The following is a 250588-nucleotide window of genomic DNA, read 5'->3' as shown; positions in this document are numbered from 1 at the left end:
CTCTGCCAGCTCCAAAGACCTTATTCAGGAGAGTGAGAACCTACACACGGAGCTGCTGGGACTTCCTGAATATTCTGCCGGCCCTGAGAGGTGATCAGGGAGAATGGACACTTGTGTTACTCACGGAGTTCTATTGCTTATTCTGCAGCTAATACAGCAGCCAGCTCCAACAAAGACCTCATCTTCCTTTTGCTGCATGGAAAGGGGACACATCCCCTCGCTTAGGAAAGACGCAAACATGGCATTATTTTGAAATACAGCCTCGGCTGTACCCTGCAGCGGGTTTGCTCCAGCAATGGGGTACTTCGGAGACCAATTTGTTTAGCTGATCACTGTCTCTTTGACGTGGCTGCAAATGTTACCTTTCTTTTTCAATCAAAAACACAGCAGGGGGTGCCATCTGTTTGGCACAGGCCTTAGCTCACTTCCCCGATGCCTTTTTGTGCAGATCATTTTACGTGGCAATTTGCTAAAAATCTTTCATTCCTTGGTTTTGCTAAATAGAACTTTCCAAAATGGGCTGTTTTCTCGGAATGTCAGCAGACTCACAAATGAATGTCGTTTTCCTGTAACGCCAATATCAGATCAAATGGTGCATTTTTCAGATTCTTTTTAATGAACAAATACCTCACTGTCATTTCATTGTTTACTTAAAGCCGGCATGTTTGCCGAGGATGGAGAAACCACGTCTCCTCCTGAATTTCACTCCGTGTTCTTTGTTTGGCTCTTACAGAGGTGTGCCTGTCATTGCCATAGGGTCCAATTTCTAAGATACTTGAACAGGTGAAGCCAAGGCACACCTAGAGCACCCAACCATATTAAATTGCCATTAGAAAGCAGGGGCTAACAGGAAAACAGTTATCTGTTTCCCCAGCTCAGATGCTGCGCAGAGCCACACACTCCCCCGCCCCCTCCGAGAAGGCGCAGATGAGCAGCACCGAGCGCTGAGCCACAGGAATGCGCGTGGATTTCCGAGCACTTTGTTGAATACAAATGAATTATCCTCATTCTTCTCCTAGCAGAGCATATAGGCCAGACCTCATTAGAATTCAATATCGCTCCGCTTTTCTAATGTTAATGTACCAGTTATATAAGAAATACGTGGGGGGGGGGCGCGGGGGGGGGAGGATCCCACCATTATGTTCAACGTGATATCATAATTCCAAAAACTGGACATAATCTTTGTTATAGGAAATTATTGCATTTTGCCGTTTTATCTTTTGCTTCTAATGTAACTTAAATTCCCACTCTAATAGTGGATTATAGGGGCTTAATTCTTCGTGTCTCTCTTAAAGCTACAGTGACTACAGTACCAGCTTTATGGCTTTCTGGAAAAAAAAAATGCCGTGACTAAAGATCAGACTGTAAGGCTGCGTCCATCTCATCGTGGAAGGAGATGCAGAGCATCACGGTAATAAACAACTGTACGAGCGAGTTCGCCACATCTAGGAATCACGCGGCGCAGGCAGGCTCTGGGTCTTTTGTCTAGAGCTTCGAGAAGTCTGATGAAAACAGAAACACCAACACATAAAAATACAATTTATGCCCTTTTATCAAGCAAAGAAAAAGTTGGTTAACGTTTGAAATGGGAGCAGTAATGTAAATTTATCGACAATTTTATCGTAATAATTAGATGTTTACAGAGTCCGGACATTGTGGCTAAATCACTTGGAGCACGTCTGTTTGCAGGGAGCCGTTTCCTGGGCACTGCGGCAGGTTCATTAGGAAGACGTACTGTATTAGGATTCGAAAAACCAGCAGCTCCCAACCTCCCCCTTTCTCTTTTATACATATATTTAAAAACTACAAATAATGCAGCAAAACACAGAATTTCCTTCGTAAGGGCAACAACCCCCCCCCCGACTTGAAATAGCTGGAGAATAAATCTTGCATGGAATATCTTAACATGGGGCATTGAAAGAGCGCGTCCAACGGCTCAAGTAGCTTTGATACCTGGTGTAGAAACGGCGAGTTGGTTTTGACTAAGAATAAAGTAGAGCTGTGTATTGGGGGGGTTTCTTATTTTAGCCTTTTCTAAAAAAGAAAAAAAAAGGAAAAGGAAAAAGAAAGCTCCAGCAATATTTGCCTCAGACGCCGCCCTTCTCAATGAGCTTTCCGTGAGAAAAGCTTCGTCTGGGTAGAAAGGCTTCCCTCAAGCCGCCTCCACGCAGGCTGGTGGACTAAAATTGTACACTTGAAGAATCTGGCTAACATTTCATCTCTTCTCCACTCACTCCTTTTCCTTTTTTTCCCTTTGTGCATTTCTCTAATAAACCCGATGTGTTGTTCTGATCTGGTTCCTGTGTTTCCAAACGGAGCCAAAAGAAGAGAGATGAAAGATTTCTCAGTTGTGCAAAAGTAGTGATGGAATATCAGAGGAAAAAATATCCCGTGGGCAAAATTATCTCTATAAAATATATAAAATGGAGATAATTTCAAAGTGGGAAATGGGTCTGGAAGCAGAAGCACACTGGGGCAATTATATCAATATTTAAAATTTAGAAGGTGTCTTCAAATTAAGGTGCTGAATTCTAGGCTGTAATAAAACACATCCAGTTTCAGCCTATTCTCAGGAGACTTAAGTAATAATCAATACAGAGTATTTATTGCTATAAATTACAGCACCAGGCGAAAACACGGAAGCTCTGCCGTGATCATTCGGGGAGAGGAAGAAAAGTTCTTCCATCAGTCTGACCTCTAGTCTCTCACTACACAGTGCAGGCCACGGTCCACGGCTGTAATTTCCCAGAGGATCAGCGAGCTGGTCAGGAAAGCACATGACACTGGCAACAGCTTCCCAGGTGAAGGCAGCGAAGCCGCAGTGAGAGAATGGGAGTTTTAGAAAGCAAAAAATAACAGAGAAGAACAGGACCTTCTTCGTTTGCTTTTCAGTTCATGGGACTGGTTAATGGCTTAAGAAAATGAAGGAATCAGACTGTAAAGTGAGATTTTTAAGAAGTTTAAAAATTAACTCCATACTGCACTGATATTATGAGACGTGCCCCCAGAATTATGTCTTGTGGAACAATACTACGGATCACAACTGTGAAATAAAAAAACAAAACAAAACAAAACAAAACAAAAAAAAACCCAAATGGAATCTATGGCAACTCTGCATGGTCATAGCAAATATATTAAATAATCTTAAACTCTGATGGACTTTGATATCTATACTTCTAAGTAACTCAAGACATGAGAAACGATTTTTTTTTAAAAAAATCAGATCATGAAAGCCATTATTATTTGAAAGAATATGCTCAATTTTTTAGATAATTTGAATTATTTAGCAGTCCTTTGCATTTTTTATTAGCTTTGCCTAAAGTTATAGCATTAAAGCGTTACGGTTACATGTGACGAGGCTTGCCCTTATTTCTAGTTCTAGACTCACAAACTACAAGCAGAAGACCAGTGCTCCACTCCCAGCTTAACTGAGTAAATCAAACCATCTCCTGCATCGCTATCTACCTGAAGAAAAGGTAACTCACACACAGACACACAGACACACACAGAGGCACAGCTCACTAGCGGGCACCGGACAAAGGAAAGCTGGGCAAAGCTCTTCCTCGGGGCATTCCATGTCAGAACATCCAAAGCTGCTCTAACAGGTGCAGCTGACTGGTGGCAAGATGCATGGGAAGACCCGTGAGCAAACTCTCGGCCTTAAGTATCAGGAGTTTATTCAGAAACTTTACAGACCGCTTGTAGTTTCAAAATCTCCATTCACAGAAATTGACTACTGCTCGGAAGCTTGATTTAAAAACTCAGGTAGGAGAACTCCAAACTTCCTGAGGACTGACATCAGAGCCTATAAACCACCAAGGCCAAGGGCGCACAGGCACTGCTGTGCACTGCCTGCCCGCTCCCCGCTCCCCGCTCCTTGCTTCTGGGGCCAACGAGAAGTTGTTGATCGTTTTCATTTCATTTCTCCGGTCTTCAAAGACAGGAAGAGCCATGCTTGACACTGTTCAGATTTCTCAGATCCCTCCAGGTATTATCTCCCTTGAGCCCACCCTTGGGCTTTGCCTAAAACAGGAGGAGTGAACAGGGGCCCCTGACAGTCAGCAGGAGAGGACTGGGGTCTAGGGGACTCCAGGTCCTGTGTTGTCCTTTGCTCCTCGCTGAGGACTCCCCTCACCCTGGGAGAGTGTTCATTCCTAAAAGGGTAACAGTTATTCCCAGCTTCTAGAATTTGGTTCAGCATAGATGGCAATAATCGTACAAAAGATTATTCACATGCAGCCGTTTACTCCTCTCACTTAACTCAGTAGCTTCAAGCACTTCAGAATCTTTTTTAGTAAATAAGAACATCAAAACCAACTTTCTTCCCTGAGCCAGTATTGAAGCCTTTACATGTCCCTCCCCTTCTGTATTAATACACAAGAAAACAAAAGAAAAAGTTTGCCCTAGACAGAACTCAAGGAGGGCAGCCACAACAAAATCAAACGATGTTTGTCTCTTAGTCACAGGACGTGGCCTGGCTTACCCTCCTAAGAGCCGCACCAAGGTAAGGCTACCTGCGGCTGTTTCTCCCTGTGTCTCATCCTGTTTCATTCTGGCGACGAATCTACTTGGGAAAGGCGGGTGAACTCTGTATTTTCAATGCCCCACTTCTGCTGTTGGCACTTAAATATAATTATTCAAAGTGGAATCATTTAATTAGATAGGAAGAGAAATAGCAAGCCCAGAGACGATAGTAAAGAATGAGTCGAAGATGCTGGGCAGCCAGAGCAGAGCTGCAGTGAAGACAGCGGCACCCACTCACGACGGTTGTGCCAGGTCTGCAGTTCGGGACTCAGGGAACGGGTTCAGCAGTTACGTATAGATTTCGTGTAGAGAACAAAGCGATGACGGTTGTCATGGCTCAAGCCTCGTGTGACAATTTTGGGAAGGCTGAAAGAGGAAGAACGTGGAACAAGGCAAGGATGGAGTGACAAATGTCACAGGCCACAGGCATTGATGTGGGAAGGAGGAGAGCTTGCTATACACCTGCTAGGCCTGTTTGGTTCCCTGGGTGTCATCCGCTGTCGGGACCACCCAAAGCCATTCACTCTGTCTTGGAAAGAACACTATGGGTGCCAGTCATGAAAATATTTCAGAGAACTCACCAGAGGAAAAACACCATGAAGGACTTAATTTTACTTCATCCTCTGGCTAGATTCCAGAGCACTACCGTCAATGCTGTACTGTATTCTTCCAGTACTAATCTTTCTGCTCCTCACCCACCAAACCTCCGATCACAACAAAATAGATCAATAAATATTTTTTTTCTTAAAAAAAATCACACCAGAAAACTCCATTTGTGGAGCCCTGTACAAGGTACTGTGTGGGAATGTGGGTGCGCACAGAATGACCCTTCATGTGCAAACGTCCAGGGCCTGGGTACCAGAGAGTTCAGTGGGATACCCTAAGACAAACTCTTGCCTCAGACATTGCTATCACTCAGTTACAAGACTGCACACATTATAATGTTTGTCTAGTGACTTTAAGGACTGAATAGTTCACAAGTAACATTTAAACTGACCTAAAAGAATAAATAAACAGCCTTGGCTATTAAAATCTATTCACCCAAAAACAAGTGCTAACACAGAAGCAATCAGGTTACAGCCTGCTCTGGGCTTCCGTCAGGGTTCCTGGGGAGTCTGTATGAGGAAGTGGAGAATGAGGAAGGCTGACTAGGAAAGAGTCTCATTGGTTTTCTTGACCTGCAGCCATAGCTGACTCACCTTTGGCTGGGCTGGAGGCTGGGGCGGGGCGGGGCGGGGTGGGGAGTTCCCACATCAAAGAGTGTTTGTTCACTGTGACTAGAAGAGCTGAATTTGACTGTCTGGTTGTCCAGGCTTAGGGTGGCACCTTCTCAAGTGTAAGACTGCAGCCACCATCACTGTCACCAAGGGACTGCCAAGCTCCGACCGTGTACACCGTCTGAGTCCCCCACTGTACTTCTCAGTTCAATGGTGCTGGATTCAGGGGAAGAGGAGTGGGTGCTGGATCGGTCTTCTGCCTTATTTCCTAGGACCCTGAGGCAAAATTTCTAATCAGGAAAACAAGTGACAAACAGAACTCGCCACCTGGGCTGTTGTGAGGACTGAAAAAAGTACACAGCGTAACAAACAGTAAACACCCAGTGACGTCTGCTACGTCTATTAAATTGTTACCAGCACACTGAACGTGACAGGTAGGGACTGAGCAGTTTTTTAACGGACTGCATGGAGCTGCGGGAGGAAGGCAGAAAGTGGGGAACTGGCTTATTTGTGGGAATCCTGTCCTAGTCGGAGGCACTTGCTTGTAACTGGCAGACTTGGGTGTCATTCATTTCCTCCTCTGAGAGTTCCTGTGTGACATTTTTCTCTTTTTTTTTTTGTTTTTTTTTTTGTTTTTTTTTTTGTTTTTTTTAGTAAATTTTATTAAATTATAAAAGTTCCCATTTCCGCCCCCCCTCCCAACACCCTCCCACTCCCCCTACTCCCCCCCTCCTTCCCCTCCGTCCCCCAGGGCAGTCAGGATTTCCTGCCCTGTGGGAAGCTGCCGCTCCCTCCCCCTCCCTCCAGGTCCAGGAAGGCGAGCGTCCAAACAGACTGGATCCCCAAAATCCAGCATATGCAAAGGAAACAGGTCCCAGTGTCATAGTCAATGGCATTTCAGAAAGACCCCAGGCCAGCCACAGTCAGAGAATCCGGCCAAATTCCGAGAATCTGGCTAGATCACGTCCTCGTCCAGTCCCAGTCCGACTGGCCCTGGTAAATTCTCATCAGATCCGTTCCCTAGAGGTAAACTGCTGCCTGGGCTTCCTGGGGCACCTGCTTTCACTCTAACAGGACGATATTTTTGTATCACGAAGCTGAGGCCAATAAAGAGAAAACAGACAAGTGCAGCACTATATTACCATTGTGAGGAATGGATAATAAAGAGGGAAAGTCTAGACACAAGGGGAGAGAGGCCCAGGGAAGCAGCATCCACAGTCGAGGTGCTAAGAAAACACTCGAGAGAGGGGAGATGTCTGTCTCCATAACTTTGCCATATGAACAAGCGTGCCATGTGCTCAGGCCCCTTCCAAACATTGGGGTTGAAGCCGAGCAGGGGTATGTATGACCGGGGCTGGCTACCACAGTGACTCCTTTCATCTGGGGCCACAAACATCCAAGTTAACATAACCACGTGACTTTTGAGAAAACAGAGGGTAGAGGTTTTTTGTTTTGTTTCATTTTGAGGATAATAATTCAATTATAGTTGGATCTGTGAACTTTGCTTCTCAGGATTGTTCCTTTATTGAGTCTTTTGGACATAGGATGATGCTATGCAGCCCAGGTTGGCCTAGAACTTTTGATACACTCATCTCTATCATAGGCATGTACCACCACACTTGACCCAGACATTTCTATCAGATCCACGCACAATGACAATCTACAAATCCTGTTTCCAGGATACAAGGTAGGAAGACAGGCTCTTTGGACAATACCTAAGGGGAGGAAGGCAGTGGTAACTTGGGATGGTCTGGAAAGAGGAGCTATATGTCTGCTCCAAGCTTCCCTGGGCCCCCCCGTGTCTCTCATTTGAAAGTCACACAACCTTGAACAAATGGCTAACGCAGTGCCATAGCTCAACTGTGAAGTCACTTGCACTCCCATTATACTTGGTTCCCGAAAAACCTGGTGCTCACAATGATGTAGTCAGGGGACCAGCTGCTAAAGCCTCGGTGAAAGGACTGCCTATGTACTGAAGGAGAATCCCCGGAAAGCAGATGTGCCAACTACAGGAAGGTTGTGTGGTTTTGTTTCTCTTTCTGGGTACAGAAGTCAAATCCCCCACCTTTTTTCTGAGACAGGGTTTCTCTGTAGCTTTGAAGCCTGTCCTGGAAGTAGCTCTTCTGGGCCAGGCTGGTCTCGAACTCATAGGGATCAGCCCGCCTTTGCCTCCAGAGTGCTGGGATTAAAGATTTGTGCCACCACTGCCCGGCAGTTCCCCCACCTTCTTAAATCTCAGGTCTTAACCTACTGTAGGGTATCAAGTTGGCTCCCAGGTATTTTCTGAAGCATAGCAGATGCCCTGCAGCATGCTGCACCACATCTCATGGTTGTATCTAAGCAGCGAGAGTAGACTCTATGGTAAAACACGGAAGGGTCCCTTAAACGTAGCATGAATGAAATGCCATTTCATGTTACTGTCATCACACCACTCTCTAAGTGTGTCTGACAGCAGAGGGATTCTAACAGATATTCCGCCAGTGGGTTCATGATGGCATAAGCTTTCTCAGATAGTGGACAAATTGCTATGTATTTGAATATAGGTTAAAATGGTAAGGGAAAAACAAGACAATTTGTTTTTCTGTATTTTAAATACTCAAGATTTTAGTGACCGACAATGTCACTATGCTTGACAAACTTTTTTTTAAAGAATGTACATACATATCCTCTAATCTCTGCATGCAGCTGGGCCTCCCAAGCCTTGATCATGTTTTTATCTCAGCATTCCTGCTTCGCCGTGTGGTCAAGGCTGCCCTGGACGGCTGCCCCATCTCTGAGACAGCAACTGTCCTTTGGCCCGGGGTCTGGTGGCGCTGTGATCCACACTCACAATGCTTCACTCAGCACCACTGACCAAGTTCAAGTTCTTACACGACACACACTTCCGTTCAGGTCAGCTTCTGTCCCGTGACTGCTCTCTGAATCCGAATCTCTAGTGTGTGACATAGTTCTGTTTCTAATCCTGACCCTAGGTGGTATCAGAGTTGGTGAGAGGGAAGTCAGGGGAGAAGCTGCAGTGAAGCCTTACCTACAAACGCAGCAGCAGCGACTGGAAGGGAGCTGTGCTGCTCGCGCGGGGCTAGTGCTGAAGTGTTCACACACTGACAGGAAACAAAAGACCACATGTATCTGTTTTACCTACAGATGGTTGAAAAGTGATTCTTCCCTTACGATCCTATGTACTGTATGTAATTATCTGTAATTAAGTTATGATTAAAATAATCAGTTTAAAACCAAGTATTCAGAACAACTGCTGGACCAGCCAACACTATTTTCCATAAACAAAACAAACACCACGCCAATACGCACAAAGTGGTGAGGCAGAATGGAGTTAGCTGTGGTTAAGCGTAAACCCTATAGCAACCAAAGTCATTTGTACGATGCTTACTTCTTTGAATAAATTCAGATGACAGCCCTATTTCATTTCTTCATTCAGTTTGGAGGCCAGATGGCATTAGAATCATTTACTTCACCTTGTTGTGCTTAATTACTACAATCAACACACTATTTTCCAAATTAATCATAACAAAGTAATTTCATTAGTAACACAGCAGGCTGTTGAATTATTAGCATCATAACAGTTTGCAAACAATTAAACTTTATTTGAACCTTAAAAATTTGCAGAGTGGAACATTATTGTAAGATCTAATGGCAACAGAGTACAAATTCGGTACAGAGCAAACGATCAAGCAAAATGCTATATAAAATATGACTTACAATCACCTTTCAAAAAAATTAGCTCTCTAACTGTTCATAGAAAAACAAATAAAAGCTAAGCAAACATAATGAGAACATAACAATTAGCATATTTTCTAACAAGCTGCGTTGTTTAAATTCACATTAATGATGTCATTACGATCTTGAGAAGAATGTGATGTACTGTCAAGGGTGGAGAGAAACTTCCTCACAGCACAAGAATGAGTGCATCAAGTGAACAGAAAGCACTGACCAATCGCAAGGAACAGCAGTTTTTCTCGTCTCTCCCAATTTTAAAAGCCTTTGGTTCCAACCTTCTTTCTCCCATGTATATTCAGGTTATAAAAAGAACAAAGGCCAGAGGCGGTGTGGACAGAAGCAGCACCATGCTTCTGTACTGGAAATGCTGGCCATCAGTTGGCAAAGGACTCCCTCTCCTGGAATAACTGGAAAAGGAGGCAAAATCTAAGGGCTTCTCAGGCTGCCTGAGTGGGGGAGGGGTTCCCAAGTGGGCCCCCGTGCAAATGACGAGCTGCTGCCATCTCCTGGCCACTTAGGTTAAAGGCACACAACCTGCAACCACAGGCCAGGCTTTTGCTTTGCCTTTTAACCACACAGGCTCTGAAAGCCAGTCCACTGAGTTCGTTTCTACCTGCCTAACTTCTGCCGAGGTGATTTTAACCTATTTAAATGACACTCTAACTTTTACAAATGTAATTTCTGAAGACTTGGACAATGTTGGGTTTATTCACAACCCCTAAAATTAAAGTTTTTTCCTTTTAGTTTTGAAACCGAGAGATGACAACATTTACAGAATAAGGCAAAATAAACACTCTCTACTGCTGCTTGCAAATAGAGTTGTACACAGATAGTGGAGACTTAAAATACCATCAGCTCATTTGCATTCCTCTCTGAAAAGCTAAGCAAAAGCTAGGACCTGCCAAAGAACTATTCAATAGGAGACCACACCTACTGCAAAATATCCAACCACTAGTGCATTAGATACAGAGTAAGGCTACCCTGGCACCTCCAGAGACAGTTCAAAGTACTATGATTTCAACTCTGTACGGAAGGGGACAGACAGGATTCTGCAGCCTACCCGCACAGCAACAGGTACCTATGAGACACCAGGCTAACCTGCCCTTCCATTCACCTGCTGGTAACTGCTGCCATTCTGAGTCCTTCTTCTCTGCTTGGTTTGGAGGAGCACACGGGGGACTTGGTCAGGCTGCTGTTTGACAGTGGGAGCATGGCAGCGTGGCAGTGACAAGGCAGGAAGCGGGCAGCGCCCGTCGCGCCCTCGCACTTTGGAAACATGCTCAAGTTGTTTATGCCATTGCATTGGTAGTAAAATGGGCTTTCTTATGAATCTTTGATTCTGTTAAGTTTAAATAAAATTATAATAGCAAACACTGGCAAGCCCAAAATCAAATTAAGATACTGAAGTACTTTGCCCAAACCTAGCTCCGGTTTACACTTGCGTACCAGGTGACAGCACACTGCCACTTGCCCTCCGCTTGAAACACCATCACCTTTTCTCTTTCTTACTAACAGCAGGGAAACTAGCCAATTTGTACAACTTTTTTAAAAATGAAAACATGTTATTACTCTTTGAAAAAATTATTAAGTCATCCACACAGCTTTAAAGAAGTCTTTAGTATCGACTCAAAACTTACAGTCGATAAAATTATATACAACACTAAGAATAACTGATGCCCAATGAAGAAGAAACAGCATCTAGAATACAATCACCGTAAATTTTCCCACACAAACCAAATGGGCAAATTAATACTAATTATTATTTGCAGAACAGCAACAGGCCTTATGCCTACTGCTTGTACCTAACTTAATCTGACATCTAGAGCACTTTAATGAGTGACTATGGAGAACAGCAGAGGAGACAGGAATATTCAACCAAAGGGAGGCAGCTCTGCGTCAATCACGCAGGCTCTTGGGGGCTTCTGAATCCAGAGCACGTGCAGACAGTCAGAAGACTTCCCTGTGGGCAAAAAGGGAAAGTTGATTTTATAAAAAGTTCATTTTTTTCTTCAGTAAAAATGTTGATTTATTTCTCCTCCTTAGGAAAAAAATAACATTTTAGCCGAACAAAAGTGAATGTTTGCTCAACATTTCTCAATTTATTTCCTCAGAAGCCATAAAAGTGGCATTCACTAGCAAGGAGGAGGTCTGAGAACACAGCTGGTTATTATCAAAGGACATTCCCTACATTGCCTGCTCGCTCCCAAAGGAAATTCTCTAAAGTTATTTTTAAAAATTAAAGATGAAGCAAAGCAAAACAAAACAAAACACCCAAACCAAAACCCAAGCAAAAACAGATTTGGGGCACCATGCTTATATTATCAGAAGGCTACAAAGACTTGAAAAGGCAAAGCCTCAGAAGAAAGAGACCTAGAGAACATAAGAGCTATTACAGAATATTGGATTAAAATGTACTTACCCGGACTCTCAAATATCATACATCTCCATTACGTAGGCTTTAGGCACCAAGCCAATGGCTCCCTTCATTTCTCCTACCCACCAGCCATATCTATTGTATTCCTGATTGAAAACAATATGCAGTATTAACCTTTAGATTGGTGTAAGCACAATGTTGCTTGTATGCAACTTCTTAGAAATGTTTCTTTTTATAAAGTTACAAGAGCTGGAGCTGCACATGGAACATTTTCATCTTTTTTGTTTCTGGACAAACCAAAACCAAACCGAACCAAACCAACCCCCCCACCTCCCAACCATGCTGTTGGCAAGTGCAAAACCTGTCCATTATTCTGGCAGAACGCAGGAGCGGTGGCTCTGTAAGGACACAGAAAAGGAGAGGTGCAGGAAGCTAGCTTCTGGGCTCCCAGTCTCTCCAGACAGCACAGCTCTTGTGTGCCGGCTCCTAGCTGTAAGGCTAAAGCCAGGAAGCTGGGGGAACTACATACGCCTTCAAGAGGTTTATTATCTAGAAAGGATGAAAACCACTTGTGTGAAGTGTGTGTGTTGGCAAATTCATAATTTCTAATGAAATTTCAATGGTTTAGAATTCAGCGACACACCCTTCTTAAGAAAATCTAATACACTTGAAGTGATAAAATGGTGAATAAGCAAAGTAGTGAAAGTTCACAAATACCAAGACAAAATCATTCACAAGTGGATTCCTAGAAAATAATAACCCAAAACTTTAGCTGTTTCTCTTGATTCTGGACTGCCTAAGCTTGGGCGGGGTATAAAGGTGATGTGAGGTTCGCTCGCAGAATGGAAGATCAATAGGAAACAAAGTCTCTCCAGTTTGAAAGGCAAAATATTAATCTGTGAACACAGTGACTGATGAGGTGTTCTGCACCTTACAACGTGGGATACACAAACCGAGCCCTCCTCTTCTCTGCTTTATTCTCCACTGACAGACACACCATTGCTTTAGGCATTGTGAACCCTCCTTAACTGGCCTCATATGTCTGCCAGATTGACTAATGTATTTTTATCTCAAATTTATTTATGTTTAGTGAGATACAAACAAGTAAAATGAATTACAAGTTTCAAGAACAATATCTTCCAAAAGCAATACTCTGCACAAGCATTAGGACCCAAATTTAATTTTTCATATAAGATAAATTTTTAAAATCAATCCCCAAAGTAATTCAATAGGTTCTGATTTTCCAACATCTGAGTCATAGATAAATGTGCATATGCACATTGAGTTATATGTGAGGAGGCAGGGTTGATAGGCATGCAGGCTTAACATTCATATTGATTTGTATGCTATTGACCATCACAAGGAAAATTATGCTATTCTTCAATACAAATGTAGCAACATTAGCATGTATGTATTGACAGACAGTCTACCTATAAATTAAAGGATAAAAAAAAATCTATGGGTTCTTTTAAAGTGGTGGGCAATAGCAGAATTAGGCTATTTGGAAGAACAAAGGGAAGGAGAGGGGGCACAAAGGCTAACCCCGTTATTTCCGGTTCTCATATGGATACAGCACTGGCTCTTGAGGCAGTGGACTAAAGGTGTTGAATTAAAAGTTCGCTGACAGTGACTTTAGAGGACAAAACTGTCTAAGCAACGAGAACACTGAGTCTGGAACTCAACGATGATGCGTATAATCTATAAAAGGCACATTTATCAAAAGGAAATATCAACTTACTGAAATCTGGACTAGCAGTCATTGTACTCTAGACACCTAATAAATACAGTTGGAGCCTAATGCCTAACAAAACAAACATACGCAAGTGTCTACAGATCAAAGGTCTGCATTGTAAGATACCAGAACAAACCAACAGGGTAAGTCTGAGTGTGAAAACTCTTACCCAATACTAGTCTTGGTTTTTTTTTCTTTTTTTTTTTTCAAATGATTACATCAGAAGAGCAAGGGTCTAGCCTGCCAATAGGAGAATAGCAGACACAGAAAGAATCCTGTGGGAGGGCAGACCAAGACACAAACTTGCTATCAGGGAATGGGGCTCATCCTGGGAGACAATGGTCAGATTCAAAATACAAGTCAGGAAGTTCATAGAAATTTATAATATTCTACTTTGGTGATAATCTGTGCTGCCATCTAAGGACTTCCGAGAAGAACATAGACCCTCAAATTAAGATCTCATCCACCAAGGGCAGAGGAGAGACTTTACCTGTGAAAGTCTGGTCCTATGTATGGTAGAACAATAGGGGTAATTAACTAGAAAGCATAGAAAAGCGGGGGGGGGGGGCTTCCTCAGCTGTAAACAGATCCCTTATATGTAACAAAGAAAAGTGTTACATTACAGTAATCTTAAATGCTTCACTTAATTTAAAATAACCAAAAACTTATGAAAGACACACCTCATGAAAATGCTCCAAAATAACAGATCTCATTCAGAAAATAGTAATAAAAACCAGAATATTGTTTTATATTTATAAATAATAAAAATATAATACTCCTGTGTGAAATTAAGAGAGAAGCTAAAATTGAGTGGGACAAAAATCTTGGAGGCAGATTTATGACTGTGTACTGCAGCAACAAAATAAGTCACGAGGCTGCAAACCGGAGCACTCCTCTCATCCCCACCACCTGAGCATGTGTCCCCCCGAGCAACATGAATCCCAATTAAACCATCTGCAGCCCATAAATTGGGGTGAAAATGCTCCTTGGACTATAACAGTTTTCTAAACTTCAGCCTCAAGATTCAATACCCTGCAATGTTTCCTTCCAAAGGACAAAATCGGCCTCTTTGCCCCAAACATATGTTATCATAAATGACAGATTGGTTAATGGTGGAAACAACGCCGTCAATAAATACTGTGTGGTCTTAAAATCCACATACTAATTATAGCATTGTTCTAGACAGTCACTGGTGGATCATTTAAAAGATACTTTTCAAACATTATTAATAAATAAAAAAGAAAACAAGAGAAGGGGAGGTGAGAGAGAGAGAGGAAGGCCCATACCAGACTGCCATCTAGATCTTGACAGGCTAGGAAACATCACGTCATCTGACGCACTCGAGATCTCAGGTACGAGGCCTGCCATCTGGTATCCTTCACCCTCAACTGAAATGCTAGCATAGGCAAGTGACTACCTCAGGAGGACTGATAAAATAATGAAGAGTCCTTTAATCTACAGGAAACCATTTTAGTCAATTTATAAGAAATATTGCATCCCTTTGTAGGACGTGTAATTATTTTCTATTAATCATGTGCTATAGAGCTACATTATGTGGTTATTCTGTTATCGCTAGGAAGAGGCCTGCAGTCAGCTTCTGACAATGTTAGGTAATTACTAACACAAAGCCGCTTTCTGCTCCCGCGGTAATGCTATCAAGATCCAGAGGTGTAGTGATGCTTACTGTATAAAAATAGCACTCAAAAGGAATTCGCTATCAGCGAAATGGATGGCTTCCAGGCAAAATGTAACGTGACAGTCAGAAGCAAAAAAACAAAGTCAAATTCCCCCAATAATCCAGGAAATAATAGTAAGACAGCAATGAATGCTCGCAGTCCAACACCCATGTCACAACTGTCAACCCACTAAAGTCATCTCATTTGTTTATAGTTAATATTTACGGGCGGCAAATGAATGTGGCTGTGCAGTAAGGCTGGGGAAAAGAACCAACTTTGACGAAGAGAAACAGACTTCGCCTAACAGAACAGCAAATACATATTCACACTTGCCTATTGGTGCAGTCTTCCCTCCCTGCTAGTGCATTATTTTATACTTAAAGAAGATTCCCAAGTTTACTTAAATCCTTATTGGTGCTGGGCCCTCCTTTCTGGAGCATGTTAATCCACTTTCTGCAAATCAGACAGCGAACAAACGCTGCTTCACAGAAACCCGAGGCGCTGACGGGGTCTAGGGACGGTCAACAAGTGCTTCAGATGTTGGGCCGCTGTGTGCCCTTTGTGGGAACATACATCCGTGTTTCAGAACATGTGAAATCAAAGTAACTTCATTCACAAAATATTAAGCATGGTGACTTTAAGAATCAATGGGTTTACCCTTTATTTTCCATATATTCACTATGGTAAGTTTTTCTAATAGTAGCAATGTGAAAACCAAGTCAATGTTTTAAATATAAAAGGCTTGCTTCAAATTTAACTTTAGGTTTGTGTGTGCACGTATATTTAGGAACTTGTATTAATTCTTCTTTTCTCATTATGTCAGTGGTTTCCTGACCTGATGAAGGAGGATATGGGTATGATTGATTCCCATGGTTCTCCATGATACCCAAATCCCACCACTGGAAGACGTTTCCCAAAACTCTACTGAGTTCGCAATGGCTGTGGGATCCAGTTCCCTGGTTTATTATTTGCGACTCAGGTGTGACTGAGTTCTCCCGATTCACAGAACTCTTTCTCTTTTTGCATCGTTCATTTCATTTACCAGCAGGAGAAACATGGATAAGCAAGAAGGCATATAGTAAGAGCTTAATTCTCCTAGCAAATTTCAGTTTACATCTCTGAGACCTGACAAACTGAATTTACGTTTTCACAGTCGACAGCTACAAAGGTGTGAGGTACATATGGCCATTCTGCCCGATGCTTCATAGCCATGCTGAGAAAGAAGAGACTCCAGATAAAGCTCAGCAGAGGGGGCTGGAGTGTCAGGGCTTGTCCCCTGCCAATTCACATCTCCATGACTGCCTCTGGGTTTACCCACCCTGCCCAGCTGTCCCTGCTCCCTGCACTGTCACCTCTGTTCCTCTGATCCTACAGGAAACTGTGCATCTGTTCACGCTGTTGCTTAAAAACTGCGGCTCTCTCCTCAGGACAGTAACCACAAAATCCTCTGCCTAGCCTGTTCCTTCTGTAGCCCTGCTTCCTGTCGCTTCTCTGGTCGGTTTGGTCGCACCTGCTACTGCATCCAAGCCTGCCTGTGTTTATGGAGTTCCCTTCCTAGGGAGTCCCCTCCCTTAGCCAAATCCTGTCCAGTACCTGAGACTCAGTTACTCAGCTGTCATGATTTTTATGCTGAATTATCAGACACACACTAACACCTGTTACTTCAAGCTGAGCTTTTATTCCTCAGTGGATTTAAGATACCTCAGTTTTACCCCTTCAAAGAACAAACTTGCTGAGGTCAGAGTTAAGACCTTGCTTTCTTCTCTATGCCCCGTGATACTGGATATGTAATAGACGCTCAGTAAGTTAGACACTGGATAAAAGCCCAGACCCATGCTCACGCTGCACAGTGTACCAAGTGTCTAATTTTTTAAAAAATTCAATTTCTAATAGGAGTACATGCTTCTTCATATACATTTATCTAAAAGTCATTTCCCAAACACCTGTTCTGATCCATGACCAGAAAGCTCATGTAATCTGAAGCATGTGGCTCCTGCCTATGGCAGGCTGCTGAATACTGTTCTCCAAAACACTCAATGAGATGCTCTGTCTAAAGAGCTCCCTCCTGATCTTCAGAAAAACGGGTATCTGTCTCCTTTGGAACTAGGACCACCTAATTCCCTTTCTTTGAAGAAGTAAATTAAGTTGGATCAAGCACTGACAACGTCAGGGCACAGCCCTGCTAAGGGGCAGTCGGGTATCTCGGGGGAAGCATCTGTGCAGCCGTCAGCTCATCTCCATCTTGAGTTCATCTTCTGTCTTCCCAGCTTGCTGTAAATGAAGCAGGTGCTTCTGGGCAATCTCCAAGCTGCTTTTTATACTTCTGTTCCTCACTGGGACCACAATAATCCAACTTCATAGAAATCAGTAAGTCTAATTATTATATATTTAGGTCCTAGCAAAATGTCCGTTACAATTTTATAAACTTTTTGTTATTGTTGAGGTCATTCCCTGCCCCTGTCCATTTTTTTTGTACTTATTAGAAAAAATTTCTGAGGCTCAATCACCTAATCAGTCTAGAGACTCCTGTGTGAACACAGCATTTCAAAGCAGCCAATGCTGGACTAAGCCAAGGCTCTCCTTTTTTGACTGAAAGGAATTTCAGCTCCCTAGCTCTTCTGTTTTGAGTTTGGTTGCCAGGCAGCACAGGCTCAAGGTACAAGTCCCGCCGCAGAAACCCATCATTTTTGAAAGTCTCCGCAGGTCTTCCATCCTTGGTCTTTATTTGGTTTCCCCAATTATGTTGAGCCTTAATTTCTTCACTTGTAAAGGCTTGCACTAATATTCCCCTAGCTTTGTGATTCCATATTTTCTTAAGAAGTCAGAAGTCTTTCCTATTTTTAACTATAACTTAGTAAATGCATTTTAAATATCTGCCATTATATTAGGTCTTGGCTAAATACAAAAATACTTAAAGACATGGTGTTTATATCAGGAAGTACAGAATGAAGGAAGGAGAGGCGGGGAGGATGAGAGAGGAGGGGCAGGGGAGAAGGAGTGGTAAGGGAAGCTGGTAATCCTAATGTTGACTATGGAGAAGCGCATGATTCTGTAGTGGGGTCTTGCAATTTTATGTAGAAAAACCATGAGGGTGGAGACTCTAAATGGAATGAAAAGAGTAATACAGGATCCGTGCACGTTTTCCGGGGGAGAGCAGGTGTGGCTAACCCAAGGCAATGGAGGGAAACAGCAGCGGCATAAGACAGGGAAGACTGGGTTGGAAAGGTGAGACTGGTTTGCTTTCCACAGCGTCCCTCTGCCTGCCTATCAGGGCACAAGAGTTTATTTCTATCGCACACAAAAATAAGCAAACACTTAAATACTTGTCGAATGAGCAAAGTGAAGTTCTAGTTCGGGCTCCAGTTTCCTAAAACCCTTTCTTAACCATTGCAGTGTGTGCTCCCTCCTCTCCCGCCTTCCCCTGCACAGATGCAGCCCAGGAGGGCGTTAGCAGTTCTGTTCTCAGCCTGGCTGCCTCTGCCACCCCGCTCAGGATCCTGGCAGGGAAATCACTCGGAGCTTCCCTGGAGCTTTCTCAGACTAGTATTCTGTACAGAAGGTGCTCAACAAATAGCTGTTGAGAGGGAAAAAAAAAAGAATAATTTCAACCATCTATGTTATATAGAATTGGGAAGAGATATTTGCCATTAACCTTCTGATAGAAAATGTCAAAAAATGACATAAAATGTCAATCTACTACCTGAAGGTTCACATAGTGCCAGTATGGGAAAGAAAAGGGTGGGATTAGTGCCAGAGTGCTGAGTCCCAGAGAAGGCATTGACTAGCTGTGTCCGTGAGTAATTGCTACATAAAAACATTACCTGGCATCAACTTCCTAACCTGTGAAACTGAAGCACAGATTCGTTCCTTAAAGTACCATGCAAACTGCACCGTGCTCAGCAGGTGCCTGGGACACTGCACTGTGTGTCCACCTCCCATCACTTTCCCCTCCCTCTCCAGGAATTATGAAAGCAAAGCACCAGGAGCACAGCCACCAAACCACCAAAACAGCACTCGGACCATCGTCTCTGCCCTGCCCCTCCAGCTAACACAGCCCACAGTCTCCGGGAAGCAGAAGCCCAGGCAAGGATGGCCTCCACCATCTGACTGCCCAGGCCGTTGTGAGAGGTGCCATCCTTAGGTAGGTGGGTTGGGGCTGCCGAGAAAGGTAGCTGAGCTTGAGCCAGAGAGCGAGCCTATGGCAGCTTTTCTCTGCCGCTCCTGCCCTGGCTTTCCTAAATGATGGGTCTGCAAGTGTAAACTGAAAGAAAGTCTTTTCCTCGAGATGGTTTTTGGTCAGAGTGTTTTAACACAGTAACGAAAAAGCAAAGTAATCAGATCTTGTTAAAAAAAAAAAAAAAAGCAAGTATTAGAAGACCGGAACTTTTTCTAGTTTTGTTTTTGTTTTTTAATAGCTAACCATTCAACTATGAACACGTGTCACTTGTTAATTTATTAAACACCTATTCTATAAAGTTTTTCTTTTTAAAGGTTGTTTTAATTACATGTATGTGGGAGTATAGTCACATGTGTGCAACTGTCTACCTGGCCAGAGGCATCAGATCCCCCTGGAGCTGGAGCTACAGGCTACTGTGAGCTACTTGGAGCTGGGAACCACTCAGGCCTTGCGAGAGCACTATATGCTCTTGATTTCTTTATGGCTAAACCCCAAAGTCCCTTAATCAGCAATCTGTCTTGACTCTCTCCTGCCTAACAAGCACGCAGGAGGTTCCACTTCCTGTTACAGAGGTGAGGGAGACATCGCAAGGGAGTAAAGGCAAAGTGTGCAATGGCACACAAGGCGTGAGTGAGCTCTTGATTTCTGGTAGGGCTGGGGCAAAAGGACATAAGAGATCAAAGACTGTTCAATTTAAAATTAAAAACAAAAATTAAAGCATAAACAAGGAAAAACCCACAACGTGATGCTTTTCTTCATGGCTCTGGTTTGCTTCTGACAAGCCTGGTTTATTCAGCCCAGAATTAAACTCCTGTAGCCCCTGCCACCTGGGTACTTCTCAGGGCGGCCCCTCCCATGCTACAGTGCTCACAGGAACCTCTGACACTGTCTTCTTGCTCATCCTCTTTCAAGTCCTTGCAAGCACTGGGCCACCAGCGGCCCTCCACAGCTATATTCCTTTCCACCCATCAGCCTTGGTCCAGAAGAGAAGGCTGCCTCCATTCTGTGGAGGAGGAAATGGGGAAATGTTTGAATACGATGCTTGCAAAAGCAAGAGGAGTTCTGAGAGTGGACTGGAGAAGTCAACCGAGAACTTCTAAGGCAGGCATGGAGGAGGAGGCGGGTTAGTTACATGATGCTTTGGGCCCTAGCACCCAGAGGAGCAGTACAGAAACAAAAGGCTGTCAGGTCCAAGCAAACACAATTACAAGAGAAAAACATTCCTCCTTTTTAAAAGGCCACAGAATCTGATGACACTTGGAACTAGATCAGTGTCAACCACAGCTGACCCCATGATCTGTCCTGGTCACTCTTCAGTGGTTGGCCATCCTATTTGTGGTACCCTGGGCCATATGATCACATGACAACCTGGAATAACTAAATATTAAAACAGAACAAAACAAAAACCAACTCCTGCATGTCTCCTGCCAGTGAGACTTTTGATTCATTTATTTTATAGGTTTGAAGTCCCAAAGCCATACGAAGTAAATCTTTGTATTCTAACAAGAAGCAAATGTTCAACACAGTCACAATTTACCAATCACGGAAAATTATCAACCAAACACATGAAGTACTGCCTACAGCTCCAACCAACACAACCTCAAATGCATTTTATTGTACATTCATAACCACTGTTTTACCCACATTTCCTGTTTGGGTCTTAATAAAATATTTTTAAAGGTTTCAGAGCTAGAGTCATGTGTGCCTCTGATGAAAGGAAATATCCTAGAGTCCTCAGTAGCGTGCCTCGTTCCTGCGGAAGGATAGCTCGTCTGTTTCTCTAAACATAATTTATTGCTTGAAAAGTAAGGTTGAGAATGTGGTTAGCAATGTACTAACAAGTACAGATTGAAAGATAAACTGCCAAAGGATATAATGCAAAGCAGCAAGCCAGGCCCGCAGGACCAAAGAGGAATAGAAGCAGAAGAGTTGGCCTGCTGCTATGTGACCTGGAACCCACTGATGAAATTACAATATTGCACAAATAGGATTCCAGAAAAATACCATTAGCTACAAGATTATGTCCATGGTTTGGGAAACATAAAATGGAGATACAGATAGTAAAATATTTAGCATGATTTTCTAAACAACTGGATTCCAGCCAACAACTGAAATTAAAAATTAAAAGATTTCTATCTCTAACATGGCTTTTCCTATCTTAAAAAATCCGAGATTATTCCAGAGTTAATTCACCAACAAAACAGTTATCATAAAAATCACAAATTATACTTTCATCTGTCTCTGAAAATGTGTTGTCTTTTTTTTGTCAGAGAAGAAAAAAGATTCTTAAATCTACATTGAAATACTGAATTATTTTTAACACATCTTTTAAAAAAGTATCAAGCTTATATGAAGAGAATGATAAAGCAAAAAGATAGTCTTCATTTAAGGCGAATAGTATTTAGATTTATTATTAGTGAGGTTCAAAGGTTGAAACTAAGAAAATGCCAGATACTTTGAAAGAGGAGCTAGCTCAGTCTGAGAATCACATGACAGCCGCTAACTGGAAAATGTTAAAGGGGAAGGGGAAGGATAGGGTGCCTGCTCTTCTTTATTGCAGCATTTGATTTTTACTGAGGAAAAAAGAAGGGTGGTGGTGGTGGTTAAGATTTGTATAACTCTCAAAACAGACAAAAAGTAAGTAAGTCATCCTGAGCTAACTGAGCACACAGCTGACATGCAATCAAGGATCCATGAAAAAGAAAGGAGAGTGGGAGGGAAGGAGGGAGAGAGAGGAGGAGAGAGAGACGAGAGGGAGGAAGGGAGGAAGGAAAGAAAAAAGAAATCTAAAAATAAAGCTGTATTCCATAGAGCTGTATAATGATAATAGTCTAACTGACAAATTAGTGAAATGTTTTGGATCATTATTTTTTACAAAAGTAAAACACTCTCTATTAGAAAGCATGACATTTTATTTTTTGATTTGTCTAAATATTTATATTAAAAGAATATATTTTTTTCTTAAACTACTTTGTGTTGCCTATTTAAAAAGGGCATTCAAAACTGACAAACTTGTGGGCAGTAAATCAAATCAGTGGTAATATTTCAAATTAAAAGTCAAAACATTTCTAAGATTAAGTACCATTTCTTTAAAATCTTTTAAATGGTTTTGTTAAAAAAGTCTTGACACTGATTTCTCACAAAGTATTCATTTTCTATGTCTCCACAAATATTATGCTAGAGTCCTTAAAATATATTCTTCCTGTGTATACAGTCTCCACACAATTCAAAATGATGAAGAAAATTTTTCTTGATTAATGCTAATACTTTATTGACATGAAATGGGAAAGTAATAACCCATAGCTAGATTTAAAGTTGAATTAATGACACCATTTTGACTGTGCACATTAGCTACAATTACCTGCACCACTCATTCTGAGCCACTAGATGGTGTAAAAAAATAAATTAAAATGGTAAAAATTTCATACCATCATCACAAAAATCTAGATAATACTCTAAGACTAAACAAATTTCTAGGCATACAAAATAGTAGTGATTTTTATACTGCTTATACTTTTAAAAATTAAATTCAATGTTTATTTAGTGTGTGAACAACTTTTGGAAGTCAGCTCCCTCCTTCCACTGTGTGGGCCTCAGGGGTTGAATTCAGGTTGTCAGGGCAAATGCAGGCACTTTTACCTGGTGAGCCTCTCACCAACCCAACTGCTTTATCCTTCTAAAAATATGCAATACTGGTCCTATCTTGATCCAGAAATTCATTACTTTCTTCTGAAAATATTGAGGTCTCAATCTGTTATTTTAGGCATTTGGAAATCAAACAGTTACGGTATTCACGTAAGGTCTGCGATTGCCAAAGTCTGAATGGGACTGTGAGGCGAAACGGTGAAAGGACTGGCGAGAGATGCCCTGGAGCTCCTTTCAGAACCTGCCCAGGGCAAGGGCTCAGCCCAAAGCAGGCAGACTGTCAACAGTCCCAGCAGTCTCTGGGAGTGGGGCAGCTGTTCTCTTTACCCTAACCCCACTCATTCTCGAGGTTCACAGCCACTGACTGCAAGCACTAAATCACTCGGCTCTTCTTGGCTTGTCTTTCAAAAACCCAAATTAGTCCCAGCTAAAATGCCCATCACTAGGAGGAACCCGAGACTGACTAACGTTGGAACATCAAGCCTTGTGAAGGTCTGGAGGAGGAGCACAGTTCTCTCCCAGATAACAAACTTGAAAATGTTTAGACAGAAGTGAACACCGTCCGGGAGTGGGCCACTTCTAACCGGCTTTATACAAAAGAATTAGAGTCGTTACCAAGCAGGTGTCTGAGGACTGAACTTCTACCCTCAGCACTCTGGAAGCCCAGCACACACTAGGATGACACTTTTAATTTCACGGACAGGAAATGGTGGAAGTGAGACAAGCATGCTACTCACGAAGAAAGCTTTAAGAACAGATTCGTGTGGGCTTTGAAAGCTCATATGTGCAGAAGGAGCACAAAGGCTACGCCACTGACCCCTAGAAACTGAAATTTCAAAGAGAAGTTAGTCAACTTTCTAATTTTATATGCTTGCAGCCAAACTGGTTATGATGGGAGTTCAAGACCAGTCTGAGCCAGTTAGGGAAATGATGGGGTGAGCTGTAACATTTGATTAACAGGAGAAAGGCCATGGGTTCAATTCCTGGTAGTGGCAGCGGGTCATAGTCGGGCTAGTTACTTACCTGTGGCTTCCAAGAACTGGACATGTTTTTCTGGGAGCAACAACAAATAACAACACACTAATGAGTAGAAAAACTGTGTGAGGAACCGTGGCTTTGGGCATCTTAATAAGCTGTGATCATTGCTATCTGTATTAAATTATTTTAAATATTCCTTAACCTACAAGTGCTTATGTATTCCTACGGAATTCCTGGTACCTAGAATGAGTCCTGGTACTGTGAAAACTCTACTATGGTATGGAATTAAGTGGGAGGGAAGGGAAAAAAATACTAGTCTGAATCAAGTCTGCGTCTGCACTTGTGACTCATGTCCCTTGTAGAACCAAGAACAAGCCCCATCTTCACTAAGATACCCACTCTAAGATTCTATGACCGGCTGGGTCAAGATTTTCTGTGTTAGTCATCCGATGTTAAAATCCAACATGTGACCTTATTTCCAAATGCCCATTATATCTAATAAATCTTATCCCTCTAAAATATCCAAAATATTTCTCAGATCAGTCATATAAAAGTGTTAGACTGATGACCTATTTGACATTTCCCAGCTTATATTCAAATCATTTCTACTCATCATTTGGTGCTAAGATAGTCTTAAAATGCAGACACTTTTTAAAATCCCTGTGGTAGGGTAGGACATTTTTTAGATAAAAATAAAGAGAGCTCATACACAGTAGCAGGAGTGTACCCTAAGTTTTAGAGCTGACGGGTTCTACAGCCCTGCGTCTCCAAAAGCAGAGACAAAGATTCTTATGAATATAAAGATGAGTCTGTGGCCACATCTTTGCCACCTACTTACAGTGTGTTCAACTTTAAAAAATTACCTCAACATGTCTGAACAGAAAAGCACTGCCTGTAAATTGTCGGAACACCAATGTGTTTACACAAAGATGAAAAACTTCTTCTATAAACACAGTGCTTCCAGTGGAGAATGGCAGGCAAACTCAGAATAAGCACACAGAAGAATAAGAAGGAAGAAGCAAGAAAAACATAATTAATAACCCAATACCTTACAATGTTAACTTTCACATAAGTATATTGTTTCTGGAGAAGGCAGTAGGTGGATGCCTGCCAAGGGCTGCAGTGATAGGTAAACACACTGGTAAGCTGAATCCTGTTATCTGATTGTGTTTAAATTCTGATTATATTTCACTTGACAAAATAATTAATTATTGTGAACTTCCAATTGTTAACAAGGACCTAGAAGAATTCCGATTGGCATTTTTCCCTTGTGTTATAAATTCAAACGCAGGAGAACTGGGCTATGTATTTCCCCTTGACAGTTATCATTTTGGGGGACTTTCTTACCTTGCTAAGAATGTAAATCACATCACCACGCTTAAAGGACAACTCATCAGAAAGAGCTCCAGTACAGTCCCACAGACCTTGGTAAAAATTAGCATAATCAGTGCTTCTATCTCCTAGAAAAAAAAGAGAAAGTTGGAGTTATGACTTGAACCAACAGAAATGAAGGGACCATCCCAGACTGCCAGAAAGTCTAAACAGCCCTGGCCTGAATCACGGAACCGCATAGTGAACCCACAAGAGCCCTTCCTCTGAGCATGTTCATAAAGATAGTTTCAAAAAGGTTTGGTTTTTCATGCCCCCTCTAATTCCATTCTTAATCTAAACCCTGCAGCGATTGCATTCACGTCAGAACAGCACGATGCTTCCTGCATGTTTTTATGAAGCCCTAAGCCCCCTTGCCACATGTTCTGAAGAACGACTGGCCTTACAGCATAACCAGCAGTACCTATGAGATGGGAAGTGGCCATCTCACAGAGTCTGGAACACTTGATAGCAGCGATAACAATAATAGCAGACTTCAGAACACAAATATAAGTAAAGCATCTGTACCCCTCAGAGTGATCTCTACGGTGGCCTTGCAACTCTGAAACTGCCATTACAGCTTTTTGTCAGTCAGGTCTAGGACATTGGGCTCTGAATAAACATGCGACATAGAGTGGAACTATCAGCTCATCCTTCTAGTGGCAGAAGCACAATGGATGTGATGTGCTCAGACTGCCATACACACCATTAACTGATTGATTATTTAGTGCTCTGCTCTGTAGTACCGCAGCAACTGGGTAACAAATGCTTTGTCACTCACAGTGCGGGTCTCCCGGAACACAGCACACAGTTAAATACACTGGATGCTTTTGTTGCACTGAGAACTGCTTCCTGTTTTTAATTTCATGATAATTGAGTTTTGATGAGTTCAGGAAAAAAGAATGCAAGTAACATAAGATGTCCGTGTGTTCACCAGCCAGGCAGAGCACATATGTGCTGACAGCTTCCATCTCTGGAATGTCATCTTTGAATCTGAGGGGATAATGTGGAGATGTATTCGAGATCAGGGCTGTCATCTTAGCTTTGCTAGATGGCTTTCAAATAGCAGGCTTCTTGGCCACCCCAACACTGCTAGTCATATTAGCATGGTTAGCCAGTGTTGGTTTTCACAAAGTGTTAATTTATTAGAAGATTTAAAATTCTCCTTAAGGGCGTTAACATTTTTCTTTGAGAAAAGAGCATCTGAATAACATGGAATCTAAGTGTTTCTAGGATGCGCCTTTTCAATTATATGTGTGAGAAAATAAGCAAGGACTAGAGAATACAGCCTAACACAATCCCTGTTCAATGAGAGAAGGACAATGGGGGCGGCAGGACGGGATGGGAGGAGGAGGCAAAGAGACAGACATCATATTGGCTTCTCCACTAAGCTCCTGGGCTTGAAGCACTAAAACCAGCAGGGATGCGTGCAAGTCCCGGAATCCAACCAAGAGCTAACAAAGCTTCTGGCCACCCCCATCATACCATCCCCACCCCCAAGCATGTATTAAATAAATTCTGTAAACGGACACTAGAGGGCACTCCAGCTGGTCAGAAATCTCCAAACATAGTCAATTTCTTTCTTTTTTTAAGAAAAAAAAAATCACTTAATAATAAAGTGACTGATTTCTTTTAAAAACCACTTATTTAGACAAATAGAGATTTAGAAGTTGAAACATTCCTGTCAGATTAAATCAACTACTAAATGGGTCAAATGTTGCACCCCATGCAGTCTGTCAGTGTCAGCTTGAGAGTCAAGGAATTAGAGCAGAAGGGATGACATCATTTCATATGTGAGGCCCTCCACGCAGTTCCAGCCAAGAGGTAGAAGGTCTAAATAACTGGTTTTCCCAGTAGGAGCCCGGCTGTGTTCCCATGCTGCTCAGCCTTAGAGTTGGTCCAAAGACACGAAGAAACAAACTTGGGCTAAAAGCTAAAGTCAAGGTTTTTGGCTGTCCAGGCAGTTCCTTCTTCTTCAGACCTTCTCACAAGACTTTTCATTTCATAGATTTTTTTTTTTCAAGTAGGGGTGGGGAAGAAAGGACAAAAAGAAAAGTATATGGTGATTTCTAATACATACTCATCACTTTGGGCTTTCTCTTCCCCTGGATACACTTAGAGAGACTCCCATTAACACTGATGGGAATTATAGAAGCGGGCAAGGGGAGAGACCCCCACCGTGTGCAAGATGCATCTCTCCCTAGATGGGCATCAGGAACACTTCATTAAACCTCACTGCTGCATGGAAACCACAGAGTCAGGGATGGGGCAGTGCTGGGGAAAGATGCATTCTCCACCAAGCTTTCTATAATCCTGATGTTGATGGGATCCAACAGCCCACCTTAATTCTGTGCCCGCATGTGTGCACTGTTGAAGACCCATGTGTGTACCGAGCAGCTAGATGTAAATATGGCGGAGGTGGGTCTAGGTGTGAAAAGAAAGTATCGACAATGGAGAGGGGGAGCCTATCTCCTTGGGAAAGTATGCAGGGCGTAAGAAAATTAGGAGCAATCTTGTTTGTGGAAAGTAGGAAACTCCTCTTGTTTATCTTTAAACTATAAGTGTGTCTAAACATAAACAGTCAAAAGTCGTGTAGAAATACAGCGTTGAAAGAATCACAAAAATGAGCACTTTTTATCTATGCCCTGGAAGATAATCCATGTGAGATGTTTTTGCTTTGCTTTGTGGTGATGGGGACCAAATGCAGAGTATTGCATATGCCGGTTAAATACCCTCCTGCTGAGAAACATCACTGCCTCCAAGATAGGCATGTTTTATAATATGGAACATTCAGAAGCACAGTTAATATGGCTTAGCTGCCTACTCTGTGGATTAGTAGCATTCTAGGCACACCACAACCAATATTTTGAGAACTACCACATAAAAGTTCACCTTGTATGTGCGCTGTCCTGAGGGACATGAGCTATTTTAAAAGAAGGTAAAAAATTTAAAAAAATAAGTTAGCTAGCCTTTGAGAAATTTAGACAATGTGGTCTTAGAAACTTAATAAAATGATATTGAGCAAAGCTAACAGATTGTTACCAAAGTACTAACTGAAGATGTAAACACCGGATACTCTACAAAGGCAAGATGACAGCAGACAAGAGACAATGGGTGGAGCACGATGACGTCACTGGATACCCTCTCCCGGGCACCGCAAACTTGACAAGCATTTTACAAAGGGAAGCATACTTTTAATAGTGGTCAAAAAATCAAGCAGGATCATCTGTATCCTTATATATGCATATGATTTGTGCAAGATCGATAAAAGTGAAGTGACTTATAGGACAAAAGATGAACTCAGATTTACTTTTATATTTTACATTAGAACATGATCATTTTTCATAAAATTAGTCAATGTAAAAAAATACACAACATTCTTGAGTAAGGTTAGAAGTTCACGTCATGTGATGCTCAGCAAGATAGCAACACCCTTGTCAGCTCAGCGCCTTGTGTGGCAAGCATCTAGTCACTGACAGCACAGGCATGAGCAAAGGTCACCACTGTGCAGAGGATTGAACTGCGGCTTGAAAGCACGCCAGGGCACGAGAGATAAGAAGGATTGTAGTGCCTTCTGGCTATGGCACGAAAAGCACATCTGCTCATTGGATTCCTTTCAGAAAAACCTGCAAACATCTGAAGCATGGCCACTATATACCAGGTGTGCCGACCTTCTACACATGCATAGGTTTTAAAAAAGAAACCTACATGCTTTTGGTGGAAGCTTCGTGATACATAACTGAAAATATAAATACTGAGTTTACCAGCAAGCATAGTGCCCGGGGCTCCGCCTGCTGCCAGGTTTCACAGCTGTTTTACAGGGCAGGAGTGCTAACATCTAATGACTCTGTCCTTGTTTCCTTTCTGAAAAAAAGCAAACCAAGCCTTCTGTAGCAACCTGCTCCTGCCTTCCTGTCCAGGTCCAGAATCAGGCCTCCGCTTCCTCTCCATATGTCACAGTAGGAAGGCCTCGGGAAAGCTACTTCCTGAACACACACTGCTTGTCCACCCTGCTCCTGACAGCTCAAAAGAGTGATGGATGGACAGATCAGCGAGAGGAAGGTGACCTGAGCTTCAGCTCTTTACAGGACCCGGGGTGACAGGGCAGACCTCAGCCCCGCTGACGCTGACGTGTGGCTATAAGAGGTGTAAAGTCCTGATAAGAAGGCAGCCATCTCTTCCCTCACTGTAAAATAATTGCTGGTTTATCAAAACCAACCTCATGCTTCACCACAGATAGTGTATCTCGTGCTCCTTGGAAATAACAACAAGCAAGAAGAGTTGTCTGCATCATGTGACCTTGTACATCATGTACGCAGTTATTTTCCAGTCTTGGTCATAATTAGTACTTGGGGCCATGTGCCAGGTGGAAACGCAGAACATCCATCCCAGTCTTCCAGGCAACCAGTGTCCTTTTCTAATTTTTAAGCTGCTGTCACTGGACTCTGGCATTTCTTACCCAATTCATTTGCTTTGTGTGTTAATCATATGCAATGAAGATATGCATGGCCAACATTTAAACAGGCTGCAGATCAATTAGCGGTCTTAAGTTTATCTGATTTTTATCAAAGAAGACAGAGCTGTGGGTCGATTGTCAGAGCCTGTGTCAAGTTGACCTTTTCAGAGATGTCTACATTGCCAGTCCCCTGGGCAACTTGTTGTCCCCTGTTAGTCTCTGAATGGCAGAAGTCTGTTCTGCTCAAGCACAAAGTATACACAGATGTCTATATTACATTCTTATAGGTTTGACAGCAACTGCATGTTGTATCTATAAACTGTCCTTTAGCAGTGACACTTCCTCAATGATGATAAGCTAATTTATGCAACTAAATCTCCTTTGTGCAGAAATGAAAGCTAATTGAGTCATTACAAAGTAATTCAGGAAGGAATACCTTGTATAAATTGGCTTACTTTATAAATCCTTCTCAAGTGGTTTTCATGCATCCTAAATGGGACTAAGCAGCTTCTCGGGCAGAAGACATACAGACCAAGCAAGTCAGCTTCTCCGGGGAGCTGTGCAAACATCTTCAGAGTTAGAGAGTGGCCAGAACGAAACAAAAATCAGCTGTGCCAGGCCTACCTGAGGTGTGGGTTACACTGTCCCGACTCCCCTTCCCATGTTCGTCCATCTTCAGCGAAGCAGCGTCCTCTTCCTCCTCTGCAAATGAACACCATCAGTGGCACACTAACAGACCCCGAGCTCCGTTACAGCAGCCACCCCATCAAAGAGCCGGACAAAGTCTACGGCACTGAAATATTACCTTTAAAAGCATGAGACACTCAAGATCCACATTCCTTTGTTAATAACCAAACAGCAACCTCACCAAGGTGTAAGCTGACCTGATGCGATGTAAGATATGCACTAAGGTGCTGCATATTTGTCTTAAATGCTTAGAGAAACTTGTCTGGAGCACCTTTAAATCCAGCACGGCCCTTAAATCTAGTAAAATAACAGCCAGCATTATACAAATATGCTGTGTTAAACTGAGTAGCAGTAACACTACAATAAAAGCACAGTCCCGAAAACATCAAGACAGCACGGGGAAAATGTGTGATATAAAATACAGATAACCTGCAAGTCATCAACTGTCAGACATGTTCATTGGTTTCCTCACTTAATCCTCCCACAAGATGGGTCTTAACACTCCAAGGCAATTCCCCCAAATTAGACTGTGGTTCTACTATGTGCCGCACACCACAGGAGGTAAGGCTTTACAGACAAATGGTTATAAGTCATCACTGTACAGACAAGTAAGCCGAGATGCAGAAGGTGGCAAACTTCCAAAGCACGCGATTCAAACTTGAGTTTGTGGTCATCAACCATGTTTTTATCCTTCCTGCAGTTAGTACTTTGCTCAGATTTTTCCCCCTATACAGTCCAAGCACATTCCCTCCCAGGATATGGAACAAAATAACAAAAAGGTAAATAAGACTTTTTTTTTAAAAAAAAATTTAGAACAGAATCAAACTATGTCTTTTTTACTAAAAAATAGATGTATTACAGTATTACTTTCTCTACTTAAGGACTCATAAAAAACTGAAAAATATTTAATGTAGACTATACAAACAAATGGCATACCAAGAAAAACTCAATTAAAAAATATCCTAACTCAAGAATAATTCACTTATATATAATTGAATTATTATTCAAGAATATATTCATATATAATATGAATATAATTACATATACATATGTATATGTAATATACATATGAAATCAGTTAACGAGTTAAAATTTTTTATTGAGTGTGTGAGAGAGAACATTTGCCAAGAAGGCAAAGGTAATAAGAGCTGACAGCCTGCTGGGGACAGAGACGAGACTGGAGGAAGAGGAGCTAACAAGGGACGTCCCTAATGGGTGGGACACAAGCACCGGAGGAGTGGTACAGGGGAGGTGCAGGGGAGCGTCCAGTCAACCCAGGAACCCATGCGAGACCCCCGCAGAATACAAAGAATTTTAAGATAGATGAGCAGCTCTTTCCAGACCCATAGATGGCCTCACCTTAGAGAACATGGCACAGTCACATTTACAGGACAAAGAAACATGGTATTCTTGGGGAAGAGCAAGATAGGAGAGAATGTGAGAAATGGGGCCAGTTTAGGGTCCATGAACATCTTGCTAGAGTCTTCTGCCCAGTCTGGTGGGCAGTGAGAGCCCTAGGTTTCTAATAGACAGGGTAGGACTGAAATTGCTTTAAAAATGATTATTAGATCCCATTGTCTTAGACAGCCTGGATGGGGGAAGTAGAGAGTCTAGATAAAGAGGAAGGAAGTCCTGAACTGAAGGGGCAGAGGAAACGGGAAGGAGGTGTTGGGAGAGGTGGCGGAACCAGAACCGATAAGCTCTGTGTCTGCCTGCCTAAATATTTTACGGCTCAGGTTTAGAGACTAGCGGACACGTGGACATGCCGTCACTACGAGACTAACCCAGATCATCTGTGCTGCCCGGGGAAGAACAAAGAGTTGTTTGGCAACTGGATAGGGTTAATACCGACAAAAGGGCAACTATAAAGTACTAGGAAAGTCTCCTGTACACTTTAACTAGTGATTAATCAACACCAGGATTTAAAGCAAGCTGCAGAGTTACTGGGCTTAGAAGTCAAATATAAGTGGTTTGAGTTTATATAATTCAACTCAGACAAAATAATAAAAGCTCCAAAATAAGGAGCAGCTGGAACTGTTTGTCTTCATGCTCACTGTGAGTTAACCTCGGTAATTTAATACGGGACACTTCTGTTAACAACCGTCATCTCACTTTGGCTAAGGCTCAAGGACTACTTATCACAAGCGGGTTGTTTATAGGGTGTTCTCACATAAACTCTAAAGGCAGAAATTCACACTTAATTCCACCTCCTCTTTCCACAGATGGTACATTTATTTTTAAAGGTGAAAGTTGGAGCTTGCCTGGCCTTCCTCTTTCCTTCATATCCACTCTCTTCAGCCTGGTCACAAGGGGCAGAGATGCTAAGGGCACTTGTCCTTAGGTAAACAGAGACACAGCTGGGTAGGAAGCACTGCTTTTGACTTTTAAGAAGAAACTGGGATTTAGACTCATCATCCAACGCTAGCATCAACATACCATAAAAATAACTGTAAGAATTAAATGGAAAATGTTCTTGGCAAAGTTAGTAATAAAATTTGAAGAATTTTATTACCACAAATTTATCTATTGTTTATTAAAATGTGTCTATAGTATATGCTAAGGGTTGTACTGATGTGGGAAAACTTTGCCTCTACACAATGCATTATTAAATCATCAGAATAATGACATTAAAATATTTGAGTGCCAATATTTACAGAAAAGTCTCTGTGAGGTCACCTTGTAGGCAGTGCTGTGGAGCATGAGGAGCTCCCGCGACACCGCCTGCCTGCGCTTCAACCGCGACACCGCCTGCCTGCGCTTCAAAGCTGGACTGACATTTTAGGTGAAAGCCTTGTGCAGGCCATCCGTCAAGTTTTCTTAATAAGATTCAACAATTCATTCGTCTTGGCCTAACAATACCAATAGCTTCCACATAAAAGGCAAGCTCAAATTTTGAGTGATTTTAATTCTACAGGAGCACATTCACAATGAATATTGACTGAAGCCTGGCACAAAGGAAGGTGCTGACTAAATCCTGTGAACAAATGGGTCCAAATCAGGAACGTTCTAACGTTCACTTATTAACCGAGAAAACCTCCCCACACCACTAAAAGCTGCAGAAGAATAACCAAAATTCCAGGCAATAATTACCTTCACTCCATATTAGAAATACATATGTTCACATGTTATTTTACTTAGATTTATTATTAAACGTATTTTATTTTCATGCTGAGGCACAATGCCATTATAATACTAATTAATACCTCAAATAGTCAATGTTTGTGGGTTAATATATTCCATTCAACATTTTAATAACAGTAAACAAAAACAGCTCAGCTATGCAGTAAAATCCATCAAACCACACAGATGGTTATAAGGTTTTCATTATGTGGTTTCCATAGCAATCATATTGCAAATCTGGAAGCTTCTTGCAAATAAGCAGCTTGTATTTACATGCCTCTCAGCTGCAGCCCAAAACTCTCCAACGCACCAAGTTATTATTCCAATCACACGGTGTTAGAAGAATCGTCCGGAGGTTGCTTTCTGATCAGACGAGATGAAAATAAAGAAGCTAAGTGCCAAGGATAATCAAATGCAGTCAGCACCTGCTAATCAGTGTGTTCTAGAAATGTCTGGTAGTCAGAAAAGGTTACTCGAAATCCTGTCAGAAAGAGGAAACTTCCAGAAGCCTTCAGCCTCACACAATCCTGAAGCCTAAGTGCAGCCACTTCTCTTTCAGTGGTCGCTTGACCTCCTTCCTGGACTGAGGAAGAACAGAGTCAAGTCTTCCCAAATCTTTTTAGGAAAATCCATGTTTAGAAATGCTTCCTGTGAAAAAGCTGGGACCTCCCCTCTCCTTTACACTAATCTATTTAATTTGAAAACTGACCCAGTTTTCTAGCAGATGGATTAATACCCTAAAAAGGACCACAAATCTGGGCAGCTATGTGATATTTGTAATACTGCTGCTTCTAGCTTACTAATGTTCTTACTTTTAGGATAACTAATATAAAAAATGCTTAATACACTATGCTTGAGAAAGGCTACAGACACTTGGTTAGCACCGAGGCAAGGCAAATGTGTTCAGTAGCCAAGCGCTGCCTTTACTGTCTCTTCCAGGGAAAGGAAGGCGGGCAGAGCATGAAACTTATTGACTCACACAATGGTTAGGTTTTTCATGGAGAGTGCTCCCGGTTACTGAATTACAATGTATTTTAAGCTCAACTGGTAGAGTATAAAACTCTTACAAAGTATTTTAAAAGAAAAAAATTATTCTCTGAAACAGAGATTCAGTTTGGATCACTGCTTGCCCAGGTTTCACTTGATGATGTAATCATGTGTTTTTCTCAAGAAGAGCTAATACTGATTGCTTAAACAGCCATACTATCCATGTTTAAATCCATTATGTAACTAAATACTACACTAATTCTATGAGGCAATACTAAGTACTTGTATCCACATTATTTTGTGAATGCAAATGATGAGATTTGTGGAGCCTGAATAACCTGCTCAGGTGACCTCCAGTTAGGACATACACAGGAGAGAGTTAAAGTTGAGGCACATGCTAGGAAGCCATGGTGTCTCTTCTTTAAATTTCATTTAAATTTCAACTTGATGAGGTTACTGTTTAGTAATTTCAAGTACAAGGCTCTGGAAACACACACACACACACACAGAGAGAGAGAGAGAGAGAGAGAGAGAGAGAGAGAGAGAGACTCACCCTTCACTGTATGGTGAATTATTTTCTTAAGTATCTGCTCTTTATGAACATGGAAAATATTTTCACACAGGTGGGCAGGCTAGACACCACCACACACACTGTATCTGAAATCATCTTTCTTTAGTGTAGCTCTGGAAATAAAATAACAATTTGTAATGCCAAACTCACACAGTTTAGCTGTTCCTTGTTCCTGTTTTCCCAGCACTGTCTTCAGCTCAAGTGTTTCACACCCTCAACATCAACACAGGGTCCAGAATTTGGTACAGTTTTTAGTCCGAGCCATAACTGAAAGCAGGCTTGTTTCCACGGCAGCAAGCTTCTTTTCTTAACCCTGACATTAGTAAGGAAACACGCGTACTTGGAAATGGTCAAGATGACTCAGTCCTTCTAGACACAACACCTGAGAACTTCACCTCCACACTGGAGCCATGAGCCTACCTGCATATCTCATCAAGGGCTCAGGCTCTAGGGCACTGTAAGCAAAGTGTCCATCCCTGAGTAGACAGATGTGTAGCAAGTGGGGACTGAAAACACAAAATGACGTAGAAGATGGGAACTATACTGGGGAGGGGTTATACACTTGACTCCTCACCCTGGATTCTCTCTCCAAGTCTGTGGGAAGCTCTGAGGCTGGAGGGAATGTTGTGGCAGAGAGTCAAAAGGAGACATACAGTCGAGATAGACAAGTTTAACAACAAGGGAGAGTGCGTCCAGGAAGGCTTACAAATCCAAAACATTTGGTTACGTATATATGATACTTGAAAAGATGTTTCTATTTAGTGGGCAAACATACACTAAGGCAATAACATTACATGTTGTGTTATTGCCACAATGGATGGATAATCTCACAGGGCTCTATCTGAAGATCAAGAGCGCCAGACCAGTGACGACTACAGAGGAAGGAGAGTCAGTCTTCTCCAGGGACGAGGCTCCCCATAGGTGACCTAATCTCAACCACTCAGCCCTACATATATACAAATGAGCAACCTTAATGACCTTAGCAGGTTGTACTTATAAATTCGTGTGTGTGTTTGTGGGTGTGTGTGTGTTTCAATAATAATTAAATAACAGGTGTGAATTTGAGGAGTAGGGGGGCACAGGAGAAGTTGGACAGAGGAGGAGGAGGCATGAAATGATATAAACATAGTATGCATATGAAATTCTCAAATAAAAAGTCAAACAAAAACTAATAAAAGAATAAAACTAATTTTTATAAGAGATAAAACAAAAATTTAAAACAATACGTGTTTTTATAAAGATACAAGCATGTGCCTAGCCTTTAGTCTTAAACTTCAAAATGAGCAGCTGCGGATGATGGCAGAAGTGGCGGGATCACGTGTGCTCTCCAGGAAACTGGGGGAAAAGTGCCCTGTCGCTGCACCTCTGCTTACTCATGTGACCATACACTGCTTCTGGTCAGTTACCCGTGTGCAGTCCTTAGCAGCAGGGACAGTGAACCTGCCTAGAGCACTCTGAAGACTTGGGGAGAACCACGTGATAGCCAGACTTCTCAGGGGAAAAAGAAGGGAGACCAAGACGAAGTTCATTACCTTAGCAGTGAGCTATTCTTTCTCAATAATTTCTGAATTTAGCAACCAATAAGACCAACATGAAATTTAAGGCACAAAACAAGCAATAGTTGCCCAGTTGTACAATCAAATTAGGTTAAAAGCTACTGACTTGGATATTCTGGACTTAAACAGTTTAAGATGAAAATGTCAACATTGTACCACAAATGAAAAGGGAAATGCCACTAAAGTATAATAAATTTGTGTTATATTAAAACTAATATTTAAACAAAATTTTGAAAATAATGCTTTTTTAAAAACTCAGACATTGTATATTTTATATTATACTTGGAATGGTGAGGAAAAAACTCAAGCTCAAGCAAAGAACTCACCAGATGGAATTGGGAAAAAAAACTGAAGGGAAAGAAATCCTAGATATTTGTTCAGTTTCCTCACTTCACTAAGGGGGCAGTGGGGATGCTGAATGTCTGGATGAAGGACACACAGCCTGCACTCTCTGCCACCTTCCATGCGAGTGGACCATGGATGTTCTAACCATGGCGTCCGGCCATGCCGCTGCTTCAAAGCCAAAGTGGTGTTTTGATGTGAAGTGGAAATTTAGTTGTCGGAGAAGGCAGATAATTAGGAAGGTGGATCCGATGATTACGTGGAGACCATGGAAGTCTGTTGCTATAAAGAAGGTGGATCCGTAAATGCCGTCTGAAAGTACCCCTCTGCTTCAGAAGCACTGTACTATCGACAGGCAAATAAGGCAGGCGAGGAAAGAAACAGCTTAAAGATGAAGTTCTGAACCGGGCAAGATGGCTCATGCCTGTAATCAGAATTCAGAGGACCAAAGCAGGAAGATGGTTGTGAGTCTGCACCCAGCCTGGGCTACAGTGAGCTCTAGGCCAGCCTGAGCTACAGTCTTAAACCAACTAATCAAACAAGTTTTAATAGACCAGATCCTTTCTTCCTACAGGAAACAACTGTGTCGCTGCCGCAGCTCCTCAGTATTCTGGGTCTGAGTTTTATGAACATGGATCCTGATGTAAGAGAAGATTCTTTGCTGCCTTATAAATTTGTTAAAAATTCAATGCTAAAAATTTTCTTAACCAAACAAAGTTGAATTAAATGATTTCTGTTATAAAAAGTTCTTTTTGACCCTGAATTTCTAACATAAAGTTCCTTTTTAATGTAAATTAACTTTTTCTTATTATCCTAATTATAAAAAACATTATCTACACATGGCTATAATATAGAAAAATCGCAATAATTGAGAAGAAAAGTTAAATTTTAAAATTATACTGATTTAAACATAACCACTATTGATATCTTGTAGGCCATGATTATTTAGTAAGGTTTCCTCTTTGAAAAAAAAATCATTTCATTAAGAATATCTTGGGGCTAGGGAGATAGCTCAGTGGTTAAACGCACCGATTTCTCTCCTAGATGACCCAGGTTCAATTCCCAGAACCCACATGGGCAGCTCACAATTCTGTGTAACTCCAGTAATAAGGGATCCAACACCTTCACACAGACATACATCAGGAAAAGAATAGCAATGCACTTTGAAAAAGAATATCTCAAATGCATATGTATTTCATTATTCCTATACATTTCTTTTCCGAAATGTGTATGTTATTTATAAATTATTTTACATCCCTTTTTAGAAAATAAATTGTCAATGTAGGTTTTCAAATTTCATGAAGCAAAAATACTACCTAATCCTAATTAAGTTAGTGATTAGATTATTTAACTATAATGTAACTATCTCATTTGTTCTTCAAGTGCCTACAGTAATCTCCATTAAAAAGTAGACTTACTAATACAGGGCTCACACCACACAGCTCTGGCTGCTGCTTCCATGTCATGGGCACCATTCTTACTTAAATGGCTGACAATCTACAGTTACCAAAACTTGAGAATCAGGTAGCCACTGTCATAGAAAGAAAGTGAATGTGGTGTTTTTGGAGAAATAAAGGACAGCATTTACTTCCAGTGATAGAGTTGAGACTTTCATGCAAACACTACAGTTTTAGAAACTTGCACCAGCACTGTAAGCCACTGATAGGCTGCAGCACTGAGAGCCGTCCCTGCTGAGGCAGTAGTAACAAATACACTTGGACAACTGTGTCCACATTTGGGTTCTGAATAATGTAGTGAACCAGCACTTTCCAAATGCCAAATGTCTGGTGACACAGACTCACACAAGGGGAAGACAGACTTCTCAACTTCCATGTGAAAAAGTGTGGAAGATTCCCTGATGTCTTCAGACCCACCCGCACCCACGCTTCTACGGTTGCCTGTGGAGTCTGGGATCAGTGATAGGAAGATGTAGAATGAGCTGCAGAGCCATCCCAGACTCCCTTCCCTGCTCTGGGTGACATCACAGCAAACTAAACGTGGGAGCAGATGTGGGAGTCTAACTCTTTCGTTAGAGAGACTTTCAGGAGCTGTAGCAAAGGCAGAGCACGCACTTTCCCTCTCACTAACTGTGAGGGGCAAAACCCCAGCGTGTAATAAGTTTATCATTATGATTTTAAAGTTCATTTAAAAATAAACGTTCTTAGCTGGGAAGTAGTGGTGCACACCTTTAATTCCAGCACTTGAGAGGCAGAGGCAGGTGGATCTCTGTGAGTATGAGGCCAGTTTAGTCTACAGATCGAGTTTCATGACAGCCAAGGGTGCATAGAGAAACCCTGTCTTGAAAAACAAAAACAGAAGAGGAAAAAAACCATTAAAAATGTCTCAGTTTTAGTTCTGATACACCAAACACTGAGCAGCGTAGCCTTCCCAAACGAAAGCTCCTGGGAGTCTCAGCCATTCTTACACCTCCTGAGGGACCCTTTAACACACTCTTGACTTTTACGTTTAAGAATGCTGCCCTGTATTTTCCGGAGTAGGCTTAGTTAAATATCCAAACAATATTCATCCACCATAAGAAAAAAATTACCTTGCCAACCTAGAACACTAACCATTATTTTATGTTTCCCAAGCACGCAATCCCAGGACTGAATTATATTATACTGTTGACTCATACCGAGCTGGTAAGTAAAATCTCTTTGTGTTTTTTTTCTTTTCCTACAAAGCCAAGTCTTTCCTTTCTTACATTTTTGCAACTAGACTTTGGAGCGAAAGAACATCCTATAATATTTGCCTGATTAGATTTGACCGCTGGCATTAATCAATCGAGAGCAGACCTGTATCTTTCCTTCCAAGGCAATGACCACAGTGAATGACAAAGTCACAAAATCAATGAATTAATACCAGTGGGCACAGTTGTAGACTCGGTTTCCCTGTGAGAGTCCTGGTCACCAGCTCTACTAAAGCTCTTCACTGTCTATTATTTCTGTGAATCTTACTGAGCCCAAATAATCAGGGTTTCATCTTCCAGGTGGCAGAGGACCCTGGACACCCGCACAGAAGCGTCTTCTGATCTGCCATCTGCTTCCAAGTCTCAGGTGACCTGGAATTTACAGAATCCACTACAGTGAGCACCAGGTGTCCTCTTCAGGACACTTCTGAGGAGGGAAGGGGAGGGGGGGGGTCACAGCAGCTTAGCTCTACCTTCCTCCTAAGCTCACTCCCCAGCAAGCACAGCAACCCTCTTGAAGTCTATCTCAGTTAACCCACTTTCAGACACTACAAACTCCCTTTTTTTTCTTTTTGGTTTTTAAAACAAAGTTTCTCTGTGAAACAGTCCTGGCTGTCCTGGAACTCACTTTGTAGACCAGGCTGGCCTTGAACTCACTGATATCTGCTTGCCTCTGCCTCCCAAGTACTGGGATTAAAGGTGTGTGCCACCACCACCTGGCAAGACACTACAAACTCCTAATCCCTACAAACATTCAAACTTTTATTATAAGACTCTGCGTACTTCTAACGCCTCTCTGGTTCTTCAACAGGCAGTTCAGAGGCTCCATTTTCAATTCCTCTTGTGATGTAGTTTCCCCTTGGCCAGAACCAAATACAAGTCCTACTGATCTTGAAGACATGGCTCAATCAGTCTCACAACCAGGAAGCTGTCCCTTCAGCCAGCAGGCAATTAGCCACTGTTTCCTGTGTGCTCCCAGACACACAGAGATCTACATTAGTGGCCTGCCCGCTGCGAACGTTTGTTTCCTTCAGGCATGACCTCCACAGACTGGCACAGGGGTGGGGTGAAAAAGAATGCTTGTTGAAACAAAGTTAAATGGATTTGGCTAGCTAGACATTCCTCTTGAGCTTCTGTACTGCTTGCTAATATTAGAAATCAGATAACATAGTTTTTATTATACTGATCATAATCTGTAAATTTCAGGTATTTTCATAGGTCTCTTCAAAAGCTGCATACATTAAACACATTCCAGCACAAAGAAACTGATGCATTTTCATCCCCTGACCTTTCTCCCTCACTGAGTTTGTTTATAATTAAAACCAAATGGAAAGTTAAAATGCTTGTGGGCTTTAATAGTATTCATTTGTGTCTATTCTTTGTTGTTTTGGAACCTGACATCTAAAGTTCATCAAAGGTATCCAGTTGATGGCTCAGCTTTCCCCACTGGTTACCATAGGTTTACGATGACAACTACCTTTGTCCGTTTCTCCTCCTTAACGAGACTGGGTAGAGTTGAGCAGTGTCCCTAGTCCCTATTTATTTCCCATATCCTTCAGCTCCACTCATCTTCAGTGTTACTCTCACCTGTAGCAGCTATCTGAAGAAGATGTGATAGCATAACTATTTTATTACCTCATTTCTCTCTATGAAGTACTATTCTCTCTCTCTCTCTCGCTCTCTCTCTCTCTCGCTCTCTCTCTCTCTCTCTCTCTCTCTTTCTCTCTCTCTCTCTCTGTGTGTGTGTGTGTGTGTGTGTGTGTCTGTGTTAGTACATGTAAACAGGTGTTAGTGCACGGAGGTCATGAACAACTTTGTGTCTTGGTTCTCACCTTCCACTTTGTTTGAAATAGAATATCTTGTGTAAATCATGCAATCTTCCAGGAATCCTCCTGTCTCCACCTCCTATGCAGAAAGGAGCACATGATACCCCCTGTGACCCTGCGTGGCTTCTTGGGACCCATTGATCCTCAATGTCAAGTGCTTTACTCATTAAATCACTCTTACCCCTACATATATTTTATATCAGTCCCTCCTGGTTGAAGGCTCCAAATTTATAATATCAGAAAAATCAACCATCCTAATTAGAGCCGATTAGGCACTCTTAGTCCCTCAGTTCTCTGGGCTTAGCTGGCTATGTCCAACTATGACAGCTGCCGGTGCCTAGAAGGCCGCAGTCCAGGGGATAGGAAGGATCAGGCACACAAGAGTGAATATTTAATATCTGTAAAGCAAATAACAGCCCTACTTATACTTTTCCATTGCTGCTGCATGCTTTCACTGCAGTATGTAACGTCTAGTCTGAGGCTTCATGCTTGTTGCCTACATGTGCTGTTCCCCGAGTGCTGGCTCTAAAGGCTTCAACAGGTATCAGAAAGACCTAGGGGGTCTTTGTAAAAATCCAGAGCCTGTGACCCATACATAAAGATTCTGTTTCACTAGATTTGGGAGAATCTTAGAATGTGCAAGTTGCCATCCCATGCTGCTGGCCCAGGGACAAGACTCTGCGAGCCTGTTACCTGCAGCCATATCTCCTTACACATGACTTTACAAAGCTGACTGTTCTACAGTCAGAACTGTACCTTAGTTGGTAGAGAGCTGGCCTAGCATGCATGAAGCCTTGTATTTGAGCCCTAGTACTTCATAAAGCAGACATGGTGAAGCATGCCTCTAGGATCAGCACTCAGAAGGTGGAGACAGGAGGATTACAAGTTCAAGATCATCCTCGGCTATGACCTTATCTCAAAAAAAAAAAAGTTCAGTGTTCTATTATCATTTGAATATAAGTTAATCAGAATTTTATTATTTACCTTTTAAATATTATTTACCTTTTAAATTTGAAAACATAATATGCCTCACCAAACAGCAGCAAAGTAAAATTAATTATAGTAAAATGACTAAAGCAGGAATTTGTACCACTTACACTTTCAAGAAAGTCAAAGGAACGACATAAACACAAACGAGGGTTGTGTTCCGCAAGCCACTGCCCTCTTTCACTAACTTTATGGGTTCAGCTAAATCACACTTGCTCAACTTCAGTTTTCTCATCTGGAAAACGAACATTACAAAATGAGATAAAGTGCCCAATGTACTGTACACTGCGGAGCAGATTTATAGCAGTAGTCATTATAAGAATCATCTCTGGATGTATTTACTATGTGCGAAGACTCCTAGGCACTTCGTACTTTTATATCATTCAATCCTCAAAATCCTTTGAGGAAGATACACTATTATTCCCATTTCCCAGATGAAGAAATAGAGGCATATAAGCAGTTCAGCAACTGGTGCAGCAAACACAACTGGAGGAACAAGTGGCGGGATGTGAACCTGGGCTGTCTACTTCCAGAGCCCAAGTTCTTCTGTCAGTGTGGACTCTACATATATCACTTATTCATATACTTGCCAGTGAACCAACCAGCACTTTAACCTTCTGATGTGACATGGAACTTACAAGAAGAATAATCTCATGGCGTCATATTGACATATATTCTTGTTTTTAACACTCTTCGGTGACAAAGTAACATAGCTAACTGACAGTTACATATCCTCCCTAAAAGTAGTGTCCTCTGCTGAGAAACAGAAGAGTCAATTTTGTAATGGCCACAGAAAATGGGAAGTGTGGCATTTGCCCCTTACATTTTTCTTTCTCTTGGAAAGCAGCTTGCAAATGGAAAACTCGCGTTCATCACCTCCCTCCCAGAGACTGAATATGATGGAAGACAGAGAAGGCCAAGCCCTGTAGCAGGCAGAGCTGAGAGCAGCTTCCATCCTAGCCAGGAGTCCAGGGAGCCTGATCAATCCTGAAGAAGATAGTTATAGCTCTTCACTAGAGTTGACTGAAGTAAGACACAAAAAAACGCAGCAAATTAAAAGCACTTTACGGAACACAAAGAATAGAATTCTCAAAATGAAGATTTACACGGACCTAGGAGGGGCTGTGCACAGATATTCAGAATCACAATTAAGGAGTTTTCAATTCTAAGGTAAAAGGCATTTTCATGGCATGGAGATAAATTTGTTATGAAGCATTTTATGATGGCCAGGAAAGAGAAGACATCCCAGAACCACAGTGTTTCTGTAGAATGGGGCTCCCCCAAAGAAGCAAGAAAGAACTGGAGGGAGGAAGGGAATTCAGGCACACACAGCTCATCTGATGGAGGGCTCCTGCAAAACGGGATCTGATATTCTTCTAAGCATACAGAATAAAAGTCCAAGCTTAAAAAGTAAAACCCGAGTTCAGGTTTTGGCTCCCTAAAGGACAGGCTGAACTTTCATTTGGAAGTTTCTCGTCCTTGGATTCCAGAAATAAAGCCAACATAAACAAAATGTTTTATGTAAAAGAGCCAAGGCATTTTTAATGTACATGACAGGCAAGCTGTAGCTGATTTTTTTTCAAGGTCACACACAGCATTTCAGAGTAGGAAATTGAAGTAAACTTCAACTTCCCAGTCTGCAAGGACAAATCCCTGCCGCTTTAGGGACCAAGGGCTGAACACTGTCCGGATTGCACAACCAACCCTTCCCCTGCGCTCCAATATGAGAAAGTGCTCTTGCTTCCCTACCCTCAGACTATATCTGTTTAGAGACTACTTTTTAAGGTAAGTATGACTTTTAACAAACTTATCTTGGCGCTTTTGTTTGATAAAATGTTATGCTATAATTATGGACTTTATTTCCATCTAATTAAATAATGTAATCAAATATGTAACTTTAATGGCCTGTCCACTGTCATCTTTAGAGGACCATTCAAAGTTTATTGTCCTTGCTTAGAGTGGATCATCAAATTAAAGACGATACATAAAATAACAATATGAACTCTCCTGAACTACTTAGCCTACCTAGAAGACTGATGTTGACTCTCCAAATGCTGTCTAATTAATCATGGGACTTAGTAACTCCCATTCTGCCTGGAGAAAAGTAGTTATCGGCCAGTGGTTACAGAATTCAGGTAGCTTTGTTAAAAATGGTTTAATCATGTGACCCTTTACTTAGCTTTGAAAAACAATTTCTGGATTAAAAAAAAAGTCAAGAAGAAAAATTATCTCAATATAGTCCAGTGCAGTGAGGAAATACAATATAGGATTTGGCATGTGTCCACAGGAAAAGTCTGGCTTCCAGATGCTTCTTGCCAACCTACAGCGGATCCAGTAATGTTTAAACAACTGACAGTGTACACGCATAGCACTGATGATATAGGGACCAAAACTCTGCAGGAGCTTGTCTCATGAGCATTTCCATAGACTGAAAAGTAAAATCCAAACAAAAAAATCACAGACACACACTACACAGTTCACTGACCAAAAGATCCAACATGCACAGAAGCTTTCTTTATAGCATGCAGATGCCACTAAATTAATTAGGACCTACATAAGGCATATCACCTCAACAAAGCAAAACATCTCAATATTTCTATTGTATTAGTCCTTGAAAATGAGAATGTAACCATGAAATAACTGCAGCAAACAGACAATTGTCTCCATAGCTCACTCATTATAATTTTATTATATAATATCCAAACTGAAACAAACTTGTCTTTCTCTGCTTGTCCAAAGGGACAGATTGACTTGTGCCTGGTGGTCAGCGGCTGCGGTTTAAATGTGACTCCCTAGAGCCTGGGCCTGTCGATAACATGTACTAGTTTGAATCAAATAAGATTGTATTTGACTATTTTTGACCTCCCCAAATTGTACTTTGTAAGATTTGAGGTTAAAATGAAAATTTTGATAGGGAATTTTGACAGCAAGTGGCAGCTGAACAGTCTTAAACATGAAATGTCAATGTTTCTTTATAACTGGCCATTAAGTGTATTATGAACTCAATAGTCTTTACAAACAAGAATACACTGAGTAAAATCTGCATTTACTATAGTATACATTCAAGCATAAACAAATATTGTTACTTTTTAATATAAAACTGTCACAGATTTAGCCAACAGTGAAGAAGCCACGATATAAATAAAATTAGTTTGTGTGATTCTTTTTCCTATCCCCAGATGACACGTTTCTCTGAGATGATATTCTCTCTCTTGATACCAAACAACTTCTGTCACATAATGTTTATATCATGTGAATTTTACAAATGCATAGTAAAACAAAACAAAATAACAACAACAAAACAGGTTTGATTTTCTGGGAGAAAAAGATTGATCGGCACAAGAAAACAAATAAGTTATTTAAATTAGGACTTCAGTTAATTGCAATATCAACTCCATTTTTACAAAATATTCCAAAATCACCACATTGGTCTGACCTAATAAGATTTCAGATGCAAATATTTATTACTCTTAAGTGTTTAAAGCTAAAGCCTGCATGTAGATCTGGATGTTTACTATAGTTTCCCCCCCACCCCCCGAGACAGGGTTTCTCTGTAGCTTTGCAGACTGTCCTGGAACTAGCTCTTGTAGGCCTGGTTGGGCTCGAACTCACAGAGTTCTGCCTGCCTCTGCCTCCTGAGTGCTGGGATTAAAGGCGTGTGCCACTACCGCCTAGCTAGTTTTTTTTTTTTTTAAATAACAAAAATATCATTTGTACTCTAAACTGTATCAAGAAGCCATTTCGGTTAACTTACTTCATAAAGCCAACAGACCTATTGAGATCTCTTCTATCACAAATCTAAAAAGGATTTCTTTTTGTCAAGATATAATATTAAGAACATAAAGATCGTTGGTGCTCAAAAACGATATATCTAGCATGGAGCCCTTCCTATAGTAAGCATGCAAACTTCTGCATACCTAACTTGAATTAAAGTTTATAAATCACATTTATTTATAATAAAATCTCTACAGCAGGGTCTTTGCAATAATCAATCAATTACTCATGATGAAGAATGTAACCTTTAGCAGCAATATGGTCAATGACCAAACTGAAACAAACCTGTCTTCCTCTGCTTGTCCAGAAGGACAGACTGACTTGTGCCCGGTGGTTAGAAGCTGCGGCTTAAATATCTGAGACAAAACTTTGGACCTGAGATGAACAGAGCTTCAAGTGAGACCTCCACCTCTCCAAGAAAGCTATCAGGAAGCCTTTTGCCTTCCAGATCTCTGGAAAATGTTGGGCTTCCTGAGGAGTCAAAACCTCAAGATTGTACAATATATGATTCAAATGTCTACAACCTCAAGGACGGTGTTCCCAAGCCAAGAAACTTGACACCATTGTGAAACCCTTGAGGCTCTGGCAGTAGCAAAAGCAGAATCGTGGAGCAAAGCCTCCAGAACCAAGGTACACAGGCCTCCCAGAGGAGTGTAAAAACCTGGCAAGTTACAGCACATGGACGAAGAGGAGCAGCCAAGGAAACATGCAATCCCTGTGTGGCCAGCTCTACTAAAAGTTAACCCAGAATGCTTAAACACAGGAATTAGGGAGAAGGCCAGCGAATGTAAATCTTCATGTTCAAGACCTTTGCCAAGCTAGAGATGCAAACCACAAGATTATTAGCTTGGCCCCTTTGTCTTCCCCGAGGAAGGATGGATCCCATGCGAATATCTTCTAGGGCTTTGGACCATCTCTTTTTTAATGTCTCAAGCAATGGAGTTTCTTTCATCATGTCCTTTGTCCTTTGGAAAGTTTCTCTCTCTTTTTTTTTTTTCTTTAAGAGAAGCAAAACCAAAAGTGGCTTTAAATGTTAAGGCTATTTGATAGTATTTTTCAAATACTCCTATTTATAAACCCTCTCTTGAAAGCTTCCATGAATAGACGCCCCCACTTTGGTTCTAACAATGAATGTGTAATGATCTGGTATCCTCCAGAGACAACACTAGTTGCCTACGTCTCAGTGTGTTTAAGGCATCTTTGTTTTATTAAAGCCTCTGTACATTTTTTTTTCTTTTCTGGTTTTTTGAGACCGGGTTTCTCCATAGCTTTAGAACCTGTCCTGGAACTCACTCTGTGGACCAGGCTGACCTCGAACTCACAGAGATCCAACTGTCTCTGCCTTCCAAGTGCTGGGATTAAAGGCGTGCATCTCCACCACCTGGTTAAGTCCCTGTACTTTCTCACACTTTCATCTCATGCTCTAACGGTGGTATTTACAGCCACATGGGTGTTCAGACAGGCCCCTTTCATAATCTCATCTGTGGCCACAGGCTTGGTTTGGAACTTTGCTCCTTATCAGTTTCTCCTTGGTCTTCTGTTACATTCATTCTTGGTTAACACATCTCACTAACCCTATCAATACTATACACTAGCACAGTGCCTGCTTGATGAAAAATTGTCATGTGTGTCACATGACTAATTGAACTGAATTAATAAAAAATAAGTTTATTCTTTCTACTTTTCTCATTTCATATTTTACTTTTCCAGCTTTCCCTTGCTCACTGATTAGAACAGATAACCTTTTCCCAATGCCTTTAAGTGAATGCTAAGCTGTCAAGAAGGAGTAAATAATAACTGGGCTCAAGTCTTACGTATCTCTGCATGCTTTGGGCTACTTTCATTTATGCCTATGTTTTACGTGATATAGGAATAGGAAATATTTTATTTATTTTTAAATATTTATTTATAGATTTTGTTTTGTTTTGTTTTTCAAGACAAGGTTTCTCTGTGAAGTCCTGGCTGCCCTGGAACTCACCCTGTCAACCGGGCTGGCCTCAAACTTAAAGATCTACCTGCTTCTGCCCCTAGTGCTGAGATTAAAGGCAGGAGCCCCCTCCAACCCCTGACTTTATTTATGGATGTTAATCACCTTGACATACCTAGTCAGGATGTTTCCAGGAAGCTCTGAGTGAGCTGTAAGACAATTTCAGAGAGAAAGGATGATGGAGCCAGGCACGAGGTTATCTGGTGGCTGAGAGGATGCAATGGGCCATGTGGGAGCCGGCACGGGCTTTGTGGGCTGTGAAAGGAACTCAGCTTAATGGAAGGGAAGAGTGAGGAAGAGACTGTGGAAAGGGACTGAAGCCGGCCATGGCTGTTCCTAGGACATCCTCCTCCAAGAATGCCCAGGAGAAGCAACGCCTAAGTATCTCTCTAGTCACTAGTAACCGCCTTCACTAGCACCCAAGCTGCTTGCTTGTGTGACTCTCACATCTCAGCTTTTAAACAGGAAACATCATTTGCAGCCGTTATATCAGATTCTCAGATGGTAGCATTCAAAACTCAGTTAAGGTCCTGTGCTCAACACATCTTCTCTTCCTATTGCCGTTAATGAGTGAGTGGGCACAGAGAAGAATGTCATTTCCTGGGAAATGCTTCATTTAAGATGACTAGTACCCCAAAGGGGCTGGTAATCCAAGTCGGTCCTGCTGCTAAGAGTAGATGATCTATCTTTAATGGCACAAAGGACTGGTGAAACGAGGGCTTTGCGTCAATCAGTGTACTTTATTACATATTCACGTGAGACTATGCTCCCTGGGATGGTGATGTTAAAGTTCAATGAAGCTTTGGGCAATCAGGCAGGTTTCAATATTGACAGCATACAATGTGGTGATCATTCTTTTAGGTTTCTGTGATAATTGATGCTATCTGGGCAAGAATTCTCCTAAAGATACCTTCTTGGTTTCTCTTTAACTAATACGTCCACTAACTAGAGGCTTTGTATTGCTGAAGATACAGTTTCTGGAATTCTAAGGAAGAAGATAATATCTAAGGGACATGTTAAGCAACACAAGGCTTGCTTCTTGCCTTGGGGCACTTAAAACATCCATTTTTATGTTTGCCAAATAGCTGTATGAAAAGTAAAATCACAAGATTTATACAACAGCAGAAAAAAAAAAGTCACCCAGTGGTGTGTGATTCATTCTGAAGCAAGGGTGCTGTGGAAGTCTGGAGAAGTAGGCCAGCACAAGCTGGACAGACAGCAGAGGCTTTCTGTGTGGGTGCAGTTTGACCTGGCCTAGATGAAGCGAACACAGTAAAGAAAAAGCGACCATCCTGCCATGCAGAGGAGAGGTGAACAAACCTAAGCTGGGAAAGGATGGGGCCTGAGGGACACTCATTCAGCTGGTTGGAACTGGAGAAGCACCGCATCCCCAAGACTGGCCAGACTGTGAGCCTTCAGTCAGACTGCAGAAGACCCCTGAGGGCAAAGGGAGGGATGTGCGCTCTACCTACAGTCGGCAGACAGCCCTTCTTCACATGTGAGAGCAGCAGAAATATGTTCCGTAAGAAATATCCAAACTCCCTTTCTCTTGAAAGTGTTTCCCTCGTGAAGTGATCTCCGAAGGAGTTTTGAAGTTTGTAGGCATTATCTCTGTGCTTAGATCAGATGTTCTGGATACACCCAGAATGCCAGTGGGTATGATAATACTGCACTTATCATTATATATGCCAGTGTGTGGTACTGTGCTATCCTATACTTATGAAACACTGGAAAGTAGCCCAAAAATATACAGAATTGTAACATTATCTTAGTTTTTCATAATGGAATGAGCCGACTACAAATCTCTACCCACCTGGGTTAGAGAAAACTGCTATTTTTATACTGTTAAAACAGAATGGCATGGTAAGTACACAGAACCTAAAGAACAGTTTTTCATTGTTTCTGATGCAGTGACCGTGAAGACTTGAGACAGGTGTGGATGGAGAAAATATTGCAAGGCGTATTGACATTAGACTTTAAAACTGGAAAGAATAATGAGTTTTCTTAAGTAGTTAGATTTCTTGAATTTGTGTCTATAATCAACTACGGTGTATGTGTAGGGAAGAACTTGGGCTTTCTCTATTTTCCAGTTTTACCTAAGAGGTTTCCATTTAAATGTCATCTTCTCCTTGGGTATGGAATAAAATAGTTATTTCTTCTCAAGCCATCCTCTTACCTTCCTTCTTGGCATTCTTATTATATATAATCTGTAATGAGTTTTGACACAGGATGTCATTTTGTAGACCAGGATGGCCTAGAATCCACTATCCTCCTGCCTTAGCTTCCAGAGTACTGAGACTGCAAGTACTATATGCCCAGATCTATAATTATCGTTTTTGTTTTGTTCTTTTCAAGACAAGATTTCTCTGTGTAGTCCTGGCAGCCCTAGAACTTGCTTTGTAGACCAGGCTGGCCTGGAACTCAGATATTCACTGCCTCTGCCTCTGAGTGCAGGGATTAAAGGGAGGAGTCACCACTGCCCAGCATATTGTTATCTTAATAAAAAGTAAGTCCATCTTTTCTAGGCCTAAATTTCCTGTACTCACATGAGAATCTGGCACCCAGTGGGCTTTTAGTAAATACATGTAGAATGATGGAGCCACATAGCAACAAAATGCATGAAGAGAAGGTAAGATGCAAAGGTGTAAAAAAAGGTGCTCCTGGTCAGAAAATGCAGATACATAATAAAGACACATTTGGACAAAAATAAACCTCTGAATGAGTCACAGTGTGTTTTAAAATTTTACGCAGGCTTGGGAGAGAGAAGAAAAAGAGTACAGTGATAAAAAGAAATAATTTCAAAAAATAAAACAAAGTATTTAGAGAGACAGTAAAAGTAATATAAAAGAGTACAGACAGTCATAGATCAAAGGAGTAAAAAAAAATAAATCACATAAAAAGGGAATATACACAGAGAATCTGAATTATGCATATTATTGTGTTTTCTTTGACTGTTTTGATTGCAGAGAGACATTTGACTCTGGGGGCTGCTAAGCTAAACCAACATATATATTTTAAAGGTGTTTTGACTTCAAAATTTGGGTCTAAGGATATGTTACTTTGGAAAAGAGGTTCTGCTTTTGTTTCCACAGAAGATGAGAACCTGTGGACTCCTTCTAGGCTAATATGGTTTGATAGAACAAGACCCCCCTGAAATGTCTCTGTGAATCCTAAAAATACTTCACCCAACAAACAGTAGGAAGCAGTCTGGAGAAAACTGTGCCCAAATTCCCAATGGTCACAATCAATTTATATTTAAAAAAAAAGAGCAGGGGAGGGATATGATGTAGAGATGAATACTCTGCAAAGTTATGGATCTTGGTCTATTGATTCAAATTTAAGGTTAATTTTGCTATATGTATATTTCTACTCTTGTTTAAGGTATTATATTTATACAGTTCATTAAAAAATATAATGTATAGTTAAAATTACAGATAAATAGTTATTTATAATAGTCAAACTTGTAATCATATTAGTTAGGTTTTCTAGATATACAAAGATATATTTCAGTTAGATAATCTTCAACATGTCACAGACCTACAAAATATGGCATTTAAAATGTTTTAAAAACTTAGACTTTTCTTAACAGTGAGACATGTCTGCTTCTGGCAGCACCAATTACTTCAGAGAGATTGATGGGCATTGAAGAAACCTGCTATGAAATTTGCCTTCAATGTGACAAGGCTAGACATTTGGGCAAGAAACTGTTCTTGCCTGGACTGCCTGTTGGTATGCTGTATAAATTGGACATGCAGGGCCCATAGAAAAATGACTGTTGAACTTGTCAAAAGGTGAGACAGTCCTACAGGGTTCCTGATTCATGAAAGAGTCTGTCAGACATTCTGCAGGACAAAGTCTGCCAGATATTATGGGCCTGTAGGCTGAAGATGGATGCCCCAATATTACAGAAGAACTTTGGATGACTGTCCAGGCAGCAAGATGTCTCTGTTAATTCTAGAGTTTTTGAAGTTGCTTACAATGCATTTCCTGTTTACTTAGATAATATTATATCCTTCTGGGGTCTTTGATGAGGCTGAAGACTAGATAGCTATAATTATAGTTTTCTTTAGTTATGATAAAAGATAAATTAGATATAAAACCTTAGACTTACAAAGATAGGATAGATGATAGAGTATTTCCTTAATTTTTCACATGTAAATGGACTAAATATTGTAACTGTAATTCTTGTTTGATACATGTTTTGTTATACGTAATTTTACTATGTTAAAGTAAAAACTATTCTTTTTTATTTAGACAGAAAAGGGGAGATGATGTGAGAGTCCCCTCTGTAGGTTGTGAATATGTTTTATTACCACTGGTTAATAAAGAAGCTGCTTTGGGCTATGACAGGGCAGAATATAGCCAGGCTGGAAGAGATATATAGCAAGAGTAGGTAAAGTCAGGGAAACGCCATGTAGTTGCCAAAGGAGAAAGGCCAACCACTGAGGAAACAAGACATGTAGAAAATGAGGTAACACCATGGCCTTGTGGCAATACACACATATTAAGAGAAATTGGTTAAAGATTTAAAAGCTAACTAGAAATATGCCTGAGTCATTGGCCAAGCAGTGTTGTAATTAGTATTTCTTTGTTATTATTTGAGTCAGGGTGGCTGGGAAATAAACAAGCATTCTCTACTTACAAGTCACTTCTAAAGAAATAAAAGTTCATCCAGAAAAGAAATGATTTAAAACAAGCAGTGACTGAGCACTGGTGCTCACTGGAGTGCTGACTGCTCATGGCTACATTTGGGGTCTAAGAAGTCCCTGCAGGCTCCCTTATTTGAAAGACTAGTCTCCAGTTCGTGGTGCTGTGTTGAGAATGTGGTACCTTTGGGATGTGAGACCTAGCTAGTAAAAATGGATCGTTGCGGGCGGGTGTGCTGAAGAATGGGGCACTGAAGGTAACATCTGAGTCTGATTTCAACCTGAGCTCTCTGCTTCCTGTCTGTAGCCACTGAGTGAACTCTACTACAAGCTACTGCTACCAAGCCACCTCTGCCACCATGCCTTCCCCACCATAATGGACTGTACCTCCTCCCTTTGGTTCTCCTGTCAGGTAAAAGTTTCAAAGGCAATTAATACACTTTCCATAAATATTATATGTAACAGAACACAAAATGGAGAAGTCAACAGAAGAGACCAAAGGGAGACCAGGAATATCAGATTCTGGCACTGGATGTGAGGTCCAAGACCGACGCCTGGGAGAAGGCCAGTGATTTTGAAGATGCCATTTTCATGTGGGTAAGGACAGAACACCAATTTCAGGAACTAAAGAACAGGTAAAAAGGCAAGAAGACAGGGACCAAAGTCAGCTCTCACAAGCACATGCATGCCAAACAGGAAGCAGAGGGCCTAGCCTCTGAAGAGGGGAACCAGGGATGTGGAAAAAGGGCAAGACAAGGAGATCTGGGATCCAGGTCCAAAAAGAGCTCAAAAATGCCCCCCACGTCAGTCACCACACATCCTTCTTCTGTGAGAAAACCTTCTGACCCATCTCTGTTTCTTACGGAGGAACAAAGGGGGCAGTAGATATGAAGTGGTATAAAGTTGTTTCTTTGTAAGACCTCTAATGACGTTCTAAAAACAAGGAACATATCTATAAATGAATGTTTTCTTTGAAGCAAATCAAGGTAAAGCCTCACTGAAGCTTAATTAAGTTAGCTTGGATTTTTTCCCACTTTGATGAAAGCTTTGCCCTATTCAGCTACAGCTCTGCTGAGGCCAGAAACGAGGAGTGCTTATATTTATCACTGACACTTTGTTGAACTTGTCCGTTCTTATTAATCATAGCTTTAAAGTAAGCAGCCAAGATACTCTTAGGAAGCCGATATTCCCAGCTGACCTATCAGCAAAAATGGTGAAGCCTGATACTCTCCTGCTGCAGAATGTCTCTACAGACAAATGTGTTTGTGAAGCTGTGCGCACATGAGTGTTTATGTGTGTGTTTCTGAGACCAAAAGAAGCAAGAGGTTTTTGTGTAGCAACCAGAAAGTTCATCACATTTTATCTTCTAAAAACGTGGAGAATCAAGAGCCAAAGCCTCCCATGATATGTTTATATTTTCCACAGGAGGAAAATCTTATCTGAAATATGAAGAATCCAGCTTAAAAGCTTGGTATGAAGGTAGGTGGAAGTTGCACCTTTAGCTGATGAGGTTTCTAAGGTGCTGGGCCATGTGCAGACACAGACCCTGCAGTGTGACTACCCGATCCCCTGGCACAGTGTTTGTGCAGACACAGACCCTGCAGTGTGACTACCCGATCCCCTGGCACAGTGTTTGTGCAGACACAGACCCTGCAGTGTGACTACCCGACCCCCTGGCACAGTGTTAGAATTCTTCATCTAAGGTTCACAAAAGCCCCATTAGCACCATTTTTCTTTCTGCTTTATAAACATCAGCATTTTTGTTTGATTAGTGTGGCTGATCTTTGCTTACTTTCTGGTTCCGAATTTTTAATATGCATGCTATTGGCTCCTTTAGCTATATAATATAAATATGTGTGCCTGAGAATTTATAATTTCGAGGCTACGTAAACTTAACAATCAATAATTTCTAGTGATCCTATTAGGTTCTTTAAAAAATGGATCCCTTTTGTAGGGTCCTTCTTTCTTGTTAAAGTTCTATTCCTTCTTTTGTCTTTCAGTTAAGGTATGCTTGACTTTAGCCTTACTCTGGATTGCTCTCTATCTCCAGCTGGGAGGTGACCAGTTCTTATGCTTCCTCATTCATCACCACGCCCTCACCACGCCCCTCTCACGAGACTTAAAGCAGAATGCCCAGCGCCCTCACCACGCCCCTCTCACGAGACTTAAAGCAGAATGCCCAGCGTTTTCACCTGGGCTGTTTTCACTCTCTTTCAGAACCACACTTCCCACTAAAACTTCTTAACTCAGAACTATTCAGAAATTCATTTTTCAATCTCGAAACATAGGAACACTAGGCTGCTTTTAAGTACCTTGATATAAATACTGGATAATTAAACTTCATTTTTCATTATCATCATTATTATTACATGTAGTTTGGAGACAGAACCCAGGGCCTTGCTAGGCAAGTGCTCAGCCTCTGAGCTCCATTCCCAGTCCCTGAAAATAATGTAGTCTATGTACGATGCATTAGAATTTGCTGAGACTTAAAATTTGAATTAATAGATAATCAGTGTCTATGACTGTTCTATATGTATTCAAAGAATATAGATTCGTTATTATTCACTGAGCTCTCTCATGTCTTTTTAGATATAGTGATATAAGTTCACTAATTTTGTGGTTCAAATTTTCCCTCGTTACTAAATTTCTGCCTCCTTATGCAGTCATTTTCTAAAAATGGTGTGTTAAAAACATTCCTCTGGCTGGAGAAATGTTCAACATTTAAGTTTTACATTATTACTGATTTAAAGTGAATGTGGTTAGATAAAGCTTTATCTGTTATTATCATTGATATATTCTACTGTGGTCCTTTCTGGCTTCATATTTTAAGTTCTACATTGGCTGATATTATATCAGCACCGGAGCTTTACTTGGGAGGAGCTGTCTGGAGTTCTTGTTTCATTTCCTTACCTTGGAATTCTCTGTGTAGCTTTGTTTCAGGTGTATAACCTCTACTGATTCTACTCAACTAAAAAAAAAAATCCAATGTGATCTCTTCTTTAAGTGATAAAGTTGCCTTTATGACTATTTTTATAATCTTATTTTTATCATCGTCTCTCTTTGCTTCTTTCTTCTTCCTTCTTGTTTATTTTTGACTTAACACTTCTCTTTTTTTGCTTAACAATTCTTTATAGTTACTTTGTATTTTCCCTCTACTGAATGCTTTCAATAATCCATAGCCCCAATTTACCCCAGCTAACTTCTTAACTGTTTGCTAATTTCACTTCTTTTGTAAACTGGTGGGGGGGGGCTTATTTAAAAAGAACCAATTTCCTGCTCCTGTATTTACTGTTGTCTCTGTATTCTCCATTTTGCCTGTGTGTTCACATACTTACGGGCAAAGCTGGAACTCAAAGTGATGTGCCTTTCTCTCCAAGGTCCCTTTTCCAGATCCTAACAATCCGCTATTCACAGAGTAGAAGGCATTCTGGATGTAGGAGGCAGGGGCACAGGGCTAAGAGGCGACAGGAGATGGAAAGGATGGGTGAAGAGGAGGCTGCCTTGAAAAGACATGTCATGATAGAAACACGAGCTGGCCTGGACAGGATTTCAGCTAACTCGTGATGTATGAGTATCTTACATAGAGATGAGACAAAACACAGTTAATTAAAGGTTGTATGTAAGTCAGTGGTTGGACTAAAAGGCAAGGTAGCTGAACCCTTCAAGGCCTACATATGTATTGTTGGGAGCCACCTGGAGGCACAGGTGGTCCTGCAGTTTGGAGGTAGCCACGTGGGGCTGAGCACCCCTGCCTGCACCCTTGCCTGCACATGCTCAGACCAGCAGAGTGGCATTGACCAATCGGGACAGCGTTCAGGCTGCTCCACCGTTTAAAAGCAGCTGCCTCGGGGCCCAACGCTCTCTCTCTAAGCTTTCTCTCGTCCCTGCTCTATCGTCCCTTCCCCCAATTTTCCCCAAGGAAATGCTCCAAATAAAGATGTGACCAGAGAAGGAATTCTCGTTTTTGGTGGCGTTCATTCCTGCGGGACAGGATGGCCCCCCGCAACTGGTGCTCGAAACTCCGGGACGCTGAGGGACCCTGACAACTACGCCGGGGGACCCTGAGAAAGCCCGGGAGAAAAAGCCAAGATCAGACACCAGCACAGAGAGCCTTGAATTTCAGAACTCTGAGAACATGGAGCGGTGAGTGACGTCGGTTAAAATCCCCAGAAAGGGGAGGAAAAGAAATGTAAAAAGGAATTTCAAAGGATAGGCCTAAATAGAAAAAAAGAAAAAAAAAAAAAAATCAAAGTTAAGGTATCTGAAAGAAGGTACAGAAAGCAACGGGGAAGAAAAATCCCTTAAGTTCAGTGCAGGAGGAATGTAAACAGCAGCAAAAAAGGCGAGGTAACTAAGGCGGGACTTTGAGGACGATGGGGTACGGGAGACCGCGGCTTCCGCTCCCTCTCCGTCCACCTGCGTACTCGCTGATAGAGACTGGAGGCAACAGTCTCGTAGGGAGGCAAACTTGATCACTGCCTTCCCTGTTCTTAAAGAGCCACAGAGCTTTTGGAGGTGATTTTCGCCTAATTTTGTTAAGAGAGCTCAGTCTCTGGCTCTCACGTACAAAAAACTTTAATTTTTTGACTGAGAAAGACAAGCTGCTTGATCGTGCTGAGAGTGCTGGCGGCAGCCGGCCCGCCTTTGAGCGGTAATGCCTGATTAGAAACACGGAAGTGGGCCAGGCACGGTGGTGCACACCTGTGATCCCAGCTACTCAGGAGGGAGACGCAACCAGTTGCTGGCGGGGAGTTTGCTGGAGGCCTGCGAATAGCCAGGTCGCGGGCAGGCTAAAGTCCGTGTGACATCAGAGGCTATATGTCCCGGCCTTCTGGCGGGGCTATGGTTTTTGGAGGACTTTTTCAGCACCTGAGCGGACTCGCCTGACTGAGGCGGAAGCTGCGTGGTGAGCAGCGGCGCCATAGAAGGCAAAGAGGAGCTGAATCGGCTCTGCGGAAAAACTGTGTTTCCATAGCAACATGGGCGAGCGGGGAGGTGAGTTCCCAGAGAACGGGGCTCTGCGCGCGGGCGGACCGGGCAGGAGAAGCCCCTCCACGGGTGGGCGGATGCCCCCCCTCGCCGGAGCTTGGAAAAGGCTCACAGCCGGCGGTGCGAGTTCATTGCCTGAGGTGAAACGGCGAGCCCGCGCACGGCCCGGGGCGGAGCCATGCCTTTGGGCCATGCGGAGCGCGCCATTATGGGCTTCAGAGGCGGAGCTGTGGCAGCCGCCGCTGTCCGCTGCTGCCGCCGCCCTCAGCCAAGGTCGCCAAGAATTTAGTCAGATAAAAACATTTGTCGCCAAAAATTTAGTCAGATAAAAACATTTATCCCCCAAACATCGCCCCTTTGTCAGCAGGAAGTAGCCAGATGATCGACGTCCATTCTCCCTCAAAGAACTGGTCCTAATTATCATAATAAAGGCGCGTCAACCTGGTTATCATTACCTATTGCCCCTGGCAACGGGTGAAATAAAAAATGCTACCTAGAGGTTTTTTCCATCTGAATGGGGGAGCTGGAGAGATGGCTCAGAGGTTAAGAGCATTGCCTGCTCTTCCAAAGGTTATGAGTTCAATTCCCAATGACAACTGCTTTGGTTTTTAAACAATAGAGGGGGACTACACTACCAGTGACAGCTTCCCCCAGAGAAAGGATTTCTCTTGCATTCTATACACTTAATTTTTAATTCAAAATTTTGCTGGTACAGGCAAACAAGATTTGCTTTTTGAAACAGAGACCTGCAGATCTCTAAGTTCAAAACCAGCCTACTTCCAGTACTGATTGTGCTGAATTTTTACACTGAGAGTTTTTAATACTCTTAAATGTTAATTTGGGAGGAGAGTTTTGTTTATGTTTTTCTAGGAATGCTGACATACATCTGGATGCCAGCGAGACCGACCAGAGAGATAAAGAAGACGACCCAGTGGATGCTGAGTGTCCTGCTGTGGAAGATTCATGCGGAGACAGCAGAGATGACCTTCTGGGCGGTGCCAAGAGCAGCTGTTTCACACCATCGACTTGAGCAACACCCTGTGCAACCTCTTATCTCTTAACAATTTTCTGACTGACTCTATTCTGCCTTTCTCCCTCCTTGGGGATGGGTGGGAGCAGAGATATCCTTGGCATGCTGCGTCTAGGTGGGGACCAGATTGGAAAATAGTTTTGCCTTATTGCTCTTAAAGACAATAATTAGGGGGAGATGTTGGGAGCCACCTGGAGGCACAGGTGGTCCTGCAGTTTGGAGGTAGCCACGTGGGGCTGAGCACCCCTGCCTGCACCCTTGCCTGCACATGCTCAGACCAGCAGAGTGGCATTGACCAATCGGGACAGCGTTCAGGCTGCTCCACCGTTTAAAAGCAGCTGCCTCGGGGCCCAACGCTCTCTCTCTAAGCTTTCTCTCGTCCCTGCTCTATCGTCCCTTCCCCCAATTTTCCCCAAGGAAATGCTCCAAATAAAGATGTGACCAGAGAAGGAATTCTCGTTTTTGGTGGCGTTCATTCCTGCGGGACAGGATGGCCCCCCGCAATGTATGGCAAGGTAGGTATAATGCTTGGTCTATAATAGGTGCACAGGAGAATTAAAACAAACTAAAGGTAATGAAAGCAGGCAAGAAAGAGAGAAATTGAAAGAAGAGAAGAGATTGAGGACAAAAAAAAATGAGAGAGAAGCAAGTAGAAAGGAAGTAAAAAGAAAACCAAGTAAGGAAGGAAATAAAAGGACAGTTTCTCAGTTAACAACAACAGCAAAGGATCACATTTGTATTTTTAAAAATGTAACTGTGTGTTTTTAAGTGGGCAAAACAGGGAAAGGGATAAAACTTCGTATCTGTTATTTAAGTACTAGGGAGGCACAGCTCCTACGCTGTTAGGCACATCAGCGTTATCTAGTTTCTTCTCGTTAACAAAGGTTTAAAAACTGAGGTCGAGCAATAACAAGCAGGGACTGAACAGAGAGCAGCAGGGACAGTGTGGCTGTCCCACAGTTCCCTGTCCATTTCCGGTGACAGAGACCAGCTCAGTCTGCTAGCTATCTTCTTAGAGAACAGTCCCACAGGGAGCGCTCCTCCGCCACCTGCCCCACTCAGGACAGCCTCACTCTCCAGGATGCCCACCTGCTCTGGAGAAGGGCAATCCCCAACACACAGGCATGGTTTCTCCCTTCAAAGTCAGGTCAACAGCCCTATCAAAACAGAAAGAACAAAGGTCCACCTGAGAGCCTCTTCCTCCCCAGACAGGAGCTTCAGAGAAGAGAGAAAATGTTTCCTGTGAAGTGTTAGGAACTTTATTCATCTTGGTCTTCCTCATTTCCCTAAAACAGAATTTCAATACTGTCCCAGAACAAAATGGTGACAGAAAAATTGAGCGAACCCATGAATACCTAGGAATGTCCTATGTAACCCTTGTTTTATATATTTAAGAAGATGTATGCTGTACCCATCAACATGAATAAACTCTTACATGGAAATCATAGCTCAAGAAATATAGGCCAATGGAGAAAAGGCAAATGCTGCCTACTACATCTCCATGGCCAAGGTTTCACACCGTCAGGATGACTGACATTTTAGGCCACACAATTATCTGTTATGGAGCCTGTTTTGTGTGCTAGAGATGTTTAGCAACATCTCTGTATGGACACACAGACGGACAGATGGAAAGACACACACACACACACACACACACACACACACACAGTACCATCAAACATATCTGGGGGCAAAAGACTCACTTGGTAGTTGTCAGGTGACATATTTTTAACTCACAGAAATGAGTTATTTATCTTCACCAACAGAAATATGTGTTTTGCATATTCATAAATATCTAAGTTTATATGTATTATTATATATGTATTTGGGTTAATATGTATTTTTATAATGAAAAAATTTCTTTGCTATGCCAAAAGCAATGTAGAAAAACCTATGACAAGCAAAATTGTATTCCAAAACTTCATATCACTATTATAAAATAAACAATAGAAATATCAAAAATACATCTGCAGTCACCAAAAATAAAAATACAAACAAATAAGGTCTACCTCAATGGTAGACCCCTTGCTAACATGCACAGAGCTTTGGGTTCAACTCCCAGGAAAATAAAAAAAATATATTATGTGTCTGTCTGTGTATATGTGTGCATATAAATATACACACATGTGTGCATATAAATATACACGCATGTGTGAGCAGATAAATAAGCACCATGTACATATGGTGATCATGATTTGTGAATTTTTCCTTGTTTTTTTTTATAACTTCAGATAATCTCAGCAGAGTATGAGGCTGAAGCCATCTAGAAATTTAACTCTAGTTATCTACTTGAGAAAACATATTTATCTATCATCCTATATATTAAGAGACAGTATCGCCATATACTAAAATTCAGTAGCTTTTTCAAAAAACAAGACTATACCAGGTGGTGGTGGTGCATGCCTTTAATCCCAGCACTCAGAGGCAGAGGCAGAGGCAGGCAGATCTCTGAGTCTGACACCAGCCTGGTCTACAGGGTGAGTTCCAACACAGGCAGGGTTACACAGAGAAAGCCTGTCTTGAAGAAAAAAAAACCAAAAAACAAAATACAAAACCAAAACAAAACAAAAATCTCAAACAAATAAACAAACAAAAACTAAGAATACTAGCAGGCCTATTGCACTAACAATAATACTAAGATGTTAAATCCACTATGGATCTGTGACTGCTAACTGACATCTTTCTACTGCATTCCAAAAAAAGAATGAAAAAAACTGAAGTCAGGAATAGTCCCTTATAACAGTGTTAGTGCTAGAAACTGCAAGGTCCTTATAACCTTGGTATTAACTTGGTGATATGAGTAATGAAAGGGAAATAAAGTTAAAATGTATTGGGGGTTTGCAACTATTTATTGATTAAATTTGCATTTGTGCTCACTTGCTGGAAACTACTTCAAATTTAAGTACTCAAACACTGTTCCTTTTTATGTATACATAATAGTTTCATTGAAAAATTTATAGCTGCATTTTATTTTATATTCCATTTTAGATGCAGATAGTTGGACTGAATAAATTTAAAGTGTAATTGAATGACCAAAGGATAAAAACACCCTTTGCTGGCTCCAAATCGTTCAATCTGTCACTACAGAAAAAAAAAATGAATTCACACACACACAGAAAAAAACAGGTTAATGGAATAGAAATTTATCTTCCTGCTTTCTGCTGCCCTCTCTCTTCTAGCCCACTTGCCAGAAGACATTTCCTGTGCAATTCCCCAGAAAGTGGCACATTTCATAGGCTAACAGGAGTTACCATTCTTGTGACCCAGCTGATTCTATTCAATCTATGCCTAGAGAAATCTTGTTGTTGTTAATATACAATTTCCTGCCACTAAAAAAAAAAAGGTCAGACAACTCACTAATATGAGGAGGAGTAAGCTAGGTTGGTTTCTGAAACTGCTTCCCAAGTATTGTTCCTTGTTTCTGAAATTCACATGAGACAAAAGCGTTCTTCAGCAGTTCCAATAATAAACTGATCACAGATTCTGAAATTCTGCCAGATGAACTCATCACTATGTCATCAATCAGTTCAACATATCAGTTGTTATATAACATCACACTGTATATAAATCTAACTTAGTAGTCTATGCCAATAAGTAGTAATAAAACAGAAAAAAAAAAGATGGCAACATTGGGGTACTTGAAGAAAAACCAAAAACTTTTCCTTAACTCTTCCACACATATGTATAAACCCTTAAACAGAAAGAAATCTAGACATTTATTCTTGTTCTTTTATGAAGTTAGTTAAAAAATTAATGAACAAAAAAATAAAGAGAAAGTATTGCAATAAAGTTGGAATATTCTAATTGAAAAAGTTTCTGTGAAACCATTTACAGTCCCTCAGAATTATAAACATCTTGAGGAAATATTCTACAACATAACTTTTAAGCAATGCTTTTTTATTACTGCTGAGACTTAAACAGTGAACATTTATTTCACATTAAAGCACACTGACTAGAGCAGGTCTCGCCTCTTCAGAGCAGAGCCCTTCAGTTGAAAGCGGCAGTCAGTGCCTAGACTTGATCCGTGTGCTTCACCTTTCCGCTAACACGGTTCCTTTTCAACAATATGTAACACAGAAAATTGTGTGGAAATAGTAGTATTATTTAATTCTGGGAGCATGACCAATCCGACTTCATAGACAAACATTGCCTGTGCAGAACTGGACACAGACCAACAGGCTGAGGCTGTGTTCCTTGCTCCTCATCACACGTACTTCAAGACAGAAGCAGTGAGAACAACAAGCTTGAATCTTAATCCCGAGACAGGATTCCCAGTTTCAAATATTTAAATGAACAAAACTTCTAACTCTGGGATAACTTTAGGGCCTGCTTTGAGAAAAATCCCCTCTGTAGCTGCGGGCTTCAGCTTGACAAACCCCCTGAACTGTGCAGATGTTGGAACGGCCCTTGGTTCCATCAGGGAAGAAGGCCGCAGGAGACATTCCACAGCTGCTCACAGCAGCTCCTCTCCCGGGCAGGGCTGTAGGCTCTATCAAGCTCAATCACTCGGTACAGCAACTGGGGAATCCCAGGCAGAGGCAAAGAAACCTCATAGCAGCTTAAATTTCTCCCAGCACTATGGCAAGAAGTAACACTACTTAAAGAATAACCAATTATTTGGCCTTGGGCCAAAAAAATATATGTATGTGGGGGAGGGGGGATGATGAGGAAGAACATCTGTAGTGAGGGGAAACATAAGATGTCTCATATTTCTAAAGTTTCAAGCTACTTACAGGAGATCTTCCTTGAGCCTTTGCTATAGATACAATTGAATATTTGATCTTAGTTCTCAGTCAAGTTTTTTCTTTGGTGGTGGGAAAAAGAATAGTGCAGTTGAAGAAACCCAGAACTTAGCAGTTAACTCAGCAACTGTAACACAATACATTGACTGTAAAGTCTTAAAGGGCGGAAATGTGGATGACAGTAAAACCATGTTTAAAGGCTCCACGCTTCGGTTTTACGTCAGTACACGTTCTCAGTCCTGTTGCAAGTCCTTTTTAAAGCCTAAAGTAACTGTATCAATGATACAGAGACTAAAATCAAACAGCCAAAGATGTGCTCTACCTGAGGGTAAGTGATGCTGTGGCAGCCACCACTTCCTTGGGATAAACCAGGAAGTGAGGCTCTAGACACACAACTCAAACTTGCAGGTCACTGTTCCCACCAAATATACTTTTGTGCTCAGCATCTTCCTGCAGAAACGTATGATATAATTCATTGAGCATGTGTACTTTTTATAGTAGCTATGATTATTACTACTATTTGGTCAGAACATCACAGAAGCATTTACAAGAATTCATCAGGTACACAATGAAAAAAATAATGATGTTATATTATTGTAGACTTGGACAAGGGAAGCACTGGGCTGAATTACCTCAGTTGATTCTCCCAGTAATAGTATGCCTATTTTATAGACGAAGAAATCATTATAATATCATTGAACTGATAAATAATACAGTCAGAATTTAAAAGTTTTTACTCTAAGTCTATACTTTGGTTCTTACACTTTACTGACTGTGATGAAAATGATATTTGGACATAAATTTGGAATAGGTTAAGCATTTTAAAAATCAATTTTTGTGATTGATATTATGGTATACACTGCCTAGTCAGAGAAAAATAGCCCCCCCCATTTACATTGTTTACGATCTCCTTTTCTGCTCTACTGGTTTTGAATAGGCAGGAAAAGAGCAAATCAACCTGGGTGTTAGTCACACAATTCTCAGCGTTGTTACAGTCCAAGAATTCTAAATTTCAGATTACTATTTTCCTGTCTTAGAAATCACAGAGTCAAGGGTCCAACAGGTAATTAATTCTGCTGTGTAACACTACTCAAGTGTAGCAACACTCCAGCAGGTCTGAGCTTTTAAAGTAAGAAAACCTTTTGATTCCCTGTCTGATAAAACACCAATTAGAAAAAAAAGTTCCTCAAGCCTCAAAGACCTTTGTTTACAGTTCAACAACATTCCTCCAAGACAACGCAATGTCCTCCAGCAGAGAGGACTGGAGAGCAGAAGCTGGCGACATATGGAGTGTGCACGGAACTTCTGGTAAATGGAAATTCCAAGATGTAAAAAAAAAAAAAGATGATCTGTGAGTTGGTGGAAAAAACTGTAAGGCAAGTCAATTTTTTAATTAAAAAATTATGTAGCATAAACAATGCTAATGAGCCAAAAGTCCCAAGAGATGAGGATTGTATCTGCTTCATTTTAAGTCCCTTTCACTTTTCATAAGTGTACATCTTGTACTTGAAATGCCTCAAGCAGACACCTCTTCATAATACAGAGATTTGAAGGCTTTCTTTGTCTTTGTTCTTAATAGCTCACCATTTCCTACTCAAGTTGTCAGTTTGATGACAAAAGACACACGCACACACACACACACACACACACACACGCACACACACACACACACGCACGCACACACACACACACACGCACACACACACACACACAGAAGCATAAACACAAATACAGATCAGAAGAGCCATGATCTCTGTCAGTGCTTCGCCACAGTACAGATACCTGGAAGCTCCTCATAAATTTCGTCATCTATTGGTTGGCTCCTTGACGGGCTGCTGACTGGAGCGGGATGATCGACGTCATCATATAACTCCCCTCTTTCGTCATCATCCTCTGGAATCACCTCGGATCCCATGTCTTCAAAGCACATTTTGTGAAGCAAATTATAAAAGAATGAAAAAGAAATTTAGGACTGTGCTTCTAAAATGAATACAACCCCGTAAGTGGATACCCACATGCTACCATGCTACTTCTAAATGAAAACATGCTTAAATGGACTTGTAAGAGCATAGGTCTTGAAGTTACCAACTGTGTTCAAGGGAAATTGCTTTAATAAACCCAAGTGAACGGACCATATTATCCAAGAGAGTGAGTCAATATTCTCTTGATCATTCTCACAGACATCAGTAAGGCTTTCTTTGTGAAAACCCAACTCAACCCATTCCTAAAGCAATATTTAAGAAACATGAAAACATGTTCAACGGATGCTCTTACCTTGTAATACAAATTTCAGCTGCTGGACCCATTCCTCAGCATCCTTGGGAGAAGCTGCTGTAAACTAATGAAAAAAGTTCAAACAATAAGAACTGAAATTGTAGCAGCAATGCAAAGGTGTGCTGCATTCTTATCATTTCTTAAGAACATTAGCAATTCTTTTCATGTCTAGGGATACTATTCTTGCAAGGATGCTTCTTATAATGTACAGTTAATTTTGACAAATTTATGTAATTGAAGCAGAGGATGATGGATTTGAAACTCTGATCAGCAGCTGGCAGCTGCACAGGGAAAAATGCTGCTTCTCTTCATCAATGTCAAAGGCTGAACTGATGAACAAAATTTGCCCTTGACAATTAAAAGACATCCATGAATTTCTTTACACTGCTGGGTACAGTTTTCTTAAAAATGTTCTTGTCAGATTCCAACACACTACCTGACAACTTAATTAACTGGCTTTCAACTGCAATCTCAGATATTTAAAACTTATTAAACATACATTCCATATTGATGCCTCGCTGATGGCTCTTGAATTGTAGAGCTGATAATACATCTTTATCTTCATTTTCTCCCACACCCCTAAGCAATACAATATGTATTAAGACTCTAATATTTTTCCTTTGATGATTTTATTCTCCCTGCTATGTAATTCTTTTAGGAAATCACACAGTTCTATTAAAGTAGATATAAAATGTTACATGTTATGTGATTGATAAATTACAGATTCATTTGATCTTTTTTAAGGATAAATCACTTGAACTGATCAGAAATTTTCAAATGTATTTCCTCCTTATATGAATGTTCAATTACAAAACACTATTTTTATTGTTAACAGGTCAGGGAACTGTTTTAATAAAATGTTAATGCCTCCATAAATGAAATCAGAACATCTTATCAAGTTAATTTTAAGGCAACATAAACATTCCAACCTGATAGATACGTTTATCAGGAGCACAGATTTCAAAACAGCAGTCTTTCTTTCCATCCTTTCTAAGGGTGTTATTCATTCTGACATCGTAGCCTTCTATTGCAAATTCACCTTTCTGTTGTTTGTCTACAGAAGATAAAAGCAAAGTTAGAGTTTCCTTCACTACAGTGAACAAAAATGCCCGATTATCTCTTATTGAGATTTTCTTTGTCAAGTCTTGAGAGAAATTTCAGTCAGTCACTTTAGTTATTCTAAACTGTGAAGGGTTAGGGAACCAGAGGAAGTAGGCAGGGAAATATACAGGGAAAAAATCTAAGCATTAGAACTTAAAATGTGCTAGAAATGTTAGTTTCAGGGAACCAATGGCAGAACTGCTCTACTTGAAGCTCGCTGAACCTTCCTATTTACTGCCCTGCTCTCCCTCAGCAGCAGCACCAAGGTGGAATGGCCCTTTAAAGAAATGTTTCTTTTCTTTTTCATCTTAAAAGAAAAAAAAAAAGGAAGCAAAGCATGAAGTAAGAGCCAAATAATGTCTGGAGAGGCTTGAGAAGGCAAGCAAACCAGATTACTAATGGGTTCCTTAGCCAGCCAGGGACAGGGAACTGGGGAAAGCAGGACTGAATCTACCGCGGTACAGTCTAAAGGAAAGATAGCTTCAGTTTGGTTAAGTATTACTTTAAAGATAAATGAACTAGAGCAGAAACAAAAGCTTTACTACTTCAAAACTAAGCACATTAGCTCTTTCATTGGGCTGTGCCATTTTGACAGAAAAAGAACCAAGCACATTTGATCTCATCATTGGGCTGTGCCATTTTGACAGAAAAAGAACCAAGCACATTTGCTCTCATCATTGGGTTGTGCCATTTTGACAGAAAAAGAACCAAGCACATTTGATCTTATCATTGGGCTGTGCCATTTTGACAGAAAAAGAACCAAGCACATTTGCTCTCATCATTGGGCTGTGCCATTTTGACAGGAAAGCTACACAGCAATAGGTTTATCTTCCACATTAACACACAGCATGAAAATCAGAAACAGGAGCAAACTGTTGCTTTGATTGAGCGCGGGGCTAAGAACAGAAATGCTTTCATAATTCAAGGTCAACAGAAAAAACATATCTTCTTTTCTTAAATGTGCTCATTTAGCACTTGAAGTAACATCACTTTTTAAAAGCCCTGGAGATCATATGTTGCCCATAATGCCAAAGGGGAAAAATATGAGTTAGGAATGACCTAAGTCTGAACAATCTATTTATTCATAAACTATTTATTTAGGTGACTAAAAAAATTCCAGTTAAAAATTTTGAAGTTTATTTGATTGAAGAATCCCACACCTACCTATAAGTTTTACAAAACTATACTTTGAAAATTCTAGGCCAGGTGTGTGCCTGTACACCACCAAGGGACCTAAGGTAAGAAGATCCTGAGTTTGAGGCCAGCTTAGACAACAGTGGGAGATCCTGCATCAAAGCAAAGACCAGAGAAGAAAGGGCACCACAACACTATCCAACATGTGCTCTTTTAGACAGCAGAGTGATTCTCTGATCATATATGTTAAAGATGCTTCTTGCTGAATTAAACCAAGTTAACAGAGTTGGGGATGTAGTTCAGCGGTAAAGCATCACCTACTATGCTCGAGATATACTGACAAAAACCCAAAGTTCAGGGTTTCATAAGTCTAGATTATATAGTCAGACCTTTCTTGAGGCCATTAGCATATTTATATACTAACTGGATTTCTAAGAGAAAAATTTAACATACAGCATGTGTAAACATGACTCATCTATGAAATTCCCTCATCCACAGAACACTTTATACATCTGGTGTTCCCCAGACATAGTTTGTGAAATAACTAACTGGAAAAGAACTGAAGAAAGAGTGGAAAACCAGCAAGTGGTTAAACACATTTGATTCTTCGATCATTCTTAAAGAAAACTAAACCATTCAGTCAACAAATTTATACTGAGCCCTTTCAACATGCTGGTAGTTAAGACAAAAGTTATTAATAGCACACTTTATCAGATCTTTTAACTGAAATAAACATACATACATTACAAATGTAGGTATTCCACAAATACCAGCCAAGGACCCACTTAAAATGCAAGAGGAATTTAACTTCCACTACAATAAAAATGAAAGTAATAGAAGGCAAAATACTTAAGTGGTCCAGTGAAATTATGAAAGATTTTCCTTCAACTCTCCCAGAGAAATAAAACTAATCTACATCTCTAGTCTAGGGCAGCTCCTTCCTTCTCCCCTCTGTGTTCCAGCTTTGTTCCCTCCACTGATCCTACCCACAGAGTTGAATTTCTGCTCTTCCCTCTCCTGAAGTGTCCACTTTACCCTTTGTTCTCTCTCAGTCCACGGACAGACTGCTCTGCTGTCACACACATTACTGAGTAATCTATGAACAACAGAAATTTACTTCTCAACGTTCTGGTGGATTAGAAGTCCAAGACCAAGGTGCCAGCAGGTTAACCATCTGGTGGGGTCTTCCCTCTGCTGCAAGTGGACATTCTACTGCAGCATTCTCTGGAGGGGAGAGAAACTGTGGCCTTGTAAGGCAGAAGTACAATAGAGGGTTTCAGAGATCACGTAAACATTTTTATTGAGTCATTCATGAGGGTAAAGCCTTCATGGTCTAATCACATCTAAATGTCCTACATTCTAACAGTACCTTTTTGGAAGTGGATCCAAAATACAAATTTTGGATAAACACATAATCAAAATTATGGCTTTTATCCAATGAACTTCTATTCACTCTTTATGGCCCAATAAAAGGTCCGTATCACATGGAAGTTTTCCCAAAGGCCCCCGGCAGTTAGTTTTCACTCCTTTGTGACCTAAAGGTATTTAATTTAAATTACTTATTATACCTTCTTGAATTTATGTCTGTCTGCCTAGCCATGCCTCTGATTTCACAACAACTCAAGCAGTGAGCATCTCTAAGGATCTTTAGATTCTCATTGTTTATTATACCAAGTATCTAGCAAATGTTTACCAAATAAAGTGTGAATAAATGAGAAAATGAATGAATGAATGCCTTGATGGGAATCTGAATCTCTAGGACATAGAATGCTTGATGAATGAGGCTTACAACAGTCACAGGGAAAGGAAGGAGATGGGAGGATGGACGGTGTTTCACAAAGTGATAAAACATGTACCATATATATTTGTTACTTAAGGACCTGAATGGCTATGAATAATAAATATAGAGATATTTATGGGTATAGAGGTAAGTGCATTACAAACCCTGGAGGATGGCCGTACTCTTTCTAAGCCATTACTACTTTGATAGGTCAATATGGTTTTTGGCACATACAATAAGGTAGAAAATGTGAGCTATGTATGTGTCAAACAGTAACGAAGTATGGCTTAACCTAGTGAGTGGTATCAACCCTGCCTTGTGCCTCTATGAACCATTCATCTCAATCCTACTTGCTTAGAGGCTTACAGTTTTCATATATCTAAATAACTCTTTCCAAAGTTTAGGTAATGGTTCCACACACCATAAAGCTGTGCAACTCAGCTACCTGATTACACAAAAGAAAATTAAAATGTTATTTGATAATGTTTTCCCAGAAAAAGATAAAGTGGCAGGAAACCAGGATCATGCCAAACAAGCAATTAAGAAATGTCAAAAGGCACATTTTTTTCAGAGTTCCTGAAAAGAAGATCAGGATTCCAGATAGGAAAGAATTACTGCCAACAGACCTGGGACACCTGGGAAGACACGGCCCTGGCGGTGCAGCACAGGCTGGGGCTTTAGGCACCAACAAGAGAAGGGATGTGACAATCCTAGCTTCTGAAATACAAGTGGTTGAGGGAACTAAAGGGATCACAAAACACTTAAAATGCAAAATGCTAAGAATGATAGCACTATAAAGTCCAGCAATAAGAACAGGAGTAGAAATTTACTATCTCAAAGGTTCTAGCTAATTTCTTTATGTGACATTGGCCTTTAGAGTTTTAGAAAACTTCAAACATATCTTTGGGTTTTAGGAAAATTTGCTGGCTTTCAACTAACACTGACACTAGACATTAGTAATCACTGACCCTCAGTACACAGAAACGAGGAGCCTAACCGAACCAAAGCCACGTGTATTTGAAACTTCTTTGATGGACAAGGACCCTTTTTTTTTTGTAAGAAATGTTAAGATTTTTATCTAAACTCATAGTAGTACAGAAAACTACATTTCTATAATAGTAATACACATTCAATCTGCGATGGTCATAACTGAACATGGTCGAGTTTCCTGACACCATCAGCAGCAGACGGAGGAAGTGCACGCACTGTAAACTGTGACTACTTCACGGGAGCCATCATCACATAGAACATGTTAATGACAGAATCCAGACTGGTCACTGAACTGTAAGGTCATTAATACCACCAGCCAAAAGGTGAGACCAACGTCTGGTATTATGTGAAACTTTAAATTTATTTGAAATATAATTACATCTAGATATTGCTTTAATAAACATTACCTATTTCTTTTCTCCTAATTTAAGGACAGAGTACTTATTTTAGAAAATTTTCACTGTTTTTTGTTTTCTATAAAATGCATGCAAATTGCATACGTGTGTGTGTACACTGTTCATGAAAATTTTATTACTGCATATTTATTGTATAAAACAATGGTTTCATAACATTTAACCAAACCTACCACCTAGGTTATTGTTTATCTCTATAAGCAACAGCTTCTACTTTAGAATATACACCTTTTGATCTACTTTTCCTTAGAAAAAAGCAAAACTAGGAATATATATATATATATATATATATATAAAATTTCATTATTTTGAAGTTTCACTTATTCAAGTAAGAAAGCTAAATTATGTGAACTATTACTACAATTGGCATTAGTTAGCAAATGAAGTTTATTAACTAATGATAGCAAGTATGAAGTCGTAGAGTATGAAAGTTAACACAGGGTCTACAGTGGTTACAAGCCTGAACCATAAACAAATTCCAGGCCTGCCTTCTACCACGCTGAGAATGGACACTATACAAACTTAGCCTCTTGGTCCTCCGTTTCCCTAACATTAAAATAAATGGGATAACTGCACAAGTCTGGATCCATGGATATGCTCACAGCAGATGGGGGGCCTACAGGGCCCTGCTTCCTGAGGCGTCATATGCAGTTAATGGTTGACAGGCGGAGGAGGGACATTTCCTCCAGAGGTATAGCCACTTACAGCAAGGTGCCCTTGCTGCTGTTACTCTAATGAAACTCACTGGGAAGGAGGAAAAGGGAAAGGAAGGGAAGGGAGGGGAGGAGAGGGAGGATTAGCAGTAGAGGTGCAGGAAGTGGAGGCAAATGTGATCAGAATGCATCATGCACATGAATAAAATGGCACAGTGAAACCTGTTAAATGTAGGGAATGGAGGAGCCCTGAGTAAAATCCTGAATGAATGTGGACTGCTGACATGGGCACAGCTAGGCTAAGGACCAAGACCTTAGACCCAAGGAAAATTGACAAAACTTTATCCAAGCCACATGGGCTGTGGCAATTATGTACAGCTGATATTGTTAATAAAAAACATTCTCAGTAAATAAGTAGGCTATTAATGAGCCTACTTCATAGAAGGGCTGTGTGTTAAATGAGTTATGTTAGTTGACTTGCTTATGTAGATAGATAAACTACTTATACAGGATTTGGAATATAGCAAACTTGATATATGTCTGCTTTTGCTGTTGGCATCTGTAAAGTCAGGCTAGGAAGTACTATATCATTAAATTTTATATAAACAATTACTATTTTCCCTGTCTTCAAAAATTTTTATCTCATATCATCATGAACCTCAGTTTTCTCAAGTTCTACAACCGTAGCCCAGATAAATATTTACTAAGGTGAAAAGCGATATGAGTGAAAACAATTTTACTTTCTTTTATAATTCATAAAAACATGAGTGTGTTAAGTTTTAGGGTAGTCTGGAATTCTCAGCACTTGGCAAATAATGAAAAATAATAATAAATTAATCTTAAACTACAATTCTCAAAACGTCACAGTGTTTTCTCCACTGTTGTCTTCTGTTCGCTCTGCAGGAAAATGGTCACAAACTCGTGCAAGGAAACTGACGTGAGTAAATGCCAGCACTACCTTTATCACTGCCGTAATAATAGAACACTGTCTTGCTGAGAGCACACCACCGCTTCTGCCACTCAAACCCCAGAAAGCTGTGATCTGCAAAAAGCAGAATAAGCAGGTTAGAAACTGTACATGACTTAATGTCATTCCCTTACCACACAAGGGAAAGTTAGCTAGTACGGTTTCTGAGCTTCCTTTCACCTCGGTCATTAATCTGTATGTTCCATCCCAAAGGACAAGCAGCAGCAGCAGCAATGGATAAAGTCCAGTAGAGATGGGGAACATCACTCTTAGGATTGTTTCAACTGTAGGCCACCAGACCTTCCCTACAGAGACAGTCTCAAAAAGGCATCTGACGACACATTCTTGATATAGCTGACCCGTAGGTCTGATTTTCTCAAACTTGTCAGGAAAGGGAAAGGGAGAGGTTGGCTGGGATAATTTCTACTACCTCTTTCAGTTTAAAAAGATTAAAAAAAAAGTACAAGTGGAATATAATCAGAAGGTCTGCAGCAACAAGCTACGGTGAGCTGCAGGCAAAGGAGTTCTCCTGCTTTCATTCCTCATATCTTAACATCGACCCCAGATTTTATTTTATTTTGGTGCTGAAAGGAGACCACCTGGCCAAATCACAGCTACCAAGGCCAATGGAGGGGAACGCTGAAATGAGAAACAGACAGCAGCAGGTGAGATGCCAGGCTCTTCTGAACCACAGCAGGCCAATATGTGCCAGCTGGGTGGAGGGGGGCTCACATGAGCTAGTGGTGAGAAACTCCAACCTTGAGAACACAGTCATGACCTGAAGCTTTCCCAGAAGATGTAGGACACTGTATTTGAATCACTTACAAATATCCTAGGCTCCACTGAAAGCCAGACCTAATGATTTGCTAGTGGTGGTGGCGGGGGGAACTATGTAAAACTGAAAGTGGGGTTTCATGTCTGGATAAGGTCACCCACATTTTCTAACATCCTTTAACTGCCTAAAGAGAACACTGCTTCTGTGGGTATACCACAAATACATTTCATCTTAGAATGGAAAAAAAAAAACGGCTTTAGTGTTTTCATTAGCCCTACAGCTCACCTTTTCTGCGTTTTTCCAGGTAGCCAGCCTTTAGGACGAAAGGAAGATCCTGGGCTGCAATTGGAGGAAACTGGTTTCCTGTAGGAAGCGAGAGAAAGAAAACAGTGGGTAGGCAATTCACTCTGGAAAAGTTGTGTTGACTTCATCTCATTGCGGTCAGTGTACCTTTAATCACTGCAATTACTCAAATCAGATCTGGCAACCTTACTTCAAATCCATCCCATAGACTCCCTTCCCTCCTCTTATAAATCTTGAATTAAGGAAATAAATTCATGTTCATAGATACAAACACAGTATATGCTACAGCTGAGTTACCTCAAAAGGGTGATACTTTCTATATATATTCAATAAACAGAACTCTAACGAATAAACACAACAACCCCAGGTAGAGAGGTTGGAGATTTCAGATGCACCTTCACATTTCTATTGGATTAGCTCTTCAAGAATGTAACTGTGTATCAACTCGTACCTGTATATTCTTACTCCCACCAACTGAAACAAAGTGATTTCCCCAAAGTCAAACACAGCATTTGTTCCTGAGTCCACATCAAATTCTCTCCCCCACCCCCGACCTGAATTCACAGAGCAACCCTAAAGCAAGAGGGTGTGAGTCTGTTTTATGCTGTAGGTTTTATAAGGCAAAGAGTCTAAGACAAGATCCCTGGATAGAAGTAGCATAACCAGTGAATTTCTACGAAAAAACAGAGATCAAGTTGTAAGTTAAAGTCAGTTAGAAACTCATGGTAATACGTGACAGGTCATTCAGTAACTTCACTGGTGTTCTTGAAAATTTCCCCAGCTCTTTACAAGAGTGATAACTATACAGACAGATGATAGAAGAATAAATATTTTAAAGAATTATACAGAAATTATATCTAAGGAGACAATGAGTTGGACCAAGCGTTAAGTTAATCAAGGTATTGTGGAATGCCCAGGTCTCACTGAGTAGTAGTACCACAATCTGTGGACTTTCAGTGGGCAAATATTATCTTAACACAAAACAAATGTTCTCTGGGACCATTAAGATGGCTCAGCAGGTAAAGGTGTTTGCTGCTAAGCCTGATGACCTGAGTTTGATTCCCAGGAGATATAAAGTAGAAGGAAGAAACAACTCTTGTGTGCTGTCCCTGACCTCGCATGGGTGTGTGGACACATGCACACAAACAAAATAAATGTAATAAAAATTTAAATGTTCTCTAATTTTCAAGAGGAAACAAGTTATTCTGAGGTGAAATCCTTTTTAATTTTTTGTTTTCTGTGCATGAGTATCCTGCCTCCAGGCATGTCTATGCACCATATCTGCATAGTAACACTGAAGGACAGAAGACAGTGTGGGATCACAAATTATTTAAGCCACCATGTGGGTCTTGGGAACCAAAGCTTGATTTTCTTCAAGCACAGCAAATGCACTTAACTGCTGAGCCTTCATTCCAACCCTTGATTAACACTTTACTGACCAGAAACAAGTAGAGAGTAGATGGAAGGAAGGAAGGGAGAAGTAAAAGTAAGGGGAGAAACAAATTTGTGAGGGTGAATATATCACTTAACCACTGTGGACTAATCCTTCTGTACACTTTGAGTATGTAGTATTCCTCTCACTGGTTAATAAAAAAAAATGCTGATTGGCCTATAGCAAGGCAGAATAAGTAGGTGGGACAATCAAACTGAGAATGCTGGGAGGAGGAAAGGCAGGTCAGAGAGAGGTGTCAGCAGACAAAGAGAGAGCAAGATGAAAATGACGCACTGAGAAAAGATACCAAGCCACGTGCCTAAGCATAGATAAGAAATATGGGTTAAGTGTAAGAGTTAGCTAGTAATAAGTCTGAGCTATTGGCCAAGCAGTGGCTTTGTATATTTTGGAGATGAGACCTCTATCTGATGTGGGGTTAGTGAAGATCTTTTCCCATTCTGTAGGCTGTTGTTTTGTCTTGTTGACTGTGTCCTTTGCTTTACAGAAGCTTTTCAGTTTCAGGAGGTCCCATTTATTAAATGTTTCTCTCAGTGTCTGTGCTGGTGGGGTTATATTTAGGAAGTGGTTCCCTGTGCCAATGCATTCAAGTGTACTTCTCACTTTCTCTTCTATGAGGTTCAGTGTGGCTGGCTTTATGTTGAGGTCTTTGATCCATTTGGACTTGAGTTTTGTGCATGGTGATAGATATGGGTCTATTTTAATTTTTCTACATGTTGATATCCAGTTATGTCAGCATCACTTGTTAAATATGCTTTCCTTTTTTCCATTTTATGCTTTATCTTCTTTGTTAAAACTCGGGTGCTTATAGGTGTGTAGATTAATATCTGGGTCTTCTGTTTGGTTCCATTGGTCCTCCTGTCTGTTCTTATGCCAGTACCAGACTGTTTTCAGTACTTTAGCTCTGTAGTAGAGTTTGCTTTTCCAAATGAAGTTGAGTACCATTCGCTTGAGGTCTTTGAAGAATTTTGCTGGGATTTTGATGGGCATGGATCCAACAATTTTCAAAAAGCTTGAAATATGAATTAAAAATCAACACAAGCTCTGGTTTCTTAGTTCTTTATTAGTTTCTCATTCAGGTTCTTCTCTTGTACAAACAAGTGGCAAGGGATAAGACTGGCCCCAAGACCTTTTCACAATTGATATTGTGGATTCATTTTCTTCTCATAATTTTATGAGAAGGTTGGTGGCCAATTTAAATACTAGACATGTGAGAAACCTAAAATCGCTTTTACAATTTTACCATTAACAAGTCATTATGATAATATGGGCCTCATTGTTCACATTTTTATAGTTGTTCAACCCTGACTTCACACAATTCTTGCTAAGTTTCTGAGTGTCGCCCTTGCTAACTACAGTTTTCTTTTATTGCTTGGCATTTATATAGTCTTCGACATGAACACTAAACCTCTCAGCTTGCATAATCTTCCTACCACTTTCATACCATTAAAAATTCCTCCTTCTATTAGAAAAGAAAGGAGAGAGATTTTTTTAGAGACTGCTCTTTGCTCATGTGATCTTTCACTGAGTTAAATCTTGGCCTAGCCAAATACTCTGTCACTCCATGATGGGACTATTTCCTTGAATTGCAAAAGGTTAAGGATAAACTCCTCATCCACCTACCCCCCAAATACTAACAAACTACCTATGGGCTAATCCAAGCCTTTTACTAAAATAATATTTTTATTAATGTTTTGAGTATTTCAAATAATATATGTGATCATATTCACCACCCTATCTCCTTCCCAGATCCACACATCCCTCCTATTTTGTTTTGTTTTTTAAGCCACCAATCTGGGCTGCCCAAATCCTCCTGGGTGTGTGTCCTGCCTTGGTGCAGGCTGACCAACCAGAGCTCACACCCTTAAAGAAAACTGAGCCACCCTACCACAGTTATCAATAGTTCCTCAGCTAGGAGGGGGACTTTGTGTCCACTCCCCCCACCTAACCCTCCATTGTAGAATTTTGTCTGCTTTGAGCTCACGCAGGGCTTGACATACTGTGACAATCACTGTTGAGTTCAAACATGCAACTGCCCTGTCATGTCTGAAAAAAACACCATTTTGTTGTAGTAAAAAGGGAAAAAAAAGAAAAAAATTATAGGTCAACTTTTCTGTTGAATATGGATGAAAAAGCTCTCAAGTAAAGACTTAAACCTAACTCAAAAGCACATTACAAGGATCATCCACCATGATCAAGTCAGCTTTATCCCAGAGATGCAGGCACAGTTCAATACACGTAGTTCAATGAATGTAATCCACCACATAGATCCAAGGACAGAAACCACATGATCATCTCATTAGATTTAGAAAATCTTTGGCTTCCAACAAAATCCAACATCTCTTCATGAGAAAAATTCCAGAGAATCTAGGGAACCTGGGACATATCTCAACATAAGGTCAATACACAGTAACCGCCCACAGCCAGCATCTTTCTAAACAGAGAAAAACCCTAAAGCATTTCCACTAAAATCAGGAACAAGACAGGGTATCCCACCCCCAGTTTCCTCTCCTGTTCAGTATAGTGCATGAAGTCCTAGTTAGAGCAATAAGAATAAACAGGATACAAATAGGAATAGAAGAAGTCAAAGTATCCTTATTTACAGGAGATATGGTTCTACACATAAACTACTCCACCAGAACACTCCTATAGCTCCTAAACATATTCTTCAAAGTAGCAGGATGCAAAATTAACACACAAAATCAGGAGACTTCCTATATACCAACAGCAAGCATACAGAGAAAGTCAGGGACACAATATCATTCCGGATAGCAAAAACAAAACAAAACAAACAAACAAAAACAAAACGACAACAAAAAAGCTTGGAATAAATCTAAGTGAACCGGTACTATGTAATGAAGTGTGTGATAGAACCAACTGAGGCCACTTAGAAACACATCTGGAGAGACTAAATAATGGCAATAAGCATATTTTTCAAAACAAAAATTATTATAAGCTGGAAATGCTGATTTTTTTATTTTTAAACTTATGTATAAATAAATGCATGAGTAATGCAATGCAAAAACATCTAAGTGAACAACTTGTACAATAAAATCCTATCCAAATCCTTTTAAATTCTTCATGTTCACGCTTAGTGTAAATCCCAAAATTGAGGGAGCTAGCGCTTCCTTTTGCCTCTTCTAAATTTCCATGATGAGTCTGAAAATTCATTCTAAGAAAAAATGTCCACTAAATGCTTGTTTTTGATTTAATGCAGAACATGTAGGGCTTCACTGTTTGGAGACCACCACTTTGTTTCTCATGAGAACACTTTTCTACTCATCCGTCCACAAACACCTGTCTAATGTTTCTTAAGAAACGGCCCCAGAAGCGTTCACAACCCTTGGTAACTCCAGTTCTAGGGGATCCGACATCCTCTTCTGACCTCTGTGGGCAGCAGGCATGCACAGAGCACACAGACATACATATAGGCAAACAGTCACACAATCAAACAAATCTTAAAAGGACATCCTGCTTCTGCAAATCTGTGACAAGCACAAACCACTTAGCCTAAAGCATGAAAAGCTCAGGACAAATCAACTCTGCAGCCGTCACAACTCTAAGACTCAGGAAATCGATCCATGCCCATGTTGTTCTTGTGCTTTAACAAGGACTAGGGAGCAAAGGGTTTTACTATCAAATGTGGAAAGGTTTCCTAATATTTTCTTTTAGGTAGAGAAATTGGTGATTTCTCTTATAGCTACCATGGAAAGAACTGTCTTATATCATTGCCTAAAAAACCCATTTTCTGAAATGCTATGTTCTACCATTGGTGTAATAAAAGAATGTTATCTAAAGCTGTTATTATTTTATGACACTAAAGGAATCATGATTATCTAACATCAATGCCTTAGCAAGATATTTGTACTTTATCATGTATTTAAGATCCTAGAGTATTTGTTCCATTTTCTTTTTTTTTTTAAATATTTATTTATTATGTATACAATATTCTGTCTGTGTGTATGTCTGAAGGCCAGAAGAGGGCACCAGACCTCATTACAGATGGTTGTGAGCCACCATGTGGTTGCCGGGAATTGAACTCAGGACCTTTGGAAGAGCAGGCAATGCTCTTAACCACTGAGCCATCTCTCCAGCCCCTGTTCCATTTTCTTTAAGGCATTAGGGCAGTAAATAAATGAGAATGGTTCCCAGAGGCTCATATACTTGAATATTTGGTCCACAGTTGGTGGAAATGTTTGGGAAGGATTAGGAAGTGTGGCCTTATGGAGAAGGCGTCTTCCTGGGGGTGGGCCTGGAGGTTTCAAAAGTCCATCCATTCCCAATTAACAATCTCCACCTCATGGTTGTGGCCCAAGATACGAGCTCTCAACTATGCTTCAGCACCATGCCTGTCTACCTGCTGCCACGCTCCCTGCCATGATGGTCATAGGCTCTAACCCTCTGAAACTGTAGGCTTCAATACACTCTTCTCTAAGTTGTCTTGGTCATGTGTCTTATCACGGCAATAGAAAACTAACTAAGGCAGCCTATCTTTTTAAAAACTTCCATATTGGTTTAGAAATACATAAACACAAGCAAATCAGTAAAGGGAAAACTTGTATTTTTGGATGGAAAGGAGGATTTTTTATATGCAGATACCTCTGAAAAACTGATTAGAAGAGTTATACACAATTTGGACTTAATTCCTCTTCCTTTCTACTTGCCCGTGCTTTATTTTCACATGGTCGTGGGATTTGCTTATTTTTACAACTATTTCATGTTTTGTGTTTTAAGATACAAAACTCTAAAAACATATGAAAATTAGTAACTCAATATTTCTAACGTTTGAAGAATTTGCTTTATTCATCTACTTTTCCTACTATGCACACACACAATTTTGGGTTAGCAGCATCAGAGACAGCCATGTACAGAGAGAGTTATACAACTCAAGTATAGTACAGGTTACAATTTGGATTCTCTGTGAAGAAAGAGAACGGGTACACAAACAACTGTCATCCTATCTGCAATTTCCAAAATGGTCTCAGGATTAAGAGCTGGTTACAGTAAACTTGTTTTTTTTTTAAGTAAAAAGTAATAATCAAGCATGAGATTATTTTATACAAAGGCAAACATGGCTCAGTTAGGAGTTTGTCTATTCACAGCCCTACTCTGATCACGTGGTAAGTGGACTTGATTATCAGAGCAAACCAGGCCTGATGATTCTCATGCTGTCATTCATTACCTGCTCCCCTAAGAAGGCGACCCCTTTTCGAGATTTCCCCTCTTTGACTATTCAAAGCAATTCTGTTGGCGTAAAGCATCTTGCTAATAATAATAATAATAATAATAATAATAATAATAATAGCCAGGTTAAGTGGTGTATGTCTTTAATCCCTGAACTCAGAAAGCAGAGGCAGATGGATCTCTGTGAGCTTGGGGTTAGCTTAGTCTACAAAATAAGTTCCAGGATACCATAAAACAAACCAAACAAGTTAACAAAGAACCACCAGACTTTTTCCTGCCCTCTCTTTTCACATACATATGTGCCAATTTCCCGTGTCACAAAAAGGACTTCACATAATTCTCTTTGATCAACATGGGTATGAAATTCATGCATCCTTAGTTATTTTGACTATTAATTCAGTAATATTTTACTTCATACCCCAATAGATTATTCTGTAGCCATCAGTACATGACACATTCAAGAGAGCAAACAGGAGATGCAGAAGGGGTGGGGTAGGGAGCAAGAAAGCAAGTCACTACACAGAGAAATGTTAATGTTATAGGAATCTGGGGGAATAGGATGTGGGAAATCTACATATTTTTCTTGCAGTTTCCTGTTACATTATCTTAATAATTAAACACCAGATCAAAATACTCAAAGCAGACACAAAATGAACTGGAACTACAAACATCATTCATATTTACAAAGAAATGGCAAAAATTCAGTCCTCAGTTTTAGTCATTAACTAAATGAAGGAAGGAATTCAAATTTTCTGAGTCTCTGCTTCCAAGGTAATCATCTCCTAAGAACACGTGACTACTTCCTGGTACTGAAATGAGAAAGGAATTTCTTCATGTGTTTCCAATATCCTCGACAACAGTTTCATAATATATAAACACATATTTCAAAAGGTTTTTTTATATAACATCATTCATATCTGACCAATACCTAACACCAAAGCAAAATTCAGTTTAAAAAATTCTATAGAGTATAAAACCCAGGCATGCAGCCCCAAACAGCTTTATTAAACTCAAGAGTAAGACTACAGAAGATCATGATTGGCATCTGGCATATTTTTCAGTTCATGCTTCCAAACACCAATTGAGTAACCCAACTTATAGTAAGCAGTATATCCTAAGAAGATGCTTGCATGTCCCATGTCTGCAAGAAGCTATACAATCCTCTAAGATTGCTGCTTAAGTCAAGATATTCTCTAACTATTAGTCAATTAGGGGTACAGTTAATGCATTCTTACTTATAAATTCACATTTACATTACATTTATAATTTTTAGTGCCCTCACAGGTACATAAGCTTGGATAGATATTACCTTAATACAAAACAAATCAGCAATTGATCAAAAACCTTTAAAAGCTATGTCAATCTTAGCTCATAAAATTTGTGGGTGGTTTCTGTTCTGTTTTGAGACAAGATCTCAGTAGCCCAGAACTCACCTCTGCCTCACTGAAATTAAAGGCATAAGCTATCAACAACCTGTTTTGTTTTTTAAATAGGACCTCATTTTGTGGCCTAGGCTTGCCTAGAAGCAGTGACTGTACTTGTAGTCATGGGAACCCTCCCATTTCAGTCCCCTAGTATTACAAGCATGAGCGACCGTATTTGGCTACCCTGTAAAACTTTGAAGCATATGTGTGTTTCATATGAACAGATGCACAGAATATTTTCCTGAGACTGATCTAATGTCAAATCTTTTCCATGTGGTTATGTAACTGAAAGAATTGTAAAGCATTACTAGTCACAAGATAGTAAATTACCAGAGGATACCAACTCAACCTTCACTGTTAGAACAGCTGCTTTTAGCCCTAGATTTCTAGGACCTGGAAATAAAAGTTTAGCATAAGTTTACTTCCCATTCTATTCTTGCCTTTAAAAGGAATTACCTATTGGCAGTCACGCATGAGACTAACTAGGGAATACCTGTTAGTAGCCACACGTGGGACTGACTGGGGAACACCTGCTAGCAACCACTGTGATGGGCAAGGGACGCAGCTGCAGTCCTTCCTTTGAGACGTTCGTGATTAGGAGCTGTTGAATTGATGAAGTCATGAATTCGGAAGGAAAAAGAATGAAAGAGCTGGAGGACAGTTAGAAGGAAAAGCCAAGGGGCCATGCTGACATTTTTTCTGCCTTAACAATGACTTTAAAGTAATGTTCCCATGCAGCTAATGCATTTTGCTTTAGCTGTTTCCAGACTGGATCTGGAATGTGTCTCATACTGACCTGAAATTCACTATGTAGCCCAAGCCCAAATTTGAGGCCTCAAACTCCAGATCCTCCTACCTCAGCCTGCTAAGTTCTGGGATTACAGATGTGTACCACCAGCTCCAATCAGTTTTAAACTTATAGTCACTAATATGAAGCAAGAAACACACGAAAAAGAAATTGAAACAGAAGACAGCCTTAAAAGTGCCTGTTTTTAGTGAACTAATTTTGACATATTCCTTAAAACTAAGTGTTCATGATATACATATCAAATGCAAATACAGACACTGGTATCCATCCCAAGGAAGGCATGAGAAAGCAGCAATGATATGTCTACTGTGTGAATGAACTGTCTTCCCTCAGGGCTCCCAGAGGTGACAGCGCCACCACCTATGACCTCTTCTCCAGATTAAGAGTTATCATACTGTCAGGTGGTAGTGACACACACCTTTGATTCCAGTACTCGGAAGGCAGAGTCAGGTGGATCTCTGTGAGTTCACAACCAGCCTGGTCTATAAAGCAAGTCCAGGACAGTCAAGGCTACACTGAGAAACCTTGTCTCAAAAAAAAAAACAAATAAATAAAAACAACCACCAACAAAACAAAAAACAAAACAAAACAAAAAAGAGATGCCATACCAGAACAATTTTTGGTTAAAAATGCCAAAGTTAAAATCTTGAAAAGCTGCAGTATTTACTAACAGGCCATGTACAACAATGTGGCTTCATATTAACAGTGTGGTCAGCCTTATTTGAACCAAATCAACTAAGAATGGTGATAGATACAATATTTTATTATATATTTTTCCAAGAATTTGGCTGCAATTAAATTGTGTCTGAAGGAATTATGACACATATTCTCAATGAAAATAGAAGTTATATAAATTCATATATATATATATATATATATAACACAGTCTCCATTTTTAATAGTAAGATAAAACTAATTAAATGAATAACTGAATTAAATTTTTATCTAGGTAATTTTAAATTCCACACAACTGGGGCTAGAGAGATGGCTCAGCAGTTAAGAGCACTGGCTGCTCTTCCAGAGGGCCTGGGTTCAATTCCCAGCACCCTCATGGCAACTCACAACTGTCTGTAACTCCAGTTCCAGGGGATCTGACATTTTTACACCAATGTACATAAAATAAATTTTAAAAATTCACACAACCAAGTTCTAATGAAGACTAAAAATGTAAAAAAGTTTAAAAAAACACACACAAATTGTTCAGAGGATGCTGCTTTGGCAATTTAAAATTTGGTTCAATTATCTGTTATTAATCCAAGAAAATGGGTATACTATTTTAATTCCATACATGAGCAATTCATAAAAGCCTTAGTTTACCAAATGATGACTTTTTTCAGATAATGTTTATGAGGAAAAATATTTGCACAGATGTCACATGAACCCTTGCAGATACTTAAGAAAAAGATAAACAGATCAACAGAAAAATAGTTAAAAAATTGAAGCAAAGCAATTCAGAATGAGAACAAAAGCCAATGTAGTAAGTTGTTATCCTGCCCCAGGGCTCCCACCTTTACTACTGAGTTCACGCCAGAAGTTCAGAAATCACAACTGTCTTCGGATTAGCATCTGGGACACCGTGTTTGCTAAATAGTTCTCAATAGGCAACCAAGCACCTCCAACTAAATACTAACATGGAATTCTCCCATTTATCTTAGGAGGCTAATGAGCACTATCAACAGTGGAGAGAGACTGTACCTTAGGAGGTCCTGTAGATGTGAATCCTAAACACTCAACTAAAACCCTGTCCTACAAAATAAACTGGCGCCCAACGTGGCCATAGAGCCAGCCACCAGGTCAGACATGCTGAATCTTTTCCGGTAAGCCACCACCTCGTGGTGCTACACAGATTATTAGAAATGGGTTAATCAAGATGTGAGAGTTAGTCAGTAACTAACTCTCTAGAGATAATGGAGCAGGCAGTGTTTAAATGAATACAATTTGTGTGTTGTTATTTCCGGGGCTAAGCTGGCCGTGCGGGAGCCGGGTAGGACGAAAAGCAGGCCTACCCGCAGCTCCGCACTACAATAAACCACAGTACCTAATACGTGCCACACCAGAAACACTGCTATGGCAGAAAAAAGTGAAAATGTCTGTCTAGAGAGAGTGCTAATTTATTTTAAATGTATAAGCATTTTAAATAAAGCAAAACTAGAGAAATATAATACAGAAAGATCTATACTATACAGCAAGATCCCTAATGCTTAATGATAAACACAACAACAGAATATACAAATTGATACACACTTTTCAATTTGAAATACAGGTTCTGTATTTTATGTATTCATACATTGCAGGAATAGCACACCCAGAACTGATAGCAGTTCTTAAATCTAGGAAGCAGGCTGTTTGGGGGAAGGTTAAAAACTTTTTATTAGAATCATGAATTACATACTTTTACATAATACAATTTTTAAAGAGAAAATAAAATCAGTATCTTAAGTAATTTCAATTATTAAAACCATAACCCAATAACTAACCTATTCTGTGTGAGCTTTTCAACACAAGTGCAGGTTTATAGTACAATAACACAACATGAAAACAATCTGTCTGTTCATATAAAGGCAGCACGTGAGAATGCACACAGAGCCAGCTGCCTTTAGCTAATCCACTCTGCCCCGAAGGTGCGACTTCTTTACCATTCCTCCAGAAGCACGTCCCTTCTCACCACAATTAACAGAAATCATCCAGCTGGCCCGGAGACAAATCTCAACTCTCTAACACTTTCCCGAACTGTAACAACATAAATATCTGAGGAAAAACAAAATATCTGTCCTCTTTAAAAGACTAAAGAATATATTCTTTTCTGAAAGTTATTTCTTACTAGTGAATTTTAGAGCTATTTTTATCTATTTTTAATTTTAAATTTTATTTTTATTACTTTTTTAGAGTCACATGAAAGTAATGAACTTCATTCTGACATTCCCATATAAATATGCCATGATACTTTTTAGTGCTCTTAATTTTTTTTCTAAAGTAAAATGAATTCAAATTTGTTGACATAGGTTGAACATTCCTAATCTAGAAATCTGAGTTCTAAAATACTACAAATTCCAAACTTTTGAGTGCTACGATGCCACATGTAGAAAATTCCACAGCTGCCATCAAAAGAACACAGGTGTAGTAGACACTGTATAACATTACCCTTGGGTTATGTGTATAAGGTATAAATGAAACTTAAATGGTTTCATGTCTAGACTTGAGTCCAAGTCCCAAAATATCTCTTATTTATCTACAAATATTGCAAAATCTAAAGAAAAGAAAAGAAAAGAAAAGAAAAGAAAAGAAAAGAAAAGAAAAGAAAAGAAAAGAAAATGGAAACATTTCTTAGTCTCAAGCATTTTGGAGAAAAGGTATTCAACTCATTTTACACAAATAACAAAATGATCTATGGTTTTTGCTCTGTCTCAACTTAAATGTCTTCAAACTCATGTGAAAGTATGCATTAAAAATTGTGCCAGGCTTTAACTGGTATTCCAAATTCCATCTGGGAAATGAATTTTATAGTTAGGCCATAAACTTCTAAAGTCTGAAGTTTTAATAGATATGCTGACACAACCTTAACCATAAGAGTTCTAGCAACTGCTGTGCTAATAAATCTGTCTGTTTCTATTATGCCTGTGACAAATCCATTAATATGAATGATGTCCACTTCACACAGCACACTCCACAGCAACTGCACAAGCTATGTCATCTCCATTCTGAGTAGCAAATCAGTAATCAATATTTGTAAAAGCAGCAGCTAATCCTTTGTAAAATCACTGCTTCCGTGATTGAAGAGTTTGTTCAAAACACACAGTTAATCCCTCTTCATCTGCTTGAGCCTTCTATTCATCCCAGCCTCTTACTGTGCGGGCTGCAGCCGATTAATACATCTCCACATGCTAAACATGACCTGACAATTGACACAGGGTAGTGCTGACAGGATAAGCTCTACAAACACTGGCCTTTCAGAAAGAAAGGAAACCTGAAATGAATGTTCAGGAACCCACAGTTTACAAACAGGCTTACCACTAGCCCCCCCAACTCCAAAGCCTGACTTACTGCGACCCAGTGGATCCCTGCTTTTCGTGTGAGCAAGCCTTCTAGCTGGCTCTAGAATAAACTGGTTTATTCATAAAGCCTGCACTGTTTAACCTTTAAGTGGGGGTGATCAGGTGGCCAAGAGACACTCACATGGAGAGAACGAGGGGGAGAGTACTAGGTGTGACGGTACAGTGACTGATCTCAGCTCTTCCGAGTGCTACACTGAGAGGAAATCTCACAAAGACAAGGACCTTAATGGTGAGCGCAAAGCTTCTGATGGGAAAATAGACATTTTCAGACTGGGAACTGATTACCAATATAACAAAACATTCTGTTGTAACAGAAACATATATAAAGCCACAAAGAAAAAATTTACTGATCTCTAGCAATCCAATCACTCTTAAGGAAAATATTAAATTAAATGTTATTTAAAGTTCTAACATAAATTTCTATAACAGTTGCTTCAACTGAGCTACTCCATACAACCTTAATTGAAGTTACTTCAAACAAAATGCAAATTCATGTCAAATTAAGAGCATAGTCTAGACATAGAGAAAAATTATTTTCGAAGCCAAGATGTGGAATGAGATCAATTTTTTAAGACAACATAAACAGCTCCTTTATATGAACCACTTGTCATATCCAATTTAGGTGGGATAGCCACCAAGCTATTACTAAAGTCTTACATTTGTACTCCTCCTGACAGGCTGCAGACACCCTAGGAGGAGACATGTGTGCGGCAGGAAGCCAAAGGCACAGGGGACCTCAGGAGAGACGCCAAGTAGTCGACACTATCATTTGCTTCAGAAAGAGACAAGGTACTAGAAGTTATTACAGAACATGAAAATAAGGAGGCTGTGGCAACTTGCCCACGTCGGGAAAGATTGAGCATGGGCAAAGCCAGCAAATGATGAAGTGGGAGAAGGAGGAGCCAGGGAGCTGACCTTTAAAAGCAAAGTAAAGATGCAGGGCACAGAATGCAGCTCCATGCACAAGGCCCTGGGTTACACTCATATCACCAACAGAGAAAAGGTAGCAGTGACAGGAGAGGGGAGGGAACCACAGTCAGGAAGGAAAGTGCTTTGCTTCCGGTGTACTTGCTAATTCATCACCTGCAGCGACATTCCCTGTTTCTCAACAAACAATGCTTTAGTTCAATGCGTAGTTAACAAAATAACACCAACACAGCAATATAGAAATCTATTAACTTTAATCTTATTTAGTAATAACAGATTCATGCATAATGTTAAATAATAATAGGTTAAAATGATAACTATAATTTGAAATTTTCAGGTGGTACCTTGGATACACTGCATGTTTTGGATGGTATAGTGAGTACTGTAAGAGTGCAGTACTAAAATCTAATTGCTTTGTTAGATATTAAGCAAAATAATTTGCTACTCAGCTGAATTCATTATAAAAAGGATGATAAATCACTAAATCCTACAAGATAGCCAGCTCTAATTAGCCTTTGTAATGATATTTTGACCTGTATTTTCTTTTTTTGTTGTTGTTGTTGTTTTGTTTTTTAAGACAGGATTTCTCTGTAGTTTTGGAGCCTGTCCTAGAACTAGGTCTTGTAGACCAGGCTGGCCTCAAACTCACAGACATCCACCTGCCTCTGCCTCCTAAATGTTGGGATTAAAAGCGTGTGCCACCACCACCCAGCTATTTTATTTGTATTTTAATATTTTATTTGTATTTTAACAAATAAAGCTGGCCTAAAGATAAGAATGCAAAGCTAAGCTACTAGAGGCCAGGATTCGGGAGACAGAGGCAGATGGATCTCTGTGAGTTCAAGGCTTCCCTGGACTACATGAGATCCATCCAGAAATAGATCCAGATGGTGGTGGCTCATACCTTTAATCCCAGTGTTTGGGAATCACACACCTTTAATCTTAGCACTAGCGAGGTGGAGACAGGAGCAAAGATTTTTTTGTTTGTTTTGATTTTGGTATTTCAAGACAAGTTTTCTCTGAGTAATAGCCCTGGCTGTCCTAGAACTTGCTTTATAGTCTAGGCTGACCTCGAACTCACAGAGATCCGCCTGTCCCTGCCTCCTGAGTGCTGGGATTAAAGGTGTGCACCACCACTGATTGGCTGTAAAGATTTTTTTAAGTCTTATTTTTATCACAGATATTTTATGCATCCTTTGAGGCAAGTGTAATAATTGCTTTGGTAAATTTTACCAATAATGTTTCAAAGAAAATAAAATCATAATTCTTCTAAAAAAATCTCCTGGTTATGACTTATAACACAGTAGCCACTTTATTCTGTTGTTTATATTAGATCACATCAATTTCATCCAATAGAAGTCAAAACAGTATTGTTTCTGTAAGACAAGTGTTAGAAGGAGGTGATACACCAGCTTGCCTCAGTATGGCTAGTGGTCACAGGGGCTTTAACAGAGCATCAGTGTGGGCTCAGAGGACTTAAAGCAAACGGCACATCAGTCCTTTCCAATCAGTGCCTGGCTTATGAAGTTCTCCGGACTCCACAGAGTAAACAAGTCTGTGCTCTTGTCCAAATTCAGCCTTGAAGACTTAATGGGTAGGAATTAGTAGTAGTAATTGAACTAGTAGAATTTAAGAACAAAATATATCTACCTGACATCTAAAGATAAGGAGATGATGGAACTTATACAAAATATAGGGGAGGTGCAACACCAATGAACAGGTGTAAACCTAGACAGTCAGCTGAGCATACACACATCTGTATAAAGGACAGAGGAACACATGCCGTGTGTCTAAGTAGAAAAAGGTCTAAGTAACCTCAGAGCATCCACATATATGTCCAAATTGAATTTATTTATATAGCCATCTTTGTTTGCTACTTAGTATTTATTTTCTTCATCAATAAAATCAAAATTTACAAACTGTATGTCAGTAAGTCACAAGCTGACAAAAGTACCACAAGTTAGATTCTGAAGATAATGATGACTGGATATTAAGAAAATAAATCAGTATTTTACAGAAAGGGATCGAAGAAAAGCCTGAACATAATTATGCCTGGAATGTAATTATTCAATAAGTGCATATTTTTAAAAAATGAAGGCTATTAAATAAAATATAAAGGGAGGGGACACAACTTTGTACCAAAGCTTGGGTTTACTTTTGTTAAACATCTTTCTTTATTTATTTACTTGGGTGTGTGTGTGTGTGTGTGTGTGTGTGTGCGCACACGTGTGCTGCGGTGCACTTGTGCAGGTCAGAGGACAACCTTCAGGAACTGGTTCTCTCCTCCCACCATGTGCGTACTGGGAACTGAACTCGGGTCAAGCTCAGCAGCAATGTCTTTACCTGTTGAGCAATCTTAACAGTCCTAGCTTTACTTTATATGAAATTATGTTTACCATGGTGGATTACAAAGTAAAAGTATACCTCGAAAGGAAACAAAACTTCCATTAGAGTCAATAAACTATAGGAAAATATCAGAAAGACCAAGGCAACGGCAGTACTTTATAAAGAACTTGTCAAGCACTGAAATGGCTAACCAGGGGACGTTCCAAGTGAAACTTAACCCACGCATGCTTGTTTTCTAGGAGCCAAGTGTTTTAATGGCTTGTAAAACTTTAGTTGATGGCAGATAAAAAATAACATTATATAGTTAAACTTTCTGTGCATACAATTGTGCAACATCTAGAATATTTAATCAATAAGCTTTCAATGGTGCTGAGAATTTTACATTACACCAATAATCGGTGCAGTGATAGCATGATGTATTGACCCCTGGAGGTCTTGATGATCTAGTCAATATGTCCACATGGGACAAAGATGGCATTCTCCAAATAAAAGCATTCTGGATAACTACAGCTTAGACGCATTAAATTCAAGCAGGTCAGCTGGTCATGTATTCTGAAGGTCCACACTATGAGTCACAGTACCACATCCTGCACTTACTACAGCTGTCACAGACTGGTGGACTACTTCAGAAGGGAACGAAATGCCACTTTACTGCTTTCTCTTCCTGTCTCTCTGCTGAGGATATAAAAGTGAAAACTCTCTGTTTTCCATTTTTGGGCAATCTATAATGAGACCTATTGCCCTCTTGGAGCTGCACGGTAATTTGTAATAAGTTAGCATCCTCTGGAGGCATGTTTTCATACTACAGGTTTTCCCAGTTATACTGCTCGGCAGCTTCTAGTCAATATATCTCAATGAGTGCCAACAAATGCTGCTTTACAAAAGCAATTCCACAATTGGAATCTAAACTTATTAACTTCAACTCCTCAGAACTTTGTTTCAAAGTAAACTGGAAATTTTTTTGTCTATTCCATGACAATAAGGCATGACTGTCATTCTTTAGTGAACATTTACTATAAACTTAGAATATGTCAAGAACCTTGCTGGACCATAGAATTTTTATTTAGATAATTACAGACTCATGAAGTTGTAAGAAACAGTACAAGAATTCAAGTTGGTAGGCAGGGCTACCGGAGTTGGGTACGGTGGAGGGCTATGCTCTGATATAACAACTTTAAATGACAGTAAGTTCTTACAAAACATCACACTGAAAGCATGACTTAAATAGAAAACTTGTGACTGGAGAGATGTACAGAAGTTAACACTGGCTGCAGCCAGGCAGTGGTGATATACACACCTTTAATCCCAGCACTCAGGAGGCAGAGGCAGGCAGATCTCTGTAAGTTTTATGGAACAGAGTGAGTTCCAGGACAGCTAAAGCTGTTACACAGAGTAACCCTGAAACAAGCCCCCCACAAAAAAAGAAAAAAAAAGAATACTGGCTGCTATTCCAGAGAACCGAAGTTCAATTCCTAGCAACACACATGATGCACAGACATCATACATACATACAGGCAGAACATTCATAAACATTAAAAATAAAAAGGAGGAGGAAGGAAGAATGGATGGATGGAAAGGAAATCGCCCAGAATATGCAATTCACCTATCTTACTCAGATTTTCCCATCTTGTACTCCCTCCCTCAGTGTGTGTGTGTGTGTGTGTGTGTGTGTGTGTGTGTGTGTGTGTGCTCTATAGAACTTTGCCACCTGCACAGGCTAATGTGTACACCACAGTGAAGACACTGAGTTAGGTACAAAAGCCCTTTCTGTTCCACTTTTGTAATTTCGCCCACATTTCACCCATCTCTCCCTCCTTTCTCTAAATATTGGCAACCACCCTCTGTTCTCCATGTCTATAATTTTTCTATTACAAGGGTATACTTGAAATTATACAATAATAAACCTTTAGTGACATGGGAAGTCCTTCTGTATATGTTCTACTTTTATTAGTTAATGAATAAAGCTGTTCGGGCCAATGGCTTAGCAGAATAAAGTCAGACAGAAAATCTGAACAGTGATATAGGGAGAAAGTAGACAGAGTCAAAGAGATGCCATGTAGATGCCAAAGGAGACAGTTGCCAGAACCTTACCAGTAGGCCATAGCCTCATGGTGATACACAGATTAATAGAGAGGAGTTAGTTAAAGATGTAAGAACTAGCTAGGAATATGCCTGAGCCATTGGCTAAGCAGTGTTGTAATTAATACAGTTCTATATGATTATTCGGGCCTGGGTAACCAGGAATGAAAGAATAGTCTCTGTTTATACTTCAGAGTTTGGCTTTTTTCTTTATCACTAAGTATGGCTACCTGGAGAGTCATCCAGTTGTCATGTTCGCTAACAGTTCACTTGTACTTACTGCTGAGAATTACTCCAAGGACATACTGCCATGTTTTTGAAAACTAGTTTGTTTCTCACTACTCATTCCCCAGCCCACTGCAATCTGACGTCACCCATGCCACTCCAGACATCTCATAAAGTCAGTGCAATCATAAATCCCACAGTCAGCAAACAACTTCTAGTATTTATCTTTCTCTGCTATCTCTGAAGCACCAGTGTCTACTGTCCACTATCCTTACCCTAGAGTTCTCCCCTCCTTTGGCATCCAGCAAAACTATTGCCTCTTGGCCTTAACTCTTAAGCAGCCTGTTTCCATTTCCTGATTCATCTCCTCATCCCAATTAGGGATGGCAGAATCTTTGAGGATCCCAGCCTCTGTGTTTTCATTTCTCCAAATGGTTCCTATCCCTTCCAGTGAAAATTCTCAGTTGTGCCTACCATTCTTATTCTATGCTGAAGAGTTCAATCAAAAATCTTCCTCCTAAACCTCAAATCCATATTTTCGAACACCTGTTTTCTAACACTTAACCACCCTCTCCTCACTCTAACTCTCATCCTCTGGCGTCTCGACGAATGGGACATCTCAGTTCCTGTACAGATGGCTGTACGGTCATCTCAGAACACCAGACTCCTTTCTGCCTCCTCCTTTACTGGCCACATCAAATCAGCCACTATTCTGGCCCACTCTACCTCCAAAATATATTTCTTGAGGCAACCCTTCCTCCAATCTCCTCACCACTACTTCTTTAGTTTAAGGTCTCATCATTTCTCTTGAGTTATCAAAATATCTTATTCTTATATCTGGTCTTCCCACAATATTCTCCAAACTTCTTCAAGATGTTCTTACCTAGCCACAAATCTGATATATCTGAATTAATATCTTATAGTAACTCCATTGTCCATATGGATAATTGATGTTTTTCTGTTGGCTTAGCAGCTGCACATGAATTACTAATATTTCAATTATCATCTACAGCCCCAAAGCCCTCCCATCAGTGCCCTACCAGCCATTCAGGCCATGACCTCACAGTCTTCCAGTTCAGTTGCCCTGGCTGTGCTGTGGCAATAATATTACGTTTAAGTCTCTATTGTTGTATTTATCAATAAAAACTCAGAAGTCAGATGTGGGGACAAAAATCTGCTAGATTAGAGAAACCAAGAAGCAACCAGCCGACCTTACTTTTCAGTAGGAGACCCAGCAAGAGATGCTCTTCACTCATCCCCCAAATCAAAAGAAGCACCAAACTCTAGCCCTGCCCTTTCCTTCCTTTTGTCTTCTCTATCCAAATTCCTAGCTTCTCTATCAGCTAGTTGCTGGCTCCACCTCTGATTCAAGATTAACTTTATTAACAGTCTCAGAGTGTCAAAAAGAGATCGAGTATCCCCCAACAGATAATGTCTCAATGTTTATCATAACATACATAAGACCCTTTAAGATCTCTCCTTTGTCCACTTCTCCATTTCTCACACTCTTCACGCATCCACATTCTATATACACAGTTCCCATCCTACTTTGTGATTCTTGATTACTCCGCCTGCTACATTAGTGACACAGGTTTCCCAGTGCAGAGTCTGGAGAGCTCTCTGAGGGAACCAACATAGTACATGACACTTTCAGGAGGTCAAATGAATTTAAATCACTGGTTGGTATTCAGGAGTAAAGTAATAAATGTTTCAAAATCCTCTAATTTTAGCATTAACAAACAAATACTTTAAACATTTAATGTAAGTCTATCTTATCTGGAGATAACAATCATCTGGTTCTTTTAATCCAGGGTATAAAATTCAACACCTACACAGATCAAAAATTGAAATGAGGTGGTTAATATAATCTTTTCAGATACTTGAATAAAGTCTAAATTATGAATTGTCAAAGATATTGTGCGATATTTTGTCCCTGAAGACACTAAATAATAAAATAAGAAAAAAATAATGGAAAATGAAATAAAATTTGCTAAGTATAAATAATAGGCATTAACAGTTCATTGGAAGCTGAATGATTTCCTCAGGTGGGCAAGGACTGGTCTCTTAAATATGTCTTTATTATTCTTGCTATGCCTTTAGATCATAACAGAATGATCAAACCACACCCAGAGGCATAGTCTTCTTCTGCTGACCCACAGGGCAGTAGCATTTATCAAAATAAGGTCATTAGGTAAGAATCCTAATGAAGATTCTAATGAAGAGCAAGAAGGCTCTGTGGGTAAGGATGTTTGCCACTAAGCCTTACAGAGTTCCATCCCTGAGTCCCACATGGTAAAGAGAGAACCAATTCTCATGAAATGTCCTCTGATCCCCACACAGGCACACAAACATACACATGCATAAATAAATAAAACCGTTTTTAAAAAAATATACACATACATATAAATATATATCACTGAGTATTCAAAATGCTTGCAGAAAGTAGCTGTTCCATTTGCTACACACTCAAACCTAGTGATCCTAAACACTGTGAGTTAACAGGATGTCATAGAAGTCCAAACTGTCCTATGAAGACAAGACACCTACAGAGAACAGAAGAGTATATGGTAACATGAGGCATAAAATGGATTATGAATAAAAAGCTGTAAAATAGCCCAAGTTCTCATGTACGTACTGGTTATATCTCAGCATCTATAAGTAAACTGACTCGTGTTTAATAAAACCCCGGAATATACAACTCTAGGACAGGCATGCTTCAACACTGTGATCTATCAGTGTTAAATTTGACTACAGAAATGAGAAACCGAATCCTCATGATACTCCTGAGCCAATATGCTACCACTAAGACGGGAATCAGAACACAGCCACACTGTGAGACCTGTAATGGCAAATCTAAAAGCTGCTTCCTACAGAAAAATCATCACAGGCAAATAAGGCTAGAAGAAAATGTCAGGAAGATGGCTTTTGATGTGTGAAAGAACAAGGGTGAGGTTAGCCCAGACTCCCGGGGGGGAATAGGACAGTTAACCCTACAGAGTATCAGTTCCTGGCCTTCAGAAGTGAGTCCTAAGAGTACTAACTTTATATGCTGTTCTGGAGATTAATTGAGATGATTTATCTAAAGTGTGGAACAATATTTGGCAGTCTTCTGGGTACTTCCGATTCTATACTGCATCATGCATGTTCATGACTCTGCTATCAGCCAGAACTGCATGTTCAAGAGTATTAAGAATAACAAAAAAACTTCACACTGCATGCATGGGCACACTTTTATCACTGCACCCATCCATTATTCTCCACTGCAGCTGTAAAGGAAAGCACACAGGTCAGAGCCATGGTCTCAAGAATCAGGTGTGGCTTTCCAGTTCCTGCTCTGCTGTTCACTGGCAGATAACTTCAGGCAACTTCATTACATTAAACAATGTATCTGATACAACTAAAACGAATAAATTTTGTGACTAAAGTTAATAAAAGTACTGAATATATAAAATAAATTACAAACACATATGATGCCCATATAACCTGTAACATAAATGTAAAGCAAAATAAATTTACTTTCCCTCAAATATTTGATATACTAAAAAAAATCAAAGTAAATTAATGAATTGTAGTGGTGTGCACAGTCAACATCAAAAGCTTGAAAAGACATTTCTTTTGAGATTATATAATGTCTGCCTTGGTAGCCAAGGCATTCTAAACTTGTCCAGAGTTTCAAAGGGCTCAAGAATGGTTCAGATTAGATGTTTCTACATCATTTTTTTATCCAATGAGTAAACCTACTTTTTCCTACAGAAATACAGTGTTAGTATTACCACAAATTCTGAATTAATAGAATTAATTTTATAAGTAGTTCTCTGAGTCACAGGTCATAAAAATATGAAGCCTATCAATTCCCAATGAAATTTAATAAAGATAAAAATGTAACTTTTTAATTGTTATCAAATGTCCCAATTAATATCCAAGACAGAAGTGGTCTAGATTTCCATCTTTTTCTAGCCCTCAAGTAGATAATCCAATGACAGAGCACTTCATACGATTCTATAAAATTCTCTGTTTAAATAAGCTCTGCTTCCTATTGTTATTCTGAGGCAAAACATTTACAATGACTATTCTATAGTGTTGTAAAAACAAGATTTACACTGAAGAATCTATTCAAGTACACGGTCAAAATCTAAGTTCTAATGTAGCTCAAGCAGTAGCTGCATGGGAAATCAAGCAATGAAGGGCTGGATTTATTGAAGAAGGCAGGGAAGCTGCGGACCTTCTTAGAGTGTTGGAAGATAGTGAGCATTTAGAATAAATATTGATGGCTTATGAAGGAGGCTAGCCTATAAAAGTAAAGAGTTATGTGAAATGAAGTAAAAGATTATGACTAGAAGAGCTTTAAAAACAAGCAGAGGAGTTTGGACTTGGTTCAGTGGGCAATCTGCCACTGTTGTAGGATCTCGAGGAAGCAAATGAGTCTATCGATGTAGTATTTCATAAAATCAATCTGGCAGGATGGAATTAGGAGCATAAAAGGAATTTGAGAGGGCTTTTAGTTTAGGAGGCAGCTACAGTATTTCACTGTGATGAGGTCTCAGACTAAACAGTAGCACTGAAAGTAGATTGCTTTTGTTCATTCATTACAGAGCTTTACTAAAAACTGCTACATGGTGGGCACTGTGCCATGCATGGAGATCACAAAAGTAAACAAGTCTAATGACCTCTTCTCTTGTGGACTTAACAATAATATAGTGAGAAAGGTAGGCAGAAAAGTAACAACAACAAAAACTTAAAACAAACCGCTCACAAATATTACAAACTGTGATAAGTGATAAAAAAGAAAATGGGGATGAGGAGTCATGCAGGGCAGAAAAGAAGCCTCAACTCAGGACGGAGGTCTGTGGAGAGATGACAGGTACTGAGGCTAAAAGCAACAGGAGACAGAACAAGGGCGTTGGGAAGAATGTCTTTAGCACAGACAATAGTACGGGTAAAAGCAGAAGAAAGCTTGGTTCATTGAGAAAACTTAAAAATAAGTTTAGCAGGTCAGTGAGGGAGGAACACAGCACTGGTGAGACTGCAGAGCAAGGGCACTGGGTCAGTGAGGGAAAGCACAGAACTGGGTGGCAGGGAGAGGGGCATGGCCTGGATCATCCAGGACTTTAATTAAGTCAGCCCTGTAAGAATTAGGATTTGATACTAAGGTTATAGGACTCTACTTGAGGATATTGACTCTGGACGTGACATAATATGCTAAGAACAAGAACAAGGAAAATTGTCAAATATATCATAAACTAAATCTAAACAACTGACAACTCATTTGAGGTCTGCTTTTAAAATGTCAGACACTTGCTGAACATGGTAATTCACACTGTGATCCCAGTACTTGAGAACAAGAAGCAGGAGGATTGCCATTCAGGAGTTAAAGGCCAGCCTGATCTACAATGAAGTGATCTCCAGGCCCATCATGACTACATATTGAAACCCTGTTTCCAAATTTCAAAATAGGATTGGAGAGATGTCTCAGTGGTTAAGAGTACTGGCTGCTCTTGCAGAGGTTCTGGGTTCAGTTCCCAGCACCCACATGGCAGCTCACAGCTTTAACTCCAGCCCCGGGACTGATGTCCTCTTCTATCTGCCTCAGGCACTCCATGCACATGGTGCATACACATACATGCATGCAAATAAAACACTCAAATGCATATTAAAAATATATCTTTAAAAACAAGTAGTTTTGTTCTTTATGAGTGGAGAACCTATTTTGTATGACATCCAAGATATAAAAAACTAAAATTATCACTAAAATAATTTTCAGTTAAGTTCTTCAAAGCACAGCCATAGCACACTCTAGTATTTCCTAAGGGAAAAGAAGTAGTCAGGGTCCCCAAAGGAAAAACATTGAAGAGCCTTATCTAAATGCTTAGGGACAGAATCACTTGAATTGATAGCTACATAAACAAGATGAGATTACTTGGGGGACAGAATCCAGGTCTAAATATGAAATTCATTTATGTTTCAAATACATTTGGTGTGCATAGTCAAAAGATAATTTTATATAATAGTTTAATAATTTTGTACAAGTTTCGTGGTATGGAATTTTCCATTTGTAGTGGCATGTCATTTTCAACTTCTGATTCAAATTAGGGATTTTCACCCATATCCTTGCCTCTTACTCAAGAATAGAATACATTCATTCAATGGAAGGTACAAACAATGTGACTTGTGAGAAAGCTACTGAGAAAACTTGAAAATCAGCTCAACCAGCTTGGTTTCTAACTTGAGACAGGTTATTTAAGCTCTCTGTGCTGGTCGCTGTGAAGCAGCCTGAGCTGGTACTAATGGGATCCTAGGAAGCAAATGAGCAGATAGAGCAGACCCTCTTACTGTGTCATCTCTCCCCAGACCCTTACTCTGCTCAGCTCAAGCCATGCTGTACTGCTCCTCTCTTAAAGTCACAGCGCTGGTTTCGGAATGATGACCTAAATGCTTCCCATCCCTGCAGAGGAGCTACCTAGACAGGGCTGCAGGGCAAGCAGTTCTGGTTTTCATCGGTCAGACAAACTTTGCTACATTGATCAGTCTGACCTCTCATTTGAAAGCTACACAGACGATACCTAAATGAATGGGCTTGACTGTACCCCAATAAAACTTTATTCATGGCCAGTGAAAATTTAATGCCATATTATCCCATGTGTTCTGAAAGATTATTCTTTTTTAATTATGTGGAAACTACTTTTTGCTTAAAGGCTGACAAAAACAGGTAGCCAACCAGTTTGCAGATTTAGACACAAATATGAAGGCTTCCGATTGTAACTTTACCATCAGTAAAGTCAGAGTAAATATAACAACTTTCCTAATTTGTAAATGTTGATATGGTCAGAAATTATTCTTACCTGACAAACAGCATGGACTCCATTTCCCCCCTAGCTTGTCCTAACCTAATGCAATTGCATAAAGTCCTGGCTAAGGCACAGCACAAACCCTGCTGTCTGGGCTAGAGAACTAAGAGTGTGCTCACAGAGACCAGTGCAACACTAAAATTTCTATTGTTATGCCAATCTTATTTACTATTGCTTATTTTACAAGATAATTAAAGCTACTGCCCATTTGTCATTAGGACAACAAAAGACAGTTTACTGAGGCTCACTAAATCCTTGCCAACAGACTTACAATAAAAGAAGACCAAGACAGAAGCCTATCCCTCAGCAGAATACAATCAATACAAATGTAATTATCTCAGGCTGTATAAAGCAGTGCATATTTAGCCTTTGAACAAAGCACAGTGCATGTAAAATTCACTGTTAAAAATAACACTTGTGGAGCCAGGTGGTGGTGGCACACGCCTTTAATCTCAGCACTCAGGAGGCAGAGGCAGGCAAATCTCTGTGTGAGTTTGTGGCCAGCCTGGTCTACAGAATGAGTTGAAGGATACTCAGGGCTACACAGAAAAACATTTTCTCAAAAAAAAAAACAAAAACAAAAACAAAAAACCAAAACAACAACAAAAAAGCCAAACAGAGTAATGCTTAGTGGGTTTGATCTGGTATCTTCCTGGGATTCTGACTGGCGTGTCCAAATGGCTAATAACTCTGAACATATTTACACAGACTCTACTTATTTGCAAATTTCTTTGGACAAATGACTGTTCATATTCTTTGTTGTCTGTTTGTTACTGAACTGCTCCATCTATGAGGAATGCGCTCACAAAGAAGGCTGCTGGACCTTAATCCTGGACTGAACAGCTTCTACACAGTGAGTAGTGCATCTCTCTGGTCTACAAGTTAGATAGTCTAACATATTTTCTTACAGCAACCCAAACAAATGAAAACAGATGCACAAAAAGAACACCGGAATGTATAAAACTCTTTCTACCTTTCTTAAAATGTGTATTGTTACCCCAAATCTTTCTCCTTAGTTCCTGGCCTATACCTAACTGCTAGCATTGCCATCTGCATGTTGCCCCTGGAATTCTAAGTTCATATCTTTAAATTGCCTCCAAATCATTCCTCTTCTCACACTACCCCAGTCATTTTCCTGAGACAGACATTTGGTGGTTAAATAGCATGTATATTCTCCCTCTTGCCTTTCTTCTGGTCTGCTTTCAATCCATACTATCACTGCGTTAATGTTTGAAGATAAATATTTTTAATACCCTACCTATTACCCTACCACTTTTTCTCTAGTTATCTCTGGACATTTTAGCAAAGTATATAAGAACTACAAGGACCTGAACAAACTGCGACAACCCAGTATATTTAAAAAGACCACTTTGTTACTCAGCCCAGAGTGACCCTTCAAACATAAGCGTCTGTGTTATCTCTGCCAAGATGTCTTCCTTCTAGAGACTCAACTCCATTGTAACAGTAGTGTGCTGGGGCCTCTAGGAGCTAGAGCACAAACCAACTGTTAACATCTCTTCCCAAATCCACAGGGATAACATGTTGGTTGTTAAAAAAAACTAAAAATCCAACAGCAGGGACAGAAAGAAATTTTATACGAATTGCTATTATCTGACTAAAGACAAAGTCAGCTGCCAGGATTTCAGCCCCAACCCTGCTCCAGGAAAATAATCTAAAAATAAATGCATAAATAAGACTCATCAGAAGTGTCCACCCTTTGAAACCTTAAATGCCCACCCTTTTAAGTTACTCCTTAACTATTTCTAGAGCTCTTAGGTTTCTTCTTGTGATTTCCATCAATTAAGTTAGTAGAGAAAAGGCTTTCTTTAACTCTAGACAGGAACACAGCCAAGGGTGGAGAGAAGAGAGACAAACTCTCAAGAGTCTAAGAGTCTCCATCTAAGAAAGAACTATTAAATGTCTGGGACAGGCGCATGGATGGGAGAGGAGCTCGGGTGAGTGGGGAATATTCACCAGCAGAACAGCAGAAAGCTATTGTAAAACCCTCAGGAGCGTGTGCCAACGGAAATCAATAAATGCAGCAAAGTGGAGTTTCTCCATTGCAAGAGGCAAAGAGGGAGGAGCATTTAGCAGCAGGCCACTGCTGACCACCCAGAGTTCTAATTTCCATGTGTGGTTTTAGTTCTAAGCCGGAATCTGGTTCTGAAGGAAATGAATCACTCACATTCATCTTCACAGTCATAACATCGTATTTACCTGAGCAAAACTGGATATGAATCACCACGTAATTATCAACACAGGCATCCTCTGAACAGGACTAGCACACAGTGAATATGGAAACTCACTGACGAACAGTGAATTCAACAATTGTGGGGGAAATTTAAAACATTAGGAATTTAAATTGAAATTTGTCCTTTCTTGTTAAAAGTAAATTCTCATATCTATATATTTAAGGGAAGTATACTAGTATTAGCAACTTACTTTAATAAGCATAAATAAATAAGCAAAATTAATTAAGAGTAAAATCTGGTCTATGATAAAGCAAGGACAGGAAATTTTAATGATAAAATAAATACTGCATATGTAAATATTTATGGTAAAATTCTTCTATTTCTTTACAGTATGTTTGGAACTTTCTATCATAAAATATTAGGACAGAATTGAATTAGCATTTTTTTGCACATGAGGTGTGCTGACAGTCACTTTCAGTAGCAATCTGCTAACTCCTTCCAGTATGGCCAAGTTCCAGAACAAGGACAGGTCTTTTGAGTTTTAAGGATGCTAGGTTTCAAACACAACACTGACATGAAGCTCCCCCTGGCATCTGTGTCCCTGGAACATATGGAGACCCACATAATAAGTATCTAAGTATTATGAAGTTAGTCATCAACCTAACAAGATTATTAACTAAAACATGGTTTATCCTCCAGATTTGGCAAATGCATACCATCATAATAATGCAGAATACTAAACTCAACTTTAGGAACTTGGACACCTAAGGTATTCGCATCTTTTTCTCCCTACCCCGGACTCTAACCCAGAGAGACTCCCAATGAGCCTTGTCCATATCCTCAGCCAACCACCTATATGCAACCTACAGCCTCTGCTTATGAATATATAGGTCAGTTACATGGCTCATTCCAGAGCACAAAGCCATGTAACAGTTCCACACGATTGTGGGGGAAACTTCACAATCCCCTTAGAGTACTCAGACCTGAGAACACGGTCTGGCAGGTAAGGTTGGGTAGAGTGAGGTACAGTGACCTAAGATGAAGCACAGACATAAGCCAGGCACCGAGCCTCAGCTCTACAGACCAGATCCTGTGGAGAAGCACAAGTGGAGCCATGTCCAGCCGAGGCTCTGTAAACCTGACCAGTGCAGGGCCCCTCTAACCTGGGTCTAACGGCCATACTGGCCATAGTTCACGCATAACTGAATCACTGCAGGAACAAGTCACAGGGGTAGGGAGAGATCCTTTTAACCAAAGTTTAATGTACGAGAGTGAAATCCTCCATTCAACTAATACTCATCAAAGGCCACCATTCTAGAACAAGGGAAACAGTGCTGTCCAAGACAAAGAAAACTAGCAGAAATCACATTCTAAAGAGGAGAAACAAAATTTAAAAACCACACAAAACCTTCTGCAATAATCAAGTATAAGACAGGCTAAGGGTGAGAAATGACCCCAGAGAACTGCCTTAGAAAAGGAGAGAGGTCTGTGAAGGTCAGTGGGCTGAACTACGGAGTACAGACGAATGAGTCAAGATGTGAGGAGTCGGAGAGGACAAGGAGGAACACCAGTACCTGGCAGAAGGCTCTTAACTGTACAACAACGTGCCCTCCTTTCAACATTGCCATGGGGCTGAATTGCAGTATATCTGTAGCTAATCAAAGACTTCCTCCATGAAGTGACTGTCCTAAAATATCTCGACTCTCTGAGCACAGTTCTTTGACTTTGTTCAACTACTGAACTGTCCAGGACTTTTTTTTTTTTTAAGGAAAAGCTCTCTCTTCAATATTCTATTTTTGAGAGCAATTATCTAATAAGTGATTAACTCAACACACAGCATCCCTTCCTCATCACTAATTAAATTTTAATCATTTGAACATTTATATATTCACTTGGGACAGGAAATGAAGAAAGAGAAAGAATGCACAGCCTGGAAGGAATCGATTAAGCTCAGTTTTGGTTTCCATGCACACAATGTCCAGCTATCTCGTCAGCATGAGAATGAAACTAAGTTCCTTTTAGTTGAACCTCAGAATTGTGCTCTAATTCACAAATGACTGTTAACCTCCTTTCAAACACATCAGCTTAACATGAATGCTTTTGGTGAAGAATGGGCATTAAAAATCTAAGAATGAAAACTCTTGCCATAGCTTCTAGGAACAGGAAAGTAACCAGTTTGAAGAGCTGCATTTTGTAAAATGCTTTAAAGATGCCTTAGATGCCGAGGAAGGTGATTGTGCCCATGACTGGTACAGTCGCACAGCCAGAACATCAGCAGGTCAGACTCCTAAGTAAACAAAGCACCTAGCCTTTTCATGCCTCATCTTACCAGGGTTTACTAGGTAAGGAAAGGAGTCAACAGGAAAATTTAGTTCATAGAATTCTTAAGAAAGGGGGCAATATGTGAAGGCAGGTAACTTAGCATATTTTCTTACAATACAGATTAAGAAATGGAAACATGTCAAAAATAAGTGATTAACTTCAAACTACCAAGGTGTAAAGTGACCTATTGCTAACTGCAATGAAGGACAGATAAACAACAAACAGCATATTAGTCAGGACCTCTTTTTAATAATTCAGTAGAAAAACACTGTAAAAATTACTTGATGTAAACTACAACAGAAATGTAATCTAATTTTAAATGTAAGTTGGAAAATGGAATTCTATCAATATAAATTTCTTATAGTTTCTTCTAAATCTTAAGTTCTCATGTCCTTCAAAGTACATGCTTTATACAACATATACCATAGACAAACACCTATAGGCACATGTGTTGGAAATAATTTTGAAGGACTATAGTATACTCAACAAACCTTGGTAGTTTTTCCTGAGTGGTCTCTTTTGAGTAATTAGGAAGAGAATGTGCAGTGACTCAGCACAAAGAAAGTCTATCTAGCACCAGTGGGGGAACAGGAAAATATTCTGTTAACTAACTGCCACCGAAGGCCAGCTAGAACGTCAGTCAATATGAGCCTGGTCAGTTAAACAGTGTTACCAATTACTAATTACAAGCAGCACAATAACTATAAGTACAATTATATATAACTATGTTATATTTATGGATTATAGTGTTTAATATTTATAAAGCATGTAGTATGGTGTCTATATAATATATACTATTTATATATAATATATTACATATTATATAGTTGTTATATATAATACTGTGATATAGGCTATGCATATAAACATATTAGTGTATAGCTATATATATGCACATTATACTATTAGAATACACAGGCTTTAATTTGAGAACTTAAAAAACTGTCTTTTTCCATTATGATGATATATGATGATGTAATTAACATAGGGAAATAATTTACACATATAAAAATTTCAAAGTAAAGGTTATGGGTTTAAAATATTTTTAACTAAACATTTTAAATATTAGCTAAGGTCTTGATATCCGCTATCTACAAAACTATTATTCTAGAAAGTTTTGTAAGTGCTGCAAAAGCTAAGTTGAAGCCCAATATTTGTCATTAAACAAGACCTGTCACATTAAACTGGCCCTTATAGAAACAGCATTGTTTTAATAGTGTCTGCTTTAATGGCTGCATAGTATACTAATAAGCATAGTATACTAATATCACTTGTGTTACAGATATGGAGCTGTCACATTGGACATTGCAATGTATTTTAATTATGTATTTTGTGTCATACTACTTTTTTTTAAGTAGCCACTATTTACTTCTAAGCTTTTTTATTTTTTCAGAAAAATAATAACTCTTGGTCAACACAGGCAGCCAAATATCAGGCCTTAGCCATCTGTCAACTGGCTTGAATTCAGCGAGCATGCTCCTGTAGTTTTAGTTCTAATTGTGTTTAATGCTGCACTAATTATTTCAATGGGGAATAATTTTGTACAGTCAAAGTTGACTCATTTTATAAACTGGAAGCTCTTCAGCTATAAATTGGCAGGTCTCATCCTTCATTCCTCCTAAGCGTTGTGCCAAAGGGGAATAAGTATATGGTTGCTCTGTGACCAAATGTCATGTGCTGGGCAGAAACATTGATCCTGGCTATTAATCACTCTGCAAGCCCTCCCAGTAATCAAAGGGCACAGCTGCAATGATATATGACCAGTGTCAGCACAGAAAGCCCTTTACAAGACTGCATGCCTACCAGCTGATGGCCAGTATGTACTGCTGCATGCACACTGGCCAGACCAAAGTGCCCGGGCTAATTAATCATCACCTCTAACTGTTCGTTCTATCATTAAACACCTTTATTGGCTGAATTATCGGAGGATTCTTACCCCCCTAATTACTTAGGTCTAGAAGCAAGGAACATTCTCACCTGGACACACATAAAGTTGCCTATTACCTGTATTAGACCCGTCTACTCCTTCAGCCTCTTTTCCATACAAGTTTGCTGACCTAGCAGTGAACTAGAGACTTGCAGAAAATTGGATGTTATTGCGACTGATTTTGGTGAGGTTCAAAGGGAATGAATGATAGAAATGATAGAACACCTATATTCCCTGGAATCATCGTAAATTATTACTGTGAGAGTTTAGAATCCTTACATTTGAATTTCATGTCTGAATCATGAAACAATAAGGCGGAAAGTGCAAACTAGTTTTAGGGAAAGGTTTTTGGTTCTAATCAATTTCTGATGAACTTTAGTGATATGTTTTACTGGGTTACGTTCTCTACTTCAGTAAGATGGTACAAAGTAGTTATTTTAAGAAGAAATTTTTATATATCATATCTGCTTTTAAAATAAATGTATTTACATATTTAAGGATTCTTTAAAAAATATCCAGGATAAAACAGTTAAATAAGGATTCTGAGATTTTAAAGAAATTTCTAGACAGCATAGCTCAGCCTCAATTTTTATGTAAAGTAACTTTTCCCATTTTCAAAACAGTGCTAATCTAATCAGAAAAACAGGAACCACACATCAGCAGGACTTTGAGATTATTAATGACTACCATATTCTATAAATAAAGTCCCAAACATATCAATACTTTCTATTGTGCTAAGACAATGGAAAACTTGAAACTAGAGAATTACCAAGATTATAATAGCCAAATATCTTCCTTAAAGAAGTGCAAATAGCAAGAGCATATATTAAGTTAATTAAGTTAATTAAGATAATTAAGTTATCATAATTCTTTGGAATTATCAGTGTATACACAGTTTCCAAAGAATGCAATGAAGTTATTTCTTTACTGTAAGAAGTGAAAAGTTATGTACTGCTTCAACCAACATTACCAGGTAGTATATTAGGAACATGACCAATTATTTTATAATGGCTGCACTATTTATAATATCAAAACTGAGTAGAATGCACTAGATTCAGTACAGTCTTTTAAAGTAGTATGATTATAGTTAGTTTAGAGCCATGAACCAAAACAAATATACACAAAACTGTCTCACCCAACAGCCAGGTAGATGCTATAGTTATTTTATTCTTATTATTAAAGCTTAAGTTTTAAATATTAAATAAATAGATAGTAGAATTAAGGTTAACACACCTACCAAAAGTAATAAAATGAAGAGGTGGACAGGACCAAATGCTGAGGAGCATACACAGCGGCTGAGAAAAATGCTGAGGAAAACAGCGTAGTAGATCCTCATACAGACTCCACTCCCAATGAAAACAGAAGAATAAGCCTCAAAAATATGTGTTCAGGACTGGGAATGTAGCTCAGTGGTAGAATGCTTGCCTAGAGTATATAAGGCCTTAAGTTCAATTTCCAGCAATGCAACACACACACACACACACACACACACACAATGAAGGGAAATATTTACAAAAGTTTTATTCATATTGGTCAAAATTGCAAGGAACACAAATATTCATCATGAGTAAATGAAATGCCAAGCTGTGGTACTTCCACACACTGGACTACTTCTCAACAATAAAAAGGAAGAAACTATTGGCATATGAAATAACTTATACAAATTGTCAAAGTGTCACACTGAGTGTAAGCAGTCAGGGCTGTCTAGCTACGTACTGCATTCTATTTACATCATCTCTAGAAAAGGCAGAACAACAAAGCAGAAAATCTTACTGATTGCCAGGAGATGGAAACAACAGCAGGTGATTGACTACAAAGGAGCACAACAAAACCTTCCAAAGTGCTAGCAATGTTCTGTATCTTATGACTGTACAGTTATTACCAGCAACATACACCTATAAAAGCATGCCAACTTCAGACATATACACACACACTAATAATTGTGACCTAAAAGCAAAAACTGGTAGTAGGAAACTATCCCATGAGCAAAAGTAACTGGCTTATTTCTATATTAAGTCACAAACATTTATTTTGCAGTCAGTGACTTGAATAACCCAAATGCATTAACAACTTAGTCCAACGAACTAGAACACTGAACTGAAAAAACAAGACTTGACCACACAGTTTCAGAACTAGTGAGACTAACTTAGAAATGGAAAACTTACAAAACACCAAAATACTTTTACAAGAGATTCCTTTCCTCAACATTTTTCCAATTGTAGAGCTGAAAATATTATCTAATATAAATTATCCAATCTGAAGATAAAAGCGAGCGAACTGCTCCGAGATCTACAGAAATAAGGCACTTTGGTTCAATTAAATGATTTCCCTGCAGGCAATGTCTTCTCAATCTGAGCTAATGACATCATTTAAGGAGGATGGTCCATTTAACTAAAAGGATCTTTTACAAGGCAGACAGACAGAAAGTAATCTAAGAATGTTTGCAAGGACTTTCCATATTTCAAAATTATAATGGTGAAATGCCTACATAAAATTCTTAAGGTTAGATATTAATCAATACACTCCAGCAATCATTTTCCCCATTTTTCCCTTTTAAGAAAGCAATCCTTTCCCGATGGCATTAGGCGATGCCAGGCTAGCGGTGGCACAGACTCTGTGAGAAATCAGGGTCTTATTTCTAAAAAGCTAAGCTTCTTTTCTACCTGCTGCTTCCAAAATTACCTTCCCCGGGCCTAGGAGGCTTACTCGGATCACTGTGAGCTTTTCGAATGTAGAAGTGATCAAAAGTACACTTGAAACTATCTTTAACTGAACATCCTGACCAGAAATTAAATTGCTAATTTTCTAGATAAGAAAATTTTAAGAGACCTGCAGGGGGCTCTTGCCTTAACCCTGTGACCGACAATCCAAAATTAAAAGCCTTCAGTGGGCTCTCCTTCCATAAGAAATCCCCGGCTCAGGGTCTGGGGAAAGAGACACTCTGCCACCACAGTTTTCTGGAAAGAGTGAAGATGCAAACCAAATAATAAATTAAACACACCAAATTCTCTCAAATGATTCCTTCTCATACTTCCAAGTTTAAAAAATTATTTTCTATTAAAAGTACACACAGACTGGCCCCAACTTTGTGTGAACTGGCAAGAAAGTAGTGGCGGGGGACAAAGTATCAGCACTAACCAGGAAGGACATAGCCTAAGGCAGAGGGTTCCTGCCATTACCAAACCATATAATCTTGAACTGATCACTTAACCTATCAGCACTTTAGTTTCTTTTTCTCTGAAATAAGCTCTGAGGCCAATTCAATGTTTCAATCTGAGTAACCAGAGAGGTTAGCTCATAAAGGACCAGAGGGAGGAGGGAAATCTTCAGAATATAATGTTAGAAAGAGATAAAGGGGGAACTTGAACAGGAGGATTAAATGAGAATGACGGGGAAGAGAGAATAAAGGAGGAAATGTGGCCAAGGACAACTAACACTAAAGGAGTTTTTAAAAGTCACATGGGAGCCTACTACTATAGAAGCCTCCTTGGGCTGGAGAGATGGCTCAGTGGTTAAGAGCACTGACTGCTCTTCCAGAGGACCCGGGTTCAATTCCCAGCATCCACATGGCAGCTCACAACTGTCTAAAGATCCAGTTGCAGGGGATCTGACATCTTCACACCAATGCACATAAAATAAAGTAAAATAAACCATACAAAATAAATAAAAGCTTCCTAAAATATACACATTTATGGAAGGAATTTAAATGACATCATCATATAATAGGGAACACAATGTCCCAGCATATGTTTATGCCAGAGAGTAAAACCTCCAGTGACAAGAATGGGCTACATTTTATTGGTCAAAGGGATCTCATGGACACTTCCTACCCCAAACATCACAGGCTACTGCTAAGGCTATCTATTAACTCTCTGCAACCCAAGGGTAAGGCGCTATTGCTAAAGATACCACTTACTTGGGTTGCAGAACATGGAAAATTGAACTGGTGCCCAACTAGAAACTTCACCCTATTGTGTAGCATTCACGGTGCTGGAAGGTGCTCTGCTTGCTACTGGAAAAGAAGTCATCATCAGCATCACCCAACTTCAGTCCCTGTGACCTGTAACAGTGGCCTGCCTGAAATAGTGGCACAAATGTTATGGGAGTGACCAACTACTTTATGGAACTTAAGACTTACTTCATGAGATGGGGTCCATACCTGACAGTGCTCAAGTAGCCAAGAACTAAGATGGGAAAAGTCATGGGCTTAGGGGAAAGCTACTGCTATTATTCTTTAAGAAGAATATGGCAATAAAATGATTCCTAATGACATATTGCTATACCCATAAATCAAAGCATCACCCAACCCTCATCAGAGAAGCTTCTACTTGCAGTAGATAACAAGTAACACAGAGACCCTCAGCCGGACAGTGTGCAGACAGTAGAAGGCTTAGAGTACTTAGTCCTAAATGGGCAATCTTCATTGAACTAACTCCTCCACTCAAGGCCCCGGGATCAATGCAGAAGAGGGAGGAGGAAGACTGTAAGAACCAAAGATGATGACACCTCCAAGAAAACAGTGTCCTCCATACACAACAGGACCGATGAACATGTGAACTCAGGTTGTGACAGCACACACTAGAGCTGCACAGAGTCACACCAGACAAAATCCCAGCAAGAAGAAGGAGAAGGGGACAAAAAGTCCCATCCCTAACCAAGAATCTATTTGCAATTGATACTTGCTGGAAAAGAAAAGAATCCCTTTTCTGCAATGGAGTCCCAATGGAGACACTCCAGGCAGGCCTCATGTTGAACACTTGTAAAACAGAGTCCATGTTTTTTGTACATTTTTTACTTCATTTTGGTTTTTTGTTTGCTTGTTTATTTGGACTTTTGCTAGTTTTTTGGGGGGAGGGGAATCTTGTTGTGTATTGTTTGTTTCTATTTTTGTTTTTGAGAGAAAAAGAACATGAAGTAGGGTGAGTCCAGTGGTGAAAAAGTTCTGGGAGGATCTGAGGGAGGGCAAGAAAACAATCAAAGTATACTTTATGAAAAAAATTAACCAAAAAATGCATGAAATACAAAGCAACTATCAAATGCAGAAGCAGAAGTCAGTGAATCTCTATGAGTTTGAGGCCAGCCTGGTCTACAAACTGAGTTCCAGAACCTGTCCTGAAAAACCAAAACAAAACAAACAAACAACCCCCACTGTCAGGAAGTATACTTAGAAAATCAGAACTTAAAAGAAAACCAACCGGCTGGAGTTCAATCCCAGAACCCACCTAACCCCAGAACTCAGCAGTTGGAGACAAGAGGATCAATGAGGACTGCTGGTTGCCCTCTTGGCAGGAAAACAGGAACTCCAAATGAGTGAAAGGATCTTACATCCGGGGAAGTACATCTCCATTCTACAAGGAGAGTATGATAAAGGAGGGCATCTGAGGATGGGAACATACACACACACGCATGCTCACACATACACACAAAAACAAATGCAAAAAAAGGAAACCAAGAACAAACTAAGAGATCAGTTAAATGTTTATGAAGAATTTTCTATAATAGCTGAAGCTGCTTTATCCAATCCTACTTGGAAATAATCAAAACAAATTTAAAAATTAAACCCTGAAAGTCACCTGGCTCTGTGATTGATTAAGCCACCATCTCCAGTAGAAGTCAAATTTTTAAAAGGTAATCTATTTGGGGTGGCATTTTTTGTTTGTTTGTTCATTTTGGAAATGATATTATTCATGTTCTCATTTTTAGCACTGGATGTAGGTAAAATTTGAACTTTATATATAAAAACAATAAAATTAATCTATTTCACCTATGATAATTTCTCAATAATCCTAGATATAGAGAAAATAAAAGACTACACAGAATAATGTTTACCATAAAATAACATGTTTGTGTAACAATGAAAGAGTTTTAGTACAAAAAGAAGTACTAAAGGCCTTCATAATAAGAGACACAGAAAATCAGTAATATTTTTGCTATCTAATATTTTCTTCAGTTTATATAATTAGTCCCTCTATCTTTGGAACTCATGACAGGGTCCTCATCAGTTGGGACAGGTACAAATCAGAAATTACTTGCCACCAAGAAGAATGTGAGAGAACCAGACATTTCCTGCAAATAATTTTTCCTTTTAATGAATAAATATACAAATACTAAATCACCTTTTCCCACCAGAAAGCTTCAAGCTTTTTAATAAAATTAAATTATACAAGTATTACATACTTTTATCTTGGATCAAAATATTTTAATTCATAAGTAGATTTATGAATTTCTTTCTTAGCATTTCATCTTCATAGCTTTAGAAGAATTAAGCTTAATCAGTATCTATTATCAAGGTACGTTTAAAGCCCTGTTAGTGAAGGGCTAAACAATGAAGAAGTATAAACAATACATGCTGCTTAAGCCCCTATGTTTGGAACTGGACAACAATGCCAAGAATCACTCTTGTAAAAGGACAGAAAATCAGCTAGCAGAGTCCCAAGTGTGAAACCTAGGATGCTGCCTAACTTACAATCGTCCCAAAACCCTGGTGTTCATATCGAATGCATCATTAGTGGTTAACTGAGGCTGCTAATGAAGGGCTCTTTGTTAAACACAAATGGAAGACACCAACATGTCCTTTGTTTCTTTTCCATTAGCAGAGCATGGAATTCCTGGGCAAATGACTCTAACAAGTAAGACCAGGAAAGAGAAAAGCAGAAAAGAGGCCTGCAAAATAGGAAAACTAGGTGTCTTAATGATGAATCATCAGTGTACCAGCTTCCTTCTGCTATTTTCTAACTACATAACTCCAGTCTTGTGTGTATGTGTTGTGCAGTAAGCTGTGTTGTGCGTGATGTCTGAATGCTGGTATGCCTGAATGTGGAGGCCACACATAGTTTTCTTCAACTCCCTGAATGAAGCTCTATAACTTGTCTAGGCTGGATAGTCAAACAAGTGCTGGGGATTCTCCTGTCTCCACCCTCCACATGCCCAGCAGCCTAGGGGTTAGAGGGTTATCATGCCCAATTTTCTGTGGGTTCTGGATATCTGATCGAAAGTCTTCATGCCTGTGCAGTGGGCACTTTATCAACATCTCCTCAGTTCATAAACAATTTACTTCTAAATTGGTAGTACACTATCTAAACAAGAAAGAAATATTTATAAATTATTTGGTAATATTTTAACCAGGCAGTGGTAACTCACACCTTTAATCCCAGCACTTGGGAGGCAGAGAAGGGCAGATTTCTGTGAGTTTGAGGCCAGCCTGGTCTACAGAGCAAGTTCCAGGACATACAGGGCTATGACACAGAGAAACTCCATCTCAAAAAAGAAAGAAAAAAAAAACAAAAGAAAAGAAGAAAATGTTTAAAAGGTAATTTATAAGAATATAACTAATGAATTAAAATATTAGAAAATGTAGCATCTTTCTGTATTAAAATAAAAGTAATTTAAAAACAACAAAATATAATATTATTATTATTATTGGACCATTATTGGGAGAAAAACATTTAATATCATGAAAACATATTCCTATAAAAATCTAATTAGAAATAATGGTGACTAGATTATCAGGTCAGATATGTAGTACAAATATCAGTAAGCATAATACAATTTATCTCAGGTTATTTTTAAAAATTATAAGGCAGCATATCAACTATGAGATCATATATACAGAAATATACTTTTAGCAGTAGTTATTTCTGCTATCCTGTTACTACAGACTTATTTAAACTTCTTTAAGCATCTCAGTTGTTGACATTTTTAAAATACATTCCTAAATTCCTTGACATTCTTCCCTTTACAAGATAGAATCTGATAGCTTTCCCCTTGAATGTGGGTCAACTCAGTGGCTTGCTCAATAAGGCTGACGTGTTATGTGAAATCTGAGACTATGTGGTAAAAGAATATAAATTCCATGTGCCTCTTTCTTAGATCACCACTCACAGCAGAAGTAGCCAGAAACCATATCTTAGGGACTTTCAAGTACCCAGTAGAATGGATCCTATAAAGAAAAACTGTGACCTCCTGACAATATTTAGCACCAATTTGAAGCCTTGTGAGTAAGCTGAGCACTGGGATAAGCATGAGGAAACTTCCCAGTGCAGTGGAAGCATTCTATATTTGACAGCAGTGGAGGTAACTAGAGTACATACATTTTCAAAATTCATTGAACTGCATACTTAGAATTTGTATTTGCGGTATTTACCTTTAAAAACTAAATGAATATTGAATACTGGGTATAAATCTGTTTCATAGTGGCATAAATTACTACTACTGAAACTACTTAATCTGAATTTGAATTATAGTAAATATGCTAAGAACAATGGAGCCCAGGTCTTCTAAACCCTGCAAGGAAAAAAGCTAGTTTGTAATTTGTGGTACTGGACTGGAACCATGGTTACCAGCATGGGTGAATAGTTAGTTAATGTTAATTCTAAGTTAATAAGTAAATGGAAAGCTAAACAGACAGACAGGTAGAAAGGTAGGTAGGTGGGCTGTATAAATGGATGTCTTGGGTTACTTAGTTACTACTCCAAAACTTAGATAGGGCTGAGAGTAGTGGGGATGGGGGTAATATGTGAAGCCATTTTATTATCTCCCCCTTGTGTTAGTCATGTCTCTTTATTTCTTTATTTTCTGGTATATCAATATCTGGGGGAGGAAGAGCTTGTTGATCATCAAGACGGTGATCCTCCCAAGGCCAATCAATGCCTAGACTTAGAAAGAATTCTGCTTCATAGTGCTTTCACAGGAGGCCATTGCTTCAGAATCCAATTACACCCTATACCTAGGTCTCACACCCTGGACCACAAGCCAACTGCACTAATTACCCCAGGACCAGGTACCAGTCCACTAGCAATTGCCCCTAAATCCTACATCCAGGAGTCTGTCAAAGTGCAGAGCTAGCCTGTTCACTCTGCTTTGCCTTGCTTTTCCCACCTTAAAAAAAAACACAACAAAACAAAACAAAACCCACCTTTTATCCACGGGCGGTACACTGCGGTTTCTCACTTGGGGAACTATAAATAACAAAACATCCTGGCGATTGCAGCTGTCCCTGATCTGAATAATAAAATCTACTAAACAACAGAACAAAGGAAAGAAGATATGTGTTAATAAATAGATGCACACCTAATGAATCTACATAAAAGAATTGTACTACTGTTGTAACTTTCTTATAAACATAAATTTTATCAAAGTAAAAATTAAAAACCATAGGGACGAAAGTATTAACTCCACAGTGGATCAACTTAATCGCACTACCTCATGTGATCCAGGCTAACACCAAAAGTGATGTCATACTCAAGTGTGCATTAGATATGTATGTGTACATCATGACTTAACTTTAAGTCACCACCTACACTAAACCCACGACCCTAACTTAGTCATAAGAAATACAAGAGACAAATCCCAAATGAGGGACACTACACAACATAAGCATTACTCTTCAAAACTGACGGTGTCACAAAGAACAAAGAAAATCTGAGGACATGTTCTAGCTAAGAGAAGCCTAAGACACAATAACTAATGTGTGGATTCTGGATGAAATGCTGTAATAAAAAAGGAGCATGAGGGGAAAACCAAGGAAATCTGAATTAAGTTAATAAAGTACCAAGTCAATTTAAACTGCATTAGGATCAGTGACAACGGCTTCCTTGTCGGGTTTTGCTGTTCCTACCTCTCATACGCAGTGACCTGTTGCTTCTGAATGCCTCTCTTTCTCTCTCTCCTTTCATTAATTAAAAATTATAGAATAAAAATTTAAATGTCAATTTATAAAAGTATCATTTTATACATGTGTTATGTAGTACACTTCATTCAACAGAAGGTGAACATCAGAGAAAGAATTAACCTCTAAAGTGACAAAAGAACATCCTTCTAAAAGTGACAAATATGGCCACTTTTTTAAACAGGCCATGAAGGCGCACTGCCCTAGATTATACTGCACTGTTTGTGAGGGCTCAATTAAGAAGCAGTCCATATTATTATTATTATTTATAAATGCTTACTGTTTTATTCATTTTTGTTTTATTTTATACCCACCAACTGAACTACATAAAGTTGCCAATACCTGCTCTAAAAGTGTCTTGTACTTTTGGAGAGAAACTAAAATTTCTCTAGTAATCCAGGTGAAATTATAATAAGAAATTTTGTATAAGAAAAAGAACAACCACCTATTTAAAATCCACACACATACTACTAGTTTTGAAATAGTAGGTGATATAGGTTATCACTAGCTCCCCTCTTTAAGGAAAATAATAGCTATGAGACTGCAGTATTACAATGATGTCTAGCCTTACTGCTATCTACTTGAATTAATACATTTTCCTAAGTATTTAATTAAGGCTCACAGTTTCAGAGTTTGAGTCCATGACCACTATGGTGGGGTGTGGCAGCAGACAGACAAGGTACTGGAGCAGTAGCTAAGAGACCCCACACTGAGACAACAACCACAAAGCAGAGAGAAAGCGCTAAAGGAGAATGGCCTGCCCTTTTGAAAGCTAAAGCCCACCAGTGACACAGCAACATCACAGGCCACACCTTCCTAACAGTTCCACCAACTGGGAACCAAGCATTTCCATATGTGAGTCTATGGGGTAACATTCATTCAAACTACCACAGAAACCAACGTAAGGTTCCTATCATCTCAGGAGTCTCTCATATTGAAAAAAAAATTCATTTTTAAGCAGTTGAATAAGAAGATACTTACATGATTTAAACTTCATACCTGCTAATATGAATAAATCCTTTAAAAATGTAGATATGTTGTGAGGAGATTGTATTTCACAAACTGGAGTCAGGAGGCCAGTGCTTGGGACCCAGCCTCACGGAGGCGGGTTACACTGGCCTAGGAGCACAGACACTGGAGTGAGGTTGGTTTGGGCCCTAGCTTCTCACTTTCTACCTGTGTGGCCAGTCTAAATCTCAGTTTATCAGCTAATGATTTAATACTTCCTGTCTCACAACGCTGTGGATTAGACAACTGTCTGGCACAGTGCCTAGTCAATTACAGTCCAAAAGAGGTAGCTACAGGTAGGGACGGTGATAGCATCAGCTAGATGCTTGATTAGAAAAGTCACTGACTTATTCTATGACAAATGTTCACCAATAAGATAGATGAGAAAGTAGCAAAAGCAAATTACTTTCTAATTTCCTTCCTATGGTTAGAAATCAAGAAACATGAATCCAATGTCTTCAAATTACCTAGATCTACCACTAATTAAATTGAGAAACAATTTATTATTGTAAACTATTTTCAGATTCACAAATAAAATTTGTACAGCTTAGCTCATTTGGGCTTCAATCCACAATGTGGGTACATTATCATTATACTAGTCTAGTGAGAACATGAATTTAAAGATGTCAAGTAATTCAACAGAAGAGATGTGCCCTAACACAGAAAGGCCCTAACTAGATAAAGCCAGACCTAACATTTCAATGGTGAAAAGTTTAATGTCATCTAGAAGTCATGCCGCCACTGTAGTTGACACATTAGTGGAAGTCCTAGCTGGTGTGATTAGGCAACAGGAATGAAGGAATACACGTGGAAAAAAAAGTTCAACTCTATGTTTCTTAATGACAGGGCCTCATATATAGAAAACCCTAAGGACCATACCTTCCCCTCCCCACCAAAAAAAAAAAAAGCCCTATTAAACAGATTGACTCAGTTAAGTTGCAAGATATGAAACTCAACATAGAGAAGTCAATAGAACTTCTAAATACAATGAAAGCTCCCTTCACCTCCCAGAAAGAATCAAATAATACTCTTCATAATAGCTACCAAAATATACACATATAGGTACATTATGTGTATATATGTATAAATACATATATGTACATTGCGTGTGTATATAAGCATATATATGTGTATACACACATATCACAAATGAGTTGGACATAGTAATGCAAAAATTAAAAAAGAATAATCTTAGCTCTCAGGGGCTGAGCCAGGATTCAAGACTTCATCTCAAAAAAAGAAAAGGAGGAGAAAGAAGGGAGAGTAGAGGAGGGAAAATAGGAGGGAGGGAGGGAGGGAGGGAGGGAGGGAGGGAGGGAGGGAGGGAGGGAGTAGAACAGAAAGAAACATAGCATGATACTAGCATAAGAACAGACACACAAACTAAAAGAAGAAAGATATCAGGAATAAATCTACACATTTTCTATAAATTTTTTTACAAAGTTGTTAAGAACATACAATGAGCAAAAGATCATTTTTCTATAAATTATGCTGTGGAAATGGAATATCAATATGCATAAGAATGAAGAGTAGATTCACACAAAAATCAACTAAACAAAAGTTAAAGACTCATACACAAGATACAAAACTATAAAAGTACTACAAGACAACATAGGGGGAAATCTTCATAGTATTGTGTAAGCAGACCATTTGGGTTGGGCCCCAAAATAACAGGCAACAAAAGCGAAACTAAGTAAGTGGGGTCTCATCAAACTGCAAAGTTTTCAACAGCAAAGCTAGAAGGGAAATAAAGAGACGGGAGAGTGTGCCTGCAAAAGGCACAGCGGATAGGGAGTGCATACACAAAATAGTTAAAGAACGTAGCTTAATAGTAACAAAAATAATTTTATTAAAAAAGTGGCAAAGAACTTAAATTGATATATCTCAAAAGAAGACACATATCTAGCCAGTAAGTACATTTAAAAAATGTACAACATTACCTATCATCAGAGGAATCCAAGTTCAAGCACAGGAAATATTTCTCACACCTAAGAGAATGGCTATCGTAAAAAACAGTGAGAGAACTAACGCTGGCAAAGATGAGGAGCCGGACGGTTTCCTGTACAGTGTGGATGGGAATGTAAAAACGGCATGGAGCTTTCCTTGAAAACTGACAAACCTCTGGAAGGCCCAGCAGCCCCTACCAGCCTGTTCATTAGGTATATGTGGTCTAACAGGTGTATGGGCTCAGCTATGAAATCCAAATGTCCTGTAGACATCTGCAACCCCGTTTCACTGCAAGACTCCTCAGAACAGCCAAGATGTGAGACCAGCTTCAGTCTCCATTACCAGTAGAACAAAAAATATAAAGTATTATATATACAAGAACTAAAAATTGGCCTTAAAAGTGAAAAATCCTCATGACAATCTAGAGGGTATTATGTTAAATACTTAGACGATGAAAGGCACCGTCCCGCTGATACAGAGTGTTAGAAGTCCCACTCACAGAAGCAGTGAACTAGTGGCTTACCAGAAGCTGAGGGGCAGGTGGACTGGGGAAAAGTTGGCCAAATGACACAAGGTTTCAGTTAGGAGGAGTAAGTTCAAGAGAGCTATTGCACATTTTTGCAGCAAGGTTCTATAAAATATACTTGAAAGTGCTAAGAGAATTAATAGTCTTACAACACAGACTAAATGTGGTAACACACACATTAAATAGCTTGATTTGGCTATTCCACAATGTAACATGTCAGAGCATCACATACCCCCCGACACACACATAAAATTTTAATTGTCACTTAAAAGTCTTTACTTAAAAAAACTAAAAATAGGAAGCCAAGGAGTTGAGCTAGTCACAAAGCTGGCATCAGAGGTTTCCTGTCCTTGTTGGCAACTTCTGAAGAACACATTCCTGGGAGCCTCAAGGCTGTAAAGAGCCGGGAGTACTCTATAGGAGAAATACCAGACTGCAGAGAAAAAGCAGCCCCAGCCATTCCTCTCTCCTCGCTACCCGCACTGTATTGCTTTGAGCCATTCACCTAATATTGCTGGGCCATGGCTTCTCCAATAAGAAGACAATATTTCTCATTTATGAACACTGAAATTTATGGTAAACAGATGGCCTCAGTCTAACTCCACTGCCGCTCCTTGCCTGGTTCTGTGTCTTCCTTACCTAGAAAAAAAGTACTAGAAACCTCTGTTTGGCTCATCTGCATGGCAAAATGAACTCGCACATAAAGACTTAAATCCAAAAAATATCACTGTATTTAAGTTTAGCATGAAAGTCAGAGACAGGAGCCTCAATAATGAAACAGACCCCTCAACATCAGGTGACAACTGCTGTAAGGTCCATTACGAAAACTACCATGGGCTATGTCCCCTAAAACAAGGAACTGTGAGGCCATTTAATGAGGAGGAAGGGCTTTTAACAACACATGTTCGTTATGCTAGAAACAAATACACATAACTTTATTGCAGTAGATTAGGGTTTTAAGTGCCATTTGTGAACTATCTGCATGTAAAGATCATTTTCCTTATTATGACAATCTCTTACAATTTACCTTACAAATAAAACGTTAGCAAAAACTGTAATTCTAATTTATACAGCATCAAATGCACACCCTAACTTCGGCAATTTAGTTGTGGGCATGTCAATTTTTAAATGCTTCAGAGCCATTCTTAGAAGTGCTCTCCCTTTTCTCCTAGCGCTCCCATCTGTTTTGAAGGACTACTTCAAACATGTGAGCTGAACTGCACAGGGACAGCTGCTTGATACGTACGCCGGGCACATTACCGCCTTGCTGTACTGCATCACTCAACCTCATTCCTCTTCCCTGTTTTGGACTCTAGCTTGTCACTAAAGCAGCTATTCATTGGTGAGTAAATACAGTGATGGTCATATTATGCATGCTGATATGCCCTAAGGTCCCTTTATTGGCAAATGAGAGTATTTGCCCATATACACTTTATGTCTATGCTAATGTCTGCACTTGCTTTAACTTCCCCTAAGTCCCAAAACACATTTCAAGATTTGCTAACTGGAAAACTCAACCAATGCACTTTTTTTTATGATCATTTTCGATTATGGAAACTCTTCATATCTGTCCCAAATCTTCAGAGACAAAAAATATATATTTTAAAGCACTCTTTGTTCTAAATACAACATCATACAATATTTAAGGCAATTTTGTATTCATTTTATATATATATATATATACAATTTCATTTTACCATGAACTATACAAACTATTTCTAAAAATGATGACTTTAAATTTAAATATTGGTTCAACTAGTTTTGGCACCATTCCCTTAAGATATTATAAATAAATGTTTTTCTTTAAAAAAAAACCAAAACATCAAAAATGTCAGATACAATTAACTCTGATCATATCAGTTCCTTAAAAGTCTTAAAACTCAAAACCAAGTCATGTAATCTGAATAATAAAAAAAACATAAAACCAGATTAAAAAAAAAGCACTATCTTTCTTTTCATCTTGGTTTCCCAGGAGCATAAAACCAAGACTGTGTTTCCCATATTTTTCTTTTCTTGCTTGTTTAACTGCTGAGTTATAAACACTTTGTCTATTGCTGGAGACACAGATTCTAGCCCACAGTTTCATTTCTGTGAGAACTATGTTCTACATCTTGCACCCACAATCCATTCAGAAGTCAAAATCTAACTTAATTTTACATAAAAATTGGTTCTTAAGTGTGAAAAGGCCATAAAAAACTACTAACATCAAGTCTTCTCTCAACAGTTCTAGTTAAGTTTTAACTAGTATTAATCCTAGTTGGAAAGTATACACATCTAGAATACACACACATACACACACAGACACGTCAAAATTTTTTTCTATCACTGAACATGGTAGGCAAAAATGTAATAGTATTCAATCATATTTATGCATTACAAACTCTGCTGTATGCATATTAAATTCTAATACACTGGGATTTCAATGCTTATTTACACTAAGCATATACTTGGTCTATATTTTCTTTAAAAATTGGAATATGAAGCTACAATTTCTAATGCCTATAAAAATTACAAAAAAAAATGTTTATAAGCTTGCCTTGTATTCGAGCCTCTTTTGTCCATCAATCAACAATAAAGTATTATTCTACCATCACAAAAGGGAAACCTTTAGAGGCAGTAGAGGACTATGGGTTGTGCAAATGTGCAGTTGCTAAGAAGCAAATATGCTTCTCTTCTAATCAAATAGCCCAGCTCAGCAATGCTGCTGGCTTGGGGCAAGAAGCAAATTCCACCAGCCACAAACTTAGAAACAGCCTTGAATTATTTGTTGCTGACCGCTGGCTGAACCCTTCCTGATGAGCGCCATCACCATTAGCCACTACTCAGTGTACTCCATCAACCAATGGCAACAGCAGCGTGCTACAGCTCAGGCTACAAGAAATTGATCAAACAGGGTAATGAGACTATTTCTTCACGGAGGTTATTTTAAATGAATATAAATATTTTCTTTCTACATAATTTGCCACTGAAAGGTCACTGAACTCTCCGTGATTTCAAAGAAAAATGCTCTACTGTCCCCTTTACATATCTGAGTTTGAGATAAAGCCAACAAACAATCCAAGGCATTTTTTGGTATTAGAGACAAATTCTAATGAGCTGGCATTTGTGACAACAGATGAGTTGCAATATCTAAACTTCATGTTAAATTATAGCTAACATCAGATAAAGAGAAACTACCCTACAAATACAAAACTGATCATGATTTACCAATTAAAAATACTTACCAGTGCATTTTTGTTTAAAGAAAGCACAATTAATCTCTAATATGGGTGATTCTGAGAACAAGAATCATATGTATGTCTTCTTAGCTCATTATTAAAATTTGATATAATTGTTGTGAATTATTCAGTGAAGAATTCATTTTTCTGTAGCCCACCTCCTTCTGCTAGGCAGTAGAATAAAAAGCCTGCTAACCATTCCAGTCAGCATGTGAAACACTTCACTGACATCTGATTTAGCTCGTCTTACAGAGTGATACTCACTGCTCATTTTCCTCACATATTTAGAACCAAAGGAATTATTAACAACTGGACTTTAACATCACATCACAACCAAATTACATCAATTTAGCTGTGCATTTTGCCTATGTTCTGAAAATGTTCTTCAAAGTCAACTTTGTAATTATTGCTTGCTAACATGGTGATATGAAAATAATACCCCCTAAATCAGTATGAGTTTCAAATATCCTATGTCAGCAACTAAAAGGATTCAAGGGACACATTTCTAGCATCATTATTATGATTTCATTATTATGAAGCAACACAAATTACAAAATAAAAAACTCAAACTCAAGAGAAATAATATCATATGAATAAGCAACTTTAAAAACTTCCTTAAAAATATGTATATCTTGTTCCATGATGAATTAATATAACTGTGATCAAGTAAATCCCTGCCAAAATAAGATGCCTTATACAAAGACCTTTGAGAGTTTAAGAAATTAATTTTACAATATTTACTTTAGAAACAAATATGTCTGCTTTACTATGTAATATGAAAAATGGCTTAAGTTTGTACAAATACATGCCTGGACATATCTTTTCAATTACTGATTACTCAGATTGAACTTCTCATAATCATTCTTTTGATTTTGATTTGTTTATGTGTGTTATTAGACATGAAAGTAAAATCTCTCATCTGTAAAACAAAACAAAAATATAACGAAATATTCATTTTAGAAATGATAGATGAAGAAAGAAAGACAATAATGCAGATGTTAGAAGGTTATCTGCGTACTGACAGAGATTTCTAAATATTCATGTTTGGTCATGATGGCAATGAAAATGGGATTTTAACCACACACTCAAATAATTTGCAAAACCAATGCACAGGCTTTGAATAAAAGAGAAAACCTCTACCATTAACTTGAAATTAATCTGTCTTGAAAGGAGGAGCTACTGAAGAATTCAACAGAATCAGCACAGGCAACAGAATCCCCAGCTGACATACAGAATCTGTTTCGGTGTGCTCCATTCTTTCACAAGAAAGCCTTGCTGTGCTCTCATAAATACCAAAGAAGATTCTCGAGATAATAATCAATAATTACTTGAAAGAAAACCAGGCTCAAATAGCAATAAACCGCCTATAAGCTGTCTAACAATATGACAAATTCATATTGTTTATAGCAACCACAAAGAACGAATATAACTTCTGGTGCCAAGGAGCCAGATGGTACTGCTGGAAAAAATTAAGTCTACAGATTGGCAGCTCGACCCTGTGAGTATTGCCCAAGGGAGGACAAAGTGGAAGAAGAGCGGGAGGTTCAGTATGATGGGGATAAATCAATTACTACCAACTACTACCTCCTTCCTATGAAACCCTAATGACAGATTCTAAATACTATGCCAGTGAGCTGTTCGGCTTTACATGATCCAAGCATTACTTCGGAATGATCAGATACATAAAATAAAAAGCGGAACATAATTTTAGTTTTCATCACTGGCCAAGCAATGACTAAAAATTTGACCCAACCTAGAAAATCCATATACAATAAATGCTAAAACATTTTTGTAGAGCTGTTGAGAGGGATGTATCTTTTTTTTCCTACCTTATCTCTTGTTTTGTATTTGATGATGGCATTTGCTAAATTTTGTATATTTTCTTTGCATTGCTTTTTTTTTTTAGTTTTTTTAGTTTTTCTGAGACAGGGTTTCTCTGTGTAGCTTTGGAGCCTGTCCTGGAACTCGCTCTTGTAGACCAGGCTGGCCTTGAACTCACAGAGATCTGCCTGCCTCTGCCTCCCAAGTGGTAGGACTAAAGGCTTGGTTAATTTGTTTTTAAGAGCAAGAAGTGAATTTATATATAAAGCTTCTGGAAAAGCATAAGAGAATCAGAGGCGTATGCTAACCTACCCAAGGTTCCCTAAACCTAACAAGCCGTAGGACAGGGCACACCTCACAACATGCTGTGCAATGTGCCATCTGAATCCCTGACACAAGCCCTAACATCCACAGAGATAGAAATCTAAGAGGATGTGCTTTACCTAGACCATACCTAACTTTCCTCACCTAGCAAAACTGGGCACATACACTTCACATAGCTTGTCAGAAACACGTGAGATTTTAAGCAGGCATCAACTTCTTAAGTCTCCCTTCATTATGTCTGTGGGACAAACAGTTGTTTAACCTTCATGTTGCTGGGCTAACTAAATAACAAACTAGTAATGTTTTTTACAGTCTCGGGGGAATTCAGCTAATTCACAGAAATATTTATATTCATATAGGTAAGTAGTTTTGTATATGAATGAAGATTAATAAAAACATACAGATATAAAAGCAAACAGATGACTGGAAGTAGTATAAAAGGATAAGCAGTTCATGCAAAACAGAGCACAAACTATCTATTGTTGAGTAGTCATGAACTAGAGGAGCTATCGGATATAAAGTTCAACCACAATCCTATACAGAATAAGCTTATCTCCCACGGGCTATTCTCATACAAAGGAAACCACAGATAACATATTATAATTCCAATAGCTGCAACTCAAGGCAACAACATTAATATTTTAGTTTTCTTTCATTATAAGATAGTCATGATACAGATTTCTTTCTTCTTAAAAACTCAGATATTAAAGAAACTTATTTTTAAAAATAAGGAGTTATGGTCACAAAAACATCTTCCATCTATAAAACAAAATCCATTAATAAGTTCTCTTAAACTTAAAATGTTAACAGAACGTAAAAAAAATTATCTTAATGTTATTCTACAGTAATTGTGTACTATAGTTTTCTGGTTAAGTCGACAAAGAGTCAACCAAACAAAGGACATTCTGAATGCCAAGATCAGCCCATTTTAACATGTTTAGCATAGCTATAACAAAATAACCCAGCTAATGAATCTATGGTTTAAGGTTCATTTTTATCAGATATATATGTCACTGATTCATTATCCCCTGTTGCCCAACAGAGACAGAAAGCTAAACACATTTCATCCAAATAAGAGGCTATGGCTGGTGTATGTCAACTGTAACACAGACCTGCCTGGTGAATGCTAAGTCACAAAAATAACTGCAGGTTATCAACTCCCCTTTCAGCTATTATAATATAACATAATTAAATGTAATATCGCCCAACATAATTTACACTGTCTAAGTTCAAGCATGGATTAAAAATTCCAGAGGAAAAAAATGTACAAAAATCAAGTCAAACATTCAACACCTTAGTCACCTTGCAACATTATAATACCTAAGAACTATTTTGTACAGGACAGGACATGTCCTGTGTACATGCTCTTATGCTTACTATAATCTTATAAGATACTATAATTACCATTATTTTTATAAATTAAGAAAATAAGGCATAAAAAAATAACTTTTCCAAAGTCACAATGTCAATCCAAGAGTAAATCGAATTGCTTATGTTATAATAATTTATTCATTTAACCACCACAGTACAATTTATCCTTGAAATAATGAAATGCAAGGTTTAGATTCTTTGAGAACCTTGAACATACAGCATGCAAATACTAGGAAGTATATTTGGTCTGCTTTACATATGGTTTGATGTTGTATAAGCTGCCAGTACACAACACAATGATATAACATGACACCTGAATTTCAAGGAGAAAAATAATTAGACAATAAAAACAAAAAGAAAAGAAAAACTTAAGATCAGACCAACATTAAGATGAATGTCAAAGCTACCACAATAAAATGTATCCCCATGACTATATAATCACATCAAGTGAAGATAATTAATGACTTCTAAAATTCTGTAAATTGGGATCATAGCTGAGAAACAAAAGCCGCAGCTCTCCTGGCTCACCCGTGAGGAAAGCTAAGGCAGATGCCTCTGTTCTGCACATCTCAGTCCGTCTCCGACTACAATCTCTAGCAAGTCCTATTTTTCTCGTGACAGCCAACATGTTAAGGCAAATAAACCAGTGACTTGCCATTGCTCTATCCCACATCTCTGTCTTGTTCTCAAAGAACTTGGACTAACTTTCCCAATATTCCTTCAAGTTTAACAGACTCAGTCTTTCTTTTCCACTTCCCCATTTGTTTGTTTGTTTGTTTGTTACAGATGGTATTCACTTCCTCAAGAGAAGAACCTAAGGATCCCACACAGTCATTAAGTCTGTCCTGGCTTGCTTTTTGTCGCTGTGATAAAATGGCATGACCAAAATCAACCTGGTAAGGACGGGTTTATTCTAACTTGCAAGGGGAGTCAGGACAGGAACTGAGGCAAAGACCGCTGTGGAGCAGGGCTCACTGGCTTGCTCCCCACTGCTTGCTCTGTCTGCTTTCTTCTACCACTCAGGACAGGCCCTGGGGTAGCACCATCCCCACTGGGCTCTCCCACATCAATCACTAATCAAGAAAACACCCTACAGAACTGCTCACGGGTAGTATGATGGAGACATTTCCCCACTGACATTCTGTCTTCCCAGAGGATTCTAGTCAATGTCAACCAAACAAACAAAAACCAGGCAGCCTGAAGTCCATCACTATCTTTCTCCACATCTCTCAAGGCTCTCACTGCCCCCTGGTCTCTACACATTACAAATTACACTGAGCAATGATCTTAGCTGGGTCTTTCTCAGACCTTTGCCTTGAAGAAGTGCACCAAGCCCATATCTTTCTTTTTCCTTCTCCACTTCCAGCTGTTCTGACACAACAAACTAAATTCTGTGTTTTTTCTTTTGTGTGTGTGCCTTGTTTAAAGTGATAGAAATTGAATAGCTCAATAAAATCAATAAAAAAAAATAATGTAAAAAAGGAGGGGAAATACACAGAAAAAAATAAAGTGCTAGAAATTGAATTGAGGTCCTCACAATGTTAGCAAAGTACTCTACCACTGTGCCATAGTACAGTCCAATATTATTTGTCTTCTGATTCATTCCTCTCAACCCTGACCTCTCCTTATTTTAGCTCATATTTCTTCACCAATCTTCATTCTTTATTTATTTGGTGGTAATTTAACCAATTATGACTTCTGTTAAATAAAACAACTGATGCTCCAAACTGAAAGACATAAGATAGATGCCACTTGGTCTACAAGTACCTACCTATTTGTCTCTGCTGAGACAGAACTGGAATCATTTCTGAGGAACACTGAGACAGCCTCCAAACCCCGTAGGCCGCTCTCACACAAAGCAAGCTACTCCTCCATGCAGACACAAGCCTTGTGAAGCTGCTCATCCTCTCGGGAGTCAAAAGGCCCTTTCCCCAATTCTTCTGCCTAAAATAAGATGTATGATCTGCCTCTCGGGAGTAACCCAGAACGACATTCTAGTCAGTGCTCAGAAAACACATCCCAAATTTCTCCGCTGTCCGATACTATAAAAAGCGGTCTATATGAACACAGATAACGTATGAGCAACACAACTGTTTTCCCAACTTGGACCCCAACAAGCAAACAAGGGCTGCGAGGTTATGGAGCTCTGGAGGACAAGGGCTGGAAAGACACATCTAAAAAGAAATAACAGTGCAGTGCAAACTCAGAGCCACCACTTTGTCCTTTTTTCTAAGAGGAATTTTTAGTGGATCGACACAAATTTCCAAAAAAAAAAATCATGATTTGGCCAAATAAGCTATGCTTTAAACTGAATTTGGAACATGGCCTAACCAGTTTGAGACCTCTGTCCTACACTCTTAATACTGTCCTAACTCCAAAGCAAATCATCAGAGAGTTGTATTTCTAGGCCAAGGATTTACAAATCTGGGGTTTGGGGTTTTTGTTTGTTTGTTTGTTTTGTTTTGTTTTGTTTTGTTGGTTTTGGGTTTTTGGTTTTGGTTTTGTTTTTTTAGTTTTCGAGACCGGGTTTCTCTGTAGTTTTGGAGCCTGTCCTGGAATTAGCTTTGTAGACCAGGCTGGCCTCGAACCACACTCACAGTGACCCACCTGCCTCTGCCTCATGAGTGCTAGGATGAAAAGTGTGTGTGCACCACCACCCAGCTAAGAATTTACAAATCTTTTCAGTAGAGGATCAGACAAGAAACGCTCTAAGCATTGTGAGACATATGGTGTTTGTTGTGATTATCACTGTGTATGGCTTAAAAGTCGGGATTATCATGATAGAAAATGTCACTATGCCATTCCATTGTTTTGTAAGCATGAGAGGAATACTCGCATAAACTAAGACAGCTATCATGTCGCTAGGCAATACCCTCCTACAGTACCATCATATATGTGGTCCATCATTTACCAAAATATTACTGTGAGGGGCACAACTATTCTTACTGCTGCTGCAGTGACATGAAAACAAGTGAAGATAACATGTGAAAAAAAACTAGCATAGCTGTGCTCCATTTTTAAGAAATCATCTATACATAAATAGCAACTGATCAGATTTGTCCCATGGCCTATAGACGCCAAGCCCCTGATATTCCGCCTCCCATAAAACGACTTGTCCTACACTGTTCTGCTTCATATTTGAGCTAATGGGTCTTTTAAGAAGTTACTGACCCGGGAATTTTATCTACTATGAAACCTTCAAGACAGCCCTAAACATGACATCATTTTTTTAAGCCTCCTTACAAGAATTTCACTCGATCCTGGTCCTACTAAGAGCTCTATCTCTTTTCAATTATTGATTTATTTTTATGTGAAGAACACTAAAAATAATATACTAGATCAGTTTTCTATCTTTGCATTGACTCATAGAAACCTCAAGGCCAAGCAAGCAGCTCCCCTCCTGCAGAGCTGGAGTCCTGTGGGGCACAGTGAAGACATGGAAACCGACCTCCTCCCAGGTTCTCCTGGCCCTCCCTGCCCCGCATCTCCTAACTCACTTTGACCTTGGTATAACATATGTGTCTTTGGATATTTTGATGCCTCGATTGATTTCGGAAAACAATATAAATTGGAAAAAATAAAATCAAAAGCAGTCCTAGGGGCTGGAGAGCAGTCAGGAGTGCTCACCTGCTGCCCTTGCAGAGAAGCCGGGTTCAGTGCCCAGCACCCACACTGTCCCCAGCCTTTCTTCTCAGCTATGCTAGCACCAGGCACTTCATGGTGAACAAAGCAGCTCGAACACTCAGACAGACAGTCGTCCTGATCAGGATCAATCACATTCAAAATAGTCTAAAACTCTAATTTTAATTGCTACAGTTCTACATTTGTGTCAGTGCCAAAAGCTAAGAGTGATGCTTCCCACCATGTACTGCTAGAAAGAGAAAAACAGTCCAACAGCAGTTCAGTTATTTCCTGTGTTGTTTTGTTGAGCAGGGCCTAGCTCAAACAGTCTTAGCTGGCCTTGAGCTTAGGGCAACCTTCCAGCTTCAGCCTCTTAGCCCTGGCACTACAGGCTAGTGTTGTGATATTAAGTGTAAAAAGAAAACAAGCGTGGTTAAGCTGAAAGCCAAGCACTTGTCACATATTTTTGGGGCCCCAGACTGAAACTTCAGGAGGGCAGTACATACATACATACACACATATGTGCCCATACAGATGCAAAATGAGTCAGTCTAGACAGCCTTACTTTTTTCTTTTGCCTCCAGCTACTCCCTATATAAGTCATTGTGAATTTTCGCATATAACATTATTTTACGCCACTGCTTCAGAAACAATGTTCTCTGAAGAGCTTGAAAGACGCACTGCTGAGTAAGCATGAAAGAGCTGCGCACCGTCTACCTGGCCACCGTTCTCTTCTCTGCACAGCTTTGACAACCTATATTTTCAGTTGAGCTATACTTTCAGATGTCTACCTTAGAGCAGATTTTTGGTCCTACCTATTCTGATCTGCTGCCTCTTTTCTTAAGAGTGTCTCAGTTTTCCTTCCAACAATGGCACCTCCCCCAGTCCCCATGCATTTCCTGTTGGGCTGGAGCAGGACACTGACCCAGTCTCGGCCTATTAGAGCATACCACACATATATACACACCACAAAAATCGACTCAAACACAGAAGCCGAGGTATAGACTTCAACAGTCGCAGTTGAGAGATTTCTCTTTGCTTGGAAATGGTAAGCTAGTAGAAAATACCTAAGAAGCTGTTGGAGGCTGTTAGAGGTGATTTTTGCTACGACATCCTATGGGAACAGTCTCCTACAGGAAGTTAGGTCTAGAAAAGCAGGATGTGAATCAGAATGCTCACTACAACCAAGTTCCTACCTGGATCTAGACAGGTATGAAGCAAAATGCCGTGTGTATCTTTCTCTCATGAACAAAATACAGAATTATGTTTGCTTTTTGGTCTTTAAAGTCAGTGGGATATTTTATTAATCATCTTACTCTCCTCAGCCTACCCTTACATTAAAATCTACTGAATTAAACTTTTATTCCACGTAACACTCTGCCTAAAATGTACAATACTGTTACTTTTTCTTAGTACCCATATTTTTTAAAAAATCAATTCCTTATCTCTTCTAAGGCATATTTTCTTTTAGAAAAGAAATCCTATTCTAAGCATATTAGATGTTTGCAGCATACATATATTCCAGGAAATAGGTCCCAGGGTACCAATACCAAAACAAGTCCTATTCAATGAAAGAAATGTATTTGTATTTCTTTTCCCCATGGTAAAACATTTTGCTAGTTCTTGAAGTTAAAATATTATTTTTATTAACCTCTGTTAGTCTTAAAGAAAGTGATGAAGAGGTTCAAATGAGAACAGCTCACAAGCAGTATTAGGAAGTAGGGAGGAGCTTCTGCAGACAGTCACACTGGAGCAAAAACATGCCACCGAGAAGAAACTACTTTTCTGACCATTTCTAAGTATGATGCTTTATGCTTCTGTTTAGGTAGGAAAAAGAACTAGATGACATTCAAATTACATTATCTTTTTCTCTAGATGCTGCAAATGAAAAGCTTTGAGACTCCCCATCCCTCGGCTTTCATATGAAAATATAATTAAATATCTAATTATAACTTTGGAACCTGAATATAGATTTGACAATAAATGTGAAATTAGAATCCCTAAAGTTTTTCCACAGTGAAAATAAACTTTATATTTAAATTGAAACATAATCATGACTATGAGAGAAAACACAGAAAAAGATACAGAACTCAAATAAAAAGAAGAAGAATGTAATATTTCAGCATTCTTGTGATAATCCTCTCTGAGCCTAGTTTCCCCACCTCCTTTCCTAAAATCACAAACTAACACTTTTGTGAGCCAATAAAATGTCAGTTACTAGGGCAGGGGTGGTTATGTACTTGGATGAAGCAGATATCAGACTGCTGGTAATGCTTCTGCTGCTCACTCTGAACTGTTCTGTCTACATTGTCACATGCGCCTCACAGAGAAGGCCCAGCCTTCAGACCACACACTGAACAGTGACATTGCAACACTTCCCATTACATTTCTGGGTCACACGTCCCTTACCTGACAAGCTTGCTCAGCTTGATAATTGGTGATTGAAGGAGACATCTCCACATCCTTACAAGGATGAAGAGATCAGTACAAAAAGTCAAACTTACTTTCTTTATTGAAAGTTAAAGGCAGCAACACTTTTTCAAAATTATGATCCCAGTATGCCTCTGTAATAGAGCATGGAAAAAGCCTTGCCCAGCAAAAACACTACGTTTGCCAAATAATCTGCAGACTACATGTTCTCAGAAATAATGTATCCAAGTAAAACTGAAGTAGAGGAACCTAGTGTTTATATTTGTAATGCAGAAAACAGTTGCTTTGACAAGTCACAAACATGGCAATTCTAGAGATGAGAGCAGTGATATCAAGCAGATGGGAAAGCAGGGACTGTTTACGGCCCTACAGTCTCTTACAGCAGAACTCAGTGTTTCAGTAAATCACTTTAGCCTCAAGTCAAGAAAATCTTTTTAAAAAACAAATTACATGTTAAAAGTCTATTAGATTTCCTAGACATGACACTAAAAGCACAAATAATACAGGCAAACAGATAAGTTAAACTTCATTAAAAATTTCAAAATTCACCAAGCAGTGGTGGCACACACCTTTAATCCCAGCACTCAGGAGATAGAGACAGGCAGATCTCTGTGAGTTCGAGGCCAGCCTGGTCTACAGAGCAAGTTCCAAGACAGCCAAGGCCACACAGATAAAACATGTCTCAAAATAAATAAATAAATAAAAACTTGTTATGTCCCAAATACATCAGCAAGAAAGTGAATTGTCAACCCAAGATTTAAATACAATATTTCCAGAGCATGCATATGTGTGTGTGCATGTGTGTGTGTATATATATATATATATATATATATATATATATATATATATATATACACACACACATACATACATACAGGACTGGTACTTTTAAAATATAGAAATCAATAAATTTTACCTCTCAGGAAAAACAATATAAACAACCAGAACTTGGCAATAAAAGAACAACCTACTTTTGTTTTTTTTTTTTTTTTATGCATACAATATTCTGTCTGTGTGTATGTCTGCAGGCCAGAAGAGGGCACCAGACCTCATTACAGATGTTTGTGAGCCACCATGTGGTTGCTGGGATTTGAACTCAGGACCTTTGGAAGAGCAGGCAATGCTCTTAATCACTGAGCCCATCATCTCTCCAGCCCACAACCTACTTTTGAAAGTGAGAAAATAACATGATCAGCATTTACCAAAGACATACAAATGGCCAACAAATGCATGAAAGGCTAGTCCACATCCGTAGTCACCAGAAGAGAAAGCAAACAAAATTACAATAAAACAGTTCTTTGCTTCCACTAACAACGCTGCAATCACGTGGGCCAGGAGTGGGGTCCCACACCTTTAAATCCAGAGCTCTGAAGGCAGAGGAAGACTGCTCTGAGTTCAAGATCAGTCTAGTCTACAAAGTGAATAGGGCAGCCGGGGCTGTGTTGACAGACCCTGCCTCAAAAAGCAAACAAACAAAAAGATACTAACAATTGTAGGGCAGTTGGAGAGAAAGCAGAGCCTCATTCACTGCTGGGAGACAAAGAAAGCAGCACAATCATTTGGGAAAAGTCTGGCAATTCCAAAAAAAACCAAAAAACATAAATCTACATGTACGAGTTACTTTATGTATATCCTCAGAGAAATGCAAGCACGCATGCACACAAAGTCATTCAGTTATTCACAGAAATGCTATTCATTGTAGCAAAAGGGAGAAAACAACTCAGACGTCCACTAACTGACGAATAAACAACTGTGGTGTGCACACAGTAATCTAGTTCAGGGCCACACAGGGAACGAACAACTGACTCCCATGGCAACAGACGGGAACCTTGACAACACTGTTAAGAAAAGGAAGCCACGTGTTACACAACTGCATTCATATGAATTATTCACATCAGAAAACTGCACAGAAATAATGAAGCACATTCATGACTAACTAGACCCAGGAGGGCGAGAGAGGAGACCAGGCTGGGAGAAAATGGACAGTGTCCACTCATGGCACAGGGCTTCCTTTTGTGGTGATGAAGATGTTCCAACATTACTGAAAAATAATTACACAACTCTGCAACTGAATAAAAAATGCTGGGTTATAAACTTTAAATGGACAAATCCTACGGCTATATTAAATATATTTTAATAAAGCAGTTATAACTAGTTATGCCTATCTACAACACCATTTTTTATCACATTCTCTTGGTAAAAATGTAACTCTTATTTGACTTACAGAATCAAGTCTTTACACAACTTGGAATTCTAAAATACTAGAATGCTTTTTTTTCTTTTAATTTTATCTTCATTGGTGTTTTGACAAAGGTGTCAGGTCTCCTGGAACTGGAGTTACAGACAATTGTGAGCTGCCATTTGGGTGCTGGGAATTGAACCCCGATCCTCTGAAAGAGCAGTCAATGCGTTTAACCTCTGAGTCATCTTTCCAGTCCCAAAATAATTTTTTTAAGCACCAACTAATACATAATGGCAGCACCTTCACCAAAAAAGTCAGTGGCTGGATCAATATCTGAGGTCAACCACACATGGTGACACACACCTTTACTCCTAGCATGCAAGAGGCAGAGGCAGGAGGATCTCTTTGAGTCTTTGCATGCCTCTCTGCTCAATCCTCTCTGCCTATTCTCCTCTGAGCATCCTCAGTCATGTCAGTCTTTCAGCTGGTTCCTCAGCTTGGTTCATTTTCAGCATGCTTTTCTTCTTGTCCCACATCCCATTTGTTTATCAGAAAATAAGTCTTCCTCATTTCTACCCTTCTAGCCTACCTAAATTCTATCACTCTAGGTTCTTCTATAATGTACCAACTAAAACGCATTTCCATATCTGAATGTTTGCTTAAAATAATTACTGTCTTACCAGCATATCTGCAATAAGGCACACTGCAGTTGTTTAAGAAGGGATAGTTTTTGGCTAGTGCTTATAGAATCTAAGTTCTTCCAGAAAGCTTGCATTTATTTGAAGTGACTACAGCTAAGGCTGCATTGACAAAATTGTGGACCTCCAACTGGTGACCAGGGAGCTTATGTCTTTCCCAATAAACTACTTAAACACATTGCTTATAAAATACAGGATGAAGCAGCTCCCTCCTACCACTAAGAATGACAGTACAGACCTACCAATAGCTGTACTTCCTACCAGCTCTGTCTCCTTGACTTCCGAAGTTCCCCTGAAAGTCCTTTTATGTTTATTTGTTCAGTACTGGAGATGGAACACAGGACCTAGTCATGTCAGGCAAACATTCTGCCACTGAACTACACTTTCTATCTCTCACCTGTTTGTTTTTAAAGAACAAAGAATATCAGCAATAATAAAGAAACGGAGTCATGAGTTTATTTTTTTCATAAGGAATTGTTAACAACTAGAAAACAGACGAAACTGAACTGAAACGAAGAGACAACAGAAGACACCACATCCAGGAGAGCACGAAGGAAAGTGGATACATGCTTTCCTGAAGGACCACACACTTAACAGGACAGTGAGAAGGGCCATTCACTGAAGAACTGCAACCAGCACAGGGAGAACTCTTGGGCTCATCGTCACAAGTAGCTGGCAACAAGGGCTGCTGCGGGACTGAAATAAATCCTGAACTTCTCTCTGTTGGAAGTTCAAATCCCACAAGAGAATGCCCGGTAAGAGCTCTGAAGCCAAACTGCAAGGGTGACAGACAGCTGCAGACTTTCTCATCCCAACACTGGAAAAGAACAGACAGCCCCAAAGCCCTGAACGGAATGAACTGCAGACCTGCACTCCCCTAAGAATGTGTCCTTAATGTGGCGATTATAAAAGCATAGTTCCACCTCCGGTCCTGACCAAGGTGCCTCATACACAAGCTACCAAGCTAGTTTCTTCAGCACTTTACTCCAGCCTCAGTCAGGCTCTCCATTCAGAGGGAAGTCTTTAGAAGCAATAGACCGTGAAAGTGGAAAAGGCCGAGAGTGTGAAGTCCTGTGTGATTATGTGTTGTCAAGGGCCCCATGATCTTAGACCCATGAGAAATAGGCAAAGCTTTCCCATCCCCAAGGGTAAGGCTCAGAGGTATGATTAGGTCTTTCTCTGGCCCATGTGTGGGCTGAAACTGGCCACCATAGCTTTCTTCTCCCCAGATATTCATGGCCAAAGACTGCTCCCTTACAGAGACTGCTCCTACGGAGATCAGCTAAACATACTTACTTCCTTGATCCAACTGTACACCATAAACCCTCTCCTGATTTATCTGAATGCAATAACCCCACCTCATTGTTCAGCAAAATGCAATAACACTGCATAACAGACACACTGAACACAGGGTACTTCAGTTTCTCCACCAGAGAACCCAGACCATCCAATTCCAGCTTTCCATGTCTGTCTGTTTTTAATTCATCCTCCTGCTACCCCAATTAGATCACAAGGAGTGGTGCAATGACACAACACTAGACACACAAGGAATCACAGAGAGGACAGCTTACTTCTTCATGGAGTCCGCCATCATAGCAGGGCCAAGAACAAATCCTTTTCAGACTTTGACTGAAGTGATGAAGGATAGAGACCAATGTTCAATGGCCATCTAACTTATCAGTACTTCAGAGGCAGAGGCAGAAGAATATATATATAGTTGGTTAGTAAGATCTACACAAACTTGTCTCAAAAAGAAATGAGAAGGATCAAGAATAAAATAACAAAAAAATGGGAGGCAGAAGATAAAGTCCTAAAGAATCATTCATCATAGTGGGAGTCAAACAGAATTGTAAATGTGATGTCTGAAGCCATCAGGGCAGCCTACAGAAGGGCCCATGAAAAACTCTGCCCCTAGGGAGTAGACTTAGGGAAGGCTAAGGCAGGGAGAGCTCTGATGTGTATAGTACAACTTCTGTTTGTTTTAACCTAAGTTTGTGAGGAGCATGACACACAAAGAACAAAAGAGAAGTTTGCCACCGTGAGCAGAAGTTCAGGTCAAGATACCTGGACCAGTATCTATCTATCGATCGATCAATTCATCAATCAATCGATCGATCTGTCATTCATCCATCCATCTATCTATTGTCTATCTCTGCCCCTCTCCAGGTTTTTGCCAGTTTAAAAAGTCTCTTGACAGTTTGAGCAGATTAAAGAAAACAATGTTGACGAAAGAATCTGGTAGACAGAATCTCACTTTCTTTCTCAATCTTTAAATCCTCTTTCTTTTCTTGAAAATGCCCCCAGCCCTGAGTCCAGACACCTCTAGGTTAGCTTTTTGAAGAAAGAAGGCTTCCATGGGATCCTATGCCAGGATAAGGCTTCCTCTAAAACCCAATGAGCCTTCACACTGCCTTTTTAGACTCTCTATCCACTTTTTGGCTCAGTTTGGAAAGGGGAACACAAGTGAAGGTAGGAAGCCCTAACACTTTTCCAAATGCAAAGAATGGCCCAAATACCATGTTCTCAGTGAGAAAGATAGATCTTTGCCTTCCAAGAGTGTTCAGTAATAGCCAAAGCCTCCTCACCACTGCCCCGCTGCTGGAAACTAAGATTTGTGAGAGGCATCTGGCCTCCCTTAGCTTAACATGAACAGTTAACAAGCAAACAAGCCTCGGGCTGTGGATGAGAACCTATCAAATGTTCTTAAAAGAGAAGTTCATCAGAGAGAAAAGAGGCTCTGGAAAAGCGATTCAAAAATGGAACTACACCAGGCATAGCGACACTTGCCAGAAATCCTAGAACTTGGGAAACAGAGGCAGGAGGATCATGAGTTCAAGGCCAGCCAGGGCTAAATAGTGAGGTCTTGTCTCAAAATGGGGGAAGTGGCTTTATGCAGCTAAAGAAACATAGCGTTTTTTCTAAGGGTTCAAGTGACCAAAAATGTACTGAGAGCATAGGTAGGTGGGTGCACAGAGGAATGTTTTTACCAATTGAGATGGTGGGTCACATGTACACATAAAGCCTCTAATTGCATTTCTTTTCAATGACAAAAATCACTATAACAAATACTTATATAACACTGGGATGGTTTGAATGAAAATGGCCCTACAGGATCATAGGGAATGGTACTGCTAGGAGGTGTGGCCTTCGAGTAAGTGTGGTCTTGTTGGAGGAAGTGTGTCACTAGGGGAGGGCTTTGAGGTTTCAGATGCTCAAGCCAGGCCCAATGTCTCTCTCACTTCCTGCTGCTTATGGATCCAGATATAGAATTCTCAACTACCTCTCCAGCACCATGTCTGCTTGCATGTTGCCATCCTTCCCTCCATGACAATAATGGACCAAAGCTCTGAACTGTAAACCAGTCCCAGTGAAATATTTTCCTTTATGAGAGTTGCTGTGACCATGGTTTCTCTTCACCCTACTACAAACACAGTTCTCATCCTTTAATGCACACCTGGGGATAGAGTTAAAGAGCTACTCCAGCATCAGTAGATTCAGTGGGGACAGCAGTTCTTCCAAGCTCCTCCGTGACATGACGCTGCTGCTGTAGAAATGCTGAAGACACACTGAGTAGGGACTGACAGGAAACTCCTTCTCTTTCAGCAGCTATGCACTACTCTACCCTAGCTCTCCACCATAGCCCCTGAAACAAAGGCAGCATCCGCCTAGCTGGGAAAGAAGAAAGGGGAATGGCTGTGCAAAGACAAATGATTTTTGTGTCAAAGAGACATGAATTTGAATTCTAGGCTGCCACTCAGTACAAGGTTTTGGGCAAATCTCCTAACTTCCCTTTTCCTGTGTTCCCTTGACTACTAGATAGTAATAGTATTATCTATCCCATAGAGATGCTGTTAAGATTAAAAATAAATAATGTAGCAAAGTGAGCCTGCTGTTAGAGAGTTCTTTGACTTAATTCAACAGGCATTTGATGCTGCCAAGACAATATCCCTGGTATTTGCACTCATCATCTCAACAGATTATTTCTGGGTTCTCTCGATGACCACCAAACCAAAGGCAAACTTTTTAACGGCCCATTCAGTTCTTCCAGTAAGCTGTGGCCTACCTGAAGATCTCCATCACTGCTTCCTCGGCAACCTCACCTCATTATTACCCAGATAGCCCCCCGGCAAATCATCCTACTGCTACCTCCAGGTACTAACTCTGTAGTGCTGACACAAGCTTCTGATGCTCCACGGAGTTCTAAGGCAAGCTCTAGCTCTAAGCACTTCATTATGCAACCAGAAAAGAAAGTCCCTGGCAGCCAAGTGACGTGTGCTTGACCATTAAATCATCTTACACATGAAAGCTGGTTTCCCAACCTTCACCACAAAAGTTTTTTTCAGTATCTTTTCCCACAGCCACCAGCAAACTTCAAGATCCCAAGAAATTCACTGAACTACAAGGCCTCCCTATATAGCTCAGGCATAAAGTTTATACTTGGGTTTATCTGCCATGATACTGAAATGTATGACTAACTCAATCAACAAATTAGAAGGTAAAATCAACGGAAGCAATTACTTGCCTTGGCATAGATCAAACCAATGGAATATTGTTAACAGATATTTACTGTCTTTGGAATCTTCCTTAATCTGGATTGTCAATGACATTATTTTAGGTGATTATCATCTCTTCCCATTTCAATTATATATACTTTATTTTATTCATCTTGACTCCTTCGTTGTTCTTTTCTTCATGGACAGTACAGATAACTGCCTGCGATCTTTCTTACTTAACCTATCTTGCTATTATCATTCACCCACTTTGTTTTAGTTTGGTAATGTGTTCCCATTTAATAGCATAAAAACTTAGAAAAACTTTTTTTTTCTTTTATCCATTGTGTGTGTCAGCCCAATATTAATGTCAGGATCACCTTCCTGCAATCTTCTACCCTATTCAGAATCTCTAAAGCAAACTCAAAGCTCAATGCTGATAGATTAGTCCTGTCATGATCCTGCTCTGGGGATCCCATCTCTGCCTTCCTTTCCAGGCTGGAATTACAGGCAGGCCATTACACCATCTGGCATTTAGAAGAATTGTGGGTGTCCAAACTCCTGTCCACATGCTTGCATGGCCAAATGTTTAATCACTGAGCCATCTCCCCAGGCTGAGAAAAAAATGGTTCTTACTGACATCTGTTTTTATCCACTCATACTTTGTACCATAAAAATATTACACATCTGTGTGCTTTCAACCCCAGTCACACAATCTATGTCTTTCAGGTTAAAAAGATATCCTCTAGGGCCGGGGAGAAGGCTCAATGGGAAGGGACACTTGCTTCCAATGCTGTTGACCAGAGCTCAATCCCTGGAGCCCATATGGTAGAAAGAGAGAGCTACTCCGGCCTCCATGCCATGCATGGCATATACCCTATCCCTAAATAGACACAAATAAATAATTTCTAAACAAAATTATGTCTTCTACTTAACAATGTCCTGTAAAATATGTAGCCAAACTACTGTCCCTTCCCTTCTACCAATGCTTAAAATTGTTCTATGCATATAAGAGAAATAACTAAAATGATCACTGTTCCTATAGTGCTAAAAAAATACAAGTTAGTAATTTAAAATACTGAAAGAACAAAAATTTAAACATAATAAAATATTAATATGCATTACATACACAGGATAGGTTCAAGCCAAAAGTCAACCTCTTAGGAGACAAACAATGCTAGTCACATACTTAAAGTCCTTGGTTCAATCCCCAGTTGATCACTAAATTCTCAGAATAATAAAAAATACAGTTTTAGATATCAAAAGCACATGTACTATGGTAAAAACAAAACAAAACAAAAAAAACCTAAACAGCTATCTTAAAGAATTTTTCTCCTAGTTATAAACATTGTTTCCTAGTCTAGTGACACCCTGAAAAAGAGTACAGCAACTACTGCTTGACTTTTATAAGAACTGGCTAGTGCTACAACTAATTTCCATGTGGAAAAAGGTGGTCCTCAAAAGCGTCATACAATTTATGGTGTGCATGTATATGGGTTTACATCTAAGCTCATGTTGTTAAATGAATGTGAAAGGTCATTATTTATACAATCCTACATAGCATCCTTTAAAAATCTTTAATTACAGTTGTGTGCATGTGTGCATGCACGTGTGCCTCAGCACCTGTGAGGTCAGAAAACAATTCATAGCAATCAGGTATCTCCACCATGTGGGTTCCTAGGATCAAACTCAGATAATCAGGCTTGGCAGCAAGCACCTTATCCACTGAACCATCTTGCTGGCCAGAGCATCAATTTTTTAAGTAGTCTTTTAGAACGAGTATCATGCATATTTTAAAAATTTTTATATACTTAAGCTTCTTAAGGGACAGTATATGAAAAAAGAAGAAAAATGTTATTTGCTGTCATAAATTATGATCAAAATAGTTTAGCCGTTTTCTTATTTTCTATTCCAAGTTTTAAGGAATAGATCCCTTCCTAGACAAATATTAGTGCACATGAGTGCATATGCTCAGATTGGCCACTGCTCAGAGCTCCCCATCGCCTATTTTACCGGGAATTCTAATTAGGAAGAGGCAGGCAGAGATTCCTCTCTATTTCCGTTTCACTTTAGCTCCCCTACTTTCTCATCCTAGAGGTTCCAGAATCTTATCCATGAAGTGATTATGGTCTAGCCCTCACTCAGATTTGTAACAAATGCCCACGGGGACCTTCGACCTATCATTGACAGGCAAAGCCAATATATGTCTTCCAGCCTAGTGAATTCTTCCACCTCACCTCGGAGATCTGCTGTGATGCTGTATGGTTAGAGGCCTCCTTTCACAAACAATGAAAATAAATAAAAAATAGCCTCAGCGCAGAGAATGGAAACCCGAGTCACTCGGTGACTAACAGCTACTGTCCATGCACTACTCCAGCGCACACACACTGCCCTGTGTGCTCAATAAGAACCCTTGAAGCTTCTGGCCTAATTATCTCTCACTTTATCTGATCACTAAATGTATATATTATGTATATATTAGCACCCCAGCATACCTCCAGCCACAGGATTAGATAAAACTTGTAAGAGTTATCTACAATGATACCAAAACAATCATTAAGTTGTATCTTTGATCTTCTAAAAAAGAAAGACAAGAAGCTCATAAAGAGAAACAGCTTCCTTTTGGATGTTACCATATCAAAATGCAGCTCTGATAGCAGCCATGCAATCATTTAAAAATAAAAAACAGCATGTTATTCTTTTTTAGCATGACATTTCCTCCTTCTTAGCTGCTTGTCTCAAGATATATTTCTCTTTTAAAAAATAAAAGTAAAATGTGTTTCCAAAGACAGAAAATCACAAAGTACATCCTTATGTTACAAACTATATAAAAATCTGTCACTATTTATGCTACAAGTCTAGTCATCAATAAAGTGCTTTTTTTTTCAATGTACCACTCAAAAATCAATTATATCAACGCGTTTGTATAGAGGAGAGAGCACCTTTCACGCAACTACTATTAATGAGCAGACGTGACTATAGAATCTCCATCTGTTTCTCTGACAAAGCTGTGGCTTCTCTGGTCTCTCATTGAAATTCCATTAATCTGGTGTAGCAAGGTCCAATGCGAAAATCAAAACCCCATCTAACCCTTTATCAGCTCTCAATAACCTACATGTGAACTCTGCCTGTTAGCACACAGCAAGTTATGATTTTGCTATCCATCAGGCAGCTGGCCAATAAAAAAGAAAACAAACCACCAAACAACAACAACAAAAAAAGCAGGTAGGCTGGAAACAGCATGTCTGGCAGGGTTTGAAGATCTTGTTTTTGCTTCTGTTTCAGCCCATTCGGTGTCGATAGGGTGTCTGGACTTGGTGAGACGGTGCGTTTTTCTCCATGGCTGTGATTTAATTGCTAGCAGCGATCAAGTCGAAGCATCACTGAAGTGTGTTTGAATTTCATTAGAAGATATAACTTATGCTACTTTCCTACAGTACCTAATAAACCATAAAGAAACCAAAACACATATGGCTTGAGGGAATAACTGGAAAATTAGGTGGCCATTTGGGAACTGGGTGAACTTTTGAACCAGAGGAACAGAGAAAAAGAAATATTAAAGGGAAAGGCAGACTTAGAATTCAGAGATGTGCAGGTTTGACCTTTGCGATACCTTGAAAATTACATTAACTCTATGAAAAATACATTATCATGCTTAGAGTTTATAATCCATCAACATTCAGATACTGTTAGTGCCTACCATAAGGTAAAAGTCAAAAGGACAAAATTACAACCTGACTTGACAAAGGCTGAACTAGTTATAGTTATTGTTAAATCCATTTTTGTAATTAGCACATCATTAGACTGATCATAGTAAAGGAAATTATACTCCACAAATCAAAGAGAACACAGACAAAATCTAAGCTGCTTTAAAAAGCAAACTAATGAGATGATATGTTGGCATAAATGTCCAGTGACTGTCTAAAAATTTGCTTACCGTGTAGCAAGAAAATGTAAGGCTGCTGCAATTCATTTATTATAATTCATACCAAAATGAATTATAATAAAAGCAGAATGTCTAATCCACTTAAGAATTGCTTGAGCACTAGTAAATAAGCACAGATATTCAACAAAAAACTGGTGCTACACATAAACATGCCATTAAATATCTTTTAACAGGTTTTTCATATCAATCTATTTCTTTGATATTTTGATTCTGAAAGAACATGAATGAAAACTTTTTAAATTTGCTTTTTATTTGTTTGTTTATGGGAGTGGTGCACACATGTACCACAATACTCATAAGGAGGTTGGAGATCAGCTTGTGGGAATTGGTTTTCTCTTTCAACCACGTGAGATCTGGGGATGGAACTCAGGTCTTCAGGCTTAGCAGCAAGCACCTTTACCTGCTGGGCCATCTCATCATCCCCCAAAATTATTTATTCTTAAGAAAGAAAACAATAATCATACAAATTCTATAATTCAATAACAACTCACTTAGACTATTTCTGGATACTGTTGGATTATCTTTTTAAGTTGCAGGATGTTTTATGTTCAACATAATGGCCCCTACATATTGTTATTTTTGAGAACTTGATAAATCTACTTTATGAATATACTCAACATGTTTAGTCTTTTGAATATAAACATTTTGTCTGTGTGTATGCAGACACATACATGTATGCACACACGCACACACATTTTACAGAGAAGCAAAACAAATAATTGCAATGAGTCTTAAAATAGTACAACTTTACAATAATTCATTATTTTGCCTGAAAATATTATTTTATCAATTATAAAATGCTAAAGATGAGGACAGAAAGGTTTAGTTATGGACAGCAAGTGTGGGTGAAAAGAAATGTGGATCTTTGTAAAAGACAGAAGACAGGAAACATTCTCCCTTTAAAAGCAGAAATTAAATGCAAAAGTTAACAGAAAATGGATTCGATTATCACTGCTACACATTGGACAAAGTTCTGGATATAAAAAGGGTGTTTTGTTCTGAGTCAGTGGTTAGAATGTTTATCACTTATGCATGCACTTGACTTATCCCTGTTCTGCAATAGACATAATTTTATACCTCATAAAAGCAATTTATGTTTCCAAAGGGAATGATCTGGATAACACAGAATGTGGAGTGTTCTGAGGCAGGACGCACATTTTCATTCAGCAATTGTACTTAGAGACGGAACTGCACAGTTTGATCATCATATGGTAGCAAAAAGCATTCTTCATTTCTATGTCTATGTGAAACTATGAGTGGCAGAAATTAATATGCATAGCTAATGCACTGGTATGCATTTTTAATTTATAACTACAGATCACTCTTACGAGGTTTCCAGAGTATAGACTCATTTGACTATCAAAAAGGAGGCACTTCCTGTATCCTAAAAATAAGATTGATAACTCTGACAACAGTCCATAGATTTTAAAAATCATTAAAATATAAATAATCAACTCAATTACTAATTCGATTAATACCATACACTATACTACTAATGCATAATATGGTTCAACTTTAAGTGGTAATCAGAAAAATGAAAATGTGTAGTAAAAAGGCATTTGGTAAGAAAAAACCTGTCTCAATATGAGAAAGCAATGTAGAAATAATTGATTTAATATTTTACGAACTCATTTTGTATGAAGTTTTAAGAAAAAAATTTACCAAATATCTTTTTCATTATTTATACAATAAATAATACAAAAATATCATTAAGGGGCACAATCAAATATTAAGCAAGAATCTGATAATATTAAATTAAGCAACAAACTGTTACTAAGAACCTTCCTATAACAAACCAGAACTTGCCTAAAAATTCTATTAGAGAGAATTTCTTTTTAAAAAAGAAGAAAAGGAAGAGGAAGAAGCCCCTACACACTTAAGAAGCCTCCCTGGGACCACTAGAGAGAGCTCTTCCATTCCTGAAAGGTTCTGTTAGAGGTGAGGAACCCTGACCTGTACGCTCTGAAAAGCCCACTCCCTCTGCATGCAGCAGTCGTGTATGGCAGTGCCCGAGGTCAATTCTACAGTAGAGCATCACATACCATCAGAGGGGCCATCGTCGTCCTTCTCATAGCGTTCTGAGGCTAGGGAAACACTGTCTGGAGGTCCAGCAAAGGGGTCATCATACTCATCCCCCTCCTCAGCATCACCTAGAAATGAACCAGAGAAATGCCTTTTACAGAAATGCCTTTTAGGATTTGCCCACGAAAAATAATGGTACCCTGTCAAAAGAAGTCAGTTTTACCATTCAGTTTAGTTCCTGAAACAGGAAAAAACAAACAAACCATCCTCTGAACTATGTAAAACCAGGTTTGACTTTATTTTATATGGATCATGATATATATGACTTAGTAAATATGTTTAAAGGTCAGCAGACAACGGCTTACTTGTGACCCAAAAAGATCCAGTTCCAAGATCAAGAAGGTTTCTACAAATTCAACAAACAGAAAACAAGATTAAACAAGACAAATAAGGTAATCTAACAAAAACTGAAAAGTGGAAAGCACAACAGAGAAAATTTCAAGTAATCCCCTTTACCTCCTCAATAATTTGAAAAATCGTAATGAGAAAGTGACTGTGTAAAGCCACATGAATGCTGCTTTCATTAAAAGTCACCACAGGATCATATTAGATTAAAAATAGTTACATTTTCAAGAGCGGACTTCATTAGGGGGAAAATGCCTGAAGACTCATATAATCCCTCTAAATTCAAACACGGTACTCTACAAACCCTTCCCATTTTCACGCAGTAGTATGTAAGCCACTGTTTTCAAGTGGCAGCCTGTTTCCTATTTGGTTCCCAAATCCTAGGTTGGTTTGTAGGGGTTTGTTTATCTATTTGCTTTACATATTTAATCCCCATGATAAAAGCTTCTGGGACTTTTTCCCCCATGTACTTAGTTTAAAAAGTATTTTTAATACTTTTTAATAAAACAAATTAGCTATTTGCTAAGCCCAGTTATACACACATTTTTCTTATGAATTAAACAACACAAGAAAACATATACTTAACAGTGTGCTATTTGTTAATAACTGAAATTATCTGTTATCAGTGGAAAGAAATTTTGCCAAAAGGATGTATGTGTCCTCTGACATCCATCCAATGGGATGTGTGTGTGCGTCCTCTGATACCCATAAGATGATATGTGTGTGTGTACATCCTCTGACATCCATCCAGTGGGATGTGTGTATACGTCCTCTGACATCTATCCAATGGGATATGTATTTGCATCCTGACAACCATCCAATGGGATATGTGTGTGTGTGCACGTCCTCTGACATCCATCCAATGGGACATGTGTGTGCATCCTGACATCCATCCAATGGGACATGTGTGTGTATCCTGACATCCATCCAATGGGATGTGTGTGTGCGTCCTCTGACATCCTTTTGATGGCTGCTTCCTATTTTCCTGCACATTTTGAATAGACGTTGCCTCTTTCAAGACAACATTGTCTATATAATTTAAGAACTAAATGCTAATTTCTACTTCCTTATAATGTTCTTATTCCATAAGCAACCATCATCCTAATCTTCAAAAACGTAAAGATGGTGACATCCGTCCTAAAGACAAGAGCAGAATACATCATCTCATCATCTTTACCAATTCTGTCACTAATACACTAAATTATGATAATATCTCTTCCCCAGTTAGAATTCCAAGGAATGCATATAGATGCTACCAACTCTTCAGATCTCATCTTTCTTGGGATATTCAAGGTACTTTCCAGAACATTAAACTATTTCTCTTATGAAGACAGAGCTGATGACAAACATAAAAAGGAGCCTCATGAAAAGCTGCTAAGATATTTTGAGCATGTCGTGATAGTACATGGGATATATCGTAAAGATCACAGAATTTTCCGTTACTTTTCATTGCTATGCCCTATTTTTAAACACAATAAAGTAAGAATTATTGTATTAATTTTCTGAAGACAGTTTACAAACTAACAAATAAAAAATAAACCTTGATGAATGTTTAAGGTATCAGAATGCTTCATATACATTACCAGAACTTAGCATTCGGTATACCAGGTGCTATAACTACATAAAATGATAAAGTTAAGTAATCCACTGAAATGAATTCAGATACTCGGGCTTAATTCTCAAATTCTGTATGGAAATGATCAGACAAATTCAAACTTCCTTGTAGTTTTAAAAATCAATAGTTTAACTTTTGATGTCTATTATCTATTTTAATATATGTGTGTGTGACCATATATGCATAGGTTCACATACCAATCTATATTGTACGTATATACTACATATAACAAAGATTATAAAAACCATAACATAATTTTGATGTAAGATCAAATTTGATCAAACATAAATTTGATGTAAAAAAATTTGTTCTATAAAAATCTGTCACAGACATATTGAAGACCTCTTTGGTTATTTTTTAAAAAAAATAACTGTTTGGATTATATATGACAACGAAATTGTCTTCAGCTTCTTTATTGAAAGAATTGGTTTTTTAAGTCGGTATGATATTTGTATTTATCAAAGACAAGCTAAATGAAATATTGCTGCTCTGGGATAGACTGTCTGCCCCACACCACCACCCACACCACCTCCTGCCGCCACCCTCTGCTCCCAGAAACTGCTCCAACAGTACAGGAATCTATCCAGGGTCTGTGTGTGGAGCATTCACTTGTTAAAACTGCATTAAGCTAAAAGAACACTACTTTTCAGCATGGCTTTATTGCAAAGATGGGCCATCCCTTTACCCTCCCTCCTCAGATTTTGTTTTCCAACCATCTTCCCATCTAATTAAGGGGGAAAGGCTGTTCTCTTCTGAGGCTCTGTAACTGAACACAGGGGTCGCTGTTGAGTAGCATACAGCATCTTTCCTCCCCAGGGCTAAGTATCTATAGCTATACCTGCAAAGGCTTCTATAAATTAAATGGAAAATGTTCAATGTGTGTTTATGTAATAAAATAGTGAACTCGAATCAACAATGGGCATCAGGTAAACGTATCCAATACAATTTACAGACATAATTGAAAGCATTACAGACTAATCAGACATCTAAAAGAAAGGCATGCTCGAGTGTAATGTCTGCAGAGTCATTAGTTGGCAGCCATTCTATTACAATCACACATAATGTCCGTGGTGCCTTGAGCCTGTGCCAATGACAACAGCATAAATTTTGCATCTCATTTCGGTGGTCATAAAATTAATGATCAGTTTAAAAATACTTCTTTGTAAAAGTTATTGCGCAAAGAAAAGACATGAATGTGTCCCTGTTATGTACTCACAAGGATAATTATGGGGTTGTTGCTCATTAATACTGTTTCTTGTTTCCCTAGAAAAGCATTTGATTTATCCCACAACTTTCAAAAGTTTAATTAACGATACAAAGTTAACCATCTAAAAGACAATGATCCAAGGCTTCCCGTCCCTGCATTTTAGTGGCAACTTCAAGGCTTAATTGTACCACAGCAGCATAGGACCCTGATAACTACTTCGAAATTTATAATACTGCTAGCCATCCCTTTTCACATGGCTTTTAATCAATTACCATTTTCTTAAATGCCTACAGACGCAGCCTACAGCGACTGCACAGACATGGCCTCTACCACCACTGAAGGCATTCTGCCCAATTTATTGCCTATTTTGTCAAATACAACCCTATTTTAAATATAATCAGATAATCAGCCAAATATACCTAAAATTTAGAACCTCTTTTATATACATATTGAAATATCACTTATATCCATAAGCTGCTAATTTAAAGGAAATTATAACTAAAATACAGTTTAGAGAATAATCGTTCTCTCACAAAGATCATCAAGGACAAAATTTGGAGAGATAACTCCAAGTAAAAACAAATTAATTTCTAATTCTCTATCAGTTAATTTAACCAATCCAGTTTCTCAAGTAATAATATACAGTGAAACATACAGAATTATGCATTTACTTTGTAGTTTCTTAAGGGAAGTTCAGTTTTTAAGCCACTAAATGACAGAAGATTTTCCTCTTATTCTTAGAAGGCCAACTTACAGCCAACAGGTAATAAACATAACTCACACCAAACTGAGGCAGAGATTCAAAATAAGGCCATCATTTCTCTGGGATTCCTTGGAAACAGGCTTCTACCATTACGGGCCCCATTATCTCAAACAAGCTTTAGCACACTTGTAAAAGCAAGAAGAGGGAGGGGCGGTGGAATGGGACTCCTTGCGTTTAATTTGCCCAGATTTCATTATGGAGTTAACTTTTGATTGAAAATATACTGTTAGGAAGAGTAAAGAAAGGAAATTAAACCCTAAGACTGACTCTTCCATTATTCTGACGACTCCACAAGGACACACTAACGCATAACCCCTCTTACCTAACAGTCATGCTATTTTTAAAAAGTGTCCCATTAATAAGCTTAGATAATACAAATGAGAAGGTCAAAGGAAACTGCTTTCTAAATAAATCTGTGCATAGTTAGCAATACTGATAGAGTCTTAAGGGCGAAATCTATTAAATGTTTTCACAATTAGAGAGAAGAGAAATGCTAAAGGGAAAGGTGAGAGCCCTGGAGCTGTGGCATCTAAAACAGTCACTTGAAACACCAGATGCTGGCCAGCTGAGTGTACGCCTAGTATGCCTAGCACAGGAGGGGAAGGAGGCAGGGAAAGAAAAAGCTAGATACTAGCAGTTACAAAATTGAAAAACGTTCTCTTGAAATGCCATCCCATTTAATATCTACTTCTTTTAATGACTTAAACATTTCTAAAATCTTCAAATCTGAACTTCCGAATCAAGATTAACTTCAATCCTCTTGAAAATAAAGTTACACTGGTGAATACACACTGGACAGTACTTACTGAACATCTGCTACGTGTTACATTATCTTATTCCAATAAATCTATAAAGGGAGTAATGCTGAAATCATTACTGAGACTAATACAAGGTAAAGATTTCACCAGAGTGTAACTATTTGTCATGGACCTAATATACATTAAAATTTTAGCTAATGCTCAATTACAGTCTTTACAAAATAACAGTGTGTAAACTGCAAAAATAATTATTTTAAGTCATTTTAAGAGACCTGTGATAGAGAACAATTAAAAATAATTATGTTATGGGTATGACAGTGTACATATGTGATCCCAGCTTTTGGGAGGCAGAGGCAGGAGACTCCTGAGCTAGAGGCTGGCCTGGGCTAAAAAGAGAGACCCTGCCTCAATAAAAAAATTTTAATCACACAGCGTAATTCCAATGTGTAGAGACCTTGAACCTATAGGATTAGGGTTCAGAAGAACACTTGATAGTATCAAAACCTATCGTAACTAAGAAACTAACATGAGTTATCTGTCTTGCTCAAGAGTTCCACAGTTACTGGAACCTTTTTACTCCAGATGGATAGGCAATGTTTCTACTGAGCAACAGGGACTATACCAAGCAAACTAAGTTCTGCCTAGATTCAAGTATTTCTTAATAAAAATTAAAGCATTTAGATAAACAACTGATAATTATTCTAAAGTTTACAACTTCACAGATCTATTCAATGGGGAATATGTGCTCAATTATATAAAGAGAGCCTTAAAAGTCAAATAAATGGGAAGGGAAGTTTTAAAACAATATGTTCCTTTGGAAATAAATATAAATCACAGTTAGCAGTAAACCTCAACATTTAAAAGCCACTGGAGTTAAGCAAGCTATTCTCATGAAATGTCAGAATACCAAATGAAATCTTCGAAGATCTATACCGTCTAAAATTACAACTATCATAACAATTTAACTAGTTTTAAAGACTGAATACTTCAACCTGTAAACTCTGCTTTGGTAAATCCCAAGATGTGAGATTTTCTACACTGCAGGGGAAGGAACAAAGAAGGAAACAGACACCTGTGAACATTACAGAAATTAGTAACTATAATTATAAAAGAGTAAATCTCAAATTATTCATTTTAAGAACTATCTCCCTGAACCTCTTTTCACAATAATAATATTAAAATTAACCTATCACTGACTTAACAAGGGATGTGAAACAAGAGTACACAGGCAAACCCTGCTTCTGCTCACTTCACTGTGTTTCTATAGCAAACAGGACAGAGAAAGGAGGAAAGGGGCGTGTTTGAAAAAACACGGGAAAATGCCCTAGATGCACAGGGAAACTGTAAGCAGGACAGTAGCATCAAAACAGAACTGAATTCATTCAACATGGAGATCTTTTAAAGATGCACGCTGGGTAATCACTTGGTAACTATTAAGTCTATGTCCTTTCCTAGTCCTAATAAGCTACAAAATAGTCCTTTTAGAACAAAGCTGAATGTATTGTGAGGGTGTGATGGCACAAAATTACTCAGCTTCTCATATTTCTCCAAGGTATACATCTAATTTATCCACGGGCTTACTTTGTGCAGGCATTCTTGGTGATTAGTTAACTCAATACAGCAGGACTGAGATGCAAATGACTTATTCAGAGGAAAATGATTATGGGGAAATCTCTGAATTTCACATTATTTGAACTCTTATTCTAGGCTCATTTTTCAATTTCTATCAAATACTATACAAACTTCCACTCTCTTTGGAGACAAAGAATATGTCTTGGTAATGTAATTTTAATATCCACACACCTGAACAAGTTCTAAAACAGATTCCCAAAGGGAAAGCCCCTACACTATTACTAAATGATATGCAATTATACAGTGGCTTCCCATTATCATGTCTTCTTAGCTTAAAATTTTTTTAATGTACAAATAATTAAGGCACAATAAGAGCTCAATAAATTATCAGTGCAGCAAAATACGCCTTTGAAGACAAGCTAAGATATGTATCTAATACTTCTTCACAAACAACTCACTGTGTTAGAAAAATCATGATCAAAACGTATAAACTCGTCTTTGTATTCACCTAAGGAAATGCAGCAGGATAAGCCCACATTTCAGATTCCTTGCAGCACAGAACTGTAAGTTAGAAAGGAGAATACATTTTCCTGCTCTTAGCTTCGATCATGCTTACAGCATATCAGTACGGCAAATTCTCTTCTGGTCCGCATAGCTCACACCGGTCCTGACAAGCAAACTGTCACAGAAACTGTGACTTGTTAGGAACTGACTGGGTGTGAGGTGCTAAGAGCCTGGTGTCCTGAGGTTGTGCCTGTCCTTTCATCTACAGACCTCTCAAATAAATAGGGATCATTATTGGGAGCCAGTAAAAAGGTGCACTGTCTTCTCACCCACACTTAGAAACTAGCTCCACAGATCAACAGACCTCCCTGTGTAGTCTTCACCCGGACATCCACAAGCTGAAGGTCATGACCTATGAGCTAGCACCGTGGAAATAAAGACAGTACGCAAGTCCTCCAAAGACCTGGAAACATGAAGGACCTGGAACTTCCAGTGCCATCTAATCAACAGTCTCTCAGATCTAAAGGCAAACTGTCACCTCACCTGCACTCCCGTATAGTTCAAAAACAATGAAACCAAATTCCTATCTCTAAAGTACATATTTATTCAAATCAAAAGAAACAAAATAAAAATAAGGATCAGCATTTGAAAATATATTATTCATGCTATCAAATAAAATTTGTAACTATTTTTACTCAGTCTTTAAAAACATGACCTAAGGGACATAGCTCAGTGGTAAAGTGCCTTCTAGCATGTGTAAACCCTGTGTCTCATCTCACGCCACAAAAGCATGAATCATGATCACCCAGCCAAGGTCCACCTACACCCCCATAAAACAATCTCTGTGGTGTGATACAATAACGGGTGACAGCTCACCTCTGCTTCATCTAAGTATGCTGTGTGTAACCACAGGTACACACCTGACCGTGTGCAACAACTGCAGGTACACACCTGACCGTGTACAACAACTGCAGGTACACACCTGACTGTGTACAACAACTGCGGGTACACACCTGACTGTGTGCAACAACTGCAGGTACACACCTGACTGTGTGCAACAACTGCAGGTACACACCTGACTGTGTACAACTGCAGGTACACACCTGACTGTGTGCAACAACTGCAGGTACACACCTGACTGTGTGCAACAACTGCAGGTACACACCTGACTGTGTACAACTGCAGGTACACACCTGACTGTGTGGGCGACAACTGCAGGCACACACCTGTGTGCAACAACTGCAGGTACATGCCTGACTCCATGTACAATTGCAGGTACATGCCTGTAATTAGATTGCTCCCACTAACAAACATAAAACCTTAAGACTATGAAATGTGTAGGAGTCTAGATATGCTTCTTAATATTCCTCTCAGCAGGGGGAGCTAGCACTCTCATCTTGAAGGTCTGAGCACACAGTATGGAAATTAAATTTTTGATCCCAACTATAAAATTTTAGAATGTTAGATTATCTATTGAAAATCTCCACAAAAGAAAGTCATTTCAGATTTGAATTTACCTTTGTCTTGAAATTCCTGAAGATAGCTGCAAAATAAAGAAAATAAAACATTTAAATGTGGTTGAAAATCAAAACAAGGTCTAATTAGTGACAATAATTTAAATCTAAAATCTATATTATAAATATACATCTAGAGAAAAAACTATTTCTATCCTGAAATGACAATTCCAAGAGGTTTAGGAATTTATAACACATGCATTTTTAAAGATTTAAGTATGAAAGAGAGAGAAGTTTTTAAAATCCAATAGTAGAACATGTATCTTTAATATCTATATCACACTTATTTATTTAATGCAGTAACAATTTAAAGGATTTTCTTTTTCAAGGTCTGATGGGTAGTAAAATCCTAAAATATGTCCTCGGGCACTCAAAATAAACACAGCATTTTGCTAGCATACTTAAAAAAAATACGACTATAAACAAAAAGGGTACTACATCTGTGTTTAAAACTAGCATAATGGAAACATTTCTATCCTTTAAAAACACTTAACATTAATAAATCAGCATGTAAAATTTAACTCCATAACAAACATTAATTACAGAGTTATTTCCGAGTAAGAAATTAGTAATAAAAGGTAAGTAACTTACATAGACTTCACATCTTTTATCTTCTTAATGAGAGATTCTCTCTTTTCCTTTGCTTTCTTGGATAAATTTTCCCCTTTCAGTGTGTCTGCTACAAATGTTTCAACATCTAAACCATGAAATATAAAAAAAAAAACAGGATACAAATTATAGAAAAGAACCATTTTTGTGAAGACAAATAGGTCAAAGATTACTTCTGCACTGAAGTGTTAATATCTGTGCAATCCATGGTAATTATTTATCAGTCCAAAGCATAACAGTTGAAGTATGTTTCAAAAACTAAGTTGAACAAATCTGCTCACCACTTAGCTAATAAAATCTGTATGTTCTACTGATGCTTAGCACAGCAATGCTATTTGGATGTATGCCATCATTAAACTAGGAAGAAGCACACAAGCTTTAATAAACTATGGTGCCTCATGAAACAAATTCTCTTTTTCTATAAAGCAAGTGGAAAGTGTTTATGCATGCGCTACTGTTGTTTTATAATTAAGTTGCTATAAGAACAAGTCATTTGCAATATTTTATAAAGATAAGCTAAAATCTCTGGCAAGAGTGTGGTTTGTTTGTTTGTTTTCTTTCAGTGTAATCCACTTTGAGGAACACATAATATCTAAGGCTTAAAGGAAAAAATAAATCCTTTTTTTTTTCTAGCCAAGATTCCTAAACCATAACCTCCTTGCTACCTGCCCCACTGCTGCTGGCCACCCGAAAGTCAAACGACAACCAGCGTATGTGGTTATGTGAGCCCTTGTTTCCCACCTTGCTTTTCGTTCCCTGGAATTCTAATTAAATAAAGAAGTGAAAAATGGGTTACTCTATTATCTTAAAATGTAGTGTCTAGGAAATAGATTTCTACAGCTTCATATAATATTTTCCACAGACTCTTCTCAAATTGTAGTAAACTCCTAAATATTTGGTTGGCTAATTCTCTCTCCTGTAAAGTTCAAGAGATTGCTGACTGATTCCAAGATGTCCATTCTTATTGTTCATGAAATAGTAGAAAGCTTACACATATTTTATTTTCACAATTTCATGCCTCACTTTAAAATATCTCTTAAAGAATTACATTAAAATTTTAAACATGACTACAAATCACCCACATTTCATACTGGAAAGATGTGTATCTTTCTTTTCATCTAACTACTTTGTCTCTTAATTTACATTGGTAAAAAGATCAAAACATAATATTACACATAAATAATGAAAAGTGCAGTAATCTCAACTGTATTTATAATGAACCACTAAAAACTTAATATATACAACAGAATGCAATCAATTTTAAATTCTTGATTACAAAAAGTATTTTGCTCCAATGAGGAATATGGATTAAGCTGTTACAGATTTATAAAAAGTGCATAATTTTTGCTAAACCAATAAATACAAGAGGAAAAATAAAATTAAAACACAAAACAATCTCTTAATAACTTCTAGTTTGAGGCCCAATAACAACAAATTTGTTAAAAAGCTAAGTAACAAAATGAAATGAAAAAAAAATGTCCTGGCTCCTCTTTCCTTCTGTGGCCCCTAAATTAAGGAGTAAACAGGCATCGTGAGAAGTCAGTGAACGTAGGACAATTTCTCAAGTGGGTTCAAAACAGGAAAACTTGAAGCAACAGCTTCCACCCACAGGAGCAAGTCTCTTTTGGACAAGCAAACTTTAACTGAAGGAAAAGATCTTTGGCTTCCCTAGTATCCGCACAGTGACTGTTTTTAAAAGGCGGACCAAGGGACAGCAGGCTTCTGCGGCTAGCTCTCCCAAACTCACCCTGTACTTGCAAGACTCAGAGGCACATAGACTGGTGAACAGTCGGTCTGCTTAATGTCATTTTCACTCAATGTTTGCCTTTAATTCCCTCGTCCACGAGTATTTAATTGCCTATTTTACATTTTCATTATGCAATCCCAGCTAAAACAAACAGGATCTATTTTCTATCTCCGGAAGCAATAACAGAACGAATTACTGCCCGAGTTATTTCTTTAAAAGGTCATTTCAGTTTTCTAAAAATTCAGAAAACAACAACAAGAAGGCTACATGTTCTATGCGCTGTTTCCTAAAAGCTTCCGCAATATGTTTTGAAGACGAGAACCCAAGCCTCTATTTTGAGAAAACATTACTAGAAAAAATTATTTCTCAAGAGGAGGACTGAGTATGGAAAGCATCTATACTTCTAGAATAGTCTTTTTAATAAATTTATTCCCAAGCTTTTCCCTAGAAAAAGACTTAAAAAGCACTTAGAAGGATTTTCCAAACAGTTTTGGCTTTTTTTTCCCCCTCCTAAGAAATGCAGGGAAGAAACTGCTTTGTTTGTGGCAGTGTTTAACAAGAGCTGTAGCTGGGAAAAGCTGCAGTAATCTGGTTTTTTTTTTTTTTTTGGCTGCCCACAGACTTGGTTAGTTTTTAAGCTTTTGAAGTCTAGGGTGCTCCTTAAAATATACATCGCGTCAGAACTAGGGGATGGAATACGCTAGCCTGTCCTGGCAGCGATAGCGATAGCGGTGCAGCGCAGCTTGCCGACGTTGCTTTCCGGCGCTTTAGCTAGCTCAGGAACAGGCACCAGGGACCATGATGTCCTGGGGTGCCCCAACCCTGCCTCTAGAAACCAGCCCAAACCTAGCCAGCCCTAAACCTCGAGGTTCTTGTCCACGTAGCTGGGAACGGAGAGCTGGGTGCAGAATGCTAAGCTTGGAGCGGTCACACCAGACAAATGGGGCTGGATCTGCGGCTTTGTACCTCAAAGCCAGAGTAATATTTCAAAAGCTAGCAATAAAACTCTTGGGTAAATCAAGCGCTCCTCTGGCTGGTTGAAAAAGAGATTTGAAGCTTTTTATTGTGCTCTAAATAGCCCTGCAAATGGTAAAGTAGCCAGCCGCCGTGAGCTAGCAAGCCGCTGTGGCCCTCTTTTACCTTCCTTTAGGGGTCGTGTCCTTCTGTTCATATGTAGATTTCGCGGACTCCTTTCGGCCTGTAATTCGGGGAAATGTGGTAATTTGACTACAAGAAAAGGTCAGCCTGCGCAGACTGGCCACTGGACCCGGGGATTGAGATTTTATTTTACCCACCGGCGCCAGCCACGGAAAAGCAGGATGGGAGAGGCTACTGGCTCCTTCTAATACTGCCTTGGAAAGAGGGTGCCACCAATGCAACAGATCCTATAGTCCCCCAATCTCTTCTTATTCTCCAGTAGCCTCAAGGGCTGCAGGTCATCACAGCCTGCTTCGAACAGCAGAATCGCCCCCATTTCCATGGGCCTCCAAATGAAAGTTAGCTACGGGGAAAAGGTTATCCTAGTGAAAGTAAACGTGGTGGTAATGTTTGCTCCTGTTACACCTTAGCTTTGTCAAGAGTAAGCCTTCCAGTGGGAACAGCTGTAAAGATCTGGGGCAAGGCAGCTGGAAGATCAGATTTACAACTGCTTTGTACATAAATGTTAAGGTCTGAAAACAAAATTAAAAGATGACGTGTTCTGGCTCAACAATCCTAAGCAGTTAAGTCAGAGGCCACTCAGGAGACATCTGACCCCTGAGAGGCAAGCACTTAACACCCACCCACTGAATGATACTTCCATTTTCCTTTTTGTTTTCTTTTTCTTTGTACATATGAACTCCTAGAAAGACTGCCACCCTGTCTTCCTCTAGAGTGAGGACAGGGATAGATCTCTCTCTCTCTCTCTCTCTCTCTCTCTCTCTCTCTCTCACACACACACACACACACACACACACACACACACACACTATGCTTTCTATCAACTTCCATGAAGATCTAAGAACAAAACTCTTCCAGTGATACACTCCTCCAGGAGGCAGTGAGAGATCAGCACCTGCTCTAGCATCTCCCCCCACCAACAAGCCCTCAGCCTGGAGGTGGAGAACAGGCCCCTGAGGTAAAGGCCCTCTCTCTCCACCTAGCACACATACACCACCTCTGGATGGCCTGAATCTGCCTAAAGGAGAAAGCAAGGACTGGGATGACTCCACCACCATTTGTTAAATTCCAGACCAATAAAATAACTGCACAAACCAATCCTGGCACCCCAAATGGCTTTACTACTTAACTCCACATGTTTCCCCTACCTTACGGTGTGAACCAGACTTTTAGCTGTCTGTCACCCAGCTTAGTGCCTTAACGTAAAGTCTGTCTACACTTTCAGCTGCCATCAGAACAGAACCACACTTTCCTTCCTGTTAAAACAGGGAATGGACTGGCCAAACAGCTACCGGGGAAAGTACAGCAATCAATTAAACTGGGCACATGCAGATCAATGGAGCCAAATACCCAAAGTTGGAAACTAGCTAATTGAAAAGTTATTGATTGCTTTAGTCAATGCCTTTCCCTGGATTACCTTGCACTTTCCCACATTACGGCTGAACTGCGGGCTTTTTAAACATGGAAAGAGACATGAAGGAGCACAGACCACCGAGTGCAAGGGCTGAAACGTTATCTGAGTTTTATAATCCAATCAGCTACAAAATTCTCAAAACTGGCTTTACAAGCTAAATGGTTTATTTTGATAAAAAGCTGAGCTGTTGAAAGATAAGCCTGGCCATCTTTCAACCTCTTTAGATTGATCTAATCAAAATCTTTTCACCACATATTTTCAAAGAAGCCACAGTGAGTAACGCATTAGTCTGAGATTTACACTATATCCACCCACTGTTGGGTAGCATCCATTGTAATGTGTTCAGAATGTGATTGAAAAAGAAATGTAAACTCAGTGGAATGAAAAAAGATAGACTTGGCTTTAATTGAAAAAGACAAACTAAATGAATAATGAGTATATAAAACGTAGCCTATGCCACTTTTATCACCCATATACGACACTTAATGTTCAATTTATGAGAGACAACTGAACTGTGTTTCAAATCACCAGAGGCTTTCCTTCCTCTGGCAGCCCTACTTTCTCTCTGCAAGTACGTCAAGGCAAATATCAGCTGAGATAAACATACTTGGAAATCTTACAGCCCGCTCATTTTTTTAACTAAATTTAGAGGTTTTGAAAGAAACAAATACTGATTAAGATTAGATTAACTAATTACATGTGCATAACATCAAGAGCCTTACTCACTAATCCAAGGCGAAAACACTTTCAGTAGAAAGCCATGTCAAAATAGCCCCCAGCAAGAAAAGAGAAGGCATGTTACCCTTAAGATAAATAGATAAATAAATTTCCTAATGCTACAGCTTCACTTACTGATACTATTTGAGCCAAACAAAATTTCTATAAACTTCTGGTCCCTTGATATGCAAACTCATATACCTATTTGTAGAAGAAAGTATCTTAGAGATGCCATAGGCTGATTTCATTTTCAGATCAAATGTTCTCTTAGCAACTTTATTCTCATTAAGTTCTGCTGCCAAAATGGGACAGGCTTGTTCTTGCTCTGTTGGACAATCCAGGTACTAAGAAGCAGGTGATGACTGGGGACTCAGTAGGTGGCACTCTTCCCTTTGCATACTCAGCCAATGCTCCAGAAGAAATACTAGATATACCATAAATAATTCCCATATGGGAAATAAAACCAAAATGTTGACCAAATTATAAATAGGAATTGAAAGGGTGAGAAACAAACCATACTGGACTTGGCGCTGAAAATATCCTACCTCGGTTTCAACTGAATTGCATTCTTAATCAAGTGCCCCTAACAGGATTATTGATTACACTGTGTGAAGGTTTAAAAAGAAAAATATAGTTCTGGAAATCCCCAATAGGGGGAAAAGGCAATATTTCTAATCAAAACTGCCATCTGAACAGAATCTCAAGGTCACTTTGCTGAAACCATATAGTCACTTTGTTAGAATTTGTTCAATTTGATTCTAACTTTTCGGCGCAAAACTGATAGCTATTTTCCTCTAATACTAGTTTTAATTTCTTAAGAAGAAGGTAGCATACCGTTCTAGCTTTCCTTTTAAAACATGTTGTCGTGATGTGAACGGATGAGGAGTCCGAATATCCGACCGCAAACTCCTGCAAGCCCGCATTTAAAGGGTAATTAGACAAATGAGAGCAGCAGGCAGCTTTCCCAGAGCTGCTCACCTTCTTGCCTGCCAGGGGAGAACCCACATAAATCAAGACCGTTCTTGCTATTAGTCCTAGTCAAAATATTTGGGTATGGGGTAAGATTAAACGGCCAAGAATTGGGGCTATCCTTTGGTTTTAATTTTCCAAGATAAACCTGTTCTTTCATTGTTGGGGGGGGGGGTCAAAGGTTGATTCAACACGATGTTATATAAACTGTTCTAAAAAGAATAATTTAACATTTCTTATTTTCAAAATATATAGGCCTTCACTTTTTAGTATATCGACACTATAGAAACAGTAACTGTCCAAACTATATTGTCATTTTTTCAAGGATATTACTGTGAGTTAGGAGTAGTAACCTTAGTTTTGTATTTCCATACAGTTTTTTTAAAGAGGGAAAAGAATGAGGAGGGGCCAGATATTGAGATGGCAGTCTAAAGTTATGATCTGAAAGCAAAACAATGACAAAGAAAAAGCATGATTACAAAAAACACATTTGAGCACCCATCTCCATAAAGCAAACACTTAATATGTGTGACATATGATGACTTAGATAATCAGCGTATGGAACATAAAGTGAAATGTCATTTTTCTTTCTTCTGAAAGCAGGGGATTTTAAATTCCTGCAAAGGTTGGTTCCTTATCTAATTCACACTGTGCCACAAATTTTAAGAGCCTTAAGTACTCATAATTACCAGGAACAGTATCTCATCTTCAGTTTAAAAAAGAATGCACTAAGTAAGCCAGCAATCTCTCTAAAATCCAATCAATTAAAACACTGTGCTCTAATTTTACAATTCGATATTTAATCATGTGCTATCACCCAAAACACTTGAGTGATGGAACCGTCAGTGAGCATCCCAATAAGATTCAAGGGCAAGATAACTGTGTAGAGCATCTAGTCTAAAGATGTTAATTAAACATAAAATCTTCACAATCATCTTTGAATACTTAAAAGTTGTTCTGCACCATGAAGAAGGCTAGCTCACGGGTTTAATTCCTTTACTGTACACTGCATCCATAAGCTAAAAACAGCTTCTAAAAATAAAATGGAATGCAAACCTATAATCTGCAAACATTTATTGTCTTAATATTTATTTTAATCCATCATGCATTTTATAAAAAGTGAATTTCAAAAACTGTGCTCGTACAACCTTTAACTTAAAAGATAGCAAAATACACAGAAAGCATTAGCAGATAAATGTATAATTCTGAGCTTTGGTTGACATGATACAAGAGAAAGCCACAAAAAGTACTTGCAATCTATTAATGTCAGAGAATGATAGGTCACATAGCCCACATATCATACATACTATGTCAGAAGTATAGCTGTGGATCCACGTGATAACTTGCTACTAAGGGAGCTGTCAAGTTTTAAAAGTTAAACAAAGGTATTTTTTTAATTAAAAATAGACCTAGAATAACCTGAAAACAATGACGTTTCTGAAATAAAACATTTTCTGATCTAATTATTAAGACCCTTTTATAAACATGCAATTCCAGCATTGGACACACCCCCCAAAAAAAGTTAACTATAATGAAACAAAACTGTCCTATAAGTGCTCATATAATGGAATAAATGCTTCCTTATATCACCATCTACAGGTCTTTCATCGTTTCTCTTAGTGGCACTTGTTAATGACAAGAAGCATCTCTCAGAATGGCATAGTACATCATCACCCTGCATCACGTTTAAACACAAGTCTGCATCCATACATATATTTGCATTTTTCGATCATATTCATAACACACACAACCCAACAAGGCATTACAATGCTTGCTCTCACAGTGCTGCAACAGTAACACTATTTCAATTATTACATTTTAGATGACCTTGTTTCTTGATACACAACGTACAACATAAGCATCTAGGAGAAACTTTTTAATCCAGTTATCCATGACCAGCATCGGAAGAAATATTTTAGAAATAACCAAACTGAAACTATTCCAACTTCCAGAATCCTAACATCTACGAGACATAAATGATGCTATCCAAGACCATCAGGACATGCAAGTCTTATGCCACTCTAAAAAGTATTTTCTACTTTGTGCAGAACTATAGCGCTTTCCTTGATGCTCAGGTATCAAGGTGTATGCTTGATACACCCCTCTGTACACTACTGACCTAACAGTAGATTCACTATAGCACTGAGGAACCACATCTCAGCTCCACAAAGTTCCTATAAATGGGAATGTTAACGCGAAAACGGGAAGATGAGAGTGCAAAGATGAAGTTCTTTCATCACATGATACAGGAAGTAGGACTTTGAACACATCCTTCCCTTTTTCACTTTAATAGTTACTGAGGCTGAAGGCAGTGGTCGTTTGAAAATCGGGCAGCCTTCAAAAATGTGAACGTGTGACCTGACTGCTCAAGAAAGTGGGGGCTTTGGAAATAGCACCTTTTCACTTCCTGCCTCTTAACACCTGCGGCCCTACAGTCTCTTTGCTAACAGCTGCACCCCTACTGGCTGGTCACTCAGGGCTACAGCTAGGACATCTATCTTCGCAGTTCTCACACATACATTCAGCAACATTTGCTGTCCATATCCCGCCCTCACATTTCGGTCTTTAGGAAACTCTTAACTCTCCGGCTCTGAAGGGAAGATCAGTACATTTCGGCATACACGCCCACTCCCTTCCAGTCCCGCACCCAGGCACCGGCACCGCGATCCCCCTACTCGGCCCGCCCCCACGGGCCGCAGAAGGTGACGGCTGAGCGCTTCTGTCCCTGCCGGCTCGCCGTCCCGCGCCCCCGCCCCCGGTGTCACCGCCCCCTTCCCTCTCTTTACCTGCCAACAGGTTCCTAATTTCCTCAGGGAGCGGACCGGGAGAGGAGGTGCTGCTGGGGTTGGGCATGGTTGTGATTGGGACCTAGACTCGCTCTGGCCGTCCGGGTGAGCACCGCGGGGCTATGAGCCAGGACACTGCCAGGCCGAGACTCACAACAAGGAAGTCCCTGGCTCTCCAGCCAGCGGGCGCTGGACGCCGGGCCCTACCCCGCCCGGGAGAATGGGGCGGGGCCATGGCGAGGGGGCGGGGAGAACGACCTTGGAGTCCGACTGCGCTTGCGCGTCCAGGCTGGCCACGCCCACACCACCTCCGGGCAGGCCACGCCCACACATAGAGGGAGCTGGAGGCGGGGTCGCAGAGGGAAGAGAGCGGATTGGAGCCGGGTCACCTGACCAGGCCTTGAAGTGCGTCCGCGCCATTTTTGGTACTGGTGCCGTAGCCACGCCTCACTCTTTCTCCAGGATTCCGGAAAATAACGTCTCCGCAGTGCCTACAGGCTTTCCTGTTAAGGGGCCGTCTGATTAGTGCTCGTCCCCACCAAGGTTTACCCCCTCATCTGGTAACCCACCAGGAAGTATCCACCCCCCTCCCACGCACTAGCTTGGCCTTCTTTGTCCCACTGATTGAAGGTAACAATATCCCGTTTTCCGCCAGTCCTTCCTGAGAAACAGGGGAGCGTTCTGATTGGCCCTGACGTTACTTCTCTACCTATTCTTGGAGTGAATTCTGGCTCTGACAGAAGTTGTTGACATTGTCCTTTTTGGGGCAGGCACCAGAAAGTCAGGTTGGTGCTACCTGTAATCCACCTGTATCGCTGCCCCGCTATAAGTATTTTATAATCTCTAGTAGTGATTAGAAGAATAAATATATAAAATCAGTTTAATTTAGTTGGCAAATACTGAGCCTTCTGTCCTTAAATCTTACAGTTTTACTCTAAAACTCAAAAAAAGTTCTGGCCTTGAACTCAGGGATCTACGTCGTGAGTGCTGGGATTAAAGGTATGTACTACTATGCGCAGCTTTTTTTTTTTTTTCTTCCCTCCAGCTTTCTTTAGACCAATGCTCCTTATACTTTACTCTGCCCTAGAATCACAGACAGAAACTATGAAGGTATGGGTTCTCAACTCCTAGCCCAGAGATTCTGATTAAATGGAAACCAGTCTCTGATAAATAAATATAATCTGTGTTGAGATTTGATTTCGAGAACCGTACTATTTCCTAATTCCTACAGAGTGAAATTTGTAGTGTCTTCCCCAGCTGGAATTCTAAGCCTAACATAGAATAATAGCTCTATTAATATTTCATCAAAAAATGTCAGGGCTGGGGGATAGCTCAAAGCATGTGCTTTGCATATATAATTCCCAGCACCGAAGAATAAATACCTGCGTTTTTCAGAGAGTACTCATAAAAATTAGTACTCAAATGTACTATGACATTTATGTAATTCTCAAATAGGCAATAATAAAGACTAATTTTAAAAGGAAGACTATTTAGGTGTCCATGTCTTACAAAACAGCAAAGACAAAAACTTAACCACTGAAGTAAAACGTGAAAAATAATAAGAAAAAAGACACCTTCAAAGTGACCATTTAACCAAAGTGGAATCGAAAATTCCTACCCAGATGAGCAATGTGAAAAATTATAAAAAGAGTACTGAAAATTAAAATTCTTTTTTTGTGGAGTTAAAAGTGAATTTAGTTCTTCCAACTTGAAAGAATTAAGAACTGTTATTAAACTACAAAATCATCCACTTCCTACATAGAAAACTATCCTGTGGGTGGTTATGTTAGGAAAATTATTCCTCCTTTTACTCTACTTAAATAATTCTCTGTCTTGCCACATTTTTATTAAGAGCCTGCAGATATCCCAATCCTTTGTTGCCTTCAGATAGAACTGGCCACTTTTTTATTCTTATGTCTTATTTATTTGTACTCCAGCTCATTCTACAAAGGAATTGGGGCGATTTGCTCTGTCTCAAATAGACAGCTCTCTAGAGTGGATCAAATGGACAGTGGCTACCCTGCTCATGATGACAAGTCATTCTTGTTAGCCAGAAACAAGAAACTGTTAAAACTGCCTTAAAATGTATAGCATCTAGCAGTCCAAATCAAAAAGGCAATAACAGAAAATGGACTTTTGGTATGAAACCCTCTTCCCTTATTTAAAAAGCCATTTTCAGACACAGGTTTTGTCTGCATCTGTGATGGATGCACTTAGGCAATGCTGTGTATATGCCATTGTCTTTAGTGTTTCTTGCTAAAGTTACTGCATCGCTTGTAAGATCGAAAGAGAAATAAAGAGAGGTTGGAAGAAATGAATCCTTAATTCTCTTGTCTTCAGAGGTTTCCATAACAAAATCTAGTAGAGAAATCAATACTCTTCATACCTTAGTTATATTAGGATTTAAACAGTGATGGTGATGATGATGATGATGATGATGATAAATGAAACTTAAAATCTCAACCATAATAATAATTATTATTATTATAATAAATGAAACTTTAAACCTCAACCCAAAAGAGGTTGAAGCCTCCATCCCATTCCACAGGAAAATCCTAGACTCTTAGAAAGTTTCTTGAATTGTTTTCTTGGAAGTAAATCCTTCAGTTCAAGAAAATAATATACACCCTGAGAACTAAAACAAACCCCCTTCTCTATGACTTTCAAAATAAATGGAGAGTGCTGAACAAGGACATAGAAGAAAAGCTGACAGTGACCAAAACAGTTTCCTTTTCTTTGCCTCTCATCTTCATTTCTGTTTAGCTTTCATGTAGAAGAAAGATTATCCATAGGCAGAGCGTCTGTCATTTATTTCTGCATGATAAAAGTTAGCAGCTTTAGTTCCACAGCTATGGTGGTCAGAAACCCTTGAGCAGACTGACATGATGACCTGTCCCCCCACCCCCGCACCTCTCATGGGGCTCAGTGGCAGCCATTCACAGATTTGACCAAAGCTAAGAGGATCTAACTGAAGATAGCTCAGCCCTGGGCTTCTGACTGGCACCCTTGGTTCCTCATTGGCCACTGGGAAAAGGCCTTAGTTCTTGACAACATGGGTTTCTCTTTGGGGCAGATGAATGTCCTTCCAATATAGCAGTTAGCTTTTCCAGAGCAAGTACCAAGAGATGAAACAACCAAGACAGACTTGTGCTCCTGTAAGCTGAGAGTATTAGACAAAGGAAGTAACTGAGATGCTGTTTAGTTCTAAGCTTAACCAATGAAAAGTTTTAAACCTGTCTTTCAAGTCACCTAGTAATGGCTTTAAAAGGGTGATTAGAAGTTAAAATTTGTTTTGTTTCCTAACTTACCTTTATTTCCATTTGAAATTTCTAGATATGACGTGAGTTTATCATTGTGTAGCAATAAACAAGAAAAAATTATATTGTCATTGGAATTCATATGCCCCCCCAAAAGATGTGACATTGAACTCAATGAGAACCAGAAAATTCTGATAGAAGTAGCTCATGACTGAGCTTTTAGGTTATAATTTCTTGACTTGGGTTGTTTGTGCCAGTGATCAAAGTCACAGCCTGAGCTACTGTCCCAGCCCACACTATAATTATTACACTTATTAGTATTGTTGATTATGATAGCAAGTCAACAAACGCAGCCATTCAATTTTCTGTCCTCTTATTTGCCCTTGTACCCAGATTCTTTTCTGTCTAGAGCAATCATTTTAATATAAAGAAAATAAACAATTTTACATGGGCTAGATTTGAATTCCAAATTGTTCTATGTCTTTAGGATTCTGTAAGTTAGGAATGAGGTGAGAGAGCCCTCTCTCCAGTTCTGAACGCCTACACAGTCATAACCCTCCTTTCCTTCCAGACTCTCAATGCTCACACATCTCACCAACGATTAGCACAAGACCTCATACGTGCTAAACCCTAACTGAGCTATACCACCAGCCTAGCTGTAAGGTCAATTTGGATGACAATCTAGTTTGAACCTTTTATCCTACTTCTAACTGACTCTGAGACCAAATCCTAATTAAACCTCCTTTCAGTAAGGGAACATGTTTAGCCTTGACTACATCTGGTCTTCCTGGAAGATGACTGGCTCACTCCCTGTTAGGATTGGAAGGTGAAATATATCCCCACAAATTCGTGTGTTTGAACATTTGGTCCCCCAGCTTGTGGTGCTAGCTTGTAAAGTGTGGAACCTTTTGGTCATGGGATCTAGTTGGCAGATACAGGACCCTACAGGAGAAGCTACAAGGTATAGCCCAGCTTGGATCCTTATCCCAAGCTCTCTGCTTCCTGACCAACACAATGAAAGCAGCTGCCTCATGCATGTCAAACTGTCACGCTGCACCACCGTGATAAACTGCAACCCTCTCGAACTGATCCAAAATAAATTAGTTTAAGTTGCTTTTAAAAACATTTTATCACTGTCTAAGAAAAGTAACCAATTCACTCACAGTCTTACACACTGGGCTTCTCTTCTACCTGGAACTCCTGAGAAGAGAGGAACCCAGACCCCCGTGTTGTCTTCTGTCACACATCAGTCTTCATCCCCAAGGCCCACGAAGAACATGCACAGGATATACTTCTTCATCATGATCTAGAGTTTAGTGAGCAGTCCTCTCCACATGACTGATCTGGCTCCTGAGTTTGTTTGAACCATGAGCAAGTACACAGAAAACATTTCCCCTCCCTTTTAATTCTTTTCATACAAGTTTGTGCTTTCTACTTGAGAAGCATGATAGCTGATCTTGAAATTTCTATTTTAGTTGGGTTCATCACAGAATTAGGAAGAGTTATCCTTCAGTAAAAGGTAAGATTCAAAGCTACTTATGTAATTTAAATTTCAGTCCTCCTATCCTCACGGTGGCCCTGATCCTCATTTCCTGAAATTCTACCAGTTGAGACTAAGGGTTTAGATAATAAACCTTGATCTGTGAAGCTATGCCTTGTGGTACTTCCAACAAGTATGCTGCAAGCCAGGCATGGTAAACCCAAACCTATTATCACCTACTTAAAGAAACCAGGACAAAAGAATGACAAGTGTATGACCTACAATGGCTACAAAGTTTAACATCAGCCCTGGCACTTAGCAATACTGTCTAATGTGGTCTACAAAGTAACACCAGCCTGGGCATTTAGCAACACTGTCAAAAATAAAAAGTAAAAAGAAGTTTGGGGATATAGCTCAATGGTTGAATGCTTGCCTATTAAGTGTGAGCTCTTAGGTCCAATCCCAAGCATAAGAAAAGTAGCTTTGGATGAAGATAACTTTGGATGAGACAATATTTTGTAGTTTAAATGAAATGATTCTTCCAAAGAATGGCTCCAATATTCCCAGGGTGAAGCAAGCAAAGAGTCTGTGAACATATGTTGTGTAGTGTGCACTACTTTCTCTTTAATAATTCAGATACCCATAATCTGTCAACATTTGGTGAAAAGATACCAAAGAATACCTTGTTAATTAATTAAGTTCATGATCGGATTTCAGGCATTCAGACCAGTCTGAACAATTTGCTGAATATTCTCCAGCCTTTACTCAGATGAGTTATTTTTGTTATGGGGATTTTATTTTTGCTTCTTATTGTGGCAAGTAAAAACATGAATTTGGGTCAAGCAAGATTTTCTAGTACACTTCTAGAGATCTCTTTTTAGCTAAGTTAGTAGAAACTGCAATGTGAAGTAGTAAAACAGGTCTGAGTTTCTTGCCCTATGTCAATATAAAACAGAGCGCCGTGACCAGGCCCCTTCCTGTTATTACAGTGTCTTTATTCTCACCAGGCATTTTTAAAATACCAAGCTGTCTACAGCAACAGTAATTTAGTGGGTTCGTGTTAATATATTCATGAAGGGTCTTGATGGATTTGATAACCATAAGCAGCTGTTAACATTAAATTGCCATTTAATTTTTTTCAGTGACTTTCAAAGTTGTCAATATTAAACAGTAGGGCCTTACAAATTACTACTCTAAGGCCAATAAGAATAAAATCAAATATTATTTTAAAATCTCAACCAAGTTTTCTTTTTCTCTACAGTATGCCACTACAGAGAAAACAGAAACACATGGAGGCATGTTGATCTTGGCTATTAGGCACCCCATTATGTATTTACTCATAATTTGCTTTGGATGTCACTATACTCAGAAACTCATATTTTCCTCTCGCACCCATTTAACTTTGTTTATTTTTTGAATAAGGTCATTATACAATCCAGGCCTATCTTGAATTTGCTGATACTGGTATTTTAGGTATGCACAACCATACCTGGCCATCTCCATTTAATTTTTGAACTCCACCCTTTGCCCCGCCTCCCTTCCATCACTTCTGTGCCATTCCCTTTTAGGACACAAGTTTCATTCTCAGCAACATGATTGCAAGACACTCTTACATAAGTAATTTGAATCTCCATTCTTCCCCTCTGTTTTCTCTTTGTTGGATGGCTGCTTTAATGTTCCAGTTGTCTGGATTTGAGTCTGTACTGGTGACACCTAGCCAGCATCCACAGTGTGAGGACTGGGCGGGGCATGTCAGTGGTATCCCGAAGAACTGGGAGTTCTGCAGTTCTTACTGGCATGCTTCACCGCCCTCACTCCATTTGTTCAGCAATCTAAAGGCAACAGTGTATATTGAAAACCAAGGTTCTCCTTGTTTAGGTTCTCTGCCTTGGCCCTACCGCCAGGCTTCCTCACTCAAATGTCATCAATAAGAACAGGAGTGCCCAAGCCTGATTTCTCTTCTGTCCATTCATTTTACATATATGAGCATTTTTAATTTTACCTCTTAAACAGATATCTTAATTTTTGCAGAGAAATTTTTTTAAAAAAGTTTTTAGGCAGTGTTGGCAAAGGCATTGTTTTTAACTTGCTGGAACATGAAAAGGGACTTTTTGCATCATTCCCAAATAACATGCTTTCTCTCACTGTACTTAACTGCTACACATTAAATAGAGATATTCCTCATTTCTATAACTTCAAATAAACTATAACTATGTGTTCACAGAAAAAATAATCCATAGACATATGGAACATTTTCAAGTAATTATTTTTCAAAAAGTAGAAAAGCATGCAGCTTTTCATAAAAGGACAACTCAGCATATATTTAAGATAATTCTCTGTAACAGATAACAGAAAATGTCTTCTCTTTTGGAGTGTGTGTGTGTGTGTGTGTGTGCGTGTGTGTGTGTGTGTGTGTACATGTATGCATGCTTGATTTTTTTAATGATTGTTTTTATTTTCACACCTGAAAAGAACTAAAAATTATTTTTCATGATTTAGTTCCAATCACAGAAACTTTCAGTGATTTGAGCATGTCAGTCTAAAACACGGGGTGTCACATGAAGCTTACCTAGCATTAGGAGCCCTGGATTCAAGCTCCAGTACCCTTCCCCCATTAAAAAACAAAAACAAAACAGAATCATAAGTAAAAGGTGGGCATGAAATAATTGACAGAACACTTTCCATCTTCCTATCGTTTCTTAATTTTAAGAAGAAAGTACTAATGTAAACTACACTAACTTTCCACACAGTTTACTGGTAGGAGTCTTCAAAGTCTCACATCTTCGGCTTGTGATGGAAGGTAGAGTTAGTGTAACAAGGTGGAGTCTACAGTGAGGCATGGGTGCACAGACTGTTAGCATTCCGTGAGAAAGTGAGTAGGAAAGCAGTGTATTTAGAAATATTGACAGTAATTTGATGCTGCCTTGGTATCTGATACTGTGTTTTATAAATGCAGCAATCAGTATAGTTTAACCAAAAAGAAAAGAAAATGTCTGTCAATGGTAACCTGAGAAACACTATTATAAACTAAAGTCAATAAATAATTATAAAATTTCAAGTTTTGCTCATTTTTCTATTTAATTGTCTTTGTGGTCTCCAGAGGTCACTGGGTATTGAACCCAGGGCCTCATACATGCTAGGTAAGCTATATATCCCTAGCCCTCTTTTTAGCGTTTATTTTGAGACAGTTACATTCAATTGTCCCAGTTGACCTTGAACTCACTGTGCAGGCAAACCTTGAGCTTGTGATCCTCCTGCTTCAGAAGGAGGCTACAGATGACTCCTGATGACTTCAGGCCGTGCTGAAATGAAATGCAGACTATAGCTAGGAAGATTATCTATCCAGGTGGACCAAGTGCACAGCTAAAGCTCCGAATGAAACAGAGGCAAGCAGAGGGCTGGTGCTGTGGCTTAGAAGCAGAGTGCTTCCCTAGCAGGCTGAGTCCAGTACCGGGAGCCTGGGGAAAAGGGCAGAGCCAGACGTGGGACAGCAGAGACTTAGAAACTCTAAGATGCTAGGACAATGGCTTTGAGATAGAAGGAAGAAGCCCAAAACCAAGGACTCGAGGTAGCTCTTGAAGCTGGAACTGGTAAAGGAAAGAACTTGTCACTGGAACTTTAAGATGGAATGCAGGCTCTGAGGTTCAGCTTTGGCCTAGCTCAACCGTGAAAGTCACTCTGGACATTTGTTTCTAGAAAAGAAATCTGTTTTTGGTTTGTTTGCTTGTTTGTTTGTTTAATCTGCTATGCTCCTGGTAATTTGGGTTGATTTGGTTTAGTTTGGTTTGGGTAATTGTTTTGTTTTTGCCTTTTCAAGACAGGGTTTCTTTGTGTAGGCCTAGCTGTCCTGGAACTAGCTCTGTAGAGCAGGCTGCGCTCCCAAGTGTTGGGATTAACGATGTGCACCACCACAGCCTGGCTTGTAGTATTTTGTTATAGCAGCAATAGGACACTGATAAGCGCATCTGCAAAAATCTATAAACTGGACAATATATCTAAATCATTGATAAACCAGCATATATAATCACAATACTGACTAATGACACCTTAGCCCAGGTCTGTAATCCCAGCCACTAAGGAGGCTGAATCAAGAGATCAAAACTATAAGGCCAGGCTCTGTTAGTGAAACCCTGCCTCAGAAAGTAAAGAGGGAACCGGGGATGCAGCTCCGTGGTAGAACACTTGCCTGGCATGTGCAAAGGGCCAGATTTCAATAACCCTATAACTAGCTCAGGAGTGTGCACTCGCATGTACATGCACACATACGCACATGCTTGCACACTCACACACACCTTCTTAGTTAGCAGGACTATGGAAAATATACTAATGTTTGCAACTCTTGATTACTTACTCATGTGTAATCACTGAAAATTTTGAGCATCAAACAGATATTTCATCAGCATCATCAATAAACTTTTGGCTTCACTAATACTATTTGACAACCTCAAAATTATTAAGACACTTCGGCTGTCTCATCTTGATGAATTTCCCCAGTAATTTCTAAAGTTCTTCCTGATTGCCAAAGTAGGTCCATTTTTTCTGTATTTGTACTTATACAAATAAGTACAAATTCTAGATGAAATTCAGAAATATCCCAAGCCACAAAAGAAAAAATGTAAGCTGAATTGTATGATGTTTGTGTGGGCAGCCTCTAAGAAATATGCTGTGACATTATTAATAAATGCTTACTAGCAACCTGAACTCCCATCATTGAAAAGCATTAGCTGTTTGTGGAGTTCATTATCCATCTCTGCCAGAGAGCTTTGAGTTTTCATTGCATATTCTTTTTGGTGGTTGACTTTCAGTAGTAAGAAGCTCTGGATACCATACAGTGTCATGCTGGTGCCCCAAAAAGAAGGCCACTGGAGTTGGTTGTGTATCAGGAAAATGAAGGCCATAGTTTAATCACAGTGGCCCTGTGCCTCATCACACATATAAGGCCCCTGCTTTGTTTCTGTCCCTGCAGCTTCATCTTTAGAGACTTAGCACTGGAATTCTTCGGTGCTGCCTTTTCCCTTGTTTTGAGAACGGACTGCCTTTATATAATCGCTTTAAGCAACAACAAATCAGGAAACCATCACAAAATTCAGATGAAGCAGCCGTTCTCGCTGCCTGGGTTAAATTGTTGTTTGAAGATGTGTAATTGAAAGTCTGCTCCTAAAATACATCTTTTGATGAGCTGGAGTCAGAAACTCATCTTTTCTCTCCCATTACTTGAAAGTCTTTTCTTATGTGGGGTAAACAAGTTCAATTTCTTTTTACTGAAGCACATAACCATACAACGTTCAATATGCAGAGCTAGGCGTAAGTGGTACAGTGCTTGCCCTAGGTTCAATCCTAATGTGGCACACATAAATCAATAAATAGATGGATAAATAAACAAATCACAATAACTATGAAGCATTAAATGTTTCTCTACAATACCCCTCTTTTATTAGAATAGTATTACTAAGTTCCATGGAATGGATTCCATCTAACTAGCTAAACACAAACTTCTAATATAAGAAATTTTGATAATCTTTTTATGCAAACACAAGTTGTTTCAATAAAGGCTGTTAGGAATAACTCTTTTTTTATTTTTTTATTTTATTTTTTTAAACTTTATTTAACTTTATTTCATGCGCATTGGTATAATGATGTCAGATTCTCTTGAACTGGAGTCACAGACAGTTATGAGCTGCCATGTGGGTGCTGGGAATTGAACCCGGGTCCTCTGGAGGAGCAGTCAGTGCTCTTAACCACTGAGCCATCTCACCAGCCCCAGGAATAACTCTTTTGGTGTAACTATTCAACAATGTTCTCATTAAGTTTTATATATACAATTTGAAAACTACAAATAAAGGAGATAAAATTCTGAAAAATATGCTAATATCTAACATTAAAATATGTTAATGTTTAAATATACCCTGATTATAAGGATTTTTTTACTTTATGAAAATACTATGGCATATTTTGATACACTGAGATATTCTCTAGAAATGAGGACAATGACATGGAGGAGAATGGGTTTGGCTTCAACCTGATTAATTATGGAGCCTGTGGTCTCACCCATGGGGTCAGCTACAAAAGTACCAAAAAGAGAATCACCCAGGCAAGACCTGACAAGATACACAGACTAAAGAGGGAGGGGTGATTATTTGCTGGGACCCTTTAGGAAAAACAAGGTTGCTTGGGAACAAATCGGAATAATCCTGTTGCGAAGACAAGAGATAGACTAGTCTACCATAAAGATCTCCTGAGACTGAAAGTACTAGATCCACAAAGGTAGAGAAGTTGCCCTTGGGCAGGAAAGACAAAGGCTTGGAACCCAGAAAAGGGAGCCAGATGAGGCCAGACAGAACAGGTGGGGAAATCTTTGCTGTTAAAAAAATGGAAGGACTTGGAAGGTTTCTGATGTTTTGTTTTGTTTTTTTCTGAGAAGGCTGAGATCATCTACTGATTAGGTAGAGAGGGAATAGAAATTTGCTTTCTTTAATGATTAACAAAGATTAACTAGTCTGGTAATACTTTCCTCTTCCACTAGCTTTTGGCTAGTGTGCAATGGCATCAAGTAGGCAAGTGTGCTGTTTTGATATTGTGCACAGCAAAATGGCTTTTCACAGGCTCTAGGGAACACATCAGGTGCTGATTTGCATCGACTATAATTTACATATTGATATTTTCATTAAAGAATGACAGAAAGTTCAACTGGGATAGGAATTTAGACCTCACTTTGCATTTTCACTGCAGGTTCTATTTCCTATATTTTATTTTTATGTATTAATGTGTATATGCATGTGTGTGATATGGTATGAATTCAGAAGTATGCATGTGCATGCCACGAGACACTTGTGGATATCAGAAGACAACATTTAGGTTCTTTCCTCTTGCCATGAGTTCTAGGATTGAATTCAGGGTGTCGGGGTTACATGGCAAGTACTCTTTTGAGGAGTCATCTTGCCTGCCTTATTATTTATGTCCGTTTTTGTTTCTTTTGCTCTGTGTGTGTTAGGAACAGCATTTCTGTGCATGGAAGTACAGGTGCCAGAAGAGAGTCAGATTGCCCAGAGCTGGGTTACAGGTGATTGTGAGCTGCCCAGCCTATGTTCTGGAGTTCTCTACAATAGCAGTATGTTGTCTAGAGACAGTCTCTTAACTGCAATCCTCGAATCTGTAGATTTTTAAGTTACTGTAGTCGTTAGGGTTAGTGTTCATGTAAATGGCAAAGAGCCCCAAATAGTGACTTAAGCAGGGTAAATCATTTTTTTTTTAAGATAGTTGGCCAAAACAGGATTTCGTCAAGTACCTAGGATGGTCTTGTGCTTTCAATCCTCCTGCCTCCGTTTTCTGGGTACTGGGATCACAGAAGTATCCCACTATGCCCATCTTCTTGCTCATGTTTTAGAGTCATAAGCATGCCATTAAAACTGGTATGGGCATTCCTGTGCAGTCTCTGGCTCTTCGGTTCTTTCATAATGCCAGCTTTCAATTTCACTGTCCAAAGTCATCCATATTCTGAGTAGGAGGATGGAAGAATGCCAAGGAAGAGGGACCACAAGCATTCTCCAGAAACTGGAACCTGATGAAAGGCTCTTGAGCTTCCACAGGCAGTTCTACTTACATTTCAGAAGTCAGTCTGGGATCCATGGCAATGCTAACTCAAAAGAGCCTGCAAAGTGCTTTTTCAGGGTGGTCCTATGTCCAGCTAAAATTTCTATCCCAGTGGAGGGGGAGGAGCAGATAGTAGAGGACGGCTAGCGGTCTGCTGCAGCCGCAGAGTGGGTTTCTTCTCGCTGAGCAACAGCAGACTATAAACAGAGCTCACACCATCACTCAGCCTCAACATCCTAGAGAACGTCTATAAACAGAAACCTGATGGACTGTCTCCGCCACCATTTGCTACCTGCTAGCCCTTTCGCTCATCCCTCCTGACGGAATGTCTTTGTGTCTTCCGGAGTCTATTCCTTTGTTTCTGTGTTTGGATTTGATTTAAAAAAAAAAAACAAAACAAAAAAAAACTTTCTTCACAAGCCCAACTGTAGCGCTTTCAGAACTTGGAACACTAACAATCTGTTCAAGTTCTAGATTAAAGGAAAACTAATTTATACTTATTTTTTCATGTATGCCAAGAAGCTCAGAAATGGATTTACAGAACTCAAGAAGTCAAATACTAACCATAGGAGAGAAAAAGCAGTATATTCCTCCCTAATGTTAGGCCTAAAGGTGAGGCTTCTGTAAGAAAAGACAGGCTAGCAAGATGAAAACACACATCTATTTAATATCAATTTTATGTTGCACAAGATGTCTTCAGAAATTTGGAAATCTTTGTGCTTTTCTGTGTGGCCATGCAGAGAGTGACTGTAAAACTCAAGGTGTAATATGCTCATAAGCTTGAGGCGGGGGGCTTAGCAAGACCCATTTGTTCATATCTTTCTCTACATCTTCATACATTCCATCCAGACACAAGAAAGATATTCCTGGAATGAGCATCTTGAAACAGACCTTTAAAAAAAATTTTTATTTATATGTGCGTAGGTGTTTTGCCTGCCTGTATGGCAGAGATGGGTTCCCAGACCCCACATTAGGCAGTTCACAACTGGCTATAATCCAGATACAAGAGAATCTGATGCTTCTGGCCTTCATGGGCACATGTACATGGTTAAAAATAAAACAAATCTCTCTCTCTTTTAAAAAAGTGAATTCATATGATTTTAACTATGCTTGAGATAAGCTATTGCACTCTTTTTTAATTTTTATTTATTTTTTGAGCATTTTAAACAGTATATTTTATCATAATTTTCCTGTTGCCCATCTTTTCCCAGGTCTCCTTCCAACTTCATGTTCTTTCTTTCTCTGAAAAACAAAAGAAGAAGGAAACTAAAAAACATGGAGTCTGGTTTGTATTAGTGTACTACTTCCGAGCGTGGGGCCTGCCCAGGGGTGTGGTTGGTATCAGCGCCATTCCACGGAAGAGCACTGATTTGCCTCTCACCCAGCAGCTATCAATTTTTAAATAGTTTCTAGACCAGAGATGGACTTTGCTCCCTATTCCCCCTCCCCCATGGAGGTGTTTGGTCTAGCTTTAACTTCTGCATGCTATCCCGGTCTACGACTTCACAAGTGTATTAGCCCTGGTAAGTCTAGAAAATACTATTTCCTTAAAGTCAGCCACCACTCCTGGCTCTTGTAGTCTTCCTGCCCCACTGCCCTGGCTCTGACATTGATACCAAAAACAAACAAAACACCTGACATGAAGTGAAAAGTACCTTTTCCTTAATACTAAGCCAGCCATGAAGGTGTGTCGCAGAAACAGGAGCATTCCGGGGCTCCCTGACCAGCCACTCTACCTGATTAGCAAGCTCAAGTTTCAGTGAGGGCTCTGTCTCAAATATAAGGTAAAAAGAGAGACAAGAAGATACCAAGTGTCTCCTGCCATCCCTAAGTACACACGTACACACACGCACACAAAAAGGCACAGTCATCTTTACTTTTATTTAATTTAAAATATGAACATAAAACATTCTTATACTGCCGGACGGTAGTGGTGCACACCTTTAATCCCAGCACTCGGGAGGCAGATCTTTGTGAGTTCGAGACCAGCATGGTCTACAAGAGCTAGTTCCAGAACCGACTCCAAAGCAACAGAGAAACCCTGTCTCGAAAAAAACAACAACAACAAAAAAAATTCTTTTACCAAAAAAAAAAAACTGACATAAAGTGAAAAGTACCTTTTCCTTAATACTATTACTGTGAATTTTAATATCTTTCCAAGATGCCTTCTAAGAAGTATTTTGAATTCCAATATTTGTAAACATAGTCAAAATAATTATGCCCAATAACTTATTAGTAATCTGCCCAAATGCTTTACATATTTGTTGGTTATTATTCTAATTTGGTTTGAAGCCTTCAGAATCTTAATCTTCCTGAAAACAGGCTTTTTATAAGCCTGAAAACAAGAAATATACTCTAAGGTGCTCAGTGGTAACTTTGCGGTGTGCTAGAACTGGACTTGAACCTACTACTTTGTGAGATTGTAATCTAGACACTATATTTAAATCAATTTATTCAACTATTTTTGAAAGTGAATTTGAAATGGACACTAATGATAGATTTTTTCCGTAATAAAATCTATAGAAAGTTTTAGAAAAGACTGGAATACTGTGAAATTGATGAGCATATATGTCAGCCACTATTCTGGTTACCTGATTGGTTCTCTGACTTGGAACAGAAACTGTAATTATGACCAGTGTGGTATCCTTTCTCAAGTGGAATTCATTAGCTAACAGTTGTGGAGACTAATTAAAAAAAAATCTGCTATCAAAAGAAGTAGCAGTCTGAAAACAGTGTGATTCCGTTAGAGAATCTGAGAGATGCTTCATCTTCTATCTCCAAAACCCCTGTGGCACAGGAGCCGCTGTGTCTCAGTTCTGTGTGTCATTACTTAAGAGACAAAAAGGAGCCAGGCGGTGGTGGTACACGCCTTTAATTCCACCACTCGGGAGGCAGAGGCAGGCAGATCTCCATGAGTTCTAGGCCAGCCTGGTCTACAAGAGCTAGTTCCAGGACAGGCACCAAAAACTGCAGAGAAACCTTGTCTCGAAAATCAAGAAAAAAGGAACCTCTGCTAGAGAGTTCTGAATCTGGAAGTCTCACTCATGACCTAAACCATGTCCCATGTCGATCACTCTGTAGCGATCCAGAAAGGAGCTGAAGCCTTTCTATGTGAGGCCTAAAGTCACACCCTGCTCTCCCATTTAAGTCCAGTGTCTCTCTAAGTCCCCAAGGCTACCAGACCTGCTCATCCTTCTCACATGCTATAGAGGCTCCCTCCTTGCTGCTGTTACCTCTTCTGTCACACGTGGCCTTTTCAAGGCTGGCTTAGGGTGGGATTTTATAGTCTAGGGGCACCTTTGAGCAAGAAAAATGGATGCTCTCCTCTCGAACTAAATCACAACCCTGTTCTTGTAACAGCTGTAGAGCGAGGTTGTCCAATTCTCATTACATCTAATTCTCCAGGCCTAAACCTGCAAGGCCAGAAAAGTATTTATTCAACTGATAGTCATAGTTTTCTGCAAGGTTGTCAGCAGATGAAAGAGAAAATGTTAGGTCAGTGTCTGAAGGGCTTGAAGTAAATCTTGTTATTTGGAGACTATCCAGGTAATAGTCTGAAAAATTCTTTGAAAGTGAAACTTGAGCTGGGGTGGGTGGAGCCTCTATGTCCTATGAATATGGAAAAGACCAGGCAGGGATGGAGCTTCCCCTTTCAGCTCTTGGTTTTGTGCATTTGAATGAGAAAGTAACTTGGCTGGTAGAACTGGGAGTAGAGACAGAATAGACTAAGGTATAAGCCAGCAGATGCCAACCTGACCTCACCTCAAAGGCCTGGGGGAGGGGGAAGCTGGTGGCCTGGGACTCATCTCGGCTTCAGCTTTAGCCATGTTCTGTGTGGCACTGACAGCTGACAGAGTCGTTACTGAAACTTACAAAGGAACTCCGGTAAGCTGTGTATGTTCTATGAGCGATAATTCGTTCATTCTCTGAAATATGAACGTGCTGTGGGAGTTTTAATTGAGTCTGTATGTCTGCACATGCTAATAGTGAGAATAAACATCACCAAGTTGCCAGGTCAACATTAGCCGTTTTTTCTACCAGTTCATCTTATTGAACTTCCAACTGGTAGTGAAACAAACATTAAGTAGAGAAGGATGGGGCGCCAGTTACACCTTGCTATATAAAGCAGAACATGGGCCACAAGAGGAATTCAACTAAAATCCTATGGAGTGTCAAGTTGAAGACATTTCTTTCAGCTGATGAACTTAAGAAGAGTGTTAGCAAGCAAGCGGTCAGAGTGTCTGTGTGACATAAAGACAAACTCAGGTTACCCAAAGTACGGAGTGAATGAAGGGGCAAAAGAGGTGACGCAAAAAGGTCCTGGAGGCAGTAGCGGGCCAGGCTCAGAAATCTGTGGTTTTCAGGAAGTGAGATTATATGATCTATAAGATACTGAGAGACAGCTTATCTGGAAGCTTCATGGGGAAAGGAACAGCTGAGAAGAGACTCTGAATGCGTTTAGGAGGTGGCACACTGACATGGCTTGTGTTTGTCAGTCCTCGCTCGCTGTGGCAAAACACGACATACCACCGGAAGGTGGGCAGGGGTCTGCTCTGTGGTAGAAAACTTGGCTAGAATAGCATGTGTGGTGCCCCGGGCCAACCCCTAGCACCAGGAAACAAGAGCAAAGCAGAGATTTCAATCCGTGGAGCCTGATCCCACCCTTTCTGGGCTTGGGAGGCAGCCCATCATGGCGGGCAAGTGTGGAGAAGAGGCTATCTACTTCCACCACTCGTGGCAGCGGGGAAGAGACCAGAAGGGGTCAGAGACAAGATGCACCCTTCAAAGACAGGTCACTTATGACCTGCTTCTTCCAACAAAGCATACCCTCCCAGTTGCATATCCAGTGTAAATTCATTGATGAAACAACCCAGTGATTAAGTTAGCATTCCCATGATCCATTCATTCAGAATATGGCATTGAGGACCAGCCTCTAACACACGAGCCTTGGTGAAGGATGCCTCATATCTAAACAACGATACAGGTGGGAGGTTGTGACATGTCAGTCTAAGATTACAAGGATAAAGTCAGAAGGGAAAAGATAGGAAAATCCAATAATTGAGAGGTCTAAATATGTCAAGATGACCACTGGGTTGTTAATTAGTAATGAACGGAGCTGAAAATAGCACAGGTGTTTGTAGCTGCTTATATCTGTCGTTACCATAACAACATATGTTCTGTCCTATTCTTCCTTCCTTTTATTATAAGACATTTTTAGATTTAGGTCAACTTACATGTTTAATATAAGATGTTTCATGACCAGTATTTTCTCACTGGGAATTACACATTAATTCCATATAACTCCTCTGCTGTGCTCTTTCTGAACGCAGACATTTAAGAAAGGTGAATTACCACTCACTGCTGCAAAAGAAGCCCAGTTTGCTTAACACATGGAGAACTCTGGGTTCAATCCTCAGTACTAAAATAAGTAAATAAACAAATAGGTAATTAACGCACAAGATGACTGTCATCCCCAGAAGATGATCTCAATCCTGGCTCCTTCTTAGGACCCCCCAGGGAGTGTTTACAAAAGTTCAAAAAGCTTAACAAATGATTTCAAATCTCTGGTTTTGTTGGTTTGTTTGTATTAGTTGTTTGGGGGAGGGGGATTGAAATAGGTCTCCCACTATAGATCAGGTTGACCTAGAACACACGACATAATCCAGGCTGACTTGAAATTTACAGCAATCCTCCTGCCTCAGCCTCCTGAGTGTTGGGATTATTGTCATGACCACCATGCCTGGCTTTAGAATATTGCCTCTGATGTCAGGATTTATGTTTTAACAACTTCAGCTGAAGTGGCTGACCTTGAAACTGGTCTCTAAGCATGAACACCTGCTCTGATTGCTTTCTGTTTATTTACCGTGGAACTCGCAAACACACAATGCAGATGGATCCTTTAGTACTGAGTGTCCTTGATTGCCTCTCCCTGCTCCACAGTCCTCCAACTTGAAAAGCAAAGATTCCCGACTAATACCAGAAGTCTTCCTTCAATGCACTCAAAGTCAACCTGAACATAACATGCTTGCTAACACATAAATCCAGAAAAAGCACTGGTCCTTGGTGGCATGAACTGTGCGTCAGTCAGCGCAAGATATCAATTCTTTTATCTACACAGACAAATACACACACACTAAAAACATAGAAATGAAAAGGCAGAGAGTGACAGAAGGCGAATCTAAGGTCAACGTCTTGACTCCATATGCACAAAGTCTGTGCCTGAATAATTATGCTCACATACATGGAAACACACAAACGCCTTCACACACACATTACACACAAAAATTTAATCACCCCGTATTATCAAAAATACTCATCTATTACTTTATATCTATTGAAAATGTATTGGAAACCATTTATTCAAAGATGATTCTTGAGTTAAACTTGGTGGCAGCTTCGTGTATTCCCTGTATTTTGGGAAACTGAGGCAGAAGGATTGCTTGAGTACAAGAATTTGATTTCAATTTAGGTAACAATGAAACTGGTGCTTCTTAAAAACAAAAGTGTAAAGGAGGAAAAGTAAGAATCTATATTTGTTTATATGTATGTCAGATAAACCCAAAAAAGGGAAATTAAGAATTAGATTAAATCTTAAAACAACATGTTTTGTGTGTGTATGTGTGTGTGTGTGTGTGTGTACATTTAAATCTAGAAGAGAATGTCTGATGGTATACAAATTTATTACAGCTATGTAAAACATGCATGTGGATGATTCACAGAAGATAATATGCAAATCTGAAGACAGTTATTAGCTTGGTAGAATCCCAAGGTGATTTTTTTTTCCTTTCTCAAAACTCATTTTAATCAATTTTGCTAGCTCATGAATTACTTTAACCTATATTGGTCCATACATAGGTTCAGCTGCACAAGAACCAGCATACTGTCGAATAAGATTACACTTTCTTCCTGATGTTACAGTCCAGATATAAGCCTCATGGGGGTGATGTGGTGGCTTTCTTCTGTTGTGCCCCAAGTCCTTATCTCTTTATCCTGCCTCCCTTCTAGTGGTCTCAAATGGCTTTCCTACAATGTCTGTATTCCAGCCAGCCCAAAGAGTACAAGAGACAACACATTCTGTTCCTAAACAACTGGTGTCTGACACACAGGAGAGGGAAGAAAGGAGAGGAAAGAAGGAGGGAGGGAGGGAGAAAAGGAAGGAAGGAGGGAGAAAAGAGGAAGGGGGGGGGGAAAGGAAGGAAGGACTTTGAAATAACTCTAGTTTTGAAAGTGTTCACTAGGGAAACTCCCTAATGAAGGGTACTTGACAGTTTCCTGGTATAAGCCTATGACCTTTCCTCATGACCTTATAGATGTCAGGAGGTAAGAGAATAGTAGAATGTTTTGCAATAAATCCAATTGTTATCTATCCTCACTTAATTTGAGATGATAGTTTCAATATGGAGGTAGATACCTCTCACTCAGCTCCATTACTTTCAATTCCTGACCAACTCATCCTTCTGTGACCTTCAGAGTTCAAGACCGTAACTAATGTTGCTAACAGAAATCATCTTAACCAGGACTATAATAATGGATTTTCAAGAGTTGTAAGGTGAATTAGTATTCCCTTTGCTTATTTGTCTGAGGCATGTACAAAAGACCACTGAATTCAGGGATTCATCTCAGTATGAATCTGTCAGTAAGGAAAATAAAAGCATTTGCCACTCAAAAGGGACATCTTGTTTGAAATTCAATTTGCTCACTCTTCAACCAAATTTAGCATTGGGAGAATATTCTGTAATGACTCTTGATGCATGCCTTATTGGTAAGCGAATACATAGCTTTTAAATATTTATTGGAGGTCATTTAAGCGGGTGCAAAGATAAATCAATATGAATGTGAAGATCTATTCTTCCTGCTAAATTATTAGTAATCATCACTCTATATGCTCCAGTGCTGTTAAGGTGTGAAGGGATGCAGAGGGATTGGAGAGAGTGCCCAGAATGTTAATATGCCTAATGTATCCTTATGCCGAAAGCCATGACATAATTCATTACGTATTATGTGACTTCCTGGCACTGCTCGTGGGGAGCCATTTGAAAGTCATATCACTCATAATGTGAATGACTCAAAATTTTAGCTTTCTTAGACTCATTTATTTAAGAAATATTTTCTTGGAAAAAAATTGAATAATCTTGAGAACTAAGATAACCACCAATTAAAAACATAAACAACCAATCACTATTTTCCTTGTAAATCAGACCTTCTTGGGTTCTGTATTCGTCAAAGGCACAGTCACTGCCCACTCACCCAAACCTCCCCCACCCAGTCCCTTGGCGACATCACATCTCCAGTGTCCAAGGAGCAGCAGGAATTCTATTCTGTTCCTCTCAATCCAGCTAGTGAAGACTCCCTAATTCTCTCTGCCAACACCATACAATTTGAATTCCTGTGGCATTTGATGTCTTTTCTAATTTGGATTCGTCCTTTCAGAAAACATATCTGATTGCTAAAGAAGTGAAAACATCCACGTCCCTTGGCTGTGCATTGTTTCATCTCAACGCTGAGATGCCAGCCTGTCCTGTTCCCGTTACATGAAAATCCAGTCTGGTGCTCAGTGCAGCCGCTGCTCTCAGAGTTAACCTCAGGAAAACCCATCTAGAGCGGTTCTTCCCACTACCCTTTCTAGTAATAATGCATTTGTTAGAATATATTGTTTAGTCATAAAGCTGTGTGCATCCCTGTGATTCCAGCATCCCAGGAGGCCGAGTCAGGAAGAGCTCAAGATCGATTGTTACTCTCCTGGGCTGCATAGTGAGACATAGTCACAGAAGAATTGATGAGCTGGGGAGATGGCTCAGCAGTTATGAGAACCGGCTGTTCATGTGGAGGACCCAGGTTTAGTTCCCAGCACCCACATGGTGACTCAAAACCATGTGTATCATATAGAGGATCCGACTCCCTCTTCTGGCCTCCCCAGGCACTGCAGGCATATGCTCTCATGCATGCATGCGCACACACAGACACACAAAATCAATGCCTTTTTTGTTTGTTTTGTTTCTTGAGATAGGATTTCTCTGTGTAGCCTTGGCTGTCTTGAAACTCTCTCTGTAGACCAGTTGGCCTCAAACTCACAGAGATCTACCTGCCTCCGCCTCCCAAGTGCTAGGATTAAAAGCACGTGCCACCACCAGCCAGCTTCAATAAGTCTTTTTTTTTTTTAATTTAAGAAATGAAATGAGGAAAAAGGAGATGAAGAAGGAAAGAGAAAATGAAAAGAGCTCTTACTGGGCATGAGACACTTTGCTGAGCAAGAAGTAATTCAATTGTCATTATAATTACTCCATCTTAGAATAAAGCTGTCCACAAAGGAAGTCATCAGTTTATAAGTATGCAACTAAGAAGTAGGGAATCCAAGGTCAGGTCCCCTGGAGGCAGAGCTTACACTCTAGGAAAGCATTTGGCCCATCACTGCTAGTCCAAGCCTGCCTCCATCTAAGCTCTGAGACATAGGGGTGCTTGTGACGGGCTCACTCCCACACTCTCCAGTGCTGTGTTTTGTATATAATAGCTGCTTGCTCAGATTCTCTAACAAACAGAAGAGGATGTAGAGGCCCGCTAACCCTAATTATAGTTTCCTTTCTGAACAGCCACTTTCCCAACTCTTGAGTACAGATTAGAGTTGATATACAACCCACGAAGAGCAAACTGGGGCTCTCGGGGAGCTCAGAGGCCCTTGCGGCTGCTCAGCCCTGAGGAGCGATGCTGAGGAAATACCACATGATGAGCAGGCTACCAGGGGCTTAAGGCTTGCGACTCGGCTAGAAATATGACAGCACTTTAAGCTCAGCTCCTCACAACTGGTGACAGCTTTGTTCAAACCGCAGGCATCCCAGCCCTCCAAGAATTACTACCATGATATTTATTGAGCAATAACAATTGCTAACTGCAATTCAGAGCGTCAGATCATCATCTCTCCCCGGGAGAATTGCAATTTAAATTCTCCAGGCCTACAGAAACGTAAGGAGAAGAGGCAATGTTCTTGTTGTGCCCTTCTCAGTCTCCCCTCCACATGTCTTTCATAAACAATGCAATCTGCCTCCAGAGAGTCAAAGCACCCCTTGACACTGACTTAGGCACTCAGCAAAGATGTATGAACTTCATCTCTGGCTGTGATGATGGCGCATGAGATGTGACTTCCCATACATGCCCCAAACGAGTTAGTGCAGCTTCTCGAGGTGGTTAGCACTCAAAAACAGGCTATGATGTGCCATCAAAGATGTAGCCAGGGCTGGCACTAGACAAAAAACAATTGTGCAAGAACTGTAAGCATAAATTGCAGTTTCCTGATAGTGTCACCTCCCACTCTGTGTTCGTGTTCCCTTTATTCCTCAGGGCTCCCTCCCACCCTGCTTCAGCCAATCGCCACTGAACTGTCCCCTGGCCATGAACCAATTAATGCATTATGTCTTTTTTTTTAGTTTATTAAATTATGAAAGTTTCCATTTCCGCCCCTCCTCCCAACACATTCCCACTCCCCCCCCCCTCCTCCCTCTCCATCCCTAAGAGCAGTCAGGGCTTCCAGCCCTGTGGGAAGTTCAAGTTCCTCCCCCCTCCCTGCATTATGTCTTGAAGCTCATTTTTATCTTAACTGTAACACACGCATGTAGTTTAAGAAATAAAATATGGCAAAAATCAGCCCCCAGGCTCACAGCTCCCCAGCATCTATTCATGACTCGGTAAGGATAATTATCCCGGGAGATAGATTGCTGCCTCTCTCACACCAGGCCCTTTATCTTTATTACTCTATCTGTTAGGACTTCCTTTTTCTTATTTTACTTTTTTTCCCTGGTTGTGTAGGGGTGGAATCCAAGACTATGCACATGCTATGAAAGCCTTTATCTCTGTACCACACCCCTACTTACTTAAAAAAAATTATTGCAGATATTTATTGCATGTGCAGCATGTGTGTGTGTGCGTGTGTAAGTTAGCTCTCTCCCTCCACCATGTGGATCCCAGAAATTGAACTCAGAGCCTCAGGATGGATGGCAGGGCCCCTTACCTGCGGAGCCATCTCATGTGCCCACTTCTTCAATTTAGTAGATTATGCCCCTCCCTCATGATTGTGGGAGCAGTAACATCAAACTACATTCAAGATAGAGAATTTTACTGGGTGGTGGTGGCATAGCCTTTAATACCAGCACTCGAGAGGCAGAGGGAGACGGATCTCTGTGAGTTCAAAGTCAGCCTGGTCTACAGAGCGAGTTCCAGGACTGACTCCATAGGTACTGAGAAACCCTGTCTCAAACTGCCCCACCCCAAAAAAAAGAGAGAATTTTACTTGGGTGTTCTCTGAATATTTGTAGCATTTCTCCATTGTTTCACAGTTTTTAGAATTTAGCAGACAGGAAAACTGAGGACCAGTGTAGTCAATGGCAGGATTGGGTCTCAAGTTCAGAATATTATTCTCCTACTATATCCAACCTCTATGTAATAAAGTAGGGAAGGCTAAAATGGAACTCATTCTTAGCATTGTTTGTGCTCTGATAAGGGGGTCACTTGTACATCTAAAGATTGAGTTGAAGAATCATATTGGAAACCAAAGCACAGGACAAGACCTCACAAGCCAGGGGTATAACTGTCATTTTTTCTGTTTTGTTTTCATTTGTTTGTTTGGTTGGTTGAGACAGAGTTTCTCTGTGTAACCACCCTAGCTGTCCTGGAACTCACTTTGAAGACCAGGCTGGCCTCCTTGAACTCAGAGAGATCCACCTGCCTCAGCCTCCCAAGTGCCGAGATTAAAGGTGTGTGCCATCACTGCCTAGCTGTTCTTTTCTTTCTATTCAGTGTATCAAGTTGAAAACATGCCATAAAGTTTTTGAGATTCCAGAAATGGGGTGTTGAGACACAACTTTCCTGGGTCACTCATTACTGCACATCTTGCCAGGCAGAGCACTGACCACCTTACTCCAGACTGTCTTTTGAAGGATGTATGTATCACAAACAACCATGGGGATTCAGGTAGAATCTGGCTCTACCTAGATCAATGGGAAGGCTAGCTTTAGCCTTTAGGAAGATAGAGACACTGTCTCCTAGAACAGACATGTGCTCAAGCCATTTCAAATGATTTGGGGTCCCCAAACTCAGGATTCCTGTAGTACTCTCCACTGCAGATGTAAATATTGCCTGATGGATCTTTGTCTGCATCTTCAATTCAATTCTATCAGCATGTCTGTTTTTGTTCATATATCACGCTGTATTTATTACTATAGCTCTGTAGTGCAACTTGAACTCAGGAACGGTGACACCTCTAGCAGTTTTTATTGTTCAGGATTCTTTTAGCTATCCTGGATTTTTATGTTTCCATCTAAATCTGATCATTGTTCTTTTAAGATCTGTGAAGACTTTGTATTGGAATTTTGAAGGAGACTGCGTTACAAGCATCTTTTAAAACGCACAGAATAAATTAGCTTTCAAAAAGAATGGGGCAATTTGAAAAAGTTTGTATTGGGCTGTTGCTTTCTGAAACCATCCTGGCATAGCAATTGTCTGAGAAAACCATAGAAAGGTTCTGGAATGGACCCAAACAAAATTATGACGAATTTAGGATGGGCGCGTCAAAAAGGTGAAGAGCATAAGCTGTGAATTCTGGGTCGTGCTTTGCACACTCTGGCCCCTCCCTGCCAACCCTAAGGCACAGGCAGATGTTTTCTAACCTCTTAGCACGGCCTCCTTGTCTGAAAACTGGCTGTGATAATACCCAGCAATTCTGTCTTGAAGATTACACAATAACGTTTTGTGCAAAATGCTGCATAAATAAAGGATTTCTAATAAATATTTGTTGAATCTAAATGACAGAGAGGGTCTGGACCAGTACTGAGCTGTATTAGCTACCTGTTTGTTGCTGTGACAAAAGCCACTGTAAGAAGGAGGGGCTTATTTGGGTTCATGGTTCTAGAGGACAGCCCGCCATGGCCTGGAAGTCATGGCCACGGGAGCTTCGGGGAGCCGGCCATATTACATCGGATGAAGACAGTCCTTCCATCCAGTTCTCAGACTGTGCGAGGGTGCTTCTCATGATTAAGGTGGGTGGGGCCTTAATTGTGATTAACTATTACAATTATTAATTAATCGCCCACGGACATATCTAGAGGTTTACATCCTAGGTGATTCTGGGTCCTGTCGGGAAGACAAATTCACGTTAAAACAATGCGGAGTCTTCAGATCCATTAAAACATTGAGATCTCCTGGTGAGGTGGTACCTTTAATCCCAGGACTCAGGAGGCAAAAGCAGGCAGATCTCTGTGACGTCAAGGTTGACCCGGTCTACTCAGTGAATTCCAGGACAGTCAGAGCTACCTAATAAACACTATCTCAAAACAAAAACAAAAACAAAACAAAAAAAAACAACAGCAAACTAAACAAAAACAAAATAACCTTGACATCTGAGCTAGAGAAACAATTTACCAGTTAGGAACAGCTGCTCTTCCAGAGGACCTGGGCTCAGATTCCAACACCCATACGGTGGCTCACAACTGTCTGTAACTCTGATTCCAGCAACTCCGACGCCCTCTTCTGGCCTCTGAGGCACCAGACACTCATGTGGTCTGGTATAGACATGTGTGCAGGCAAATTACCCATACACATAAATAATAATAAAAAATTAGAAACTTTGAAATTTCTGTCTGCATGAAATATAAGACTCTGTGTCCTTCTGGCATGTGAACCGCTCAGCATCTTCAGTGAAAAAGACTTCGGCTGACACTAGACGAAATAAGATTGGGAACTGAGTCAGGGTTAACCTCGCCTCTTAGATTATTAGATGAAAATGAAGGTAGAAAGTAAATGTGATTCCTACTCACAGCCTTGAATCTGGGATTTATGTCGTCGGAAAGACAATAAATACTTACAACTTCTGAACTTGGGGGTGAGCGCTGAGGAAAATTACCTTGATGGGAGCGACGCAAGAAAGGTCATAGAGAGCAATGAAATGTTCTAGACCAGAGGCATCAGATGTTTAAGCAACGGTGCTAATGTTGATGTCATACAGGGTTAAAAGCAACACGCTCACTGTACTTCAGCTTCATAGAAAATCAGCGACTGCCCTTTGGTGACAGTGAGTTTATCTTACAGTCATTGCGGTAACTACTTCACAAAGTAATTACTTCAAGCAGTTCAGTTGTTCTCAGTTTTGTTGACTTTTTATATGTAGTCCTTAGCAACATGACTATAAGCTTACATTAAAACAGAAAGTTGTTTCTTATGATAAAAACTCTACTGTCTTTAATACCAAGGGTTTAGGGGCCACCGCTTTTTCTTTAGAAAGTCCTAATAAAGAAGAAATAAAGTCAGTTTATTAACTTAATAAAGTCAGTACGTAACAAAAATCCACACTCAAGGGCATCTAGTTCAGAGCTAAAACAAAAACTTTAAAGTGGGATGACTTATGTGAACAGAAACTCTGCAGCTTAAGAGGAGAAGAAACCACCTTGAAGTAGCAAGCCATGAATTTGAGCATTTAGTTCATAAGTGTAAGTTTTTAAATGTGATTGGAATAGGAGATGATGATGATCCTATTACAGGTCTGTCTGGCTGATGACTCTATTACAGGTCAGCCTTGCTCATTGCAGGGAACTGTGACTGGCATTTCAGTTATGTGGGGCAGAAGAAATCACCTCATTATGTGTATTCCATTTGTGACTAGAAGCTCATCCACTCGATAGCGCCTTTCAGCAAGCAGGCTCATTTAGGGTTGCCATCTCAGGGGCTTTTGAGACATATTGGGTAGACATTACTGGGCTCATGTGGAGGTTTGCCTCTTTCATTTTTCTCTTTGCTGACCAAAGGAAATTGCAAACCATTATGTGCAACTGTGCCATCATTACAGATTTATGAGAGAAATAAATGATTCCTTTGATGGATATAAGAACGCAGAAGCTTTAAGGAGATGATTTCCCTAAGACATAATGGCATTTCCTGCTCTCCACACGGGTCTCTCTTAAATTCTCTCTTTTTCAGAATGTATTAATACCAATGTAGAGGAAACAGACTTATTTTTTTAAAACTTTTGTGTGACTTTATTACCATATTCAAATATTTTTAAAGATGATTTACTTTATTATTTTTAATGATATGTATATGTATAAGGTAGTGAGCAGGTAGGTATTCACAGAGACTAAAGGCATTCCTCTGGATCTGGAGTTGCCAGTGGTTGTGTGTAGACAGAAATTTCTGTCCTGCCCATTCCTACAGCCATTCAATCCCAAAGAAATACAGAGAGGCTTATAGTAATATAATAATTATAAACTGTTTGGCCTATTGCTCAGGCTTATTACTAACTAGCTCTTACAACTGAAATTAACCCATAATTCTTGTCCATGTTTAGCCATGTGGCTTGGTACCTTTTCTCAGTAAACCACTCTCATTTTGCTTCCTCTGTGTCTGGCTTGTGAATGTGTCTCTCTCTGCCTTTCCTCTTTACAGAATTCTCCTAGTCCAGTTGCCCCACCTATACTTTCTGCTTGAATACTGGCCAATCAGCAATTTATTAAACCAATGTGAATGACAAATCTTTATAGTGTACAAGAGCATTACCCTACAGCAGTTGTGAGCCACATGATGTGGGCTAGAAACTACACTCAGTTCCTCAGTAAAAGCAACAAGAGCCAGCTCTCTGTGTTCATCTATTCTTTTAAGTTATGTTTATCTATTCTTTTAAGTTATAATTATATTAAATATTCATCTTATGCAAGGTGAGTCTTGTGGAAAATGTCAATGCCCTAATGGTAAGCAAAGGGTGTGAAAAGGGTACTTCCCAAAGAAGTGCTTCCCCAAAAATGACATCTTCAACTCAGCATGGGACTAGTTGCTAATCATTTTTGTATGCAATTTTCAAATATAAGTTAGGAAGATTTAGACTTACCCATAAGACCAAATGAAGTAAGTTTAATGAAACACTGAATAACTATTGAGTCAAATGTATCGTATTAGCAAATCTGCAAAGTCTTATTCAGGTGGCATAATGAGAAACCCAGTCATAACTGGGGAGGGAACTAATTACATGGCTAAGAGAGCCATTCCACTCACAATCAAGATGGTGGACTAAATGGAAGTCGGGGTGGGGGGAGAATGGCAGGAGATTGCAAAGGGTGGTCTATGAATTACTGAAGTACCCTCTGCACACTGTGACTTTGTTACATATGAATGAACCTGGGTTTGGCTGCAGGTGATGGCAGACACTCAGCTCTTGTTCCACGACTGGAAAACACTCACTGCATGTGTGTGAAGTCATCCTAGACAACCCAGCTTTAGTCAAGCTTATTTTTAGGGGGAAAAAGCCACAGGTTCTCCAAAAACCATGAGAATAAACATTTTCACTACCCACACGGTTTTGGACAGTGTGTGACTCAGGAAGCGCTAACTGACACAGAGAGCATTGTCAGGAATGTGATGGTTTGAATGAGAATAGCCCCATAGGCTCATACACTTGAATGTCTGGTTCCGTTTGGTGGACTGTTTAACAAGGATTAGTGACCTGGTTGGAGGAGGTGTGTCACTGGAGGTGAGCTTCAAGCTTTCAAAAAGTCTCACTCACTCTCTTCCTCTCTCTGTCTTGCTCTGTCTCAGTCTCTCTGTGTCTCTGTCTCTCTGCTTCCTACTAGGGATCAGATGTCAGCTCTCAGCTACCGCTCCAGTGCCAGGCCTGCCTGCCACTAATCCTGCTGCTATGGTGGCCATGGACTCACCCTTTGAAGCTGGAAGCAGGTTTCCAATGAGATGCTCTCTTTTAGCAGTTGCCTTGGTCATGGTGTCTTTGTCACAGCACTAAAACAGTAGCTAAGACAAGTTCTACTAACAGAATCAGCTTGGGGACAAATGGGAAACAGAGACGGGAACGTTACCATCCAAGGTTGGTAACAAACTGCCTTAGTGCCTAGGAAATGGCCAGCGGTGACTAGGGGTGGAGAAACCGTCTGGGCTGTTGGCTGCGGTGATCTGAAAGGTGAAAACTTAGCAGTCAGTTTGTAAAACTGGCAAAGGAAATTTCCAAACAACATCTTGAAAAGGTAGGTGTTTTGTTTTTATTTTTGCGGAAGATAAAGAAGGGAGCAACAGAGACAGAGAGAATGGATTGAGATAAAGACAGAAGTATAATCTTCCTGCAAAATTCATAGACCAATGAAAAGGAGCCAGGAGTTTTGAGACCTGGGAAAGAAAACTTAACTTTTTTCTGGCCTCTTTAGCCATTAAACAGGTCTCAAAAACAGTGCTGACTTCAGAGTGCAGACCCACATCATGCATTTGGCTGAAAAATCCCACTGCGTGATTTCACAGCAGCCTGACGTCAGCCCAAAGGTGAGAGCAGCCTTCTCAGAAGGAGTTAGTGATGCGGTCTTCACAGCAGAGGCAGGACAAAGCCAGACTGAGAGGACACTTTCTATTTGTTATATCTGGAGAGTTCTGTTAATAAATCCCTCCTGGCTGGAACTGAAAGCAAGAGGAGAGGACTGGCAACTGGTAGAGAGTGCCCTCAGCTTGCACAACACTCAGGGTTTGCACCCCAATGCTACATAAAACTAGCCTAGAGGGGCATGGCTGTAATCTCAGCCCTGGGAAGGTTGAGGCAGAAGAATTAGAAGGTTAAGGATAAACCAGGCATGGTAGCACACACCTTTAATTCTAGCACTCAGGAAGCAGAAGTAAGTAGATTTCATGTGGGCTAGCCAGTGCTACATAGTGAGATCTGATGGAGGAGGGTCATCTGTCTATGTGTTACTTTCATTGGTTAATAAAGAGATTGCCTTGGCCTTTTTGATAGGCCAGCCCTTAGGTGGGTGGAGTAGACAGAATAGAATGCTGAGAGAAAGAAGAAGAGGCTGAGAGCTGCCCGCCATGAAGCTACCAGGTCAGACATGCTGAATCTTTCCCAGTAAGCCATGAGCTCGTGGTGGGATACAGATTATTAGAAATGGGTTGAATCAATATGAGAGAGTTAGCCAATAAGATGCTACAGATAATGGGCCAGGCAGTGTTTAAATGAATACAGTTTCCATGTAATTATTTCGGGTAAAGCTAGCCGGACGGGCTGCCGTTCCTTCTACAGAGACCTATGTAACAAACAAACCTATCAAACAAACAAGAAGGTCAAGGGTATCCTCCACTACATATGAAGTGAGTTCAAGGCCAGTCTGAGCTATGCAAAACTGTCATAAAACAAGAGGATTTCAAAATAAGATTTCTTTGGGTCCTCTATTTTCTACATGCTGTAAGCAGGCAGAAAGGAAGGAAGGAAGGAAGGAAGGAAGGAAGGAAGGAAGGAAGGAAGGAAGGAAGGAAGAAAGGAAGGAAGGAAAGGAAGGAAGGAAGGAAGGAAGAAAGGAAGGAAGGAAAGAAGGAAGGAAGGAAGGAAGGAAGGAAGGAAGGAAGGAAGGAAAGAAGGAAGGAAAGAAGGAAGGAAGGAAGGAAGGATGAAAGGAAAACCTACATTGTGGGGAGCAGATAAAGCCCCCTGGGTAAATGTATATTGTTGACATGGACCCCAATGCCTCATACCTACAGGCAAAGTCTTCCTTTTGTTCAAGCATGTGTGTTGAGATGCGCAAGGCACAGCACTGCTGAGTTACAACAGCTGGAGAGATAAAGCAGTGGGTATCCCAGCAACTACATCATAAACTGGGTGCCTGCACTTATAATGCCAGCATGTGAGGGCAGAGAAAGAAGTCCTGTCTGGGCTTGATAATAGGAAGTGCAGAGACAGGAGGATTCTTGGAGTTTTACTGGCTACCAGCCTAGCTGGAAAGCACAAGCTCAGGGTTCAAAGAGAGACCCTGCCTTGAAGGAATAAGTTGAAGAAGATAGAGGTTGAGACTCAACACCCTCCTCTGGCCTCCAAGAATACCTGTAAATGAACACATATGCATATATACCACATATATGCACACACACACACACAGACACACAGAATATTTTTAAGCTACCTAGTTACAAAGAAACTGTGATTGAAAAGGAGGTATTCGAAGGGTGGAGGGGAGCTTCAGAGGACAATAAACTTGCATTAGACAGCCCTGGGAGGAACTCGACCTCACTAAGATATGCACCACACTCGCAGAGTAGAGCAAGCCAGGCACTCATACTTAGAATTGTCACCCGCACTAACTGATTCATGTCTCCTGTCCTTTCTCTGAAAGACAGTGTGTTGCTGTCATTGTAGCCTTACCTCACTGGCATGTGAGGTCTGAGGTATGAAGGGCAGAGAGTTAAGGGAAGGTAGACCTGGTAAGCTGTATTTAAGAAGCATCATCCACACCTGGACCAGTTCCCAACCACAGGCTCCTGCTCTCGATTCCGTTACTTTAGCATATAGCAATGAGGGAAGTATCTTGAAAGCAAGGACTTTTGAAGTCTTACTCTCACTGTTGCGTCCCAAACACTAAGAATGATGACAGACTTAACAATAGTCTTTGGCTTGAGGATTTAAATTCTTCCATCATTGTGTGTGTGTGTGTGTGTGTGTGTGTGTTGTTGTTGTTGTTGTTGTTGTTGTTGTTGTTGTGATATGTTATCAGATAAGTGTAGTTTTCATTTTTGTTTTTAATGAAAATTAAAAAAGCATTGTGATCTAAGCAGGGAGAAGGACTGGAAAGGGGGTCTGGGAAGATGAAACTGAGTCTCCCAGAGGTGGAGCGGCTCCTGATCACATCGATTTCCCCTTCTCCCAAGACATCCACCCCTTCCTGCTGCAGCGCCTGCCTTGCCATTTCTCCCTCAGATGAAGAAATGCTCACTGAGTGGTCCTGTCAAACAGAGCAAGAGGCCATATTGGAGTCAGCATCTTCTTGGAGCCAGTGGTCAGTGTCCTGCTGTCCCCCAGAGGACACCATGCCCGGGAACAAGTCATTGCATGAGAAGAAAAAGCAAACAGCCAGGATTTAGTACTGGACCCTGAAGAAGTGGACCCTGAATTGCCAGGATTCACTGAGTGGCCCAGACTGGCCTTGTATGGCAATCCTCCTGCTTCAACTTCCTCACCGTGTCCAGCTCGTAGTTCTTCATTCATTGCCCTTGGTCCTCGCAAGCCCATTAGTGTTGGGAATGAATGATATGTAACTCAATGGAGAATCTGATGATTCTGGGAACCCCTTTTCCAAACTGTTCCCAAATAAATTCTTGACATTGGGGGGGGGGAAGAGGGAGCTAAGGAATCATCCTTGCAGAGAGGTATAACCTCAGTGTGAATCCAGCCACGTACTCAGAGAAGCTTGAGGACTGCAAGAACTCCTTCAAGGCACCTACAAGACTGGCTGGGTCCTGAAGCATGAGATTCCATTACTATTGTCTTCATACTCGTAGCTATAGCATTATAAGTGGTCATAAAGTTACCTAGCACTTTCTACTTCACCCATTGATTAAATCTGTACTTTCTCTAGAAAAATCCCACAAGTTGGCCACACATTGGATAGAAACTAATTTCCTCATGCTTTTTTTTCTTATTCTAAATTTTTATCAGCCATTAATTTGCAGAATGAGTGACTCTTGACTTAATATTGGAAGACACAAAATTAAGTAAATTGAGCCCGCAATAAGGCTGTCATTTTAGCAATTTTGTAACATCCCATTTATCGTGTAATTATGTGGGTGCATTAGAATATGAATAGCTAGTTATCTCCTATTTCTACTTTTATAGTAGCAGGATGATAAAGAAATTTCAGGATAAAGAGGAAAGAAAGAAGGCAAACTATCAAGAGATGTTAAGAGCATCTGAACTGTGGGCTGACGATTATTCTGGTTTGAATTTTTAAAATTGTTATGATCTAAGAAAATAAGAAAAAGAAAATTGGTTCAATAGGCTTTAAAACCGAAGTTTTCCTGGCTAACTCTAACATTTGACTACTTTTGCCCTTCAGGTTAGCAGCAAATGAATGAGGAAGGATTTACTCTTGACAGAATCTTATTCTTAAGAATAAGGCTGTCTTTGGAGCTATTAACAGAGTATTCTCTCATATAATTACTGTGCAGGATTTGTGTGTCTGTGTGCCATTTTTCAGCATGCAGTCCATTTCATTAAAATGTGTAAGATCAGCTAGCGTGGGCTGTTTGGTGCCTGCTGAGTGATTAATCAGCTTGGGAGCCTCGGTAGGATTAAGTCTTGGAATAAACAAGGATTATTTATTTATTTATTTATTTATTTTTATTTAGCTTCAGTAATTCAGAAGAGCTTTCCTGGCTGCACTGAAACAGTTTTGGTATATGAACAGACAAGCCTCTATCACACAAGGTTAGGCTCCCCACGAAGTCTTTCAAACACCGAGAGAGAAGTGGTGGGCATCCTGGGAGTAAAGCAATGCAGTAGTTGGCCTATCTTAGTTCCCTATCTGTTGCTGTAATAAGATACTCTGACATCATCACCTGGGGAAGGGAGGGTTTGCTTTGGCTCCTGTTGGGGAAACCACAGCCCAGAAGCTTGAGGCCATTAGTTACTTTGTATCCACAGTCAAGAAGCACAGAGTGAAGCTTTGGAGATGGCTCAGCCTTTAGGAGCACAAACTGTTCTTCTAGAGGACCAGTTTGATTCCTGCCCCACTATGGCAGCTCACAACTGGCTATAACTCCAGCTCCAGGGGTAACACCCTCTATTGGTTCCCGTGGGCACCTGCACACATGTGACACACACTCACACAGATACACACACATACATAAAAAGTAATAAATCTCTGAAAGAAGCACAGAGGGAAGAATGTTAATACTCAGTTTACTTTCTCGCTTCTTAAAACCTTATCTGTGTGCATGTGTGTGTGTGCATTTATGGGTGTATGTTGTGTGAGAGGGAGAGAGGAAAAGAGAGCCAGCAAGAAAGACATTGGGGGGGGGGGGTTCCTCCATCTGGCCACTGCGTAATCCCCTTGTTTCTGCCTTGCATCTCATCTTTTGGAGAAGCCCAGAGTTACAGATGGCCACAGCTGCATCCAGCTTTTCACATGAGCTCCAAGAGCTCAGGCTGTAAGGCTTCTCCCTGCTTAGTCACCTTCTGGCCCCACTCTCCCCATAGAAGAGTCCAAACTCCCCACCCAGGGAATGATCCCACCCACACTTAAGATGGGTCTTTCCTCATCTGTTAACCTCGTCAAGACAGTCCCTCAGTGTATCTGCAAGTGAGTCTCCCAGGTAACTCCAGAGCTGTCAAGTTCCAATCATCACTAGCTCCCACACGACCTGTTTTTATTTTAGGGAAAGAAAGCCATGCTTACTAACAAACAAAACAACTAATATTATAAATTATAATATGCTCTCTATTCCTAAATATGCTGGCGCGCACACACACACACGTTAGGAAAATCATCATAATTGGAAAGGAATTTGTTCCAAGTAGTACAACTTGAACATTTCTCAAAAGAGGAAATAAAAATAAAAACTAGAGAAGTGATGTGTTCAACATAACAGCTACCCAGAAAGATGTACAGTGGCTCTGACTTTCACTGGCGGTCAACAATTCTCCCAGGTCATAACATGTTAAAGAGAAGAGCCCTCTGGCATGTGAAGAAAGACTGGTCACTCTGAGATCTCTGAGACATTGTTTTATCAAGCCCCAGGATCCTGCAATTTCTTCAGCAATCTGCAACACTAGGAAGAATGAGATTAGGCATGACCAACATGAAAGGCAACTTCCAAATATACAAGGAAAGGGTTGCAGTCGCCTTTCCTGCCATGAACTTCCTGCTGACTATAGTAACTAAAGCCTTTCAGTAAGGCTGGCCAGTGTGCATGTTTGCCACCAAGGCTGATGACCTGAGTGTGACCCCCCAGGACCTACATGGTGGAAAAAGAGCACCAACTCCTGGAAGCTGTCCTCTGGCCTCCACACGTGTGCCACGGCCCATAGGAGCCTACATGTGCTGGAGCACACATGCACACAGGTCAGTCTAATAAGTTTCTTAAGGATCACTTAAAAACACTTTCCGTAGCACAGCCTTGGACTTGTATGACATTGTTCCTGGCTCTGCTGAGCTATATACACTGAGATATCATTTTCTTAAACACATTATTCCTGTTTTCTTTGTATTGTGGCATGTGACTGCAATTTTTGGGCCACATATTATGGGTCTGGCAAGTAGCAAAGAATGATGCCACTGTTGCTTCAACTACTACTAATTCCCTATTCTTTGGAAATATGTTTATGCTTGTGGGTGATTCTGTCACAGGCAGTATGTTGTAATGAGTATATTTATGAGTCCAGCCATTGTGAGTGGGAACTGATGCGGTCTTGTACCTCGTGTGCTGCTGAGTTATTACACAGATCTGAACAGCCAAGATGTCTGTGATCAGAGGAGGAAAAGGAATTTTCAAACATAAAACATGTTCTTGGCATTAGCCTGGAACAGTGGACATTCATAACCCACAAATGCCCGGGCTATAAATTTGCAAGGTTGCATTAATATGGCAGTAAAAGTCATTCTTCTGAAAGCTGCACTTGTAAAAATTTTATAAATTCACATGGTTGTTCCTGGCAAAGAACTACATCTGTCAACTCTGTCTTTCTGCTCACAAAACAGTGGGGTTGGTGTCTCGTGTAGTTCACAATGTGTTCATAAAATTTTTTTGGGAAAAATCAGGATGGAAGGAACTCCACTCCTGGGGTGCTAACCCTGCCCCTCCCGTGGCTTGGTGTTAGCGTTCAGTCTCCTGAGAGCCTTTCTCATCAAGGCCTCTTCTCTGCATAAATTTCGTTTTATTGGACTTATCTAGTTCCCAAATTAGCAAAGCAAGTCCTGTGGGGTTGTCTTTAAAAATCCCACATTAATATGTACAACACAGCGGAGCTCTTCAGCCCCTAGGTCAATACATATCCACGTCACGTGGTCCGGGAATTGTCTGTGGCTGTCTTCTCCTACAGCGTTCGGAATGCACACCGTATTGGGGACTCTCAGGCAGATTTGCCAAACTTATGCCTTCCTACGAGAGAAATAGAAAAGAGAAATGACATCAGATTCCATTTTCCCATAGAAGTGTGCCATCTGCTGTCACTGCCACCCGTCCCTTAGTTTTCGGGGCAGTGGTTCTCAACCTTCCTAACGCTGCAGGTCTTTGATACAGTTCCTTATGTTGTGATGACCCCCAACCACAAAATTATTTCATTGCTACTTCCTAACTGCAATTTTGCTATGTTATGAATTGTAATGTAGTATCTGATATGCAGAAAATCTGATACGAGACCCCTGTGACAGGATCCTTCAACTCCCAAAGGGGTCACGACCCACAGGTAGAGAACCAGTGTTCTGGGGAGGAGGGAGACTCTATAGAATCACTTTAAAATTGTATTAGACTTATTTGTCTACTTATTTAGGGTGCATATTATGTGGCTGTGGAGTTCAGAGGACAACTTATAGGTGTAGATTATCTCCTTCCACCATACAGGCCCTGGGCACCGATCTCCAAAGTTGCCAGTCTTGGGCGCAAGCGCCTTTACCTGCTGAGCCACTTGGTCAACTCCAAAGTCAGTTCCAATAACAGACTGAGTGCATAACAACAAGAAGTGTCAATGTATTTACCTTTGTAATACTGTTTTCTCGGAGGCCTATGTCCAACCCAGGACTTCACACATGCACACCAGGCAGCTGTATTACAACAAAGCCGTCCCGAGACTGAACAGATATGTTCTGTTGCTGTTTTGGTTTGGTCTGAATTGCGTTGTTGCTGCCATATAGTTTTTCCTTGCTATTCCATGTTGTAAGTTTCTGTTGGGGTCAAACACTAGCCAAAAGCAGTTTGTGGGGAGTTTGTTTCATCTCACACTTCCAGAAGGAAGAGTGTATTTGGGCTCACTCCTTCCCCAGAAGGCGCCAGTGAGTATACACACACACACACACACACACACACACACACACACACACACACACACACACACTGAGTTTTGCAGGCAAACTCAGAAATTCATATAGCACCAACCATTCCATAGACCATCACAGAAGGATGGGGTAGGAATACAGATCAGGAAAAGGGGGCAGGGGCTTGACAGAATCACAAAGCAGGAACTTTAGTTATTTTCTCTGTAGCCAAAGTAGCAGCAAGAATTTCACAAAAGATATAAATCCCAACATTTAACAGAGAGACGCACTGGGTTGTCAGGAGACGTGTTTCAAAAGGCTATTGGATGGATGCATTTCTGATGAATTATTTAATATTCAGTGAGCAATGCCTTTAACAGTAGCTTTGCAAAGGTCAAAGCTATCTTTCATATGACTATTTTCACATTGTTCCCTTAATAAATACTGAAGCTCTCCTTACTAAGTGGCGATTTTTATGAGTAGTTATATCAACGGAGCCTAGACAGACTGGTTTTGTGTATGACCTGAGATAATAGGAAATGATCCCCCTTCAGAGAGACCACCACAATTCCTAAGGCACAATGTGCCTGCAAAGGCCCGCCCATGCGCTCTACAACCAAGAAGCTGCAATATCAGACAAAGCTCCACTGTGCAGATGAGGCACCTCAGACCCCAGACCCTCACATGTCCAGAAGATGACTAGCAAGTCCCCAAGAAATATATGAACCTAATTAACAAAAAAGGGGAACTACAAATAGGTTAACTTCTTGATTTCTGCACTCTGTCGACAGTCCCATCTTATGACCGAGCTTTCTCCGTTCATCGTGCCTGAAAGTACGCATTCACACAGGATAGCGACACTGATTCTATAACAAGAGTCCATCCCCGAAGAGCAGGAACTGGCCACTGAAACCTAAAGCTATATAACGAAGAGTATTGTTGCAGAGTAAACGGGTCATCAGAAGCAGAGTGAGGTGGCTCACATCTGTGAGCCCAGCACTTGGAAGGTGACGGTAGGCAGATCAGGAGTTTAAGGTCTTCCTTAGCCACAGAAATTCAAGACCAGTCAGAGCTGCATGAGATTCTACCTCCCCCACCAACAAACACAAAAACAAGCATGCAAACAAAAAAACAGTATTATCAGAAATATACAGGATGCCTAATTGTGTTGTTCTATTAAAGGCTTTCTGGTGATCACTATCCCAAGTCATACACGACTACATTTTTTTTTAAAGACAACTGTTATGCAAGCTTTCCTATGGCACAGGGGAATGCTGCATTCCGAAGACAGCAGAACATCATTTCTCTTTGAGATGTTTATGACAGAAAGACCTGGAACCATCTGTCTAAATAATGTCAAAAGAGCCACTATTTTCCTCATAAATGGAGGTGGGCTTTGGGGTTTACTTTACAGAATCCAGCAGTTTTATTTTTCTTGATATAATAGATAAAAAGTCTCCAATATTGGAGTTAGGGACCCATACCCTTGCCTGGGCCATTTTCTAGTGCCTAGAAAAGCCTAAGACTGGTAGCCTTGCTCCAGAATGTTCATTTGGGCAACATCTGGGGTGAATTAAGTTTCAGTTCTGTCCCAGAGCGAGCTCCAGATGTGGAGGTGTAAGCGTGCTTTCCAGGAACTGTAGATTACATGGTCATGATATGGACTGCTTATATTAGAAGTTCAAGTACCACATTTCCAGAAGTGTGAAGAATGACAGCGAGGAGAAAAGCTTTGAGATCTTAAATTACAGCCACATCTAATGAACGCCGAGCTGTTTCTCCCTTACAAGGGTATTGCTTTTCAACTCCTGGAGCTTAAATGAACCCAGCGATCATAATAGTAAATATGGGTTGCAAAGGTATCCCAAGAGGTGTTGTTAGTCACATATTACATCCTTTTCTAATTTGTACACTCTCCATGTTTCAGGGCTTCCCAGGACTGCTGAAGCCTCCAGAATTTCATGTTTCCCTCAGCAGTCTACAATAACCCTTCGTCTGAATGACATGTCCTATTTCCTCAGCAAACATATGATGTGGGGAACTTAGTAAAAGATTTATTATAAGAAACAGCCCAAGGTTTTATTTCCTCCCTTAATTGAATACATTATTGCCTCGTGTTTAGAAAGGCCGTGTTGATGCTTTGCGCCTCAGAACAACCCTGCACACACACCATCTGCAGCGGGAGGGTTTATGAGACTACAAACCAGGATGCAGATGTTGGAGGGAAAGTTGCAAATGCTAAGTCGTAACACATTACAGCTTGCTTTAAATCTACACACTGTGGTGGTCCAGCAGGTTTTTATTTTTATTCTTTTTATTAAAAAAATTGAGTTGTTGGCACTTATGAACATCTAAGGACATGACGCCTTCTCTTTCACCACACACATGAGGGAGGTGACAAGCTGTTGAGGTGGCAAATACAATCCTGCAGTGGGGAAAGGGCTAAGTAACTTCAAGAGAAAAACCCAAGATTCCTATTTCTTGATACTAGTACAAAAAAATCCATACTTAATGTCAGCAGTCAGAAGCACATGAGCGGACAAACCTTTAGGGAGTGGAAATGATCACCTCTTCATTGATCTATTTCACAACTTTAGATTTTCATCCATTTATTTGAAAGGCATTGATTGAACACCTGAAACTTGCCAAGTTACCCTGCTCTGGGGTTTTATTAGGATGCGACTCAGAGGATTTTGATGCAAAACTTGGTGAATTTTTATTTCTTTCTCCAACTGTTTAAAGTTCAAGTGGACACATCGTTTCCAGAAAGTGTATGGAAATCTAATTGTGTCCTTGTTGGTGGAATGCATTGGCAAATGAAACTCAGCTAGCATAACTGAAAGGGTGGGTCACCCGAAAAATGGTGACATTGTTTCGATCAGATTCCCAAAAATAGAACTCAATTGTACCTGTCAAATAAATAAAATACAAGATGCCACTTCCAAGAAGGATTAATGTTCTGTAGAGTTATTGTTAACGGTTTTCCAATCTTCCACACAGCTGGAAGTACCCTGAGTTGGGCCGGAGAGATGACTCAGTGGTTAAGAGTACTGACTGCTTTTCTAGAGGACCGGGGTCTGATTCCCAACAACCGCAAAGCAACTCTAGTTCCAGGTGATTCGATGCCTTTTTCTGGCCTCCGCAGGAACCAAGCATGAAAGTGGTGCACAGACATACGTGCAGGCAAAACATAAAACATACACATAAAAAGTTATAGCAAGTTTAAGGATTTCATTCAGATCCACTTGCATGACATCTGAGGTCCTTTCCAGCTCTGCATGAATACAGGCTGGCTTTATTCATTATTCTCACTTTATAGATAAAGACTGACCATTCTTGGCACCTATAACTGGAAAGCTTAATCAGGAAGTAGATTAGATAAACCCTTTAAATGAGACATGGATCTTCAAAAGAAAGTGGCCTTCTCCTCCCCTGGAAACAGACAGAAAAGTGTGTGCTTCCGGCTGGATAGCGTAGGCAAAGACAAGGATGCAGGAGACGACTGTGAAGAAACGCAGCATCCCCAGCAAAGGGGTCATCTTCCTTACCCAAAAGCAGACTCCAGTGGGCGGTGGCCATTAGCCAGATCTGCATTTACAGAACAAGCTTCCATGGCACTATCACACTGTCGTCTTCACCATCTGAACGAGCTAAGTTTTCATCCGTTCTTCTCATCATTTATGGATGTCTCCGTGGTGCCAGACGCTACACTCCATGCTGGAGACACAGAAGTGAGTAACACCAATTCTCAGCAGCTTACTTCCAAACAAGAAGTGAGATGTAAGCCACTAGAGCATCTTCGCATGTCCTATTACAGGTGTGATAAGGTGATCAGTCAGTACAAGACTATTGGCATCATAGTCTCATTTTACAGAAAAGAAAAACTGATTTTTTTTAAAAGTACAGACATTGATACTATAGGGCAGTTTGAGCAATGAGACACTGTGTCAAATTACTTAGCATAATACTGGTCCATCATGAGGATTCTATGTTACTACTGAAGAAGTCGTGGGGTGAAAGCATGGGCCATGGGCTCTGTCCGGAAACTTTTGGCTTGTGTCCTAGCTACTTCTCAGTTTGTGTATCCTTAAGAAAGTTATGTGACAAGTTACATGTATATCTGTTTCTCCAGGGCTAGGATGGAGATGACAGGCAGAGCCACTTCCTAGCATTCTGATAAGTAATTTATTATAATGCTTAAAAGACATTATCCGCAGGGATGGAATCGGGGAGGAGATCTGCAAAGCCCCTCACGTCAACATCTAGATGACCTGTCATCCCATAGATAGTGAGCCTGAAGACCAGGGTGTGGCTGGGTGTGGCTGGACTAGAACCACACCACACGCAGAGCACTGGGGAAGTCGAAGCAGAGGGGTTGCCGTAAATTCCAGGCCACCCTGAAACTCTCTCTCTCAGAAAAGGAAAGAGTTGGATGCTCGGAGCCAGTGTGAAGTTGCATGTCTGTAATTCTAGCACTCCAAAGTCTGAGGCAGGACAAACAGAGCTTCATAGTGAGGTTCTGTCTCTGATAATGATGACAGTAAGAATGGTAGTTGTGAGATGCTGTGGGATTTCACCCTGAGACAAATCAAGGTGGAAAGCAGTATAGCACGTCTAGCTAGCATCTTGAGCGCTAGGGGCTAGAACATGGGAACTGGTAGGATTGGGTAATGAATGGGATTGGACGGTGGCTTTATTGGATAAGACAGCCAAACTGACTTCTAGAAGAGAGAATAAATGTTCTTTCTACAAACGCATCTTGTACTTTTTCTAGCAGTAGATGAGGGGTGATCTTTCTGATGTCTAAACTATATGTTGCTAAGGGAGAGTTGATAACTTTTGTCAAACAATTTCTAAAGTGTTATGACTAAATCCTAATATTGAGTACTTAAAAATAGCTCAGTAGTTACCACCTGTAAGTTTGGGGGAGTAACAGATTCTTTTCTCTCATTTGGATCCCCACACAGAAACTACCAGACACAAAATGGGGGGAGATGGGCTGCATGATACAGACAGGGTTTTTCTGTTTGCCACATTTCATTCACAGTTTTGAAAGGGTGACTTATGTGATTCATCTTCTGTGATGGGGGGGGGATAGGAGACTTATGTGATCCATTTTCTGTGTGTAAGGGATGGAAGATGTACAACCCTCACCTTGATCCAATAACAGAGTGTTTTCAGAGGATGAGGAGGTCTTAACCCGCCATCAGAGTGCCGCTGGTAACAGTCTTTGTTCTTGTACCAAACGTAGTCTGAAGCATCTCCCCAGATGTCATCACCTCAGCCACCAGTCACTAAGAGGCTGAGTACAACATAAGTATATTTCACTCCTCAAGGACCAGCTTCCTATAAATGAACATTTGTGTCTCCTCTCATCTATGTTACCTTTTTGATAAGACTGGTTGTGTTGTAGGCTAATTTATTACAGGGGAACATTTAAAAGGAAAAGCTCATATGCTGAAGCTCGTTTCTGTCACTGCAAGGTTCTGCTGTAGGTCCTTATGACTAAGTAACGCAGAACTAGCGTGACATGCACAGGCCAGTGCAGAGTCTTGGCAGTGAAACTCAGTTATTTCAAGAGCCAAGCGCCAGTGAGCACCCTTTGACAGGGTGCTTATTGTTTGTCCTGTTAGCTATTGAATCCAGTCTTTGCATACTCGATGTGTAAGCGCATAAATGGAAATTTTTATTCTAAGTTATGCTCTATGTTTTGCATATGGAACAAAAGTTCTTTAAATATATGTGGGAAATTCACATGTACTTCCTCTCTAAAGAAAACGAATCTTAGGACAAGGGGCTAATTTACGACTGCACAGAAAGGAGCACATACATAGCTCATGTCCTCATGTATGTTGCCTAGTCCTGTTCCCACCCTACCCCATCCTAGTGGCCCCGGGTAGCAAGTACTTGTCACAGTATTTGACCTTGATGGGAGAAGAATGATATTTCAATAAGATTTTAAAAGCTTAGAAATTTCCCCCCAAAAAAAACCAGGTTATTCTTCCATTCCCAAGTCAATTGCCCTGTGAAAAGAAAACCGTGTTCCAGTCAGCAAGACTCCTGTGCTTTCAGATTCCGTGCAAAGGGAAAAGGAATTCGTTCACAATCTCTTTGCAGTTTGTCTATAGAAGTGCTCACTGGATGAAGTTCAGACACCGTAAACAGCCTTTGGATGGTTCACTGCTTGGCATTGGAAGAACAGTGCCTGGGAGTTTTCCTGCAGTTCAGTCTTGAGTAAACAAGGGTCCTTTTTTAGTTTTTAGTGTGTTAACTTGGCTCATTCCATACCATGAATTACTTTTGTATGAAGGTTACCATAAGAATAAAAAAATGCTGCAGCATGCTCGGCTGGCAGCAAAAGTCTGCACAAGCTAACGCAAGCAAGTTCTGCAAGTCAAAATAAACAGCGGAGAATTGGGTGTGAAGAAAATGTTCATCAGGTGTGTCCATCCGACTGCTACAACTTCAAAACTTCTGCAGGGTAAAGCCAGCTTTTGTCAAGGTCACTTACTGCTCAGAATAAAAGCTTTTCGGTTTCTACAAAAATATACAGAAAGCAAAACGAGGGTACAAATGGGTGTTTAAACAAGCATGCCTCGTTTTGACCACCTGTAAGTGGCAGAACTTTCAACATAAGGTGTTTCTTCCTCTGGGGACACGCTGCTCCTCCCATGAGTTAAGAGGCCCCAGACAAAGGAGAAGCCTGGCAGTGAGTGACCTCCTATGTCATCATCGCTTACTTGAAAGCTTTGTCCTCGTGGCTCCTATTGGAGGGAGACTCAAGAACCTACTTGTGCCCCACACACATTCCTCCGAATAAGAAAACTCTTCTTTAAGCATTTAACTGGAGGGTGGTGTCTGCAGAGAGCCCATTTCAGGTCCACACGCTTCCTAGAGGGCTAATCTCCCTGGCTGGAAGTTCCATCGGTGGTCTCATCTGATTTACTCCTGTTTGGAGAGGTTAGGTCACTAAGCGCATCTCTTCAGGGCGCAGACTTTGAATTCAGGACTCGACACTCACTAGCTGTGTGACTAGAGTCGGCATATGACTCACACATTGTTTTCTCCAGAACACTGAAAGAATACGAAGGACAGGGGTAAGGTTGGGCGCTGGGAAGGTGGCTAAGCCAATAAACTTCTTACTGTACAAACATGAGAACTTGAGTCTGATCCTCAAAATTTATCTGAAGAACTGGGCATAAGAACTGGGGAGGCAGAGGTAGATGATCCCAGGTTTTCTGGCCAGCAAGTCGAGCTACATCAATGAGTTTGTAATCCTTGTAATCTTTGCACTGGGGAGGCAGGCAGGCAGATCTTGATGGCTCACTAGCCAGCCAGCCTACCTGCTTGGTGAGCCCCAGGTCCAAATGGCAGACCCTGGCTCAAAGAACAAGGAAAATGGCTCCTGGGTAACAATGCCTGAGGTTGACCTCTGACTTCCACATGCACATGCATGAACACACACACACACACACACACAGACACACACACAGGTAATTCCTCCAATTCTCCAAATTTATGGCAATCCCAAGTTTTTCTCTATTAGGCCCCTCCCTGAACTCCAGTTCTCCGGCATCTCCCATCTAGAAGAGACCTCGCTGTGTGAAATAATAAAGGTTCTTTCCAGGTACATTAGAGAGTTGTGCGGAGATACATTTCCAGGAACTCATCCTCAGTGATGCCAGTCACTAGCAGGGGGAGAAGCTGGTATAGGAGACTTAACGGCAAAGCCAGTCTTCTTCTAGAAGACTCAATGTGCTCCCACTCACCAGCCTTGTGACCCTCATAAAAATCACTCCTGATACTCTGAGGGAGGGAATTCTTATCTTAGAGCCATGTCCCTCTCCTCCCCTAGGACTTGTTGTATTGTAGGCACCAGTGATTCCCATTATCCTTAGCCCCATTGAGGAACTGTCTTGCTGCCTATAGCAAAGTAAGGCTGGAATGTTTGTGGGATAATGCTCTTGTACACTCTAAAGATTTGTCATTCATATTAGTTTAATAAAACACTGATTGGCCAGTAGCCAGGCAGGAAGTATAGTCAGGGTAACTAGACTAGGAGAATTCTGGGAAGAGGAAAAGCAAAAAGTCAGTCACAACCCAGACACAGAGGAAGCAGAATGAAAATGCCTTACTGAGAAAAGGTAACAAGCCATATGGCTAAACATAGAATTATGGGTTGTAAGAGCTAGTTGGTAATAAGTCTGAGCAATAGACCAACCAGTTTATACTTAATATAAGCCTCTGCATGTTTATTTGGGACTGAATGGTTGTGGGATTGGGCAGGACAGGAACTTCTGTCTATGGAATACCTACATAAAGCCCCCTGGTCCTTCATCCTTGTGCTCTCTGCCTCACAGTCCCACTGTCCAATCAGACCTCTGATGTAGCTTTCTGGAATCCTTCGTGGAAGAAGAATTCTATTCATGTCCTCGGCCTGTTTCACTGCCTGGGTTTTGCCATTCTCTTATAGACTGAACTTCAGTTCTAAGCTGGAATGACCCCACACTAGAACATAGGCAATAGGGAGTGGCACATGTTCCTGCTATCTTCTTTTATTGAGCTATCTATACCAAAAAAAAGATAGTACTTGAATATATGTAAATAGAATATTATTTGACATAAAAGAATAAAGTATAGACACTTACTACAACATGGGAAAACATTATGCCAAGCCAAAAAACACACTCTCTCTCTCTCTCTCTCTCTCTCTCTCTCTCTCACACACACACACACACACACCACTATTTGTGTGCTCTCAGTTATGCAAAATGCTGACAGCAGACATGACCACAGAGTCAGAATGTAAATTACTAGTTGTCAGGGCTTAAGGGTGGAGGTGGAAGTAAGAAAAATGAGAAATTACTGGTAATGGGTTCAGGTTTCTTTAGGTGATATAAAAAATGTTCTAAAACTATAAAGCAAAAATAATTGTATGACCCAACGGATAGGCTGAAACTCTAATTGTACACCTTAACAACATGTATTTTATGGTATGTAAATTATATCTGAACAAGATTATTATTCTGTTTTAAAAAACAATGTCTGGAGGCTGGGATACCGGATGAGGCATCTTTGCTGCTTCCTCAGTGACTCCCCTCCTCCTCTCAATGGCTCTGCCCCCGCTGCTCCCAGATGCTCACCTCCTCTATCAGCTCAGACCACACAGGTGTGAAGGCTGCAGAAAAAACGCTTTCCTAAGCTCCAGCTCCTATGGCCCCATGGTGTCAGGGACAAACTGCCTTGATTGTCTCAGCCCATCGCTTACCCCACAAACCATAGTAATGCAAATAGGAAATACAAAAGCTTTTCATTCCTCTTTAAATGACCACAAAAAATTAAAATAATTTAATCTCTCTTTATACTTCTGGTCTTAAAAATAAGGGTTATGGCAATTACAAATTTTTACCTTCTCACTACCTGAGCCGTATTGCTTCCATTTTATTCTCCAGATCTGAGTGATGAAGGCTTGTGCTGGAACAATGTAGAAAGGTGTCTGGGAAGGTTCCAGGGAGAATGGACCTTTCAGAGCTACTGGGTAATTCTTTATTTGCTTTCCACAGTGCATCCCGGGTCTGAACGGGGAAACAAGATGTCCCCTATTTAAATGACGGAGGATGGAGGAAGGGAAAGCAAGAATAGCAGACAGCTCTGCTTGCAGAACATAAAAATGATGCTCTTAAGACAGAGTACAGCAATATTTAAAGTCAAGTTTTGCTTCCCGAGGATTTGGACATGTGGTTGAGCCTACTTCGTGCCATGTGTTTGCTGAGCACATTCATTTTTTTTTATTTGTTTGTTTTCTTTTGCTTTTATCACAGCTCTCCCTGCCTTTCTGGAAGCTTCCAATCCCAAAGGCTCAAAAAGGCTGATGCTCTGCTGGGGAAATAATTTGAGTGCCTGTTCTAAAATACCTCTTTTGGTTTGTTGCTATGCCAAAACTTCCACCTGTAAGTGTGAAGGTTCTTCTGTATGGGTATTCCTTAAGATCCATTCAAACATGTCTACAGCTTCATGGAGTCTGGAGTTCAGACCTAGGGGACAAATGTATAGTGAGGACAGGTAATGGAGACCAGACCGACTGAATCAGCCAATATGTCTCGAGATACTGTGAAAGTCTTGGTTACAACCCATTTCTTATTTTCCCTCTCTCTCTCTCTCTCTCTCTCTCTCTCTCTCTCTCTCTGTGTGTGTGTGTGTGTGTGTGTGTGTGCGTGCATGCACACATGAACACATGTATGCATGTGTGTACATGTGCAAACATTAAACTTACAATTCACTGATGTAGCTTCTCAGACTGTTCACCCTCTACTAAGGTTGAGAAAGGTCAAGTGATTTGCCAAGTGACTCACGGTCATGAACCAGGATTTGAACACATAAAGTTAGTGTTCTCATTACTGCCCTGTTTCTTCCCCAACATGCTGTCTCAGGCAAAGTTACAAAATTCCCCATGAATATTTGCTTTGGGTACTCCCAAACTCTTCTTTTTACTTTCCAGATATACAACTATCTCAAAATGTAACTTTTCAGTGTCTTCTACATGGATGAAAATGACTAAATTTCCAGCTGACCAAAGAATAGCCCATCAGTTAAGAGGACACAAAGAAGCTTCACTTCAGAATTTCAGGCATCACTGCGCTGGGGGGATGGGAGGTGGATTTAGAAGGAATATCTTAAATTTGGAAAATCTGAAAGCTCCCTGAGTAAGCTGAAGACTGTTCAGCGTGGTCTTTCTATGAACAGAACTGTTGGGGCTCACGGCCATTCTATTGCTGTGCTGCTAATCTGAGTCCACAGTGAACCGCGTCAAATCCCCATGTGATGGGCTATCTCATCACAAACATGAAAAACAATCCTCCATGTTGTAGATGTGAAGGTGGAAAACAAAATGATTGCTAGCCATGAGTCCTTTATTCTGGACTTAAAGAAAGGAAAAAAAAAGATGGCAAGCCCTGCATTTTAAATTCTTCTCAGTCTGGTTTCCCTGACAAACCTGTTTGATGGGCATCAGGGACCTGAAGCCAGCTTCCTAGGGAAAAAGTAGCCATCACTCATGCTTCATTGGATTTCTTTGACAGACGGTCACATTCTGCAGAGCCTGGCATAAGCACGTCATTATTAAGACTTGCCTTAGCATTTCTTAACTGATCAGGGATGCTGTGGTCCTTGGTGGCTCCGCTCTCCTGGCACTGTTTGTAGTTATTTGACCTTTTCTCAGTGGATAATCCACACAAAAAGCCCAAATTACTTCCCCGGCTTTGGCCAGCCAGCAGTGCGAATAATCAATGAGTCTCATTTCGGTATTGCACAATCAGACGCTTATGGCGTTTAAAGAACATTTTCCCATTGACCTGTCGCAGCTGTAGGACAATCACCAGCGGCAAAGCTGCTGCTGTAATCACAAGATGACCAGGTGACCTTGCGGGTTTAAAGTTGATGATTGGGTCCTTGGCTGGGGCATAGTCATGATACAGAACATATTTGAGGAGAGAAAGGATGCTCCATTGTATACTAATGTGACATGCTCGGTCCCAAGAGCCATGTTCTGAAATATTGACAAACCACAAGACTCATATTGGCAGGTAAAATTCTGTATTTGTATCCATGGCTCAGTTACTTCTTCCTATTGTACATATAACATAAAGAATAAGATGGACAGGTGCTGGCCTCCTGTAACACATCTTTTTTACGCTTTTTCTTAACATAAATGTGAAGATAAATTTGAAGAAAGATGGCTTCCAGTTTAAAAAAAAAAAACAAGTAACCAGTGCGCAACTCATATAGCATGTTCAAATTGTAATAAATCCTCATTGGTTCTCCATCCGACTTTCTGCACAATGTTCACTATTAAAAAGATGTGAAAGAAAACTGGCCATGGTGGCACATGCCTTCAAATCCAGACCTCAGGAGGCAGAGGCAAGTGGGATCTCTGAATTCCAGGACAGCCAGGGTTGCTACATGGTAAAACCCTGTCTCAAATAAAGAAACAGAACAGCTGTGAGCTGTCATGTGAGTGCTGGGAACCCAGGGCCTCTGGAAGAGCAGCCAGTGCTCTTAACCACTGAGTCAATCTCTCCAGTCCCATACAAAACAATAAGATGTGAAGGGGCTGGAGATATGGTTCAGGGGTTAAGATCACTGGCTACAGTCAGGCGGCGTTGACACCCCTTTAATCCCAGCACTCGGGGTAGAGGCAGACAGACCTCTGTGAGTTCAAGGTCAGCCTGGTCTACAAGAGCTAGTTCCAGGACAGGAACCAAAGCTACAGAGAAACCCTGTATCCAAAAACCAAACCAAAACAAAACAAAATAAAAAACAAAACAAAAGCAAAACAGATCACTGACTGCTTTTCCAGAGGACCTGGGTTCAATTCTTAATACCTTCATGGCAGCTCACAACTGTCTGTAACTCTAGCTTCTGGGGATCTAACACTCTCACAGACATCCATGTAGGCAAGACACCAATGCACATAAAATAAAAATAAATCATTTTTTAAAAGATGTGAAGTTTGAGGTTCTCCGAAATTATAACTAGCTACCAAGTTTACATGAAACTTAATTATCACTTCAGTTTCAGGGAAATAGAAAATGGAACCATTTCCGAGGCTGGATTGGGGTGCACTGCTGAAAGCTTTTTGGAACCAAGAATTCACCATGTAAAACTTGGCAAAGGGAGTGTTCCGTGTCCTTCTGAAGATCTGCAATACATATTGTCCTGAATGCTGGGGAATGTGTTTCTCCAAACAAATTTGGGAAATAGTTTTGTTTCCTTATTATTAGCTTATATGAAAATTGAATTTGTGAACATTGTTTCTTGTCTGCAAATGGGAATGAGTAGTCTTTCCACATGATCTTTTTTTTTCAATTTTGCTTCTTTTCTTATGAAAAATAAACCGAATAAGTTCAGTAAAAAAACAAGCAAGGAAACAAATCGTCGGGACAATAGAACAGTTATTTTGTGGGAAGGAAAGACGAAGGAGAGCAAATGTCCTAAATTAAGGACACAGCGGAAGAGTTTGAGAATGGGAAAGTCCCAGATAAAAAGAAAAGGGGGGGGGGAGGCAGGAGGCAATGCGCCCTGTCCCTTCCCAGACTCCATGGCAGAAGGAGAGTCAGCTCATCAGCATGCCGCTGATGATTTATCCAGCTTGCTGTCAGAGACAGCACTGTCTAAAGACCCAGCAGAGAATGAGAGAAAACAGGCAGGCCCTGGAGCAAGCCAAGGAGGCAAATCACTGGGAACACATGCACAACAGAGCTCCGCTCGGCTGATGGTGCGATCTTGATTAATCCCAAGACACCAAAGCTTTCATGTGTGGGTCTCCTGGGATGTGTAACCCAAGTTTGGACCGATCCTGGCAGAGTGCAGTGCATAGTATTAGGAGCGAATGAGCTGGCTTCTAAACAGCACTTTAGCTCCAGCCGGCATCCCTGTTCGGTTGTAACCCATGCTTGGCTGAGAATTACAACATTTTCCCTGTGCGTGCTTGTGGCTTTTCTGGCCTTACTTTCCGGTCCTATAGCACTCCGGGATTACAATAGGTTTTACCAGTATTCTCCAGTACTGACTGTCTTTCAACAGCTCAATAATTCTGCATAACTAGTTCCAGTTTACATTGTATCTTGGATTGGGAGCAGGGTAGGGGAATAAGAATGTAGCAATGTTTTCCTGGAAACATTCATTCTTACATGTTGCCAAACAGTTGAGGATATGGGGTTATTATTAAGGTCAGCGGTGACAGGCAGTTGGAAACATCAGGAGTGGGGGAAGGGAGGCAGAGGCAGCATCAGTATGAAGCAAGGATCCCTCAACTCCCTGACTAAGTAATTTCATCTGCCATTCGAAAAACCCAGAACTAAAGACAGTCGGTGAATGGCAAAACATCCGTGGTCTGAGTGCAGGATTGTTACCGCAGTCGGGCATTAGCCAGCCCACACATGATCTGTCATGACTGTCTCTGGCCTCCCAATAACCAGCTACGTTTTCGAGCCCATTCTCAATCTAAACAGGAAATTTCTAGAAAAAGACACTTAAAGGGGCTGAGAAGACATATACACAAGAAACAAAATACTGTGAATCTCTGAGGACTAAGAAACTCAAGGATTGAACGTGGCTGTGGTATAGGGACCACACGCAGCCAGTATAATTTCCACCGCGGTGTGGATGAGAAAACTGCAGTACACAGAAGTTAAAACGACAAAGCAGAGAACACAAAGAAGCCATCCAAATTCAGTGGTGTGTGTATGTGTGTGTGGTATGTATGCGTTTATGTGAATTATGTACATGTGCATGTGGGTGCAAGTGCACACGTGTGTGTGTCTATGTGCAAAAGCCAGAGGTCAACACCAGGCACCTGCCATCACTCGCCACCTTTCTGTTTTGAGACAGGCTTTCTCACCGAATCTGGAGATCAGTTCAGCTACACCTGCTGGCCAGTGAGCTCCCAAGATCCTCTTGTTTCCATGCCCAGCTCCTGTGCCCTGTGCCGGGGTTACATACTGCACCTGAATTTTATGTGGGTGCCAGGGCCCTGAGCTCAGGCCCTCACGCCTGTGCAGCAGGCACATTATTAACTTAGCCTTCTCCTCCACCCCTCAATGCTTCTTCTTTTAAAAAATGAGTGATTTCTAAATTAATGCTTTTAGACGTGTCCATGTAGCCCTGTCTTGTCTTGAACTCACTGTGTAGCTGAGCATGACCTTGGACATCTGTTCCTCCTGCCTCCCCCTCCCGAATGCTGGGATGTGCCATCAGGTGCCACCATGCCCATTTTTGCGCATTAATGAGGATGGGACCCAGGCATTGCTTAGGCAAGAGCTCTACCATCTTCAGACCCTGGATTGTTTTTTTTAATTACTCTTTGGTTTGTATACAAAGAAATGCGATTCATCATGACAATTTCATACACATATTGTTTATACTCTGTTCTTATTTGCTCCCCACTGCCCTCCTCCACCCCACCCCTCATGGTCTCCTCTCCCAACAGTTGCCTCTCTGCTTTCAGATCACACATATTCCTTTACTGTCTCTAAATCTGTATCCCCCATAGCTCTTTTACTCCTTTGTTGCTCCTTCCTACTTCCATGTCCTACACATGCACGTAACACATACACATTAATGTAAACCTCGATTCTGCACATGAAAATCAAGTGCTATTTGTCTGCACCTGGCTAATTTCACTTAACATAATTAGCTAATATAGAAAATATTGTCAAAGGATATTTGTAGATAAATTAAATTGTATGGCATTTTCTTTAGTATGAGAAAATACTGGCTTTATCTGCTACAGAGGAGAAGCACAGACACAGGGAAGATAGAACAGCTATAGGTTAGGTCGGGAGAGACATATCTTTGATCCTAGCACTTGGGAGGCAAAGGGAAGTGGATCTCTGTGGATTTGAATTATATGAATTGGAACTCTACATAATGAGTTCCAGAGCAACCAGAGCTATATAGAGAGACCCTGTCTCAAAAAGGAGAGGAGGAGAAGGAGGAGGGGGAGGAGCAGGAGCAGGAGCAGGAGGAGGGAGAGAAGGGGAGGAGGGGGAGGAGAAAGAGGAGGGGTGTTGGGGGCTGTGGACTCCAAGACCCTGAATTTTCTGTAAACAACTTGTTATGCTTGCAGCTGCTCTGAGCAAAACAACTTGTTTTCCTGTGTTTGCAGCAGCTCTGAGCATGAGACCCTCAGGAGTTCCTGATGGCAGGGGAGTGGTTTCTGGTGGGTTTGGCTGGGGCGTGGCTATCAGTTAAGGACTCTATATAAGCTGCCCTGGAGCACACTAAAGGGGGCCTTCTTGGGGAATTTAAGGATGACCCATGTCTCTGTCTCTGTGTGCATGTGTGTTTCAATCTCCAGCCCCATACCCAGCTGGCGAAAGTTCCGGTCCCATAGTGCAGGTGCTGCACTAGAGGCGTGGCACTAGGACGGTACAGAGGGGAAGGGGGAGGGGGGAGAGGAGGAAGAGGAAGAAGAAACTCAAACTCAGCCTTGAAATAAACAGGATGAATGTGCTGCAAGCATTTGCCCCACCTTGTGTCTTAGGACTGCACATCAACTCCATGTCGTCCCCCCTCCCCGCCCCCCCCCCGCCCCCCGCCGAACATCTGGAGATGGAGAGAGGACAGCCAATTGTCTGGTCTACTCTTCGACTGCCGTCTTGTCAGATGGTAGATTTCACACCCAGGATAGACCCTTGTGTGACTGGGAAACCAACGGAATGCTACACGAACTTGCAGCCTGTGGTTAATATTTTCACTAAACTATTCCAAGCTTCTTGATATAAACACAGTTCCCTGCTTCTAATCAGCCAGCTTATCTGAACATTGAGGCTTGTTGACTTTCTCAGGGCTTGGATTGGTTGGTTACTCTGAGGATGTTGGCCTCATATAGTTGATAGTTTGGGGAAGGCATTGTACGAAAGGCCTAGCAATGAATGCAGAGACTTTGTTATCAAACATTTCCAGAAAAAGATCCCAGTTAGTCACTTGGGTCATTTATCTGCAGGAAGCCAAAAGTCTGAATCTCACACACATTCTTGAACATTTGACAAATGCTAAAAATTGGGTTGGTTGACTCTAGAACTTAACACTGTTCTTTCTGAAATCATATCTCCAGCCCCAATTTGGCTTGCCAAGAACAACCCTCTGCTCAGTCCCTCGCCTGGGACTCCTTTCAGGATCCAGCAAGCAGCTCCCTCTCTAAGGACTAGCTATTCCTAACTGATCTAACTTTTAACCTGAACATGGAAAGGACACATACCCCCCCACAAGATGACCATGATTGTGAGCCAAATGTCGTCAGGGGTCACTGAGCTTGCAGTCCTGTGTGGAGCTGTTAGAACCAGGCTGGCATGATCGGAGGAGTCACCCCTAGCTTAGGTCTCTCCTTCTAGTGTGCAGGTCCAGGGTGTCAGCCTTTAACCACAACCAGAGGATGTTTCTGGACTTGCAAGTTGTCATTTGTCAGCCAAGTTGAGCATATCTTAAAGATGATCTCATCCAAAGCTGCCCAAACTTTCCTGGATCACAGTCAATGAATCTCTTTGTAAGTTTTTTTCAAAGCATTCCCGAGCCAGAAGTCGAAATGACATTCTCACCTGCCTCTGGCTCCCAAGCCCTGGGATTAAAGGCATGCTATCTTACTTGTCAAGTAGATGGGCCTGGACATTTAATATACACTCTCATCTTAAAATATTAGGAGCTGCTTTTAAACAAACATGCAAAGAAAAAAAGAAAAATGCATTATTGCTTTATTTTTAACCACAATTATTGCCTATTGGGATGTATATACTTATTTACAGAGTACGTCGAAAACGTTGGAGTCTGTTTGAGTTCTACCACTCTATTCATTATTCTGTGTTGATTCTCAGTTAGTATTTATCTTTCTTTTTCTAAGGAGCAATGCCCTTAAAAATTTATCTTTACAAAACCATGGCATCAAAACAAACAAAAAAACAAAACAAAAAAAAGAAAATACAGTATGAACCATGTAATGAAGTATTTCAAGCTATTATTTTAACCGGTATATGACACTGTTAAGTATCATCCCATTGCCCTTTCAAACTCACAACCTTCGTCAACACCCTTCCTTCTAGTTCCTAAACCTCCCCAGGGCACCATAATGCAAGATTCTGGAGCTGTAAGTCTAGTCTTAATATCACTGGTCAGCGAAGTAAGTCAAAAAGCAACTAAGGAACTCTCTCTACTTTTTCCTGATCATAAGGGAAATCCACCTCGGAAGCTGTGTTCATAATACTAAGAGTTCTAAACCCTGTCTTGTAAAACTTAATCTCCCAGGTCTCGAATCTGCACAGTAAATGCTGGGTTAGAGATGACCCCAGAGTCCAGGGCATCCCTGCCTTTGTATTTGCCACTTGATGGTCCTCAACTGATGAAAAAGTAATTCACGGAGAAGGGAGGGACTTGGGTAAGGAAGCAAGAGTGGCCCGCAACCTTCAGAGCCTCTACCTGGGACTTCGCATCACCTCTGAGTGATGAGCTGGCTCATCGCATCCATTTCCTTTCTTCCTTATCTGGAGACCCTCTTGCACGCTCCTACAACACCAAACTTTTCCTTCCCTGTTTCTCCACTTTTTGCTCCTTAATGTCTTCTACTTCTACTTCTGAAGACCACGTGTATTTATAAAGAGCTACTACTCCCTTATAAAAGAACAAGCTATTGTCGGGCTACTTATAATAATAGTTGCAATTTTCAAACTCTGCTGTAACTAAGATACAGTCATTTGACTAATTTCTGCTCAATGAAATATATGTAAAGGTAGTATATGCAGTTTCTAGAAAGCACCCTTGAAGGGAAGAAAGGTGCACGTACACTCTTGCTTCTACTTGCTATCTGAAGAGAAAACCTGGCTGAAGCTGAAGGGGCCATCTTGGGCCATGTAGAAGAAGCCATGATTACGGAAATGATGAAAAATGACATATAAGGAAGTTGAGCTTTTCATGACCCCTGTTCTGCATATCTTTGAACTTCATTTATAGAAGGAAGAAACACATTTATATAATATTGAAGCCACTTTATTTGAGTGTTTTTCCCAGAGCCAACTAGATCTAGTGCTAACAAAAAATACAAGGCAATCATAACAGTGTAACAGACCATAAAGTACTTCAGAACAACTCCTGCTGACCTGGTGGCGCACACCTTTAATCCCAGCACTTAGGAGGTAGAGGCAGGCAGATCTATGAGTTTGAGGCCAGCCTGGTTTACAGAGTGAGTTCCAGAACAGCCCTGCCTCAAAAATACCAAAAAAAAAAAAAAAAAAAAAAAAAACCTCCTACAGAGACTAACCCTACACATTCAAAACATGTAACACTTTAGGATACATAACTCCAGGCATCTGTCAAAAACAATCAAAGCCAAACTTGCTATGTCCCCCCCAAAGAATAAAGCTATTTATCGACAGCCTATTCCTCCCATGGAGACATGCTTTATAAACCATGTGAGTTCTGACTAAACTATATGAAAGAATGAATGTATTTTCATGAGAGGAGAACTCCTCCCATAACATTAGTCCAGGTGAAAATGACAACCTGAGTACTTTATCTTCATTCTCACTCATGACTCCATTAATGACATAAAAGAGTTTGTAAAACATAAACGTACAGTCATGGTGGTACACACCTTAAATCCCAGTACTCGGGAAGCAGAGGCAGGTGGATGGATCCCTATGCTCTGTGAGTTCAAGCCCAGCCTGGTCTACAGAACTAGTTCCAGGACAGCTAGGGCTGTTACACAGAGAAACCCTGCCTCAAAAACAAAAACAAAAACAAAAAACCAAAGACCCACAAAGAGAAGAACAGAAGAGCGAGAGGAGGGCTGGAGTCACAGAACAGTGAAACTGCAAATCACAAGAACAGAGTTAAATTAAACTGGCCAGGGGGTCCTAAGACTCAAACTCATTTATTCAAAAACCTCCCAAGTAGGAGCCCAGGCGATGACAGGATTCCCATGCTTCTGTGGGGGTCCTGCACCCATGCACATACAGTCAGCAGTAAAGGAATATGAAGTTGAGAGGAAAAGGAGGAAGAGGAGGAGTTAGAGGGGAAGAAATGAAGGACAGGTTTTATTAAAGGATATAATATACACAAATAAATTCCGAAACAGTAAAAAAAAATGTAATTTTATAAAACACTCTGAAAGCAAAGACACTAACAGAGAGCTATAGCTTCTTCAGTCCATGCTCCAGACTGTCCCTCCCCAGTATCACATGACAGCAGAAGATAAATCAGGGACTCGGGACTGGTGGGACCTAGGCAAAACTGAACCGGAGGCACCAAACCTAAAGACAAGCAGATTGTATGGAAATATTTACACTGCGCTTTAAAAAACGCATCCCCCGGCACCCCTGTCTCCGCCAAGACCAAGAGGGCCTAGAGACTTCTTCCTCAAGAAGGCCTGGGCAAAGGAGCCGGTGCTAGTGGTGTCCTTCTCTGTCTGAGGCCTCACTATAATGATGCCCAGAGTCTGCCCTACACCAAGTATGCAGCACACAGGCGTCTGTGTGAGGTAATGGAAGCTTGCCTGATGTGGGATGCGTGAGTACTCTTACTGACGGAGAGGCCCCCTTCCCTATCGCCCCTGAGTTAAAACGTGAAAACAAATAACAACAACAAAAAAATACTTCCTTTTTTTAATTTTATTTTCTTCCCAGAATGCTAGCAACAAAACTTGAATACTCTAGGCAGGAAGGCAGGAGTTCTATGATTCCTTTTGAGGAGCATGGCCAGGCCATGGTGATGGCGTATCCACAGACAGGCTGTGCTCCTTAGAAGTTGCCCAACTCACCAAGCTTGATCCATAAACTTCAGAGTTTCCATTGCCTTTTAAATCACATTATCATTGTGTGACTGTATGTGTGTGCATATGTGTATGCGCGTGCATGCATGCGCATGGATGTGTGTGTGCCTCAAATACATGAAAAAAATTAAGTGAAATGGATTGAATTAACTGTAGTAGATTGAAGTTATCTCCAAGAAACACAAGGTGAAAATCATATTTTTACAAAAGATGAAAGAAGATGTGCACATGCCCACACAGGCACACAATACATATACATAATTAGGAATAATAAGCCGGCCAGTGGTGGCACACGCCTTTAATCCCAGCACTCAGGAGGCAGAAGCAGACAGATCCCTGTGAGTTTGAGGCCAACCTGGTGCACAGAATGAGGCTCCAAAGCTACACAGAGAAATCCTGTCTCAAAAAACCAAAATAAATAAATAAGTCTTTTAACTTACAAATTTTCATAACTTAGGGTAAATTTTTTTTTGATGATTATAGATTTAAACACACACAAACTTAGGGCCAGATTAGCTCAGTGTTAAGAATGCTTGTCTAGTATCCAAGAGGCCCTGGGTGCAATCTTCAGGACCATAAGATAAATAAGAAACTAAGCAAAAACAAGTTAAAGAGTCACAGTGAGAAACCAGCAGGCAAAGGTGCTTGTCACCAAAGCTAACAACATGAGCTTAATTTCTGGAACCCACATAATGAAATGTCTCCTTAGGTTGTCCTCTGACCTCCTGTGTATGCCATGACACACACACACACACACACACACACACAAATAAATACATGCCAGAAAGAAATCTCTGGGGCTAGGAGTATAGTTCCATCATGCTTTACCGGGCATGCATGAAGCCCTTGGTTCGGTTCCCCAAATTACATAAATCCAGTAGCCATACTGCATGTCTGTAATCCCAGCACTTGGGAAGTAGAGGCAAGAAGGTCAGAAGTTTAAGGTCATCCTCAATAAGGCTCAGGACCACCCTGGGATACATAATACCCTGTTTTTGTTTGATTGGTTGGTTTGGGTTTTTTGCATCCGTTGATTCTTTGTGGATTTCACATCATGCACCCTGATCCCACTTACCTTCCCACCCCCGGCATCCACCCTCTGCCCTTGCAACCGCCCCTCAAAACAAAACCAAATTTAAAAGAAAAACTAAAAACCAAACTAAACAAGCCAAAACAGTAAAAAGCAGAAGAACCTTGTCGTGGAAGCTGCTGGGGTAGTTCTTTCTCCTCAGAACCACCAGCCTGAAAAGTAAGGACTTGGAGACTTACTATTAATTATGAAAGCTTGCTTTAATTTAGGCTTGTTTCTAACTAACTCTTGTAACTCAAGTTAACCTGCTTCTATTAATCTACATTCTGCCATGCGGCTTTTAGCTTTCCTCAGTAGGACACATCTGACTTGCTCCAGTCTGCTGGTGAAATCTGGGAGCCTGGATTCCACCTCCTCTTCCTCTCTCTCCCAGGAAGTCCCACCTATCCTCTCCCGCGTAGCTATTGGCCATTCAGCTCTTTATCACACTAACCACAGCAACACTTCTTCACACAGTGTACAAATAGCCCACAACAAGCTGTAGTGTGGTTCACTGAGACACACAGTTTATTGTTTAGTCCGTTCATCTTCACTTGCGAAAGTGTTCATTGCCACAAGTCATCGGTCTGGCTCAAGGCCTCTCTCTGGTTTCTGCTACACCAATAATGGGCTCTTGCTGGGACTTCTCTTGGATTTCCTGTTGTTGCCCTGTGTCATGGAGATCCTGCTGTTTTGGATCTGTAGGTTCGTCCCTACAGATGCTCCAGCAGATCATAAACTAGGTGGATGTTGGGGTGGGCCAACTCACAGCTCTGGTTCTGGGCCTGGATAGCCAGTTCTCCTGCCCTTAGGACCCCAGATCCGGATCCCCCTCATGTATATCTCTAGGGCCAGTTGTACTATTTTGCCTAGGCAAGATGCAGCACTCTCTTACACATACACAATTGCTGTAGGGGGCATAGAGAGGGCATAGGATGGGTCAGCTCTCCTGTCTCATGCCCTCAGGGCTGGCTCACCTGAGACCTAACTACAGGGCCAGCTCTACTGTGCCGCCCAGGCAGGGTGCAGGGCCTGCTCTCCCGTGTACTATAGCTGGTGTGGGGCAGGGATAGTTCTCTCACTCTAGTAATACCAGGCCAGCTCTCTCACCTGCCACAGGTAACAAGGGGCAGGCGTGGAGAGTGCACCTTTCCTTCACCTATGCCACCATATGGCAGCTGAGGGGCAGGGCAATAATACCCTGTTTTAAACAAGAAAAGAATCATGCTGGCATCAGACTTCTCAGTAGCAACAGTGGAAGTGAGTAAACAGTAGAGAAATGTCTCCCAAGCCACAAATCTTGTAAAGTAAATGTGAAAGGAAAATAATGGACTTCCGTTAATCAAGATATTAAATTTTTTCTCAGGAGGCTATCAGAAGACAAGATCTAAGGTGCAGACTTGGTGCTGACACGTCTGTAATTCTAGCACTGAGGAGGCTGAGGCAGATTTGTCTGGAGTTTGAGACCTGCCTGAGCATGACAGCTAGAAAAAGTAAGAGAGGGAGGGAGGGAGATGATGGATCAAAATAGTGTGTAAAATGGGATCAGGAAACAGACTGCAGGACCGGAATATACAGCCCAGTCAGTAGTGTGCTTATCTAGTGTGCACCAAGTCATGGGTTTGAGTCCCAGCATTCATAATACCAAGCGTTCAGGAGGTAGAAACACACAGATCGGCAGTCCAGAGCCAGCTACATTTTTTATATGATGTTTTACTCTTTCAGTTTTTTGAGGGGCCTACCACCCAGCTCCTAGATAAATCACAGAGGCTTATTATTTCTTATGAATGCCCAGCCTTAGCTTGGCTTGTTTCTTGCCAGCTTGTCTTATATTAACTTATCCCCACTACTTTTTGCCTCTAGACTTTTATCTTTCTCTATTTCTGTATACCTTTTTTTTCTTCTTTCTCCTTTGGCACAGGAGAATTGTCTCTATTCTGTCAATCATGTTTTAAATAAATGCTGATTGGCCAGGCAGGAAGTATAGGCGGGAAAACCAGACAGGAAGTAGAGGTGGAGCAAAGAGAACAGGAGTATTCTGGGAAGCAGGAAGCTCCCTCTGCCAGTTCTAGCCAGACCACCAAAGAAGCAACATGTGACCTTCCCTGCTGTGAAAGGTACGGAGCCATGTGGATAAGAACAATGGGTTAATATAAGCTACAAGAGCTAATAAGAAGACTGAGCTAATGAGTCAATCAGTTTTATCACTTAAGGAGATCTCTGTGTGGTTTTCTCTGGGACTAAACGGCTGGAGGACCAGGCAGGGCAGAAACCCCAACGAGTCCTGCCCTAATGTTACACTCCTTGGCTTGCTATGTAGCTGGGTATTTGGCCCCTGGTGTCCTCCTCTCCTTAATCTCTTGTTCCTTGTTCTCCTGCCTCGCTACTGGCTGTTCATTTCTTTATTAGGACCATCAGGTGTTTTAGACAGGCAAAGAATCACAGCTTCACAGAGTTAAAACAAGCGCACCATAAACAAAAGTCACACACCTGAAAATAACATTCCCAATTTTCCCTGTAAAACTAAAGCATGTACCACATGGTCCTCTGCAGGAAAGTTTGCCTTGCCCTGGAGGATGCTGTGGCGAGTATAGAGGGCAACTGGCCCAAACTAGAACAAACCAGAAGAGGACCCAAGAGCAATCCTAACAACCACCACAGAAACAGATGGGACTCCCCAAAGTCTTCAAATACAGTTAAACAACAAGGATCAGGGGACAAACTGGCTGCAAATGCACAGAAAATTAAATAAATGAAAACCGAGAATATTATTCAAATAAATAAAATACATGTTTAAAGTGACTCAGCAAGAAATGGTATTACTGTACTAATTCACACTAAATAGTATACTACACAGTTCAGCTTAGAATAGCATCACATAGTCATAATAATGCAGACCCCCAAAGAGTAAACAAAACACAATTACAAAATAATTGCATGGGGATAATTGGAAAACTGGGAAATGTCCTGGCAATAATGAGAATACTGGTAAGCATACGAGAAAGTAAATTCTCATTTTCACAGTCAACAGGTAAGGGCCTGAGAGTAAGGAGGGAAAAAGCGGCTTCGTGAGGAGATGCAGAGACGAGGTCAAAGCAAAGAGAAGCAGAGGGAGACGTTGCAGGTGGCTTCCTTCTGTGGCTGAGGAGTGAGCTACTATTTCCTCTAGGAAGCAGGTGAACCATTTGTTTACTTATTTTGTTTTGTTTTTGAGACAGGGTTTCTCTGTGTAGTCCTGGATGTCTTGGAACTTGCTTTGTAGACCAGACTGACCTAGAACTCACAGAGATCCTCCTGCCTCTGCCTCCCAAGTGCTAGGATTAAAGGTGTGCGCCACCACTGCCTGGCTGAACAATTTAATTTTAAAGACTATGGAATATTCTTGACACAAATACAAACCAAATATAATATCAACCCCCAAGGAAAAAAGTTCTCACGTCAATTTATGATCGAGGCGTCCTTGCCAGGTAAGTTTTTTCAAATAATGATTATAAACACTCGCAGTTTGACATTTTCCTGGGTCTCAGAGCTAGAGATCTGATTTTTCTTACCAACAGTAAACTGCTAAGTAAAAGGGAATGGATATTTAGGAACCTGTTGCTGCCTAATCCTCAGAGTCCCTTAACTCTCTTAGGCTCTGGCTGGCTGGTTGCTGAGGAGAGCCTGCCTGAACACCAGCCACTCCACTTGAAGAACCACTTAAAGATCTAATGGCAAAGTGTTTATATTCTGAAAGATTATGTAGTAAGATAGTCAACATAAGAATAGGCTATCATGTTGAGGAGGTTATCCAAAGAAGGGTAAACATTTCTTAGTTCTAGCAAATGTGTGTGTGTGTGTGTGTGTGTGTGTGTGTGTGTGTGTGTGTGTAAAATGAGTATATTTGTTATGGCTACAAATCAATACATCTAGGAAAATATTGCGATGGTGGCACTTCCCCAGATTGGTCTTTAGTGCATATTATCTTTCAAAGTCACAAAACATGAGATATATATTTAAATGTCCTATATTTCATAAGAATTGTAGGGCTGGAAAGATGGCTCAGCAGTTAACAGCACTGCTTGCTCTCCCCGAGGACCGGGGTTCAGTGTCCAGCTGGCACATGGCAACTCACAACCACCTGTGATGTCTGTCCTAGGAAATCCGACATCCTCTTCCGGCCTCCTCAGGCACGAGGCTTGAATGTGGTACACAGATACAAATACAGGCAAAACACTCCTCCACATAAAACAAATAAATAATGGAAGTGTTCACAAAAGAATTGTACATAGGGCCATGATTTGAGGATTTATGCTGGTATTTGACAACCAATTTAAAGTTGGCTTAATTAGCAATTCCACTGTCCAGCAGGCTTATCTGCACACTCTGGCTTTTCAGCTTGAACACTCCTAAGTGATAATTAGCTTGTGGCAACTTACCTTTTATCCAGCAAAGAAATGTTTATAAGTATTCTCATTTGCGTCCATTTTGTTGAAGGGGGCATGTGCTACTTAGTTAAACACTAATTGTATTTTTAAATTGGGCCTTGAACTCACTTACAAAATAATTTGAAAAATCAGAAAGATAAAGTCTATTTACCTGTATCTCTAAGTAACCAATTATGGCTTCTTCTGGGATGTCTTAGAGCACGCCCCCTGCTCTTGATGGAATGTAGCAATTGCTGCTCAAATCACCATCGTGAGGACATTACACAATTTTATCTGTCTGTATTCTATTTCTGCTTCAAGTTGTTGTTATATTGAAGCACTGTAGGAATGTGCTTTCTACCATTGCAAAAACCAGATAAAATAGTTTAACTACCACGGTGAATTGCAGAATTATTCATATAAATCGCCTGCTGCTGTCTTCAGATTATGCCTGCAAAGATAAAAGGCATTTTTCACTTTTCAGAAAAAATACATTTCCAAGGCTTTCTTTGCCTTACATGTAAATTATCTCTTAAGGGACCAGGTGCAATGGGCAAAGAGTTGGCCGTCTTCCCGATACAGCTTTGAGTTTGGCTTTCTAAAGTTACTTGTTGAGTCAGAAATCACAGAAATGCAGAACGTAGCGTTTAAAGACACCAAGTCATGAACTGATCCCCCCCCCTCTTCCCTACGCCGCACCTCTTGCCTTAAGGGAAAGAAAGGAGTGGGGGTGCCCTCGGGAGAGACTAACTTGAAATGAATTCAATTGCTTTTCCTGTGGGTCCCCCTGCCTGCACAGGTGGCTGGAAGAATCACAAATCCACGTCAGCGTGAACATAAGAAAAAGCTAGAAGATTGAAATGAGATGAGACATCCAGGCAGCCCTCCAGCTGTGCAGCAGATGCAGGACGAACACAAGCCCGTTGCAAACACATATGCCACATAACCAGCTGATGCACATCGAACAGAACGTCACTCCTTCCAGACCAGTTTCGAGATCATCCCCGCAGGGCGGTTCTACGCATCGGCACAGGAGTTTCTGATACATTTGACACTCCAGAATATTCCTTCCTTTATAGGATTTCTACTCCATGAGGTCTACCCCCAAAATATTCTTTTAAAGGTGTGAAATTTCTGTGTAGGAAATGGCCAGCAGAGAGGCTGCCTTGAGAGAGGTCAGCAGAGATGCTACTGGCCCTTCACCCCCCATTTGTTTGTTACTGTCAGCCCTCCACATTCCTGTTTCGGTTCACTCTCATCTGGGAAAAAGACCCTTTTCACTGTCTGCCCTAAGCAGGGCAGCTGTGCGTTCCTTGTGTTTCTGACCTCACAGAAGAACCTCACAATACTATCATCTTCTAGAAGACAAGTCAAGGTGGAAGTTGAAGAGAAACAGAACCTTCATATTTATTGTGCCCTATCCTACAATGCTCTTCTCGTGGCCAGAGTCTCATTCTTCAAGTCTTTATTCAAATGTCAACTTCCTGAGGTATTTCAGAATCTTACATTGGTCTGTCTGTCTGTCTGTCTGTCTGTGTTCTTGAGCACATTAGGAGAGGTCAAAGGACAACTTGCAGGCATGGATTCTCTCTTGGGGACAAAACTCACATCATCAGGCTTGGTGGTAAGTGCCTGCACCGACTGAGCCACCTTTCCAGACCCCAGAACCACACTTTCTATAGCAGAATGCTTCAACCCCCTGACAGGTTTACCTTGCTCCTGAATTATTGCATAATTATTTTAATAGTACATTTCCCTTTATCTCTTGCATCTTTTGCTCATTAGAATGGAAGCTTACCAAACTATTGTATTTCCATGACTCAACAAGTACTTGGAACACAATAAACCTACTAAGTTATGTATACATAGTATACACAATCAGATCACACTTTGTGCATGAATAAGCATTGAAGACCACTGAGAAAGTTGGTTTATTCCTATTTATTACAGAAGTGATTCAGCAATAGCAACTCCAAAAAAAATCTTAATACACACACACACACACACACACACACATTCTTACTTTTTATGTAAGCTATAGGCGGGTCTCAATAGTCTTTGTTCTTTGGTCCAGGCTGATAACAGACACTATTAAGGACATTTCCTAGATCATTTCATTTCTTACGTCAGAAACAAAGAGTAAGAACAATCTAAAGCCTGCGCTGTGGCCCTAAAGAGGTTTTAGTCACTTCTATACCCAGCACTGAGTCCTGACAAGTTTTCACTTCAGTTAGGTCATTGAGGCCTACAGAAGACAACCAAAGTAGATGTTTACCATATAAACAGAAATTGCTTCGTATCACCACGTTTTTCGTTGAATTAATCCCTCAAATTTCATATATTCAGATTTGCATACTCTGTATAAATTTTGAGGAAATGCTCCAACAAGGAAGCTTCTGTCCCTAAATGTTACTCTTTTTCAGGATCTGAAACATGCAAGAGAAGAAAGCACCAGTTTAGTCCTTAATTTAAAACAACAATAACAACAACAAAAGAACCAAACCAGGTTTGTGTTCTGCCCTCTCCCTTAGACATAACACACCCATTTCTGATATTTTTGTACTGTTACCATCAGTTGCTTTCCCCAGTAGTTGTGGAATGTGGAATGCCTGCGTAAGGAGACCTTTCTCTTTCCAATAGTCACTACCAGATGCAGACAAGGGGATATGTCCCGGCATGCTCCTGTTGCTAAACTCTAGGCCAAGTAAAAGGAAAAGAAGATTGATTTCGGTAATAAATTCAAGGTGCGTGTTGAGTGAAACATCAAGTTGATTCATGCTGTGCCTTGTCTATCATCAGGCCAAGGACGACGCTTGAACCTGGGATGACCAGGTCAACTTCCACCATGCTACCAACCGGGGAAGGGGATGCATTGATCACCTCTCAGAATGACAGTGACTGGGTAGAGCTATGGTGATTCCACAAGCCCTCTATTGTCTTGCTTAGCAAGAGGCTTCCTCTGCTCCAACAGCTAAATACTAACTCACTCAGATCTTGACACAAGGGGAACAAAAAGCCTCTGGGATATCAACTCCCTGGGGACCCAGGTCTGACTAGAAGTGAATTTCACTCTGCTTTGACCTCGTCAAAAAAAAAAAAAAAAAAAAAAAAAAGGAAGAAAGAAAAAAAGAAAAAGAAGAAAGAGAGGCTCATGGTAAATGAAGCCTTAGAGTGAACCATGTTCTTTGGTTTGCATATAAATGAGGACGGAAGTGAATGTGGCCCGTAGATAGGGTACTGCAACCTTCCTCCTCCCGCCTAGCTCACTAAAGCCTCTCTGTTTTAGTGACTCAGACTAGAAATCCTGTCGAAATGTGAATCTGTCACATTCTGTTTGGAACCAGAGTCACATGTTTACTGTTCATTTGTCGCGCTTTGGTGGGTGTGCTGGTTGTGGCTCATAGCCCTTGAATTTGCTCTGGAGATTTGGAGACTCCATCAGATCTCCAAGATCAAAAGCCTTAAGACTCTTGTCTGCACTTACGTGCAAAGCTTACAAGTTCTCCAAAGGGACCAGGAAAGAGCATTCTGCAAACCTTGTTCATTGTTAGTTGTCGGGGTGAAATCTTAGAAGTTTGTGTTAACAGGAAAAGAACATGGTACTCATTTTAAGTTTTCTTAAAACTTAATGGTGAACACAAACAATATTTTTTTTCTCATCCTCTAAGTATAATTGCTAGTTATGGATAAAAAGGCACATAAAACCATCCATTCCTTTTCTTCCACTGAGAGATAAATGTTGAAACAGCCCTGAGGATTGTAACTGTGGCAAACTAAGTGGGAAAACTGGTCTTTTAGGCACATTATTTTAAATCACTCAACCCCCAGAGAAACCTACAACAGCTGTAACTTTGATCATCTTAACCCTGTTGAAAAAAATACGTATATCCTCAAAATTAGCAATGAGCTGAGAGACTGAGTGGTAAATTACATTCTTTAATCTGCCTGTCTCACTGTAAGATGGCTCAATTAACAATGAGACCGTCTCAAAAGACAGTGCTGAATCAACTCAGTTAAGAGACTATGATTTCAGCCTGAAAAATCAGAAGCTCTCATAAAATGTTTGGTATATGTGCCTATTAAATTATTTTATACATCATTTACTAACAAACAAAATTGATTTGAACCACTAAAAATAATTTAAATTCATTTCAAGTGGTTGGTTTTCTTTTATTTTTTTAAGGATTTTCTTTATTATGCAATCGTATGCAGGTGTGTGTCTACGTGTGGGTGATGTGATGTGTGAGGGCAGTACCCTCAGTGTCCAGAAGGGGGAGTCAGATCCCCTGCAGCTGGCATTAGAGGCAGTTGTAAGCAACCCCAAGTGGGTGCTGGGAACCAAACTCAGATCTTCCTAAAGTCTGTGAGCACTCAACAACTGAGCCATCTCTCCAGCCCTAACCAGTTGATTTTCTAAATAACTTATTTGTCCTTGTAACTTTTTGTAATATCATTTGAATGATAAAAGACGAAAATTATTATTTAAATACCTCTCAAAAAGACCAACTTTTAAAATCGCATTTATTGATTGATTATTTTATATTTTCTTTTCCTGTGTCAGGGTCTTTCCCTGTTAACCAGGCTGGCTATGAGTTATAGCAGTTCTCCCAGCTCAGTTTCCCAAACACCTGAGACTTCAGGCCACCCCACATTACTCTAGATGTCTTGTCTTCTTCTTCTTCTTCTTCTTCTTCTTCTTCTTCTTCTTCTTCTTCTTCTTCTTCTTCTTCTTCTTCTTCTTCTTCTTTTCCAAGACAGAGTCTCTATGCCACAGTTCCGGCTGTCCTGGAACTTGCTCTGAAGACCAGGCTGGCCATGAACTCACAGAGATCCACCTACCTCTGCCTTCCAAGTGCTGGGATTAATGGCATATCGCCCAGCAATAAGTGATGGTCTTTCTGCCTTAAAGTCCAGCACTCAGGAGGCATAGACAGATGGACTTCTGTGAGTTCAAGGTCAGCCTGGTCTACATAGTGAATTCTAGATCCTGTCTCAAAATGCCAAATAAGTAAACAAAAAAATTCAATAATAAAAGTTTCACTATCATTCTTTTTAATGTTTGTTTTATTTTATGTACATGTATGTGTATGTGTGCCTGAGTGTATGTATGTACACTGTATGTGTACAGAAGCCTTCGGAGGCCAGAAAAGGAATCCCCTGGAACTGTAGTTATGGATAATTATGAGCCACCATGTGGGTGCTGGGAACTGAACCCAGATATTCTGCAAGAGCAATAAGTGCTCTTAATCACTGATCACTGAATCATGTCTCTAGTCCCTTTGGTATCTGTGTGTGTGTGTGTGTGTGTGTGTGTGTGTGTGTGAAAGAGAGAGAGAGAGAGAGAGAGAGAGAGAGAGAGAGAGAAGCTCAGATAACAAAAAATTAATACTAGCCGAAAAGGAAGGTATAACATTGACTTTTAAAATGTATGTATGTCTTTAAGTGGGTATATGGACATCAGGTGCCCTGGGGCTGGAGGTACAGGCAGCTGTGAACCATCTAACATGGGTGCTGGAAGCTGAACTGGTCCTCTGGAAGAACAGCCAGCAGTTCCAGATATGTGCTAGAGTGGAGCGTATTCCTAGTGAGCACAGGACCTGGGCTAGGTCCCTACCACCAAAAGGTAAATGAGGAGTATTGTAGCATGAGGGCCGGCTTGTTGGGGTTTCTGTCCCGCCCGGTACCCCACAGCTGGCAACTCCCAAGGAAAAATCACACACAGGACTCCATAAGGTTATAAACTGGTGCGGGTGAATTATCTGTATTCTGTCAATCATGTATTTTAATAAAACGCTGATTGGCCAGGCAGGAAGTATAGGTGGGTCAACCAGACAGGAAGTAGAGGCGGGGCAATGAGAATAGGATAAGACTAGGGAGGAGGAAACTCCCTCCGCCACTCCTGCGCAGACCACCGAAGAGGCAGCATGTAACTTGCCCAGCTGAGGAAGGTACGGAGCCATTATGGCTAACATAGATGAGAATAATGGGTTAATATAAGTTATAAGAGCTAATAAGTAGCCAGAGCTAAGGGCCAATCAGTTTATAACCTAATGTAGACTCCGTGTGATTTTCCTTGGGACTTGCTGGCTTGTTGGGGTATTGGGCGGGACAGAAACCCCAACAAGCCGGCCCCTCATGTTACATATGGCGCCCACGTGGATAACTGAATTCACAGAAAGCTTGAGAAAGTTTGGTAAAGAATAGAGTAAAGCATGGCTTCTTGGTAGCAGCAATTTCTCGGGTCTGTTCTGCTTGCTAGAGGCAAGCAAGTGCTCTCATCTAAGAGAGACTTCCTGACTCAGCTTCAGCTGCAAAACCTTGCAGCTCTTTTTAAAGGTCCTGTTACAAAACACTTAAATGGTGTTGACGAAAAGCTGAACGCATGCTTTTCAGTCTTTAGCCATAGCAGGAAAAAAGCTGCACCGTTTGAAAATGCTGGCTTTCTGGGCCGTCCTGCCAGGGCAAACTCTGACTCTTTCAGGCAGGCAGTCCGACTGAGTGTGGTCTGTGAGCAGAATGCTGCAAGCTTGCTGGCTGGCAAGGACCTTGAAACACCATAGAGTTGTGGCAGTGAACACAGCTCTGGCTGGTATCTCAGCCACGGGGCTGGAAAGCTAAGGAATGGGCTAATTCCAGCCGTAAAAGCCACAGTTTTAGTCCTCTCCTTAAAGACTCATGTAGTCAAAAAAGAGAGAGAGATACAGTAAAGAGAGGTTCAAAGATGAAGAAAACCTCTAAATAGTTTACAGTGTGTTAAAAATATATGCAGGCTAAAGGTTAAAGTCATTAAAAATAAAAAAGAAAGAAAGGGAGATATAGGGTGTGGTGGTACACACCTTTAATCCCAATGCCTGGGAGGCAGAGGCATATTGACCTCTGTGACTTCAAGGGACAGAGGTAGAGATTGACCTCTGTGACTTCAAGATGTGGTGGCACATGCCTTTAATCCCAATACCTGGGAGGCAGAGACAGACAGATCTCTGTGAGTTCAAGGTGTGGTAGCAAACACTTTTAATCCTAACACTGGGGAGGTAGAGATAGGCAGATCTCTGTGAGTTCAAGGACAACCTGGTCTACAGAGTTATTCCAGGACAAAGATATACAGAGAACCTGTCTCAAAAAGTAAAAGTAAAAATAAAAGAAATAGAGGTTAAAATAAAGATGGAAAATAAACAGAGAATCTTGATACTGTGTGTTATTATGCTCTCTTTGAATTGTTTGAATGCTGAGGAAGGACCAACAGCTGCTAAAGGACTGTTGTTTATAGATACTGCTGAACTAACCCAAGATAGGAATTTTGAAAATACCTTGGCTTCAAAATTGAAGTCAAAAGGTATGCTACTTTGGAGAAGAGATTCTGCTTTTGTTTCCACAGAAAATGAGAGGCTCTGGATTTATTCAGAGTTAAGAAAAATCCAGTTTGAACAAGGGAGGCCACCTGAAAAATCTCCGACAGGAATAAATGGCCTGGATGTCTGAGTTCTACATCGATAACAGATTCAAGACTGTCGCCTGAGATGATCGAGACTCACAGGATGCTCCAGACAGGACTTGATTATAACCCTAAATTTTCTTTAGGTCCTCATAAGATTATCGGTGCCCCCAACCAGCAGGAAGTAGCCTGAAATACTACGCCCACATTCCCAACAAATGGACTATGGGTATTTTCCTTTGTTTAAAAAAAAAAAAAAGAGGGAAATGGTGCGGGTGAATTATCTGTATTCTGTCAATCATGTATTTTAATAAAACGCTGATTGGCCAGGCAGGAAGTATAGGTGGGTCAACCAGACAGGAAGTAGAGGCGGGGCAATGAGAATAGGATAAGACTAGGGAGGAGGAAACTCCCTCCGCCACTCCTGAGCAGACCACCGAAGAGGCAGCATGTAATTTGCCCAGCTGAGAAAGGTACGGAGCCATTATGGCTAACATAGATGAGAATAATGGGTTAATATAAGTTATAAGAGCTAATAAGTAGCCAGAGCTAAGGGCCAATCAGTTTATAACCTAATGTAGACTCCGTGTGATTTTCCTTGGGACTTGCTGGCTTGTTGGGGTATTGGGCGGGACAGAAACCCCAACAAGCCGGCCCCTCATGTTACAATAAACTGATTGACTCATTAGGTCAGGCTACTTATTAGCTCTTATAACTTATGTTACCCCATTATCCTTATCTATGTTAGCCACATGGGCTCAGTACCTTTCTCAGTGTGACAGCTTACATGTTGCCTCTTCGGTGATCTGCGCAGGAGTGGCCGAGGAACCTCTCTGCTTCCCAGAATTCTCCTGTTCTCATTGCATCACCTCAACTTCCTGTCTGGTTTTCCTGCCTATACTGCCTGCCTGGTCAATCAGCGTTTTATTAAAATATGATTGACAGAATACAGACAATTCTCCCGCATCAGAGTATATCTATTCAAATTCAAAATTTTCTTCTTGTGTAAAATAGTTTGTCTAGAAACATTCACGTCCACTCAGGAGTTAATAGAAAGTAACAGAGTTTTGCTTGGTTTTGTGTCTAATACTTCCTGTCTATAATGCACCCTGCATATTCTATTGTTTCCATCCGACATTTCTGGAAAGACTGCCATTTCGTGCCTCCAGATTTTCAGTCTAACATTCTGTAACTAAACTATTGGTGACTATGTGGTTGTAAATGGTGCTTTTAGCAAGAATAATTGTCCAGAAACTCATTTAGGAGCGCACTTTTCTGAGGAATACGTGCCGTTCGCTTTCTTTATGTTTCCTGAACTGTTTATTGCAATTAGTAGAAGCACATCTGTCATTTCCGTTTGTCTTTCTTGTTGCCTTGACCTCTAACAATGTTCTTAGAAACGCCAGTCAGAGGAAGGTGAGCACTTCCGGGAATACAGCTGAGACTTGGCCTGTGTTGGGACATTGTAGTCGAGTGTGTGATGGCACAGAACCTTCTAAAGAACACTGTTAATGCATATACTCGCAGACTACAGCTTCGACTTAAGATGTTGTGAAGACTTACAAACCTGTCCCTTCGCTCAGCCCTACTTTAATCCTTTGGGGGGCAGTGAGGGAGAGAGTCCAACACAGACTCGGAAGAGTCCACATACAAGGAGAGTTACGCTGTCTGGGCTGCAGATCAAGTTCAAGACCAGCCTGGATGATTTAGTGACCCCAATCTCAAAATAAAAGTGCATACAGGGCTGGGCTATAGCCTAGTGCTAAGCACTGACCTGGCATGTACGAGGCCCTGGCATACACAATGCTGAAAAAGGAAAAAGAGAGACGGGAGAAGGGTCTTTGAATGAGTTCCTCCACGGGTCAAATAATCCTGGATAAAATCTGAATCATTTGAGCTCAAGTAAATGGTGAGAAATTTAGTTTCATTGTTGGCTAAGTTGTAATGCATTTTATTCTTTGAAAATCAATTGTTAATATAGATCTGCTGTCAATCATAAAACATTTTAACACAGTACCCTACTTCTAAGCTAACTATTAGGGTTAATGCTAGTACTAAAATATTCCTTGTAAGTCAATGCTCTGTTAAAATTCTTTCTCCACTGTAGCTTTAGCATGTTTTCTGAGATACTGTTTTACATTGAGATAATCATTCTCCTTACACTACAATAGTTGGGATTCTTTCCCGTTAGCTCTATAACTTCCCAGAACCTTCTCTGCAACTCCTGGTTGCAAACAGCATTTGAATAAACACCAAACATACCAAGTCTGAACCACAGAAATGCTCCAAGGGAGAAGAGATTTCCTCACATTCACCCTCCTGAGATAGCAAAGGAAGAACAAGCACAACCATTTTATTGCTATGGTAACCCTACCCTAACAAACAAGTGCAGGTGAGAGAAGACAAAAACAGTTGAGAGTAAATCAAAGATGCTTTACCTTCCCACCACCTCGCTTAAACGCAACATCATTCTCATTCTAAGAACGGAGACTAGCTAGTCCCCAGAGGAAGGAAGGCTGTTTGTTCCTATGTGCGCATTTAGGAAGGTGCGGGGTGGGGGGGGGTCACAGTGGGGGGGGGGGTACCAGTGGTGACTTGCTTACCAAAAAACATGACATCTTGAGAACTCACAGTTGCAATATAGTGTGTTTGGTGATAGCTACACATCAATTTGGTAGCTTTGCAGAATGGTCTTCTAAAATCTGCATGTTACACTATTCACTTTACACCACTGCTACAGCAAAATGCCACAGACCTAGTGACTTCAAACAACCCCTGTGAACTCAGGGACCCCAAAATCACCCATTGAAATCTTAATCCCATTGTGATGGTATTTGGAAATGGGACCCTTCATAGCAGCATCAATGCCCTTATAAGAAGAGACAAGAAGCTGGACAGTGGTGGCACATGCCTTTAATTCCGGCACTCAGGGAGGCAGAGGCAGACCGAGCTCTTTGAGTTCAAGGTCAGCCTGGTCTACAAAGCGAATTCTAGGACAGCCAGAAAAAAACCTGTCTCAAGGAAAAAAAAAAAGGGGGGGGGGAGAGACTAGGGAGCTTGCCTCTTCTTTCCTCACTGCCTACCATGTAGGTAAGGAGAACACAGCATCTTCAAATCAGGAAGTGGACTTCCACCAGACAATGAATCTGTGAGCATCTTGGTCGTGATCTTCTTCAGTTCAAGAACTGTGAAAAATAAGACCACCAAGTCTATGATAGCCCCTCTGTTCCAACACAGATTAAGACAATGTTGTAAACTTCTTTTTACAGTCTAGAGCTTTTAAGTTTTAGGTCAGCTTCACTGGGCAAAAGCCAAGGTGTCAGTAGGACATAGTAGATGTTAGTTTCTTCTGAAGAATCTGAGCATGCGTCCGTGCTTTGGTTCCACTGTTCCGGCTGCCTGCGTTCTTTGGCTTGTGGCTTCTTCCATTTTCAAAGTGCTTCATTGTGCCCATTATCCCCAACTGCACCACGCCGCCCCAGGGGCAGGGGGTGAGTTGGGGCAGAATACTACAATACAGACTTGGGGAGTTGGTGAGCAAAATTCAGTTTATTACAAAAGGGGTTAAGTTATACAGGGCGGTGATTAAAGGTTCTGCTCTCAGCTAGCGTGCTGGTGTTGTACTCTAGGCTCTGGGTTTGCATCAGTTGTTGCTGGTCCCAGGCAGATGATGCAACTAGCTTTGTGGGAGCACCTTAGTTTTGAGGAAGTACTTTTACCGCACGCGCATGCCTTTTGCTTTGTTGGCGTGCTCCCGCTCTCCTTTATTCTATCTTTTCAATGACTTTGCTCTGTCATTACCACATGGCCTCCCTCTGATTTTTCTCTCAACCTCCCATATCCCTTTTAAGGACTGTGTTATGCGGGGCTCACAGTGATGACCCAGGATAGTCTCCCCACCTCCATTGCCTTGTGTCACTATAGGCAACAGCCACAGGTTCCAGGCATTAGGGCGTAGATGTAGCTGGGGATCATTAGCCCATCTCCGGGGAGTCTGACCTTGTGATGAGGCTGTGGGAATGAGCATATGGGTAGCCCTAAGAGTACAAGGGAAGAATCCGGAACATCATTTTCCACTTCTGTTATCCACGGCTAGTAAAAGACGGCAAAGCAGGAGATGAGCAGAGAAGCACGGTGTATTTGAGGCTAATGAAGCAAAGATCTGACAGAATACTTGATAATACGGAACAATGATCCAAAAGCACAGGTCAGAAACAGGATATAATTTTAAATAAGTGGCACTTTAACCACAATGTCTGCTGCAGGAAGAAGCTTATCTCAAGAGAAAAATGAGGTGTAGCTTTGATTGTTGTAAGGATTAGTTAGACAATTTATGTAAGACACCGAGTACAATGCCTAACACGTGGTCAAAAATGCTAATGCTTATGGTTGCTTCCAAGGCTTTGAGATAAAATCCTTTTCCTTCTTCGCGGCTTGCAATGATGAATCTACACACAGTTTCTGCCTTGACAGAAAAGCACTTGCATTTCTCTCCCCGAAGAGGGTGCTGACAATGAGCTAAAGGAAGTATCACAAGATGACCTTCTCTCTCTGGGACCTCCAGCGCAATCTTTGATGTGCGTCTCTTTCTTGAGATGACCTCCTTTTCCCGGGTTAAAGTTGAGTAGCCGGGCAAGGGCTGCTACTTGGAAAAGTGCTGAGTGGCTGATGTGTGCTGTCAGCATTGTCCAAGGCCAGCCGGAGAATGTCCGCGTGGCCCCTTCCTTTCCACTCACATTTGGCAACGATGCACGCTGCAAGGCTTGGGGAGGTGGCAAGTGATGAAGACGCATAGTTCTTTCCTGCCCTATCATACACCCACTTAAAATGCCATCACCCCAGCGGTTTGTTTGGTAAGTGGAAACGAGTGGAAATGCCAAGCTAGGGACACCATCAGCCAAGGTAAGCCAATTGCTGCAGGAGGATGTAAGAATCCGACTGTACCATTTTCCCACCAACTGACCTGCAAAAGGTCAGATGTCCCCTTCTCCATGTGCCAAAACATCAGTAGCACAATTTTTAAGTAAGACTGAAAAAAAATACACATCTTTATCAACATGCAGGAAAAGAATACATAATTTACCTATGGGAGTCTTACTTCCATCCTGTCCTGATAGAGTTGGCTTATCACTGGGCTGAAGGATTTGCCTTTCTTCTTCGCTTCTCACTCTTTGGAACCCAGATATGTCTTTTCTCTTTACTATCAAGAGAATTCAAGGCATGCACTGCCTGGTTTTTATGGCAACTAGTGTGGCTACTGGGATTAGAGGTGTGTGCCATTGTGGCTACTGGGATTGAAGGTGTGTATGACCATTGCCTGGCCTGAAAGACTGACCAGTAGGGTTGTTTTACTCTCAGATCTTCAGGCCATCTTTATTTATTAAAATACAATTGAAATTCCACGACACACCACCATCCATAACTCCAGTTCTAGGTTATTCAACACCCTCTTCTGACTTCCCTGGGCACCAGGCACACATGTGATGCACATATACATGTGTACAAATATACACAGGCAAAGCACTCATACACATACAATAAAATAAATAAATCTTTTAAAAATTAAAAATGCAACTATCCTTGCTGTAATGTCTCTTTTTCCCCTTAAGTGACCACCCATTATAACGTGCAAGAATCATACAATGAACCAAGAAGCTAAGAGCTGGTCTTAAGGAAAACAGTGAGTGCGTTTACCAGCCAGCTACCATCTGCAGATGATCAGTGTGAGCATTCTGACTGAGAGTCAACTGGAAGAGGTCATAGAGCTAAAGTGAGGAGGGCGGTAAGGGAATGCATCATAAAACACTAAAAAAAATGTAAAAGATTAGAGTTCCAATTTCAAGGCTTGGGGCAAAGCAAATTGTTTCTGTAATCAATTATTATCCTTCCAGAGGGTGGTTGGCCTACCAAGCATCTTACCTGAGCTCAGAAACAAATGGAGTAAGGGGCGGACAGAGATGCTCATGGCAAAGGGAGGGGCGATTAACAAATAACACAAACTCCTAGGGAAAATGCAAGCTGAGCAATATTTACTGTGCCAGTTTAAAGACTAGGATCTCTTCCTGTTCCCTGCCTGAGGCCTCGAAATTGTTCTCACTTTCCTATAATTTTCCAGCTGCGGACAATGAGATTATGTGTGCACGTGCGATCATCTTTGGAGACAATTAGGTTAAGGAGAACATTTCTCTGCTTCCTCCCGGGCTTCCTAGCGTTGCTTGAAATCTAATAGTAATAGAGTGTTATAAAAGCAAATGAGTCTGTACAGTCCACTTCAGACTTCATTTTATACAATATATTTAAAATACTCCTATAATTTACTTGAACATCTATGTCCACAAGGTAATCAAGCAAATGAGTATCAAGGAAGGGACAAAGAAGCAGTTGGCGCCCCCCAGTCCTGACCCCTAATGGAGTCAACAACCTGAATGTCAAAGCCATTACTGTTTCGATGACCACATATGGCCAACTTCACTCTAAGTATTATTTTCAGTATATGTTGCGGAGTCTTGGACAAACGGGTCTGGCTTCTGAAAATGGTCACCGCACGTGGGGCGCTCAGGATGTCTCGAGTGAATGTGTTAAGAGAAGAGGAAGTCCTGAGCAATTGTTTGTCGTTGACAAGGGCAAAACACGTCAAGGACCAAGGCCTTAGACCTGTGGGAAGTTAGCAAAGCCTTTCCCCTGGGTCTGGGGAAGACAAACTCTTCCTCTGGTCCATGAGTGAGTGATTAAACAGTGTGTGTGAAAACCAGCAAAGGGAGCTTCCTCCTCCCAGGTGTCTACAGTCTGAAGCTGCTCACCTACAGAGAGCTCAAACCCACTGAGACCAGCAAACCCCTCCCACTGCACTGCATCAGAAACACTGACGCTCGCTCGTGGTTGGTGCAGAGGTGGGTGCCACTCCATCAGAGCACACACAGCCCACCTGACCCAAGCTTTGCTCCACATGTGTCCGTGTCTGTGTGTCCGAAAGTCTGTCCTTTCTTCACTCCTTCATAGTCACTGGACAGGGTTCACAAGCTGAGAGACGTGGCAGCCACAGTCTCTAAAATGCAGCCTAGGATTCAAGGCCAGACATCCTCATGCATACTTCCAACTTTTTTCCACCCGCGTCTCTCGGTGCTCAAATAATGAAAACTCCCTTATCGCAGTCTGATCTCTTATCTGAAGCCCCCTGGAAAGTAAACACACTGGCCTCTTACATCAAGTCACTGGGATGAACTATCACAAAGTCTTGGCACAGGGTGTAACTTTTGACACCATTTAGTCAAATCTCTTCATGTATGACAGTTTAGAAATTAACTAACCTGGACTTGAACACTTTTTCCTTTTTAGCTTTATTGCTGAAAATGAAAATTTCAAGAATAAAGAAAGCCAAAAGAACTTCAAGCTTTGTGTTAAAGAATTATTTCTTGGGGGCTGGAGAGACGGCTCAGTGGTTAAGAGCATTGTCTGCTCTTCCAAAGGTCCTGAGTTCAATTCCCGGCAACCACATGGTGGCTCACAACCATCTGTAATGAGGTCTGGTGCCCTCTTCTGGCCTGCAGACGTACACACAGACAGAAAACTATATACATAATAAATAAATAATTTTAAAAAAAAAGAGGAAAGAATTATTTCTTAATTCTGGTAGCAAAGGGCATGAAAGGAGAGTGGGGTTATTCAGCCAGCAATAGCACATTTTTTAAATTTATTTTTATTTTATGTGCACTGGTATCTCACCTGCATGTGTTTCTATGTGAGGTGTTGGATCCCACGGAACTAGAGTTGTACAGACAGCTGTGAGCTGCCATGTGGGTGCTGGGAATCAAACCCAGGTCCTCTGGAAGAGCAGTCAGTGCTCTTAGCCACTGAGCCATCTCTCCAGCAACAGATTCCATATCTTAAGCCAGAAAGTAATGGGTGACTTCAGATCAACGTCAGGAAATACACGAAGTGAGTTTAGAGTATCCAGTAGTGACCAAGAATGAAAAAGTTCTCCAAAGACCCCACAGCGACTGTGTGTGTCAAAGCACATCAGAAGTCAACTGAACGATTCAGCAACAGCCAACACTGACCATGGAGCGATTTAAGCAACAAAATTCACAAAATAAGTGAATATCAGTGTGTCCATTTTTATATGAAAAAATGACTAGACAAAGGAAGAGTCTGACCGCAAGAGTTTGGTCCCCAGAGGTTGTCCTGACCTTCACACAGATGTCATGGTACATGTACACACACACACACACACACACACACACAGAGAGAGAGAGAGAGAGAGAGAGAGAGAGAGAGCCATCAGTGAAGAACTTGGAGGGATGAGTAGATATTAGGTTAGAATGGAGAGACAATTAAAATGGAAACATGGGAGAATCTGGCTCCAGTAAAAGCTAAGAGAATTCCAGTTGCCAGGGAGTTGCTTCCCACGCCCCCCTCCCCAACACCTCCTCTAAGTAATCCTTGCACCCCTCCTCTTCCTTATCTCTCACTCACTTCCCCAGCCTCCTTCTGTGGTCTCTACTCTGAAAGGACATTGCCCAGAAGATGCTGCCCCACGGCTTCAAGTAGAGAGAGAAGTCAGAGCAAGGCAAAGCAGGATTATACTGAAGGCCCTGCCTTCCCTTCTGTAACAACACAAAATAAAAAACAAAAGAGTCTTATACTTCGAACATGACGTTTAGGGATAAAGTGGGGGACACCTGAGAAGGAGGCATGAAGCCAGCTCTGCCTCTCCAGATATCTTTCATTCCAACTTCAGAACGGAACAGCACTGCAGATTCCTCAGGGTTTCAGCCCCACAGGCATTCGCTCAGATTCAGTATGCAGATTTCCCGTGCACCATAGGCAGATTAACCTTATTTCCTAGACCAAGCGCAATTGATTGTGTCTGTCAATGTCACTATTTCTGTTCTTATAATATGGGTATACCTGAAAAGCAGTTACATTCGCAAGTCGCTTGTTTCCCGAATGAAGTGTAAACCCCAAGTAAAACAGCTTTAACTACAAATCAACATTTTTACAATACCAAACGTCTTCTAACATAATACAAGGGTCGTTACTGCTTCATTGTCCCCTCTCAGATTGCTAAAATGAATCAACAGACCTATCAGCATCGGAGAACAGGAAATTCTACAAACTACATCAAGAACAAAGCTTAGTTCTTAGGCCAGGGCTGAAAACGGCTAAAGCATGATGAGTGCAGCCCTGCGGTATTGGCTGCAGGAGCGTTAATATGCAAGACGGAGTGCGAGGTGCTTAGCTGATCCAAATGCCAGTCTATGGATTTGAAAGACTAAAGATCACATCACCAGAAGGTTGACAGAAGTGACACTTTGCAAAGTGCCAATGATTTATGCCAATGTCGTGCTTGATGCCGCTCTTATAGACAGCACTGTCATTAGAAACTCCCTGCTGACTTCCTTCCACATTTATGGTGCACAAATTATAGGTGAGCCCAAAGATCGAATCCCCCCTGCCTTTTAGACTCCAATGATCCTGTTGTTTCCCGTTGAGGCTAGCGACTGCATGGACCTTCCTTCTTTATAGCACTCATTGTTGTGCCGATACACAGAGGCGAGAAGGCAAAGGGTGGAATTTATTCTGCTAAAGCATGGAAAGACACAGCCCCTGGAAGTCCCACGGCTAGGAACTAGATGTTTTTCAGGTCTCTAAACTCTGCCACAGTCTGCTCTTATTTTGGAAAAAGCCACCACCCACAGTTTGTAAGAGCATGTTTGAAAACAGGGCTCTATATCGTCAGGATGCACAGGCTGAGCTCACTGTGGGGACTAACCCTCTTCCAAAACACCTCTTAGGACAGCAGAGAAGGCGGAACCTCAGTTTTCAAGAACTTTAGTTAATTTTTTTGCTGCTAAACTTCTGCCTCAGATATGCAAATATTTCCAGTGTCTGGAAATACCAGGAAAAGCAATTTTAAGGTGTCTTGTTCTAAAATTCTTCTTAGAGACCATTTTCTTTTTACTTGGAAAAAGAAATACTCCGACTTTTGTGAACTATTCTCAATTTACTGAAGTGAATTTGAGATTACAGATACGAGCATTTCTTTAAGAAGGATTGTGGTAGGGCTACAGCCTTTTTTTCCCCCTGAAATATCTTAAACAAGCCCAGAAATATTTCTATGTTGAAACAATAACCTTTCGCTTCTTTGTTTCTTACTTAGCAAGAAAAGAGATGACCAAAAATACTGTATGAAAAGAGACTGACCCCAAAGAGCCCACTGCAACTCTCTGCCAGTAGGCTCTGTTGCCACAGATACAACCAACTCCAGCTTGAAACCATTTAGGGAAAATCGCTGATCACATAGATGTTTGTCTTCTCATTATTTCCTAAACAATATAGTATTACAACTTTGGCATTCATATTATGCCAGACACAATGAATACCTGGGAAGGGGTTAAAGCATGCTGGAGGTCTATGAAAACACCACACCATTTTATGGAAGTCGGCTCATACTTTGGCATCCACACGGCTCCTAGATGCAAGCTCTAGTGGCTACCAGTTGTTCAAAGCACAAAGCGTTGGTGCGGTCCATCTCTTGCTTCGCTATTAAACGGAGCCTTCTATCAGTGACAGTTCAGATAGACTTTAAAGACTAAGCTTTCCTAAGTGAAAGCCATCAAAGATGAAATGCACGTTGAAAGTTAATCAAGCAAGAACTATGTTTTCTTTCCTATGACAGGGTTTCTCCAGCCCAGACTGGTTGTGAACCTGACCTGCAGCAAGGGATGACCTTGAATTTCTGATCCTCCGGCCTCCGTCTGCCCCGAGTGTTGTGATGACAGGCATATGTCACCATGAGGGGGGTTGAAGACTGAAACCAAGGGTTCCCGAATACTGACCAGGCACTCTATGAATAGAGCAACATCCCAGCCAACTTCCTTTTTTTTTTTTTTTTTTTGCTTTAGTTTTTGTTTTTGTTTTGTTTTTCAAGACAGGGTTTCTCTGTAGCTTTGAAGTCTGTCCTGGAACTGACCTCAAAGTTTTACTACCAAAGATGGAACTAGAATAGGTCGATCTAAGCTATCCCTGTAACAGCATTAGATTAAGACTGACTAGAAAGTCAGCCACATGGAAAACTAGGATGTGTGTGGCTTCTGTTACTGGAGGCAGTAGACAGAAACAGTAAGGTGATAAAGGCAGCGAAGCTTCAGAGAAAGGAATGAGGTTTAAGGCCAGTGCCAGCCCCAGCGGAAGACTGGTTGACTGGAGGTCTACAGCAAAGCCGGGCCAGGTGGTTACCAGCATGCCATAAACGACAAGAATAGGGGCAAACAGTAAATGATTGCCCCAAGTCAAGTATAACTAAAATGTTTAATTGCACTGGACATACAGTAAGATGCCTTTTTTATTTAAAAAAAAATTAAGTTAGCATAACAAATACAGCTGAAGTTCTCTGCAGCTTTGGATATTCGAAACCTTTTCAAGTCCATCTCCTTTAGAAATGACTACACTAGCAACCACCACCGGTGGTGGCTCAGTAGGCCACAGTACACGCGGGACAGGAAGCAATGCAAATCTTCAGAACGAGACTGAACTATTAGGGACTGGCAGGAAAAGACTTCGGAAACATACTGCTGGGTTAAAGCCCGGATTATACAGTCACCTGTACTCTATGATCTCATTTACACAAAATGTGCTATACATAGAGAAGAGTATTGACAGCCACCCTCGGGCATGTTCTCATGGATCCCTGTCCTCACGTCTGACCAATGCGTGGCACATGTCCTTGGATTGTCTTTTGACACATCCGCTTGTGCTTTGCACTGTCAGTTAACTTTTCACCTAAGTGCACTGTGCAAGGCTCTTCCCCTCCCCCACCATACTGTCGCACCAATATGCGCCGCACGCACAGGATAAACATGGTGGGAATCCCATCCACCGTAGTTGGGCTGTCTTTGGATCACCAGCTCCCAAATAACGCTGCGGAGATTTCTTATTAACTGTGAAAGTCGGTCTAGGTCTAGGCTTATTCCCAACTAGCGCTTATAATTTAAATTAACCCATTTAATCTATGTTCTGCCACGTGGCTGGTTACTTCTCCTCCATACTGCATGTCCCACCTCCTCCGTGTGTGGATGGCGAATCTCTGCCTCTCTTAACTCCTTCCCAGAGTTCCTCTCTCTGCCGGAAGAAGAGCCGCCTATTCTCTCCTGCCTAGCTGTTGGCTGTTCAGCTCTTTATTAAACCAATCGGAACTTGCCTTGAAAGAGTCAGCGCTTCACAGTGTACAGAAAGATTATCCCACAACAGTTTACTCTCTGTTTTTAAAGTCTTTATTGATACATGGTCTCACATGTAGCTCCAACAGGCCTGGAACTCGCTGTACAGACCAGACTGCCCTTGAACTCACAGAAATTCCCTCTGCCGATGCATACCTCTGGGGTGCTGGATTAAAGACGTGCACCATCACCCCTGGATGCTAATACTATTTGGACAAATAATAATATCTGGATGGTGAAGAGTGATAGCCTCCCTACTTCCAAGTTCATTTCAAAGGCTTTGAGCAATGTGAGACAACAGCATTTTTATAACCTACAATTTTCATGAATAGAAAAAGGCTTTAGCCCATTTCCCTCCTTCTGAGAATCAGTAATCTTTTATAATACTTAGCAAAAAACATTGGGGTATCTTTTTATAAATAAAAAATAAATTGTTAATTTATTCTCTGTGTTGCATACGTGGCCTGAAAGAAAAGAAGGCTGGTTTTTAAAAAAAAAAAAAATCACAGATTGGGACTAGAGAGATGCTTCTATGGTTAAAAGCACTGGCTGCTCTCCCAAAGAACCCAGGTTCAATGCTCAGCATCCAAATGGTGGCTAACCACCATCTGTAACTCCAATCTAAGGAGACCCAATACCCTTTTCTGACCCATGTGAACACTGTATGAATGTGGTACACAGGCAGACAAAGCGCCCACATATAAAATAAATAAAACCTCAACAATTCACAGATTGGCAATTAGTACTTTCTTATAAGTATTTGTGTATGGCTTAGAGGAAAACATGTCCTTTAAAGCATCAAAATTGAGGTATAATTTATGTATTCATCAAATGGTACTTAGTACAATACAGAACTGGAATAATCATGAGATTAGATTATCTTACTCTAAAAATATCTTACTGTTGCTGGGCGGTGGGGTGCACGGCTTTGACTCCAGCACTCAGGAGGCAGAGGCAGGCAAATCTCTGAGCTTGAGGTCAGCCAGGGCTATACAGAGAAACTCTGACTCAAGAAAAGAAATTCTTATTACCTTTTAAAAACTACCACACTTGGTCCTTGTCACTCTAGCCATCCACACCTGTGCTTATTCTTCTAACCTAAAGGAGGAGAAAGAAGGCTGAATTTTGTCACTGGAACCCAGAGTCTGTGGTCAATGTTCTGTATGTAATGACTGATGATCTAAAGGTATGAAATGGATCAATTTATTTGTAATGCAAAAGGATAAATCAAGTCATAGCATGTGAGTGATCAAATTGTAGTTGCCGTGAATGGGTCAGTTGCAATGGAATTTTTAAAAGAATCCTCAAATTTACATTTTTTTCTACCTCTTACTTTGTATTATTTCACACAGAACAGAGCCAAGCCATCTTAGCGTTGGTCACTCTCTCAGCCTGGAAGTTCTTGTCATTTTTATTGTCTCCATCCCTAAGGCCCACTCTCAAAACTGGTTGCCCACTGAACTCTTCCCTAGCCCAAACGATTAAGTAGCCACGTGATTTGCCCAGTTCTCCTCAACAGGGTGTACTCTATAATACTGTGTTTAACTTCATTAGATTCCAAGGTCCCCACTCCACCCCCACCCACCGCCACCACCCTGTGCTGGAGATGAGGCCTCTGAACTCTCATGGAGCTGTACTCCCAAGTCTGAATCTGGGTTTCAGGATGGTCGGGACTGTGTATTTTTAATATTCATGTTTGTGAAAGGTGCTTGTGTTTATGAAATCATTGATTTTTTTTCATGGTTCCTTTTTGTCACCCAAAGCAAAGCCTTGTATAAGTATCCCAGACAGCTCACGCCTACCAGAAGCTTAAGCTATTCAATGGTCCAGAGAGGGCCTGAGGACCCTGCAAGTCAATCGGCTGGAAGTCAGTGAGCAGGAAGTTCACAAGAACAGTTGGTTTCTTTGAAAATGCGTTTCTCCACACACAAAGGGTCTCAGTCAGTCCCACAGCCCTAGAGACGGAAACCCTTTATTCCAGATCACATAATTGGCATGGAAAGATACATGACCTCAGAATATTAGTCTTCAGAATGTATGTTTTCTTTCATTAAAAATAAAAGTTATGGAGAAAACCAAATAGAGGAAAGGAGCCAAGAAAAAGTCTCTCCAGTTATCTGGGAATTAAAGAACTTACTTCAGCTCTTCAATCCGCCTAAGAACAAAAAGCTGCAGAAGTGCATTTTTTATAGTCTCTCTCTCTCTCTCTCTCTCCTCCCCTCTTCGTCCCTCTCCCCTAAGCTACGCGAGTACTCTACCACATCCTCCAGCCCTCTTACTTTTTTTTTATTTTGTGGCAAGTTCTCACTACATTGCTCTTGCTGGTTTTAAACTTGCTATGCAGCCCAGGTGGGCCTTGAACTTGTGATCACTCTGCCTCGGCCTCCCAAGTAGCAGGAATACAGATCTGCGCCCCAGGACCAAGCTATAGTTCATCCTAACAAAAATATAAAGAACTGGTTTTCTCCAGAAAAGCTTCAGGTAACATTAGGGAATTCTGCTCTAATCTCTTTTCAAAAACTTTTATTTGCCAATGGGTGGGGTGAGCATGAAGAGGTCAGAGGGCAGCTTACAGGAGTGAGTTCCTTCCTTCGTGTGGGTTCTGGAGATAAAACCCAGCTGATTGGGCGCTTCACAAGCTTTCACCACTGAGTCATCTCACCACCCCAGCATTCTGCCCCAAACTCCTTTTAGTGTATTTCTTTTTATTTCATGTGAATTAGGTTTTGGCCTGCATGTATGTCTGTGTGAGGGTGTCAGGTCCCCTAGAACTGGAGTTACACAGTTGTGAGCTGTCATGTGGGTACTGGGGATTGAACCCAGGTCCTCTGGGACAGTAGCCAGTGCTATTAACCACTGAGCCATCTCTCCAGCCTCCTGCTCTAAACTCTTAACAGGTGCTGAAGAAGCATTCACAGCCCACAGACGTGATTTTAAATATTATTAATTCCAAAAATCAGGAGGCAGAGACAGGCAGATCTCTGACTTCATTGTTAGTCTGATCTACATAGCTAGTTCAGGCCAGCTAGAGCTACAGAGTGAGACTATGCCTCAAAAAAAAAAAAAAAAGGAGGAGGAGGAAGAGAGAAAGAAGACAAAAGGAAAGAGGAAGAGGGGAAGAGGAGGACAAAGATGAGGATGAGGAAAAGGGGACACTGACAACAGCAGCTGTGAAAAGGCCATTCACGAATTAGCAGAGAGGTCAGTAGCAGTGTTATAAGCTAGCTGATTCGCCATAAACCTAGTGACTCTCAAGCTACTAGCAACATGTGCAAGGTTATACATTTTGTAAAAATTTGCAAAACTAAGTTACTTGCCCTCACTTGAGTGAGGCAAACCACTGTCTCTGTCCACCCTGACGGTCTCGCCATCCTGCTTCCTCGCCTGTGGTAGAGTGTTAGAGTGGTTACACACATTTTCAGACCCAAGGGGTTGTTAGATCAGCAAATGCATTTAATTTGGGTTTGACTGGGAATTTACATGTTTCCCAGCCACTTCTATTTTTGAACTTTTAATTTTATTTATCTATGGTGTGTGTGTGTGTGTGTGTGTGCGTGCGCGCGCGCGCACGCACGCACACACATGCCACAGTATATGTGTGGAGGTCAGAGAACAACTTTTAGGAATTGATCTCTCCTCTACCACACAGGTCTCAAGGGTTGGTGGCAAGTACCTTTACCTGCTGAGTCATCTTGATGATCCTACATTCATGTTTATGTATAAGTAGCTTATTACCTGATGTTTTCCATGTAAGAATGACTCTCAGGTATATTTATCATATGTCAGGTTCCTGTTGCTGTGAAGAGACACCATGATCATGGCAACTCTTATAAAAAAGAACATTTAATTGACGTGTCTTATAGTTCTGAGGTTTAGTCCATTAGCATCACGATGGGATATGATGGCATGCAGGCAGGCATGTGCTGGAGAAGGAGCTGAGAGTTCTATATCTGATTTGAAGGTAACTGGAAGTGAACCGTCTATCACACTGAGTGAAACTTGAGCAAAGGAGACCTCAAGGCTCAACACAGTTCCTCCAACAAGGCCACACCTACTCCAACAAAGCCACACCTCCAAATAACACCAATCCCTTTGGGGGCCATCTTCTTTCAAACCACCACAGGGTGTATTATGTTAACCAGCACAATGTCAGAAGTCAAAAGTTGTATGCTGCCAGGTAGTTGTGGTGTACACCTTTAATTCCAGCACTCGGGAGGCAGAGGCTGGATCTCTGTGAGTTCAAGGCCAGCCTGGTCTACAGAGTGATTTCCAGGATAGCCAGGGCTACACAGAGAGACCCTGTCTGGAAAAACCTTAAAAAAAAAAAAAAAAAGAAAAGAAAGGAAGGAAGGAAGGAGGGAGGGAGGGAGGGAAGGAAGGAAGAGAGAGAGAGAGAGAGAGAGAGAGAGAGAGAGAGAGAGAGAGAGAAAGAGAGAGAGAGAGAAAATTTATTCCAGGGTTATTCCAGCATATTTGGCCAGCACAGTGGAAGACGCCATATTCTGGTCCTCAGTTACACATTCAGCATGTCCTATCCTTTATTTTTGGTCACTTCTTCCCCTAGTCCTGCCTTCTTATTCCTCCAGTGAAGACTCTACTCATTCTTCAAGATCCAATCAAATGTAATCTCTTTGGAAGACTGCCCAAGTAGGCAATAAATTCCTCCATCGTCTGCACCCACGCACCCATTTTCCAATCTACTGCTTATTGTCTGGTTTTTATTTAAAAACAAACCAGCAAACACTACATTGTAAACTTAGCTGTCTTTTCCACACTAGTTTATAAACTCTTTAATGTCTACTTATTTTGTATTTCCTGCAGTGTCAAACATGATGTCCAACCGTAGTGCCTAGACAGCGTTCTATGAATTCAGTTTCCTAAATGGCTCTGGTCTTTGGTTAACATGAAGCTGGATGTCATTATTTGTCTTAGACACTGTTGCACGGACATAAATCCAAATATATTGCTTGTACACAAACAATTAAAAATCTAATAATCTAAGTGTGGGTGGCCTCAAGAAATGAAGTTCTGGGTAGTAAGTTAATCTTTGCAAGACTGGCTTAAAAGAAGGC

General features: G+C 40.5%; 1 protein-coding gene, 1 long non-coding RNA gene and 1 pseudogene across 3 annotated transcripts; 2 read left to right on the top strand and 1 right to left on the bottom strand.

Moving 5' to 3' along the window:
• Positions 1 to 9322: 9322 nt before the first annotated feature.
• On the bottom strand, positions 9323 to 163218 carry Skap2 (src kinase associated phosphoprotein 2). Its single transcript, XM_048440350.3, has 13 exons — positions 162996 to 163218; positions 154187 to 154292; positions 153599 to 153624; positions 145278 to 145385; positions 74188 to 74265; positions 73119 to 73202; positions 67019 to 67143; positions 66090 to 66153; positions 65598 to 65732; positions 30507 to 30584; positions 25406 to 25518; positions 11896 to 11996; positions 9323 to 11436 (listed from the first exon to the last, which is right to left on the bottom strand). Exons 1-12 carry the CDS (start codon positions 163060 to 163062, stop codon positions 11904 to 11906), a joined length of 1077 nt encoding a protein of 358 aa, XP_048296307.2. The 5' UTR covers positions 163063 to 163218; the 3' UTR covers positions 9323 to 11436; positions 11896 to 11903.
• Positions 58001 to 58190, top strand: LOC148121941 (Nuclear RNase P; annotated as a pseudogene).
• A 137-nt stretch (positions 163219 to 163355) lies between the features above and the next one.
• Positions 163356 to 200536, top strand: LOC125404445 (uncharacterized). 2 transcript variants are annotated; one of them, XR_015002439.2, is made up of 5 exons: positions 163356 to 163780; positions 163923 to 163994; positions 188122 to 188344; positions 192503 to 192614; positions 194883 to 200536. It is a non-coding gene; the product is annotated as an uncharacterized LOC125404445 (long non-coding RNA). The 2 variants fall into 2 exon arrangements; XR_015002438.2 differs by having other exon boundaries at positions 163356 to 163994.
• Positions 200537 to 250588: the final 50052 nt, after the last annotated feature.

This window comes from Myodes glareolus, chromosome 6, assembly GCF_982192425.1.
Source record: "Myodes glareolus chromosome 6, mMyoGla1.1, whole genome shotgun sequence".
Classification (NCBI taxonomy): Eukaryota; Metazoa; Chordata; class Mammalia; order Rodentia; family Cricetidae; genus Myodes; species Myodes glareolus.
This window is presented reverse-complemented; position numbering and strand designations above follow the sequence as displayed.

What these genes read in the sequence shown, in the direction of transcription:
- Skap2 (XM_048440350.3), bottom strand. Translation starts at nt 163,062, where the DNA reads ATGCCCAACCCCAGCAGCACCTCCTCTCCCGGTCCGCTCCCTGAGGAA. An exon ending in TCAGGAATTTCAAGACAAAG is followed by an intron (nt 145,386 to 153,598) that starts GTAAATTCAAAT and finishes GTTCATTTCTAG; the next exon opens with GTGATGCTGAGGAGGGGGAT. An exon ending in CTGATAAACGTATCTATCAG is followed by an intron (nt 66,154 to 67,018) that starts GTTGGAATGTTT and finishes TTTTTTCATTAG; the next exon opens with TTTACAGCAGCTTCTCCCAA.